At 36.9% G+C, this 288,358-nt stretch overlaps 13 protein-coding genes and 3 long non-coding RNA genes across 17 annotated transcripts in view; 8 read left to right on the forward strand and 8 right to left on the reverse strand.

Moving 5' to 3' along the window:
• Nucleotides 1–374: 374 nt before the first annotated feature.
• On the reverse strand, nucleotides 375–3,773 carry rpl36 (ribosomal protein L36). The gene is given in 4 exon segments (NM_001242650.1): nucleotides 375–763; nucleotides 1,471–1,602; nucleotides 2,241–2,333; nucleotides 3,764–3,773. Coding segments are annotated over 3 exon segments (342 nt in total). The 5' UTR covers nucleotides 2,331–2,333; nucleotides 3,764–3,773; the 3' UTR covers nucleotides 375–643.
• A 1,064-nt stretch (nucleotides 3,774–4,837) lies between these two features.
• On the reverse strand, nucleotides 4,838–10,006 carry LOC100890232. The gene is made up of 3 exons (XM_003731399.3): nucleotides 9,898–10,006; nucleotides 8,560–8,980; nucleotides 4,838–8,142 (listed from the first exon to the last, which is right to left on the reverse strand). Exons 1-3 carry the CDS (start codon nucleotides 9,906–9,908, stop codon nucleotides 8,020–8,022), a joined length of 555 nt encoding a protein of 184 aa, XP_003731447.1. The 5' UTR covers nucleotides 9,909–10,006; the 3' UTR covers nucleotides 4,838–8,019.
• A 295-nt stretch (nucleotides 10,007–10,301) lies between these two features.
• Nucleotides 10,302–13,414, forward strand: LOC115920780. The gene is made up of 3 exons (XR_004062546.1): nucleotides 10,302–10,487; nucleotides 11,920–12,044; nucleotides 12,570–13,414. It is a non-coding gene; the product is annotated as an uncharacterized LOC115920780 (long non-coding RNA).
• A 6,640-nt stretch (nucleotides 13,415–20,054) lies between these two features.
• LOC593982 (ras GTPase-activating-like protein IQGAP1) lies at nucleotides 20,055–113,332 on the reverse strand. Its single transcript, XM_030976921.1, has 43 exons — nucleotides 112,773–113,332; nucleotides 109,889–109,994; nucleotides 98,738–98,894; nucleotides 89,631–89,708; nucleotides 85,576–85,652; nucleotides 81,320–81,387; nucleotides 77,542–77,633; nucleotides 75,212–75,233; nucleotides 69,549–69,727; nucleotides 66,898–66,985; nucleotides 63,734–63,897; nucleotides 61,893–61,983; nucleotides 61,322–61,485; nucleotides 60,275–60,311; nucleotides 56,155–56,324; nucleotides 55,407–55,488; nucleotides 54,621–54,784; nucleotides 52,452–52,542; nucleotides 51,657–51,821; nucleotides 50,344–50,486; nucleotides 49,554–49,808; nucleotides 48,759–48,830; nucleotides 48,161–48,230; nucleotides 47,133–47,219; nucleotides 46,527–46,648; nucleotides 45,738–46,030; nucleotides 37,425–37,499; nucleotides 36,766–36,915; nucleotides 35,648–35,788; nucleotides 35,029–35,113; nucleotides 34,378–34,542; nucleotides 32,290–32,357; nucleotides 31,522–31,654; nucleotides 30,675–30,777; nucleotides 29,963–30,104; nucleotides 29,463–29,550; nucleotides 28,645–28,748; nucleotides 27,983–28,012; nucleotides 26,363–26,477; nucleotides 25,687–25,847; nucleotides 25,066–25,179; nucleotides 24,239–24,347; nucleotides 20,055–23,613 (listed from the first exon to the last, which is right to left on the reverse strand). Exons 1-43 carry the CDS (start codon nucleotides 112,867–112,869, stop codon nucleotides 23,500–23,502), a joined length of 5,031 nt encoding a protein of 1,676 aa, XP_030832781.1. The 5' UTR covers nucleotides 112,870–113,332; the 3' UTR covers nucleotides 20,055–23,499.
• A 4,019-nt stretch (nucleotides 113,333–117,351) lies between these two features.
• Nucleotides 117,352–125,683, forward strand: LOC754041 (RAB6A-GEF complex partner protein 2). The gene is made up of 9 exons (XM_030977219.1): nucleotides 117,352–117,428; nucleotides 118,319–118,431; nucleotides 119,213–119,373; nucleotides 120,412–120,495; nucleotides 120,896–121,045; nucleotides 121,683–121,823; nucleotides 122,637–122,764; nucleotides 123,787–123,967; nucleotides 124,907–125,683. The coding sequence occupies exons 2-9, from the start codon at nucleotides 118,328–118,330 to the stop codon at nucleotides 125,128–125,130; spliced, it is 1,173 nt and encodes a 390-aa protein (XP_030833079.1). The 5' UTR covers nucleotides 117,352–117,428; nucleotides 118,319–118,327; the 3' UTR covers nucleotides 125,131–125,683.
• A 2,584-nt stretch (nucleotides 125,684–128,267) lies between these two features.
• LOC593453 (blastula protease 10) lies at nucleotides 128,268–132,893 on the reverse strand. Its single transcript, XM_792926.5, has 7 exons — nucleotides 132,530–132,893; nucleotides 131,949–132,186; nucleotides 131,474–131,679; nucleotides 130,946–131,149; nucleotides 130,339–130,689; nucleotides 129,519–130,066; nucleotides 128,268–129,206 (listed from the first exon to the last, which is right to left on the reverse strand). The coding sequence occupies exons 1-7, from the start codon at nucleotides 132,656–132,658 to the stop codon at nucleotides 129,077–129,079; spliced, it is 1,806 nt and encodes a 601-aa protein (XP_798019.4). The 5' UTR covers nucleotides 132,659–132,893; the 3' UTR covers nucleotides 128,268–129,076.
• LOC115920704 lies at nucleotides 129,685–138,439 on the forward strand. The gene is made up of 2 exons (XR_004062474.1): nucleotides 129,685–129,770; nucleotides 138,253–138,439. It is a non-coding gene; the product is annotated as an uncharacterized LOC115920704 (long non-coding RNA).
• On the reverse strand, nucleotides 137,430–141,400 carry LOC593467 (protein SpAN). The gene is made up of 7 exons (XM_792940.5): nucleotides 141,119–141,400; nucleotides 140,440–140,677; nucleotides 139,962–140,167; nucleotides 139,446–139,649; nucleotides 138,795–139,145; nucleotides 138,001–138,518; nucleotides 137,430–137,667 (listed from the first exon to the last, which is right to left on the reverse strand). The coding sequence occupies exons 1-7, from the start codon at nucleotides 141,206–141,208 to the stop codon at nucleotides 137,538–137,540; spliced, it is 1,737 nt and encodes a 578-aa protein (XP_798033.2). The 5' UTR covers nucleotides 141,209–141,400; the 3' UTR covers nucleotides 137,430–137,537.
• A 3,986-nt stretch (nucleotides 141,401–145,386) lies between these two features.
• On the reverse strand, nucleotides 145,387–152,073 carry SpAN (protein). Its single transcript, NM_214602.3, is given in 7 exon segments — nucleotides 145,387–146,211; nucleotides 146,717–147,294; nucleotides 147,852–148,208; nucleotides 148,923–149,126; nucleotides 149,806–150,011; nucleotides 150,541–150,796; nucleotides 151,593–152,073. Coding segments are annotated over 7 exon segments (1,821 nt in total). The 5' UTR covers nucleotides 151,683–152,073; the 3' UTR covers nucleotides 145,387–146,081.
• An 8,470-nt stretch (nucleotides 152,074–160,543) lies between these two features.
• On the forward strand, nucleotides 160,544–172,659 carry LOC113939911 (protein SpAN; the record flags this gene model as incomplete). Its single annotated transcript, NM_001367980.1, is given in 7 exon segments — nucleotides 160,544–160,784; nucleotides 161,054–161,259; nucleotides 161,572–161,775; nucleotides 162,050–162,400; nucleotides 162,668–163,185; nucleotides 171,303–171,499; nucleotides 171,667–172,659. Coding segments are annotated over 6 exon segments (1,650 nt in total), but the record flags the coding sequence as incomplete, so codon positions are not given.
• On the forward strand, nucleotides 167,227–187,528 carry LOC593502 (protein SpAN). Its single transcript, XM_030976984.1, has 9 exons — nucleotides 167,227–167,794; nucleotides 181,731–181,839; nucleotides 182,170–182,443; nucleotides 182,830–183,035; nucleotides 184,103–184,306; nucleotides 184,603–184,953; nucleotides 185,213–185,611; nucleotides 185,885–186,522; nucleotides 186,805–187,528. The coding sequence occupies exons 2-9, from the start codon at nucleotides 181,750–181,752 to the stop codon at nucleotides 186,932–186,934; spliced, it is 2,292 nt and encodes a 763-aa protein (XP_030832844.1). The 5' UTR covers nucleotides 167,227–167,794; nucleotides 181,731–181,749; the 3' UTR covers nucleotides 186,935–187,528.
• A 9,902-nt stretch (nucleotides 187,529–197,430) lies between these two features.
• Nucleotides 197,431–213,332, forward strand: LOC753841 (cytochrome P450 2J6). Its single transcript, XM_001178133.4, has 6 exons — nucleotides 197,431–197,911; nucleotides 201,306–201,480; nucleotides 203,232–203,319; nucleotides 210,063–210,474; nucleotides 211,445–211,907; nucleotides 212,377–213,332. The coding sequence occupies exons 1-6, from the start codon at nucleotides 197,717–197,719 to the stop codon at nucleotides 212,553–212,555; spliced, it is 1,512 nt and encodes a 503-aa protein (XP_001178133.3). The 5' UTR covers nucleotides 197,431–197,716; the 3' UTR covers nucleotides 212,556–213,332.
• Nucleotides 206,537–208,023, reverse strand: LOC115920721. The gene is made up of 2 exons (XR_004062489.1): nucleotides 207,973–208,023; nucleotides 206,537–207,058 (listed from the first exon to the last, which is right to left on the reverse strand). It is a non-coding gene; the product is annotated as an uncharacterized LOC115920721 (long non-coding RNA).
• Nucleotides 213,333–225,842: 12,510 nt separating the features above from the next.
• On the forward strand, nucleotides 225,843–230,261 carry LOC582743 (5-hydroxytryptamine receptor 1A). Its single transcript, XM_011663788.2, has one exon. The coding sequence runs from the start codon at nucleotides 226,420–226,422 to the stop codon at nucleotides 227,536–227,538; it is 1,119 nt and encodes a 372-aa protein (XP_011662090.1). The 5' UTR covers nucleotides 225,843–226,419; the 3' UTR covers nucleotides 227,539–230,261.
• Nucleotides 230,262–264,417: 34,156 nt separating this feature from the next.
• Nucleotides 264,418–274,724, reverse strand: LOC763453 (28S ribosomal protein S36, mitochondrial-like). 2 transcript variants are annotated; one of them, XM_001199436.4, is made up of 4 exons: nucleotides 274,616–274,724; nucleotides 271,143–271,200; nucleotides 267,069–267,226; nucleotides 264,418–265,824 (listed from the first exon to the last, which is right to left on the reverse strand). In XM_001199436.4, exons 1-4 carry the CDS (start codon nucleotides 274,637–274,639, stop codon nucleotides 265,807–265,809), a joined length of 258 nt encoding a protein of 85 aa, XP_001199436.1. In that variant the 5' UTR covers nucleotides 274,640–274,724; the 3' UTR covers nucleotides 264,418–265,806. The 2 variants fall into 2 exon arrangements, with proteins under 2 accessions (XP_001199436.1, XP_030832743.1); XM_030976883.1 differs by lacking the exons at nucleotides 271,143–271,200; nucleotides 274,616–274,724 and adding an exon at nucleotides 270,360–270,480.
• A 2,664-nt stretch (nucleotides 274,725–277,388) lies between these two features.
• Nucleotides 277,389–288,358, forward strand: part of LOC580829 (peptidylglycine alpha-hydroxylating monooxygenase) — a 14,890-nt gene continuing 3,920 nt past the window's right edge. The window contains exons 1-7 of the mRNA XM_780863.5: nucleotides 277,389–277,860; nucleotides 279,890–279,947; nucleotides 281,771–281,861; nucleotides 285,401–285,522; nucleotides 286,873–286,956; nucleotides 287,485–287,533; nucleotides 287,910–287,974. Coding sequence (XP_785956.3) covers nucleotides 277,510–277,860; nucleotides 279,890–279,947; nucleotides 281,771–281,861; nucleotides 285,401–285,522; nucleotides 286,873–286,956; nucleotides 287,485–287,533; nucleotides 287,910–287,974 — 820 coding nt within the window. The 5' untranslated portion in view covers nucleotides 277,389–277,509. The remainder of the gene's footprint in view (nucleotides 277,861–279,889; nucleotides 279,948–281,770; nucleotides 281,862–285,400; nucleotides 285,523–286,872; nucleotides 286,957–287,484; nucleotides 287,534–287,909; nucleotides 287,975–288,358) is intronic.

Below are 288,358 nucleotides of genomic sequence, written 5' to 3' on the forward strand. Positions count from 1 at the left end.
TTACACAAGTAAATCATATTGTTTACCACACCGATCATCTATAGGTGACCGAATTATACAAACAATGTGTTAAAAATAAAACATTAGGACAAGTATCAGACCTTCCCTTTTTAAGCAAATGAGCTTTTTCCAAAATATGCTGTACATTTGCTTTATGAATTTGAACACTTATGTTGAGTTTAGTTGTACATGTAATGTGGTGGGACTTAGAGGTGATGAAAGTGTGGAAATATCTCCCATTAAAATGTCGAGTGCTACCTGATAGACAAATATCAGCCCTGATTAGAACCCCAATCTACCAGCCCTCTACATCTGTGCACAATACAAGCTAGTAGTCATGAAACACGAATGAAAGAGACCATGTACAACTGAAGTTTCTCTGTTAATATCCCGCTCTCTTTTATTCACAAAATGATCACATCAATACCTGAAGATCTACCAATCAGTTTGCAAAATGACATCATACCCCTCTGTCAACTATCGGAGCTTGAAGAATATGAAGACCCCATGCAGCTCTCGTAAAACCGCACATTTACAAGGACTAACTAGAAGTTCTTCCATATTGGCCCATGATGGGAATAAAACAGGTCCTAGGATATATACAGAGTCCACATATATCCTGTTCACATGAGTCATTGTTGGTTTACTTGGCCTTCTCGGCTGCGGAGGCGGCTTGTGCAGCAGCAGAGGCGGCCTTCCTCTGGGCGGCTAAGATGGCGTTCATCTCCTCACGCTTTCTGCGGCCACGGCCAAGAGTTCCCAACTGCATGAATGAATGAGAGGCAACAAAAGATTTCAGTCAGTCCCAGTGATAGTGATGTGAACAGTTCTATTAAAAGTGACCCGATAGAACCATACATGTACATCTTCATGTGTTCAAAACATTTACTTTATTTGGTACCATGCATAATTTTTGTTTTCCTATAGTGGTCTACCCTTTGCATGGACTAACATTTTTTTTCTTGTGAGTGAGCTTATAGTAGCTCTGGAGAGTGATTTGGAGATAGATAACTGCTTTATAACTGTGATAGAACTTCAACCCGAGTATGAGACTGCAAATTACATATTTCTTGAGGTGAACAAAGGAACATAATGACTATGCCTGACCCAGACTTTTTTCAAAAGCAAGCAACATCTCAATTTTGTTCAAAATACCATGATCTCTCCTCTTAATCACAACCAGCATCTAAACAATGCTGTTTTAAAGACAGCGACTAACTTTTGATGGGATTAACTGGCACTTTCATTAAAAGCCCATCTGCACTTCTTTGGCCAGTAGGGTTTAGACCTCCCTGCATGGTCACTGACAGGTGGTTATCTCATCAAATTAGCTCTCAATTAACATAAGAAAAAGGGGACCATGGGGGACCTACGGTCACCACTTAGTCATTGTTTGCTATACAGAGGGCACCAATAGTGCAGTGAGGCTTTAAACATAAGGCCACAATAATGAGTGTGTAGAGAACTCACCCTCCTCTTGCAGAACTTGAGAGCCTTCTTGTCCTTGCCCACCCTGAGGAACTCCATGCACCTCTTCTCGTATGGAGCAAGTCCAGTCACCTCACGAATCAGGTCACGCACAAACTTAGCATGCTTGTTAATCTGGAAATAATGAGTTAAAATAAGGAGTGCCATTACAAAATGAACAGATGGTTAAACAATGCACTGTGACATTTCTTTGACCCTTCATCCTCCCTGGGGCTAGGACTGTTTCATACAATTTAGTCATATTGAATTCTGTCAATAAAAAAATAAAAAAATATATTTTTCTTTTAGAACAAAATGTACAAAATCCTGACACAATAAAATTATTATGTAACAAAATGTTAATTCTTTTCTTTCTTTTTAAAATTCATTACTTTTATTTCTTTCGGGAGGGGGGGGGGGATGATACATCACAATAAAACTTAAGAAATTTTGTACCAGGATGAGGGATCAATTGCAATCATTCAGAGCACTATAGATTTGGTACAACGGGTGCCCCAAGTAAAAATTAATGCATACTATCTGAACACTATAAAAAGAATACTGCTTCTAGTTCCTCAGTTGCACTCATTCATATAAAATTCTATATTGGGTGAAATAAATTGGCTGTCAATTGGCAACTAAATCCTGGGCAGATGATTTCTAAAGGAACACTGTGTGGTGAGTGTTATTATTATGGTCACTTGTCAAAGCCACCCCTGCTCATTGGAGCAAATATTCCATGTCATATCACAACTACCTGCAACAGGACTTACCCCTTTCCTGGTTGCTTTCTTGACGGTGCTGTTCTTGGTCATCTTGTGGCCCTTGTTGAGGCCAACGGCCATCTCATGTCGAATCGCCATGTTCTACAACGTGGGGAAATTACAAAAGAATAAATGAGCTTTCAATCACTACAAGACCAAACCATTTGAAAAACATCCGAAGTTGATAATAAATCACTTTTCAAAACCTAAGTCACAGCACTACTACAGCTGTAATCAACGACGAATCTCTTTTTATTGGGGGGGGGGGGGGGCATTACAATACAATTGCATACCGTGTACCAACAAAGGGGTATGGGCACGCAAGCGTGCGTTAAGTTATCGACTGTATTAATCGACTTCACACTCACACCCTGGCCCTTCATCGGTATGGTACAGTATGCAATTGTATTGTATAAATTGTGCAGCGGCTTGCGTGAAACCTGTGAGAAAGTGAATATCATACTGTCTTCGTTTTTAGGAAAAATACTCAAAGAAAGATAAGGAAATTGATACAAAAGGGGTAAGGAATTTATCGACTTTAGGCCTATATCATGACCATTATTTGAACAATCTCCACGCCAGAGTTACGGGTAAAAATGGGATACAAAAGTGCACTGGCGCCAGATACAGCCCCCTAAAATCTACGCATTGTTCATCCAATTTTCATCAGAATCAACGAAAAAGACGTAGGGTCTAGATCTACACAAGCGTCCTTGTTTTAGGCAGACAATCCAGTTATAATTTCTTCTCCGACTGCAGACCGTCTAAATTTAAAATGATTCTCAGCACATGCAGAATACCATTTTAGTTTTTAAAATCTAGACTCTAAAATCAAATAATATTTCAGGAGTATTTTACGAGATAAAGTGAATCTCAGAATACCACCACTGCATGCTGCACTGGCAATGGCAGTTCATTTCATCGAAAGTCAAACATGCCATGTTGTCGATGTTGAAGAAAAAAAACAATGTGACAAATGCACGACCACAAAACTTCGCAAGAACAGCAGGGTTGCAAAAATTGTCCTTCAAAATGTGTACATGGCAAGCAAAACATTATATAATCATCGAAAAAATGTCATATAGACTCTGTAGTGTTGTCAATTTTGAGGTACACATGCAGTGTGTACCAGCAATGGGTGTACAAGCAATGGGTGTACAAGCAATTGTACACCCTTTTGTTGTCTGCACCTTCACCTGCTGTCACAACACATCCCATTCCAGTATAGCTTGGAAAAGCTGCTTCAGGGATTACCACATCAAGTATCAAGTATCAAGTGTCGGTGAAACGACATGGAGCCCTTTAAAATCCCACATATTAATCGGTACATGGGACTGGTCTGGCAACAACACATCTACCAATAATAGGGGTCTATTCATCTACCTTTATCTATGTGTCTCAATATCAAAATACTACAATATTGTCCTCAATATATAAACTGATATTTCAATTAAATATAAATATAATCGAAATGTAATTTAGTGTGATAATATGTCCGATTTCATTCGATATCTTTATTACAATTTACGTACTTCGAATTTCTCGGCAGCGATAGGTGAAAAGAAAGAACCATACGTGCGTAACGTAACGCGTACGTAAAATTGTGTGTGCTAGTTCCTATTGGTGGAAAATGTAGTGTAAAGAAGGAGTGTGGTACTGGTGGGGTGCTAAACCAAACAAAATGTTACTTTCAGAAGGTCAACGACTATACACTAGTATGTTTATGTTAAGAATGGGCATTGTTTTCTTTTGTTTACTGAACATATTCTAGAACTATTGAGGCAACTCAATATGAATGTGGTCGTAACTGCTGCTGAGCCTTGAGGGATTAACTTATCTCTAAATATGAAACGGAGCTCTGTGCATGAGAGATAGGGCAACTATAAGACCCAAAGAGGAAAGATAATTTTGTTGTAAAAATAATTCTTTAGATAGGGCCTATCATAGAATCAATCATTAAGATTAGTTTTAACATTAAATTATCCCCCGCTAATTTATGGGCAGTGCCATTGTGGTGTGTTGGGGGGCATTTATTGTCCCTTGTTTCATGAGTCACCTTATTAGAGTACATATTTATGATTCCGTACCTAACCCATGTAATTGCAGCTACCCAGCTCTCCCCTCCACCTCCTCTTTATCATCTCTCTCTCTGCGCTTTCCCAACCTTTCACTCTCTCTCCTATATAGCTCCCTCTAACATATAGCCACTTTTAATTATCACCTGCATTTCCTGCTTATATCTCCCGCCCCGTGTCTTTAATCTTTAATCATTTATCCCAATTGCCTCTCAACTCCTCAGTCTCCTATTTTGTTATCCTCCTTCTTCATCACCATACTTTTCTTTATCTACTCCCTCTCTCGATCTCTGTATTCTCTATTTGTTATCCTATATGCCTGCTCTCTCTTGCTCCCTTTCTTTTGTTAATCTTTACTTCTCCTCTCCCATCTTTCTCCTTCTGTCAATCCCATCTCTCTCTCTCTCTCTCTCTCTCTCTCTCTCTCTCTCTCTCTCTCTCTCTCTCTCTCTCTCTCTCTCCCTCCCCCTCTCCCTATATTTAACTCATATAATACCAGTGGTAGTTCTGGCAAAAAAAGTGCATAGAATATATATTTTACACAAATAATTTATTAGTGAATACACCAAAAAATGGTCAAAGGTATACCATTAGAATATCAGTCACACTTTCAAATAAAAAGCATTGTTCAGCATTGAAAACAAGAAAGAATCAAAATATTATCATTAGATGTTGCACAATTTGGCATAATCAATCATCATTTTTCTCAAAATTTCATACTGTTTATTGCAATCATGCATAGATAGGTAAATAATTAAATTATTCTCCATCAAAATACAGAATGGTTGGCATCATGACCTAGAAGAGGAATGTGTCCATATATTATATAAAATTCTCATAGTCAAAGGCTTTTTTTTTACATACCATATAAATCTATCAATTTCATTCTCAAAGTTGTGTGAACTTTTCAACTATGAATGAAAGCTAGACACACAATTTTACCCTATGAATATTTTTCTTGCCCATTCCTTGACAATAATTCAGTAGACTATTCCCAGGTTTTGCAATGAATATTGAAAATGCTGAAATCTTTGCAAAGATATTGATTGCAAAAATATGTGTTGGATGTATATTCTTATGCGTATTACAAATATCATCAGTTAAATTATATTTTTGGAACCTACTATGATACATTTCAATTTCAATAGTTCAGAATTACATCAATCTGTGCACATTTAATTCCAAATTAATTAGTGTACAGAATTAAGTAACTGCTAATAATAATTAGCTTACATTGCAATTACCTATTTAGAACATATTATATAAGTACACACCCCAAAGGTAGGTACTATTTACCTTTAGGGGAAGAAGGGGTGGGGGTGTCCTCAAACAAGTCATTATTGGACTATAAAGCCAACATAAATGTTTGTTGAGACTCAAAAAGTAATTACTACTTAGTCTTGTAGATCACTTTATGATTAATAACTTAAGATTTCTTTTCTAAAACAAAGTCATTAAGCAATGAGCTGAGGAGGAAACAAAAATAAATATTCAAAGACACACCAAACTACTCAAAGTATCAGCTTTAAATTTTACCAACTTTAAAAACAGACACTGCATGAGCTCTTAATAATGCTATAATATAAGTGACTTACATGCACAAGTAGCCTAGCAGATCCACGTCTATAGTGCAACACATTCAGCATCGTGTTTCACAAGAACTGCACTTTTTTCTCTAACAAACAAGCTTCGTAATTTGGATAACAAGCACATTTTTGGCTATATTTGTCAACTGGACTTGTCATTGAGAGGGTATGCTCTACTTCTAATAAACCCTGACTTATCACAGGAGAAGCAAAAAAATAAAAAGATTTCTAATCTACACCATATTAATAATTTCAAATCGAAATGAATAATCACTATAGAAATAGTGAAATGAATGGTATTCTTCTTTGTTTTTGTATTTTTTCAAATTACATTTCAATTATGCATTAATTGAACTACCATTTAGTACTGCATTGTAACTCAAATATTACTAGAAATTTATTGGAAATATTTTGCAAACATTCAACATATCACAAATTATTATAATATTACAAATTTAAAACGTTGCATAGTCTATGATATTATTGCTCTAAAGATTGCATATTAGGAGACATATGCTCAAACAATACAAATATATATACCATAAATGCATTTAAGTAACTCCAGGAAGCTCCGACGGGCGTCGGCGTCGGAGCTTCCTGGAGTTAACATTTAAGTTGCATTCCCTCATGTACTGTAGATGTATATGCAGCAACTTTGTCCCCAAGCATTAATGCATCATTTCTTTTTAAAGTTCATAAACAAAATATATTTATAAAGATATGAAAACATGCTACAGTAAGTATCAAATTTATATTACTTGGCTTTCTCCTAACGCACAGAAAATGCATCAGATCAGTCATCTTTCATAGTCGAAACCTCAAACAAAACACATGTATATATAAATCACAACAATTATACCATCCAGGCATCCACTAATCCAGATATGAACCTTACTTCTGTAACTGGTTGAGAGATATACTTCAAATACATTGCACAATACACAAACAAACATATAAAAAAACATAATATTCACAACAAAGAACACACTATATAATGGCAGCATCAAACATTGGAGCCTACTATCGAACCATGTAATGATGATAACAACATTATTTCAATAAATTATGGCTGAAACAAAGTACCCTTTCAATATCATTCTGCTTTATGAAACAAACTATTAAAAAAGAATTGTTGTTATTGGATTACAATTTAAACAAAGATATAAAATACACAACATTTAAGAGGGGTTTTTTTATCTCTTATTATTTCCTGCCAAATATCCAGCAATATCTATGTAATTAAGCAAATGTTTGTGGTCTATGTAAACAAAAGAGATACAGCTAAATTTTGTTAAAGGTCTGTACTGGCAGACTACTCTCTTCCCGACAACAATGTTTGAAATAAGATTCCGTTGAAAATGTGATATTACACAAGCCACTCAAATACTCCATTCTTCACATTGAACCACTTTTCATATCTGTAAAACATCACAGTGTTCCATGGCAAGGCTGAAGGTGATGGATCAGATATCATCACTCTCCTACATAATACACTTCACCAGATCTTGAACTGGAGATGCAAAACTGGCTCTTGGAACAATATCTCAAGCTATATGCCATCGAAAAATAAGTGTTAGGGTTCTGATGGCAGGTGGATTTTAGATTAGGTTTAGGGTTGGGTATAATGTTAGGTCCAGCTAGGTTGTAGTTAGAAATTTGGTAAGTATTAGGCAGGGCTCTACAATACCTTTTTTTAAGGTGGTCCAGACTGAAATTTTTAGAGTCTATACGCGTGAGCCCAATTCAACATTTTGGGTGTCCAGACTTAGATTTTTGGCACCCGTGTGTCCAGGGCAACTGTGAGTGTTGAGCCCTGGGGAGTGGGAGCCGTCTCTTGAAACCATCATAAGTCTAACTTCTTGGACTTCCCATTGACCCTTCCCCTGCTCATAAATGCCTCTTTTTACCTATGAAAATAGTTCCTTTTCATTCTCATAAGTGCCCCTTTTCATCTCTTATAACATGCATATCTATGGGATGTCTACAAACTTAGACTTATGACGGTTTCGAGAAACTGGCCCCCGGTGTTAAGTATTGACTGCATGGAGAAGAATAGTCCCCTGAGTATGTGTCGTGGTACCCTTGGAATGTTCTGGCAGATGTTGGTATTATAGAAGCTGCTGGCTGCTACTGGTATGAGAATCTCTCATCCCACTCTGGCTTTTTCTTCCTCTGTTCAGCTGAGCGGGTTGGTCTCCCTTCCACTTCCTTCTTGGCTGACTTGGATCTTCGCTGAGAACTTTCAACACTCTGGGTGACATAAAGAGTGCAAGAAAAAAGGTTATGGTTATGGTTGATTAAACCTGGCTATAGTGACTGCCCGAGGGAAACATCAAAAGTGGTCTTTGTAGACAGGTGGTCACTAAAGCAGGTTTGACTGTACTACTATTTGACTTGGCCTTGTTTAATAAAACTTATCATCAATAGCAACATAAAACAATTGTTATAAGGTAGTCAAATCATTACATTTGATTGGCTAAGAGTATAGCAAAATATGATTAAGTCATCCTTCCATGCAAGTCAAAGTAAAAAAACCTGAATCAACAGAATCATCGTAAAAACAAAGACACTCTAAATTGTATATCCTTTTGTGACAAACATTAACAAACACCAACAAAACATTAAAGGGAAAATTCATTGAATGATATGAAATAGTCTTGTTCTTACCCCTGCACTGTTGACTATCCTGCCCACAGTAGCATGGGGAGCCGGGGGCTGGCCTTTGGACCGTAGAGGGCCTCCTTTCCTATGATACCCTGACCCTTTGGCGTGACCTTTACTTGGTGATATCGGTGGTAGTGGATTGCTTTTCTGTCCTGGTCTCCTATGTCTAGCTGAAGAGTTCTTTAAGTGTTTATCTGGTGATGAGATATCCTGACCAGGTGCTCCTCTTGAGCCATTGACGTTGTCATCGTCTTGTGGGTCATTGTTCTCTCTTCTTTGGAGTTCAGCTTTTAATCTCTGGTTGAGGGCTAGTGCCTCCTGCAATAAACTCTCTGTCTCATCCTCGTTTAGTTCTACTGACTCCAGTCTTTCACAGAGATCTTGAGGTGACTGAAATCCATCTTCTGGTGGTCCTTCATTAACCCTGAAAAAAAAAAATGAAATTATTTGTATCAAAAAGTACTTCTATCTGACCTATTTTACCTTTAAAAAGTTTTCATAATCAAATATTTACAATTGGTTTAACTAGAAAATTCATAGTCCAAGGATTTCAGAGATATCGCGATCTAAAAATTTGATGTCCGGTCTTGCGTGCGCGCTGCATCTGAAAAAGGTCATAAAAACATCGAGACCTAACTTCACGCACTGGGGTTTACAGCTGATTTACACAAAATACGATCCACCAAAAATAAGGTAATATCATCATTTGCAAAGCAAAATATCATACAACCAGTCGGTACCACTCATTACTTACAATTTTGAGGATATCTTATCTGCTCTCAAAATGAAGATTTCCAGATCCAGACCCTTATCGGTAAGTTGATAATTTTTTAGGAATGGATGCAAATAACTGCAAAATTTGCTGATCATTTGTCAATATTTTCAAAATTTTTGCACCCAATTCCAAAGAAAATGTCATTTTTGGGTAATTTTATGATCCTCTTTCCATTGGTGATAGATCTAGGCCCTATCACTCCAGATTTTCAAAATCTTACCACTGAAATTTTTGAGAAATCTTTAGTTTGGTCACACGTTTTAAAATAGTTTTCTTTCTGTTCATACTCTGAAAGCAGAACCCATAACTCAACCAATTAATCTAGATTGATAAAGATACCGGTAAAAGTAATATAACATCGATTTCATAAAAATATCACAGGCTCACAGCGTCACAGGCTTCTAAATTAAATTGAACACGCAAATGTTGATACATGGGACTGAATGGAAAGCAAATTCAACGATTCAATGAAAACTGTATTTCTAGGATCTGTAGGCCTAACCTGTCTTGACAGACGACATTCTTATGATAACTCAATTAAATGTTACAAAAGGAAATTTACTCACGGTTCAGCCATATTGCATTTTATGTTATCGTCCAAAAAATAATGATAAACAAATCGAAATGAAAATTAAAAGCTTCCCTAGAAACAGAATTTAAATAATTATTTCGACAACAGAGGGCGCGCGGCGAAGGTAACTTCAAAGAGATTCGATCATACACAGTATGTCCTCCGTAGGAGGACTAGAGGGCCAACTAAAATCTTGACCTTTGACATTTCATAGGTTTTGCATTGGATGCATTATGGGGGTTTTGTCCGATTTGAACGACGGTTTTGGAGGGTCAATGAATATTCATGAGCAATGACGTAAAAAATACGCCAACTACTGTTTGTTGATTGGCCATCGACAAAATGTTTTATGTATTAGGTCATGCATAAATCATTTTTTTCATTCCCAGAATTCTCTACGATTTGAGCACACAAATGGCGGTTGTATGAACTGCAACTTTTAAGTTATTCAATTACGAACAATGAAACATTTTTCTTTTAAGTGAATTTCTATTATAATAGAAGTTTGTCAAGTACATCTCAGTGAAGCAGAAAATCTTCAGGCAAACATCGACATCAAAGTGATACCATACGGATGCCAAAAAAGTAAGTAAAGATCAATTTTGTGTGAAGATCTCTGAAATGATTGTGATGTGTTCGTCATTGCAGTGAGGGGATCTCCGCATTGTCACAACGTATTACCCGGTTAACCCCCTACCCCATCCTCTTTTCTTTCTTCTGACCAAAGAATATTAACTGATTGGATGAACTCTAATTTAAGTCATCGACGGTAGTATTTTTAGAAAATATCAGGATTTTACCGTAGGCTATTTCATTAGAGCACATCTCATAATTTTAAGTTCAGTTCATAGCTTGATTACCGATAGTAATCGGTCGTAGATGTGGACCTGTTGGAGACTGCGCAAATGGCTCATTGCTAGTCCAAGCCGATGAGATCTCGTCGAGCGGTTTATGATCTTCAATCCGCCGGTTCTAGCCGGCTGTAACACTCCACCAAGAAGCGACTGCGTTTCCTGAGCTGGCGCGGCTATAACTTACAGTGTGTTACTGTAAAGCCTAGGGCTAGGCTAGTATTCATAGCATAGTCTGGCCTGAATTTTCTGTCTCTTTTGTTCGTTAGCCCCTGATTTGGGTAGGGTCGGCTCCTCATTTCAGCCGACCCTACCCAAATCAGAGGCTAACGAACGAAAGAGACAGAAACATTCGGGCTAAGCAGAGCCTAAGCAGAGCCTAGGTCTAGATCTAGTCTAGATCTAGCACTTAAATATAAACAGCATTTAACCCCGCATCTAGTATAGGCCTAGATCTAGGCTAGATTCTAGGCCTAATGCTAGTCTTTAGTCTTTCTAATAAAGAAAGACTAAATAAATGCCTGGTCAAATAAATGTGGAAGTTATGGAGAGGGGGGGGGGGTGCACAATCATTCTGCGCCCCCTTTTTCAGATGTGGCATAGGGACGGGTCTAGATCTAGGTCTAGAGCCACCTACTATTACTAATAATATTAAAATAGGCAATTAGATCTAGATCTATAGCTTGTGTTATGCCATAGCAAAGAATTCCATAGCCATGGGTCTAGTCTCGTTTTTGCTCCACTAGGTCTAGACTCTAGATCTAGACTAGACTAGACCTAGTCGTGCACATGTGTCATTATTGTGATCCAGGTCCAGATTCAGCTTAGTTTGAATGTAGATCTACTACCAGGCTAGATCTACCATCAACAACAAAAACAAAACAAAAAAGGTGTCTCCTCCCCCCCCCCCCCCCTCCCCCTCCCACTTTCCCTGATTTTGCTCTTAGTTATGTCATTGTGCCTTGTTTGAAATAATTAGTTTATTTTCAGGATTTTATGCCACCCCTTTTAGTTTTATGTTGGTGAGAATTCTGGATCCAACCCTACATGATATGGATATTTCTTTCTCTATTAAAGGACATGAACAAAGTTATTAACTGATAACTAATGCATGCATTTGATATTAGCAGGAACCTTACTAAGTTTATTTTTTCTTTAAATTGTAGATCCTATGGAACAAAGAAGCAGATAATGATCACAGAAGTGCAACAAAGAGCCCCAGGACCTGATCATCAAATGTTATGGTGTAGATCTAATCAGGAACAGGACACCTAAGTTGAACTCTGGCAAGGTATGTTTGTATGAAGTTCGAAAATATTCAGGCTGTATAATCTAAGCCCATGCGAACACCGCACTCGACTTGGACTATATACAAAGATTTGGGGAACTGTCATCTTGTATTGCATTATATCTTGTAATTCTCATTTATTCTCTAGCTTTTTATTTAGGTGACAAACTATGGTGTCGCTACAGTTTATTCTCTCAGCATATTAAAAGACGTACTCAAAGGCATTTTTTCCTAAATATTACATTGTATCTAACAAACTTTTGTTCACAAAAGTCTAGACCTCTAGCAAATAATAACTTAAAATAAATTGGAAATTACTTTTAAAATAATTGGAAATACATCTAAACCTTTTCTCTTCTTTTAAAAAAAGGCCCTATCAGATAGACATAAGTTTATCATTTTTTAATAAAATTAAAATGCAAGACCTAAAAAAGTGGGGAGGTACTAGATCTATTTTTAAAAATCCAATATAATGCAGCAGATTTAATCTTATTTGATTTCTCCTCTCTTTTTGTTTTTATTATGCAGGTTGTCCCTTGCAGAAGGTTTGATACCCAGGCTTCTTTTGTACAAGTCCCTAGTCCACCCTCATCTTGAGAACTGTTCTGGTGTCTGGGATCCCTACAACATCTCAGATGTCCAGGACGCTACTTCACAATGGGGACCACAAGTGAACCAGCAGTTTGACTGAGATGATCAGCACCTTTAGTTGCCTACTATATCTACAACTACAAGGCACTCTGCAAGAAGATTGGGAATGGTGCACAAGATAGTCAATGGTCTCTCCACTCTCCCTTGAAAATTTTCCCACTGTACTACTTATAGCTACTTGCGCCCTCTATATAGCAAACAATGCCTAATCGGTGCCTGTTGGTCCCCCATGATCCTCTTCTTCTTATATTAATTGAGAGCTGATTTGATGAGATAACCACCTGTAAGTGACCTTGCAGGGTGGTCTAATCCCCCTGACCAAACTAGTACAGAAAAGTTTGTATTTGCCCAACACTCTGTCCCATAGTTAATGGAACTTACTTCCAGCAAATATAGTGCATGCTGACAGTCCAGAGAACTGCCAGGGACTACTTCTGAGGCATCTACTCTCCTTATCCCATTTATCCCACTTAGAAACAATCTATCTTCCTCACACCACTTATAATCTTTAGTATTAATTCATCTTCGTGATAGGCTACAACGCCTTTTGAAGATTACCAGAAGAAGAAGAAGAAGGTATATCGAGGATCATGAAAGTAATAATTTGTTCTTTTAAATGCGTGTACATGTAACATAGTTGTTTGATATTTAATCTTAAGTCAAGTTCTGACAAATATATGAGGGATGCTGAACTGGATAGTAAATTGAAGGGGGGGGGGGGGGGGAATAAAATGATGTAGTTCAATAGTTATACTGTAGTAATATAATTAATAACATTAATAATAATAACAATATTACAAATAGTAACAATAATGACAATGATCATGATAATAGCAGTAATAATAATGATAATACAGGTAGTAGTAAAAACAACAATAATGTCCAATGTAAGATAAAGTACTCATAAAACTCAGTATATACCTGTGCTTTACACGATAAAATAGCATGTTGATATAATTGATTTTTTTTCCCTCAAAATCTACAGTAAACGTTTACAACTGAAAAATTTGAATTCAAGAGACAGCACCCCCCCCCCCCTCCCCCATCCTTTTGTCATCCTTTTGTTGATGTCATGTTGGGTTTAAAAAGATCTTTATAGAAACAAAATATGTTGATAAATGAGTTCATAGATGTTAATAAATTAGTTAATACTACTTAATTCTGTTCTTTTCATTTTCTTATTTTGTGAAATATATGTGATGATGCTGGTGATTATGATGATGTAGGCACTCTGTAATGATAATGCTCTATGACTGAGGTGAGATGGGGGCTGATGCAGTCTTGTGTAGAATTGAGCTGGTGTTCGACCTTTGATGTTTGTTTATATCTGGCATCAGCGAGATAGATTTAACCATCTTTCCTAATGAGAGAGAAAGCGGAAATGTAACAAGAGAGTGGGCAAGACTAATGTATAAATATAGTATAAAAAATGGTTTACAATAAAGATGAGGGGGGGGGGTTAAATAAAGAATAGGTCAATGCCAAAATGATGAAAGCATAGGTAATTGGGGGAGGGAGGGTAATAGAGCCTATGGAAATGTCAATATTGGAAGGGGTCCCTGTATTGAAAATGTTACTGATTGGGGGGGGGGGGGCAAATTTTAAAAAAATCAGTGGCGACGAATGAAAGAATGAAAAGAACGAGACAAAATAGAAATTTCATTGGGGATGGGGCACAATATGAAGATCATTGAAGTCGAGGTGAGAATGATTCATTATTTGGACACTAAAAATATGAATATATCACTTGTTGAGTGGGCTAAATGATCAGTGCAATTTTTCTGATTAAAAACATATTTAAGTTAATAAACGAACAAAACAAAAAAAGAGGTAAAAAATGAATTGAGGTACCACAGTGAAATGGGGTCATTATTTTTGCCTTTTAACTGAACTGAATTAAAAAAAATGTACTTTCCATCCTGGTGACAGTGAAGTTTGGTGGCAGTCAACCATTTAAAAGTTTATTACCCCCTCCCCCCACCCCCCAACACACACACCTCCCCAACTCTGACCTTTGTTCTAAATTTATTCGGCCCAAGGATTCTGTCGAGAGTAACGCATGCGCATTGCCTTTTTTTCATTACGATAATATGCTAATAAGTGGAAATGAGCTCATGAATATTCCAAATTTTAATTTACATATTTTACGCGCTGCGCGCAGTCCAAAATCCCCATTTCGCTGGTGCACTAAAAATTTGTCGTCTTCATAGGCTAATACACGAAAAGTGGAAGCAGTGTGCACTTTTGACCCTCCAAAATTTCCCCATGGCTAGACGGATGCAGAAGCGGAGTTGAACCCCCCTGGGTAACTTCAAAGAGATTCGATCATACCAGGGACATGCACTAAAATTTTTTGGCCCTCGTAGATTTGAATAATCGCACCCCTCCCCCGGGGGGCATCTCCAAAAAAAGGAAAATTTTTTTTTTCCCGAGGGGGGGGGGGGGGGGGGGGGGGGGGGGGGGGGGGCGGGCCCCCAGGCCCCCAGGCCCCCTGGATCCGCCATGCACCGTCATTATCTTTATTTCACTGTCACTCAATCGACCAAATATATCGAGACAAAGGTTCACAATACTACAATACTAAAATTACAATTATTTGGACGGGGCAGCTGCTTCATTCAGTTTCAACTCTAAAAATACACACTTTCTAGAACATTTCTTCTGTAGGCCAACAAAGCTGTTTTTCTTTCTGTCATGCTTTCCTTCTTTTTCTTCTTCTTTTTCTTCTTCTTCTTCTTCTTCTTCTTTTTCTTAATTCTTCTTCTTCTTCTTCTTCTTCTTCTTCTTCTTTCTTTTTCTTCTTCTTCTTCTTCTTCTTCTTCTTTTTTTCTTTTCTTCTTCTTCTTCTTCTTCTTCTTCTTCTTCTTCTTCTTCTTCTTCTTCTTCTTCTTCTTCTTCTTCTTCTTCTTCTTCTTCCTCTTCTTCTTCTTCTTCTTCTTCTTAAGCGACTTTTACTTTTGTCCATATTTGTTTTACTCTCATGGTCGGACATGATAAAGGGTGCGTTAGCCCACAAAGCAAATACAACTTCATCGCAGCAAACATCTGAGTTCTTTCTGGGCAGTTTTCGTTTGCATAGAAGCCTTATACGTCCGGCTTTACGTCTCCACGTCTCGTAAACTAGAGCTTATTAGCCAAGATTAGAATGCACTTATATTACAAACGTTGAATTTCTACTCAATAACTTAACGCGATAAAATCAACTGCCTTTGATAAGTGAACAATACAAAATATTGCTGCGGATTCATGGTAAATACAATGCATTTTTTTTTCATCCAAAGAGGGAAAAGAGATGAAGTTTTAGCGGATATCACAATCTATAACAGGTAATTATTTATAAGCATTGGCTTCTTTAAATGAAATCATGATTGCTCATACTTTAGTCTATTACGTTTGTACCAAGTTCCTTTACTGAAAATCACAAATTAAATTGAACTCTAGTTACTATAGTATAGATAGCCGTAGATATTTAATGTTCATATATTTTACGTAAATATTTTTGACGAACTTTGACTTATCTTAGGCTATTTGTAGATGAGCAAGGAACTAGACTTAAAACGAAACCACGTTAGGATTGTTTTAAAGAAATTAATCAAAAGTATTTAGATAAAGTTGTAGTTATATGACTTATATATCATTGTCATTGATTTTAATTTAAGGGTGTTTCCTATAAACTCTATCAATGTCAATAAAATATAAAGTAGAATGATATCTATAACACGTCATAATAATTTGTATAGCTTGATGATTATTTTCATGAAAGTAAAACTTTTTGACATTTTATTAATAGGCATAATATACTGACAGACCAACAAGATTTCATATTTACCCTTCAATAAACGTTATACTACATACATAATCACAATATTGATTAATATCTTTACTTGTCGGAATAATTATATCCTTTAATATCATATTTTTAATGGTTTTGCGGGAGAATTCTAATAAAATGTGTATATCGTCACCTTTGTGCACCTATTATAATCGGCGTAGACGAACCTTTCGCTTTGGTTTTTGCCTATTCTATAGTTTTTAGTTTTGTTTGTATGTATGTTTGTTTGTTTACTGTTGTTGTTGTTATTGTTGTATTTTGCATGTTCTTTGGGTTAATTTATTCTACCTGTCTGCATGCTGATAAAATCGACCTTTTCTATTTGCACTGCTTTATTTCATTATATTGACAAATATGAAGGCTTTGATTTTTTGATAGCACAAATCTCTCAACTTTGTCATAAATAAAAATAATATTTGGTGTGAATTTGTATTTCAATATCTAAAATGGACAACAGTGACACAGGAATAAATAGCTGGAAAATAGTGAAATCGGCTTAACAAAGGTCAGACAACACAAAACAGTGTTGCCGTAGACACTATTTGCTCTTGCCTTATGACACTATTTGCTCAGCCAGAATGTTAGTTTACCAATGCTCAGAGCTGTTAGTTTTATTACGCAATAGACACGACTATTATAGAACAGAACATACTATAATAGGGTGGCCATATAGGCTATCACTACAATCGGTTTCTCGTATAGGAATGATGACTAATGATACTGATTTATCATAAAATCTCAATTAACATCTCAACAATTATACAGGGCTATTTTCATTCATACTAATCTCGATCGTGCAATCTTATACTTGGGAAGACCTCGATGATTTTATCTGCAATCCTCACCACTAGTTATCTTTTAAACATTTTACAGCCTTTGATTTATATCATTTTGTGCAATATATTATGTTTATAATACTGAACTCAGTTGTAACTTGTACTATCACTTTTCATATCTGTAAAACAGACCTGTCAGTGGGTTTTATAAAACGCTTGTAATTATTTTTGCTTTCGTTTTTTTTCTTTCCAGAAAAATCTAATCATATCAAATCAAACCTGAAAATCGACATTAGAGGTTCTGTCACAGTATAGTTTTTTTTTTAAATCCATTAACACGTTGAAAAAAGGTGTTGATTCTTTGTTGGACTACACTGACAATATATCAACAAAACAAACAAACATGATTTCTGATAACGACTTTAGTATATTTCATTCATCAAAAAGTAGATCTCCCATGGAGATTAACTTTTGTTAAAAGGGCAATTCACCCAGTCACTGTGTATTGACAGATAACATTGATTACAATGATCGATTCATTTATTTAATTCCCTTGTTTTCGATAACTTGTTAAATGAAATATTCACACGGTGTACTATGTTTCTTTTGTCGTTTCAGCCATATCACCTATGGGAAATTATCATTCAGGGAGAAAGAGAGTCGGGGGGAGCTTATATCAACACCATCTCACCGTCTTGCGCCACAACAATGGAATTCTGACTTTAAGATAATACAAAAGGTCAACTATTAATTAAATATTAATTGCCAAGAGTTAATATTTGATTAAACAATCTTCTGTCACCATTGCATTCGCGGCGGTCATTGCTACTGGGCAGCACGGGAATGCCATCATGAAGGCGAATGTTTTGCGAAGAGAATTCCCTTCCGTAGCTTTCCAAACACCGGAGGAAAAGGTTGAGAGACTGACTGGGTCGCTCACGACCAAGATAAACCTTGAGGAATCCATGGAAAGTCGCTATGATTCTTTGGATAGGACTATGTACACAACAAACACGACATGGGCAAGGAATAGACCGAGAGGACAAACATACCTGAAGCCAATGGAGCAAAGCACGCAACAAAGGAGACATGGCGAGAAGGGTGGTGGTGGAGAGCGTGTGAAGCAGGTGTTTTATTGGGGTCATGAGAGAAAAGCCCCTCCACAGAGAAACCCTCCACCATCTACGAAAACAACACAACAGTTTCCCTCTTCGAAAGTGCGATTTGACCCGCGTTTTGATCAAAATCACCATACGAAGTCTGGGAAAGTGCCGTATACGCGCCAAGTGAAGGCATCCTCCCAATTGCAGAGCGGCTCCTGCCCGACTCAGATCTACTCCAAGTTCAAGACCATACACTCTGAGAAGATGCACCGAACTTATCCTCAGCAAGACAACATCAATGGACATGTTCAGACGGATCACTATGCTCGCAGACGAACACATCTTCAACCGTTAATGCTCGGGTATGAAACCGATAAACCAAGGATAGAAAACACGAGTTATTATCAAGCAACCGAGAGAGCGCCGTCATGGAAATCCGATGTCCTCCCGACTTCATCTGCCAGGTCGACCACGGGATCGTATTCCAACACGTGGCCACTGAACATGGACGTCGAAGACCGCCAAGGTGATCGATGGAGTCCGTTACAGAATGCGTTTGACACGGTTCCGATTGGGAGAACGAACTCGTTATCCCATGAAGATAGATGGGACTTCATGGATTTGCCTGTTCCTCCGCCCAACTCGGTTACTCCGTCTTCCTTTGAGACTGGCCAACCTCCACCAAACACACCCAATGAGTGGTGGTAGTGTAGGTCTGGCTTGAAGCATAAGCATCTCAGATTACTATTCAGTTATCTAAATGATACGCAATAATGAGTCAACGTACGGATATAAGAAGCAACAAAATTCGGAGATCAAATTACGTCCACCTGATTTCATTTTCATTACGTCCGTTTTTTAAGACGCATTGGTCGTATGTAACCTATAAAACTTCCAATATGGATAACTTTTTCGCAGATTTCTTGAATGATTGATTGATTTTTATTCGACAAGCTTCCAGCATACAACAACATACAATAATAACAGATCAAAATTAAGTCAGCTTGAACAGGATAGCCCACGAAAGCTCAAGAGCTTATTTCCAGTGGGGTCCCCTGATGTAAAGTTGTAAAAGGAATGTTTTTCTTGAAATTATAGTTAAGAAATCCATATCAATATAATATTACTAAGGATTATCTGTAGAATTCTGAAATGTTATCTAACCATGTGTCATATGAAAAAAAAAGAAATATAACGTAGCTACTTTTGACGTCCACTGTACTGTTGTTAATTTTTGTAAAGCTTGTTGGTCAGATTTTGTTAGGCTTATCCAATACTAAAGAGATAGGGGCACAAAATAGACAAAGCTGCAACAAGCACATTAGAATGGTGGAGGAGAAAATATGGGAAGAGTGTTAGAATGAGAGAGGGGGTATACAGAGAGAGAGAGGAAGGAGAGAGAGAAAGAGAAAGGGAGAGAGAGAGGGGGTAGAGAGAGAGAGAGAGAGAGAGTGGGAGGGGTGTGGTAGAGAGAGAGAGAGAGGAATAAGAGATAGAGAGAGAGGGAGAGAGAGAGGGAAGGGAGAGAGATAGAGAGTGTTTTTTTCTCAGCATTCTACATTGTCTCACAATATTCACACTGTATCATCTCACTTTCACTGCATAAACACATACACACACCAAGCAAACAAACTAAAAAACAATATATATATCCCTTATCATTTTTATATTTATTTCACTTGAAATGGTACAGGCAGCCTGGGGCAATAGAGACATTATGAAAAATGGCCTCCATACAGCAGAGAGATAGAGAGAGAGTATGATCAAATAAAAACTTGCACTAAACTGAAATACAATCATACAGATACAAGGCCTTCAATGTACAAGCTATATATTCTAAACACTGTATCACGAGTCATTAGCTTCAGAAACTTTCTTTAAAGTCGATACAGTCCATCACCCCAAAATTCTAGCTCTGATTTAGGCTGGGATTCAAGGCAGTTAGGAGGATATTTGCTACAAACAAAGTAATATTTATAGATAGACAGAACAGTATGAAGAAGATTACGTACAAAATTGAAACTATAAAAAAATTCAGGAAAGGCAATTTGGTAATTATGTGGTCCATAATAGGTGTTGGTCATATAAAGAAAAAGAAGGAAAAAATGATAAGTAGAAATAAAAGGTTCAGAGATACAATTTACATTTAAATATACAACTTTTTGAGAACACCAACCAAATTTTTTACAAACCTAATTGACAATGAATTCCTAAAGAATAATAAAATGCATTGTAGCATGCATACCATATGAATCTCTGCCAATACACATCAAGTAAAAAGCTATGCAGGAAAAAAGTAGATAAGATATAAAAGTTTTAAATATACACTGACATGATATATGCGTTGTTGCAAAGAAACAAAACAGAAATGAAAGAATTTCTTACATTATCTTTTAAAAAATGTAAATTATTGTCTTCTCAAATTTTGTATTCATCTATTTGGAATGCCCAATCTCCATTTCACTTCGTTGCTCTACCGACAACAAGTTCAATTTTCAATGATGAAGTTAGCTTTTACATCAATTCATGACCTAATAGAAATATACTGCTTGGTAGCCGCCATGACATTTACAATAAAAAATAATCTAAAACTAAATATTTATAAATTGATACCTCTCTCGTATCAGCTAAATGTGAGATAATATACAGAGAGGCATCACCATAATTCATTTGAAAAATTTCCTTTTTTTTCTTCTTCTTAACAATCAAGGCAAAATGAAAAATTAAAATTGAAATAAAGCTCAAATGATTTTTTATCATTCAAGATGTTAAATAATCAACTCTAACTGCACTCGATTTAAATTGAGTCGAGCATCTACATACACTATGCTATACATTGCCAGTAAAGTTATACTTATCAAGCAAAATATATATAAATATACAAAATACATGATTGCTATTCCGTTCAACTACTTACCATCAACCATCACTAAACAAAACTAAACCCAGCACCAACTTTCAATTAAAAAAAATATATCCCAAACCAGATCACATTTCTGAATAATTCAAATTCAAGTTTCATGTTCTACTCAATTCAATACGTAATAAATTCTATTGCTAATAATAGTCCTTCATAAAAAAAATGTAAATGTACGTTTCAAAGGCTCTCTACGAGGTTAGCATGTTATCAACAGCTGATACACTTCTTTTAAGAGCTATCAAAACATCAAAGGCAATTTTCTTGACAAAAGAAATGAAAGAAAATTTGATCTTTTTGCATAGAAGGTCATTATTCAAGAATATGTTTGAGATTAAATTCATGAATCTCCTTTTCCATGAGGAAGGAACACATTATTACGGAATTCATTACTCAATGAAATTCACATCATAATAACAATAGTTGCATCTTTTATCATGCATGCCCTTAAAACAACTACACAATATCCATACAGTTGTATCTTCTTTTTATCAAGTGTTCAGGAATTGAGATTATTACCATAATATCATTGTGCTGTTTCATGCCATGCATTAGCAGTACAATCAGACATGTATTGTCTGTCATTCAAAGATGAATTAAAAGATGCTTGATAACAATGTATCGTCTGCTGTGAACCAGAAAAGCGTTAATTCACACCCCTAAGAATGTGATCCGCACCCTTATGGCTCTCAGCAGAAGATACGATAAATACAAATTAAAAAATCTTGCAACCTACAAGTTGCCTCTTTTTCATTGCAAATATTTTAAATGACTATCAACCAAAAAATCATTCGAACATAATTTCATACCAGAGTGTAATTGTTGCAGTGAAACATTTCATGCAGTTGCCTTTTCTAAAGGTTGACATCTTTCTTTCCGTATGAAAAGAAAATGTGGAAGGCTTGTCTGGGTGTTTGGAAGATTAGTCTCTACAAAAACATGTGAAAGCCCAAGGTTGTCATGACAATGAAAAAGTCATTCAAATCAACAAGGTTTTATTTCACACAAAAGCAATGCATATTGATTCATCAGCTGGTCCATGTTCTAGTTTGAAGAAAAAAATACTTTGGAAGATCTCCTGTTTCAGTAGAAAATTCTTATAATTTAATTGAGATTGCAAGGCTTTCTTACAAAACAAAACTGTTTTTACAAACACCATTAAATCAAATAATCACTATTTGCTTCTTTTTCAACAAAATTATGCTTTTGGTCACTTTGAAAGAAAGCGGAATGAGTTGATGAATCGATAGAAGAATAAAAGTAGAAATGTGTTCACACATTCAATATTATAATTTATCATAAGACAGAATCAGGCACAAAAATGTTTTGATTATTACTTTTCAGAAAAATCACATATAGGTCGCATATTAGAGACACATATGTATTTAGCATGTAAATATGTTGCCTAAAAGATAGAAAACTAATCTAGGACATAAAGCAAAATCTCACTTTTCATTTCAATTTTAAAATGTTTCATAAAAGAAATCCAGTTTCAAATTACCAGCCTCAGAGCGCTTCTTCAAACTGAAACCATAAAATCACTCCATTTTATCACAATGAGAAATTAAGATCCCTTGAAAAAGGATAAAGTACATAAATAAATCAATATGGTCCCATTCCATTTTTCTTTCTATTCAAGGATACCATAACATATCATTTTGATTTGATGCCTGTTCTTATTACCCTCGTCAATGAATTTTGACATTGAAATCAAGTGATTCCACCATGATATATCATCAATGATCAGATTAAATTGAAGTCCTTGAATCTCCCACAATCTCTTATATCAAGAATTTGTTTCAATATAAACAAACAAAAATCATTGGAAGAAAAAAATTCAAAGATTTATTGTAGATCCTGCACATCAGGATATTACAAAAATGGCAATTTCATTGAAATATTATAAAATAGGAATAATTAATTGTAAAAACTTATTACAATAGACAGAATCGGATCAATTTATTCTCTAAGACAGTAAATAACTTTGTCTTCATTATGACCATTTCCAAGCACTTTCCTCTATAATCCACACAAAAATATTCCCATCTCCCAACTTGCTGTACCAAACATAGTTCATGATACAATCTATATTTCAATATAAGAGCTCATATGTACTATACAATATATTACAAACTTTACAAAAGCAATATAATCTTCCCCCGGGGACATCGTTGACTTCCTACTTGCCGTAGAACTTCTTGTTGAGGAGGAAGATGAGGAGATTGACGTTGATCTTGGCTCTGCCGAACATGTTCATCACTGCGGCGCCCTCATACTGTAGCTGAAGAAGATCCTGCAAAAAGAAAGACCATTTCTCTCAAATTTTCTTTGAAGGCAAAATGCGACAATGTTCAGTGATCTTCACTAAAACAGGTTTCGTGAAATGATTTTAAAAAGCATAGATTCAGTGTGTGAAGTACATCAGACAAAGAATTGATAATGGACTTCTTTTTATTTATAGATATCACTATAGGAAAATATGTTACAAGTGTTTTTACACCATCATCATTTTTGGCATTGCAGATATTTCTTTAAATACCTTGTTCAAGCACTGAGAGAATAGGGCAAGGATTTTATCTGTTTGCTAAAATGATGATTCCTTTAGAACGATTAAAAAAAAAAATTCACTGAATCTTTCCTTTTCTTACAACATCAAAATTCATTGTTCCTTTTTAAATGATAAATCACCTTCTCCCCCCCCCCCCCCAATAAAAAAAAAAATCCATCAAAATTGAAAATATTACCCCATAGGACTTCTTTCACAATGATTTTTTTCGACACTACAAAGGAGACTGCAAACAGAAACATTTTGAGAGTTAAATGTTCAATCAGAGTCTTCTATTTAATATTGTGTATCAGGTTTTGGGAAACTATGAATTATGGGTGTTTCAAAGTAACACTTTCTTTTTGTCACTGACCTGGAAAACAAGTTGTACACTGTCCATCTTGACTCCAAGGAACTTAGCAGACACATCAAAGACTCCTGGTACATCAGTAGAGCAGATCTCAAACATCACATTCTTAAATCTAGGAGAACAGAACAAACATATGCATTAACTTCCAGAAAGTTTCCTAATAACAAAAATAAATGAAGGTTGATGCATGAAATCAGACACTTGACAATTGCTTCAGCAACATCGACTCCAGGCATTATTTTGTCACAAATATGGGTTAAGTAAAGGTTGCAACTGGTTTAATTACATGTAGGTTAGGGTTAGGTCCATACTGCACATGGTCCACAACTGAAGTGTGAAATTCAGACAGTGTAGGAAATTTGATCAATTTGGGAATGAATGATTTATAGTTACTATCGTTAAAAAAAGAAGAAGATAACTTCAGTTTGTTGGGCATATTATGAGAAGAGAAGGTACAGGAAATATGATACTGACAAGAACATTTGAGGGAAACAGAAGGAGAGGGAGACAGCGGATCAAATACATGGATAAGTTCATGGGCCGACTGGTAACAGAAGTAACGTCACATTACAAAGAACCAGAAATAGATGTAGATGGAAAGCCTTGATCGCTAATGTCTGAAACAGACAGGGCACCTAGCAAGCAAGCAATCATTTACTTTGATGGTCAAGTGGAACCAGCCCTTTACCATAAAACTAATTAATATGTCCAGGTAGATCATAATGCTGAATTTCTATCCTTTCACTAAAAAAAATGAGGTCAGTTCTTGAACGCAGCATGTATATAAATGGGACCTTCATTTAACATCCTATCCGAGGGGATGGACTTACTGTGATTGTTCTAGTCCTTCAATCTCTAGGATGACGCCCTTCTCGTGTAGCCTTGCTGCGTTGTATTTCAACTGAGCTGCCTTGCCGTCCTTCGCCTTGGCCTTTGACGATCGTCTGAGGAATTCACAAGAACAAAAGCATTGCTTTTAAAGATAAGGATATAAGTTTTGAAGCTGGAGTTTAAAACTAAAAAGCAGTTTTATAAAATGAGCAAATCATTTCGATTTCTAGACATTATTATCCATGAGGTTTACAATATACATAGTAGTTTATGTAACTGAACGAGATTTACATATTTATAACTAACCATTATATCAATCTATTGTTGAATCTCTCTTAAAATGAATGCCGACTCAGGATGGCATCTCAAAGCACTCTGTATCAAGTGGAAGGGGAGCTTATTAAACTGAAACTATCATCATTGTTTTTAATTCCTTTTAACGTTCATGTCAAGATTTGATTTGATTTATCACTATTCAAATACCAAAGAAGGCTCAAATGAAATATGAAGATTTTTCTTTTTAGTTAAATTCTTTCCAAGATAACTGCAAGGACGTGGAATTAAGAGTAAAATATGGGTTCAATATAAATCAAAGTAATGAGGGTGAGAGTGATACTCACTTAGCCTGAAGGTTATCTAGACAAGTCTTGATGTACTGTGCATAATAATCATTCTGTTCATTATAGAAGGTAGACTTGGATTCCAGTCCAGCGTACGTTGATCTCAGTTTCATGATGTCCTGCTTACGACGCTGACGATATCTCCTCTGGTTACGGATGTCCTACACAGAAAAGAAAAAAACAAGAGATGCAACTTAAAGTAACGGGTAAGTGAGAAAATTGATATTCAGACATTACTACTTGTAACTTCTGATAATAACCAAACTTTTGCTCCTGGCAGTGTTTTGTTAAATATATAGGTAAGGGTTTACAAATGAGTCTTACAGAAGTTAGGTAAAATGCTTTGTCTAGGGTTGATATTAAGCATTTGTTTAGTGTAAAAAGTGATCACAAAGCAACAACAAAAAAACATGGGTCATAGAACTGTATTGATGTAAGCTCCTATGGGAAAACTTTAGCTGGTCTTCAAACTAGGTATTGGTACTATGAAATATAAGTTGACTTATGTCATCAGTATTATTTTTTCCTTATTTTGTTGAAGGGGGAGGGGGGGGGGGTTTAAACTTGCTACACTGTGAGTATTCAAATCCAATCAAGTAACTCTCAGCCCCACCCATTAGAAATCATATCTGGTTGTTACTGACTTTTAAACCAGTACTTAGTTAGCTTAGCTTACCTGTGCAATGGCATTGACCATGGTTTGGTAGTTATCCTTCTCTGAAACCAGCTCAGCTTCATCTAAGATCTTCAGGCTACGCTCCACCTTACGCTTCTTCGACTCAAGAGGGAGCCTGTCATGAATCAAGCAATCATAAATAATTAGAATGTGGGGAAAAGATTTTTTTCTTCTTCAAGGGATGGATGTCCTATACTTTTTCAAGTTAGCCTTGGACAAAAATGTGTGAGGTACCGAGGCTAAGTCCTCTGGAATGGATCAATCAATGACATTGGAAACTCTGTATTACTCCACAGCTTTATAACACTATTTTTTAAAAAAAAGAAGCTAAATATGCAATTCTCTTCTCTTTGTTTTGCTATGTTTACAATGTGATATGATAATCTTGGGGATTAATCTTGACAAGCAACTTTGCTTTTGTTTTTACCCTCTGATAATGGTTTATCATCTTACTCATTTCCCCTTTGTCAATTACTTGTTTGTCTTTTTTGTGTATATTCCTTTGTATTACATAATATACATTATTTTGTATTTGCATGCTTTTTTTTAATGGAATGTGGAAAAAATAAAATAAATGAATAAAATAGCAATCTTTGTTTATTTTAACAAATTTTTCAAAACATTGCTGCAATCAAAGAATACCGGGTGCATCTATTTGTGTTACAAATGAACAGCGTGCTGTGGAAAAAAATATATATACATGTTTATGAAAGGAGATATATGTTCCCTTTCTTTGTTTAATATTAAAAAATAAATAACTATGAGATTCATTAAATCAAGATGACTAGGCTTTTCCATATCATGTATTGAATGCTACCCATATGATACAAATACAGCGGAAATATACATTTAAAATCATTTGCAGACTCAAAAAAATAGTTTTTCTTAAAGAATTAATCTGACATTAGTAGCCAATATTGTATTGCAACTAATAGTTTAATTAATGTAGAATTTGTAAACAGCTGTGTTTTATGGATATAATGCAAGCGAAGAGGAGAAAATCATAAAATAAAAAAACTGAAATTGAAAAAAGACACACATCATGAAAACTTGAAGGTACCGGATACATGAGTCAGTACAAGCAAAAACTTATAACAAAATGTGGATTTCAGTTTAATAAATTAAAATAAGCCTTATATGTGCAACAAGCTCAATATTCTACAACCACATGAGTGTTTCACTGCAAATTCTTTCTATATTCTAGCTACAGGTCCTCTGTTAAGAGGACTTGAACAAAAAGAAAAGCTTGTGCCTGAAAAAGAAATAAGTTTGAATGAAAAGCTAAGCTTCAACTTTGCAGGACTGGGACATGAAAACCAGAGAGTACATGCCGGGTAATTTGGTTTAAGGGTGAATGAATTTGATATGTAATTATAAATACATTCAACATAATCTCAAGTTTACAGATTTTAATTCTCCTCTTAGTCACTTCTGAGTTAGAGAAGACACAACCTAAATGCTGGAGACTTGGTTCATTTTTATTTTCATTAAAGAGGGAACTATTCCAATCAGGCTAACCAATTCTTGCTCTCTGGTTTTTATACATGAAGTAAAATTAATTTAATGGGAACTTAGAAAGAATAGCATAGCTTTAAAAAGTGTGCTTGTTGAAAACATTACCTTCTCACAGCATTAGACCTAGTGAGTTGTCTGGATTGATTTAAACATGTACAGAATGTTTTAATCGAATTCAATTCATCAGACAAAAGACTTAAAATTCCAAGAAAGAGTCTCATAAGTTTTTATGTTACACTGAGGCAAACTGAGGTGTTTTTTAATAAGAACAGCAAAAAAACAAACATTACTCATGTACTCTGTGCTATTTTACACACAAGCATGCTCAGTCTTAAGTGCTCATGGCAACCATACATGTCATGAGCAATTGTTTAGATGTATCAGCTTATCCCATATTTTCTTATTTAAAGAACTACATGCTACTTTCAGATGACGGTAAATTCATGAACCAATCCATTTGATAAGAATGTGAGTGTCTTTCAACATAACTGGAGTAGACACGATAGCTCAGTTGTAGAGCAGTGGTCATGTAACCAGGAGGTCACGGGTTCGAAACCAAGTCGATGCGCTAGTTCCCTTTTGGTAAGGCATTAATCCTCATTACTAAGTCCCTCTGAGAGGACTTAAAAGCTGTCGGTCCCTTGGCTGCTAACTTACAAGCATACACATGCTTTCTTAGCAGTCAGGTAAAACAAACCATCAAATCAAACTGAATAGTCATAGTCAATGTTATAAACATAAAGGGATCGTGATTAACAATGACTTACTTGCTATCTTCCAGTTGTGATGTATTCCTTGACATCTTACTTTCTTCACTGGCCTTTGCATCTCTCTTCATCCTCTGATCTATCAATCTATTGTGCTCCTCTTCCTGGTAGTCAGCAAAATAAAAGAGAGGAATATGAATAATAAATATATCACTTATGACTCTATCAACCGATCTATGGTAAAATTTGTATTTTCTTTTGTTTTACTTAGGAAATATAGGGGGGATCAGTCATTATGTAGTTTTATCTCTTATCCAGTGTTGTGGACTGCAAAAAACAAACAAAAATATGGCAATAACTATCCATACTGATAGGGGAATGTGTAACTGAATGAAGTTACCATATTAATGATTCTGTCGTGAAGTGAACTGAATTGAATATATTGCTGAGAACACTATCTTTATGTCATGAAACATACAAGAAACAAGAAAATATACATGTATGCTGAACTGAACAATTCAAATTGAGAATGTTGTAGACTAATAAGCTTGATTTCTTTTTCCTTGAATTTTCAAGTCATGTATCAGTGCAACTTATGCTAAGCTGGCAAATCAGTTAAAGCCTGTCTGCACTAGTTTGGCCATGAGGGATTAGACCTCAAAGTGTGGTCAATGACAGATGGTTATCTCATCAAATCAGCTCTCAATAAACATAAGAAAAAGGGGATCATGGGGGACCAACGGGTACCGCTTGGGCATTGTTTGCTATATAGAGGGCGCAAGTAGCTGCAAGTAGTGCAGTCCCACTTTAAAATTCTAACTATTCCATCATGGATAAGAAAGATACAGGCGTTCTACTTTGTGGTATGAAGCTCTTACCTGGTCCTCATTAGCTTCAGTCTGAAGGATCTGTTGTACTGTATCTCCTGCCTGGCATCTGATCACATCCACCAGTAACCTCTTGGTCCTGAACAATGAAACATCACAATATCACATTCTTAATCAATGACCTAAATACAGTCAAACTTGTCTATTGAGGCCACTCAAGGAAAACAGAGAAAGTAGCCACTGTAGACAGGTGGCCTTTCTAGACAAGTTTCACAGCACACATTTCTTTCTCAAGGGAGATTAAATACATGGCCAATGTAGATGGATATTCACGAGACATGTTTTCAGTTTGAATTATTACATCACTCTGTTCAATCAAGTAAAGAAATAATTTTTCTTATTTTCTTTGAAAAAACATTCTTAATCCAAATATATCAAACAGCATCAAAATTCTTTGTCCACAGCACAGAAAGGACTGATACATGTATCAATATGTAGGTTTGTGTCTGTAGTATTTTTCCTAGTTCTATTACCGGTGCTATTTGACTTACTTGATGAAGAGCCTTTTCTTGTCGCTGTCATCATCCTCATGGATCTCAAACTTGTTGGTGAGAGTGAGAGAGATCTCATTCTTGGCCATGGTCTGCAGGAGAGCCTCGACCTGATGTTCTGGTAAGTCACTCGGTGTGTCACCTACGAAAAAAAACATGAAAGAAAGGGTTAATTTTCAGGAAAGTTAGAGGAAGAGTGACGAGTCCATCTCCGTCATGTTTTGTACCGATCTTGTACCCAGATTAAAGAATTAAGATTAAAGATTCAATCAAACACAGGATTAGTTTGAGCTACAGATACATTGAGGGCTTAGTGAGAGTGAGTGAGATTCCGGTCTTTGTCATGTTCTGTACCAAAGTCTCTACCTTGTGTCGTGGCAGATCACTTTTGTAAGTCACCTGCAAACAATAAAACAAAAGTTGAATTCCTATTTAAAATTTCATCCAAAATGATTTCCAAATACCAGGGCCATGTCGTGATTGATCTGGATGGATCGCAAGTCAATCAAAAACTTACTGAACTTCTATCCCTATACAACAGAGTTGCAATTGATATGAATTAGTAATCAATTTGAATCAATCATAATTGTTTACAAGGCTTGGTCCAGATCTCAGTATAATTGCTGGAGTATCTTCACAATTTGTCCAAATCAAATAACGGAAATATAAAGTTGTTAAAGAAAAAAATGTTTAAGTGGGAAATGTTCCGTACCTAGGATGTCTTCAACAGATGGCAGTTCACCAAGATCTTCAAGGAGTTCATGTATGGGATCATTCTGCTCTGGAGCAAGCACCTCAAGATTCTCTAGAATTTGCTGTCAAAGACAAAGAAAAATAGCAGAAAACATTAGCGTACCTGCTCGAAGAAATAGCATGAGATTGAATACCATCTGAAATTTCTATAGGAAATAAAAACATAAGAAGATTAGACAAGGTTTTGAAAGAAAAGCACAGCAATCGATCTGAAACTGTAATGATAATGAATAGCATCTTCTTCAAATGGTTATTTTGGGAAGAGACATTTCTGTCCAAATCAAACAAAAAGGAACCACAAAGACTAAACAAATCATAGTTTGAGAAGTATTTACAAAACCTCTGAACAATTTTCAAATGTTTGTCCAACACGGTGACATCACTGGAAATGTTAACGTTTAGTTTACTCTATTTAGACAATCTGACATTATCTTAAAGCCCCAATGTCCTACTTGGTCCCTCTATATAGAAAACTCCCCAATCGGTGCTTGTTGGTCCCCCATGATCCTCTTTTTCTTATGTTAGTTGAGTGCTGAGTTAATGAGATAGCCACCTGTCAGTGACCTCGCTGTGTGGTCTAATCCCTTCTGGCCCAGTAGTATTGACGGTCTTTAATACTTGCGCCGTAAAGTAAGCAACTGAAATCATTCTTCCCTCTTTCCTATTACTAAATCTAACCAAATCAAATATTCAAGACACAGCAAATCCACTGTCTATCTCCTATCTTTATACTCAATATACAAATCTGGTTTGAAAGAAGTATTCAGTGAATGAACACCATGTAAAATGATTAGAATTTAACTTACTGCATGTGTGTCAATGATTTCTTTGACTGAGATGAAGACGATTGGCTTGGAGGGGTTCACAAAGTCAGAGTACTCATTGATGTTAAATTTGACCTCGGGCTCTGGAACATCACATACTTTCCTGCAAAAATCCCTGAAGAAATACAGTAGAAAAACATGATAAAATATGAGGTATACTGTAGGCTTGCGGGTGCACTATGTGAGAGAGAGGGAGGATTGGGGAGTCCTGAAAAGGACTGTTGGTAATCTTTCTTGAGCTTATAGTTCTAAGGAGAACTATAGCGCCAGTTGGAGAGGATGGGTGGTAGGAGTGGCTCGACGTTTCGAACAGTTTGACTATCTGTCATCAGCAGCATCAAAATACGAGGTGTTGTCCATGAATAAATGACAATACATTCTTGGAATTTGATGAAATAAAGCAACAGGATATTCAGAAAGGTAGGACTAAAAAAAAGTAAGTGCTGTAATGATATCATCATTGAAATTCTCATACATTTTGTCTGTCGAGTGTAAATCTTGCTTTAATATACATGTTCTTCTTTTGGGAAACATATACAACTACAGATATCTACATTTGACAATAGAAAATAAGAGTAGTAGCAGTTATATTCACACTTCTTTTCCTATTGCAAGATTGCTATATTTGTACCAAGAGCAAATAAAGCTACATTACCTGTCGTCCACTACACATACTTCTACATGTACTTCTATATGTATTCATAAAGAAAAACTATAACATCGAAACATGCCTTGAAGGGTTGCACTTACTTGAATTTCTCAAAAGACTTGATGACGAGATTATTCAGTTTGGTAAGGTGAAGATTCTCCTCAAGGAACTGCAAGAAAAAATGATGTAAAAATAAATTCATCAATCAATACGATCAGATAAAAACTTCCCTGAGTTGAGTTGACCATGACGAGGGATGGAATTCAAATGTCATTCTGTACGTATATGCTAAGTAATAAAAGACTAAAAATGGGTGTGGTCAGTAGGGGTAAAAGTGGGAGTAAATATCTACTTGTACATGATTCTATATTATGAGGACCTTATCGAATAGTATGTCAATAAATCCATGAAAAATTGAAACAAAATGTTTAAATGCATCAGGAAAGTTTTGCTCCTGGATACATTAAAAAGGGATGAACCAAAGACATCACCTGCTATATCACAAATTTATTCAAATGCATAGAACTTAAAACTCTGTTTGGGCAGTATCTATGTTTGCAGGAAATATTTTTATGAAAGTGGTGAATAAATTCAATTCAATTCAATTCAATTATAATCCTATGCTGCTACCTTTAGGCTCCATCTTAATTTCCTTGATTTTACACAAGTTTGTTTAGAAATTTGAACAATGGGCAGTTCAGGTATACTCCAATGCAATGAAATAATTCAAGAATACAAGATGCAAAAGATTGTGATGATCCAAGAGGCAGACGGCAGGCATTATCATCTAGAAGTTCTTCTGGGGCATACTGCATCAACTTCCTGTTTAAATCATGCTTGAAATAGTAACTTGTCTTTTATCTCCGACTAAATTAGGTTAAATTTCCACCTTTCTTAGTATACAGAGGTATAATTGATAGATAATTGGATCTAACAAATAAGTTATTGTAGAACTTCTGATCAATATGAGGACTATATCAATGGCTTGCTCATGTGCAAGAAGCTTTATTGCTGATCAGTATTCTTGGTGCTACAGTCAAACTTGTATTAACAACCACCTCTTTATAGTGGCCATGCATATTGTCTCCCATGAGAGAAAAAGTGTCTTGTAGAACCTGTCTAGAAAGGCCACCTGTCTACAGTGGCCACCTTTTTTCTGTTTCCCTTGGGTGGTCTTTATAGACAGGTTTGACTGTATTTGGAGCTACTAAAGTGCTGGGTTAACAGTATATTCTCTTGTGTGCACATTCCCATACAACATTCAGAGGCTTCATACAAATTATAACTTAATCATCTTGTTCAAAATAGTTTGAGATTTGATAGGGGGGGGGATTTAAAATCAAAGTCTTGAATCAAATTTCATTCCCATGAAGATTCATGCTCATGCATCATTCCTTGCCAGCTGACTTACTCCCTCCATTGATTCCATGAGTAATGTACCAAATACTGGAACTTTCTGTGAAAAAGGTGGGGGTGTCCAGTTAATAGCATTTCATATTTGGATAAGTTATACTGCCGTCTTAGCTAACACTGTCCTACTCACCATCATTCCTAATCATCATTGTAGATCTTCATGAATATCACCATCACACTACAACCACTACAACTATCATCAATAATCATCGTTGTCATATTCATCATCATTATCATCATTGTCGTTATCCCCATCATCAGCATTATCAACATCATCACCATCATATCAGCAGCAGCACCACCACCACCACTACCATTACCATCATGCTCACCACCACCACCACCATAATCACAATCACCACCACCACCACCGCCATCATCACAATCACCACCACCATCATCATCATAATCTCCATTGTCATCACCACTACCATCATAATAATAATCACCACCACCACCATCATAATTATTACCAACAACACCAGCACCACCATAATCACCACCACCATCATCATCATAATCACCACCACCAACACCAACACCAGCAGCACCACCACCACCATAATCACCACCACCATCACCATAATCACCACCACCATCACCATCATCATCATAATCACCATCATCATCATAATCATCATAATCATCACCACCATCACCATCATCATCACCATCATCATCATAATCACCAACACCAGCACCATCATAATCACCACCACCACCATCACCACCACTACCACCACCACTACCACCACCACCATCATCCCCTCTCTCACCTGTTTCCCTGATGCGATGCTCTGCAGTACTTTGGTGATTGATCCCAGGTTTCTCCTCTGCTCCACAGACATCAACTTGTCTACTCCGATGTCGATGATGTCGAAGGCATCAGGAGCGACGATGGCGGGATTCATATACCTGTAGTAGATCAGGTTTCCTACAATCTATAGGAACAGAGACGGACATGGAGAGATGGACCAAATAAGACTTAGATCCAGATATAAGAGATACCAATTAATTACCTCATACAAATCGACACTTATTCCAACTCTATCTACAGAAATTAAAGGTCTGATAGTGTTATCAAAAGGCTATCTTACAACTTCGTAAAGAGCTTTACAAAAATATCAGTAAGATTAGCATAATTTGGTCATACGTCGCAGTTCATGCAAAAAAAAAAGAAGTCTTAATTTACCTTCTTGGCACTTCCAGCGAGCCAAGTCAAATTATACAAGAATAAAAACAGCAAAAATATAAAATTTGGTCAAACTCTTGACTAGAAAATACAAAAGCATTTCAAAAATACATTTCAGACTGCTTGATATATAAAAATGAAATATACAATGAGAGTGAAGTATGTAAACACGTTGTAGGCATCAACTGAAATATTTGGCTAAATATTAGAATAAATGTAGCCTAATGTAGCTTACCTTTAGAACCTCTTCGTCTGATGCATCAGGAAACTTAGCATGCAGAGACTCACGCAGGACTTTGGCAATGTAACGGATACCATACCTGCAGGAGGTAAAAACACAAACGAGAAGGATTACAGATACACAGAATTATAATCTGCAAGACCTAGGCCCGTTGCACAAAAATTATCATTGATGGTAACTTTGCCATCAATGGTAACTACCATGGAAACCTTGATTTTGATTGGCTGTTGAGCCCTGTTACTATGGTTAATGCTAAGTTTTAAACAACAAGGCCCTCATGACTAGTATATCTGGCATACTTATACATATTTCAGGACTGTATTCCTTATGAAGTTTTTTATGACCAACAGTAGAAGATTCATTCTCTGAATGCTTTCTACATTACATTGTGTACTATTGTCCTTTTCAAATGAGGATGAAACAATATCACTCATCCAACATAATACCAAGTACAGATTACAAAATCCATTTGCAGGATCAGTTTGTTAACCAGTATCATAGCAAAAATATCTCTATTTTTCTTGTATGCTACACCGACTATTCATGGAAAACTGATTATAAAATTTTGGGATAGTGTGTGGAATATTGTCATGAGCATGACTTGTCGACTCACGGTATCATATCAACGGATGAGATGATTGCATTTAGGAACTTCTTGCTGACTTCACCGAGCTGAGTAACGGATGCATCCAATCTCTCTAAGACTTCCTTGTGCTTCAGGGCTTGGTCTGATGGTACATCGTAGGGTAGCTTGCTGTTAGAGATAGAAGTTAAAGGGAAATAAATGGTCGTCTATGAGCTATGTAATACTTATCAAATACGTCTATATCAGAGGTAACATTTACGAAGGCACTTGAAATGGATGTCAGGATACTAGTATTAGTACACTTTGCCCCGTCTGAAAAGAGATGGCAATTATTAAAGATGGTTATCATGCATTTGCTAACCTCTTTCTTTCTACTTGGTCCAGATGACTGGCACTTCCATATCTCTTGCTCTATCCTTTCCTTATCAATTCTATCGAATCGTTAAATGTTTTCCTTTAATAGTGTCAAATCATTACCAAAGTACTTTAATAACACAATTTTCATCTCTGATTTCATCAATTTTACTCCTCTACATTTCTCTCTGTTCTGTTCTCTTCCTTCCTTTTGTGCCCTTCCCAAATGCATCCCACATCCCTAGGAATCTTTTGCCCAACTCTGGGATATTTCTATTTTTTACAAGCTTTTTTATATCTTTTATTTTTTCTTGGTGTGATCTGCTTAACTTTTAATGTTCTACCCTTCTCTCCTCATTACCTAGCTTTTCATCTATCCTCTTAGTCTCCTACCTTGGACTCTATTTATGTTTACTTTAAAACTAGATGGAACTTCCGTGATGCCTCCGTCATAGAGCAATTTTACAAACCAAAACGGAAGAAATATTTCAAATTCAAGTTCGGTTGTAATCCATTAACAGGTTCTCAGAATATCATGATTACAAGCTATTTCTCATATACATGTATGACCTTTAGACCTTGACCTCATGACCCCAAAATCTAATCAATTCATTGGCTCTGCAAGATACATACATGACCTAAGTTTGGCAGGAATCCATCAATCGGTTCTTGAGATAACGCGATCACGAAAACGGGACGTACGTACGGACAGATGTACAACCCGTAAACATAATGCCTCCGTTACGATAAAAATGTTATTGGTATTCTCTCCATCGATTAGTTTTGCTCACCTAGCTTCTCCTGTCTGTGTTTCCATCTGGTTGATCCATTGTTTGTAGACCTCTACTGGGTTGGTATTGATGTTTAGGTTCTTATCCTCCATCACACCCTTCACCAACGGCTGAAGGATGTCCCTCAGTGAACTCTGACCTTTCTGACCTCTGTCGTAAGAGAAATAGAAAAAACATGTATGTTGCTATTGCTGAGGAAGTCTTTCCATGGAGAGGTTAGCCATCAGTCCTCACCATTAGATTACAACAAGCCGTCTTGATAAAAACTGATGGTAGCCAACGAGGCTTAAGGATACTCCTCAAAATCGTTTTTCTCTGGATTGAATTTCAATAAATTCAATATTAATAAGTCTCAACAAAAACAGCCTGTAAAATTGATAAATCTCAACTAAAACCTTCAATTACTTCAACAGAGTTGGATCACAAAAAAAGGAAAATATTGATAAAAGAACACAAATAAGTACAAAAGCAATCCTTTAAATTATTTGTATATTTTTACGAACAAGTATCCCTAAAGAGACAATGATATGACCTACGAAGTGGCACTTTATGCTCTTTGTATATCGTTCTTAAAACTGTATACAGGTTATCACATAATAGAGGATATCGTTTTGACCAAGTCTAACGTAAAGAAATCTTAGATATTTTGTTCATCGTACCTGTTGAAGGTGACCACCATCCTGATGACCATAGGGTTCCCTGTAACAATCTCCATCATCCTATCCACCTTGGAACTAAAGAGAGAAGAACAATGAGAGATCAATTACAGCTTCTTAGGATATGACCACATCGAGATAAGAACTGAAGCAACATGCAGCAAGCATCATTTGTATCAAGACCAAGGCCTTTTCGACCAACAGGAGTGACAGGTGGGGAGGGGGGGGGGGGGTTCACAAAGATCCTAAGTTGAACTTATCTCTAAGTTGGACTTAACAATCATGGAAAGCCGTTAGCATCTTTGAAAATATTTTGTAAATGTTATTTTAAAAATCATAAAATGTTGATTCAAATCATTCATATTTTCTATTATCAAGGAGATTTCAGGTTCTTGATGTGGAATTTATAAAAAGTCTAAAATACTTGAATTTTCGCTTTTGAATATATTTTATTTTAAGGCTACAGAACGCTCTCAATAATTTTCAAGTCCAGCTTAGAGTTTGACTAAGGATCTTTGTGAACTACCCCCTTGAGTGACAGGTGGGGGAGGGTTACATCAGAAGTAGGATGAAGGGGTGGGCTTAGATTTGTTGCCTCAGAAGGCCTTACACACCTCTGCATTGACATGCATTCTACCCATAACAGAGTTTGATCAACCACTGACCTTCCAAACATTGTTGAAAATAGGCACTGCGAAAATAAGTTCTCTTATTGTTCTGTTCATTGTATTTAAGTAAAGTTACTCCTTAATTTACTTAGAAATGAAGGAATGCTTCAAAGAGCCAGACTGTCATAACAGGAGTAAGGAAACTCTTCGCTGATGTAGCTCCCTCTATTGACCATTCCTAGTCACTTCATGCAGATACAAAAGATGAAGTTCACCAGCATTCACAGGCATACATTCGTACCTTACAATGAAGCACAAAGAAACATTTAGAATGCCATGCAGTAGGTTACAAATACAAAGTCCATACCTTAGAAAATACTTTAATAAGTAAATACGAAGTACAAAATTGATCAAGAGTAGAAAAAAGACTAATCTGGATAGAAAATTGTTGAATAAATTCAATACAAGCTTCCTTGCTACAGGTGTAATGAAATTTCCCTGCTACTTTCACAACAATTACAATTTTTAAAATTTTTAATTTAAGATAAACACACGTGCCTTTCACTTTCTTTTTTTTTTAACATGGCTCAGTGAAAGAATTGTTTGCAAAATGATACATCAATGTATTGCCAATAGGAGCCTGGGGGGGGGGGGGGGGGAAGGGGGCAATAGAAAAGAGAAAAAGTGGATTTCTTGCAGGGTTGGTAGAAAGGGATTTTCTAGGATCAATTTTTTTTTTTTTTTTTTTTTTTTTTTTTTGTTGCAGAAATTTGTTTGAAGGCATTTCCTTTACCAAGCTGGGTTGATGGGCTGGGTTAAAATCTTCACTTACTCTGAATATATAAAGTCTCTGATGAACAATGTAAGATAAATTTCATAAAAGTAAAAGAAGTGACTCCATTTGAAATATATCCTTTTAAAAGCATGATATTTAATTTGTTTTAATGTAAGATTGTAGGTGCATGTCTGTACAATGCTTTCAAGTGACTGAATATTCATACTCTCTCAAAATCATTATATAGATAGCATTTTGTAAAACATGAAGGTTACTGGTTTAGTTCACAAAATGTTACTTCTTTCAAATATTTTGGGAAAATCAATAACTAGAATCCCATTAAAGTACCGGTACGTAAACTGAAGTGACTGGTATCAAGTAGCATAATTATATCTTGATGCATAAAAATCAGGCTCATTAAACTAATGCTTCACTACATGAAGACAGGGGATGCCCGATGATCACCAATCGAGCTAGAGCAACGTCTACGGGTATATTTTATTTTCACGTCCAAATAAGACTTCAGTAAACATGGCAGGATGCCCTTCATCTCATGCTCCCTCCACTACAAGATGCAGTCCTATGTAATTCACCATCATCATTCACATTCAGTCTTGCATATTCATTGGTTGCTATCCACGATTCAGCGTGCCTAACTCACGCATCGGCTGGTTTGTTGTCTATAACCAGTACCCTCTTACTAGGATAAGAATGTTGCATCTCTTGTACTAACTCAAAGCTGTTACAGGAAGCAAAGGGTTAAATTGAAGTGTTACATCACACTGAAGACACAGCACTCAACTAGCAAACCTAGAAGTCACACCACTTTCCAACTACATTTTGATCGAAAAAACTTGCCTTATAAATGAAAAAAACATTTACGTAATTTACAAATAAATCATTGACAAATTGTTTCCAGTACTTACTAAAAATTGGAAGCTCAATAAAAAGAATTTTCTATTATTTGCTACTAATGATGTAATGATTGTGTAGAGTGTATATGTTTTATTCAATTCTCAAGCAAAATACACTATCCTATAATATATGGAAAACACAGATAATAAGTCAGTTTTAGATCAATTTGCTGTTCTAATAATACCTGCTTGTTGACATTAAATCCATAAATAATTTCCATAAGTATTATTGTTTGTTACACTTTATGGGTAGTTAAATTAACATTAGCCACATACATGCTTAGGATGCAGAGTAACAAGTTTCTTAATCAGATCTGGCAAAACTGTCAATATAGCAAGCAGCCTGAACAACTTTTGCATTTGATTTCATAAACAATTTAGGCCCAAAATTCATGAACAATTTGGGCCAAAACTTCAAAATACTTTGTAACTCTTTAAAATGTCAATTATGGCCTGAAATTACATGCAGAAATGTAATTCTCCAAGGCTCCTCCTTGGAAATCAACTGTTTTTGTCAAGTTGGGCATGCAAATATGAAGTCATGCTGATCAATGCAAGCCTGAAACAACCGACCAACTGACATGAACAGGTCTGAAGTTCATGCTGCAATTCATGCCAACATCAATACACACAAACACAAAACAAACAATTTGGCATTACACTTTCTAAAAAGCAACATGCTCACTTCTACTTGACAACGACAAGCACGTAACAGTCAATGGTATCACATTCAGGTTGCAGCTATATGTACTTCCTATACAAAGTTGTGGCATCTCATGAAGCTCTAATTGATGTAAATTCAACATGATGATTTTATACTGATATTGTATATTTAAATGTACGACAAGTACATGTGTGAAGGTACAATGTGTATCTACTTCAACCAGCTTCTAATTAAAAAATGCACTACAGGTATTCTGTCTGATGTGACATCTCATGAAGCTATAATTGATGTAAATTCAACATGATGATTTCATACTGATAAGGTACATTTAAATATATGTCATGTACATGTGTGAGCGAACCTACTTCAACTAACTGCTACTTGAAAATGCACTACAAGCATTCTCTTCACTTTCAAACGTGATGATTTCATACTGATATGGTACATTTAAATATATGTCATGTACATGTGTGACGTACCTACTTCAACTAGCTTCTACTTGAAAAATGCACTACAGGTATTCTATCCACTTTTAAGTGTTTTAAGAATTGTTGTCGAAAATCTATGGTCGGTGTAAAATAGAATAGAATGTATTAGGAAGAATTCTATACATATATTATTTTGAATCATAAACACATCGCCTATTGAGAGCTAGAAGGGCATTAAATCTAAATAAAGGCAAACAATCTTACACCCTTCTGGTTCTTAACAGATAATATGGGACAAAATCTTTCAAACGGTTCATAATAGAAACCAAATTTTTTATTCGGTGTAGTTTTTTTTTGTCTTCTAAAGATGGAAACAATAGCTAATGATGCATCATCTGTTTGTTTTTTAATGCAGCATGTGCTCAATGGATGCAGTCAGTCAGAACATGCCTAGCAACTTACTTTCGTCTGATTCACAGTAAAGCAACACAATAGAAGAAAGTTATAAGTGATAGGGGAAAAATGGGACATGAAAGAAAATGAGCATCTTTCATTGTGACGTTTTGCTGGCATTGATTCCTTTAGCCAAAGAATTGGGATATTTGAGACAATGAGCATGTACAAATGTCGTTTCATACACTGTAGTCAACAATCAACATGATATAATGATTACATACAGTACAACCACCAAAAGTATTGCAATTATAAAATTTGTTTGTTGAAATGAAAATGAAAATGAAAATGTCAAAATATAAGAATACTAATATGCCAAGTAACATACATGTATATACAAGTAGGAACAATTGGGGTAATGACAATATTGGGGAAAAGGCTCTTTGATACACAGAAGAAGACATTACTGCCAATATATTGCCTGGAACATAAAAACATGAAACACTGGGGGTTGAATTTTCATTAAAAAATTAACATAAAACAGAGAATGCATGCAGGACCTTTGAGGATCATAACAGCTGATATGAAGACAGGTCAAAATAATGAACAAAAATAAGGTTTTAACATCCTTTATATAACAAATACAAACAGCTGATTGAGAAAAAATAACCTTTGTTATGATATCATAGTCTACAGATTTACTTGAATCTCAATATCAGGAAGTCTTTAAAACATGAGGTGACCACTAATTACATATAGAAACAAACATAACTTGGAAAGGAAATATAATAGACCAGTTTTCTAATGAACTAAGTTGTATGGCAGATTGACCTAGAAGTAACATCTAACATGTATTTAAGATTATATGAGAAATTACTGAGGGGAGGACAAAAATGGTAAATATAATCTTACGAATCAAGGGGTTCTTGATAACAAATAACTTCTGTATTGATTTTATGATTTCAAGAGGCAATGTATTTCTAACATTATGTAAGCCAATTAGTTTTAATTGCTAGCTTTTCAGAAGATATCACAATTTTTCTGAATTGTGTTACTGTTACTACGCAGATGATAAAGAACATGTGAAACTGATGACATCGTATTTAGGAAAAACATTCATGAATTTGGACACATCAGTAAACTGGTCTATTATCATGAAACACACAGCAAAGTTGAGAATTTTAAAATTATTTCTCTCAAAATATGAGTCTTACTACATACTTGGACCCTGTTTTGTGAAGTTATTATGAATAACAACAACAACAACAATTCTAGAACAGGTACTAGTATGCTCAAAGTCAATGAAATGCTATGATTTCATTAGCTTTATTCAATATCTGTTCATAGTTTGTTTTTTTTTAATAGAAATTTGTATAAAACAGGGCCCAGGGCAGGTATTCAATTCAATACTTAGAAAAAGTAAGAAATTTACAATTAAAGTAAATGGCTAAGTTAAGAAGTTTACTTATTTTGTATTCAAATCGCATTTTAGACTTTTACTTACCTACCGGTAAGACAAAATCTAAGTAAAATATTTACTGATAAGCATTGTGACATCACACGGTCAATCAAAAGTAATGCACAATTAATGCGTAGCAATAAATGCGCAGGTTATGATACTGCGTAAGAAACCCATATGCCTGCTAATCAAGGCCTCTAAATAATTGGCTTAAGTCTGGTAGGGAGCTGTCTTAAATTTAGGGTAAAATACTTAGCCAAAAGTTTGAATTGAATACCCAAATTGGCTAAGTATTTTACTAAGCCAAATACAAAGTAAAAAGCTTGAATTTTGTACTTGTAAGTATTGAATTGAATACGGGCCCAGGAGAGCAATGACAACACAAACAAATAGAGAGAAACACATATGCCAACAAAACAAGTACAAAACAAGGCAAGAATTATTTTCACAAGGAACAGAGACAATTATGAAAGGTGACCTCTAGATAACCACTCATGCAAGGACGGAAGGAACAGACAAAGAACAACCTGGACCACATGATGTTGGACACCACAATATTCTAAGGCAACTCCTCAATTTCACCTTTCTGGCAGTTTCCTTCAGGTTTTAAAATAGCCTTTAAACTTTGAAGCTCATGTCCGAATGGATGAACTATTATATCATGAAGTCAGGCATGAACTCCAATACAAAAAGGCTGATATCTATAATGCTATATATCTTTCCAAAACAAATGGAACTCTAACTTTTTTTTTCTTTCTCATGATTTATTTACCTTTTCCAGGTTTTCACACTGACTTTTCATTGGGCTGGTTTGTAGTGATTAAAAAATAAGAAAAAATAAGGAGCCTTTGTCCAATAGACCCATTAAACATTTGAGACAAATGTCGAGTCTCTGCGAGTATTTAGCTCTACTATTTGAAAAGATTGGATGCCTGTTTAAATGAACATAGAATGTCTTGTCAATGTAATAGGTTTTGCAAATGCACTGTATATACTTTTGAAGATGTAAAGAAACACTGTTAAGAGGCCTATTTGGCATGTAAGGGTGACGAATGAAATGGAGGAGCTGCCTTTTTGCGTTGACACAGGATGAGGACGAAGGTTTACAAAATATCATCTACATCACTTACTTTATTCCCGACTGTAAGGACCTTTTGTTATTAATGGAGGGAGAATGAAAGAAAGACACACACGGTGGTATTACAATGACCTTTGGCACGGCAAAGTGAGGGTCAACTCATAAGCAATGTTAAATCATATATAAAGTCCATCGTCCCATGACAAAAATCAGTAATTTGTGATTGTGTTGAGGGAAAAAAAGATGACAAAGGGCATATATGAGATAGAAAAGCACACATATTATTCATTTTAAACAGATGCATGAATTCATGCCTAATTATAGATATCATAGAAAAATGAACCCCTTTATGTAAGCATCTTCCATGTGGTACAAAGAAATGAAGGTTTGAGAATGAGCTGAAAGTAGAAAATAAGAAAAGAAGAGCAGGAGGGGAAGAGTATTTTCTTCAGATAGAAAATAGACCATAGTCGAAAGTCAGATCATCAATTAATAAAAACCCACACTTATAATTCCATGTAATATACACCTACATGAATATTAGGAGTACCGTAATAAACGTTGTATAAACCGCACTCGTGTATAAAATCGCTGATGTTAGCCGACGGAAAGAAAGAAATGAATAATAATAATAATACAATAATATTCCGCTTTTATATAGCGCTCGAATGAAGAAAATGAATGCCAATATCACTGGCATCTGAGAAGAAAAAAAAGAGACAGATTGAGAGAGAGAGAGAGAGAGAGAGAGAGAGAGAGAGAGAAGCGAAAAACAATGAAATACCGCTGATGTTACCTGCTTTTATGACAAAAAGAAAGCCTACAGAAAGAAAGAAACGCATAAAGAAAATGAATGCCGATATCACCGGTGTTTGAGAAAAAAAAAAGAGATACAGAACGAGGAGAAAGAGAGACACACAGACATTGTAAGGTAAGATCACAGCTAACCGTTTACATTGTGTAAAAAAATATATGAACACAATGAAACATTAATGTTGATAATATATATCTTGACCGCATCATACAAAAATAAAAATGATAAGAATGAAACAAAGCCTAGCGCCCGTTTTTATAATAGCATGGATGGCCGTACGGTTGTCATTGTTATCGGGGCAATTAACTCAACACTTAGCAATGTTTAAAATGAAACAATGGACATCTCGGACGGTCGGACCAAATATAGCGCACCTTTTGACTAGGATAGCGTCAATCCATGTCTAGTAAACGGGTCTCTTTTGCCCTTCTCTGATATGACGGGATCGTACTTGACTTGACACAGCCTACAACTACGGGCTGCCAATACCCGCTCTAGATAGCGTGGGTTCTCAGCCAGAATGTGCCGTCCTTCCACTGATATTACTCAAACAAGAAACTGTCGTTGGTCATATCATTTGTTTTTCACATCCACTTGGAACACCAGCGGAATAAATAAAACAATGGAGACCCCTACAGTAACATTAGTAGAGACGGAATTCAGACAATGTGCAGCATAATGCATTTAGGTGTATAAAAAACGCATCGCGAATTTGGATGTTTACCGGCGGGAAATCAAGTGCAGTCAATACAACGTTAATTACGGTAGGAGGTGATCAGTAGAAAAATATGACACTGCATCCCAAATCTCGATACACCACTCCACACATAAGTAGGTCTAGGATTAACTTCAATTAGATTAAGGAAAGTTTAATGGACTGTTACAAACCAAGGGCATACTAAAGTCTCCAAACCTGTATCATATTTAAAAACAGATCTTGAAGTATTATAAAGAGAAACAAGACTGAAAATACAGCATTTTCAGGGACACCAAAGAATATTAGAAAACTCTTCTAGAAGATATTTCATCTTATAGCAATCTCAATATTTAAGTCAACTGCAACACATCAAAATTACAGCAAACCTATATTCAACCATCCTTTGATACAGGTAATAATCTTGACTATGAAGGGGTCATTTATAGAGGTACACAGCACGAAAGAGATGCAACCATCGTCCCTTACCTGATTTCCTCCTCAAGGGCGGTCTTGAAGAGCTTCAGCAGAAGATATTCTTCCCTCTGATTGGCTGCATAGTTATACAGGGTCAGGATCACAGATTCCATGAACTTGGTAGTTCTGCTCTGAGGCATAGCGAAGATGAGCTTAGCCAGGTATGTTGGGTTGGTTTGTAGGAGATAGAAGAGGTGCTGATAGGCTTCCAGCATGTCACGTTTCTCCTTGCTCAGCGTCTTGAGACCCTGAGGCTGGCTGGCCTGGACGGAACGCTTCATCTTACGACCGTGGCTTACCACGTCCTGTCAGAGGGATGAAGGAAGGGAGGAGGTTAATCAGGATGTGGCAGGTGGGGTAGGAGGAGATATCAGATGGAATGGGAGTGAAAAAGAGTGATGAGTGAAGAGAAATCAACCACTAGACCTTTCATTCATTTGTAGTTTATATCACTATTTCTCAAAGATTAATTTCAAAAGTCTCAAGGATATGAAAGGAAGTAATACAAAAATGAAGAAAATGGATAAATTAGAACTGACATGAAGCATTTGATGCAAAAATAAGAGACAATACTACATTGCAACCAAGTACCCCCACAAATAATATATTTGCAAAGCGCTTAGAGACATTGTCAACGCATAAAGTACTACCGGTATATAAAATTGGAATATATTATTACCCCCCACCCCATGGCAAGTACTTGGTCTAAATCCGAGAAGTGACTGCCTAGATACACTTTCACACACATTGATGGTAACATATTCAGAGTAGATAAGATGAGAATGAAGAGAGATGATTAACCTGTAGTGTGATTCTGTTCTTGACTAGGAGTCCAATCTTGATATCCATGAGATTGAGATCGTTCTCAGCTTGTTGGTTAGAACGGATCTGCTTTACAACCTTCCCTCGCATCTCCTGTAGTTCTGTTATTAAAAAAACAAAGGAATAAATCAATGCTATTATTAGCATTCCACTCCCATCATTCAAACAATTCAATATGTACAAGTTTATTAGCAATAATTGTCATTTTATACTTTTAAATTTTTTTAAAAAAATTAATATTTCTGACCATATAGAGAATCATGTGACCTCTATGAATGAACTTTTACAACATTCCATATCATCAAAAAATTATTCTAAATCAATGAGCTAATACTGTTTTTCGAATAATACATGTAGGCATGGTGAATGTGTTAAGCAACTGAGCATCAATATCCATTGAATACCAGTCATCAACCTTTTTCAAATGTCTTGAATTTCATGAATACCAAAATTCTTTAAATTAAAATATACACATTTTCCTGACATCCTGCATTTCAGTGGTGATGAATAGTTATTTGCTCCAAAGCCAAATTTGAATCACAGCATTTCTTTGCAAATAAATCTTAGGATGTTCTTCATACTTACCAAGTTCTTCTGATAAATCCACCTCATTCTGTTCCAGAAGATGAACAAACTTCCTGACAACAGCCACAGGAGGTGTGTCAGAATGAGCTGTGGATAGAAACAAAACAAACATTAAGAATTTGCATTTCAGATCAAAACAACAAAGGTTCATATTGCAGGTGTGTTTGTCAAGGCACTAGCCTTGCAATGTAATTAATAATAATAATAATAATAATAATAATAATAATAATAATAATAATAATAATAATAATAATAATAATAGCCTAATAGTCCACTCCAAATTTTATTAAACCGAAACGGAAATTCGTTTTTTCCCAATTGATTGTGAGCCCGGCAGCCACTGAGCAGCGCCAGATCGACGTTGCTCTATCCCTTATTGTTGAATGCCAAACAAGGTAGCAACAACTCCCATCTTTTAACGTCTTTTGGTATGACGCGGCCGGGATTCGAACCCACGACCTCCTAGTTGTGAGGCAGACGTTCTACTGACTGAGCCAACACTTGATATTAGAGCAAAACAAAGAAATAAGCAAAGAAACAAGAAACTAACAAGAAAATATAATATACAATCTACTCCAAATCCTCCATCACGAAATTATCACATTATCAAAACAATTTTTTCTTTCTTCTTCCGAAAGTCTGTCATATTGACACTGTTCAGCACCTGAGATAAGTGGTACAAGAGTATTGGTTAACATCAAAAGCTTCATGCACATCCTTATTCCTACAGGAAAATATGAGTGTGAAACAACTTGAATTGTGAGATATTTAAAGGCATCGTTTAACAATGTTAAATCCGAGATGCACAGCCCTACGTGTTTTCAGCATCTGTGATATTGTGTAATATGGAAGCCCTAAAAAAAATTGCGCTTCAAAATAATCAGATAATCAGACAGGCGATCGGCTTGTAAAAAGTCATGGGGTCCCTGACTGACCTAAAGGTTTATAATTATCATTGCAGCATGAGCTAAATCCAGGATTTTGTTTCAGAATCTAAGGCAAAGTTACCCAATCCCTTTAAGACTTACTGAGGACCCTGTAGTCATGCCTAGCTCTGTTTGATCTCCAGAAAGCTTGAAGCTTGATGATGGCATTCGCCTTTAGAGAGAGAGAGAGAGAGAGAGAGAGAGAGAGGACACCAGGTCAAGATTTGAATAAAATAGTTCAGATAATCATGAGAAGTTACAGAAGGATTCAAAAGTTGAATGAAATAGCAAATGTTTATATATGTTGCATAGCGATAAATTGAAATGATTCTGGAGAAAAAAGAATGTATTTAAGTCAAATACATGTAATCGTACTCAGCACACAAACTGTAACAACCCCTGTTAGTATTAAAATACTTCTACAATGAAACAACACATCAAAAGTAACCAAGACATATAACAAGGCTGTCTTTTCAATCAAAGGAATTCATAATTTCCTTAATGTAAATGACAAAATCACATTATCCATTCAAGTTTCTTAATAATCCCACTCATGTTCTTTTAGCATCTGAAACTAACTTTGAGTCTTACGAAATAGTACGAAGAGATATATTCACATGGTAACTATTCTTCATAGGTTTCATCAACAGAAATCAAACAGAACAAAATTAAAGAGTAAATCCATGATTTGGATACTCACATTATCACTGAAGTACTGGAGTCTTTTCTGGTAAGCCTTGCGGGCTGCGGTCATTCTGGCATAGGATTGGAGCTATAGAAAACAAGATGGGGGAAATAAAGCGATCAATGAACACTGTATACTGGAAATTGTTTAAAACAGATGTCAGATGCAGCACAAACACATCTTTGAGACTTAATATTTTCAGCACCACAAAGCAGTTTGGCTAATTCTAGTGCATTAGTAGTGTGCTGTGAGTACCTCAAACATCCCTTGGGAAGGACACGTGCCATATCAATTTAGCTGTTATTATTATTTTTAATTGTGTGTTTGTTTTCATCAGTTATCTTCCTGCCCAACATTCAAATAGTTTCTGCATTAGAAACATTATATGTTCCATTAGGACCAGGCGCATCATCAATTTACAAGTATTAATTCACAACACCAGGGGAGTGTTTCACAAAGATCATAAGTTGAAATTAACATTTATGGAAAGCCGCAAGCATCTATGAAAATATTTTGTAAAATTTATTTTAGAAGGCATAAAATGTTAATTCAAATCATTCATATTTTCTATTATCAAGGAGATTTTTATGTTCTCGGTGTGGAATTTATTTAAAAAAAAAAAAAAAAAATAAATAAATAAAATAAAAAAAAAATCAATTTTTTAAAAAGAATTTTTCGCTTTTGAACATTTCATTTTAAGGCTACTAATGGCTCTCCATAATATTTAAGTCCAACTTAGAGTTAAGTTGACTTGGGATCTTTGTGAAACACCTCCCAGAACACAAAGCAATGAAGACCAGCCAGACTTACTGTGACTACAGACGGTTCCTGTTCCTTGAGATAACCCAGTCTATTCCTGTAAGCTCTCTTCTGCCTCCATCCCTTCACAAAGCTCTGTATCAACACAATGACTGGGATCTGGTTGTGAAGGTAGTTGCGACGTTCCAGGTATTTCCTCCGGGCGATCATGCCCCGGGCGTGGGCCTGGAGGGTGATGATGTTACCCTCATTGGCTTCAAAGAGTAGGGCGCGGTTATTGGCTTCAGTGATTTTAGATACGACCTCCTGCAAGGTGATCATATGGGAAAGATGGTAAATACGAGGCTTCCTGGTACATTTTTTATAAGCTGCAAGATCAATAAGAAAAGCTTCTTCCAATCTTTTTACCTACATATTTGAATAAGCATGAATATACTCTTGCAGTGAAACACAAGAATTCATTATTCCCATTAACTTTATCCAAGGTTTTTGATTCATTTTCAGGATGCAAAGGATGAGGGGGAGGAGAGGGTTGGAGGAGGAGGGGAGGAGAGGGTTGGAGGAGAGGGTTGGAGGAGGAGGGGAGGAGGGGGAGGAGGGAGGGGAGGAGGAGGAGGAGGAGGGGAGGAGGAGGAGGGGAGGAGGAGGAGGGGGAGGAGGGAGGGGGGTTTACTTAATCAAAAGCATCCATTGCATCACTACTAGAGGAGGCAACTGTTCCAATGGCACCCCCCCCCCCCTTGATCCATTTCCCTTTCTTCCCCTACAACCTTTCATGAATATATATGCACCCTTAGCTCTTCAGAAAACTTGAAAATCTACAAGAGTGAATATTTCTGACCTGAATTTCTTCCTTAGAGAGTTGCGTGTTAGAAGGTGCATATTCTGGTGGTTGTACCCAGCTAGATTCCATGGTAGACAGGTTGAAATAGAAATCATCTCCTTCTGGGGTCCGGTGACACGTCCAGTCTCCTCCGTCACCAGCTGATGAATCAAACAAGATACCGGTATTTTAGAATTTGTTTGCAAGACAAAAGAGCTTCAATCATAACAGTAATGTAAGTTAAATACAGTCAAACCTGTCTATAGCGACCACTCAAGGGAAACACATAATTGGTCTTTGTAGACAGGTTCCTTTAGTACATGCTTCAATGAAAAACGTTTTTCAAGGGAAACAAAAAATGTGGTCTTTGTAGACAGGTGGTCACTAAAACAGGTTTGACTGTATCTATTTGTTGAAGTGACTCATAGTATTATCTAATAGCATATTGATCAAACACATACAAAAGAATAGAATTCTGCCATCCGTGCATTATTATATGTTGGAAGTACAGACTGTTATACAGTTTTCAGTTTAAAGATTTTGACAAGGTGAAAGAAATTAGCATCACAAATAAAGATAGCTAATCACTATGGTAAAATGACTTTTATGGTATTACTGAACAATTTCTTTCACAGACGAGCATATGTTCATTCAGTACCACAGCCTCTTCCCACTTTTTCTAATTTGACTATATCCTCTACATTAATTACTTATCTTAAAGGGAAAGTCCACCCCCAAAATAAGTTTGTTTTGATAGAGGCAGAATAATAAGAAAATCAGGTGAGTGAAAGTTTGAGCAAATTCTGAATGAAAATAAGAAAGTTATGAATTATTGAAGTTGTGATCAATCAAATACAAATTGGCAACTCTGTGACTTATTATACGAGCTCTCCTTCATTTGCTTTGTGCATAATATTCCATAAAATCATGTTTTCTTCGTTATTGATGACGGAATATATATTTGTTCCTTGCAGGGGGGAGTATAGAAACATATTTGCAATTATTATATTTAGGGTGCATGTATGGTTGAAATTTTTCTTGAGGGAAAATGAAAATTTTAGATTTTTTTAGTACTGAGCAAATGGAAGTTGAGCTCGCATGATACGTCATAGAGTTGCCGATTTGTGTCTGATTGATCACAACTTCAAAAATCCTAACTTCCTTATTTTTAATCGGAATTTGCTCAAACTTTCACTGACTTGTTTCTCTCATTTTTCTACTCCTATTAAAACTAACTTAATTTCAGGGTGGACTTTCCCTTTAATAAAACTCAACATTTCAATATTCAACAGTCTTGATAGTGCAATTCTATCATCCGACTCTGAAGGTACCTTGTGCTTTGCTTTGCTTGCATTGTTTCAGATCTTGAAGGTACTCATCTCCACAGTCTGGTTTGACGGATCTTAGACCAACATCAGAACTCTTGAGGGCCTCTACGAGAAGTGAACCATCTTCTTCCTCTATTACCATGTTGATGGTTGCTATGCCAACAGCCACTACAATAAAAATGAGCGAATAATGATGGTCATGGATCACATCCATTCAATTGAATCCCGATGGCTTGATGAATGAGACAATGGTCTCAGGATTGGAAGGTCCTGGTTCAAAACCCAAGGTAATGAGTGTGTGCCCTTGGCACTAATCCTTAAATATATCCTCCTCCCATGCATTTGGATAATTCTTAGAGATGTAGTTCCCTTGGTATCTTACATGAACCTATTAGCAAATACTTGCTCTCAAAGCAGTTAAGTAAACAATATCAACGTTATCAACACACTGACTTAGTACCGGTAGTAATGGTTAATTGAAGAAGAAAAAAAATCATTTGGGGTCAATTTTCTGAATTGCAGAATTTTGTACAGAGTAAAAAGAACACATTATATTATAATGTTCACATACACAAATTGAACAGTAATATTAACATATCAAGTCTTAGGCGAAAGAACAATATTAACATCAACTTCGATGAACAAAGAAAGTTACATTACTTCATAACTGCAATTCTTATATAGTACAGGTCCTGACAAGTTATAAGGCCCTTGGCGGCTTTCCCTGAAGGCATGTATACTTTATTTCTCTAGATTTCTTTTTTAAAGGTCTTTCCTTTTCTCTTCATTGCTACTCACATTTATTAGCAGCTATGGTCTGTTTGTTTGCTCTGTCCACTCCACCTTGGATCTCATCCAGCCAGAGCACTGCTTGGTCATCTCCTTGTGTCTGTCATAAACAAATAAACAAGATACAAATATTAAAAAATACAGTTAAACCTGCTTTAGTGACCACCTGTCTACAAAGAACACATTTCTTGTTTCCCTTGAAAATGGTTTCTCATTGAAACATGCACTAAAGGAACCTGTAAATAAAGACCACCTGCCTATAGACACCATTTTTCTTGTCTCCCTTAGGCTGTCTTTAAAGACAGACTTCACTGTAATACTAATCAAAACACTTACAGTATATTTAAACATAGAATTTGATATTTCAATTTCACAAAGGGAAAAGGTACAGTGCAGTGTCAAATTTACTCTTTTGTTCATATCTACTTAGATATGCAGTGAGATTTCCTTATGCATTAATATTTACAACAAAAATTTAATGATGTGAGTTCTTTAAGAGCTTTTCAGAAGCTAACACTGCTTGCGGCTTGTTATTTATTTTTGTATGTGAAGCAAGAGCATGCCTCTTTAATTCATTAAAAAATATCAGTGGCAGTATTATAGAAGAAGTTATTATAACCTGTACTGTCACTGTTTCAATAATAACATCAAGCAAATTATCAAGATAACATATGAAACCCAACCCAATGCAACATGGAAAGTAAATCAAAAATACTATGATTTTCCTTTGGAACAAATGTTTCCCACAGCATTGCCCTTTGAATGCACTGTTCACATCAGGAAGCCACAATGAATAGACAGAATAATAATGGGACTTGCACGTACAGCATACAAGGTCTTATCCACTAGAGTAATCTTTCTATTGTTATAAACAGAACATGACATACCACATACTGGTTGAACCCAAAACACAAACAATAAATTAGGGTTACCACATAATCAATATAATCAGGGAGATCTTAACTGAAATCTCAATACTTGATAACAACCAAACTACATTTAATGTTTGGTTAATAAGTATAAAGAATTCATTTACATTGATAAAATATGTAAGTGACAGTATCAAAAATAAGTAAGGCCCTTATGATCGTTGTTTAGCCATTTTCATATGTTTATGATTTGTTTGAATATTTGTATATTTTTTGTGGATAGATATATTAATGATATTTTGTTTTGTGAATAATGAACCACGTAGAACGAGGAAAAAGAAATAAAAAGAAGTCATGTTAGCAGCTTTACATGATTCTCATAGCGAGATACAATGTAAGATAATGATTGTGCAATACAAGAATTCCCCATCTTGATTTCAAACATATGGGTATGATCAATCTGGCAGAGGATTACAGTCAGGGAAATCCCACTTTGGGTAACTTAGGGTGAAGATTATAAAACAAGGGCATGTATGTACCCTTTACTTGGCACGTGTTGCTTTTCCAGAACCCCCCTCCCCCTCCTCCCTCTGAGGGCAAAACTGAATGTTTACTGTACTCCGCTTTACAGAGAAAGTTGGGTTTTGGTACAAATAATTTATGAGCTTTCTCTCATTTCATTATACAGAAATTGACTTTCTCTCTCTTGAGATATCCAACATGAGGGTGATTTTTGGCAGGGAATCATTCCGGGGAAATCCAACAATAATCCAGAGGAAAATCTTCATTAGATTTCAAAACAAAGAGTCTCTATGGTATTTCACCATCACACATTTGTCAACAACATTAATGAATCATATTTTTCATGTGATTGAGCAATTCTAGAAGTATCATAGTAGGCCAAGAAGCTTATCACATTTGGCAAGAAATGGTCAAAAAGCATCACATTCCTTTCTTTTATTTCATAGGGTTTCTAAAAATTGGGGAATTCCACTTCAAACTCTGTCTGAAGCAAAGGATGTCTTTTGAAGGTTAACCCTTTTCCTAGAAACAAAAATATGGGACATAACTAAATCTCAAATGACACAACACTGTATTCCTTGCAATTTGTAGAAATATCTTGCAGGAAAAATGGCAATTATTTTTTTACTCCACTACAGCTTTATCCCAATTTAATTTTTTTTTTAGTTAACCTTACTTATACAAATTTCCACAAAATATAATACCACATATCTGTGGTAAAGGATCACCTATTAATGCCTCATTTCTTGAAGGCTAAAAATCAAGCCTGCCATTTGATGTCATTTACCTTTCCTTTTCTCTCTTTCTCAGCATGTAGGACTCTCTGATAGAGAACAGTGTTGGGTTCCTCAACCTCTCTGAGCTTAGCTGCAGGCATCTGAAGAGCCTTCAAGGTATGTGCTGGATCCTCACTATCGATGGCTTCATTGATCGCTGCTACGGCCATTATACCTGAGGAAAGGAGGGCGGAACAATGTGAAAATGTTGGAACAGTGAAACCCGTCTATACAGACCACCAAAGGGAGACAAGAAAAGTGGACTTTATAGGCAGGTGGTCTTTATGTACAGGTTCCTTTAATACATGTTTCAATGAGAAACCATTTTCAAGGTAAACAAGACATTGTGGTCTATGTAGACAGGTGGTCTTTCTATACAGGTGGTCACTAAAGCAGATTTGACTGTATCATCTCTGTGCAAGAAGAGTGTATGGAAATCTAAATATACTTCAACAATAAAATATAAAAAATATGAAAAGTTTACGGTGATACAGGTTGGTTTGAGAACTCCTCAAAACAGAACGACAGGCCCTGGAATAAGGCAAGAACCAGAAAACTGACATCTATCGGTTTATTTATCGATGCTTACATTATATCTCATAAATTTGTCTTTCTCTTTTCTACCTTAAATTTCATTTCAATATCCAGCAAATTTTATTTCATAAAACTGAAATTATATGCATATTCCTATACAGGACGAGCTGTAATTTCAGTAGTGCCACCTGGTATGAAGTGGCACAATGAATGTTTTGTAATTTCCCATAATGTTGATGTTGTTATGGAAACAATATACTTACGTTGATGTTCATCCTGTATTTCTTGGTTGACTGCGTCTACTACCTCCTGAATCTCTTCTTGCGTCAAGAAATCTTCTCCTTCCTGTGTGTGCATGCCAATCAAAACAGAAGCAATGTTTGATTCAGGAACTAAAATGTTATCAATCTGCTTGCTTGCTTGCAGTAAGCCCTCCCAAATGAACTTTCAAACTATATGGTTATGCTGACACTGGATTAAAAAAATATTACACTACCCCTAATGGCAAAGAATCAGTCAGTTTGGGGTCAGTTTGGGGTCATTTTGAGGTGAGTTTGGGTTGAGTTTGGAGTTAGTTTGGTCAGTTTAAGGTCAATTTAGGGTCAATTGGCCGTGTGACTGAAGTATAAGATTGCTCCCAATGAAAAGGAATAATTGCAATAACCCATATTTTTCAAGAGCTGCAAACTTATTAATCTACAAGAGGATTACTGCACAAAAATGGAGAAGATAATGAACTCATGAATCTCATTTAACCTCCACATACATACAAGAATAATGTTACTTTACTATAATACTCTGTAACTTTTGAACACCAAGTCATGTCTTTACAGGGCAGATCTAAGGTAATAACATTAAAACTTTCTTCTACATCTAAAATGTGAACAGGATGACAATGTTTTTCCATTTACTGTGACATTTGCTACTTCTCTGTTGACAAGGATTGGAACATTCTCATGGACATGTTTAATTTAATATACAGTTGAAAAGAGAAAGTTTCTCTGAACAAACCTTCGCTTTAGCTCTCTTGATAGCAAGTAGCTGATCCTGGTACCTCTGATGGTAAGAGCTATCCTGCTCTACGTCAGCCAAGCAAGCATCCTGCTGGAGTAGGAGCTCAGCTGTCTTACTGAACTGACCGGAATCGACACTCTGGTTTATCATGGCGACGGCTGACAGAACTGGAGGGGAAGGAGGATGAGAAACAAGGAAAATTCATTTGACAACAGTTTAAAATATATTCAGAATTATGCATGTTGTTCTCTATCTACCAAGAAAGCACTTTGGTGTAGCCAGAGGTCTGCGGTCTTGTCAGACTGATCAGGAGGGGGGGGGGGGGGGGGGGGGGGGGGGGAGTGTTTCACAAAGACCTTAAGTTGAACTTATATCCAAGTTGGACTTAACAGTTATGGAAAGCCATTAGCATCTATGAAAATATTTTTTTAAAGTTATTTTAAAAGGCATAAAATGTTGATTCAAATCATTCATATTTTCTATAATCAAGGAGATTTTATATTCTTGATGTGGTATTTATAAAAAGTATAAAATACTTGATTTTCGCTTTTGAATATATTTTATTTTGAGACTACAATTGGCTCTCCATAACTTTTAAGTCCAACTTAGAGTTAAGTTTGACTTGGGATCTTTGTGAAACACCCCACAGAAGCCTCACTCTGGATGATCATAGCTATGGTTGACAAAACTGTAAGGGAAGCACGTTGAGAAATACTTGTTTATGTTTATTTCATGACAATATGAAATATATTCAGAATATTCTGTGTTGTTCTACATTAGCTAAGCATGTAAACATGGTTCTGCTGTATCATTGTCTAGGCTTTGGTTTACCATAGCTACACCTGAAAGTACTGTAAGGAGAGTAGGATGGGGGGGGGGGGCGGAGAAACGAAACCAACATATAATCATACCTGTTCTAAATGGCTACGTTCAAAATCTATTTGCATCTAGAGTGTCAGCTATTTGTCACAATTCAAATAGTAGAATCATTAAATTTTCTGAATAAAACATGAATTAACAAATTTTACTATCCGGTGCTATAATCTAGTACATGAACTATCATAGAATGACAAATAAAAAGACCCTCATAACACTCATATCGTCTGTTGAGATCCAGAAGGTGGTTATCTCTGTGTTAAAGTATATGAGTTAATGCCCTTCTAGCTCTCATGAGATGACATACAGTATTAATGTCATTCCTGACTCACAAGTCACATGAGAGGGGGCTATCATTTAACCTCCATGATGAATTATTTCCTCTCCTCATTTCCAACCTACACCTCCGGGGATACATTCCTTGTCAATACCAACGTAAAGAGGAGAAGGATAATCAACATCAGGAACATGGGTTGTCATGGTTACCAAAGGGTAGCAGAGTAAGGAGAGGGGAAAGGGCATGAATAATGTCATATGGTGTGGGGGTGTGCTATAAATATTACTAGAACAAAATGCAGATGTAGGCAAAAAATCTGAGTGCTTGTGCAGTATTTTGGGAAAATTTATTGTAAATGTGTAGGTTGCTACATTCGTTCTCTAGGAATTTTATAGGCCTTGAGCTTAAGAAAAAAAACCTGTCCCTGAATTAAACTGTTATAAATGGCTATGTATTCACATAATAAAACACACAAGCACATATCTACATGTATACTGTCCTGGACTAACAAATCGTCAGGTTTCTTAAAAATAAAATTTTCCCCAAAATATTGATATCATTGATAAAGGTTGAGGCTGAGGCTTTGAGTAATCACTTTGCTTCATACTTTGATATCTTGATATCATTGTTAAAATGAGTTTGGTACTGAATATTATTAGTTATAGTCTTTGGTGATATGATTTATAATAATAATAATAAAATAATACTCAGTTTTTATATAGCGCTTATTACGATCACTAAGCGTTTCCAAACTTGGAGATCATTACCCGGCTTTAGCTGTGCTGCCATTACGGCACTCTAGCATTTCAAAGACCTAATTCCTGCCAGGTACCCATTTTGGCATAGAGCCAATTGATAGTCACAGCATGTGTGCTTCTCTTTGCCTTTTTGTAGAGAGTCTCTAAAAAATAACCATACTCTTTGTATAGAAGACATGGGAACTTAGCTTAGACTGAATATTTCATGCTAGGCTACCCATAATGTTCACAGTGACAATACGATTTGCTTGGCACTTTAAAAAAAAAATAAATAAATAAGGGTGGCTCTTGGTGTTATATATCATATCAGAAAGTTGGGTTTGGAAAGAGGGTAGATTGGAACGGGGTAGTAGGAATCATAATTCAACGGCTTGTGTTGCTATGGAAACACACTTTGTCATATCCCATTGCAGAACTTCCCCTCTTCTTGGAGTGTTTCCAAAACATATTTCCATCTGCTCCTTCATAATTCATACACAGATATATTTTGTGTACACCCCCCACCCCTCTCATTTGAACATAAAGTATGAAACTTTTACAAAAGGAAACAAACATTATACAGAATACTCCCTGAACATTAAGAGATTAGATGAGGCAACAACAAATAATGTGGATTAGGAAAGTAAAAGAATAGGGAGGATTAGGAAAGTGCAAGGATTTGCCATCTCTATCTGGTTGACTCTACTCCTTGGTGACTCACACAAATATAATCCTAGAAACAGGAAGGGTTGGAGAGTAAATTGTTAACAAAGTCTAATTGAATGGTGAGCAAGCAATTGAATTTCCTTTCACTATAATCAAGTTCATGTATTGATTGTGTGTTCACATAAAATAACTGAGGACCGAGTTGGAGCTAAAATAAATCTGCTTCCTTTAGATGGAGAGGATTGAAGGTTACAATTTGAGATTATTTTAACCTACAGAGATATATCATTCAATTGTTAACTGAACAGTTGAAAATGGATTATGTATCCTATAACATGGATCTTAACCCATCGCCTATGGGAAGTGAGTGGTTCCTGTATCAAGCCTATAGAACTAAGAGAAATCAGCAGTCAACAGGTTAAATTAATTAATCCAGATTTATCTTGGGCTCTGTCTGTGATGGATTAAGAATGTCAACTTGTCCCATCACTAGATCTAAGATGGTTTTGTTGGTTCATATGTTGACCCTCTGCTTAATTGCTTATTCTGCCTCTTTAACATCATTTTAAAGTACAGAAGTATTAATTTGAGATGGGAGTTGCCCCCCTTTAAAGACAGTTTACCGACACTGATTCCTTGGCAGGGGTGCGCTCATCCCCTCCCTTTCCTCCTCTGCTTAATCCACTCAACACCCAATACCTGCTACCATTCTTCCTCTCTCTTTATTACCCATTTCCTTCATTAGTCTGCAAACACAGACCCAATGCAAACAATCACAACATCATGCATAGGTAAATAATGGTCTAAACACACTGGTTACACCTGCAAACGAGACTAGGAGGGTTTGCCGTTTGTGTATTTAAAAAGAGGTAATTGCATGGTAGCTAAGGTATTGGTCAATATTGAAGAGATTGGGAGGGATTTCCTGAATGAAACTTGGAAGGAAAAGGTTCGGTTGTGGAAACTATTTGTTCAACGAGGGATAAAGCTCAGAGTCACAGTGGGCTAGACTCTAGAATCAAAATAAAACAAGGTGTAAGCCAGGCACGTTGAGGCATGCCTAACCACAGTAGCACTGGAAAATGTCGAACAGAACACTTCTACATGCAAATATCAACAGAGATAATAACCAATAAATTGTCTGTTTGGAGCCAGAAGGGCATTAACTGATAACTTTAATATAGAGTTAACATCTTTTTGGCTCCAAACAAATAATACTGGTGCTTAAATGTACCGTAGATGAATGCATGAAAAGAGGATGGCAAAGAAAAAGTGTTATACTGACTGAAAGAGTTATACAAGAGAGAAACAGAGAGAGAGAGGGAAAGAAAGAAAGAGAGAGAGAGACAGAGAGAGACGGAGACATAGAGAGAGAGAGAGAGAGAGAGAGAGAGAGAGAGAGGATGAAAAGAAAGCAAGGAGGAGACAAAAATGGAAGGGAAGAATATATATATCAAAGAGTGAAGGAAGGTAGGAACCTTTTGAACACTTTGAAACCAATTAAAGGAAAGACTACAACATTTTGCATTTTATTACTGGTCAATAGCAAAAATACACATACCTTTGACAGCATCTTGCAATTGCTCATGGTTCAAGTCCTAAATAGCAATAAGAAGAAAAAAAATAAAAAGTTTATCACTAAATGTCACAATATTCAGTGTATCTGTAATACTCCTTAGTCTTTTCTAACAAGATTAAACTTCCAGACTTTGAAAGTTCAATATATCAAAAACTTTGTACTTTTTAAGGATATGGACACAAAAGATGACCTACGTGTACATATGTCTTAAAATATCCTGGAAGTGAAACGACCAATGCAACATGGTCTCAACAGAGAAGTTTCTCAATGTCTTTTCTACTCGTATAAACTTTATTTCTTCCAGTACTTCCTTCCTTCCTCAATATCAAAGAATGGTGGTCTGACATTTGCTCCAGTGACATTTGCCTCGGGCTTTATTTCTATCCCTGGCGCAGCACTAACATCCTTCGGCAAGGCATTAGTCTACATCTGCTACACTCTACCCAGGTGAGGTACATGTGTACCTGGGGGTTGTTTCACAAAGACTAAGATCAACTTTAAGTTTGAATTAACTATGGCAGGCTGTTCACGCCACTAGTTGCTCTCACCATTATGTTCTTTAGAAAATATTTTTTCCTTCAATAATAAAGTCTTAAAAAATGTACTTCTGTAGATTTGTGACCATGATTTGTACGTCCCTCAAGAGACAAATGCCAGTAAATGGTGAGAGAAAACGGCGGCATGAACAGCCTGCCATAGTTAAGTCCAACATAAAGTAGATCTTAGTCTTTGTGAAACAATTCCCAGGTAGGATATTACTAGAAATGGCATTATACTCTTGAGATGTTTACTGAAGCTTAAGCTGGGGTAATCATTCCCACGGCTCTTCGGAAGCACACAGAGATGTTATATCATAATTTAATATGTGCTATTCAAGAGCGGAATATTATCATTCATCAAAAATACTATAGGGCTTGGGTTGTGATTTGGTTTTAGGTCATGTTTAGGGTTACATGTAGGTATATTGTTGTACCAAAGATTTTTGTTAAGAGTTAGAAATAAAATGTTTGTGTTTCTAAAGTAACATACCCCTTCATTGCTGATCTTGAGTCTTGCTAGTTCTGTTTTGTAGAGCGCATGGCTGTATGGATGTACATGTGGAAGCTGTGCCTGGGGTCTGGATAGAGCTGCTACAAGCTGCTCTGGTGTGCCGTCGTCTATTAATGAGTTGATGTTCTGCACCGCCTTACCCACTGTGAAAGGTACACACACATAAAGCTTGTTTAGCACCATCATATTTCATCAAAATATTAGGTGTGTTTAGTAAAGTGCATGACAATAAAGATGTCAATATAAAAGTAAAGCTTCTGGTCTAGATAGAGCTTAACAATTGGCCAAAACCATCTCTGTATATATCCAAGCAGCTTATACACAGAGACATACAGAGATGTGACTTTAAATTGTTGTAAGACATTGCAGCAAACTTTTGCCCTTTTTACGCATTTGATTAAAACACAAAGTGACATAAAATGTTTATTTACAGATTGTAAGAGTATCATCAATTTGATCCAGATTAAATTTTGCTAAAAAACTTATATTTCAGTTATATTATCATATGATTGATCTGATATTCCATTTTTCATGGACCACATAAGCTTACCATCTTTGTCTTCCTTGGCTAGTATGTTAGCTGCATTGATGCCGGCTTGTACCTCCTCCTTCTCCAATCTAGGGTACTCATTTCCAGTAGCCTAAAGATAAAAATAAATTCATCAGATAACCCTTTAATCATATAGAACTAACTTTACAAGGCAAACAATCCAGAAGAACATACAATGCTCATCTTTAACTCTTGTCATGTCTTTGGCAGCAAATCCAGCCAAAGATTTTGGGTGCTGAATAAAGTCTTGAGACTAAATTTCACATTTTTTTTCTTCATGAAACAAATTAGAGCCTGGTGCACTCATTGTTAAAATGTTTACCCATGTGATTTACATGTTCTTTCAAACCGATTTAAACAGTGAAACAAGAATACGTCAAACTAATAACACTTTAAATCCAAGAGATGATAATTGTTCAAACATGTTGACATGTGTTAATGATGTCAACAAAATGCTGGTTCAAATATGCAGCAATCGCTATACATCGGAGGTGTTAATTGATCTTAAACCAGCTCACGATCAATTGGGCAAAAAGAATTTCCGTTTCGGTTTAATAAAATTTGGAGTGGACTATTAGGCTATTATTATTATTATATTATTATATATAAGACTTTGCTGAAGACATTCTTGTAATAAAGATAAGATTGTCAAGTAAAGATTGCTTCTAAATGAATCACATCTTGTTTAACTGGTAAACATTAGCTTCTGACATCTCAAAACTAGAAATGTTAAAACCAAAAATATGAAAACACTTGATAATGAAAACAAATTACATTTGAGTACAAATTTGAGTATCAATTCCAGTATCAAAATACAACAGAGTCTGCAATACTAGTATACTACATGACTTGTATCATTATGATCAGATAATGTAGTAGATACCCTCAATGCATGCATGCCACTGAACTCACCTGTTGTAGCAGTAACAAGAACAACACTGGCAGCAACAATGGTATCAACACCACCACTACACTTCCCAACGCGACCAACACAGTCACTTCCACAACCATTTTCACCACCATCTTCCTACAAGCCTAGATCTACTCCTATCTGTATCTAGGAACGTTATCCCTGCTATCACAATGCACATGAAGCTAATCTAGTCTATACATGTATATATCACGGGTTACACTCGCTTCCTGACGATTGGCAATCGGGCCATTATCATTATTTTGACAATCACACCGCTCAATGATAGTTCAAACTTCCTGAAAGTGTTTTTCATTCAAGCTCTACCATATGGGCAGGCCAGGTAACCAGGTAAATCTATGTCTTGACGACCAAGCTGATAAAAAAGGTTGGGCAAAACTCCCTCAATATTTGCCTGACATTGCTTGAATGCGCACCTATGCTGGTTTGTCATTATCTGTACTTGATTTAAATGGACGATGGGAACAAAATACTTGGAAAAGTGCCTAAAATGGGCTTCTGAGCATCATAAACAACTTAGTTGAACCAAAAACACATCAACCAAATGCTTACTAAAATAGTCCTTTTCACGATACATGTTAAGCCTTGTTGGACATTATAAGAAATATGAACCTTGTCTTTTTTTTAAATACGTTGATTTGTTTGATGCTATTTCTTTTGAAATGTGAACAAAATAGAATACATAAACAAGCACTTCATTGAAATTTATGAATTTAAATAGTTCTCTGACTGTCTGGATATTTATTTGTAATCATCATAAAGTAAGAATATTTCTCTCTGAAAAAAAAATATTTAGTTCAATTAGCCTTGAGGCACAAACATATTTTCAAAAAAACAAACAAACAAAAACAACCACTACAAATAACCTCTTATAAGCAGAATAGTGAATGTTCTCATTTCTTTCCCTTACCTCTGCCTTGTCTTGTCTAGCCTGTTGAAGAATTCTAAGGTACCAGTCTGCATTCTCCCTAGTGACATCCTTGAGCCCTAGGCTTGCGTTCATCAGCGCTTCCACCAGCTCAGAGGCATTCTGGGTCCCTAATAGGTCGTTCACCTTGTCTATTTGTGTGTTCACTGAAATTTTGAAAATAGTGAAAACACTGACAGTAGAGTGTACAGTCTTTGAGATATACTGACATAACTCCTGTCTTAAAGAATAAGTTGAGTTCTGGTCATGCGATTGCATAATAAACGAAACGGTGTGGAATCAGTCAGAAAAGGTTTATCATCTAGCATAAAAGTACTGGTGTGTACTGCAAGGTTCTGGAATCATCAAAATGATAACAAAATTGGCCCAGTCTTCGTAAAGTTAAAAGCACTGTACACAGAAAGATGACTATGGGACTACACGAACATGTGGCATAAAAATCTGTCCCAATTTTTGTGCTGTCACATTGTCATATTTGGAATATGAAGGCATATGAAGAGCCATGCTTTTCAGAGACATGTTTTATCTGATGTTCTTTCACACTTGCATGATAACGATGATAACACTCACAAATTATTTGTCACGTCTTCCCAGAACTCAACCTTCTCTCATAGCACAATCACACTATAAATGTGAACTTGTATAAATCTTTACACACTCCATTTGTACAACTCTGTTTACTTACCTATATCAAGGTAAACGTAAAACTGTGTATATGATGAATGACCACAGCCCATAACTATAACTTTTCACTGTTGACATATTTCACATGTAATGCCATGCCAAAGAAAGCTCACTTTCAAGCTATTATTGGCTATAAAGGGCGCACCCCTCAAGGGGAATACTTCCTGAGTATGCCGGGAAGGAGCAGGGGAAGGGGGGCAGGGGGGGGGGGGGGGGGGAGTTGACTATGAGCCAAGCAAGGCCTTAAAGCGACAGTCTGTTTCCTGTAACCCACACCGTAGAATCCCAGGGTGTAGAGAGAAGCTCTAATCTATCTCTAAGGTCACTAGCCTGGGATTGAGCAACGTCAGACGGCTACTAAACCACCGAATCATGGACATGATTATGCAAAGCTGACTGCAAGGTCAGTATACCTTAGGTCTGATGCTAATTATCGTCCAAATCCTTAACATAAACCAACTTGCAATACACATGAGCATCATAATTTAAAACTCTTTATTTGCGTATTCAGTCTTGTTCCAGATAAGTGTTAACTACCTTGATTGGTTAATTAATGTCAGACATGTATCTCAACCATATCCTGGACGTGATCCTTACAAAAGTTGGTTCGCAACGTCAATGTAATGACTTATCTCTAAATCTAGATTGAGTTTATCAGCAATTAGGAATTTGGGTCAACAGAGATGCAGATTCTTCATAAAAACATTGCCAAATGCTGGCAGGCAGGAAAATGGCTACCGAATCCCCCTTTCTAGAATTTCATTGTGTAAAACTTTTGAAATAGTCAATCTTTGGATGCTGCTTATAAATATCGGCTTGCATGGTGATGTAGATATACAGTAGGCTTGCGGTTGCACCATGTGAGAGAGGGGAAGGATTGGGGAATCGCAAGCCTACTGTATATTAGTCAATCTTTGTTTTAATTTCTTTGAGTTTTTTCTATTTAAAAAGCATCAGATATTAGTTTACAATCTTGCTCTAATCCTATACTGAAATATGAATTGATGTGAGAATGTATTAAGTTGTGGATACATCATGACAGCATGATTTATCAGTACTATCAACCACTTGGCTATAATTAATGTCATTACTTGCCTACTTTCAGATAATACCTCCATATATTTGAATAATGAGACCCATTAAAACCTCAGGAAAGTCTACATGCTCAGGCCTCTTTTTATAGACCTTTGAAACATGTGGAGCCCACTTCATTGATAAATATTACTGGTGGTTGTTGATTGCATGTACATAACATCATCGTACAGGACATTGGGACCTTACTATTCTACCGACTGTATGTATTATCAAATTAATTTTCAATTAGAGATTTAAAAAAAAGATATATGTTGCACATAACAGTCAATGGATTCACCTAAACACATCTTCTACTAAGCTACGGTACATTCAAATCTTTTGATATGGTGGCGTATAAAAGTGTTTTATTTTTTTTAAAAGCTGGTTGCTAATCCTCTCTCTGTTTTGTTTTCCTCAAACTATGAATCCCTTGGTGGGATAACCCTCAAGCCATGATGTCATCACAAATTGCGAAAGATCCAACTTGGCCGAGAGATGGGGAAGAAATGGTGGAAAACCATGTCAATCATCATTTACAGTGTCTACCCAAGAGGGCGTTACGTGCTCTTGTTTTTATTTGTTGGTAAAGAGCTATTTTTCTTGGACAATGTGAAGTTGATAATGCTCTACTTGACACCTCAAACATTGGCAAAGTATGTTAATGTATATACAACAATGTCAACATAATCACAAATATGGAATGACTCAACTACAGTTAACCACAAACTTTGGAACCCCAAAACAATGTATCAATTAGGGGGAAAATGGGACTTACAATATTAAACTTGGCAAACAAGTTCTAGTGTTCGACATGAAGGGCAAGGACTAAGAAACATTCTAAAGGGGGAAAAACTTATTTTTCAGTTCTATTTTTCTGTATTGTTTGAGTTACCTACATCAATCAAGTTAATAAACTTAAAGGTAAAGACCAGTATTGGAAACGCCCCAATTTCAAAAAAATGAAATGGAAGTTCTTATTACCAATCATGTGAAAGAATATGTTTTGACTAATACATGATGATAACAATTTTGCAGGGAAACCGCCTACTAATTGATATATTTGGTAAATTAGTTGATCTACATGGTCTGTGAGAGATAAACGCACGTGTCGTGCACGTATACGTATAGTCCCATATACATCTTTCTGTGTACAGTGCTTGTAACTTTACGAAGACTGGGCCATATTTCTTATCATTTTGATGATTCCAGAACCTTGCAGTACACACCAATACTATATGCTAGATGATCAACCTTTTCTGATCGATTCCACAATGTTTCTTTCACAATGCAATTGCATGACCATAACTGGTCTTTATCTTTAATAAACTTAATCTAGATATACATGCAATTTAATCAAAACATACAAAAATTCATGATTTGGGACTTACGGTTGACTTTGTTGAGGTTTCCTTGTATCTCTGCCTGTGTAAGCAGCATATCATAGGCATCCATATCCTCTTCTGCTTCTATAGTGGACTGGAACAGTAGAGACAAGAGAGGATTTAAGGTGATGAGCATTCTTTCTTTCATCAAGTTTTCATGGGAGACATGATCAAAATTTGTAAACCTGAAAGTTTTTAGCCAATTTGTGTGTATACATTTATAAGTGTTTTACTTGTGAAAAGGTCTTTATATTCTCTGCAAGTACACTTTTATTGATTAAAAAAAACTTTTAACATCACGGAACGAAAGACATTTATCTTTTTCTTATTCCTCCTGTTCTACAGTTTAATTTCTCTTCATTAGTTCCTCACTTCTTCTCATCATATTCTTTGCCCCCTCCTTCCCTAATTAAATACATCATCTTTACTTTCTTCGTATCTTAATTTGAGTTGCCAACTCTTGAATTTAGTCTTCCGAGAGAACAGGAGTTGGGTGATTTCCCCGAGAGCCTCCTGGTGAAATCAGGAGGGTTGGTATCTCTTTGTATCATCTTTTTGGACAAAACACTCACATATTCTGATGTATATCAAGTAATATTATACAAAACCTCTGTGAAATAAAAAAAAAGAATACATATAAATACCCCAAACTTGCATATAATGATCATTTAAGCTAAAGAAAATAATTATTAGTGCCCTCCTCTACAGACTATAACAGAAACATATCAAACCCAAGCTCACATACAAACAGTCCCAACAGAAAATGAATAAATTAAATTTCCTATAAAAAAGAGACTATTTTAGATTAAATGCTAATTGGAAAAACAAATTGTGGAACAGTAGTAAAGATGAATAATCTGGGAAATCATAGAAAATATAGAAAATCAATCAATGTTATAATTTTTTTGGAGATAATCATAATAAGACCCATGGACCTCTCATAACACTACATAACTTTTACAAACTAATTCAACATAAATCCCCATATACTTTATTACTTCAATAACAATAAATAACTTTGCCAAATCTGGTGCCTCAGAACTAAAATATATTTCCCTCAAATCTCCAAATAAAGAAACAAAACAAAACATAACATTATCATAGATATCATCTGACAAATGATAAAAGTAAACTTTTCCTGAACCTCAACCAATGTACCTTTATAGAGGCCTGCATCAAATCAATAGAGGAAAGGAAACAATAAAATGTAATACATATTCAATAGAAATACACAAATATTGTCTAATGTTTATAGAAGGATGAGATGTTTATCTAAATTAATAAATATATCTCAAATCATCTCTAATTGGTTATTGAGGTGCAGAAAAGAATTGTATTGACCTAGATATACCTAGATATACATTTTTATTGAAAGGGAAATCTGTGCCTGATCTCTTTTCTTTTCTTTTGTTTCCAGCCATATCAGGAATACGAGGCTAATGTATCTGTCAATAAAGTGTTCCACTTGGCAATAAAACTAGACAATAAGATTTAGCTGCTGGGCAGATGGTAGTGATATGATTATTTAATAGATTGGGATTACATTTTACAAGGCATTGATACTGGTCTTTATTCTATTACGCAGCTAGTACTTGTCACATAATCTATTAAAGGTAGTACAAAGTTTTGGGAATTTTTGAAAATTGGGTGGATAGTGATTTTTTACAATTTTGATATATTTTGATGCCCATGTGGATGTATTATAAGCACTAGAAAATTTAGCCCCTAAAACGCTTCTGCTTTTGAGAAAAATTGAATATAAAAATTTACCAGTGCTTCGATAAATTTCAAACATTTGAAATAGCGCCTAAGGCCATTCCATGTTTGAGCTGCGACCATGAAAATCTCAGAATATGTAGTTCTGATGTATAATTTCCAAACGGGAATAGAAAATTGGTCGATTTCAAACAAGACACATTGTTTTATAGCTAAATTAATATATTGACCTTGAGAGGGAGCTATACAACATGAATAGTTTATTATTCACAATTTCATAACTTTAGACTCGATTTCAACCGCGACAACGATCACTGAATATTGTAGGATCGCATCTGCTTCCAATATGTTCATTTGAACCAAATTCATGACCCCATACCAAAACTTTGTATTAACTTTAACATATTCTACAACTGTCTCTTTGTATATATTTGTATTGCTTTATTAATAGGCAGAGCGTTTAAGAAATAGGTTGTAGTTTTTTTAACGACTTCTAGTATACTGATTAACTCAAAGGGGGGTACCTTAGGTGTTTTTTTGTATCATCCTCAAATGTTGAAATACAAAAAAATCAATAATAAAGTATATGAGCAACTGTGCCTTTAATAGCAAGCTTGGCCTCTTAAAGACTCTTGGTTATCTTTGTCTGTGTTTATTAAGGGGGTGTTTTGGGGAGGGATTTTCCCTGAGTGTGCTACTCCTACAGGTACGTGTGTTATTTCATTCCCAATTACAAATACAGTCAAGCCTGCTTCAGCAACCACCTGTCTACAGAGACCACATTTTTTGTTTCCCTTGAACATTGTTTCTCATTGAAACATGTACTAAAGGAACCTGTACATAAAGACCACCTGCCTATAAAGTCTACTTTCTCATCTCCCTTGGTTGGTCTTTATAGACAGGTTTCATCGTACATAAAAGTAATACAGAAACAAAAATACCTTGTTGAGTGCGATTTGTGCCTTAGCTAGCTTGGCCTCATACAGACAGTCTTGGTATGAATCTTGGTTATCTTCCTGTATGTTCACCAACAGAGTGTTAGGATTCCTGAGAGCCGACATCGTGTCGGAGGGAACCTGCTTGTCGATTGCCGTGTTGATGGCGATCACGGCAGCATGAACTGCAGATATAAATGAAAACATAAATATTTATAACTATGTTTATATGTAAATCACTGATTAGCACAGGTATACAAGCAATGGCACATTTTAAACAAATGGAAAATGGGTAATTGGTCACTATTTTCTAAAATTATTTTACACTTTCAAGTGTTGCACACCTTTTTTTTACGCATGTAATATACAGTATCTAATTGGGGAATCCCCCAAAAAACCAAAGGTAACATGTAACACATCGTCACACCAAACAACACAGTTTTGCTTGTAAAAGCAGATGTAAGTTTAAAAGGGAGTTCCAAGATGTTCAGGAAGCATTAGCGCAACTATTGTTTGGTGCTAAAAAGATTAACAGTTGGAATCGCTTTGATAGTGCCTCTTAAAATTGACACATGGTTGTTTTCCTTTCCATATTTCATGTTTGCATTTTTACATACACCTGTCATATTGCTCTAAGACCAGATTGAATTGTCCTTTGATCATAAGCGCACTTGAACCTTTAGCCTCTCTGAGGACATTATCATAACTATCTCTTTTTCCAAACTACATGAACTCTTTACAACTTCTCTACACTACGGGACAGATTCAACCTAGCAGATCAGAAGCAGTTTACAATTGTCCTCTTTGGATCACTTTCCCAGGGGCTCTCTTAACACTTTATAATCCTCCTCTCTCAACCCCCCTCACACCAGCCTGGCGACTTCCCCTTGCCTGGTTTATCAGCCCACCTCATACCCTTCTCTCAACCCCCCTCACACCAGCCTGGCGACTTCCCCTTGCCTGGTTTATCAGCCCACCTCATACCCTTCCTGGCTGCATGACATCATCGTTGTCAAGAAATCACTGCTCTGCCTGCCTGACTGCCGCACAGGGGGCAAGACACTGCCAACAAAATATCTCTCCCTCTATCTGATTTTGTTCCCCTCTCTCTCTTTTTTTTCCACATCCACCCGAAGATCAGATTGATCAATGTCGGAGACATAACCAGGGGCTCTACATCGTTTTGTCTGTGAATGGCTTAAGATTGTTGCTAACTTTCTTCAAAGCAGGATTTGCAAGGTTTTGTTTAATATGTGGTTTCAGTACCATCTCAAAGATCTTGATACTAAACTAAAGTTTGGGGGATGTGTTTTCTACTAAGATAATTTGATTTTCAATAAATTCATTATTCTGTTGATAAGAAATCTTGAAATCCTGTTTCTGTTTACGTCAGGGATATAACTGATGATATATCTAGGTTTCACAAAATGATCTTAGGAAAACTAGAGAACATGACAGGAAGCTAAGTAGTGTAAATGTATATGCACAATGAAAGGGAAGGTGGCTTGATACTTGATCCAGTTTCAAACTCTGTGCAAAGGTGAAAAGTGGTATGATGTAAGCAAAATGTTTTTATTACACATAGTTTCTAGTTTTGTATATTTTATTTAATATTAAACATATTTTCTACTGTTGTACATTTGGACATGTTCTTCTTTTGTAAGTTAAGTCATGTGTACAGGCATAGGAGAATTAGCAGTAGTAAGAATAGGAGTAGCACGGGCAGGAGCAGGAGCAGGAGCAGGAGCAGGAGCAGGAGTAGGAGTAGGAGTAGGAGTAGGAGGAGTAGTAGTAGTAGTAGTAGTAGTAGTAGTAGTAGTAGTAGTAGTAGTAGTAGTAGTAGTAGTAGTAGATGTAGTAGCAGCAGCAGTAACAGCAGCAGTAGTAGTGGTAGTGGAAATAGTGGAAGTGGTGGTGGGGGTAGTGGTGGTGGGGGTAGTGGTGGTGGTGGTAGTAGTGGTGGTGGTAGTAGTAGTAGTGGTGGTAGTGGTGGTAGTGGTGGTAGTAGTGGTAGTAGTAGTAGTAGTAGTAGTAGTGGTAGTAGTAGTAGTGGTGGTAGTAGTGGTAGAAGTAGTAGTAGTGGTGGTAGTGGTGGTAGTGGTGGTAGTAGTAGTGGTGGTAGTAGTAGTAGTTGTGGTGGTACTAGTAGTTGTAGTAGTGGTGGTAGTAGTAGTAGTAGTGGTGGTAGTAGTAGTTGTATTAGTATATGTAGAACATGTAGGAGTAGAAGCAAGTAGGAGTAGTAGCTGTATCATTGTAAGGAGGTGAGGCTTTACTTTTGAGAGCTTTATTGAATCTTATCAAGTAGCATTTATGCTTCTGAATACAACATGGAGGGAATATTTGAATGACACTGCCTGCTCTGTTCTATGCACATATCATTTACAAGTTGTATTTCACAATTTGTGAGCAATCCATATCAATTCTCCTACAAGCTGACAATGTAATGAACTTAACTTTCAGACTACCATATAAAGCAATTTGCAGGTACAGTCGCTCACACAGAGGTGTTAATGGGTAGTAATTCTATCAGCTACCGTAGGACCCCGACCTTAACATCCACTCAATTTCCTCTTATTTCCTTCTCATGCTCGCCCTCCCCTAAGACATTCAATACAATTAGAGAGGTGAGAGAGTAAAGGGGAGAGAGAGAAAGGGGAGAGAGAGAAAGAGAGCGAGAGGGGGAGAGGGGGAGAGGGAGAGAGGGAGAGGGGGAGAGGGGAAAGGGGAGGGGGATGGAGGGAGGAGAAAGAAAGAGAGGAGGGAGAGTGAAAAAGAGAGGGGAAAGTACATGTGGAAAGAAAAAGGTGCATAAAGATGCCAGATAGAGACAGAAATTGAGAAATAGGGGCAGATCAAAATAGAATAAGGTGTGTGAGAAATTTAGCAACAAAAGAGAAAAGGGGAAGGGGAAGAGGAAAATGCAAGCATGTATACAAAGACAACAAGGGGGAAAGGTAATAAACTAGTACCGAACGGTGGATAGAGGAACAGAGAGAGAGAGAGAGGGGGAAGAGAAAGAAAGAGAGAGAGAGAGGGGGGGGGGGGGGGCAAGGGAATGAGCAAAGGAGAAGGAGAAAGGTGGGACAGGAAAAGAGGGAGTGAGCAAAAGCTAGAGAGAGAAAAGACGAGGACAGTAATAGAGATGGAGAGAATCTATTAACTCAATTAGTAAAATTAAGACTAGTTTGTTAGTGATAAGTGTACTGACGTGTTCAAGTCCCGGTTGTCACGGCTACTCTGATGAAAATTGTCACATATTATTGAGAAGCAAAACTCTAAAGTCCAAACTCTAATGTAATATACCTATGTTGTTTGAACTTTTTAATATTTTGAATATGTGCGCCTGTCTACATGTACATCTGTATTTTTGCAAAAACCTATATGTACATTTCAGACCCTTCAATGCAACCATGGCTACGATAACATGCCAGGCTATAAAAACATTTGATACAAAAGAAAAGAATAACATCTATTCATAATGGAGCTATACTGCTGATGTCGTCTCTGAATAAAATATCTCTTCTGAGGGCAAACAGTCGCAAACTGCAAAACAAGAAACTTTGTAATTTATTAAGGATGACCATTTTCACAGCAAGAAACGAATAGCAAAAAATTTAATCTCTTTTCAACTGTGTTTCAATTATTTCATGGTATGAAACTTTCTATATTAATTTGAACCGCTTGTGAAATTCATGAACATTTCATTCATGCCAAAGTTTCTGATTTTAGAGTAAACTGGCTCAGGTCAAGCTTTGTAAAACAAAACAAAAAGAAAATCATCCGCACACCCACTAGTCACTGATTGTACCAGTTCTGAACCTTCATAACAGAAATAAATACATGTACATACACATATTTATGGCCATAAAATAACTGGACAACCCTAAGGTCATCACAAAACACGTGTCTAAAGATAGTGCCAAGTTCTAAATTGGGTAGCTATCTCTGTAATTGGCTGTCTGACGCAAGTATAAAATCTACATTTCTTGATTTAGTGGCCAAATTTCCAGTACGTCAGAGGGGCATGCAGACAGATCTAGAGATTAACCTTCCAAGGTTTGATCCAAGGTTCGACCTAAACCATTGCTTTCGCTCTCTGGTGACTGAAATAGGATGTATTTTGCTATTTATCAATGATGGAATCTCACTGGTCATATGACCTGCCCGTTCGTTCGCAGGTGCTTGCATGACCTAATGCTTGGTGATATTGTTTTGGAAATTCTTTTGGATGCACCCTGCAGATACTTTCAACTTAAACATTAATCTAAAGTAAAACTGATAGCTGGGCTCAACACTAACAGGGGGGGGGGGGGGGGGGGTCGTTCACAAAGATCCTAAGTTGAACTTAACAATTATGGAAAGCTGTTAGCATCTATACAAATGTTTTGTAAAAGTTATTTTAAAGGGCATAAAATGTTAATTCAAATCATTCATGAGTTCTATTACCAAGAAGATATATATCACTGGACAATTATATAAAACTGTGCACTGTGCACTGTTCTTCTTCATCAAGCTAATTATGTACAAATATAAAATCCCCAGGGTTTATTTCTACCCTATGCATACTTGTAAGTCAACAGATAGAGCTATCAGAGTCGTCACCAGCTGCTGTCCAGTATGATATTATTTGCATATCTCTCATCACTTATCATAAAACATGCATTCAGCATATAGGAGATGGGTAATTAATGGTTGCAGTAGTGATAGCATGAGAGGTGTATGTATGATAACTTGACTGATGTTACCACTCCATATCATGTACATGTGGCTTACTTATCATTAACAAATAGTTAAATAGGAGGTTTTGTCTTTGGGTACATAAAATCTACTTGTTACAGGCTATCCCAAAGGGGCAAACAAATCCACATGCATGAAAAATAAAAAAATTTGATCATATAGGGGAGATTGGCAACCAATTTTTAATTAGTTATGTTTTCAAAATAAAAAACGAAAAATAAATAAACACAAACAATTGGGCAAAAAGAATTTCCGTTTCGGTTTAATAAAATTTGGAGTGGACTTATTAGGCTATTATTATTATTATTATTATTAAAACACACCCTCAGATGCTATTAAAAGAAATACAGCAAAAACACTATTATCATCTAATAAAACCAGTCTTCTGATACTTGCATTTAATGTATTTAATTATGGGAATAAGTACAAAAATAGCACCACATTAGCTTGATTAAAAAGGTGTTCTTTAATCGACTTCATGCATGCATTGAGTGTTTTCTGGGGCAGGAAACCATTGTTATACTGGACAATCCATGATAAGCTTCATTCACACAATGCCATGACCTATAAATACAACATGAAGGTTTGACAGCTGCCATAGGAGGCCCGTCTTCATCAGCTCGAGTTTGCCAAATAACCCGCTATTTTCAGACTCGGTTTGTTATCCCGAAGCTCGAAATTGCACCTTCACCAGACCGATACACTCATTACAAACTAGCTCGGACGGGCCCAAATTAGCCAGCTATTTCCCAAATAGCGGGAAGCGGCAAACTCGATCTGATGAGGACAGGCCTTTAGAGTATGTATGAGGAACCAAGGTGATGGTCCATTTACTATTCTGTATCGTGATGTAGGACAACGTGCATGGGATATAGAGTTGATTACACTCAATTAACTGAGAATATCAATAAAAATCCACACTTTCTTACCAGCTGCATCATCGACTGAGAGCTGTAGAAGGGAGGTAAAAGAGAAAGAGAGAGAGAAAGAGAGGGAGAGGAGAGAGAAAGAGAGTAAGAAAGAGAGAGAGAGAGAGAGACAGACAGAAAGAAAGAGAAAGAGAGACAAAAAAATATGAAAGGTCAGTTAGATATGAACCAATCAATACATCAATGCTTTGTGGTGCAATGGCATCATCATTCACAACAAAAGTGCTTATTGTGCACTGAATACTAGACATGTATATAATACTGTAAAAGAGTGAATTAAATGAGAATTCATCCCCATGTCATACATGTTGCTGTCATAAGTCTCTGATAAAAGAATTGATGTAAGATGTGTACATTGTCATAATAGGTGCATATTTCAGTTCTGAAAAAAGGAAGGAATATCTTTTGTACCCTCCTTTATTAGGTGAATAACATCAAGCAGAATCATTATTATGATATCATGTTGCTTATTTGCCTGAATCAATAACGTTACTCTGGCCCAGGCCTGGCTGCAGAGGCAGTCCATTGCCATGGGAACAATAACAAGTGATTACTGACGTGAGAACATGAAGGTCATTCGTATGTGAAGCAGAACAATTGTTCTCTCATTATTACTTTATACACAATAGGTAATTAGGGGTGTGTGACATTCATTAACCAAATATAAACATTTTGTCATGAACTCAGGCTTTGTTAATTGTTGTCACCCTCATTACAATATAGAACATGGAAATAAGCCAGCTCTTATCTAATGTACCTTAAAGGGAACCAAAAGCTATTAATATTTCTGAAACCAATTTAAAAAATAATAATAACAATAATACAAAATAAAAAAACCTGGCATTCTATGGGTGTATAGTTAATTCGCATGAAACAAATAACTGATAAAACACCCTGCACCACACCCTAACATTTGAGGAAAGTTTTGCTTAGTTTGTTAGATTATATGATATTTTTTGAGGAGCTGCCCTCCACTTTAAAAATTGATGTTACTTTTTACATTTTCTGTTGGCTATATCCTTGAAAATTTAACAATTATTGCCTCACCTAGAACAGAACTCTGCCATCAATGTCAAATGTTATTTACATTAGAAAGGAAGGTTAGAAACTTGGCATGCTATCCAGAAACATAAATAAATACAAGGTCCTTATTAGGTGGCATGAAAAGGCAGCCAAAAGTCAAGTTTATACCGGTAATTAAGTTTATGATATTGGAGGTTTCTTCCTGTAAACTTTAAGACCTGTATTATCCTCATTTTGTTAACCCAACGCTCATTTTCAGATAAAACAAGTCTTAGAATGAGGTTTAGGATGTAACTTAATGAGTAAAATACAGATCTACTTGTGTAAGTACAAAGCTAACCTCCCTCTTAAACTTCAACTTGATCAAGTCTTAGTGTAAAGAAGCGTTCATATGAAATACCAGCATATTTATTTATATCTGCTATGCTTCTATCCTACATGTATTTCACTACTTTATTATCCAGGAAAATAACAGTCATCCCAAGGTTTAGATATAACCAAGTGATTAATTACAAAACATGAAAACATGCTATGAATACCCTATTGATTTCACATTTGTGGTTTTTAAAATACCACTGAAATGGTTTCCTTCCCTTTTCAGTGGCTGGCTTCCTTGAATGTGGAAATTAAAGGTCTTTCAGGGATCAATTCAAGGTATTTCACAGAACATTTGAATAAAAACAACAACTTTTGCCAAATCATTATTGCCAAAATGTTATTTGTATAATTACATGTCTTGTAATACTTTTGACTTATACATATCACACATAAAGTAATTATCTTTGATTTAATATTGCCTCTCCAGGATTTTTTATTGAGAAAACACAGTAATATGATTTCTGGATTTACAATTTTTCCTTCTCCTCCGTTTCCTCCTTGTTTTCGTCTACTCATTACCCCCTCTTCTGACTCTATTTCCGTCAAGTTCTGATACTCGGTCCCTCCCCTTTTTTCTTCTCTTCCTACCCCGCTCACTCGGCAACAAAAGTGCTATCATTTCTTTCTCTCTTTTAGTTGGAGTGAAGCAATGAACAATTAGCTTGAGCATCAGAACACGAAATTGTAAAGGGTTCATCTTCATCAGCTAATATCCTACCACCTGGGTGGAATATTTGCAAATTTTGCAAGTGGTGGTTCCGATTCTTCAAAGTTTCATGCAGTGACTAAATAACTGAATCAGAACTGATACAAATCAATTTTCATTTTTCCAATTAGCGAAAGATTCTTGATGTGACAATGGTCATCCTCAACATTTCGGGGAAGGTTTCACGTCACAAAAGTTACAGAGACTACTTGTTGGTCCTTACCTCGTTAGATAGGATCCCACCAATCTTGTGAAACTGGGGCATCTGAATACCATATTTATCCAGCTCACTCTGCATGGCACTAATCTCCTCCTCTGTAAACACAAATATATCAGGAGAAAGAAACAAAAATGATCTCATGCCATGTCATATCATTGTTATGCATCTCTATATAATGTATTACATCTACATCTTCAACTCTGCAGCAGTTTTTATGGATGTGTTTTATATATAGCCTCAATTTCAATATTTCTTGAAATTTCATCTACATTTTCCAAAGCTTTCTTTTCTCAAGCATTGCCATTCATACTGTTTATTCCGTAAGAGTAAATCTTACTGTTAGAGCTTTCAAAGTGAAAAAGTAAATAGAAGAACTTTTAGGTACTCAGAATCAAGCCTATTATAGTAAACTCATAAAGGTGAATGTTAATTAGTTCATCCATAATTTGTTGAACAACTTTTCAAACATTTGACCAATCAGGAACAATCTTTACTGAAGTGAATGGAATATGGTGGGTTTTGATTGGAAGGATGTTGTACAACTTTTCACAATCTTTAGCAAACTAGCTAAATTTAGCTTACTGAAGTGAATGGATAAAGATGGGAGTTCAATTGGCCTAACCCAAAGAACCCTGTAAAACTTTTCCCCACTTTTGGCCAATCAGGTGTAAAATCTCATCTACTAGGATGTCATCTGTTTTTCTGAGAATTTTCCAACAAAGGCCACTTTCTTTCATCAATAATTGTCTTGAGCCTATCATTCAATTTCTACAAGTGTTTTCCACAAGTATCTGTATAGATTAAATTATTAAGATTCAACTCCATGCAGTACATGTAATTACATAACAAAATCACTTGCTATGGTCTGAAAGCATCTAGATTATGAGCTCATGGTTACTGACACCAAATCAAAACAAGGCCTGTCTTCATCAGCTCGAGTTTGCCAAATGACTCGCTATTTAAACTATCCCTATTGCAAATTAGCCAGTTATTTTGCGTCTTCATCAGCCCGCAGTTGCAATTAGCAGGATATTTGGTCTAGAAAATATCCCTAGAAATATTGGTCTTGTTTCCAAAAACATCCCGCTTTTGGGGAAACAACAGGCTTATTTGCGCCCATCCGAGCTAGTTTGTGATGGTCGTATCGGTCTGGTGAAGGTGCAATTTCGAGCTTCGGAATAATATCCATAGTCTGAAAATAGCAGGATATTTTGCAAACTCAAGCTGATAAGGACAGGCCTACGGACAAGTTTAATGATATTTTAGTAAATTCTAAACCAATCCGCCCATCCTAATCAAAACAGGATATCCCGGAAAAGATGATATTTCAATATGATACGAAAGTGCCACTAAAGAATAACAGGAAAACTTCAACCACATACATGTATATAAAGGTCTCTAAGAGGTTTCCAACAGGATGAAACTTTGTAAATTTCAACAATTGGTGAAGCACATATTCTTAGCCCTTTTAATACATCAATGGAAATTTGATGGGGGAATTAGAAAATTTCTGTCTCTAGTATTCTGTCACGTGTTTTTCATTCAAAGAAGACTTCATATATTCTTTGTCATGTGATCTTTATATATGGTACTTGACTGTCTTTGTTTAAGCAAAATCTTTACATATCTATATCAATATCAATAGTAAAACAAAGCATGCATTTTAAAGGTTTACACTATTATGGCTTTGGATACAAATTTTAAAAAATGGCCTTTAACACACTTGTGATCAAGGTAGATAATGAATTATTTTGTAAAGAATGTCATGGCAGTATACTGTGCTGTATGGTGACAAATGTAAGGATGTTACCAGGTTAGAGGAATTGGCTTCTACATGTATCTATCACGTACAGATCAATCTTTCTCTCTACAATCAATCCCCATGTCTGACTAATTGATTGAATTGATACACTGTAAATACTGGTACTTCTGTCTGTTTTTCTTATGAGTCATTTCTTATATTTTCTCTTATCATCAATCATCGAGACAATATTTGCCTTGGAAAAGATACACCATTCTTTAATGGTCGTTCAATGGCCTCTCAACAGAACTCCCATTCAAGTCCATACAACCATGTTTACTCAGACCGGGAAATGGGTGAAAGAGGCGGAGAAGTTTTGGCGGGGAAATCAAGTCTGTTCAGGGCTCTTGGCTCTCTCTAGACCTGGGACCCTTTTCACAAAACTTGTCATCAGTGACAAATGACAGTCTTAGTTATAAGCTAGTGAAATCCTTGCTTTTGATTGGTTATCAGCAGAGTTGTCACTGATTTTAGTCATTTGTCATTGAAAAAAGGCTTTGTGAAACTGGTCCCTGTACTTGAGAACAGTGGACAGATCAAAGTACAAATATATGAGCAGCTGGATCAAGGGAGTCCAAGGATAAGATTGGACCTTGATCAAGCAAGACATTCTTTTTCCAGAGAAGAAAGGATATACTGAAAATGTGTTTTCATCATTCTGATATTACAATGGTAACACTGACGTCTAATGGAGCACTGTTATTGTTATTTCTACCAGAATAGTCTCAAAATTGTTACCGGTATATGAAAAGGTTGGGAGTAGTCAGGCCGTCGTTGTCACGGATATGATTTCAAAAGGCAAAAGCCAACATATGTTAAAAGAGAGGCATTCAGAAATGAAGAATGTTAAAAATTGACTACAATTTTGTTTATGAAGGGTCATAAATATAAATGGAGATCATTTTCATTTCAAAAGCTTTCAAAAAAAATTCTCAAAGTGTTTTCCCTTCATATACCGTATATATTACATAAGATTTGTTTGTCATAATGCCAAAACAGCAGTTTGCCAGTGGAGACTAATAAATTGTGTGATTTTCCTCCATTAAAACTCACTAATATCTATACATATATTTTGGTTGAAACTACAAAAAGAATCAAGAATTTTATCAAAATAAAACTTCTATACCAGTGCCATAGGACTATGACCTTTAATAATAAATAGCAAACACAGTGTCTGTCACTTTGTTATTTTTCACTAACATCTGGTGCCTGAGCACTACACAGATATATTGTTACAAGGACAGAAATAGTTACTTTGCATATTACACTGTGTGTTATGACAGTATGCACAGCATCTGTGTGTAATTCATGAATTAATTCATGAATGCAAACATTGCTGATAAGACAGAGTTCAACATTTCTGTACTTGGTATTGCGCAATATTTGTACAGGTAGGAATTCATGTCATGTATCAACAGTGTTTATACACACCAGTGTAAATATTATGTGGTCTTAGATGAAAGATTTCCTTCAGAGATTGTTTCAAAAGGTACAAAATCTATAGATCAATGAGAAGGGAATATGTTTACAGTTGGTGTAAATAGATACATAAAGGAATTAACTATATATGAATGATAATACATGGTACATAATCATACTTTAACTTCCGGGCTGAACAGAAATTTGAGCATGTAATGTATAGGCCATTTTACACCAAGGTATTCCATTGTTATTTTTTTTTTTTTTTTGCGGCTGAATATTCAAGTACGAGAAATCATACTCGAGTAGTTGTCAACAGTGCGGGTACTCGAGCATTCGACTACTCGTCGCAGCCCTAGTACATTGTATTTAGAGGTTAGAATACTTTGTGACATGCTAGACACCATTTTGATAGCATCCTATTTGTATGTCTATGTTAACTTCTTAAATTCAATAACTTTTATAAATTCAGTATAGTGTGAATGCAACTAACAAGATGACCCGAGCAACAAGCAGATTATATGCTGGTATGGTATCTTTGAAAGAGACATCTCATATTACCTGTAAAGTCCACTTTTCCATAGAGATCCTGGATCTGTGGGGCAATACCAAGCTTGAACAGATATAAGCTGTGGAGGAAATACAAAATGAAAGTTGTATATTCAACAAGGGTGGTTAACAATAATATAAATAATATCCTGTATCCAAATCAACATCCTCATTTAACTGCATAAAAAGAAATTATTTTAATTTCTTTATTAAATGAGGGTAAGTACATATCAAATACATGTAAAGCACATCTTGAGCAATAGGACTACAAGTAATAAAATGAGCTTAAAAATTATTTGGTATGACAAACAATAACTTTCTGTATTATATTACAAAGTAGTATACAGAAAAGAGAGAGAGAGAGTGATAGAAAGAGAAAGAACAAGATGATAGAATTAAAGTCCTCTTGTTGAAGTGTACAAGCACTTAAGAGAAAGGGCAGGTGATAGAAAGAGCGAGTGATAGAGAGAGGGAAAGAGAGAGAGAGGGAAAGAGAGAGAGAGAGAGAGAGAGAGAGAGCAAGTGATAGAGAGAAAGAGCAAAAGAGAGAAAGAGCAAGTGATAGAAAAGTGATAGAAAAAGGGAGAAAGAGAAAGTAATAGAAAGAGTTGAAAACAGAGAGAATATAGTTCAGTCCTTTATTTAGCACTGTACTTCAATCTCATAAATCTCTGCCTCGAGCTCGCTGTCAAGACACACTAACCTCCATTGCAAACCTTAATCACTAATTTATGGAGATAGGGGTTGGAAATCAGCACTAAGCACACCACGACCAGAAGGGGAGGGGGCAAGTAGACAACCCCGAAGAAAAACAGAAAAATAATCCCGTAAATGAACATGAGTCAGAGGAGAAATCCCCATGACACAGCTGAAAGAGACTAATGAATGGATGTCGAGTAATCGACGGTTGAATACCCATAATCTAATTCATCACATATGCATGCAGATTATATCCAAGAGTTGTAGGAGTTGTATTTTGCTATGTTTTGAACTCATGAAAGCAAAGACAAAAGGGCATCAGTATTTGGTACAAATTTGTGGTCTAAATTTATGCACATTTATAAAACACACATCCAGATATTTCGCCATCATACTAAAAATACTCTGAAAGCATTACTTTGACCCGTTAACATTTGTCTTCTTTGGACAATAATATCAATATCAATCAGAAAAAAGACAGAGTAAACATTTATAAGGTTTGTGAATTATACTTGTTGAAAATGAAATAAAAGAAGAAGAATAACTGATGTTTCTTTCTCTCTTTTTTGCTTTAAAAAAAGTGCAAATTTGTTAGGAATGATGTTTATTACTCAATAGGAAGAAATTGGAAACACAATAATTTGAACACATTGACATGATCGATTCCATCATGTTATGAAGAGTAAATGAAAGTAAATGACAGAAATCACCTCAAGTGTCGTAGTCGAGTGGTTTAAGCACTTGACTTGATATTCAAAGGTCATGGGTTCGATCCCCAACACGGCACTAATGTCCGTTGGCAAGGCATTAATCTACATTTGCCACTCATTACCCAAGAGAGGGACCCGGTGAGATGACGAAAGCATTGTGTTAGTAATTGCCTACCGGTATGCCCTCACGGTGACCATATGGTAGGAATACTCCCCAGGGACTCAGAGTGGAGATGGTGCACATTGTGCTTGAATTAATCTGATAACCAGGGTAATGATATCTGCAAAACGCTTCGAGAAGGTATTCCGAATTAAGCGCTACGTAAATCCAGAGTATTATTATTACTATTTTAAATACCAGATATCATCTGCAGAGGGCAAGAAGGATGTTTACTTGTCTGCTTCAACATAGGGTTGTTACCCTGCTGCTCCCTGCTGGCTCTCTGCTCACAAGGTATCAATAGTTCTTGGACAGAAAGATAATCTGTTTTTGTTCAACAATCAAAGTAAAAAAAGACTTCCTCTTTGGTTGTTGCCCCACCTTAAGAAATACATAGCATGGACTATGATCCTTTAGGGTGTATATTCGCCTTACAAGTCTTCTCATGTTTCATGTCCTATCTACACTGGTAGCCACTACCTACTTCCTTGAGAACAGAGGTCATGGGCAATTTCATTTTAAAGCCCCACTGCACTACCTGGCTTTCACCAGGTAGTACATGAAGCTTATTTATACTTCAGTCACATACACTACCTAACCAACTCCAAACCAACTCACAACTGATTGATTCTTGGCCATAGGAGTTATGTTATTCTTTTTGAAGGTTTTGGATTGGTCTATTGTTAAGATTGTTAATTTGGCTATTGTTCATGAAACGTCACAAGTACAAGTTCGCAGACATCCCATTAAAACCTGAGTCAATTGCATAGCAAGCGATTCAATGGGATGTCGGCGAACAGTTTTGTTTAACTATTCCCTGACGTTGACTTGTTGGTATGACTTGACTACATGTAGGTTATAAGAGGCTTGTTGTTCAGTGCCATATTGTTCCCAGACTGGTACTCAAGCAAGGCTCATGCATCATTATGTTGAAGCAAGCATGTACTTTGCACAGAGCTCGCAACGTATGCAACATGTCAACACCTAGTGAGATTTTTAAAGGTGCCCTCTGACAGCCCGATACTACCACCATCCCTTTAAATTGCATATGTACTGTTGCAATGCATTTCAACGGTCTGTTATGAATACATACAAAAATATTTTTATCTCAGATAAAAAGACTTGCATAAAAGGGCCAGTCCCATTCAACCAATGAAAATTAAAAAATTCTACCTAAGAATTATTCCAAAATTGATCTCCTGGAGTTGATGTGAAAAGGCATTGGATATTAGCATTGCAGGTCTCATCTCACTGTATCATGCTAATGAGCATTCAACTCCAATTTACTCTAATCACTTGCATTGTTATCAGTGAAATAGGCCCGGTCCTTTAAATAGGTATTTGAGGTGGTAGGCCTTCAATGTTAGTGTCAACATCTGAAGTCTGATGTAACCTACATCTGGTTTTGATCATAATTCTGAAGTACTAAGGGTACTTTGTATCACAAACATGTACTGTAAAAAAACAATGAAAGCATGTACCTTTATTATTTCAAATGAAATGTTCATTTTGTTGATTGTATCTGAATGGCTTAGACATTGTGTCAAGACAACCTTTGAAATGTCTGTCCTGTTCAAAACATACAATAGCTCACATCAGATGTAATCTCTTTTAATGTACTCGTAATAGTACATTGCCTTTTTAAACACCAGTTAGCCTTCTTCCTTTATAATGTACAGGTATGCTTTTGTCTATATGACTCAATGTTTGCACCCCTCCTATAACAGAGCTTGGAAAGCTGCCAATTCCGTCAAAATCATGTTTTTTCTCACTAATCTTTTGAAAAAAGTGTTGCTCTTGCAAGAATCATTCACACAGAGCAAGCTCATCGTAGTCGTGACATTGTTACAAAGGGGTAATCAAATTGAATTCATCATCGTTCGGCTCGTCGTAATGAACGAGTAATAACTGATCAAGAGAACGTGACATGGATTTCCAATCGCTAAATTGAATGTATTTATGTATTCGGATTAGTGTCATTGGCAACGGACAGCTATGTCAATTAATTGAGCGTATGGGCATGGTGATTGCGACTAAGCTGTCGTTATGGGCAACCATTACCGAATGTGGATCGCTGCAAACCAGTCTGATCCAGTTATCTTTGAAACACAGCTTTGTACCACTTTAGTGAAGAATGTCAATATATCTTTCAGTCTTAATATAACAAAATAATGAACTCTTCAACAGGTGAATGCCTCTTACAGTTCCTACTTACAGGAAGAATTTTTTTTATGGATCATTGGTTGTATATGATTTCATCATGACTGGTTCAATGAACCAATGAACATCCCAAAATTGCTGATGTAAGATGCTTATGGGATACTTTACAGGACAGAATGGGCATTTTGCCATTGAAAATGGCCCACACAAACACACAAAATAACAAAAAACAAAACAAAACAAACAAAAATAGTTTTTTGTTGTTGTTGGAAAATCGTACTATCGTAATTACTTCTAAAATTGTACACAATACGAATAAATCCTACTGGTTGGCAGCTCTGCTAAAGCAGCCAGAGACTGACTGTCTTAAACTTGGCTCAAGATTTTAAGGGATTGTGTTCAAGTGTCAAATCAAGCCCTACCCGGTGCCTGCAGAGTAAAAACAATCAATTTACAATCATTTTGATAGACACTTATTAATCGCTTTCAACTCCTTTTCTTGATTTTCGGTTCTTTCTAATTTCAATTTTTTGAATTACCTGAGAGCATGGAGGCAGTAGACAGTCTTGGGCATGTTCTTCCTATCATAGACATCTGTAGTTTCTGGATAAAAGATCTGTCGGGAATCAGAAAAGAACATTGTATAAACAGATGTTATAGACCGAATAGTGAATGCATGTTCACTACATAGTCACATGCTATGTCAATCATCAACGCTGTCAAGTCTGCGGGAATACTTGTCTAAACTAAATGAGCTCTGATTTATCACATCAATACAGATGTATTTCAAAGTCACAATCACAAATATTTGCTAAAGACACCAAATTTCCAGAGAATTGCAAAATAGAAAGGGTTTTCCTCTCTGCGCTTGCCTGGATAATGAAAAGAAAAAAATGTAATTGTGAAAATGTATAGAGTGAATGAAGAAAAGAATTTATCCACACTAATGTCCTTTGGCAAGACATTGATCTACATTTGCCACTCTCCACCCAGGTGTTAAATGGGTACCGGTAGGAAGGAATTCCTTAAAATGCTGTGAGCGTCGAAATCGGCAGCCTAGCATAGCCGGGTAATGTTGGAGCGCCTTGAGGACCTTGCAAGGTCGATACGTGCGCTATATAAGAATCCAATATTATTATTATTATTATCAATTGATAAATTCTCTACTCGAGCCTAATTTCAGCAAAAAATATATAATCTTACAACAAATAGAGTACAAGAAATGCAACTATTAACAGGTATAGGAATGGCCTGAAATTTGGAAGTGAGAGCAAATGATATAATTTTCAATTACTGGGCTCCAAATACACGTAGATATGAACTTTGGTAATTCTATGATCAAATTATATATTGACTTGGCCAGCCACATACCATTACCAATTTGTTCATTGCTTGAGTAAATGCACATAGTTCTACATGTCTATGTGCACTCTAACTCTGAAGCATGCTTAATAAGGTTTATATATAATGCAGGAAAAGACAGCGCTTAGGGTCACACGCAAGGGTGATGATTAGAAAAGTCTTTCCCCCAACAACGAAATTCCTCTCCTTTTTTTAATGGTAAAGTTCTGGTAACATGTCAACTGGAATTAGACATTCAAAAACTCTACTCAGGACACACAACTGAACATAAATCATCACATAATAGCTGCAGTCAAATATTATGATGGTTTCTTGGAAAATTTTGAGTATTGGTACATCTACAATGGTGCAGGGTAAACACTCATTACTTCAAAGCAATCAATATATTTTTAGACTGTGTTTTTCCAAGAAAACAACCCCTCCAAGTTCTTTTCACACTTACAAGTATATCTCAGGGCGCGTTTATCAGGGCTTGCCACTAGATATGTACATATCATACCCCACTATTGAACCCCACTATCATACCCCACTATACGATCGTGATTTGCGGGATGTCGCGTTTATCGTCCCTTCACGATTCAAAATAAAGGCCTAGTGTCTGCCCAGCTGTTTTGACCCGGGAAGCAGACAGTTTCTCGGAGGTCAACTTCACACACATGCTTGTACACAACACCTGGGTGGTCCTATTTGTATATGAGGTTCAAAACAGCTTTGCGTTTATCGATCTCTCAGAAACGTGATTCTGGCTGTATGTCACATACAAAACACACCTTTTTGCATCTTTAGATATGCCCATATCTAAAGCCCTTTAAAAAAGGCTTTGCATTTATCACCTTCTAAATTTGCCTGAAAGACGTTTGAGAAACCTGATTCTTGCCAAAAATCTGGTCGATAAACGCAACCTATGTCTCTACTCTGTGAATTGAAATTGTAAATTGTACCAGCAACCTACAGTGTACATATAATTGTATACTTCTGTGACTGGTATTAGCCAATGAAATACACTATCATGAAACATTATATTGTAAAATGAATGGAACAGGAAGGTACAGGTGAAAAAAGAAAAAAGAATATTTGGGCAACAGATGTCTTGATCCCCAATTTCTTCCAGTTTTTTGGAAGATATATGAATGCGCGCACTATGCTTCCTCATTTTGTTTTTCTCTTGCAGGATTTGATCAGGTGTGTGAGGCTGCACACGTAGGCTACCTACAGTAAGTAATTTTAGATGCTGATAAGGGTACATTGTGACAATCACAAGGAACATGTACAACATTCCAGCTTGTTAATAAATGTTTAAAGCCCCTTTAAAGTGTTGGGAGCCACAAATTTGATGGCAACATTTCACTTAAATTGTATCATTATGTGAAAGAGGATGTCATTTATTAAAGACACACTTCTGCAAAGATTCCCCCCCCCCCCCCCAAAAAAAAAAAAAAAAAAAAAAAATGTGCTTGAATACAAATATTGATAAAAGAATACAAAATTTCAGTTTTTTGTTATACTCAGAAAGATGTTGTATTCTTTCAATCAATATTCAACTTCAAACACATTTGTGGGGTGAAAATTCTTGCAGAAATGTGTCTTTTGACATCCTCTTCTTTCACATTATAATAAAACCTAATTGAAATTTTTCCATTATATTTTTGGGGCTCCCAACACTATGGAGGGGCTTTAACAAATCCAATTTACAGGAAGCTGTAAAGGCTGTTTCATCAAAGGTCTGACATAAATGTCTTGATTTAATGTAATAAGTAGTGGTTGTAGAGTAGAAGTAAGAGCAAAGTACAGGTAATGTTATAATTGAATCTGGGGCTAATGTAGTAACCTAGCTCAAAGGATGTTGAGCTGTGATGCAATTAAAGTGGCAGTGGCACTCTGCCAGAGAGTTGACTTGAAAGAAGAAGTTCAAAGTTAAGGCTTCGATCAGCATCAACAGAAACAGCAAGTTTAAACATCTTGAATAATTTGAGGGTTAAGAAAAGGTTTTGTCGATGAAATATCTTGCAAATGTGATTCTTGGAGCTTTTTTGTAAGCTGCTTCACAACCCAAGTTTAATCGTTCCACTTGAATTGAATAACAGCAAGCAGTCAATTCTTCTACAAGAATATGTAATGAAACTGTAGTTCATTAATCAATATGTGGGTTCTAAACAAAAGAAGCATTGTATAATAATAATAGCTCACATTTTTAATGCGGCTACTAGTAGGTGCATAATGGCCTCTTCAAACTTGTGATGGCTTATGAAAGCATATACTTCCAAGTTATCTGATTCCACAAGGGGATAGGCCGATACCAATCATTGCCAGAGTATGAAGAAATGTCACTTTAAATGACACTTCAGTATGATTAAGCACTTGGAATTTCCAATCTAAATGATATTTCAGTAATATATATTTTCCAACCACAACTAAGGTTTGCTTTGGTTTCATATTGGTATTAGCCTTTTATGTGGTTGTTGGTGTTGATATACAACCTGTACTTATTTGAGGCATGGTTTTGTATTTTGATTTATTCTAATAATTGATTTCAGAAGTTTTAATCAATTTGTGACTTGGGGAAAAGAAGGCCATCTAAATATCATCTTCACTATCTACAATCATCAATTTGAAGTGATTAGGGTTTTAACTTAGTATCGAAGGAAACATGAGTCAATAATAATAGGCTCTCATCGTCCAATAAGTACTTGTTTTCTCTTTTGAACTTTCTAGAACCAGCATCGGGAAACTAATTTTTTTATTTTTATCTCATATCAGTTACCTTCATCCTATATTAATGTCTCCAATTTGTGTAACAATAGATCTGATATCTATAACACTTCAAGACTTTGAGTGTATTATCCATGGGCGTTAAATGGTTCACTTCTTTAGAACAGAGATACCCTTAATGAACAAGGGCCACTTGTGTTGTTGTTGCTACAAAAGGAAATATCTACATCTCGAAATGAGAAACTGATATTCTGTTTTCATGCATAATGTATTAATGACAACGGTACCATATAATATCTTGATGGAAAAAATCATGAAGTCCGAAGAAATATCAAGAAACGGAACAGAAAGTATTTACAACAGAATGATGGAAATGAAAACAGAGAGATATGTTTACATGTAGGTCAAGAGCGAAAAGGGCAAAGTAGAATTTATTTGAGAATAGAAATATACTGAGCATGTGACATTGGATTCACTATGGTTTAATACGTGTATCATACAAATACAAGTAAACTATAATTACCGAGGGCAATCCAACGACTTCCATAGCTCTGATCCATTGCACTGTGTTGTCCGTGTGTCTGAAATGAAGTCCTTTAGCCTAGTAAAATACAAGAAAAGAGAGAGAGAGAGAGGGAGAAGTAAATAGGAATGTAAAAATACTGGTAGGTAAAACAAGATAATTCAATAAATAAATGAATATATGATTAAATAAAAATAAAAACAAATAAACAAATGGTTGATTACCCACGTTTCGCTCTTCATGAGGGAACACAGCAAAAAGGACCTTAGTGCCCTTTAGGATATGACCTTCTTGCTGGTAAGCAAAATTTACATACATGAGGAATCTTACTCAGCTCTTAGGTTTTAATGAAAAAGAATTGTGAACAGATTGACCAAATACTTGAATTTGACCTACCGAAATAGATAGGAATTTAGGTGAATGATATTTCAAACAGAATAATCAGGATCTTCATCATTTGAATATATATATATATATATATATATATAGCTTGGCATATAGGATTGAATTTCATGACATTATAAACGTCAACCGATGGACTGAAAAGTATTCTAACCTTTAGAGCGGAGGAAGCCGGCATCGGCTTCCATTTTTGTTTGTTATCTACTTCCAACAGCCCTAAATTGATCCTGATTGTTTCTGATAAATGGAATTTTGTAGCCTTGGGGGACCAAAAGCTATATTTGGGGGTCTCTTTGGGAAGTTTGGGAAGTGCACAGAACAACGATCACGAGTGACCAAACAGAATGAAAGAGTATTGTCAATTGATGTCTGAGAGCTCGACTATCGTAATAATTTGCCTTTGTTATGTTGTTCTTTTAAAATTGAGGGGAAAAACAAAGGGATATTTCAAAGTGGCATCTCTTTCTTTCTTTCTCTCTCTGCTCCTGTCTTCCTCTCTTTCTCTGTCTCAACACCCCTCTCTCTCAACACTAATCTGACATCACTTGTACTTTAATCTCAAAAAGGAAAACAAAGAAATTACACACATGTACACGTACTGTATAGGACACGATGTGCAAGCCATAACAACGTACATCATCTATATTCTGTCACCTCACTAACTTTGAACTATTTGAGAAAAATGTTGTGATCACACAGGCATTCTAATTCCAATCTAACCTAGCCCAAAAGATATGTGTACATTTATAAAGCAGAATTAATTTAGCTTGCATTTAAATTGAGTGGTATTTCTCTTATTTACACTAAACCGTACTGCACATGGTAGAGCATATAAGCATTTAATGGGTATGATAAGCTCATTGATTGAGCTTGACAAAAATCAAAATTTAGATCAGAACATAAACATAGAAAAACAAACAGGAGAGATTACTATTTCCTTTCCTTGAACCAGACATGCTACAGTATACTTGTAACCATTACAGAGATCTAATGTTTCCTTTAAATATTTCAGCAAGGACCAGCAGTCTGCTTGCGATCAAGCACACGCTTGTCAACTCCCAACAGGACGGCCGGGGTAACGAAAAAAGTGTCACGGACGGGACCTCAAGAGAGTAATCATCGAGACGCAAACTACCTTCTCTGTAGTCCGTTGCCATGGAAACGTCTATTTTCATCCATTTTGGCGGAAGACAAAGAATCAACAGGAAGCATGTTTGTTGCATGGTAACTGACTTCAGAAGTCAGGTGTGTGTGCCTTACTTAGGAATCGCTTTAAACTTAACAGATGAGACATTCACTTCAGTTTTTCCTGTTTTAAAGGTGGGGTTCTCCTTAATATTCCCTGCCATTATATTTTTTGTCATGGTTGATGGCTCTTAAAATTTCAAGAACGAAATTCTTTTACATGTAAAGCTTTGCATTCAAGAGTAAGGTACTTTTCATTCCGATCCATGCATCGTGAAACAAAATTACTGGTAAATCATTTTAATCAGAAATTAACAAAAGATAACAATGATCCTATAGAGAAATAGAAACGCAAATCTGTAAATCGTATGTTTCAAAGTTACTGGAATTATTAACATATTGATTTCAATGATAATAATTTGCTACAGAAGATTAAAGATAAATCTTAATATGATACTTGTACTTTTATAAGCTTATCTAGATCTCTTCTACGGAAGTCTTCCATCAGACGGATCATTGTCTGAACGACAAAACTGTTTTCACGAGTTCACTGTACTAGTAATACTAATCCCTCTGGTCTATCCACTGCCCATACAAATTAAATGTAGAAAGAAAACAATGACCACAAGTATAGCCATGACTGGTGATTCTTTTGGTGTGGGATGGTTCAACTACTATACCCCGCGTTCACACAACCAGAATTCATCATATAGTCAGGGCTTGACATTAAAGGGCACCTGGGACACGTGGGTGTCCAAAATCTGAATCTGGACCCCCAATTTTTTTTAAATCCAGATAACCTTGCAAAAAAGTTAGTGTGGAGCCCTGGTAGAGCTAAGATACATGTACATGTACAAGAATTGGATTTGCAAAAATTTGTAAAAAGTCTTAATGTCAAATGAAGAAACATTATATAGTGAAAGTTGTGGAACGCCTGTTTGGGGACCGTTTAGAACAAAAAGAATCAGAGTTCCGATCTAGTCTGAAGTTCCGAACGTCATATTGTATCGTTATAAAATCGTTAAACTGCTCATTGGCCAGCTGTCATGTCAATTGACCTCTTCAAGTTGAGTTTCTTTAGACAAATTTCGTTCATATGATGTTGTTTTCTAGTCTGAATGCTCCTTTTGCTATATAATGATTTGTTATACCTTTCTTTTATACCAGTGTTTCATAGATTTCTATGAGTCTGAACAGGCCTGTTAAGCAGCAAGGAATGGTGATATGTTTCTTTTATACCAGTGTTTCATAGATTTCTATGAGTCTGAACAGGCCTGTTAAGCAGCAAGGAATGGTGATACCTTTCTTTTATACCAGTGTTTCATAGATTTCTATGAGTCTGAACAGGCCTGTTAAGCAGCAAGGAATGGTGATACCTTTCTTTTATACCAGTGTTTCATAGATTTCTATGAGTCTGAACAGGCCTGTTAAGCAGCAAGGAATGGTGATATGTTTCTTTTATACCAGTGTTTCATAGATTTCTATGAGTCTGAACAGGCCTGTTAAGCAGCAAGGAATGGTGATACCTTTCTTTTATACCAGTGTTTCATAGATTTCTATGAGTCTGAACAGGCCTGTTAAGCAGCAAGGAATGGTGATACCTTTCTTTTATACCAGTGTTTCATAGATTTCTATGAGTCTGAACAGGCCTGTTAAGCAGCAAGGAATGGTGATATGTTTCTTTTATACCAGTGTTTCATAGATTTCTATGAGTCTGAACAGGCCTGTTGAGCAGCAAGGAATGGTGATACGTTTCTTATATACCAGTGTTTCATAGATTTCTATGAGTCTGAACAGGCCTGTTGAGCAGCAAGGAATGGTGATATGTTTCTTTTATACCAGTGTTTCATAGATTTCTATGAGTCTGAACAGGCCTGTTGAGCAGCAAGGAATGGTGATATGTTTCTTTTATACCAGTGTTTCATAGATTTCTATGAGTCTGAACAGGCCTGTTAAGCAGCAAGGAATGGTGATATGTTTCTTTTATACCAGTGTTTCATAGATTTCTATGAGTCTGAACAGGCCTGTTGAGCAGCAAGGAATGGTGATACGTTTCTTATATACCAGTGTTTCATAGATTTCTATGAGTCTGAACAGGCCTGTTAAGCAGCAAGGAATGGTGATATGTTTCTTTTATACCAGTGTTTCATAGATTTCTATGAGTCTGAACAGGCCTGTTGAGCAGCAAGGAATGGTGATATGTTTCTTTTATACCAGTGTTTCATAGATTTCTATGAGTCTGAACAGGCCTGTTAAGCAGAAAGGAATGGTGATATGTTTCTTTTATACCAATGTTTCATAGATTTCTATGAGTCTGAACAGGCCTGTTAAGCAGCAAGGAATGGTGATATGTTTCTTTTATACCAATGTTTCATAGATTTCTATGAGTCTGAACAGGCCTGTTAAGCAGCAAGGAATGGTGATATGTTTCTTTTATACCAATGTTTCATAGATTTCTATGAGTCTGAACAGGCCTGTTAAGCAGCAAGGAATGGTGATATGTTTCTTTTATACCAATGTTTCATAGATTTCTATGAGTCTGAACAGGCCTGTTAAGCAGCAAGGAATGGTGATGATGATTCACAGATGATGAAGAGAGAGCTCAAAATAGATCTCCACTGAATCAATCATATCTCTGTCCAAGAGTGGTTGCAATTACTGATTAAACTCCTCACAACAACTCTCTGTTTACATCTGTTTTGATATTCCTTTTAACCAGGATGTATTGACAGAGCTATCGGACCAAGGATGGTTAAAGGCCAAACACTGTATGAAAACTACGAGGTTGAATTATCTTTTGTTTGTGATTTGTTCAAATTTAATATCTCTGTGTGACATACTATATTGGCATGGATAATCATGAACAGTGCTGTAAACCAGACTAAAGTTGATAAATGTTAATTCACATTCAAAATAATCAATGTGTCAAATAATAACAATAAAAGACAAGTTCTAGAAAGAAAAAAAAAGTTAATTTTGAAGATCCATCATATTTTTACATTGAATATTATCTGAGAGGGTTGAGATTCAGAATGTTGTCAGCTGAATTATTGGGTATACTGAGATATTGGAACTGCACATCTTTAAAGACGAGTCCTACAGATATATGCCTTATTGAACTATTGTCAGTAGTGTTTATAATATAATCACATATATGGCCTGTACATATAAATGGGTTTGTCCACAGACTTCACAACTCAATAGCACTAGACTCAGAGGGGCTACTGACCAGAATATATAACTGCCATCATGCCATCTGAACAAAAAAGTACAGCCACTTGCATTGTGTTGGTCTTGATATAGACCACTCGCAGTGGTCACGTTTTGGCCAGCAAGCAAAAAAGAGGGTAGCAGCTCATTCTCACTAGAAGAAATTTGTACTGAACTCATATATTTATAAAGAAACACTGTAGGCCTAAACAGAATTTTCAAAGCATAAAAGGCGTACTGGTAAACAGGTGAAATGAAGAATCAATTACAGAAACACTGAAATGATGAAAATAGACTTGAAGAAATCGGTTCAACAATGTTTAGTGTCGGCTGGCCAATCAGGCAATCACCAGTGTGCATCCACATTCAGCACCGGCCAGGTATACACGTACCTTTTCGGTCTGATACTTCATTTACAAGTGAACCCTGATTCTTTATCAAGTTTATAGTTCAAAATGATGTTCAAACTTCTGTTTGATAGATATGAAATTTTTAGACTAGGACAAAATTACTTATTGAGATGAATTTAGCTCGTCTGCCCAGGGTGTACAGCACTAAGGATCAGTTGTATCAGGGCGGATGCTGCCTTAGCATGGGGTGGCACCGCACAATCAGGTCTCCAACTACCCTGATAGATACGGCCAAAGCTCTGTGAGTATTACCCAGGTCCTAGGCACATCCTGTGGTTCATTAGACCACATTACACAGTGATGATTGGTGCCTGTATCATCCCCTATTCTCATTAACAATGTTAAGTTTGTGGTATAACTAATCAGAAAGTTGTCCCTTATTTAGGGTTACAAATTATCATTTAGTCCGAAGACTATTATTGAAAGTATGATGCATGATTTGGGGTACATGAAGCCTCTTTTCATTACAGCCCAGGCAGATTACATGTAACTCTTTTCTATTCTATTTTCTTCTCTTTTTAGTTTTTACATGTGAATTGTAAGCTAAGATCTATTGAATTTGTAGAGTAACCCTTTTCCAGTTAAAGCAAATTAGAATACTAAATTTCTGTTCTACTTTTGTTTTTCTCTTTAGATTTTTTAATCCAAAACAAAAGGACTATATACTGACTATTTTACATCATAAACTTGGTACCCCAGTGTTTTTTTTTAGTTTTCTAGAGCCACATGTACAGGGAGTTATGGGAATTTATATATTACTTACTTTTCCATTGGAACATTTTAAACAGAACATCAAACTATAGAGGATTGTTCATGAAAATTTGTCTGTCATCGTTCATGGAAATAAATCTGTGGCTACATCGCAAGGACTCCAGAATATGTTGTTTGCAAAAAACAAGATCAGTATCAAAGCAGAAATCAAACATTCCTAGACAGGCTTATATCTTGATTATCAAGGGAGCCACGCCAATGACCTATGACCTCATATACCTTGATCAAGATCAAAGGTCAACCTTATCTCTGGCAGTCACAACATGAGGACAACCCACTTTCATTTTCTTACAAGATAATAAAAAACACTCAATGGTTTAGAAAGAGTTAGAAAACGGTATAAAACCGATCGCCAATTGGATGGGCCAAAAACTTGCACACTTTTTCCTGTTTCCAACAGTGAATGTACTTTACTGTTTATGTTTGAACCATATTGTCTCTTAAACTGATTCCTCAATGCTTTTGATCAGCATGAGTCATAGTGAAAGCAATAATCAGGTGAATATTGTTCACAGGATTATGTTGAGAAGGTTGTCTGTTAATCATAAAGTGCGTTGATTCTGGAAAACTGTTTCAAAATCTCATACATGTACATGTACATGTAGATGTATATATGCAATCATATCAGGCTACTTTTGCCTATAAATCTATCTATAAAATGTAAGCCTAAAATTTAGTAAGTACATGTACATGTATTATAGGCCTTATGCTATATGTACCTAACATATGATCCACAATGACCAAGAAACAAAAAATAATTTGATATCAAAGTAAATACATGTATGATACAGGAAACACACACATACCAAGTGAGTGTTAGGATAATTCCTACAACTACATGTACGCTCGATCTTCATCTTTTGCGTCTAACCGTGAGAAATTATTAGTCCATCGTCATCTTCATCGTTTGTTCCACCCATGTCCAGTAGAGAACAGTAGGTGATTCTAGTCATCTCAGCTCTCCTAATGTCTCATCACATTCTATTCAACTAGCCCTACATGGCAAACAGGTGGTCAGACAAGGCAACCTTAATAATGCAGACTTTTCCTTCTTCTTTCCCTTTTAAGGCACTTTATTTGATATGATTTACAACAGTCAAAGAAGAGGAATTGACATATCTAGATTGATAACGGACAAACATGATATATTTATTTTAATATATCACACTTTTACACCATATCTCTAAAGTTAATGTTCTATAGAGTCACTCAAATTACATGATCAGTACATGTAATTTAACTTAATCCATAGGACCAATATGAGTCAATAATTGTGACCAGTAACAAAATAATGTAATTTAACCATTAAATTGATGATTTGATTAATATTGGTATTTGTTTATACAAATAATTCGTATGAAATAAATGAACTGTGGAATTCAAAAGGTGTTGTATGGGGGGGGGGGGGGGACTTCTCAGAACTGAAAAATAAAATGCATAGCCAAGGATCAATGCATTCCATTGACTCTTATCTACCTGTAGATCTCAAATAAATAGAGGTACTTCAACGATCTGTTCAGATCACAGCTCCATTTGCTGCATACATGTACATGTACAGTACGTGTATGCAGTATCTCCATGAAGCTGCAATGTACATGTACAAACTACAATGTATATGTATTTACTTTTGGTGAGGCACAGTAGATGCCCAGCATGAGCTCTGATATCAAGACGTTCCATATCATAAAAGTCATATTCATTACAAACAAAATCTTGGTTCTCCTTAAGAGCATGTAAGGCATACATGTATGTAATGTGCATACATTTGAATATCCCACGTACCTTAACCCTTTTCAACAGTAAGATGCCTTGATGTTATTTTTTTTTTATTTCAAAGAAAATGAACACAAGATAAAAAAAAAGCATAACAGTTTTGAAACTATTGATGGACTTTCAAGGAACAGGTTTTGAATTGGTCTGGAAAGCTGTTTTACTTATGACTTCTCAGTGACAATTAGGCAAAAGGTGAAGATGCATGTACGTGTAACTTTATTTTAAACTAAAAATAAATATCTCTATAGAAAATACCTTTGTTTAAATTATTCATTTTATTTCATTTATTTTAAGAATTCAATAAATCAATGTTAAAATATATGTACATGTACCGTATATGTTAATAATCTCATCAATGTTACACTGTCTTTTGAGATAACAGATATCACTCTAGTAGTTCAAGTTTGAGGTCAATTTGTCAAGATGCATGCAGAGAGGAAAGTGGATTGAAGAGAATCAGAAAGAAATTCATTTCAAAACATTTCAGCTTCATCATGTTACCGCTGAAGTCTAAAGACCCTCCTCCTCAAATGGCAAGTGCACATTGAAAACATTGAGGCAAAACAAGGAGTGCCTTTCATGGTCATACTCGCCCACTTTTATCACGGTAAAATAAACATATAAATGTACACTGTAAAGAGGCCTGTCCTCATCAGCTTGAGATTGCCAAATAGCCCGCTACAGTATTTCTTATCGGGAAAATAATTCCGAAGTTACAAATCTTGTCTCCATCAGCTCGAAACTTGACCTTGAAACTTGAAATTGAGCTCGAGAAATTAGCTTGAGATATTTTGCTCAGCGTTCGCGCATAGTGTAAGTCTTCAGGCTAATGAAGAGGTACCAGAAAAATAGCTGGATATTTTGCCACTAGCCCAAGATCTCTTGGGATGATTATCTCGACCAGATATCTCACTAATTGCAACTTCGGGCTGATGAAGACGCAAATTAACTGGATAATTTGCGATCGGGATATTTAAAATAGCGGGTTACTTGGCGATCTCGAGCTGATGAAGACAGGCCTAATGACTGTCTTGCCCTGCAAGCTGAAGGCAAACATACCAGACACACCCACTTTCAATGGCATTCACATGTTTTTTCTACTTTCACATCATTTTGCTTGTCTGAAGAAAGAAATCATAGAATAGATAAATTCATCTTGGGTGGGTGAGGTGGATGGGGGAGGGGGGGGGGGGGGGCAATAGATCCTTGATGAACATGTAGGTACATAGTATGAATCCTTTCAATAATTTGAAATTATGCATGTGATGTAAAGATATTTGTGCAGATTCAGCTTCAGCCAGCAAGCAAAAACCATTCAAAATATTTTTTTTAAAATAGAATTATATTCATCATTACCTGGAATCTAGCCTGGTCCTTGTCATAGATCCTCTTCAGTGGTATCTTGTCAGGGGCGAAGAAGTGTGCCAGTTTGCCCAGGTATACCCCATTACGTAACCCCTCTTCCAGCTCTGTAGTAGGGGGTAGGTCTTCCCGTATACACGCTTCCATCCATCTAGGAGAAGAAAAACAAATGGAGGAAAATAAGGATTAGAGCAAATGCATTAAAGGCAAAGACCAGTATTGGAAATACCCCAATTTCAAAAAAATGAAATAGAGCTCTTATTACCAATCATGTGAAAGAATATATTTTGACTAATACATGATAATAAAAATTTTGACGGGGAAACCGCCTACTAATTGATATATTTGGTAAATTAGTTTATCTACATGGTCTATGAGAGATAAACGCATGTGTCGCGCACATGTGCGTATAGTCCCATTTACATCTTTCTGTGTACAGTGCTTGTAACTTTACCAAGACTTTGCCAAATTTCTTATCATTTTGATGATTCCAGAACCTTGCAGTACACACCAATACTATGCTAGATGATCAACTTTTTCTGATCGATTCCACAACGTTTCTTTCACAATGCAATCGCATGACCATAACTGGCCTTTACCTTTAAATAGGTTGTAAATGCTTGCAAAGCTACTAAACTATTCACATGCATTGGAAATCCTCAGTGTTCAACTCCCTTGCTCTGTCTGAAGCTTCAAATCAGTGAAATTACACACAAATTGTGGATGTTGTACATGTATTTAATGTCTTGTATTGTATTCGTGAAATTGAAAACAAGTTAATGAATGGCTATGATTTTTTTCCAATCACTCCTCACTAGACTAGAAACAGGAAGGTACATTATTGCCTTCCTCATTCTATTTCTAAGATCTAAATACATCTACATGCACGTCTCATGAAATTTGTTACATAAGACCTAACAAGATTAATATCCTACAATGCCAGTTATATCTTCCTCAGCCCTCATGAATTCTGATTTGAAAGGAATGAAAATTTGATTGCTATTTTTCCATTCTAGGATAGAAGCCCAATTAAGACCTGCCATTACAAATCCAATAGGGTCCCCTCTACACCAGCACACTTCTCTCACAGATGTTATATAACCATTATATGAGATTACCATGCTAAATACGCATCTGGAAAGGTAGTCTAATTTGAATTGCTAATTAACTCCTCAAGTGTGTGTACACAGGCTTGTAGATTGGTGCTGGTGGGCAATACTTTGCTTCATCTAGATCTACATCCTATAGGCCTATTAAAACCCTTGACTCGTATACAGTAATATTCATTTGCTGACAATCCAAGGGCAAATATTTTTCAAAGTTTAATTTGTATGGATATGGATAAATGGAATAATGGATAAATGGAATAGGGCAGGTCCAAGCTATTTGGATTGTGACGTACGGGACATTTAGAGACTTTAAACAAGAAATAACAACAGATGAAATTATTTATATGGCTATCTTTTGGTATGAGTCTGTGGCTATTATGGGCTAGTTCATTTGTGGAAAGTTTTAGTTCTGACCAATTTTTAAATTAATTTTTAATGTAATTAATGTGCTGCGTGACGTACGGGACGCTGTGGTCCTGTACGTCACGCAGCACATTAATTACATTAAAAATTAATTTAAAAATTGGTCAGAACTAAAACTTTCCACAAATGAACTAGCCCATAATAGCCACAGACTCATACCAAAAGATAGCCATATAAATAATGGATAAATTAGTACTTGTACCTGTATATTTCTAATTTATTTGCACAATTGATTAATATAGAACTGGGTTGAATAAAGCTTACTTGAGCTATTTAATTATGCATTTAATAATCATCAACTAACAATAATTTCAACAATTGTAAATGTAATTCAGTCACAAAACACATTCTCAAGTAAGAAACATCAAAACAAACTTTAGAAATATCACACTCTTTGAGAGAAACCAATTTCTTTGGAAAAGATACACGTAGGGTTACATTTACTAAGAATTCATTCTAGAAATAATTAGTACTCAGTATTGTTCCATCCACAAACGATACTAAACTGTTCATTGTAGACCCATTCTGTATATTTACACCTACAATGAAACCAGTGTATAATCCTCACAAATTTCACTACTGGTTCAGATCTGCATAAGTTTCATGCCGTAAATTAATTGAATTTTTGCAAATCACAGTAATAGTGAAATGTCTGTTATTTTTGGTTTCAAAATCATCACTTGTCGCTATAAATATCATTTCTACAGTATCCTTCTAATCAAACCCAAACATTGCAATCCGTTTGTTAGCCTATACATACAATGAAGCTGCTAAAACAGTTGTGCTATATCATATCCTCGTGGCTTCCTCTGTACACCACTACAATGATCAACCAAGTTCACTATCGTCACCAAAATGGGCTATTGTTTCATTTAAAATTGCCAAATATTGCATCCTGAAATAAGAAATGAAACAGCATCTATCTTGGACTTCCTGTTTTTCTTCAAACCACCATAACACCCATGGAGTGCCTAAAAACCCAAAAACGGTCCATTTACACATCGTTGATTTTTTGGACAACCATTTACACTTTTTTCGGGTGAATAGTGCGAATTAGCCACTCATCAGTGCGATGTATGCGTTAGCACTACCATGGAAGCAAGGAGAGTCACGTGAGCTAACATCAGTATCTTCTCGAAGTTTGCTTTTACAATGCAAAAATCAGTGAAACTTCGGCAGGTGTTTAAAAAAACCACACACTCCAGAGGTGGATTTTTCTATTTAGATTTTTTGCTGTGTTTGTGAGGAAAATCAATGACTTTTGTTGCAGTGTAAATGCAGTAGCCTGACCACTTCAAAGTTTTTTATGACTTCTTTGTTACCACGCTCAATTAACCTGAATTATTTTTCACTCCCCCTCTGTATGTCCGGTGGTGTTGTTGACATTTGTCCAGTCTGCCCTTGAGTATCAGACCAAGATCAAGTGGAACTCAAACTGTCCAGGCGATCATTTTTTTTTTACTCTACGAAAGCAAACAGTAGGTTTGTTGACTTTGGTTGTGATGGAGAGGGGCATTGATTTCAAAGAGATGACCTCAAAGAGAGTCTTGGAATTTGAGATCACAAGACAATAGACATATTTACATTGCATGTGACTTTTTCAGCTTCCCTATTTTTTAATGGTGATGTATTGTCCAAAATGTACAGTCAAACTGTCAAACGGGTGCAGTTAAAAGCTGAATTGTCTTCAAAGGTTCTACATTTATAAAAATGGATAAACAAATGGCATGTTTATAATAGCTGGTCAAAAAAGAATATTAGATAAGATCATGATAACCATACATCAAAACTTCAGGAAAAGAAAAAAACGTTATTTAAGACGAGGGATAAACAGTATAACTGAGTAAAATCATTGAATACTCAAAATCTGATCATACCCAATAACAATGTAATATGAGCCAGAGAAGAAAAAAAAGAAGAAAAAAAGAGAAAGAGAGAGAGGGGTAGGTAGAGAGAGAGAGAGAGAGAGAGAGAGAGAGAAAGAAAAAGAGAGAGAGAGAAAGAAAAGGAGAGAGAGAGAGAGAGAGAGAGAGAGAGAGAGGGGAGGGGGGGGGGGGAGAGTAGAGGGAGGGAGGGATGTCATAGTAAACCTTTGTATGCAATTCATTTATTTAACCTTTTGAATATCAAGCCTGAAATATCACAGGATGGAGTGTATGGAAAGCCTGTAACCAAAATCAAAATGAATTGTGTCTAAAAAATGTATTACTTGTAGGAAGATTACAAATATGATAACATTTGCTGAACTTTCAGGCTTACATACTAGACTGATGTCAACAGAAACTAGATTTTCTACAATCATCATCAAACCCACTCTGCCTAATTCCTGGAACATATCAAAGTTTATTCCTGGAGCCAAGGTTGCTAGACTTAGACGGAGAGAAAATCTAAAGGAATCGACCCAGGTTGACCTACAAGACCGTGTCTTGTGACTTCTTGATATGATAATAATCCTATCAGAGCAAGTTTATAATATGCCTATCCTATATAATAATCCAATCATGTTCTTACAGCAACTTACAGGAACATACAAAGTATAGAAAACTGTTACATGGATGAGTGGAGTATTTATCACAGATACATGTACATGTACATGTACACACAAAACAAAACAAATAGACAGACATAAAAGTCATTTGTATCACATGAATTGCTCATGGTTTTATAACAGTGCATCATGATAATTCCTGGTTGGTATTTCATGGCAGCATCCCCCTTCCCAACAAAATAAGTAACAACAATGCATACAGGTGTCCTCCTGTGCTGTATGTACAGTACATGTATCTACAATGTAATTACAAATTGAACTGAATTTCCAGAGTTATGATTTTGAGAATCACTGGCAAAGTATTAGTACCTCTTGCCCAAAGTTGAATTTCTGTGAAAAAGTTGATACCCCCATTCATAATCCATCAATATGCAAGTCATCCTTTGGTTAAAATCTGTTATGTCATTCATCAACACTGGATTTCCTGTATCCTTACAGACAGAAAGTGGCAGTGGCAGATGAGTGGTGATTTGACCTGGGATGACCTTGTTGGGGGAGGGGGGTAACCCAGACTGGACCTAGGGGTGTAGTAATGCCCCTCCCCTGAGAGTCATGGGTACTGGTGTGACTCATCCCAAGGCATTGGATGGATCATAACAGACCTCCCTCCCTTCATCTCCCTGCTTCTAGCTAGCAAGGGCTCAATCAAAGCAAGCTGGCATAGTATGTGGTCCGTAACACTTGGTTTATAGTGCTTCCAGATTCAAACTGTTTGCCTGGGGATACCATTAATTCATAATAATGGAAATTGTTTGAATTTTCTTCCCTATTCAAGGTTTATAGGGCATTTATTTTTGCCATCAAGTTAGACTACACGTCTCATATCTACAGTGTATCTTCTAATATGACCTGCATACGGGACATTTCAACTGTCAGGAGCCTATGTAAACTGGCAGTTATGGTAGCGCCTGAGAACACCATTTAGAGTTTTAGACCTTAGAATAACTTGATAACCTAAACCAGAGTTTGAATGAGCTTTGCCATGTACCAATATTTTCAGTCAAAACATTTTCTTAATGTTTTCAATCATTCTCTTCTGTCTTTTAATCCCACCTCCTTCCTTTCACCTTACAAGTACAAAACATCCTTGAGTCTATTCTAGTGTACACAATCTACACATCCTCATGCCATGATGACAGATTGCAAGCTAGTCCACATATCAGCCCTCTCCCAAACCTAACACCGCCCTGTTGAATTTACAACCCCTTGACAAGCAAGGACTCTATAGATCACATCACTGTCATAGTAGCTTCCTTGCTACTGTTCCTTACATTACAAGGAGCAACCAGGATTCTCCCATCAAGCCCCGATGGGCACAATCCCACTGCTAAAACACAGCAGAGGAATGACAAGTCTTGTGTGGTGCGCAACCCCTCTGTCAACCACCACTATGCATGCAATGAGAAGAAAATGTACTGAAAACCCCATAAGGTGAACCTAAAATTCACCACAAACTGACTGGGGAACAGAGCCCTAAATCATTTTACAACCTATTTCCTGGTGTGCACCATGCACCAAGGCCCTACAAATTGAAAAGCTTAGACAAAAAGAAATGGGGGAAAGAGATAATGTGTAAACATGGGAGTAATCTAAGATGAGAGGCTGTCCTTGTGGGTATACCTGGTAACATAGGGCATGTTTCCATTAGACAGAGCAAGCTCCAGCTTTTAATAACGCCAATCCAACCCTTGTAATAAGTCATTTGTACGAAAGCAAAAAATAAGAGAAACAGAATGGGGAAAGCTTGAAACAAATAGGACCAATAATGAGAAAGCTGGCCTCAAATTGCTCTTCTAAAACATAAAGTAGTCTGATATTGAAGTTCCAGTTTCTTTTACGTCAAGTGGAGCTACAGCCTACATTTATTCCCTCTCACAAAAAGAATTAGCCTGAACAAAGCATAAGAGCCCAAATGTATTGCCTGGGACAACAGGTAAAGCTGATTTTTCAAATGCATCATTGAAATAACCCAAAATATTTGCGTCTTCACTGCAAATACATGTACAAGCATGGTTGAGCTATTTTCGATTGGACACTTTCAAAATTTGTGGGCTTACGTGTACATGTACATGTAGGCACTGGGATACTTTGAAAAATCAGGATAATGGAAACAAGGCCTCTCGTCGATACATCAGGATACTGTTTGTTCCGTGGTAACATAATGCTACCAGTAAGAATGGGCTTTTAGCCAGTAAGGTTGCAACCCAATATCTAAAGAGCATTAGACCATCAGGTTTGGAAAGATATTGCAGAAAGAAAAAACACAAACATGGATAGCTGTGGTTTCACAAAATATGCTTCAATTGTTCAGATAGAAACTGGCACAACATGAAATACCACACAACCACAGTGTCAATGTTTAAAATGGCATGCATGACCTAATTTGGGTATTAATTTAAACAAACAATATTTCAATAACCAAACTGATGACACTCAACTATTACTTAAATCATATCAATAGTGAGGCTTCATTTCACCATAGTTGGAGAGAAAATGTCTCAAAATTTGATTAATTCAATATGGTGTGAGCCAGTGATGCCGTTCCACTGTAAGGCAAATAAGAAACACTTCTTACTAAACAAGAAAATTTGTGAATGCAACTTGATTGCACATACAGGTATCTCTCTCTCTCTCTCTCTCTCTCTCTCTCTCTCTTTTCTTCTTTTTTTAAACAATTTTAGAGTTCACTTACATTTAATTCAACCAAATTAAAAGCGGATAACCCTTGCCCTTTTATCATTATTTTTATTGCACTCAAAAATTTAAACAGGGAATTACACTTTAGACTTTTCAGAATGTGTTCAAAATAATCAACAGGAACATGTACATGTAGTGACTTGCAGTAACTCTTGTTGGAATCAAGAATTTGACACTACCTGCACATGCTTTTACAAATAGGGATATCTTTTCCACAATATAAAAAAGAAAAACACTAAGAGTATAACATGTACATGTATGTGCTATACTTTGTAAGTTTGTATTCCATTGTGAGAGTGACCTGCGTTGCAAGCAATGCATTTTAACAAATGTGTATTGTCAAGTGCATTGAAATGTGTATGGAATCAGATAAAGTACAAAATATTCTAAGCCATTTCAAAGTTGTAGGCAGGGCATAACATAAGCTTGAGCCATCTAAATACAAGTATGTGCATACAGACCCATTTACATGTATCTGTCCATTTCCAGACACGCTTCAATCCTACAAAAGTTTTTAGAGCAAACTTCATAAACAAAAAAAAATCATGTAAACATGTTTGTCTATGTTTAGTGTGCCTGGAGTGGATGTATGAATGACAAGAAGAATAGTCATAATCGTGAATTAAGACAATTTTGTTTTCAATGAAAAACAGCAAATCTAAACTCTGATAGGCAAATCTACATTAATGTACATTAAAATCTTATTGACAATCTAGTGAACCTCCCCTTTAAACTTAAGCCTGGATGCATGTAACCACTGGCATTCTGTAGGGTATTATGAGTCACAAAGCCCCAATGAGTGATACTATACCATTAAGAAGCTTACAGATCTTTTCCTTCTTTTTCTTGATCCTACTTCCACCTCACATTCTAAAGATCCAAGCGTACATGTATGTAGCCATACATACCCATTCCTCACATTCACAAGCTGTATACGGGGCTCCCTACTTCTTTTCTTAGACTCTGGGCAAATTAATTAAGTCCCGATGCATACCAGGTATATAAATATGTAAGAAAAAGTGGCCGATTGAGCCAGAGAAGCCCCAAAAGCTTGAAACAAATTGATGAGACACCAGATTTCTAAAAAAATAGACCTGTTTACTAATACCCGTACATTCAAAGTTCTGGAGGTTTCTTTCCTGGGGACCTACTGACAAGTTACTCCATTAACCTGTTATTTCTGAATGAACTACTGGGAATCCAGTATAAATACATTACACGTTGCTATGCCAGGCAATCCCTCAGGATGTCAAGATTCAAGAACAATCTTTGTTTTTTAAACGTTTGCATACAATTTGAATACATTAGTAAACCTGTCTATTCCAAACCTAGGCTTTAAGGTAAAGACCAGTATTGGAAACGCCCCAATTTCAAAAAATGAAATGGAAGCTCTTATTGTACCAATCATGTAAAAGAATATGTTTTGACTATGATACAAATTTTGCAGGGAAACCACCTACTAATTGATATATTTGGTAAATTAGTTTATCTATTGGTGTGTGAGAGATAAACGCACGTGTCATGCACATGTGCGTATAGTCCCATATACATCTTTCTGTGTATAGTGCTTGTAACTTTACGAAGACTGGGCCAAATTTCTTATCATTTTGATGATTCCAGAACCTTGCAGTACACACCAATACTTATATGCTAGATGATCAACCTTTTGTGATCGATTCCTCAACGTTTCTTTCACGATGCAATCGCATGACCATAACTGGTCTTTATCTTCAATGTCTAATATATCAAACTGTAACATTATAGTAATGTACACAACTGTACAAACAGTACAAACAATAACAATGTTGTTTAAAATGTAGGAGTAGACTACAACCTGCTTTGATCCAATTACTTGTAACTGGAAGGATGCTATAAATAAACAAATAATTTTCATTACCACCATGATAAATATGCAGTATGCATAAATAATGAGATTTCCTGAAAAAAATTGGGAATTCCAAGCACCCAAACTTGGGCGAGTGTCTTACTGAAATGGTGTCATTGCATGTCACTTTCTTTTCTTTTTCACTAGATCATAAAAGTGACAAATACATGTACCATTATCTTACTAATACCGGGAAAAGTGTTAGTGTACCTACAGTGTAGCTAGTAGTTATGTGTACACCCTCTCTCTCTCTTCCCAGGCTTGTTGCATAATATGACGACCATAATTACCCTCTTGCATTAACAACCCCTAATTTTATTTTACTCAATTCCATGAACACAATTTCTAAAGATTTAGTGATAGAGCTCTACATTATAGAGATTCACCTCTGAAAGATCTTCAGTTGGAATTGATCAGAGGGCCTGAAAATCACCTAGAATGAGCTATTTTGTACACAAAAAACCTATGGTAAACTATGGTCTGAACTCTGAAAATAACTTTCCAGGGCCTGAATTGAAGCATATTGCCTGAAAACTGGCATCCCTGGATGTTTTCTTATACTGGTACTGCACAGAAATAATGAAGACCTAAAGCCCCAGTCCCATATAAAGCCGGACCAGCACGGACGAGCACGGACCACTCCGGACCATCCCGGACCATGGTCTGGGGTGATCCGGGATGGTCCGGGATGTTTTGTTCAAAAAAGTGTGATGCTTTTAAGCTACAGTCCCATATACGTCCCGGACCGTCCCGGACCATCCCGGACTCCATCCGGGGTGATCCGGGATTCGGTCCGTGTTGACACCGTGTTGGCACCGGGGTGGTCCTGGATGGTCCTGGATGGTCCTGGGCGGTCAATAACTCACTCCCGGACTGCCACGGATCAACACGGACCGCCCCGGCGCCACTACGGATGACCCCGGACCCAGCACGGTGGCTACACGGATCACCCCGGATCAAACTATTGTCCCGGACCGTCCCGGACCACCCCGGCAGTTTTTGACCGTCAAAAACATCCGGGGTCGACTCCCGGACCGCCCAGGACCATCCAGGACCATCCAGGACCATCCAGGACCATCCAGGACCACCCCGGTGCCAACACGGTGTCAACACGGACCGAATCCCGGATCACCCCGGATGGGGTCCGGGATGGTCCGGGATGGTCCGGGACGGTCCGGGACGTATATGGGACTGTAGCTTAAATGGTCTACTTCCTATATACATGTAGTATACTCTGTACTTTGTGCATGTGTGTTCATGCAGATCCACAAAGGACACAAACCTTCACTAAATTCCCCTTTCACAGCAATGCAATCCAGGCACACTGTAACCTAACAAATTAACATCAACAAAAATCAATGGATCTACTGTACATGCAGCAACTTCAACGACACACATTTGTAAGTTTGTGTTGCTCATAACCGTCACAATCCTAATGCCTACCAAATACCAACACACAGCATGACAAAGACCCAGGGCACGCTTGAACAAGCAACGCTTTTATTCTAAACTACTGAATCTACATGTACAAATGTATAGTTTTCCTGATGTGGCACAGAATTTGTAAACTGTACACAAATACAAATAATCTCGTAATTCGGCTGGGGTGAAGACTTTTTACCCAATTTGTAGCTTTGTGAATGTGTATGATTAGTCACGGGGAGGTATTTTGAGGTATTTGTGCTGACAGAGTAAAGGTAAGCCTTCAATGAGTCACTGTTGAGATTCATAATCTAGAATAGTAAAAGCTAAACCAGAATAAAAGAGATGCAGCCGTCAATTAAGAGAGAGAGAGAGAGCTCTCTCTCTTCTAACAGAGACTTAAAATGTTGATACACGTCTTTGAGACAAACCTTCAGCATTGACAAATTATCATTTACTTTTCCATCAACATCTCAGTTCATTAATGAAATATGTACATGTATACATGTGCATACCACTATATATCTTTGATCAGTGTACAAAATACTACATGTATTTTTTCAAGCGTTTGTGAGTTAAAAGTGAGATTTTCATGCAACAAAGCAACAAACTTGTCAATGAAATTTCACAGCCTTGTTACCAACTCTATTACAGAGCCCTTGGAAGTGGTTTCCACAGCTGTAATATACGGAACCGTGGAATTGTTCACTGCAATATTTTTTTCCTCCAATGTTTATATAAATGCTGTTTGAATGTACTATCTGTCCATCACAAACCCTAATTTTGATTTAGTCAATTTCATGAACACAATTTCTAAAGATTTGATAGAGCTTTAAATACCAATAGAGGACCAGAAACAACGCCCTCTCACATTGCCTGGTGCAAATCATCCAATGATGATGGAAAACGCCATAAAAAACAACAACAGTCAAACATGTCTATTGAAGCCACCCAAGGGAAACATAAAAAGTGGCCACTGCAGACAGGTGGCCTTTCTAAGCAGATGAATAAATACATGAATATGTGTACTTCCAGTGAATGATGAAAGGAGGACTACTTACTTCTTAGCTTCTTCAAGATGACAGAGATACTGATAGGCTATACTCTTGAGTCTCTCTGCGTCCATCTGATCGGCCGAAGCTCTCTGAGGCATATCAGCCTCCTCATCTATTAAAGAGATATTCACAAAATAGTAATAGTCCAGTACAGTTATTTCATTTTCAACTTTCATTAAAAAAAACTTGGACATCATGACTTACAAAAAATAATATCCATTTACAATATAACATTAACAATGACAACTTAAAATGACGTGTGGGAGATTAATGAGAAGGCATGAGTCGCATTAAATGCTAATCCTCTCTACACATTAATACATCAATATTAAAGCACATACATGTACATGTACATGTAAAGACTTGACACTTGCACACAGACCCCCCCCCCCCCCAAAAAAAAAAAAAAAAAAAAAAAACCTCATAGCACTTCAAAATTATTTGGAAGGTCTACATTGTATATGAATCTGCTTTGCCTTCAAATACACCCTTTCTCTTTTGCTCTCACATAAGACTAGTGCTGTAGTCAAACGTTTAACCGTCCGGTATCCGACCGCCCATGGCGGATTCCGTTTTCAATTGGACGGTTTCGTTTTCCCGATTTTTTTTTTTTTTTTTTTTTTTTTAAAGTTTCGATTTATGCCCCTCCACCTGGCACTATGCCTGGCAATGTCTCCCAGCTCAGTAATCTGTGTGTTGACTCACCACTCTAAAACTAGAACAACACTCCAATTTGTCTGTCATCTTGGTTTGAAAGTAATCTTTGTAATAGATCTCATCATCTCAATATGTAGTTTATAATAATAATTCATCCAACTTTTACACAAGGTTCTGTCCTAGGTCCTCTACTGTTTTTAATTTATATTAATGATCTTACACATTCTTCTAAAAACAACATTGTTACTATTATTTGTGACAAGTTCACAAGCACAAATCGGCCCCTTTAAATGCACCTCGCAGTTAAATGAAAGTTGCCGACAGAGTCGGTAAAAAAAAAAAAAAAAAAAAAAAAAAAAAAACGATTTTTTTTTTTTTTTTTTTTTTTTTTTTTTTTTTTAAATCGTTTAACCGAAAACCGTCCGGTTTTGACTGGCGGTTAAACGGAATTGGAGATATCCGTGATGTTACAGCACTACATAAGACACATCAAATACATGAACCAATGTGAATAAAACAATACGCAATGCAACAAAAAATTGCCAAATTGTAAATACAAGAACATTATTTTAAAAGGAAATTACTCTCCAGTCACCATTGCCAATTTAAGAGATTTTGATTTCCAATTAAATCATCTTTTACAAGTAAATGAACAACATGAAACAGACTAAAAAGTTTTGTTTTTTGTAAACACTAAAAGACAACACTGAACTGCTTTGGCCTTTGGGTAACTCTTTATTTGCTGTGGAGCGAAACTGAAGTCTACCACGTTGTCTTGAGTACATGTGGTACATGGTGTGGTGTATAAGCCAAAGTTGACCAAGACTGCCCAGTGATTTTCCCCATTATTTAGTAGACACATGTACAGAGTTACAATGTAAATTTCAACACTTTGAGGTCCAGAGTTAACCTGTTGACTACTGGATTCTCTAATTCCCATAGCCTTAATAAAGGAACTGTCCTGTTCCAGGAGGCAATGGGGTAACATTTGGGAGTCCATGTGTACTGAAAGTGGAACCCCCATGATTTTTAGTAGTAGTTGAGTACATATTAATTGGGGATTCCCCTTTATCCCTGACTGCTTCTAATGCCCTTCATGCTTGGCATGAAGAGGAAGCCCATTTTGTCATCAAGTTGGTTTAATGAACTTAGAAACAAATGGGGGTGAGATAAAACAGGATTTGCAGAGAATATTAAACCATTAAGGATAAAGAATTGTGTGCCTTAATGATTTTCCCTACCAGTATATGCAACTCTGCATTCAATTTTATATAAATTTAATAATTTCTTTGAAAAATTCATACATATTTGCCCTTCATTGTGTGTCATGTCTCTCAGATTAAACAGACAGATGGTGAGAAAAGATACACATGCATGTAGTTGAACACAAAAGTGAAAAACTAAATATTGCAAATATTCATTCAGACACAGAAATACAGATGAGTAAAAAACAGAATAAAAATAAAATTGGACTTCATATTTTACAATTTTCGCCATACATAGTAAGGTTATTTTTGTCTTTTCAAGTCTTTTTTCAAGTATTTTCTCTCAAATACATGAATTTCATTACTTTTTTAAAATGTAAACTTGTTTTTTCTTTAATGATCCATCTAGTTGTAGGCCTAGATTACCATGCTGACAACTTGACATTAACACGATCAGTAGACATACCAAGGCAGTGGACTGCCAGTTCAATGTGTAATTCTTGCAGATGTTGAGTTTGTTTTAAAAAATTGCTAATTGGTTGGCTGTCTTTTAACATTCATTTCCAATAGTTTGATAGGATCTATGAAGATATAGAAATAAAAACAAAACAAAAATGACAAAGAGGAATAATAATACTAAAGCAAACACAAACTTGGGTGAATTGAACCATCACAAATGAGCAATTTGACAAGTTAACAACAATCTTGAAATGTTGAAGATTCGCTAGAAAGTCTATTTGTGATGGAGGTCTGCAGTAGTCTACACTATACAGAATTGGGCAGTGTTTCAAAATAATTTAGAAATTTAGACGTCTGTTTGATTCTAAAGATACTGTGACTGTGTAAATGAAACATTACAATGCAGCTTTATACAGGGGGTAGTAATAACAGCATTGCCCCTGGCAGCCGCCCATATTTCTCTAGGCGAGCACTACATACACGTGTCTACCTCGCCTCGCCCATGGGCCGGGCGAGTCAACAGGTCAACTCCCCGTACATATCTTTCAAATTTCCCACGCAATACTCACGGTCATACTCGTTTGAAACTCGCCCATCAGGGGAATCATCACTGGAGACACTCCCATTTGTAGCTATCCCGTTACCATTATGTGCAACCGTCGCCATCTTAGCTAGTATTACAACATGAAAGGGTAAAATGATCCAAAATATCCACTAAAGAATCCAGTGTAGTCTACGAAGTAAAGTTGGAAAATATGGGAGCGGCCGACCGCACGATGTTTTGACTGGGGAAATCAACTGCGCTGCACGAATGAATGAACTGTAAGCATGTACGTTACGAGCGCGCGGATCGGACAAGGCGGGACTTCGACCAGCTTCAAACAACAGGTGGTAGTTCACGAATAATGACGTTTCAAAAAATTCTGGCGAGATGTAAATAATCCTTCCTTATGAAAGGATTACAAAATATCTCAACCGTACAATGTGTCTGTGAAACAAAGCCCTAAACATTCATATTCACACTATGGCGCGAACAGAATTCAACAGCTTTTTGACAATGTCAATAAACTTTGCGTAGTGAGTTCCCGAATATCACGACGTGTGATTCGTGGATCGTCCCTTGCAAGTTTCTTCGCCACTAGCTGTTGAAATAGCTTTTATCATAGTATGGTGACAAGCAAGCCACTATGAGAGTACGTTATTTAGAGATAACATAGAATCGGCCGTAGCCGAGAGAGGGCAATCTTCACAATTCGTCGAAAACGCTATCAATGAGAACTCTGGAAAACGACCACACCCAACTACCAGCGACTCCTTGTACTCCCAGTACGGTACACCTCGGTATCTACTACTCGTGTGAATTTCTATAAGAAGACACTAGTCAGTGGATATGGAACAAGAAAAAGAAATAAAACTGAGTAGGCGTGAATAACTGGGTGATGATGGTAGCGGTAGTAATGTTAGTGGTGGTGGTGGCAGGCGAGGATCCAGGGGGGGGGGGGCGGGCCTTGCCCCCCCCTGCACAAAAAAGAGATTTAGAGAGAGAGAAGGAAAATAAGGGAAGTGGAAACAGGAGAGAAAGGGAAAGAAAGAAGATAATAAAAGTGGAGCTTGGAGCACTCCCCCCAATAAAATTCAAACGTGGTTTATTCATAATTCGATACGGTATAATAATTTACAAATATTGCTGAAAATAATGAGGTTTCATAATATGCTCATCTGCCCTTGATTAAATGCCTAAAACCTCTGAACTTCCGGTGGCTCTGCCCCTGGACCCGACCTCAAAGGGCCCAAAGGCAGGCCCCTAAATGCTCATCTGACGGTAATTTAATGCTTTAAATGAGCTTCTGGGGGCTCCGCCCCTGGAACCCAGGCCAATTAGTGTCCTGCCAGTGTCACAAATAAGTTATCAAATAATCTGACTGTAATCAAATGTCTAAAAAACCCTGAGCTTATGGGGGCTCCGCCCTCTGGACCCCACACCAATTAGTGTCCTGCCAGTGTCACAAATAGGTTATTAAAATATGTTCATTTTGACCGTAATTAAATGCCGAAAACCCCTGAGCTTCCAGGGGCTCCGCTTCTAGACTCTACGCCCAGTGGCGTAGACAGGTTCGTACACCTGGGGGGATGACTCAGGGGCGGATCTAGCTTTTTGCTAATGGGGGGGGGTTGACCAATAATGACGATGCGGAGCATCGTCCACGAGCCGCGAAGCGGCGAGCCGATTTTTTTTTGGGTGTTTATTTGAACCCCGTAAGTGATGTTTTCCTGGCATCTATTAACACAATGGAGACCATAAAAAGCAGTGCATGATAACGTCTTTTTAAATCAAGTAACAGTTAAATACACAGTTATATCCAGAGTTATCATGTGTTTGGTTAAGTTACCAGATGAGTTGAATATCTTCTCACAATATTTGCACTTGAAAGGGTTTCTCTCCAGCGTGCGTTCTTTTTTCTTTCTTTTTTTCTTTTTTTTTCCATTTTTTTTTCCTTTTTTGTTTGTTTGTTTTTTGGGCCGCCCAAGGGGGGCGGGTTAAACCCCCTAACCCCCCCCCCCCCCGTAGATCCGCGCCTGTTTAATCTTGTGGTTATCTTGTGGTTTCCAAACCACAAGATAACCACAAAATACTTGTAAGATTTTCCTTTTTTTTACCGTCTGAATTGGCTTTCACCGTGTGAATGCGGCTAATAACAATAAACACAATTACAATAATGATGAGGATTATTATTATCATCATCATAATTATTATTATTATTAATATTATAATTGTTATCATTATTATTATTACTATTATTATCATCATTATGACTTATTAAGTAAGCAAATATCATTCCCCAAAACCTGGGGGGGATGATTGTACATGCCATCCCCCCCACCTTGTGAGGTGGGGGGGATGCATCCCCCTCATCCCCCCCCGTTGTCTACGCCCCTGTCTACGCCAATGTACCTGATCGTAAATTAAGCCACCCCACCCACTTTCAGCGAGACCTGTATGTAAGAGTGGGGTGATGCAGATTTGTTTTGTCTGCCCCCCAAAAACGTTTTTGCTCATTACGCCACTACTGGTTCCTGTTACGCACCAATATTTGGCTCTCATAATTTAAAAATTTGGGCCCCCTAAAAATCCTGGATCTGTGCCTGGGTGGTGGTAATGGTGATGGCATGGTGTGCTGGTGGCGGTGGTGTGGTGGTACGTACGTAGTAATGTAGTGGTGGTGATGGTGGTGGTGGTGATGGTGGTGGTGGTGATGGTGGTGGTGGTGATGGTGGTGGTGGTGATGGTGGTGGTGGTGGTGGTGGTGGTGGTGGTGGTGGTGGTGGTGGTGGTGATGGTTGATGGTTGACGGTTGATGGTTGTCTTTTTCTTCTTGTACTTTTTTCTATCATCATTAGTTTAATGTTGCTATTATAATTGTCATCATAATTATCTTTTATATTTTTTTTCTTTTCTTATCTGTTTGTAAATTCTTTTAGAAGAGCACTCAAATGTATTATCATTTCACAGATGTAAGATATTACTTACATTATAATCTATTTATCAGTTCTAATTAAATCTAACATAATTTTGTTACTAGGCCTAACGAATTTTTTCTTTCTTTCTTTTTTTAAACTTTGTAAATAGTGTAAATAGTTCACTACAAACTTTAGGAATTTTATTTGTCATATATTATATATTTGAAAGGTGTTGTAACGATTCAAGCTCTATTTGCTTATGTTTCATCACCTTTGTGTGTTCATTCTTCAAACTGTATATAAGTTGCAACTTGTCTTTGATAAAACAATGTTATATTCTTTTTCACGTGAAGTTAATTCAAATGTATTGTAAAATTGAAAATGATTTGTCATCTATATTAATTTTCATGTGATGTTAACTTCAATGAATTGTGAAATTGTGAACATGCATAAATAAATAAATAAATAAAAATAAAAATAAATAATACGATTTAACTTACTATAATGTTGTACATGTATGTCGGGGACCCCACTAGAAATAAGCTTTCAAGCTTTCTTGGGTTAATATCCTGTTCGAGCTGACTTAATTTTGATCTGTTAATATTATTCTTTTATAGTGTTGTATATTGGGACTTGGGGAATAAAATCAATCCATCAATCAATCAATCAATCATGGTGGTGGTGGTGCAACAGGGTGGCGGCACTGGCCCGCGGGATTCCCTAAACTCTAAACTAGCCTATTAGGAATATAATTTATTGCAATTATTGAGATATTATTATGGTGCCTCTCAGATGAGATAAGATTGACAGATGTCGCAAGCACCAAACAATGAAAATGCAGGCCTGGATAAACCCCTTAGCTTGGGATGAGGAGTTCTTCTGTCAGGCACCCTGGCAGGGACTTTCCTACTATTAGATTGATTTATATATTTCCAGAAATTTTCTGTTTCTCACGTTTTAAGGGGTCCAATTTTCAAAACGTTCAAGGCGAAAGGAACAAATTGATTGACATTTTTTTTGGGGGGGGGGGGGGCAGGGTTAAGGTATTTATAACGGGCATAGTGGCATACATTAATTGCACACAGAATATAAGAGATATCATAAGTGTTATATGTGATTTTAAGTTGGAACAAAAGGAACAACTCTGAGCCTGCTATAAGGTCACTTAAAAAATACATATTATGTGAGATTCAAAGTATGGAGACATCCAACATCTGATCGGTTGTGGGTGGAGGGGGGGGGGGGAGGGGCAAGGAAAAATGTTGCCGCCCAATTTAAATCAAAACGGAACACAGAACAAATTTCGGGTAAAATAAATAGACCTGCAATACAGTGATTACTTATCAAGTAAAATGTAATAAACTAATGCTGATTACCGTTGAAAATCATTGAAATTTGTCAAGGGTTTCTGAAAACAACATCTAAATGACTTTACAAGCCTTTAGATTGGCTGAACTTTGCAGGCTATAATTTTAGAGTTCTTCTTATGAAGTGCCAGTATACAAAATGTAATTTTTACCTATTTTAGGCATATATTAGTACAAATTAAAATAATAAATATATTTATATATTTATATATATTTTTCATATATTTTTATTTAGTTTGTTTACTTTTAAAAGATATTTTTATATTTAAAATTCCGTGTTTGTTTTAGTAGATAGCAAGCTTGCAAAATTGACAACATTTATTCAATCGGTTGTTCGACTAACATTCAGCTTTGCGAGTGTTTTGTTGTGACTTGGAGAGAAATTCGTACAAGAAAAAGGTATTTAACTAATGATTTTGGTAACCTTTTGTGTAAACAGTGGTTTAATGTATACCCATTAATGTTAAGAGATGTAATTTTTTCTCACTTAATTAAAAAAATAAGAAGAAATATGTACACATTTGTATTTATAATTCGTAATTTCATTTCGTTATACGACCGTACCGGGTAGAGCTGCGTCACTCACTCACTGTGATCGGTGACGTGTACGGGGAACTACCGGCCGACTGCACAGCTACTCTCCGGCGCGTCCGACTCGTCCCATGGCCATGGGCGTGGCGAAACGGCTTCATTATTAATACGTACATGCAAGTTTAAGACATTTATAAATGACATTAACTAGGATAAAGATACAGTCATACTTCTGTCGGCTATACTGGGGTGATTGTAGCCTTATCACATCAAACTTTAAGCTTACAATACATTTAGCGCTTGCTCATAGTCTAATTAACGTTCATCCGATCTCGGCGAATTGCAGCCTCATTTTCCTAAATTGGCGCAGATAAGAGCCCTTCTTATTCAATTAGTTATTGGCTATCGCTAGCTGCCATTCCCTCAGGGTTATAAGATATTGGTGCGATGATAAAGCTTGCGATATTTTGTTACAATTGGAAGGGAAGTTAGGGCCTTGTTGGAGAAAATGGTATCAGGTGTAGCAGAGACGCATTAAAACATGTCTTTTCATTGCATTTCATTTAATGCAAGAAATCACAGGAATCACATTTTACATTTTTAGGCGCCCAATTCGAAAGTGCTCTAGCGCCAAAATATGTCTCATACAATCCTCATTTGTTAGAAGATTTCAATGATCCCCTATGCTTGCTATCCATGACAGCCGAATGTTATCTTTTCTCAAATGTCTTGATTGTTTTGTTTTGTTTTCTCCTCAGATTTCCATCATGATCGATGCTACAGCATTCTTAACGAGAGGCACAGCCTTTCTTGCTGGGGAAACCATTGAATGTGCAATAACATTCTCATGCCCAGAAGCCACAGGTTCAGGGTAATATGTTGTTCTCATATCACTTCTTTGATGCTCCCTTTTTTCAGTACTTTTATCAATATTTTCATTTGTCTTCAGCTTCTGTCATTCCTAAGAGATCAAGATCTTGCTCTATCTCTCATTCTCTCTCTCTCTCTCTCTCTCTCTCTCTCTCTCTCTCTCATACGTTTTAAAGTGGATCAAATTATTGATTTAGTAGTGTTAACTAAAGCTTTTGCCAGTTTTGGGTTAGTAGAAAAGTGAATAGCTTCCATAGACATTATGGGACTACTTTTTCTAACCTTCTTTATAATTTTCTGTTTATCCTGTAGTCTAGACTAAATTTGGTACAAGTACAAATCTTTGACAGATAGAAATAGGAAATAATAAACTGATAAAACTCAGTGACTTCTGATTATGATTAATAGGGACATGTAACAAATATTGGGGGGGGGGGGGGGGGGTGGGGGTGAGTGGTAAAAATAGGTTGTATATGTTCATTTTAAATACATGTAGATTTGATATCAAATATCTTTACAAGACTTAAATGTGTATTGTTGAGTGGTTTAAACATAATTGGAGATGTGAAGGCCAAGGGTTTTAGCCTTGGTATGGAATAATTGCCTTAGGTTATACATTTATCTGCATCTGCCACTATCCACTTTAATAGGTGTATGAAATGAAAATCATGTTGGGATGGTATTGGAGCATAATTTGTATGATCACTTTTGAAAATGCTATTATTATTATAACCATTATTACTGTTTGTCTAATATTTGCTCCATTTACCATGTGTGTACAGTCAACCTGAGTGTCTTGCATGGGCCAGTGCTCAGCTCCATTGCCAGTGCAATGTGAAAGAGTCAAAGGTCATTATTCCTCCGCAACCAATCACAAGGAGACCTTCGGAGGAATGGGAGAACATCCAGTCTTCCAGCAATACAAGCTTTGCAGCAAGTAGAGGTAATAGCATACATGTAGCAACTCATAGAATTCAATTTAATTCAATTCAATATGGGTTTATTCAACCTGACGTTCTTGCAGCTGAATGATGGTTAAAAACAGCATTATACATGTAGACATCAAATAAATAACATATAAAAGGATAAATATACTAGATACATTCATACGCATAATAGGCAGCATCATTAAACATAAAATATACAAAATGCATGAAGCTTACTTTAAATAATAATCTTTTAAGATGTGAACAAAATAGGGAATATTTCTGTACATTTCCGTACACTAAAATAGAACAGAATATAATCAAGAACACTCCCAGACCATAGACGTAGGTTTTCTCTTTCTATAAATTGATCTGTATTGATCACAACAAATTGATATCATTCACAATAATACGATCTAGAAGTTTGCAATTTACTAGAGGACTTACAATTGATTTCAATCAATCACAATTGCTTAATAACCTTCAATATTTAATAACCAGATATTGGGAATGATAGTTTCTTGATAATAGATGCAGTCCAGTGCATATCTGCATTGAGTGGATTGAATCTTGTCCGCTCTGTACGTCTGTCCATCTTTATTTGATTGATTGATGGACTTTAAAAATGTTTTATTATAAAAAACAATCTCCCTAATAAAAAAGCAGTGCAAAGAGTATGATTGATGTTGATGGTTGAAAAGTTCTGCTTTAAGCTATACCCTCAGGAACATACCATTCATCTTTTGTTCATATATTCATCCAAAGCCCCTAGAATATTGCCTGAGGTGAGGTATAACAATTTAAGGTTGTTGAGGTTGCTAAGCATTCTGTTTATATAGACAAGATTGTGAGTAGCAAACAAAATACACTGGAGTGGTGAGATATTTAGCTCTGGTAAGCTCTAAAAGAGCTCTGGTTTAAATAAACAATAAAATAAATAAATATAATTTTGAAGTTACACTTATATACAACATCCATATAATCCTTAAACAGCTCCAGCGAACAGAAAATTATTTTAACACTGATGATGAGCATTTCTATTTTCCTCTTTTCAGGTGAGAAAGGTGTCTGTATTCTACTGACCCAACCCAAGATTTTATTCTGTGATCTCAAGATGAAACCAGGAGAAACAAAAACCAGTGAGTTTATGTTAATTTTATTCTTCCTTGATTCTATATTTTACAATTCAAGATGTGCTGCTGAACCAGTTAAAATGAAGCATTTGTGTGTGCATTTGAACTTACTTTGTTGATTGAATGGAAGGACTTGATATTAGCTGTAACCTGTAACAGTTGTTTCATTTGTGATGGATTATTTTAGTAAAAAAGAGAAAAAAGAATGTAAAGGATAATCACAATCAGTCTTCGCAATTTACCTCCAATACCTTTGTAAGTTTGAACAGAATGATGATTATGGTGGTGATGATGATGATGGTGGTGGTGGTGGTGGTGGTGTTGGTGGTTGTGGTTGTGGTGGTAGTGGTGGTGGTGATGATGTGTCAATATGTATTTACATCTCTCAATGTTGTTTTTATTTCAGTCATTTACTCCGAGACGATTCCTAGAGATGCTCCTCCATCATACAGAGGTCAAGATGTCAAGTATTCTTACAAAGTGACCATCGGTGTCCAGAGGATTGGCTCCCCTATCAAACTCATCAAGGTCCCATTCAGACTGATGGTGCTATACGGTAAGCTTGCATATCTTTCTTTATTTAAAGCCTGTCTGCACTAGTTTGGCCGGGAGGGATTAAACCTCTGTGCTGGTCACTGACAAGTGATTATCTCATCAAATTAGCTCGTAATTAACATAAGTAAAAGAGGATCATGGGGGACCAACAGGTACCGCTTAGGCATTGTTTGCTATATAGAGGGCGCAAGTAGCTACAAGTAGTGCAGTTCTGCTTTAAAAAATGGATTCAATATGGAAAGGTGTGAGTTAAGCCCCCCTCCCCCCCCCCCCCCCCCCCCCCTCATAAAGGTAGATCTGAGTTGAGAGACATTCCAGTAAATTATGTGATCACTGCACACCTTATATTCACTAAATCTTTTTTTCCAAATACCTCTTGTTTTTAAAATTTGATTAAGTTATAATGTGGGCTAACTTTGATCATAACTCCATTTTCGTAGCACTTTCTTTATTCCTTACATTTAAGTCAATAAGAAAACTGTCCTTCTGTCATTGATGCTCAGATTGTTCATAACATCAAGAGGTAATTAGATAGGTACATAAATAAAGTGTTATTTAATTTTAAAAGCAAGGGTTATTAAGCAAATCAAACATTGTACAGGAAAAATTTTCATACATTTTCTCAATGATTTGTACAGGTCTTGATGAGGCGACGATATTTGAAGGAGCAAATCATACAGACGCAGCGAATCCATTCTTAGAAGGTGATAGGCCCAAGAATACACTCCTAGACAGAGCAGTGCAGATACTTACTACCATCACCTCAAGAAAGAGCCCAAGTAAGTGTGATTAGACACCATACAGTGCTTTTTATCTGCGATTCCCAACTGATAAAAAATTTCAGTTATTTTTCCGGCAAAGATAAACAGACAGTTTCTCAGATTTTCCATGATGTTTTAACCAATATTTACTCAATTAAAGGATAAGGTAAGAATTCTTGGTAGATTTTTGTTTGAATTCAGCATATAAAAGACATATCGACTGCTTTAATACTGGAAGTCTGGCTGATTTATAGACTCTTGAGAGTTCTCTTGAGCATATCAAACAGCCTGGCCTCTTGAAGCAGTCGATATCTCTATATTACAAACTGAGAGAAGGACTGGTTTGGAAAAGAGAAGAAAGACCAACTTGAGGGCATGCTTGTGGCTATTTATTTGTGAATGTCAAGTCAGGATGAATTGAAAGAAGGGGAGAGAGACAGGGCTGGGGGGATAGAGAGATGTTTCACAGAAAAATTTGTTGCCAGGTGAAAGTACTTTAACATTTCACTTACATATCAATGTATCGTTATTCATCATGTGCCCAGTAAAATGGTTTTGAGCAAGAAATTTTTATCAAATCTTTCAGTTTCGTAGTTGTTTAATAAAATGAACAAGGCAGTGTACTGAAATGTGGAGGGTAGCCATGGTAAAAAAAAAAAAAAAATTTAAAAAGAGGAAGAAAACAAATACTAAAAAATAAATCAAAACTGTATTTCTAAAAAGGTACCTATGTTATCTGTGGATTCGTTTACACGCTTGCATACATGCTACAATATCATCAATTCATGCTTGCAATCGCGAAATAATTTTTTATTTGACATTTCATTTCAGATTCGTACAACATCACCAACACACAGGGAGCCGTAGCCAAGTTCTGCCTCTTCAAACCCGCCTTCAAGCTGGGAGAGGACATCATTGGTACCATTGACTTCTCTGATGCATCAGTAGCATGCCTACAAGTAAGTCATTGTAGGCTTTAAAGCCTGTCTGTACTAGTTTGGCCAGGGGGGATTAGACCTCCCTGCAAGGTCACTGACAGGTGGTTATCTCTTCAAACCCGCCTTCAAGCTGGGAGAGGACATCATTGGTACCATTGACTTCTCGGATGCATCAGTAGCGTGCTTACAACTAAGTCATTCGAGACTTTAAATGTATAGACCAGTTTTAGAAACGCCCCCCTCTCGAAAAATGAAATGGAAGCTCTTATTACCAATCATGTGAAAAAAAATGTTTTGAATAATATGTGATGATACAAATTTTGCCGGGAACCACCCTCTAATTGATATATTTGGTAAATTATTATATCTATTTGGACCAGATAGATATCGTGCACGTGTCACACATGTTTCGCGTAGTCCCATAAACATCTTTCTGTGTACAGTGCTTGTAATTTTACCAAGGCTGGGCCAAATTTCTTATCATTTCGATGATTCCAGAACCTTGCAGTACACACCAATACTTATATGCTAGATGATCAACCTTTTCTGATCGATTCAACTACGTTTCTTTCACAATGCAATCGCATGACCAGAACTGATCTTTACCTTTAAGAAGAAAGTTTGATTGTAATGGTTGCTGTGCTTTGCATGCATAGGTTTTCTCATTTGCTTAAAGAGAAGATACAGTACTTTGATTATATTGATTTCCTCTTGATTTTCTATCAATGTGAAGAATTGTATGAAGTACTATATCGGGACTATGTGTATTTGTTCTTATCCAACAATCATTTCATGGTATGAACTAGTGGGGTTTGCCATTTTGAGTCACTGAGCACTTGGGCCTTACGGAGTTAAGTCTATGTTTAACTAGCCATTGACTTCAATAGGGTGTTGGGTGGAGTTGAGTCTTTGTGTTTCCCGGAAAGCCCACATTTTTCTGAACATTTTAATATCAAATACTCATTTTGGCAAAATATGGAGTTACGTCATATTGTCACTGAACCCTCTACATAATAATCTTACTTGCTCCTTGACTCCTGCAGTACTCTGTAGTGTTACAATGTGAGGAGCAGATATCTGAGGAGTGCAGGAGAAGACAGCAGCAGACCAGTACTACCGTAGCCTCTCACAGCAAACATCAAGAGTTTTGTCTCCATCTACGCCACTCACACATGGTTCTACCCATCCCGCTTCATGTCACTCCAGCCTTCATTACAGATATAGGTAAGAAATTAGGCCAGGGGGATGTTTCACAAAGATCCTAAGTAGAACTTAACTCTAAGTTGGACTTAAAAATTATGGAGATCCATTTGTAACCTTAAAATAAAATATATTCAAAAGCAAAAATTCAAGTATTTTAGATTTTTTTATAAATTGCACATCCAGAACATGAAATCTCCTTGATAATAGAAAATATGAATGATTTGAATCAACATTTTATGCCTTTTAAAATAACTTTTACAAAATATTTTTAAAGATGCTAACAGCTTTCCATAATTTTTAAGTCCAACTTAGAGTTAAGTTTGACTTTGAATCTTTGTGAAACACCCCCCTGTGGTCTCAATCGATGACATATACACCTATCTCTTTTTAAGATATTCTCCAGTGACAGTTGCTTTCCAGTCAACCTTCTACATCAACCAAATTCTTAACTTCAGCTCTAGACCCAACACTATTCCAAACCTTAAAACAAACACTAGTTTCAACCCCACTGCCAATCTTTAAATTTACCCTAACCAAAAACTTTGACAAAATGAAAGCCTCAAACAAAGCGTGCCAGAGCAAATGTTGGGTGAGCATTGAAGCATGACCAATGTGCTAATGCCTTTTGGTAAGGAGTTTATCTTCAAGTACCTCGACCCTCTACTCACGAGTTAAATTATCAGGTCCCATGAATGCTTATGTACAAACAAGCAAATACTTTCTTAACAATCAATTAAAATGCATCATCAACAATTTTGTTAATATTCCCCCCACCGACAAAGTCAGAGGGGATATAGTAACGCTGCCATCTGTCCTTTCGTCAGACCGTTCTTCCATCCGTCCGTCCACAACTAATCTAGTTTTTTTTTTTTTTAATCTAGTAATGCTCGACAAATATTAATGAAATTCAATTAAAATGCATAATTTCATCACCAATTGTACTTCTTTTCTATTTGGCAGTCTGTCTTCGATGGAGACTACACTTTGAGTTTACTACCTCCAAGGAGCCGATCCCAGAGCATGGTATACCTAGTGACCAATCAGAGAGCGCTATCTGGCAGGGACCCGACAATGTGAGCGTAGACACGCTAGTATGGAATCTACCTATCAAGATCTTACCCATTAACCCTCTACATGCCACTAGCTACTCTGCTTGGAAAGCCACAAACCTTGTTTCGGTTTAAACTCATTTCTCACCCTGGCAAGATCAATATTCCTACATAACAACCAGAAACTGCTATCGGTCTAGGGCTTTACGGTGCTAGTGTAGAGATGCTAGTATGGAATCTACCTATCAAGATCTTACCCATTAACCCTCTACATGCCACTAGCTACTCTGCTTGGAAAGCCACAAACCTTGTTTCGGTTTAAACTGATTTCTCGCCCAAGAATGTTATTCCTACTAAACAGTTGGAGAGTGCTATCAGGCAAGGACTAGTGATTAGGGAATCTACTCGTCAAGAATTTACTATTTCATTCTCTGCGAGCAGCTCTTCATAGAATTCTACACATCTTGATTTCTGTCTGAAATGAACTGTGTCTTCCCCCAGAGCACAGCATCTGATGAACACAGCACCATCTTGCAGAGATGAGACAATAAGCCAGTTCACGGTTGCAGTCTGAGCATGAGCAGATAAAGGTCATTGCAGAACAAATTGTGAAATACGCAGAGACAAAATACTGATACATGCTCATTACAGTGATGTAATCATTATTCATTTATGCACAAGCAGTGCACTCCATCTCCACCTCCATCGCTGTAGGAGTGATTATTTCAAAATGTACAAAATGGGACCTCTTCATGTTTTGAAGATCTGTGGATATTCGGGGTCATTTGGGACATGTGCGAACCACGAACTGGTCTATTATAACATGGACTGATGGACACACTGGTATTAAATCCATCAATATATTACTATTAATCCTCTACATGCTATTTATTATAGTATTTTGGAAGACCAATAACATACCAGTTAGAGAGTACCATTAGCCTTGGACCACACTGACACAATCCTATATTTTGCATTTCCTTTGTTGTAAATGACTGTCATTTAACATTCATGATGTTTCATGTCACCTGACAAATGTGGAGTTCCATTTTATAACTCTTGGGTCATCTGCAGGCCAGATGTTTTAAGATCAGATATTGGATGGAAATTATACGATATTGCATTAATTAATTATGTATTACAGGCGCGTACGCAGGATTTTTTCAAGGGGGAGGTTTTAACATTTATAAATCGGGCCGAAAATTTCGCAACGACTCAGCCAGCCACTGAATAAGCGGGGGGGGGGGGGGGGGGGGGGGGGGGGGGGGTGAGGACACTTTTTTTTTTTGTCTCGACATTTGGCTCTGTTGGGGGGGGTAAGTTTTTTTGTTTTTTGTTTTTAAATAATTAAAAAAAAAAAAAAAAATCCAAAGGGAGGGGGTTTTAGGGGGGGGGGGTATACACACATAAAAATATCAAAGGGGGGGGGGGTTTAACCCCCCAACCCCCCCCCCCCCCCCCCCCCCCCCCCCCCCCCCCCCCCCCCCCCCCCCCCCCCCCTGTGTATGCGCCAGATGTATTACATGTACATGATTGTATTAGAATAAATAAAAATATGCAGGTTCATATTTGAATGTGTTAATGAATGGTGAATTTAGAGTATGACACAGGTAGGATATAGCTCAGATTCGGTGATTCAGATGTTGTGGAATAATCTGAATGATTGAAGTTAGATTTTCTTATGTTGGTACATTATAACCATTTATAGTGGGTTTGTATAAGTCAATGAAATCAAATTAACATTAAATTGGACAGCAACATGAGCAAATATGAGGGTCTATGGTAATGATAACATTCTTAAAACGTGTGTAGGAGAGAGAGACAGAGAGACAGAGGGAGAGGGGAGGAGAGAGAAAGAGGGGGGGGGGGGGAGAGAGAGAGAGAGAGAGAGAGAGAGCACATATTACACTGGTATTTGGTTAAATGGGTGGCAAGATCTATTAATATAATGCTGCACAAATAGTTAGACTTAATAGAGAATGTAGTTGTTAGAAAGGAAAAATCATGATGAATTTTCTATTTCACTTTTATGTTTTGCTTTCTTGCCATTGACGTAACTAATATTTATTCATTTTGTTTACATACTCTTGGGCATGCCTTTTGGAGATCATAAATTATCATATGAATACATACCCAACTCTTTGACTCTAAACCAAAAATAAGTCACTGGAATGTATTATCTTTGAATAGTTTTCTGAAACTAGATTTCCCTAGCTTTCTTTCCAGTGATAAAGATCATTCGTATTGTACTTCAGGAGACTCATGTTGATATCTGAAATGCACTCCGTTGTCAGCTTTGCAATGTATTTTGTGGTTTCGTCATTTGTGAAGTTTGTCCATTAATTCATATAAACTGTTTATCACCAAATGCATATAATCTCTTTTGAAAGCTCAGGTATACATATGTTTTGTCATTTTAGCAGAACAGTTGTGTTCATTAATTGAAGTTCATCACAAAAAAATGACTACTTCAATGGACTTTTGTCTTATCTTCAAGAAGTTGAACAGATCCATTATTTTGATAGTAGAAAGTTCTTTGAGTATGTACCTACTAATTAATTTGGTTTATTTCATTTTCTTTCTAATTTCTATTATGGAAATGAATGTACATTTATGCCCAGAATGCAGAACGAATAACAAAATGTTATTTTGTAACCAAAATATCAAATAAAAAGTAATTCAAAATATCTTATCTACAGATGGATTATGGAATTTGATTTATCTTAGAGATACATACAACTTAATTTGTTCTAAACTTCTGTATGTATGTATGTGTGTGTTACCTTCTGTAACTGTCTAACTCTTTCTCCCAATGAGTGTCTGTCTTTGCCTCTCCCCCCCTCTCTCTCTCTCTCTCTCTCTCTCTCTCTCTCTCTCATTCCTCGGTCTTCTAAATTGCTCTGCTTGACTGTATTTCTATATCTTCTTTATTCATTTAATCCTTATAATTATGCCCCCCCCTCTCTCTGTCTCACTCTGGCTCTTTTAATCGCCATACTCCCTGTTTAATCCCATCTTTATCCCTTTCTTTCACTTTGCCTTCCATCTCTCTTTCTTTCTTTCTTTCCCTCTCTATCTCACTACTTTACTCTATCCCTTCTCTCTCTCTCTCTCTCCCTGTCTCGCTCTCTCTTTCTCTCTATCTTTCTTTCCTTTTCTCTCTCTTTCTCTCCTCTTCTTTTTCTCTTAATCTCTCTCTGTCCCTCTCTCTATTTCTGTCTACTTCTTTTTCTCCCTAGATACACTCTACTCAACTTGTGTACAAAAGTGGATTCATTTGTGTAATCATATAAATGTTTTATTTGTCTTTTATAAAACCCAGCCGTACCTGACGGAAAATCACATAATTATTTACATATCATCAATCTACTCGATCACGAATAACATGAGTTCCAAGGATTTAACTTGTTCACGTGTGAGAGGTTGCAGTGGTAAAATAAAATTCCTCACAGACAATAAAAATAGTTTTTTAACCAGCCGTCTCAGACGGAATAATCGTATGAACATGAAGATATGTATCAAAACATTTAGAAGAATCGAACGATTAAAATATTTCTTATAATCTCATCATCGTAACATCTTACATAATAAAACACCTTTTATTTAACTGGCGCTCAGATCAAGGCACTGATTGAAAAGATGAGTGATAAGTTGTAATAAATATATCACATTATTCCTTTGATTTCAAGGCATAGGCCTAATCAACATAAAGCAAAGAGTATCCATACATTTTGTTCTACATAGATCTAATTCTGCCGTACCAGACGGTTTTCTTTGGTTCAAAGGAATACAACATTTTGGCATTGTTGTCAAAAGTTATTGCTAAGTATTTAGAAGATTTATCTCAACATCTTAAAGATCGGCAGCACACACTAGAATTACAAATACAAGAATCTAAAAATAGATATCGAACTTTGGCACTTCGTCTTCAATTTTCTCCATAACCGGTATAAAAGAATAAAAGTTTTGCCATTTCTTCGTATTTACAATTTGACCTTACAGTCATGATAGATGTTTGACAAGAGATGTTTCATATATGTTTTTACCAAGATGATATTTTTGGCTAACAGCACCGACGGTTTTACAGATCGATAGCACGGTAGTCTGCTCTGAAGCCTCCATCATTAACAGACCCATCAGTTTTCAGCGTTAGTTCCATCCTGTTACCAACTGACACCACAGAAGCGGCTGGATACTCACTTCCACACATCCTAGAGAGAGAGAGGAAAAAGGGAAAGTAAAGAAAGAAAATTGGTAAGTATTCAAGGTGGATTTACGGGTTGTCGATACAACGAATGCACATCAATAATTATGTTAAAAACACTAGCAATAATACGCGCTCTAAACAATGATTTCAACTCTGTTATAAAGGTCAGTCTGGCGACTAGAATTGCAACTTCAATCACTTATTCTTAAAATGAAGTTTTATGAAAGCAAGTTTAACTAGCTTCTGAAATACATTTCAATACTTCAAGCACATATTAAATTTGATGGATTAAAGAACTACCAGGAAGCAAACTTACTTCATAGGAACTTTGACACCATCTCCGAGATCGATGTCCAGTGCGTCCCAACAACACGTACTCTGATTCTCCAGTGAGAAGTCTATGAATGTCAACTCAACTCGACGATCAGCCTCCACTTCGATCACGTAAACACATTGTAGGTTATCATCGTAATTGTTTGGATAGTTTGGTGATGCTAATGAACCCTGGTTCTCAACAAAGTTTCCTCCACATGTCCCGATGACTGGAGGATTGGTAGTTGGAGGATTGGTAGTTGGTGGAGTGGTAGTTGGAGGAGTGGTAGTTGGTATCTCAGTGGTAGAACCACCCTGGATGACGTAAGTAGCTCTGAAACCACGCCCAGTGACGCTGTAATCAGATGTGAAAGAAACCAACATCTGGTTGCTACTAGAGATCTGGACAGAGGGTATTGTGTTACCACAGAACTTCTCTCCGATACTGTTGATGTCGTCTGTGCGTACTTCGACGGCATCGTACCTACAGAGATTCTCGTTTTCGATGTCCATGTCTACGAATGTCAGCTCGATCGAGCTTCCTGGAGCTCCCTGTTTGGATGATAAAGGAGAAAAATGTTTATCAAATTTCGAAATAATTTCATTACATTATTTTGTCCTTCTACAGGTAGCATATAGACGTACATCTGCCAGAGCTTTTCTCCAAAGAGAATGAAAACCTTTATACTTAAAGTAAAGTACTTTATTAGTTTGTGTATTTTTTTAATACTCAATATCCTTGTGTTAAAGATAGGATGTTATTAGTTTGGTTATCTTGAATCACTTAAATCTGAAGCAATAGACAAATTGAAACAAAAACTCACCTCAATGAGGTACATGCATTCTTGATCGTTGTCATAGTTACTGGGGTAGTTTGGTGACGTAATCTGTCCCTGTGTATCAGTCAACCTTTGGATACATGGTGGTGTGGTGGTAGGTCCACTACCATCTTGACACAAGTCACCGTTGTAACCTGGAGGACAAACGCAGTTACAATCTCCATCATGGTATCCACCGTTCTGACATTGCTCTGTGGTCGAACACTCATTGTCGCACTCGTAGATGAGGTTGGCTAGTGTGATGTCGGCAGTACTAAGACCCTCTCGGTTACCAAGGAGATGCATTTGAAGAGGATCAATGGTGGTGATAGTTGGTTGACCGTTTACTGAGAATCCCTGTAGAAGAAAATCAAGAATCAGACGTTACCAATGAGATTAGGTGAAAAAATGAAAACATTGAAAGATGCTATACTGTTATGAATTTAAGTTACCGGTATGTCAGCCAAATTGGCCAAAATTCTGGGCCGTTTAGTATGGATATTTCACTATGGACGTGATGCTGTATATTTGTGAATGTGCTCATTAATACTTAATATCTGTAAATATCGAAATTCACACAATCATTAAAGATCGATCAAATATAATGTCTTACATGTGATCCGTAGTGCATGACGGAGCCGACATCGTACTCGACGTTGCGTGTCGTGACTTCGTTCCAGTCATACTTTTCGAAGTTGCCTTCACGGCCGGATTGGATGTTTTCAAAGTGGACATTGACGTATTCGTCTCTGTCTGGTCGAGATTGCTCGTGATGGAACCCGATGGCATGTCCGATCTCATGAGCAACAATGCCAAGCTGTTATAAAAGAGAAAAGGAACAATTGTGTTATAATGTTGCAGATACTACGAAAAATTGTATATAAACGCTTATATTTTACATTTCGAAAAAGGCAAACATATCAAACTAAACAATTCTAATTTTATCTAAGAGTATCCTAGACCGATTCCTTTTTGTATTATTTGTTTTTGTTATGAATATATATTCTATCTTCCTTTCTCTCTCCTTGTCTCGTTCTCAATATCGATCTATTTCTCCCTATATTTTCTTATGAAGATATTTTCAAGTGGAATTTACATTTTCGAGAATAACAAAAGTATGATAAGTTGCAAAAGGACTTACGTATTCACATCCTGAACCGATGGAGATCTGTTGTTCACCATTGAAGACCCTTCCTACATAGGACCAGCAACCACCACCCTTGATGAAAGAAAGATAGGTGTTATGACCTAGCTGACTAGCATGTGATGAAGTTCGTGGTTCGAATCTCAGGCAGGTATGCTGCTCCCAGTGGTCCATGGCTGCACGAATCACCGTAGCATCACCACCTAATTAAATGAAAATAAAGACCAGTAAATAAAATATTAGTGACGAAAAAACCCGAGATCAACCAATGCCGATTTACAATACGCCTTTTATACATTTTACATCTAGTATCATACATGCAATATTCATATATTTTGTTGTTACGTGCTGATAATACTAGAATAGACTTAACGAAATGTCCATAATCGATAGGCTTCGTATGTTGCAAATTATTCCCGCACTGTAGTTTTATTGAATGCTAGATTAAGGATAAGGTGTTTCCAGGACTTACTTGAAGATGGTGAGATTTCATAAGGAACGATGTTGGAGGTCCAACGAGCATTCTCATTGATGACAGCTTTTCTCTTCTTACGACCAGCCTTCTGATCATCGATGGCCATCTCGATTTGTCTCAGCTGATCATCTGTTAACATCATGTCTCCTTGGAAGGCTCCAGGAGTCGGATCCTCGTCTAGGGGCTCCTGGTGTTGGACGACGCTGTCATGGGGTTTCTTTGGTGGTGGTGGCTCCTGGTACGAAAAACAGAATAAAAATGTAAATATATAAACAATGAAAGAATTATATAGTTTCAAATCACATCTAGTATTAAATTACGGATTCATTATAAAAAAGATGAACGATTTTTCACTGTCAAGATTTGAAGACAATGCCAAAAATATTTGATATATTAGCACACATAATGATAGATAGTTTAGAAAGGCACAGAAAGTAAGAGACACGGACAAAATCTGGAAGGATTTAGGAAACCGCTCTTCATCTACTATCATTGATATGTATCAAGAGGACGCCAGAGTTCTGATTATAGGTCCCTGTTTGATAATTATAAAGATAGAATATAAAAACAGTTCTTACCGTTGGTTCTTCTTTTCCTTCTTTGGCATCTCGAGCCATTCTCTTCAGCAGACTATCGCTCTGTAGTGGCAGCCCGAGAAGTCCCGGGGCCAGTAGGGCTACAAACACTAGTACCAATCCGGTTTTCATGATGACAGTGATGTTCGCGGTACTCTTCTCTATCTGGCAGTCTTTAAATTTATTTCTTTGAGATAATGATTGTTGCCTTCTCCTTGTGAACTGGTTGAACGAAAATTTCTTCTTCGTCTTCTGTTTCTTGGTCTTCTGGTTCGATGTGCTGGCGTTGGTTTGATGTGGTCTTCCAATGCTTTTGGAGTAATCTGAAGAAGTTTTGTCAAAGCTGCCATATTTATACCTTCTTCAAGACCCATTTTCGATCGATCTGCATCGGAGTGACGTCTTTCTGGACAAAGTAAGATATACGTATAGGCCCATTCAAGCTTTTTAATGCCTCCCTATTCTTCTTTTCTTTGCTGATAACGCAACGATGTGCGGGCGTCTTGTGATGTGCTCGAACGGTTTTGGTGCCTCCGCTGACCCTTCCCCAAACCGAGGACAACAAAAGATTCGCATCTCGGATCGTGAATAGTTTTTCGGAACTCTTTCGCTTTATTCCATTGATGACGTACCGTATACGTCAGTTCATGTATGTTTACGTAATCTGTAATGAGGGTATTTCCCACATGGAATTGCTGTGCTATTCAATCGAGTTTGATCTGCGCATCTTGTGGTATCGTCCTTTTCAAATGCTCCTTATTGCCGTCATTCGCGTTTATACGTTAATCCCCGTACTGTTATCACTACGTTGTGATGATTCAACGGAATTACTTCAATATACCTTTGAAATACGCAGCCTCGCCAGCCTGTTTGGACAATTATATAGTGGTCTTTTACGTAAAAGTCCTGTTCGAAAGAAACTAGATAAAGAATATTGTCAACTTACGACGTCAATCGATTTTAGCATTAACTTTAATTCTTTTGTATTTATTGTTATTATTAAAATACCCTTTCCTGGTGGAATCTTTTTATTGTTTAAACACCCTAAGAGTTTTTACCTCGGCGAATGTGGAAAAAAAGCCCGAAGGGTACAACTACAAAATGTTTCAGAAGCATCTTTGAGCACACGTTTGGCGCCAAAGTATTTTTTCTGTTGATCACATATTATGGATCGTCGGTTTTGTTCTGCGGAATGTTGTAGGATGTCATCCTGACAAATATCCATCTTTCGTCAAACTTAACATAATAATATGAACAATTATGACGACTTACAAACATGAAATATCATTTTAAAAATCGAATTTGGGCGGTTTATTGCATATATACGAATGATAATGACAGGTCGCAGTAACGTTTTACCGTGATGGGTGAGAACATTGAATGCTCTAGAAAGGTGATTTAAACTATGGGATTGTCTTTATTTCGTCCTTTCTTTCTTTCTTTCTTTCTTTCTGCATGTCTTCCTCTCTTTCCTTTTTCTTCCTTCCTTTCTTTCTTTCTGTTTTCCTTCTAAGTCCATCTTTCATTTTTTTTTTCTTGGATAATTCATCATGATCTAAACGATCCTCTCTTTAAAAAATAATAAATATCCTGAAGTAACTGTCGAAGAAAATCACGTAATGGATTTCAAGATTTTCTTTCAATTTCGATTTGACTATCAATCTCTAGAATGGGGAATGAGTAAACGACATGTGATCTTTTACTCTGGCACTAGAAATAGTTGTACTCAGCAATTATCCCATCAATACTTTAGTATTGATAGTATGGTATGAAATCACGATGCACTACAATCTTTTGCTTAGGATCATATAATGTAGTAAGTGACCTAATAAGTGGGATTTGTGAGTCTTAGAGCATTATGGTCAACTTAGAGATATAGAGGAAAAGGTATCATTCAAGACTGAGATAAGCAGTTTTTGTATTAAACTCTACGTGTGTGATATTAACCATCTTTAAAGATGGGTCATGAATAAGAGATCCGAAGTTTTTGGAAATCCTGAAAGGCCGCGATCTCTGGCAAGTGTAGCATGGACAGCGAGTGACCCTCTTTTTTTTCTGCAAATGGGGGTCGCCTTTACCTTGATACACCGATCTTTATACATTTATGGTCATATTAAAGAATTGAAGGTTGATACAAATTGATGGCGGTGATGTGATGATGATGATAATAGTGGTGGTGGTGGTGGTGGTGGTGGTGGTGGTGGTGGTGGTGGTGGTGGTGGTGGTGGTGGTGGTTTCGGTGGTGGTGGTAGGGATGGAAGCTTACCCTTTCAAATTTTCAGTTCAGTTCAGTTTCAGTTTATTTTCATATTTCTTACATGTTGTATAGTACATCATTACATATAGCATGTTACATTTTGAACTCATAAATAAGCTGCCAGCTTTCATGAGATATTCTAATCGTTACGGAATGACGTTTTTTCATATTGAAAGAACAATATCATGAACATCGCAGTAGATATCTACAAATTAATGGTCCAATACATAAAATAATATGAGATAATTTCGCAACTGTTGAGGTTCCTAGTATATACTCATTAAAAATTTATTAGATATTTAATAATTTTTTTCAAATGTGGTATTGTCGAGGGAAACCAAACGAAACAAATATTTGTTAAAAAGTTAAAAATCATCTTTTTTATTCAGGAAAAACTAACATAGTGAATGACTCATACAACATGCTTTATACTAATCTCGTCGTGACCTCCGCCATTGCGAAAGAACATGTATACATGCAAGACTCCGGGGCAATAGACAAACATGCAATGTAACAATTACATAAGATTTTGCCCAAACAGACACCCTTTCGTCTGCCCAATTGTTCAATCAGTCTTTGTAACGCAAACCCACTGAACTCTATACTACCAGGTCCGTGCGCAAACCTCCCTGGTCCAGTAATAGCTTTAGGGGTAAGACGTTTCCATATAAGGGTATGGAAGTTGTTCACTGGACACGATCTGGAAAATAGCCAGCCCAAATCATGTCAAACAGTAGCCTTTGTTGTTGTTAGCCTTTGTTGTGTTATTAGCAGTGGCGTAATGAGCAAATGCTTTTGAGGGTCAGAACAAAATCCGCATCACCACCAAGTAGCATAATGCAGGGGTAGCGGAGCGTCTTCTTAAGTAGGAGCGGGGCATCAACAAAAAGGGCACTTTCTGGAAAAAGGGGCACCTACATGAAAAAAAAACATTCACCACTTTTAGACATACCCGTACATCGTCATGATTGTGATTACACTGCCAGGGATGCCATCAGTATTTGTTTCTCTCTTGACGTGGAACAAGATATTGCTTAAGCAACATACTTTGCATTTGGGTGTGATGGTCTGAATATACATTTTCTGCCGAGCGATTGTGAGGTCCCAGTGCAAAAAATTACATCTCATAAAAATTTTTTAAAAAAACAACCATGATGACTATTCAAGGGATAGTTGCGCTCTGTTGCAGAGGGTGCTACACAAAATATTTTTTTGTGAGATAACGAAAAACTGAGTATCAAATTTGAAAGAACATACAATTCAAGTTAAATTACAAAATCATCTTCATAACAATTTCAGGTCCTAAAAGAGCACTAGAAACGTCATAAACAAGAATAAGAGCAATAATCGGAATGATTGAAGTTAGATATACTTATGTCGGTACATTAAAATCGTTTATACTGGCTTTGTATATTAAGTCCATGATATCAAATTAAAATTAAATGGGACAGCTAATATGAGCAAAGAATCAACATATATGAGGGTCTATGGTAATGATAACATTTCTTAAAAATATGTATAGGAGAGAGAGAGAGAGAGAGAAGGAGAGAGAGGGAGAGAGAGAGAGAAAAAAGAGAGAGAGCGTAGTATAAATTGGTATTTAGTTAAATAGTTAAATCTATTAATATAATGCTGCATGTAGTAGAAATTAATAAATTGCTCAGCTTGACTGTATTTCTATTTCTTCTTTATTCATATAATCCCCCTATCCTATCTATCTGATCCCCCTCTCTCTGTCTCACTCTGGCTCTTTTAATCGCCATACTCCCTTTTTATTCCCATCTTTATCTCTGTCTTTCACTTTCTCTTCCTTCTCTCTTTCTTTCCCTCTCTATCTCACTATCTAGTTACTTTACTCTATCCCTTCTCTCTCTCTCTCTCTCTCTCTCTCTCTCTTTCTCTCTCTTTCTCTATCTTTTTCTCATTTTCTCTCTCTCTCTCTCTCTATCTTTTTCTCCTCTTCTCTCTTTCTTTATCTCTCTCTCTCTGTCTCTCTCTATTTCCGTCTACTTCTTTTTCTCCTTTTCTATATACTCCTCTCATGTTTACCCCTAGATACAAACTATTCAACTTGTGTACAAAAGTGGATTCATTTGTGTAATCATATAAATGTTTTATTTGTCTTTTATAAAACCCAGCCGTACCTGACGGAAAATCACATAATTATTTACATATCATCAACCTATGTGAAAGGTTGCAGTGGTCAAATACAATTCCTCACAGACAATATAAATTGTTTTTTTAACCAGCCGTCTCAGACGGAATAATCATATAAACATGAAGATATGTATCAAAACATTTAGAAGAATCGAAAGATTAAAATATTTCTTATAAACTCATCATCGTAACATCTTACATAATAAAACAACTTTTATTTAACTGGCGTTCAGATCAAGGCACTGATCGAAAAGATGAGTGATAAGTTGTAATAAATATATCACATTTTCCCTTTGTTTTCGAGGCATAGGCCCAATCAACATAAAGCAAAGAGTATCAAGAAATTTTGTTCTACATAGATCTTATTTTGCCGTACCAGACGGTTTCTTTGGTTCAAAGGAATAACACATTTTGGCATTTTTGTAAAAAGTTATTGCTTAATATTTAGAAATATTATTTCAACATCTTAAAATATGGCAGCAGTTTTGCCATTTCTTCGTATTTACAATTTGACCTTACAGTCATGATAGATGTGTGACAAGAGATGTTTCATATACGTTTTTACCAAGATATTTTTGGCTAACGATATCGACGGTTTTACAGATCGATAGCACGGTAGTCTGCTCTGAAGCCTCTATCATTAACAGACACATCAGTTTTCAGCGTTAGTTCCATCCTGTTACCGATTGACACCAAAGAAGCGGCTGGATACTCACTTCCACACATCCTAGAGAAAGAGGAAATAAAGAGAAAGAAAAGAAAGAAAAGAAAGAAAATTGGTAAGCATTTCAGTTGGATTTACAAGTTGTCTATACAACAAATGCACATTAATACATATATTCAAAACACTAGCAATAAATTTTACGTGCTCTAAACAATGATATCAACTATGTTTTATGGATGAGTCTGGCGACTAGAATTGCAACTTAAATCTGTTATTCTTTAAATGAAATATAAAGTTTAATAAAAGACATGTTTTACTAGCTTCTGAAATACATTTTTATACTTGAAGCAAATTTCCCTTTAAGTGGATTAAAGAAGTATCAGGAAGCAAACTTACTTCATAGGAACTCTGACACCATCTCCGAGATCGATGTCCAGTGCGTCCCAACGACAAGTATTCTGATTCTCCAGTGAGAAGTCTGCGAATGTCAACTCAACTCGACGATCAGCCTCCACTTCGATCACGTAGACACATTGTAGGTTATCATCGTAATTGTTTGGATAGTTTGGTGATGCTAATGAACCCTGGTTGTCAACAAAGTTTCCTCCACATGTCCCGATGACTGGAGGATTGGTAGTTGGAGGAGAGGTAGTTGGTATCTCAGTGGTAGAACCACCCTGGATGACGTAAGTAGCTCTGAAACCACGCCCAGTGACGCTGTAATCAGATGTGAAAGAAACCAACATCTGGTTGCTGCTAGAGATCTGGACAGGGGGTATTGTGTTACCACAGAAGATCTCTCCGATACTGTTGATGTCGTCTGTGCGTACCTCGACGGCATCGTACCTACAGAGATTCTCGTTTTCGATGTCCATGTCTACGAATGTCAGCTCGATCGAGCTTCCTGGAGCTCCCTGTTTGGATGATAAAGGAGAAAAATGTTGACCAAATTTAGAAATCATTTTATGACACATTTGTCCTTCTACTCGTAGTAAATTGACGTACATCTGCCAAACGTTTATTCCGAAGAAAGATTAGATCCTTTATATTGATAAGTAAAGGGCTTCATTTTTTTGTAGAAATAATTTGTTTAAACTCGATAGCATTGTGCTGTAGATAGGATGTTATTGGTTTGATTATCTTGAATCACTTGAATCTAAAGCAGTTGACAAATTGAAACCCAAACTCACCTCAATGAGGTACATGCATTCTTGATCGTTGTCATAGTTACTGGGGTAGTTTGGTGACGTAATCTCTCCCTGTGTATCAGTCAATCTTTGGATACATGGTGGAGTGGTTGTAGGTCCACTACCATCCTGACACAAGTCACCGCTGTAACCTGGAGGACACACGCAGTTACAGTCGCTATCATGGTATCCACCGTTCTGACATTGCTCCGTGGTCGAACATTCATTGTCACACTCGTAGATGAGGTTGGCTAGTGTGATGTCGGCAGTACTAAGACCCTCTCGGTTACCAAGGAGATGCATTTGAAGAGGATCAATGGTGGTGATAGTTGGTTGACCGTTCACTGAGAATCCCTATAGAAGATAATCAAGAATCACACGTTACCAATGTGATCAAGTGATACTGTGAAGATGAATTTACTGGAACAAATATGACAAAACATGACAATACTTACGAATTAGTAGTCGGTATATAAATCAGTCCATTGGGAACAAATCTGGACTGGTTCAATGTGTATACTTTAATATGGATGTAATGCTGTCCAGAATAACTCGTAAGAATTTGCCAAAAGCGTTAATCCATGATATGATATCAATATTTATGTCTCAGCTGATTAATCGTTGATTGATCTTAGTCAAAGTTAAATGTCTTACATGTGATCCGTAGTGCATGACGGAACCGACATCGTACTCGACGTTGCGTGTCGTGACTTCGTTCCAGTCATACTTTTCGAATTGGCCTTCAAGTCCGGATTGGATGTTTTCAAAGTGGACATTGATGAAGTCGTCTCTGTCTGGTCGAGATTGCTCGTGATGGAACCCGATGGCGTGTCCGATCTCATGAGCAACAATACCGAGCTGTTATTAAAGAGAACAAAAGAGAAACAATGTTATAATGTTGCATGTCTTAATACGATGTATAGGTCAGATACTACACAAATGGTATATCAACGCTTATATTTTACATTTCGAAATAAGCAAATATAAGAGTCTCATTGACTGATACCTTTCTGTATTCTTGTTTTGTTTTTATCTATTCCTTCATCCTTTCTTTGATTGTCGCGTTTGTATGTCGATCTCTTTCTCCTTATTTCTCTTATAAAGCTATTTTCAAGCGGAATTTACATTTTCAAGAATAACAAAAATATGATAAATTTCCAAAGGACTTACGTATTCACATCCTGAACCGATGGAGATCTGTTGTTCACCATTGAAGACCTTCCCTACATAGGACCAGCAACCACCACCCTTGATGAAAGAAAGATAGGTGTTATGACCTAGCTGACTAGCATGTGATGAAGTTCGTGGTTCGAATCTCAGACAGGTATGCTGCTCCCAGTGGTCCATAGCTGCACGAATCACCGTAGCATCACCACCTAATTAAATGAAAATAAAGACCAGTAAATAAAATATTAGTGACGAAAAAACCCGAGATCAACCAATGCCGATTTACAATACGCCTTTTATACATTTTACATCTAGTATCATACATGCAATATTCATATATTGTGTTGTTACGTGCTGATAAAACTAGAATAGACGAAAAAACGAAATGTCCATAATCGATATGCTTCGTATGTTGCATATTATTCTCGCACTGTAGTTTTATTGAATGCTAGATTAAGGATAAGGTGTTTCCAGGACTTACTTGAAGATGGTGAGATTTCATAAGGAACGATGTTGGAGGTCCAACGAGCATTCTCATTGATGGCAGCTTTTCTCTTCTTACGACCAGCCTTCTGATCATCGATGGCCATCTCGATTTGTCTCAGCTGATCATCTGTTAACATCATGTCTCCTTGGAAGGCTCCAGGAGTCGGATCCTCGTCTAGGGGTTCCTGGTGTTGGACGACGCTGTCCTGGGGTTTCTTTGGTGGTGGTGGCTCCTGCAAGAGAAAATAATTAATTTGTTATGTTAATACTGGTAAATTATTACAATTGTGGCTACTTGACTTTATTATATTTTATAGTTTTTTTTACGTTCAGGTGAGAGGAAAAGTCGGCAAATTTAAAAAAAAAAAGAAGTAACAAAAGAAATACAACAATTAAATTAAAATGTTAATCGACAGACCAAGATAACTGAAAACGTAAGCTGGCTCCGCAGAAGACAACTCCGTTATAACTCAAGTATCCCCCTTCCCCTCTCCCTTTTATTGTATGAAACAGACTGACGTCCATGTAGGGATCCTAGTACATACGCCATTAAGAACTTTGCTCACTTTGAGTACCCAAACATTTAATAAAAATCCAACTAGATTGTCAAGAAGAAATTTAAAAGTAAAAATTGAATATATTGAGTCTGATGCTCAAACTCAAATGGAACTTACCTGTGGGTCTTCCTTCTGAAGACCTGTTGGAGCAGCAAAGATGCCTTGCGCTATAACAGCGAAGACAGTCAGTAAAAGTAAGAATTTCATCTTGATGAGTTATAGAGATGGGTAGAAGCACTAGGTTGGTAGACTTATAATACGTTGAGTAGTTGATTTCTTGAAGTATGTTCAAGCTTTTGATGCCGTTTTCTTTTCTAGTTTCTCGCGTCTTGTTTGTCAATCTCCTTCGCTCTCAGTCAGTTGTCTTCTATCTCTGCCTAACTTCTCTTGGTAGAATCTTGGTCTGTTTATGATTAGCCTGGACATCTCTCCTCCTATTTATCCCCTCCCAGTCCGGTGCAGTCCCTATTCCTGGACCACTCTTGCGTACCTCGAACAAAGCCGATCCTACCCCGTCATCAGACGCCATTGTCATCAAAGGATTACGTGTACGTGTCGACGTCTTCCAAGAAGGACCCAGTGCGTCAAAAGTTCTGACAAAGAAAATCGAAGAACTCGTAAAGTTCGTCAATGTGTTTACGTATATGTGATGAAGTTAGAATGCTTGAGTGCCCTGGTCAAAATAACTACATATATTAGGAAAGTTTCTAAGTAGTCTACGTATGAAATCGTTTTTGATCTATTCCATATACTATTGCTTTGAGGATATTGCTTTGAGGATATTGAGTACATTCGTATCAGTTATGATTTCGTGTAATTTATTATTATCATCACGAAATTGAATAATGACAACCGCATTGATTAAGGTCTTCAGGTTGCAATGGGGTTCACAGTTTGGTATTAAGAAGGAATACTACTAGAGCAAATTTAGTTAACAAATCCTTGAGGTTTATATATCGTTCGGTGAATTTTGAACCTAGAAATGATTGAGCTGGGTAGTTCGTTCACAATTCTAATTTTTACAAATGTTTATTGTGCACTCTTGTGGTCAGGTTTTCGAGAGAGTAACACAGCATTTGAAATGAACAAAAAATCGACCTTATCATAACGGGTCTATTTTCCAAAGAATATAAGGAGGGTCCAAACATTACGTAATGGGGTACTTTTGTCTACTATCGATTAGTGTTGTATACCTATTTCCAAGACCAGAAGGTCATTGGGTCGAGACAAAACTGTGACGTACTGTCGGCGAAGTATAACGATTTCTAGTCACCTTATATGGATGCAGCATTGAATTCCGGGAAGGAATGAAGGGTCCTGATGACATATATTTCGTTTCCATGCTTAGAAATAGTTTGTGTATGATTTTACCTACCAGTAATTAAAGAAAATTACCATGCAATTACGTAGTGAATTTACAGGGTCATTTATGTTTATCTTTCAACATAATTACAGAAATGCTATCACCAAAAAAAAGAGAATGTTAGGTTTCTGAGAACAAGTGAATTAAGAAGTCTTGATGTTATCCTATTTTTATCCGTAGAAAAGATTTTACCGAATAAAAAATAACTAGTGAATCTACGTGTTGTTTATGTTTATTTTCCACCACATAAATATTATAGCTTACAAAGAGAATCATAATTGGCGTAATGTCGGCAAGACATTTTCTATAATCAACTTACGTTAGATATATAATTTGTTCGAATTCTGTGTCTTGATGTATGCTATCTTCCAACTACAAAAATGATTTTGCTATCAAAAGAATAATATGACTTAGCGTTCGCAAAATATAACAATATCTAGTAAAACTTACTTTGTAAACTGACTTTGTTTGAGTTTGAGTTTGAGTTTATTAACAACAAAAATAATAATAAGTAAAACATAATGTATCAAGCATGATTACATAAAATATAACGATATAACACAAGATCGATAACATAACACATAAATAATATTGTTTTACAAAGTATGTCGTATACAAATGGAATAAAATATTATGTGTACACTTTTGTTGTACCAGAAGTTAGCACAAGTGCTAGTCGAATCTGGTTCCATGTGGTGGTGGTTATTTTACCTGATTGCTAAGAAAGCATAAATGCTTGTTAGTAAGCAACCGGAGGACTAATGGATTTAGGTCCTTTCCGAGGGACCTGGTAATGAGGATTAATGCCTTACCAAATTAAGGGCACTAGCGCACCTACCTGGTTTCGAACACGTCATGTCTCAATTCCATGCATAGAAATATTTGCATTTATGTTGTTACCGAATTAAAGGAGTGTCTTAATGAACTATACAGAAATACTTTCACCACCAAATTTGTTTGAGACATGATGTTCACAAGAAGTAGCGATTTCTCGTCATGTTATACCATTGAAGATGTTCGAATTCTGAGAACAAATCAGGGTTTTTAACGTTATCATTCTCTCTCCTGCGTAGAACTATTTATGTGTTACCAATGTGAAAAGTAGTCAAGCAACGATTTACGTAATGGGTTGTTATTTTTTGTATTCATTTCCCGACTTGATAACAGAAAGCAAAATGTGATTTTTAACGGACAACAGAAATAGAGCATATCTTTTAAAACAAAAGTAACAGGGTAAGAATAGAAAATGTAGTCTTATTACATTTTTTGTAAGATAATGAAAAACTGAGTGTTAAATTTGAAAGAACATACAACTTAAATGACAAAATCTTTTTTGTTTGATCAAAATCGATTCAGAGATGGCTGAATTATCCATGAATATAACCATTTCTAATATTTGTGGGTCACCACAGATATTCGATAATTTTGAACCAGCCGGTAGCCGTTCAAAAACGAGATAGCGCCTTATAAGTTTTATTCCAGCCAATACCAATGTTGGCTTTTTGTTGGCATTCGTGTTGGTTATAATACGCACAAACAGCCGGCCCGTGTATTGTTATTATTAATTAATGAATTCATGAATGGTTACCATATTTCTTTGAAAGTGGAGCTGAATTAGATGATCGGTTTTAATTTAAATTTCACATATTTTGGGGTCTAAACTACCTTCATAGCAATTTTAGGCCCTAAAAGGGCACTAGAAATGTCATATAAGAATAAAAACAATGACCATGCATTTTGAAGGCATTGGCGGTCTTAAACAAGAACTCAACTATCTCTTTAACTAAAGAAAAAAAAAGAGGCTTTACAGCAAATAATGTGAAGCTTGATGATTGTTCTCATCTTATCAGTGCTGTGCTGCTCTGTTATCTGACACTTTATCAATTGCTGATCCATTCAAAACAAAACGGTTCCTAAAACTGTAAGAATCAAAGTAAAGTGAGTCTCTCAATTTTCAACAAGTAAAAAATAAGTGACAAAGTAGCTGGATCGTTTAATATTTTGTACGAGAATAATTTTTGTTTTAAATCCTCAATTTCAGCTTTAAAAAAAAAAATGAACATCGTGTTGTCTTGAAAATGAAAACATGCATTAATTTTTAACAATTATTCTATTACTTATTAGTACTATTCGCGGTACGGATAACACGAACATCTTCATAACTAGAGAAGTAATTTGAAAGCAATGTCTAACTCTTCTTTAAAATATCAACATGCTTCCCGTTATTTCTCTATGGTTTTGCAACCTCCATTTTAAAAAGTTGAACATTGATCTTACTTATAACATCAATGCAATCAGAATGCATCATTCAGCTACATCTCATGAATATTCATGAGCAGTATGTATCTCTGAAAAACTTTTACTGAATGTCGATGGCAAGGGGCAGAGGCGATTAAGCGTGCAGAGCGTCTTGAATTAATTCATCGGATTTGTTAATTGCTTCCAAATAAGGGCATGAATCGCTTGGCTTCACATCATTGGATTAGCCTCCTATAAAAATAAACTTTGATTTTTTTTTTACTCAAATGAGCCGTTTATGATCGATCAAAGGGGGCAGTTATTGATCATGAAATGAAGTGCCGTGTCGATAAATACCATGAATATTGTGAAAATGGGGGGGGGGGGGGGGGGGGAGTGCTCTCCGTTGTGAAAAGGAGGGCTATTTGTTGAATTTGCTCCTTCCCTCCCTGATCTAATGACAGACTTTTGAAAATGTTGAGGTGGAAATCAGACTTTCATGTCCTTTTTTAAAGTTTTGCTTCTATGGTGCTTTTCGTCATGAAACTACGTTTTTGTTATATTAAACTCGATATATGTTTTCTTCTTTTTCTTATCATAGTTTCGTCATTTTTCTCTTCACTTGATCCGCTGTCTTTCTCTCTCTCTCCCTCTCTCTCTCCCTCTTTCCCTCCCTCTCTCTCTCTCTCTCTCTCCCCCTCTCTCTCTCTCTCTCTCGATATTCTTTACTAAACAAATATAATAAAACAATCATAAACTGGTGTTAAGTAGTTATCAATTTATATAAATACAATCACAGTACGAGGAATAAATAGCACATTAAAAATACATATATATTACAAAAAATCATTGCCCTGATCCATCCACGGCTAGTTGCTTAATCATAATAATCATGCCTGTTATAATTAAGGTCTCTAAAACTATATCTGTAATACAAAGTAAATGCATCTTAATATTTAGTTGAACAACAAAACTCCTATAATAATAACCTGGCCTATTATATATTTAGGAATAACGGCGACTTTATACGTCTTACAAGTGCATAAGCTAGATCGACGGTGTTGTGGTTGCAATTTGAAAACAATATCAACTCGGGATTTCAATCTACATGCTGTGGCCAGCCAGCATATTTATAAGCGATCAAAATATTATTTGAAGCTATATGCTGAACTTGAAAACAAAAAGAAACAGCACCTTCACTAAAAATATAGAAATTTCATCTGGCATTCAATGTATAAATGATGAACACATAAATAGGTTTATCACCAAACTAGATGGCCGCATCACTAGGGAGTGTCATCATAATAATTTGTCTCGACATTGCTTTCGTGGAGATGCAGCTTTTCTCTCGAGAACCTTTCGTTCTTTGTCAATCATATAAGAGCATCCTGCTTGGATCATAATAAGATGACTTTTTGTTCTTGGCATTCACGTTTGTAAGTCAGTTTTAGCACACGTAATTTCGGCTTCTCTATACATTTAGAGGTCGATTGCACGGTAGCTTGCAACAAAGCCTCTATCATTAACCGACCCATCAGTTTTCAGCTTTAGTTCCATCCTGTTACCAATCGACACCAAGGAAGCGGCTGGATACTCACGTCCACACATCCTAAAGAGAGAGAGGAAAGATAATTTTAGAATTTGTTTTTCTTTAATCTTATGGTAGACGATAGGCGAGAAGTAGAATCGGAGGGCATAGATTTGTTTCTTCATAATTACACGAGTACGGTATTCATAGGCTTATGAACTTCCCATTAAATAAAGCTCATTTTAGAGAATGTTTGGAATGTTTGGAGCTCTTGATTTACATGTAGAACAATTTGCATCTCATAAATGGTCAGTAGTATAAATTTCAACAAAATTGTAATTACTGTATAGATCTTAAGGTAACTCAATTCTCTTCATATTCATACCTCTGTAATTTTGTTTACATGATCACAATATTTCTTGACAGGTGTCAACAAGTTAACATCAATTTATAAGTGATATTCTAGCTCCACATTCAAGAAAGAAATTATTCTAGTCCGAAATAAAACATCTGATTTACTCAGGCTCAATGTAGAGAAAAGTTCACAATAATTTTGACAGATATAAAAACTGACAAATAAACTTACTTCATGCCAACTTTGATTCCATCTCCGAGGTTGATCATAAGCGAGTCCCAGCGGCAAGTGGTTTCATCCTCAAGGCCAAAGTCTTCGAAGATGAGCTCAACTCGACGACCGTCATCCACTTCGATCACGTAATCACACTGAAGGCTGTTATCGTAGTCGTTAGGATAGTTGGGCGATGCCACTCTCCCCTCGACACCAACGAACGTTCCACCGCATGAACCGATCACTGGAGTATCGGTCTTCTGCAGAGTGGTCGTTGAGGGATTAGTCGTCTGTAATGTGGTCGTTGAGGGAGGTGTCGTCTGTAATGTGGTCGTTGAGAAAACAGTCGTCGTCTGTATGATGATGACGTAAGTAGCCTTGAAGCCACGCCTAGTGATACTCGGATCCGATGTGAAGGAAACCATCATCTGGTTGCTACTAGAGATCTGGACAGGAGGTAGGATGTTACCACAGAACTTCTCTCCGATACTGTTGATGTCGTCTTTGCGTACCTCGACGGCGTCGTAGCGACACAAAGTCTCGGTTTCGATGTCCATGTCGAGGAAAGTCAGCTCGATCGTGCTTCCATACGGTCCCTGAATAGAGAAGAATCAACAATTTAATTTTAGTTGTAATGATACCTCCTGCCACACTGTTTGCGATCATTGTTAATCAAGATATTCAGGGCATACAACTTCAGATTAAAGTAGGTTTCCTCTGTAGTAAAATCATGCTTATGTTAATCTGAGTTTTTACACTAATGTTATAATTGTAACTGTAAAAATAAGTGTAGGTAAATCTTTAGATGTTTAGTAGTATAATCTAGAAGGGATAATTCCCCATAATGCATGACTGTTGAGAGTGAAGAGTACGATCCGTTAGAGTAATTCATTTTACAGTTTTGTGCCGACAAAATTAATGTTCCTTTATTCTATATGGGTATCTGCCACGAACCTTGTTTGGTAATTATGCATTTCACGGTGGAAACAAAACATACCACCATAATAGTCAAGGCATTGTTTACGCTTACACTGCGATAACAAGGTAGGTTAATCATAATGCCATTTACATAAAGTTTGATTCTCAGCATTATGGTATCAATTTATTCTGCGTTTTTTCTCAAAACTTTCTCAATGTTGAAGAAAAGTCTCACCTCGATCTCATACACACAAGCCGTGTTATCGTCGTAGTTATTGGGGTAGTTAGGAGAAGTAATTTCTCCCGTCATCTCAGTAAATCTATAGGAACAGTCTGCGGGTCGTACGGTTGGGCCGCCATCTTGACACAAGTCACCGCTATAACTCGAAGGACACACGCAATCGCAGTCCGCATCGTGGTAGCCACCGTTCAGGCATTCATCCGCATTGGAACAGTCTTCGACATCGTCGCACTCGTAAATGCGGTTTGCGAGCTCGATGTCGGCGGAACTGAGAGCGGTTCGTTGACCGAGGCGACTATTCAAACGAGGATCAATGGTCGTGATGGTTGGCCGACCGTTTGACGAAAAACCCTAAAGGGGAGAAGTAAATGTGAATAGAAAGGGAAATGTTAATGAAAATATATCTTGAATTGACCAGAATTATGAAGATAAAAGTGACGGTTAAACAAAAATAAGCGACAGTGCTCGCATAATTCAGTTGATCAATGGTTGTACAAAAATACCACCTTGAGCTAATTTGCTTTTCATACAGTAGTGTGCTTAGATCATATTCTAAGAATGAATGTAACTAAACTATTAATTTAACATTCATTTATCCAAAAGATGAATATCATGTATATGTGAATGCCAGGAACCACCCTCATTGTGTTTGCATTAGATTGGAAAGGCTCACAGTGCATCAAGCTTTGCTCATCCTTGAGCCCAAAATGAATTTAAAATAAGTTTAAACTTGTCATGTATTTATAAGTATATTGATTTATCATGATAATACTCGGAACTGAATAAATGAAATGAAATTGATAACACTGGTATCAGAGCAGCTTGCAATTTAAAAGGAGGGACAAACGCCGGCTTCACCTTATACTAGATACTCCTTTGCCTCGTGCAGCATTGAAAGAGAGAGTGGGAGTAGAGAGAGGGAGAGAGGGGAGGGAGGTGAGAGGGAGGGAGAAAGGAAGGGAAGGAGAGAAAGATAAGGGAGAGAGAGAGAGAGTGAGAGAGTGTGTGTGAGAGAGAGAGAGAGAGATGGATGGACAGACAGTAACAGAGGGAAACATTACTTACATATCCACCATAGTGCATAATGGACCCGACATCGTACTCGACATTGCCGCTTGTTACACTACCCCATGTGTACTTGGCGAAGTTATGCTCGCGACCCTGCTGAACATTTTCATAGTTGACATTGATGTATTCGTCTCTGTCTGGTCGAGACTGTTCGTGATGGAACCCGATGGCGTGTCCGATCTCGTGAACGATGGTGCCGAACTGAACGGAAGCAACAACAACAAATATGTTTAAATAACAAAAATATTGGAGTTATGACTGGCACTTATCATTCCTTGAACCTAACCTTCCTAATACTGCAAATGTAGTCAGTCATAGACGTTGCATAATTTGTTTGTATAGAACATAGGAATCAATCTCACTACAAATACATATGTACAAGAAATAAAATCGAGAGAAATGTTTGTCTCAAAGTTTACTGGAAAATACAGTTCTTTCGTCTACATTATAACCTTTTGGAAAAACAAAAAGGGGGAACTGTCCTTCTGTTTCTCTTATGGTGTACGTACATGTATACACGGTCCGGTATTCTCTCATTCCATCTCTAAGTATTAACTTTTCTTCTTCCTATATTCTAACTTTTCTTTTTCCATTTCTCTCCTAATAGGTATCACTCCTTCCTACACTACGAATATATAACACCATAATTTTTTCTTTCTCTCTCTCTCTCTCTCTCTCCCACTCTTGCTGTTCCCCCCTCTCTCTCTCTCTCTCTCTCTTCCTCTCTCTCTCTCTCTCTCCCTCTTTTTCTGTTTCTCTCTCAAACATTTTTCTCTCTTCTTCATCTCTCAATCTCTAGTTCCCTCCCTTCTTTTTTAAACCAGGAGACAATAGCTTTATAGATGCAAAGAGAACGCCAAATTAAACACCAACAACTTACATAACCACACTGGGGTCCGATAGAGATCTGTTGTTGATTGGTGAAAGACCTTCCCACGTGAGACCAGCATCCGTTACCCCTGAAGAAGGAGATGTAGGAGGTGTGTCCCAGTCTACTCGAATGCGACGAGGTCAGAGGTTCGAATCTCAGGCAGGTGTTCTGTTCCCAGTGGTCCATGGCAGAGCGGATCAAGCTCGACTGACCACCTGATGGAGATAAACGAGAAGATTTTATATCACCTTTGCGGCGAGGCATAAGAGGCTAGATAAGATACAATGTATCTTCGTCTTATATTTCGACCGATCAGATTACGATCAAGCAAACAATGCTCCTCATGTTCATAATCTCACTGGAAAGATATAGAGATATCCTCAGAAAGCAACAATCGTTTGATTCTATTGTTTTGTTCATGAAAAGTTTGAACATTTTTTACAACAAAAACAAAATTAACTCTGGGACACTTAATTTCATTTGTTTAAATTTTTAAACCAGACTGCAAAAGATTGTTTAAATGGCCAACATTATAGTTTTGGTGGAAGCAATCCTCCTCTTACGTACATCAATTTCAGTAAAGCCTCTTGAATGCAATGAACTTATCAAGGAGAAAATCATTAAATGCATTTTTTAAAAAATTACTTCTGATACACATCTCTCATCAAAGCGACAGTGAAAACAATAATCATGAAAGCGCTATTTCGATCGTCAGATTAAAAAAAATATAAATCAGAAACTTACTGGAGGACGACTCAATGACGTAAGGGATGATCTTGTATGACCAGCGTTGGCTTTCATAAATGGTAGCTTTTCTCTTCTTACGACCAGCCTTCTGATCATCGATGGCCTCTTCAACTTTTCTCAGCTGATCATCTGTTAACATCATGTCTCCTTGGAAAGCTCCAGGAGTCGGCTCCTCATCCTTAGGCTCTGGTTTGGGTGTCTTTAGGAGTCCTGGAGTCGTGGCTTCTGAAGGTTTCTCTGGAGCGGAGGTCTCCTGTAAGAGAAGTTTCAATGTAAAAATACTAGATTCCAGGGTCCTTTTTTTATTATAAAATCTGTTATCAATGACGAGTTACTGTGATTCATATGAGGTACTAAAATCAGTGAAACTGGTTGGTTGTAATCAAATTTTTAAAATCAAAGGAGTTTATATCGACATAATAGTAATCTTTATGAACCGGGACTCGGATACACAAATCTGTACTTTTTAAATTTGTAATAAGAAAAAGCTTGGTAATTACAAACTAACTAAAACATGAATAACCTGTTGGATACAGGGTCAGACAGAGAAGGAAAAGGTCCGTAGAAAATGTCAAGGCATTAGATTAACTATTCAAGAGCGAATAAGTACATTATTAATCAGTAAATAGTCTATCTTTCTGTTTGGTATTCGCCCGTCTGGCAGTTAGCTGATGTGGGTGATGACTTTAAATAGTCGCGAAGCTGCTCAGCAAAACGCAAGACCTCTGGACACAAATCGAGATAAGCCAACTTGTAGATTCGGACCAGTTGTTGCCCAGTTTTGTGAAGATTTTAGAATACCTATGGTTTATCTAGTCGAGTTAAAATAGCTAAGGAACATTTATAGCTCGGGAATCTTCATCCATTCCATCACTCAAATCGACAGCTAACTTGTCACCCAATACGACATCCAACTCAGCAAAGCAGAATCGGAGCTTTAATAGCAAGAATAAAACAAAAACGCAATGCAACTGCGTAACCAGCAATTATTATATTACATGAATAAAGCGCGTAAAAATAAATTCAACATAAAATGTCGAGATGCTTACCATCGGTATGTCCTTTTGCGCACCAGCTGGAGCTGCGAGGCTGCACTTCGCTAAAGCAGCTAATCCTGCCAGGAGAAGTACAAGTTTCATCTTGAGAATCTATGAATCGCACTCTTTCCAATAATTAAACGTCAGTGCAAGCTTTGCAAGATAAACAGGGAAAGCGAAATTTCTTGACTTCTAGATGTTGTTGGTATAAGATAGTACTCTTCGTCTTGCTAGATTCAATATTTATATAACCTCTAACTTGAACTACTAGCATCTTTCTATATATACCCCTCCCAGACCCTTCTGGTTCAAAGGCACATCCTCCTTTAAGGAACAAAGCAGTCGCCATTAATGTTATTGTTCTCCTTTTGGTTAAATGAATTAAAGATAATAGGCCTTTGATACGGAAGTTAGGTGGGGCACAAATCGTAATTCTTTGGTAACACCTACGATCAGCACCAATTACCAAACAGGATATAGAAACAGGTTAGTGAGCATGCATCTCTATTATAGAGGTCAAGTACTCATAGTTTTGTGGAGCAATATCGAGAATTATTAAACATGATTCGTATAATCAAACAATCGTAAGAGAAATATTATTCATCTTATTTACAGGATTGTGTTTCGGTAACTTAAATCCCAATCCAACTGTTCACATTATTGCGGTTAATTTTCCCGAGCTTTCCCCAAAAGTTCAGAAATTCACATTTGATTGCTGATGTATTCTGTCACAATGTTATTGGTATATTTCCATGTGGTATCATTCGTACGTATGGCAATCCGTTTTAACATTTATTCATATTTCTTGATATCAAGAATTACCATTGCTTTACAACAGAAAATAATTTCTTGATATCAAGAATTCGACACAATATACCACGGCACATCTACATTGTAAAGATGATGAACAAACGTACGTATGGCAAGTCGTTTTAAAATTGATTCCTATTTCTTGATATCAAGATTGACTTCATCGTTATCATCAACATCATCATTATCATTATTATCATTATTATAATTATTATGATTATTATAAATATTATGATTATTATTGTTATGATCATTTTTATAATTTAGGGGTTTGCAGATCCACAGAGAAATCCAATAAATTATGTTATTAATTTTCCCTTACTGACCAGCATGAGAAGGTGCCAAACTGTTTAGGACTCCATTCATTGTTGAAGGCTAAACTTACAGTGAAAGCAGATAAAATGATATGTTATGTTTTACTCCAAACAAAAGTAGTACAATTCAAAACAAAGTAAATAACAAATTACATCATTCAGGTGTTAAATCAGTTACAAGTCAAAACTAAATTAGTACATTTTCTGTTTCATCAAAAACCGTATACAGAAGAACAGTGTTCTGAATATAAATCAAAGAATACTTTGTTCATAAAATAATAATTATCTTTTGATAAAGCATATACTAACCATGAATACATAGATTTGTTATTAAAACCAACCCTCCAAACACCTAAAAAAAGAACCCAAACACACAAAAACAAGAGTATGAATAACTGACGTCACTACAGGTGAAAACATGCAAATTTTTAGAATGGTCAAATAAGCTTCAATTTCTTAAAAGTATTAACATTTTCTGTCATTCAATACACATAGATCATTAAAGGTAATTTACAAACAATGACATGATTTTAGGGGGGGGGGGGAGGAACATGACCAGAAGAATATATTTAAATTTATAAGAGAAATATCATTTATAACTATCTTTCCTTGTTTTCCGCACTCTTCCTAACAGCTATGATTAATGTTATCTTTAGTTATCTAACGAATCGCGTGACATGAAACATTGAACATTGACAATGCTTTTAAATCTCTCTGTAGTAATTGAATAAAAGGCATTGAATTTCTCGACCTGATCCTTCTATAATGACCAGAAGTAACTTTGTTTTGTCCTATTTGTGGCTATTGATCAAGCTATTGGCTCGAATAGATGATCTACCAAGTACCAAATTGACCGAATTAGGGTTATTGCTTTAGGTACTCGTTGGCATTAATCAAGTGTTTCTTTATCTCCTTTCAATATGTTGGGTCACTACAAGTGTAAATGACCCACTGACTGGCGTACTGATAGGGGGGGGGGGGTGGGGGGCTTTGGGGGCAGATGACCCCCAAATAAATGTCAAACGTGTTTTATTTCTAATTCGATACCAGTGATAAACAAATGTTGCTGAAATGGCATGTTTTTCCGTTTTTTCCCCTCACTTTTACCCATTATGCCAGAGGCGGCACTCCCGGTGGGGGGGGGGGGGGGGGGCACTGTGCCCCCAATTTTCAGGTACCTACAAGGACAAGTGCCCCTTTCCTCTTCTAATAAGTGTCCTTCTCTCTTTTCCATCTCTGGTGAGTACGTCTTTTCAGGGGCGAGAAATTCCCCTTTTCACCTCTGATATTTATGTCCTTTTTTTTTTTTACTTTGACTCGTGCCCCTTTACGTTTTAGTAAGTGCACTTTTTCCTTCGTAATAAGAACCCCCTTCCCTTTCTCTTAAATGCCACTTTTCGCCTCTGATAAGTGCCCCTTTTATTTTGACATGTTCCCCTTTTCTTATCTAATAAGTACCATATTTCTTTCGTATAAGTGCACATTTTCCTTTTTTGTTTGTTTATATAAGCCCCTCTCTTTTTCAAATTGCCCCTTTTAACATTTAATAAATGACCCTATTAAAATCTGATAGGTGCCATTTTCCTTCAACAGATTCCCCATTTCCATCCTCACAGGTGCCTTTTAAAAATCTTTGTTGAGTTTCCCTTTTCAGGTGCCAGGAGTGCCATTTCACCTCTGATAATTGCCCTTTTTACTATGACACGAGCACCTTTTCTTTTCTAATAACCGTCCCTTTCCCTCTGATAAGTGCCTAATTTCCCTTTCTCATGCACTTCAAATTCAAGGCGACCTAAAGCCCCCTTTCTTAATTTTCTCTAGAGTTCGATCGTACAGTCGCTCGCATTTATAGATGTTATTATTATGTTACTTATAAAAGAACTTGTTAGTCTTTTTCATTAGATTGTGCTTAATACTCATCAGGGTTTTTTTTTGTTTTTGTCTTGTTTATAACATGTAATTTTTCGCAATGGCACCTCACAAATCATAATTTTTTTGCTGGGTTGCATCGCTCGCTAGAAAATTAGACCATCACACCCAAATGCAAAGTATGTTGCTTAAAGGTAATACAAAGTTTTGGTATGGGATCATGAATTTGGTTAAAATGAACATATTGGAAGAATATGCGATCCTACAATATTCAGTGATCGTTGGCGTGGTTGAAATCGAGTCTAAAGTTATGAAATTTTAAATAATAACCTCTTTATGCTGTCTAGCTCCCTCTCAAGGTCAAGATATTAATAAAACAATGTTATGAGAGCAGAACTAGTGGCCATACTAATGGCACTAGAGTGGATTAATACATTTATTGAATCCTCTTCGGTGGTAATTTTTAGCGACGCTTTGTCAGCTTTACAAATGATCGATTCATACTTTATTAGATGTGCTATTGTAAATGAAATTTTATCCATAATTAATATTTTGCAGTCTAAGGATGTTTGTGTTGCTTTTGAATGGATTCCGTCACATTGCGATATTAGGGGCAATGAGATCGTAGATCGGGCTGCCAAAAAAGGAGCCATGAAAAGGTGTATAGACATAGTTATACCAAATACAAGAAGTGAATTGGCAGCCTCTCGTTTGATCCATTATAACAAATTATGGCAAGCAGAATGGGACAATGCAGAACACGGTAGATTTTTATATGCTTTGCATAGCGACGTTTCAAAGCCCATACATAGACAAGGCCTATCTCGCAGAGAAGAATGCTTGATACAACAACTAAGAGTAGGTAACTGTAGTTTAAATTATTACCTTTTTCAAATTAACCAACACGATACTGGTCTTTGTGAAGTTTGTCAAGAAGATGAAACAATTAAACATTTTATTTTCTATTGTACAAAATACGACAAAGATAGACGTCTCTTAAAAGAAAGGATTAAATTGAACAACCCCAATCTGAAACAATTATTGATGTCTAACCCAATTTTTACTCGTGAATTATTGGGTTACATATACGATACTAATCGTTTTAGATAGCTTTTAAAGCTATCAGGGATCCCCTTAACTTATGTCGATCCTGTAATAATATATAAAATGAAGTATTTGCGGTTTTTCCATGAACAATTGCAACTAACTCCCATCTCGCCTTTTATGTGCATTTTATGCAATTTTAATATTGCAGCTTTTTTTTTTTTATTTTTTTTATTTTTAATAAAACCATATCACTATTAATTTCATTTCACCAAGGAAAGTCGCTCGTGGGCTTGATTTCCGAAGCCCACGCCAAAGCTATACACGAAATTGACTGGCGCAAATAATCTTTGAGATTGAAGAGCGCCATCTAAACGAAGAACCAACCAACCAACCAATGTTTCTTGACTAAACTTGACCGATTAGCTATTTCCGTTTGGAAATATACCACAACTACATATTCTGATATTTTCAGTGTCGCAGCTTCCATTGTACGGACGTAGGCGCTATTTGAAATTCATCAAAATTTACCGGGAGCACCGGTAAATTTTTATATTCAATTTTTTTAGAAAGCAGAATCGTCTTAGGCGCTGAATTTAATAGTGCTTATAATACATCCACAGGGGCATCTAAATATATCAAAATTGTAAAGAATGGCTATCCACCGAAATTTCAAAATCTCCCCAAACTTTGTATTACCTTTAAGCATTAACTTGTACCACGTAAAGAAAGAAATACAAATTGATGTCATCCCTGGTAGTGTAATCACAATCATGACGATGTAGGGGTATATACCAATGTCTAAACATGGTGTATGTTTTTTGATGTTTCTCTTTAGGTGCCCCTTTGTCCATGAAGTGCCCTTTGGTGCCCTTTGGTGCCTCCACCCCTCCTACTTTGAAAGGCTCTCCGCCACCCCTGCATTATGCTACTTCAAGTTGGTGGTGAAACGGATTTTGTTCTGACCCAAAAAAGTTTCAGCTCATTACGCCTCTGCTAATAACACAACAAAGGCTAACAACAACAAAGGCTATTGAAATGTTTTGGGCTGGCTATTTTCCAGATCGTGTCCAATGAACAACGTCCACACCCTTATATGGAAACGTCTTACCCCCTATAGCTATACTGGACCAGGGAAGCTTGCGCACTGACCTGGTGGTAGAGTTCAGTGGGTTTGCGTTACAAAGACTGATTGAAAAATTGGGCAGACGAAAGGGCGTCTGTTTGGGCAAAATCTTATGTAATTGTTACATTGCATGTTTGTCTGTTGTCCCGGAGCCCTGCATGTAAACAAGTTCTTTTTCAAAGGCGGAAGTCATGAAAAGATTATTATAAAGTATGTCGTATGAGTCATTCACTAGGTTAATTTTTCCTGAATATAAAGGTTGATTTTTTCCTTTATAATAAATATCTGTTTCGTTTGGTTTCCCACGACAATAACACATTTAAAAAAAATGATTAAATATCTAATTAAGTTTGTATCTCATATTATTTTATGTATTGTACCATTAATTTGTAGATATCTACTGTGAAGTTCATGGTATTGTTATTTCAATATGAAGAAAAAAAAAAACGTCATTCTGTAACGATTAGAATATCTCATGCAGTTGGTCGCATATATGTATAAGTACTATTACGTAATTTATTTTAGGCATTCCATGTACCTCGTTTACCTATTTTGTATGGCATGAGTTAAAATTTATTTAGAAAATTGCTGTATTAGGTTTTATATATCTAAATCTTGGAATGTATTATGGTACATTATATTATTTACTTTATGCATTAAATGTCATGTTATTACAAAAAGAAGAAAAAAGAGAGTTTCTGCTGGATATAATTTTCCTTCTGTTTCGCTAGAAGCACTGCATTATAAATTGATCTATATGATTTATATGTTTCCAAACAGAACATTGATTTGTTAGATTGCATTGTAAACTGATGTATATGTTTATAAACATAATATTGATGTACATCAATGAAGTTTAAAGGTAAAGACCAGTATTGGAAACGCCCCAATTTCAAAAAATGAAATGGAAGCTCTCATTACCAATCATGTGAAAGACTAATACATGATAATACAAAATTTGCCGGGAAACCGCCTACTAATTCATATATTTGGTAAATTTGTTTCTCTCATGGTCTGTGAGAGATATACGGTAGTCCCATATACATCTTTCTGTGTATAGTACTTGTAACTTTACGAAGAATGGGCCAAATTTCTTATCATTTTGATGATTCCAGAACCTTGCAGATGCTAGATGCTAGATGATCAACCTTTTCTGATCGATTCCACAACGTTTCTTTCACAATGCAATCGCATGACCATAACTGGTCTTTACCTTTAATATATATAATACACGAAGCTGACAGTATATTTGAACGGGTAAGCTTCCATCCCTACCCCGCCACCACCACCACCACCACCACCACCACCACTACCACCACCACCGCCACCACCATCACCACCACCACAACCACCACCACCACCAACACCACAACCACAACCACCACCACCACCACCATCACCACCACCACCACCACCACCATCACCACCACCACCACCACCACCACCACCACAACCACCACCACCACCACCACCACCACCATCACCATCACCACCACCATCACCACCACCACCACCACCACCATCACCACCACCACCACCACCACCACCACAACCACCACCACCACCACTATTATCATCATCATCACATCACCGCATCAATTTATATCAACCTTCAATTCTTTGATATGCCAACAAATGTATAAAGATCGGTGTATCCAGGTAGGGCCACCCCCATTTGCAAAAAAGAGAGGGTAACTTGGAGTCCATATGCTACGCTTCCCAGAGATCGCGGCCTTTCATGATTTCCAAACACTTCGCATCTCTTATACATGACCCATCTTTAAAGATGGTAATATTACACAGGTAAAGTTTAGTACAAAAAAGTTGCTTATCTCAGTCTTGAATGATACCTTTTCCTCTTTATCCCTAAGTTGATCATAATGTTCTAAGACTCACAAATCCCACTTATTAACACCCATTACATATTTAATCCTAAGCAACAGGTTGTAAGTGCATCATGATTTCATAACATACTATCAATACTAAAGTATTGATGGGATAATTGAGTACAACTATTGCTAATGCCAGAGTAAAATATAATACGTCGTTACTCATTCACAAATCAGGAGATTGATAGTCAAATCGGAATTGAATGAAAATCTTGAAATCCATTGCGTGATTTTCTTCGACAGTTACTTCAGGATATTGATTATTTAAAAAAAAAATAGATTAGATCAAGATGAATTATCCAAGAAAAAAAAATGAAGGACGGATTAAGAACGAAACCAGAAAGAAAGAAAGGAAGAAAAAAGAAAAAGAGGAAGAAAGAAAGACTATCCCACAGTTTAAATCACCATTCTCAAGCATTCAATGTTCTCACCTATCACGGTAAAACGTTACTCAAAGATTTTTATGAAACATTTTGTTGTTGTATTCCTCGTTTTTTTTACCACATTTGCCGAGGTAAGAATTCTTAGGGTGTTTAAACAATTAAAAGATTCCATCAGGAAAGGGTATTTCAATAATAATGATAAATACAAAAGAATCAAAGTTAATGCTAAAATCGTATGACGTCGTAAGTTGATGATATTCTTTATCTCGTTTCTTTCAAACAGGAGTTAACGTAAAAGACCACTATATAATTGTCCAAACAGGCTGCGTATTTCAAAGGTATATTGAAGTAATTCCGTTGAATCATCAACAGCGTAGTGATAACAGTAAGGGGATCAAGGATTAACGTATAAACGCGAATGACGGTAATAAGGAGCATTTCAAAAGAACGATACCGCAAGATGCGCAGATCAAACTCGATTGAATAGCACATCAATTCCATGTGGAGAATACCCCTATAACAGCTTACGTAAACATACATGAACTGACGTATACGGTACGTCATCGATGGAATAAACCGAAAGAGTTCCGAAAACACGATCCGAGATGCGAATCTTTTGTTGTCCACGGTTTGATGAAGGGTCAGCGAAGCACCAAAACCGTTCGAGCACATCACAAGACGCCCGCACATCATTGCGTTATCAGCAAAGAAAAGAAGAATAAGAGGTATTCAATAGCTTGAATGGTCCTACGTTACGTATATCTTGCTTTGTCCAGAAAGACGTCACTCCAATACAGATCGATCGAAAGTGGGTCTTGAAGAAGGTATAAATATGGCAGCTCTGGCAAAACTTCTTCAGATTACTCCAACAGCATTGGAAGACCACATCAGACCAACACCAGCACATCTAACCAGAAGACCAAGAAACAGAAGACGAACTTAAAAAAGAAGAATTTTTCGTTCAACCAGCTCACAAAGAGAAGACAACAATCATTATCTCAAAGAAATAAACCTCAAGACTGCCAGATAGAGAAGAGTACCGACCATCACTGTCATCATGAAAACCGGATTGGTACTAGCGTTTGTAGCCCTACTGGCACCGGGAATTATCGGGCTGCCACTACAGAGTGATAGTCTGCTGAAGAGAATGGCTAGGGATGCCAAAGAAGGAAAAGAAGAACCAACGGTAAGAACTGTTTCTATATTTTATCTTTATATAAATGTTAAATAGGGACCTATAATCAGAACTCTGTCGTCCTCTTGATACCATATCAATAATAGTAGATGAGAAGCGGTTTCCTAAATCCTTTCAGATGTTGTCCGTGTCTCTTTCTTTCTGTGCCTTTCCAAACTATCTATAATTATGTGGGCTGATACATCGAATATTTCTGGCATTATCTTCAAATTCTGACAGTGAGGAATCGTTTATCTTTTTTTCATAATGAATCCGTAATTCAATACTGGCTGTGGTTTAAAAGTATATAATTCTTTCATTGTTTATATTTTTCATTTATTCTGTTTTGCGTACCAGGAGCCACCACCACCAAAGAAACCCCAGGATAGCGTTGTCCAACACCATGAACCCCTAGACGAGGATCCGACTCCTGGAGCCTTCCAAGGAGACATGATGTTAACAGATGATCAACTGAGACAAATCGAGATGGCCATCGATGATCAGAAGGCTGGTCGTAAGAAGAGAAAAGCTGCCATCAATGAGAATGCTCGTTGGACCTCAAACATCGTTCCTTATGAAATCTCACCATCTTCAAGTAAGTCCTGGAAACACCTCATCCTTAATCTAGCATTCAATAAAACTACAGTGCGGTAATAATTTGTAACATACGAAGCATATTGAGTATAGACATTTCATTTCCTTTATTCTAGTATTATCAGCACGTAACAACAAAATATATGAATATTGCATGTATGATACTACATGTAAAATCTATAAAAGGCCTATTGTAAATCGGCATTGGTTGATCTCGGGGTTTTTTGTCACTAATATTTTATTTACCGGTCTTTATTTTCATTTAATTAGGTGGTGATTCTACGGTGATTCGTGCAGCCATGGACCACTGGGAGCAGCATACCTGCCTGAGATTCGAACCACGAACTTCATCACATGCTAGTCAGCTAGGTCATAACACCTATCTTTCTTTCATCAAGGGTGGTGGTTGCTGGTCCTATGTAGGAAGGGTCTTCAATGGTGAACAACAGATCTCCATCGGTTCAGGATGTGAATACGTAAGTCCTTTGGAAATTTATCATATTTTTGTTATTCTTGAAAATGTAAATTCCGCTTGAAAATAGCTTTATAAGAGAAAGAAGAAGAAAGAGGTCTACATAAAAAAGCGACAATCAAAGAAAGGAAGATGGAATAAATAACAAAAAAACAAGAATACAGAAAGGTATCAGTCAACGAGACTCTTATATTTGCTTATTTCGAAATGTAACATGTAAGCGTTGATATACCATTTTTGTAGTATCTGACCTATAAAATGTATTAAGACATGCAACATTATAACATTATTTCTCTTTTGTTCATTTTAATAACAGCTCGGTATTGTTGCTCATGAGATCGGACACGCCATCGGGTTCCATCACGAGCAGTCCCGACCAGACAGAGACGAATACGTCAATGTCCACTTTCAAAACATCCGATCCGGCTTTGAAGGCAACTTCGAAAAGTATGACTGGAACGAAGTCACGACACGCAACGTCGAGTACGATGTAGGCTCCGTCATGCACTACGGATCTCATGTAAGACATTTAACTTTGACTAAGATCAATCAACGATTAATCAGTTGAGACATAAGTATTGATATCATATCATCGATTCGTACGGGTTATTCTGGACAGCATTACATCCATTATCCATATTGAACCAGTCCAGATTTGTTCCCAGTGGACTGACATATATACCGACTACTAATTCGTAAGAATAGCCTCTTTGTCATTGTTTCCCCAGTAAATTCATCTTCACAGTATCACTTAATCACATTGGTAACGTCTGATTCTTGATTTTCTTCTACAGGGATTCTCAGTAAACGGTCAACCAACTATCACCACCATTGATCCTCTTCAAATGCATCTCCTTGGTAACCGAGAGGGTCTTAGTACTGCCGACATCACACTAGCCAACCTCATCTACGAGTGCGACAATGAATGTTCGACCACGGAGCAATGTCAGAACGGTGGATACCATGATAGCGACTGTAACTGCGTGTGTCCTCCAGGTTACAGCGGTGACTTGTGTCAGGATGGTAGTGGACCTACCACCACACCACCATGTATCCAAAGATTGACTGATACACAGGGAGAAATTACGTCACCAAACTACCCCAGTAACTATGACAACGATCAAGAATGCATGTACCTCATTGAGGTGAGTTTTGGTTTCAATTTGTCTACTGCTTTAGATTCAAATGATTAAAGATAACCAAACCAATAATATCCTATCTACAGCACAATGTCTTTTATCGCGTTTTAAAAAATCTACAAAATGATAAACTACTTTACGTAAAGGATCTAATTTTTCTTCGTAGAAAACCTCTGGCAGATGTACGTCAATATACTACCTGTAGAAGGTAAAATGTGTAATGAAATTATTTCTAAATTTGGTAAACATTTTTCTCCTTTATCATTCTAACAGGGAGCTCCAGGAAGCTCGATCGAACTGACATTCGTAGACATGGACATCGAAAACGAGAATCTCTGTAGGTACGATGCCGTCGAGGTACGCACAGACGACATCAACAGTATCGGAGAGATCTTCTGTGGTAACACAATACCCCCTGTCCAGATCTCAAGTGGCAACCAGATGTTGATTTCTTTCACATCTGATTACAGCGTCACTGGGCGTGGTTTCAGAGCTACTTACGTCATCCAGGGTGGTTCTACCACTGAGATACCAACTACCAATCCTCCAACTACCAATCCTCCAGTCGTCGGGACATGTGGAGGAAACTTTGTTGACAACCAGGGTTCATTAGCATCACCAAACTATCCAAACAATTACGATAATAACCTACAATGTGTCTACGTGATCGAAGTGGAGGCTGATCGTCGAGTTGAGTTGACATTCGCAGACTTCTCACTGGAGAATCAGAATACTTGTCGTTGGGACGCACTGGACATCGATCTCGGAGATGGTGTCAAAGTTCCTATGAAGTAAGTTTGCTTTTTAATAGTTCTTTAATCCACCAAATTTATATATATATTGAAATGTATTTCAGAAGCTAATAAAACATGTCTTTTATAAAACTTCATTTAAAGAACAAGTGATTTAAGTTGCAATTCTAGTCACCAGACTGATCTATACCATAATTGAAATCATTCTTTAGAGCGCGTATAATTTCTAGTGTTTTGAATATAGATATTAATGTGCATTCGTTGTATTGACAACCCGTAAATCCACCATTATACTAACCAATTTCCTTTCTTTTCTTTCTCTTTATTTCCTCTCTCTCTAGAATGTGTGGAAGTGAGTATCCAGCCGCTTCTTTGGTGTCAATCGGTAACAGGATGGAACTAACGCTGAAAACTGATGTGTCTGTTAATGATAGAGGCTTCAGAGCAGACTACCGTGCTATCGATCTGTAAAACCTTCGGTGTCGTTAGCCAAAAATATCCTCTTGGTAAAAACATATATGAAACATCTCTTGTCACACATCTATCATGACTGTAAGGTCAAATTGTAAATACGAAGAAATGCCAAAGCTTTTATTCTTTTATACCGTTTATGAAGAAAATTGAAGACGAAGTACTATGGTTCGATATATATTTTTAGATTCTTGTATTTGTAATTCTTGTGCTGCCATATTTTAAGGTGTTGAGATAATACTTCTAAATATTTAGCAATCACTTTTTTTAAATGCCAAAATGTTTTATTCCTTTGAACCAAAGAATACCGTCTGGTACGGCAGAATAAGATCTATGTAGAACATTTTTTTTGGATACTCTTTGCTTTATGTTGATTAGGCCTATGCCTCGAAATCAAAGGGAAAATGTGATATATTTATTACAACTTATCACTCATCTTTTCAATCAGTGCCTTGATCTGAACGCCAGTTAAATAAAAGTTGTTTTATTATGTAAGATGTTACGATGATGAGTTTATAAGAAATATTTTAATCGTTCGATTCTTCTGAATGTTTTGATACATATCTTCATGTTCATATGATTATTCCGTCTGAGACGGCTGGTTAAACAAACAATTTGTATTGTCTGTGAGGAATTTTATTTTTCCACTGCAACCTTTCACATCTGAACAAGTTATAGCCTAGGAACTAAAGTTATTCGTGATCGAGTAGGTTGATGATATGTTGGCGCTATATAAATCTCATGTATTATTATTATTATTATTATTATTATTATTATTATGTAAATAATTATGAGTTTTTCCGTCAGGTACGGCTGGGTTTTATAAAAGGCAAATTAAACATTTATATGATTACACAAATGAATCCACTTTTGTACAAAAATTGAATATTTTTTATCTATGAATACAAATGATGAAAGAGGAGTACAAAGCAAGTGAGAAAAAGAGGTAGACAGAAAAAGAGAGAGGAAGAGAGAGATAAAGAGATAGAGAAGAGGAGAGACATAGACAGAGAGAAGAGGAGAGAAAGATAGAGAGATAGAGAGAGAGAGAGAGAGAGGGGGGAGAGAGAGAGACGGAGAGAGAGAGAAAGAGAGATAAAGAGAAAAGGGGAGGGAGAGTGAGGAAGAGAGAGAGGGGGAGAGAGAGAGACGGAGAGAGAGAGAGAAAGAGAGAGAGAGAAGGGGAGGAAGAGAGATAGAGAGAGAGAGATAAAGAGAAAAGGGGAGAGAGAGTGAGGGAGAGAGAGAGGGGGAGAGAGAGAGACGGAGAGAGAGAGAGAAAAAGAGAGAGAGAAGGGGAGGAAGAGAGATAGAGAGAGAGAGAGATAGAGAGAAAAGGGGAGGGAGAGAGAGAGAGAGAGAGAGAGAGAGGATCAATTAAGGGAAGAGAAAAATGACGAAACTGATAAGAAAAAGAAGAAAAGATATATCGAGTTCAATAAAAAAAAAAAAAAAAAAAAAAGTAGTTCCATGACGAAAAGCACCATAGAAGCAAAACTTTAAAAAGGACATGAAAGTCTGATTTCCACTTCAATATTTTCAAAAGTCTGTCATTAGATCAGGGAGGGAAGGAGCAAATTCAACAAATAGCCCTCCTTTTCGCAAAGGGGAGAACTCTCTCTCCACATTTTCACAATATTCATGGTATTTATCGGAACGGCACTTCATTTCATGATCAACAACTGCCTCCTTTGATTGGTCATAAACGGCCATTTGAGTCAAAGAAAATCAAAGTTTATTTTTATAGGAGGCTAATCCAATGATGTGAAGCCAAGCGATTCATGCCCTTATTTAGAAGCAATTAACAAATCTGAATAATTAATTCAAGACGCTCTGCAACGCTCCATCGCCCCTGCAACTTGCCATCAACATTCAGCAAAAGTTTTTCAGAGATACTTACTGTTCATGAATATTCATGAGATGTACCTGACTGATGCATTCTGATTGCATTGATGTTATAAGTAAGATCTATGTTCAACTTTTTAAACTGGAGGTTGCAAAATCATGGAGAAATTACGGGAAGCATGTTGGTATTGGTTAAGTAGAATTAGACAGTTATGAAGATGTTCGAATTATTCGTACCGCGAATAGTACTAATATAATAATTCGTCGCTGTTTTCACGAAGTGACGGTAGTGAAAAAAAATTGCATTCACTTTGCGTTACGATTTTCCTCACTACCGTCACTTCGTGGAAACAAGGACGAATTATCAAAAATATAAATGCATGTTTCCATTTTTAAGACAACACGTTGTTCAAACCATGATTTGTTCTCAGAATTCACACATCTTCAATGGTATAAGATGACGATGACTTCTTGCGAACATTATTTCTCAAATAAATTTGGTGGTGAAAGTATTCTGTATAGTTCATTAAGTGGTCAACTCCTTTTAATACGATAACAACATAAATACAAATATTTATATGCATTAAAATAAGACGTGACATCAAGACCCTTCATAATTATGTTCTAAGAATTCTAAGAAAATCCTCAATTTATATATCGAAATAAAGGTTAATAGATCATTGTTATATCTTGCAAATGCTACGTCATATTATTCGTTTGATAGCGAAATTATTTGTGTAGTTATGTTTGAAGATAAACATCTGTTAAGGCACTAGGTTTTGTTTCGGTAACATTATTTATAAAAAAAAAATGCGCATCAAAGAAGTATGACATCAAGACTCAGAATTTAAAAATATTATATATATCTAAGGTAAGTTGTCTAGAAATCGGCTCGCCAACAATACGCTAAATTATCATTCTCTTTGTTAGCTATAGTAATTGTGAGGTGGATAATAAACATATGCAAAATGTAGATTCACTAGTTGTTTTTTAATTCGGTAAATCATAAACAAAAAATCAAGATAACATCAAGACTTCTTCACTTTTTCTAAGAATTCGAACATTTTCTCTTTGTTGGTGACAGCATCTCCGTAGCTATGTTGAAAGATAAACATAATCAATTCGTTTCCATGCCTATAAATATTTTGTGTTTATGATGTTACCAAATTAAAGAAAATGACTACTCAATGACTTATCACTAGATCATTGCATGGTCATTTTCTTTAATTCAGTAAAATCATAAACACAAAATATCTCTACACATGGAAACGAAATATGACCCTTCATTCGTTCCCAGAATTCGACCGTCTTCAATGCTGCATCCATATATGGTGACTAGAAATCGTTTAATCTCACCAACAGTACGTCACAGTTTTGTCTCGACCCACTGACCTTCTGTGATTCTTGAAGATAGAAATCGATAGTGTACAAAAGTGCCCCATTACGTAATTTTTGAACCTTCTTTGGAAAATAGACCCGTTATGAGAAGTGGATTTTTGGGTCATTTAAAATGCTGTGTTACTCTCTTTAAAACCTAACCATATGAGTGCACAATAACGATTTGTAAAAATTAGAATTGTGAACGAACTACCCAGCCTGTTGATTATAGGTTCAATATTCATCCAACGATATATAACGTCAATGATTTGTTAACCAAATTTGCTCTAAATTTAAATAAGGGTTTTCCTTCTTAATACCGAAACTGTAAACCCCGAAAGACCCTTAATCGATGTGGTTGTCATTGTTAAATTTCGTGATGATATTAACAAAATATACGAATTCATAATTGATAAGAATGTACGCAATATCCTCAAAGCAATAGTATATGGAATAGATGAAAAACGACTTTATATGTATAGACTACAGAGAGACTGTGTGGTTATTTGTTTACCAGGGCACTGGAACATATACGTAGACACATTGAGGAATTTTACGAGTTCTTCGATTTTCTTTGTCAGAACTTTTGACGCACTGGGTCCATCTTGGAAGACGTCGACACGTACACACAATCCTTTGATGACAATGGCGTCTGGTGACGAGGGTAGGATCGGCTTTGTTCGAGGTACGCAAGAGTGGTCCAGGAATTGGGACGCACCGGACTGGGAGAGGATAAATAGGAGGAGAGATGTTCAGGCTAATCATAAACAGACCAAGAGTCTACCAAGAGAAGTTAGGCAGAGATAGAAGACAACTGACTGAGAGCGAAGGAAATCGACAAACAAGACGCGAGAAACTTCAACTCAGAAAAGAAAACGGCATCAAAAGCTTGAACATACTTCAAGAAATCAACTACTCAACGTATTATAAGTCTACCAACCTAGTGCTTCTACCCATCTCTATAACTCATCAAGATGAAACTCTTACTTTTACTGACTGTCTTCGCTGTTATAGCGCAAGGCATCTTTGCTGCTCCAACAGGTCTTCAGAAGGAAGACCCTGAGGTAAGTTCCATTTGAGTTTGAGCATCATACTTTATTCCTTTTTTACTTTTAAATTTCGTCTTGACAATCTAGTTTGATATTTATTAAATGTTGGGGTACTCAAAGTGAGCAAAGTTCGTAATGGCGTATGTACCAGGAGCCCTACATGGACGTCAGTCTGTTTCATACAAAAAAAAGGGAGAGGGGAAGGGGGATACTTGAGTTATAACGGAGTTGTCTTCTGCGGAGCCAGCTTACGTTTTCAGTTATCTAGGTCTGTCGATTAACATTTTAATTTAATTGTTGAATTTCTTTTGTTACTTCTTTTTTTTGGAAATTTGCCGACTTTTCCTCTCACCTGAACGTAGAAAAAAACAACCATAAAATATAATAAAGTCAAGCGGCCACAATTGTAATAATTTACCAGTATTAATATAACAAATTAATTATTTTCTCTTGCAGGAGCCACCACCACCAAAGAAACCTCAGGACAGCGTCGTCCAACACCAGGAGCCCCTAGACGAGGATCCGACTCCTGGAGCCTTCCAAGGAGACATGATGTTAACAGATGATCAGTTGAGACAAATCGAGATGGCCATCGATGATCAGAAGGCTGGTCGTAAGAAGAGAAAAGCTGCCATCAATGAGAATGCTCGTTGGACCTCAAACATCGTTCCTTATGAAATCTCACCATCTTCAAGTAAGTCCTGGAAACACCTTATCCGTAATCTAGCATTCAATAAAACTACAGTGCGGTAATAATTTGCAACATACGAAGCATATTGAGTATAGACATTTCATTTCGTTTATTCTAGTATTATCAGCACGAAACAACAAAATATATGAATATTGCATGTATGATACTACATGTAAAATCTATAAAAGGCCTATTATAAATCGGCATTAGTTGATCTCGGGTTTTTTTGTCACTAATATTTTATTTACCGGTCTTTATTTTCATTTAATTAGGTGGTGATTCTACGGTGATTCGTGCAGCCATGGACCACTGGGAGCAGCATACCTGCCTGAGATTCGAACCACGAACTTCATCACACGCTAGTCAGCTAGGTCATAACACCTATCTTTCTTTCATCAAGGGTGGTGGTTGCTGGTCCTATGTAGGAAGGGTCTTCAATGGTGAACAACAGATCTCCATCGGTTCAGGATGTGAATACGTAAGTCCTTTGGCAATTTATCATATTTTTGTTATTCTTGAAAATGTAAATTCCGCTTGAAAATAGCTTTATAAGAGAAAGAAGAAGAAAGAGGTCTACATAAAAAAGCGACAATCAAAGAAAGGAAGATGGAATAAATAACAAAAAAACAAGAATACAGAAAGGTATCAGTCAACGAGACTCTTATATTTGCTTATTTCGAAATGTAACATGTAAGCGTTGATATACCATTTTTGTAGTATCTGACCTATAAAATGTATTAAGACATGCAACATTATAACATTATTTCTCTTTTGTTCATTTTAATAACAGCTCGGTATTGTTGCTCATGAGATCGGACACGCCATCGGGTTCCATCACGAGCAGTCTCGACCAGACAGAGACGAATACGTCAATGTCCACTTTCAAAACATCCAATCCGGCTTTGAAGGCAACTTCGAAAAGTATGACTGGAACGAAGTCACGACACGCAACGTCGAGTACGATGTAGGCTCCGTCATGCACTACGGATCTCATGTAAGACATTTAGCTTTGACTAAGATCAATCAACGATTAATCAGCTGAGACATAAATATTGATATCATATCATCGATTCGTACGGGTTTTTCTGGACAGCATTACATCCATATTAAAGTATCCATATTTGTTCCCAGTGGACTGACATATATACCGACTACTAATTCGTAAGAATAGCCTCTTTGTCATGTTTTTGTCGAGTAAATTCATCTACACATTATCACTTGATCACATTGGTAACGTCTGATTCTTGATTTTCTTCTACAGGGATTCTCAGTAAACGGTCAACCAACTATCACCACCATTGATCCTCTTCAAATGCATCTCCTTGGTAACCGAGAGGGTCTTAGTACTGCCGACATCACACTAGCCAACCTCATCTACGAGTGCGACAATGAATGTTCGACCACGGAGCGATGTCAGAACGGTGGATACCATGATAGCGACTGTAACTGCGTGTGTCCTCCAGGTTACAGCGGCGACTTGTGTCAGGATGGTAGTGGACCTACCACCACACCACCATGTATCCAAAGATTGACTGATACACAGGGAGAGATTACGTCACCAAACTACCCCAGTAACTATGACAACGATCAAGAATGCATGTACCTCATTGAGGTGAGTTTTGGTTTCAATTTGTCTACTTCTTTAGATTCAAGTGATTAAAGATAACCAAACCAATAACATCTACAAAACAATTCTATCGAGTAAAACAAAATCTACAAAGTTATAAAGTACTTTACTTTAAGTGTAAAAGAATTAAGTGTACGTCTATATAGTATCTGTAGAAGGACAAAATAATGTAATGAAATTATTTCTAAATTTGGTAAACATTTATCTCCTTTCTCATCTAAACAGGGAGCTCCAGGAAGCTCGATCGAGCTGACATTCGTAGACATGGACATCGAAAACGAGAATCTCTGTAGGTACGATGCCGTCGAGGTACGCACAGACGACATCAACAGTATCGGAGAGAAGTTCTGTGGTAACACAATACCCCCTGTCCAGATCTCTAGCGGCAACCAGTTGTTGATTTCTTTCACATCTGATTACAGCGTCACTGGGCGTGGTTTCAGAGCTACTTACGTTATCCAGGGTGGTTCTACCACTGAGATACCAACTACCACTCCTCCAACTACCACTCCACCAACTACCAATCCTCCAACTACCAATCCTCCGGTCGTCGGGACATGTGGAGGAAACTTTGTTGACAACCAGGGTTCATTAGCATCACCAAACTATCCAAACAATTACGATGATAACCTACAATGTGTCTACGTGATCGAAGTGGAGGCTAGTCGTCGAGTTGAGTTGATATTCGTAGACTTCTCACTGGAGAATCAGAGTACTTGTCGTTGGGACGCACTGGAGATCGATCTCGGAGATGGTGTCAAAGTTCCTATGAAGTAAGTTTGCTTTCTGGTAGTTCTGTAATCCACCAAATTTGTTTGAAGTATTGAAATGTATTTCAGAAGCTAGTAAAACAAGTCTTTGATAAAACTTTAAATTTCATTTAAATAATAATTGATTTAACTTGATAATCTCGTCGCCAGACCGATCTATTTAACATAGTTGAAATCTTTGTTTAGACTTCGTATAATTGCTATTGTGTTTTAAATACAATTATGGATGATGTGCGTTCGTTGTATATCGACAACCAGTAAATCCACCATGAATACTAACCAATTTTCTTTCTTTTCTTTCTCTTTCTCTTTTTTCCTCTCTCTAGGATGTGTGGAAGTGAGTATCCAGCCGCTTCTTTGGTGTCAATCGGTAACAGGATGGAACTTACTCTGAAAACTGATGGGTCTGTTAATGATAGAGGATTCAGAGCAGACTACCGGGCTATCGAGCTGTAAGACTAGTTATCGTCTTTATATAAAAAGTAGTCTAAGGCCATTAGATTTCGAAAATGTTACATGCAACTGATATGAACCAACTCGGAGACAGCACTTCTATCTCTGGTTTCGGTGACGAAATGTAATCATGATATTATAAGTCAAATGCGTCAGTACTATATGTGTGGGGATGTCATGCATTTACGACAGTTTTTTTTGTTTTTAAGCTAATGTTCTTTTTTAATGCAATAGTATTAAATAACAGTACAGTAATCATTTATTTGAATGCCAAATTGCCACGATTTAATATGAATTTAATGAAACCGTCAGGAACGGCTGGACAAGAATAAACAAAAACAGATTATTTATTAGTCTTGTCAGAGACAGAAGGGTGTTAACCTTTGTGTATTGGAGAACAAAAATAAACGGATTATAATACTTTAATTATACATGTGTATCTAGAAGAATATCTGTATTTTTCTTTAAGTTTATCTATTATCATAATTGTTAGAACTCCATTGTATGTGCTTAAGAACTGAAAAATTAGAGTAAATAGTGCTTGTAGCTATTCTGATAAAAATGTCTACTCATATTTCCTACTTGTTAATTGTATCTGTATTATCTTTTTAAATTAAAGATATATATATATATATATATATATATATGTTTCGTCTGAGACGGCTGGTGAAAACAATGTAATGTATGAATATCAACTAATGTCGTAAACTTCATGAATTTTACATTGAATTTGCGTTTTATCTCCTTTAAGTGCCGATATAATGATAAGCGCTTATACGTTGATTTGAATATGTTTATATATTTTTAAAATTTTGTGCATAACAAATTCTCGACATTTCTTTTGAAAGCAATGACCCAGTTTTGTTCACAATATAATATAATCCAAATGTGCAAATGACTCAAAGAACGGCGATAGTTTTCTTCATCTTTGACAATCACTCAAATGTCTTAACCTAAACGTAGATTATAAAAAAACTTTTTCTTTTGTCAGCGTTATTTTCTAACATTTCTTTTTTTTTTAATTTTTTTTTTTTTTACTATCAATGAGCATTGTGTTGCGGAACATTGTGTATAACATTATGTAGTTAAGTTGCCATGAGAATATTTACTTATTCAATGTATATTTAAAAGAAAGAATTATATTATTTGTGATGAAATGAATCGTAAATATTCTTACATTTACCGTCTGGAACGGCTGGTTCACAATTAAAAAAGAATAATACAAAAATGTACTCTGATTGGACATAGTTTCTTGAGTAACGTTAATGGTGGGATGAGAGAAAAGGAGACAAATGTTAAGAGACAGACCGCAGAATGGAAGTATAACGATATAATTGGAGAGAGAGAGAGAGAGAGAGACAGACAGAAAGACAGAGAGAGACACACAGAGAGAGACAGACAGAGAGACAGAGAGAGAAAAGAGAGAGAAAGACAGAGAGACAGAGAGAGACACAGAGAGAGAGAGAGAGAAAGACAGAGAGAGAAAGAGACACAGAGAGGCAGAGAGAGAGAGAGAGAGAGACAGACATACATATTATGTTCCCAGAGAGAGAGAGAGAGAGAGACAGAGAGAGAGACACAGTCACAGAGGGAGCGACTTAGAGAGAGAGAGAGAGAGAGAGTATCATACAGAGGTACAGAGAGAGAGAGAGAGAGAGACCGACAGACAGCCTCAGACAGGCAGAAAACAGAGAGACACACACACACACAGAAACTAAAAGAGCGACTTAGAGAGAGAGAGAGAAACATACAGAGGTATACAGAGAGAGAGAGAGAGAGAGAGAAAGACAGACAGGCAGAAAGGAGAGAGAGAGAAAGACAGACAGAGAGGTAAATTCACGTATGATAATCATCTAAACCGTAAATTATTTGACGATGTCAATTTGTTCATGTTAAAGAATAGGCGATACATAATATTGAATGTAGATTTCTTTCTTCTAGGAAAGATGAGAAATGTTTAGGTGAAGAATCAATAGAATTTGCTAAATTTTCCCAATTTTCACTTGCAAAATATGTGATAAAACCTTTTGCTATCCTTTGTGGCTCTTCAATAATTATATCATTATAATAAATTCTTTGAATAAAAGTACTCCTCTTTTTAAAAATTTTGATAGTTGATGATAGTTTTTTTTTTCTTCATAGAGCTCTTTTGGAGAGATCTAATATATAGGGCTAGCTACGACATTTTTAAGACAATTGTTGAGCGATCGACGCCCAGCAACGTGAATTAGTGAAAGGTAATACAGATTATTGGTATGGGGTTATGAATTTGGTTAAAATGAACATATTGGAAGCATATACGATCCTACAATATTCAGTGATCGTTGTCGCGGTTGAAATCGAGTCTAAAGTTATGAAATTGTAAATACTAAACTCTTTATGTTGCGCAGCTCCCTCTCACGGTCAAGATATTAATTAAGCCATAACACAACATTAACAAAACAATGTTCCTTAACTAAAATCGACCAATTGGCTATTCCCGTTTGGAAATTATATATTACAACTACATATTCTGAGATTTCCATGGTCGCAGCTACCATTGTATGGACGTAAGCGCTATTAAGCACCGGTAAATTTTGATATTTAATTTTTCTCGAAAGCGGAAGTGTTTTAGGGGCTAAATTTTCTAGTACTTATAATGAATCCACAGGGGCATCTAAATTTATCAAAATTGTAAAGAATCACTATCCGGCTAATTTTCAAAATTTTCCAAAACTTTGTATTACCTTTGATGCAACTGTTTTTTTCCAACTCATATTACGCAAAAATCATGGGCTTATTTAAATTGAGAGTTGTAATGAAGTGAATTTGTAGCTTTTGTTTGATGTCTGCCTGACTTGCATGCCTGATTACCTGACATAGCAATTAGGCATCTAGTCAGAAAGTAGATTTTATTAGCCGTGTTCACACGATGGCAATTTTGGTCGGCGTAAAGGTCGTGTTAAGAGCTAGTCGGTATGGTAAGGTCAGCGTAAATGTCGTGTTTAGAGCTAGTCGGCGTAAAGGTCGTGTTAAGAGCTAGTCGGTATGGTAAGGTCAGCGTAAATGTCGTGTTTAGAGCTAGTCGGCGTAAAGGTCGTGTTTAGAGCTAGTCGGCATAAAGGTCGTGTTTAGAGCTAGTTGGCGTACAGGTCGTGTTTAGAGCTAGTCGGCGTAAAGGTCGTGTTTAGAGCTAGTCGGCGTACAGGTCGTGTTTAGAGCTAGTCGGCGTACAGGTCGTGTTTAGAGCTAGTCGGCGTACAGGTCGTGTTTAGAGCTAGTCGGCGTACAGGTCGTGTTTAGAGCTAGTCGGCGTAAAGGTCATGTTTAGAGCTAGTCGGCGTAAAGGTCGTGTTTAGAGCTAGTCAGCGAAAAGGTCGTGTTTACAGCTAGTCAGCGTAAAGGTCGTGTTTAGAGCTAATCGGCGTAAAGGTCGTGTTTAGAGCTAGTAAGCGTAAAGGTCGTGTTAAGAGCTAGTCAGCGTAAAGGTCGTGTTTAGAGCTAGTCAGCGTAAAGGTCATGTTAAGAGCTAGTCAGCGAAAAGGTCGTGTTTACAGCTAGTCAGCGTAAAGGTCGTGTTTAGAGCTAATCGGCGTAAAGGTCGTGTTAAGAGCTAGTCAGCGTAAAGGTCGTGTTTAGAGCTAGTCGGCGTAAAGGTCGTGTTTAGAGCTAGTAAGCGTAAAGGTCATGTTAAGAGCTAGTCGGCGTAAAGGTCGTGTTTAGAGCTAGTCGGCGTAAAGGTCGTGTTTAGAGCTAGTCGGCGTAAAGGTCGTGTTTAGAGCTAGTCGGCGTAAAGGTCATGTTTAGAGCTAGTCGGCGTAAAGGTCATGTTTAGAGCTAGCCCTGGAGGGTAGGGTAAGTTGACCGTGTGGATGTTCTCACTTTGCACATGGAGTATCTGTGACCTTTCACAAGGGTTGTGTTGAAATACCTCCCGGACACCTAGGATAATTGTCCGGGGGTAGTTGTCCGGGGTAGTTGTCCTAGAGGGTGGTTGCCCTAGGGGTAGTTCTTCTAGGGGGTAGTCGACTAGGGGTGGTTATCCGGGGGTGGATGTCCAGGGGGTAGGTGTCCTCGCACCGATTTGCCTATCTTTATTTACTTAATTCAATTCAATGTGAACTTCATTCCGGCTCATGTCTTTAAAGGTACTATGTCCCTTTTGCAGCCAACCTCAAATTCTGTAGAACTTTGCAGGAATTATGGATATGTCATGTATGTCCTATCTGTGAAATTTAAACGTTAGCAGTGTCCTCATATTCAAATTATGCAAGGAAACCCGTTTACTTGCTAGACTTCACTGTCATACACTATTGAGTGACTGACTGGCCTTTTTTCTTCTTTGATCATAACATACATGAAAAGAGTTGTAAAGGGTACATGAGCATTTGTCTACATCAATAACCCACTTCTTGTGAAGGCCAAGATTAAACTGATTGAATCTTTGCGCAGCATAAAACGTATGACCATTAGGTACAATTGTCTGAAAATCAAGACTATTACTTTTGGGCTCTATAGCCCTAAAGTTGATTTGACAACTAATAGTCATTATTTTCCCACTTGAAGACATTTTCAAGCCCTACCTTTTTTAGTGGACAGATCTTTTGTTCAATGATTTGTCTTTTTTCTGCTTTACAGAAAAGGGATTGCGGATCAGTCTGCAATTCCAGTTTATCGTTTATATCAAGCAGCTGAGAGGAGACCCGCATCGTCTTTCCCAATAGGGACTTTTAGATTTGCACGTTTACAGCTTTGACTGCAACGTGTGACGTCATTTTTTAAGGCACTGCGCATGCGTCACGTCGTCTCAGTCGGCGATCGAGAATGCGTCAACCTTGATTTTCATAAATCTAGTACGGTACTAGTATATGCCGCGTGCGCATAAAATATACAGTTCCTCGGGTAGACAAAGGAACATCCCTTCCCTGCTATTATGTAAAAATGTGTAGAACAAGTGTCACATGCATATTCACCTGTTCTACACATTTTTCATAATAGCAGTGAAGGGATGCTCTACCACAGCAATAGGCCATTTTCGTAATGTAACCAAATTTAATGCATAGGTCTTTGTGAAGTGCCTCAATACAAACTATTTCATTCACCTGATAAGAATAATAGTATTTCAATAGACAGAATCCTAACTGCATACATTCGTTGTTGCCACGTTGGAAAAACATTATGGCTTGACCTACCTAGGAACACTTAATATATGCAGTTGCATTCCGACTATTGAAATACTACTATTCCTATCAGGTGAATGAAATAATTTGTATTGAGGCACTTCACAAAGACCTATGCATTAAATTTGGTCACATTAAGAAAATGGCCTATTGTTGTGGGTAATATGAGGAACCGTATATTTTGTCCTCTTTCTTTGTCTGTCAAGTAATTTATAGTGTTACTTCCTGCATGCATGTATATCGTCGAGTGCAATCTAAAAGATTTCTAATTGTAGTCAACATGGGCAGTTGAGTACGTTGACACGCATGATCAGTCGGCGTACGTCGTGTTCTCGTCTACTCAATCTAAAAGTCCCTATTGTGAATGGTATTTGACTCAGGCGGATTCACGGGGGAGGGGGGGGGGGCAAAGTCAAAAGTACACAAAAAGCAGACCCCGACCCCTAGGCGTTGTGGCGTGCACCTGTAATCCAGCTAAAAATTGAAGTTGCAAACTGATTCAGCCAGTAAGTGAAAATAACGGTCGGCGCGATGTTCAAATTTCCGCCCCCTCACCCTATTGGAAATCCCTCCCCCTATTGGAAAATCCTGGATCCGCCACTTACCTAACTTGACATTGACAATATCAACTGCCTGGACTTGACAAAGATAATATCGTCTGACGGACTTGACAAAGATAATATCGTCTGACGGACTTGACAAAGATAATATCGTCTGACGGACTTGACAAAGATAATATTATCTATGCCCTTACTTCAGACAACACCAGACAACTCGATCAAATACGGGGAGACCCCTGCATTGGATTTCGAGTCCAACGCCACACTAAACCACTCGCAGCTATATAGATACAGACAGGAATTATTGAATACGTGCCCTAGTTTCAAAATGGAGTAAAACATGAACAATTACATTATTTTGAAATAGACGTTTTCCTCATGAAAGACTTAGTTTTCAAATTCTGTATTCAAGCTTTATACATGCATTTGTTTCAATGATAGAGAGTTCATTGTACTATTGTGGAGAGAAGTTCCACTGTACTTATGAAAGATTGAGAGTTTGTTTGAGTGGAAAACTGATAAACTTGCAAAAATGTGTATGAAACTCAAACACAATGAAAATCGGTCGATAAAAACACATTTCATCTTCCAAACAGAAGGTAAAAACAAATATATATCACTTCATGAATGACGACCTCAACATCATTTAGAACATGATTCATTCACCGAATAAAAAAAATACATCGTTTCCATTCATACATGAACTCCTCAGTATCATTAAACACAATAAATCCTACAAAAAAACAAATGAAGTATTCACTGTTGACAGATAACAATGCATGTTGCAACATTTCACTGTGTATGATCGAATCTCTTTGGAAGCATCTATAATACACCCACTTCATACACCAGGAAGGCGTTAAGTTTGTGTTTAATTATTATTGTTGGCTCTCAACAGACGATTTACAGTATTGCCAGATTTATTTCATTTATTCATGATTTCTTTCAACAGGGTAGTTTTAATCAGTTCCACTGGAAGCCCCTAGAAGCCAGTGGAACTGCTTTTTTAAGAAATCCCTGCCTAATGCAATAACGTCTGGGTTAGGGATCAACGGCACGTAGCCACAATCTCGTGATATTTGGCTTCTCTGAAAATTATTGTGCCACGAAGAAAACGCCCCTTTTACCATATGTCCTCTGTATGTATGTTCTCTTTTTTTTTGGGGGGGGGGGGAGGCATTTACTTTTTGCATTTTAAAAAATTAACAGATTGCCAATGAGGAGTGACGATAACCCTTGTACATTATTTCTTTTGAATATGATCTTTTTTTCTTTCTTGATAACAGTTCTTTGTATAAAGGCCTACCATCAATCTCTATGTATGTTCTCGTTTGATGTAATTTGCCTGGATACTGCATAAATAAGAATTATGATTATTAAGATATTTTTGCTCAGACAATCAATACATTATTTCTTTATTGGAAACAAAATGCAATTTTTGAAATATTATATTGCAAAAAGCACTGAAACACGAAGTTCTGTATCGACTTGTATTATGAAAGTACCATTTTACAGATATCATTTAATTTTATTGGCCTTTTATAATAGTTATCATTTTAAAACATTTAAAAATTGAAAATGAGGAGTGACGATAGCCCTTGTACATACTTTCTTTTGGAAAATCCTTACGCCTGTCCTTTTCTTTCTTTCTTGATTATTGTTATTCTTTGCGTCCATGCCTACCATCACTCTCTATGTATGTTATCGTGTGATCTTTATTGCCAGGATATTAAATAAATAAGAAATAAGATTATTGATTCGAAATGATGCCTGACTTAAAAAAATAGAAATATGAGTTGTATGCAGCTCTGCACATTTACAGGAAACAACTTATGTTTGGGTTTTCACCCTACCTTTAAAGTGAACTTTCTTCTGTATTCGCTCCACAGAACTCAAACAGCGAGGTCTGGTGAAGAAACCACACCATGAACAGATCTTTTGTTTAATGATGTCATCATGATTTTTTTTTTTTTTTTTTTTTTTTTTACTTATGCCCTACCTTTTATTCTTTCCTTTAGAAAAATGCCTATTTCATAATAAAGATATAGTTACGGTCCCCTTCTTTTAAAAGCCTTTTCCTTGTCATTTCACTTTTTTTAAAAAGAAATATGTAACTTTCGGTTTAAAAACAAACAATAAAAAACAATGGCAGGCAATCTTTTATTCTCTGCCCAATCACGCGAATGAAATCTCACCACAGATATCCCGTTCGTTCTTTTAGAGCGACCTTTATTTGTATTCGCTCCACAGAACTCAACGGCGAGGTGATGTGAAAAATGTCTCATCATGAACAGATCTTTTGTTCAATGACGTCATTATGATTTTTGACTTGTGCCCTACTTATATTCTTTCCTTTAGAAAAATGCTCGTTTCATAATACCGATATAGTTCCGGCCCCCTTCTTTTAAAAGCCTTTTTCTTTTCATTCCACTTTTTGAAAAATATATGGAATTTCTATGAAGCCAAGGTTGTGACCCCCAACGATGAGAAACTCTACGTTGGACTCACATCCACCTCCTTCAAAGCCAGATATGCAACTCACAAAACAAGCTTCACCCACCAAGAAAAGAGATACCAGACAGAGCTAAGCAAACACACCTGGATGCTGAAAGACGACGGGACACTCTACACAATATCATGAAGAATCATCCGGCACGCCCAACCATACTCACCCAGAACAAATCGCTGCAACCTCTGCCTATGGGAAAAGTACCACATTATCACTGCTGAGAAATCCACCATCCTGAACTCTAGAACCGAACTCATTTCCACATGTAAACATAAGAGAAAGTTTCTACTCTCTGAATATGGTTAACCCCCCCCCCCCAATACCACATGACCTTCCCCCTTACCCTTAAGCCACTTAATTCCACTATTGTATTATTGCATTCGCCCTTACTTGGGTATTATTTGTGTCTCTTTGTATTCTTGTCTGACTGCACATGAGTATTTTAACATTGCCGTGTATAAAATGTATTTGGTTGCTGATGAGCCTTCTGGTGAAACAGTCTGTACAGCTCTTACCAATAAAGTTTAACCTTTCCAACTTATATATAATGTATTTGTATAATATTGAATGGCTTTGAGTGTGATACAAGAATATATTGCTCGAGCTATGACAATATTTGGTTCTAGGACACCTACCCCCTGGACACCCCCCGGTTAACCACACCCAGTCAACTACCCCCTTGGACAACTACCTACTAGGATGCACCCTGGGGCAACCACCCTCTACGACGACTATCCCCGGGACAACCACCCCCGGATAACTACCCACATACAACTACCCAAGACAACTACCCCAGACAACTACCCCCTACGACAACCATCCTCTAGGACAACTACCCCCGGACGACTATCATAGGGGGTATTTGTCCTGGGGGGTAGGTTTCTGGGGTAGTTGTTTCAGGGGGTAGTTGTCTGAGGGGTAGTTGTCCGGAGGGTAGTTGTCCCGGGGGTAGTTATCCTAGAGGATGGTTGCCCTAGGGGTAGTTGTCCTAGTAGGTAGTTGTCCTAGGGGGTAGTTGACTGGGGATGGTTATCCTTAGAGTGGATGTCCAGGGGCTAGGTGTCCGGATACGTAATATTTATATAGTATCACACGAAAAGAAAGCCATACAATATTATTATGATTATCTTTATCAGGCTGACTAGCGAAATAAAAATACTATTAGGTCCAGTGACCGGATACCACCGAAAGTGTTGATTTTCGATAATCAAGCAATATTGTATCGACAGTTGAAGTTCCCGGATGACAGAGAAATACAAATATAATATTGATCTGTCATCCGGGTACTGCACTAAAGATATTAAATACACTGATCTATTGTACCACTTGGAAGCCTTTTACAGATAATAAAATATATATATTGTGTTGTACTGCGTTCCATGGAGCTACTGTTGTGTTCTTTGTTATTCGATAACGTGTAATAAGGGTAGTGTATTTCATCTTGACTGTTTTGCAAATGAAAGTAATGCCCAATAGACGTGGCATTTTATTTCACACTATTTTAACAAATAATGAACAAAAATGTGTTCGTTTTGAAATGATATACAGTTTGAGTATATTTGATATAATATCACAAGAATCATATCTTGAAATGATTCATAGTTCCATATAATCTTTTGATGATAGGCCGGTGCAAGGCTGGAGTGAAAAAATTGAATGATGGTTCTATGAAAATGATCAGTAAATACATAATATAAGCGTGCTGCTGCATAATTATAATGCGGTTTATTGCATAGCAACATAAGTTGTATCATGACGTCATTGATCAGGTTAACTCGAGACCACCTTTGTTCGTTGTACGCAAGAGTGGTCTCAAAAAATCAGGAACCGGACCGGACTGGAAGGGTATAAAAAGGAGGAGAGATGTTCAGGCTAATCAGACACAGACCAAGAGTCTACCAACAGAAGAGAAGCAGAGAAAGAAGACAACTGACTGAAAGCGAAGAAGATCGACAAACAAGACGCGAGAAACTTCAACTCAGAAAAGTTAACGGCACCAAGAGCTTGAACATACTACAAGAAATCACCTACTCGACATATTATAAGTCTACCAAAGTGCTTTTACCAATTCACATCTCTATAACTCATCAAGATGAAACTCTTACTTTTACTGACTGTCTTCGCTGTTATAGCGCAAGGCATCTTTGCTGCTCCAACAGGTCTGCAGAAGAAAGAACCAGAGGTAAGTTTCATTTGAGTTTGAGCATCAGACTCTATTCCATTCAGCTTTAAAAGCTTTGTTTAATATTTTAGTTCGACTTCTCGAAGATGGGGTTCCAATGATATTTGATTAATGCATGTTAAAATGTACTCAAGCCCACTGAGCACCCTCATTTGCGGCCCTTCTTCATAATTTTCAATAAATATAGATTTTCTCACGTCTTTGTTGGCATTTGACTTCATGTTATTATAGTGAAGACAAACATTTAACTTTCACAACGAACAGACGCATTTTGGTTCAAGTTGTAAGAGCAAACTTGTATCAAAAGAATTATGTTATTTCTTCCTACAGGAGAAACCCCCTCCAAAGAAACCCCCTCCAAAGAAGCCCGATTCAGGACCAATGACCAAGAAACCCTTAGCAGCATCACACCAGGAGCCTAAGGATGAGGAGCCGACTCCTGGAGCCTTCGAAGGAGACATGATGTTAACAGAAGATCAGCTGAAAAAAGTTAAAGAGGCCATCGATGATCTGAAGACTGGTCGTAAGAAGAGAAAAGCTGACATCAATGAGAATGCTCGTTGGACCTTCAACATCGTTCCTTATGAAATCACACCATCTTCAAGTAAGTACCGAAAGACATCATAATTAATCAAGCTCTCAATAAATCTACATTTCAAGAAAAAAATTAGTTTCGAAACGTACAAAACATATCAAGGATGAAAAATCGTATCAAGTCTCTTAAAGTATCATACTTTGAAATGAAATTAACACTCAACAGCAAAACATAACATTGAAACTATAATTATGATAATAATAATAATCTTTTAAAGTCCACTCCAAAGTTTATTAAACCGAAAATGGAAATTCTTTTTGCTCAATTGATCGTGAGCTCGGCAACCACTGAGCAGCGCCAATATAACAGGAGCATATTTGCGAATCGGCGTTGGTTGTCGTTTGTTATTTTTCGTCACTAATATTATTTACCTGTTTTTATTTTCATCTGTTTAGGTGATGATGCTCAGGTGATTCGTGCAGCCATGGACCACTGGGAGCAGTCTACCTGTCTGAGATTCGAACCACGAACTTCATCACATGCTAGTCAGCTAAATCATAACACCTATCTTTCTTTCATCAAGGGTGATGGTTGCTGGTCCTATGTAGGAAGGGCCGCCAATGGTGAACAACAGATCTCCATCGGTTCAGGGTGTGAATACGTAAGTCCTTTTGCAACTTATTATATTTGTTTTTTCTTGAAAATGTTAATTCATAAAAGAAAAGGGAGAAAAGAGATCGATATTAAGAACGAAACAAAGAAAAACAAAAGAAGATGGAATACATCTTTTTTTAAATGCACAAAAGGTATCGTTCAAGAAATCTCGTATTCCAATTTATGATCATTAAAGCTTACTACACTGTCGCTCATAAAGTTGGATTTTTTTGTTTTACCCCAATTTATGGAATTATTTTAAAAATAATTTAAAATAATATATCTAGATAGTAGTATACATTCTCAGATTTTATTGAATAGTAATTTGCCAATGTGTGTTTTGCGTGACTGCTAAAGCATGTGTATGATGCTATGCTTAGCAACAAGGGGATCTACGCCCTTAACGCATAAATGACAGTAATGAGGATTAATGCCCCACAAAAGTTCCCAACATAAAAAATCCTGTGTGTGCCCATGCCTTGAGCCGTAATGCATTGCCGTCCAGAGGAATTTTTTATGTTGGGGACCGGGGTAAAATGCAATAAATTATAGAAAATTTATTGCATTTTCTGTTTTTTTTTAATTTATGGAAACTGCCCCCTACCCTAGCCCCCGCTGCGTACAGTCATGGTTCAGTGACAGAGCAATGGCCTCGTATCTGTGAGGCCCCAGGATCAAAACCGTGTCGATGTGCTATATTAGTGCCCTTTTGTGGGGCATTAATCCTCATTACTGTCATTTATGACTTGAGGGCGTAGGTCTCCTAGTTGATCAGCATAGTAGCATACACATGCTTAAGCAGTCACGCAAAAAACACTTTGGCAAATTGTTATTCAATAAAATCTAAAGATGTATACTATTATCTAGATCTATTATTTTTAAATTATTCTAAAAATAATTCCATAAATTGGGGTAAAACAAAAATATTCCACCTATATGAGCGACAGTGTATGTTTGCTTGTAAAAATAAAAGCGCTGATATACACTTTTCGTAGTATCTAACCTATAAATAACATGCAACACTGATATATAATAATAATAACATTATTTCTCTTTTGTTCTCTTTAATAACAGCTCGGTATTGTTGCTCATGAGATCGGACACGCCATCGGGTTCCATCACGAGCAGTCTCGACCAGACAGAGACGAATACATCAATGTCCACTTTGAAAACATCGAATCCGGCTACGAACACAACTTCGAAAAGTATGACTGGAACGAAGTCACGACACGCAACGTCGACTACGATGTAGGCTCCGTCATGCACTACGGATCACATGTAAGACATTTAACTTTGACTAAGATCAATCAATGATTAATAACCTGAAACATAAATGTGAATATTGTATCATGGATTAACGTTTTTTGCGAGTTCTTACGGGTCATTCTGGACAGCATTACATCCATTTTAAAGTATCCACATTGAAGTAGTCCAAACTTGTGCCCAGTGGACTGACGTACCGATTACTAATTCGTAAGAATAGTCATGTTTTGTCATGATTTCCCCAGTAAATTAATCTTCATAGTATCACTTGATCACATTGGTAACGTCTGATTCTTAATTTTCTTCTACAGGGATTCTCAGTGAACAATCAACCAACTATCACCACCATTGATCCTCTTCAAATGCATCTCCTTGGTAACCGAGAGGGTCTTAGTACTGCCGACATCACACTAGCCAACCTCATCTACGAGTGCGACAATGAATGTTCGACCACGGAACAATGTCAGAATGGTGGATACCATAATATCGACTGTAACTGCGTGTGTCCTCCAGGTTACAGCGGTGACTTGTGTCAGGATGTTAGTGGACCTACCACCACACCACCATGTATCCAAAGATTGACTGATACACAGGGAGAGATTACGTCACCAAACTACCCCAGTAACTATGACAACGATCAGGAATGCATGTACCTCATTGAGGTGAGTTTTGGTTTCAATTTGTCTACTGCTTTAGATTTAAATGATTAAAGATAACCAACCCAATAACATCCTATCTACAGCACAATTATATCAAGTTTAAACAAATTATTTCTACAAAAATGAAATATAAAGGATCTAATCTTTCTTCGGAATAAACGTTTGGCAGATGTACGTCAATTTACTACGAGTAGAAGGACAAATGTGTCATGAAATGATTTCTAAATTTGGTAAACATTTTTCTCCTTTCTCATCTAAACAGGGATCTCCAGGAAGCTCGATCGAGCTGACATTCGTAGACATGGCCATCGAAAACGAGAATGACTGTGGCTTCGATGCCGTCGAGGTACGCACAGACGACATCAGCAGTATCGGAGAGAAGTTCTGTGGTAACACAATACCACCTGTCCAGATCTCTAGTAGCAACCAGATGTTGATTTCTTTCACATCTGATTACAGCGTCACTGGGCGTGGTTTCAGAGCTACTTACGTCATCCAGGGTGGTTCTGCAACTGAGATACCAACTACTACTCCTCCAACTACCAATCCTTCAGTCATCGGGACATGTGGAGGAAACTTTTTTGAGAACCAGGGTTCATTAGCATCACCAAACTACCCAAGTAACTATGACAACGATCAAGATTGCATGTACCTTATTGAGGTGAGTTTTGGTTTCAATTTGTCTACTGTTTTGGATTCAAGTGATTAAATATAACCAAATTACCAATAACATCCTATCTACAACACAATGATATCAAATGTTAATAATTATTTCTACAAAATAATGAACTACTTTATTTATCAATACATCTCATCTTTCTTTGGAAAAAAAAGGTTCGGCAGATGTACGTCAATATACTATCAATAGAAGGACACATGCGTAATGAAAAGATTTCTAAATTGGTGAACACTTTCTCCTTTATCATCTTAACAGGGTGCTCCAGGAAGCTCGATCGAGCTCACATTCGTAGACATGGACATCGAACGCAACAGTCTCTGTAGCTACGATGCCGTCGAGGTACACGAATACGACATCAGCAGTATCGGAGAGAAGTTCTGTGGTAACACCTTACCTCCTGTCCAGATCTCTAGTAGCAACCAGATGTTGATTTCTTTCACATCTGATTACAGCGTCACTGGGCGTGGTTTCAGAGCTACTTACGTCATCCAGGGTGGTTCTACCACTGATATACCAACTACCACTCCTCCAACTACCACTCCTCCAACTACCACTCCTCCAACTACCACTCCTCCAACTACCACTCCTCCAACTACTACTCCTCCAACTACCACTCCTCCAACTACCACTCCTCCAACTACCAATCCTCCAACTACCAATCCTCCAGTCATCGGGACATGTGGAGGAAACTTTGTTGAGAACCAGGGTTCATTAGCATCACCAAACTATCCAAACAATTACGATGATAACCTACAATGTGTCTACGTGATCGAAGTGGAGGCTGATCGTCGAGTTGAATTGACATTCACAGACTTCTCACTGGAGAAGCAGAGTGAGTGTAGTTGGGACACACTGGACATCGATCTCGGAGATGGTGTCGAAGTTCCTATGAAGTAAGTTTGCCTCCTTGTAGTTCTTCAATTAATCAAAATGGCAATTTGCTTAGTATAGCTAAAATATCTAAAAGTATAGAAATGTATTTTCGAAGCTTGTGAAACTTGTTTTTGATGAAATGTATGTCTCATTTAAAGAATAATTTATTTCAGCTGCACTTTTTGACTACAAACTTACCTAATACATTGTTGAAATCATAGTTTCACTTGTATCGGCAGTCCTTAATTCATGATAAATGCTAACCATTTTCCCTTTCCTTCTTTTCCATTTTCTCTCTCTAGGATGTGTGGAAATGAGTATCCAGCCACTTCTTTGGTGTCAATCGGTAACAGGATGGAACTAACTCTGAAAACTGATCGGTCTGTTAATGATAGAGGCTTCAGAGCAGACTACCGTGCAATCGATCTGTAAGACTAGTTATTGTCTTTTTATCAAAATGAATTTTCATGTAGTCTAAGGCCACTGGGTTTCGCAACTAATATGAATAAACTGGGAAACAGCATTTCTCTCTCTGGTTTAAGGTGGCAAAATTATGTCATGATCTTATAAGTAAAATGCGTCAATACTAGTACTAGTTAGGGGATGTCATTTGTTTACGACAGTTTTTTGTGGTTGTATGCTAATGTTCCTTTATAATGCAATATTGTACCATAACAATACAGCAATCATATATTTTAATGCCAAATTGCCACGATAAAATATAAATTTAATGAAACCGTCAGGAACGGCCAGACAAGAATGAAAACAAATGATTATGTAGAAGTCTGGTCAGAGACAGAAGGGCGTTAACTTTCGTGTATTAAATTAAAGATATATATATATATATTTATATGTTTTGTCTGAGACGGCTGGTAAAAACAATGTAATGTCGGAATATCACAAAAATGTCGTAAAATTCATGCATTTTTAATTGCATTTGCGTTTTTATCTAACTATTGTGTCGATATAATGATGGACGCTTATCCACGTTAAATTGAATATGTTTATATTTTGTTAAATGTTGTGCAAAACAAATTATTAAAATTTCATTTGAAAGTAATGACCCAATTTTGTTCAAAATATAATATATTTCAAATGTGCAAACGACTTAAAGGTACTATGTCCCTTTTGCAGCCAACCTCAAATGCTGTAGAACTTTGCAGGAATTATGAATATGTCATGTATGTCTTATCTGTGAAATTTAAACGTTAGCAGTGTCCTCATATTCAAATTATGCAAGGAAACCCGTTTACTTGCTAGACTTCACTGTCAGACACTATTGAGTGAGTGACTGGCTTGTTTTCTTCTTTGGTAATAACATACATAAAATGAGCTGTAAAGGGTACATGAGCATTTGTCTACATCAATAACACACTTCTTGTGATGGCCAAGATTAAAGTGATTGAATCTTTGCGCAGCAATAAACGTTTGACCATTCGGTACAATCGTCTGAAAATCAAGACTATTACTTTTGGGCTCTATAGCCCTAAAGTCGATTTGACAACTAATAGTCGTTATTTTCCCACTTGAAGACATTTTCAAGCCCCACCTTTTTAAGGGAAGTTCTAAATTAGTATTATCTTTCAAATGCAGTTGGAATTTAAATTTTTCATTTTTTTGGCCTGCAAATGGGACATAGTACCTTTAAGGAACGGTGATAATGTTCTTCATGTTTGTCAATCACTCAAATTTCTTTACATAAACCAATTTTTTTCCTTCACTATCATTGAGCGTTGCGTTGATGAACATTGTTTATGACATTGTGTATGTAAGTTGCCATGAGACCAGGTACTTATGTGATGTATACTTAAAAGAAATATTCATATTATTTGTGGTAAAACGATCGTACATATGCTAACATTTACCGTATGGAACGGCTTGGTTCACAATAAAAAGAATAATGTAACGAACCAGTTCGCCACAATTTAAACGTAGAGGGCGCAGTAAGCTATTGGGGCGTAAGGGCTCAGAGCGCGATTACGGACGCACCATGCGTAAAGCAGCTCTCAGAGCGTCTCAGAGGCTATAAATACCAGTATTAGACGGAAATTTCGTCACTTCGACGCTTGCTCTCGTCTTGGTCAGAAAGCGAACTCTCTGCTTTGCTCCAACTGAGCTAAAATAAGGAAAAGGATTGGAAGCAAGAAATAGAGTTCCTACAAAAGGCAATCCCTGCCTTTACTACTTGTTGAGATTAATCCAGGTAATTGGTGTCGGTGTTAACTATGATAACGTGTTGGAGAAGTTGACTTATGTTTGTATTAATAAAGTATACAGTTGAACAATCCATCGTTTCATAACGTGTAATTAGTTGAGTCTCCATAGACTGATGTAATATAACCCTCTCATAGAGGATACATGTCCAGCTATCCAAAACACCTATCATCTCCACACTCATATACTTTGGGAAAACGGAGCCACGTCCGGGCCTCTAAACTACAAGCCAAATAGAAACCGCTCGTATTAGTAAGGATGGCAAACTCTTCGTCAGATGACGGTGATAGAGGCAAGGGACAGGCCAGCCCTCCAGCATCCAGGACCCGTTCTAAGATGGAGGGCCGTAACAATAACATAAAAATTTACTCTGATTGGACATAGTTTCTTGAGTAACGTTAATGGTGGGATGAGAGAAAAGAAGACAAACGTTAAGAGACAGACCGCAGAATGGAAGTATAACGATATAAATGGAGAGAGAGAGAGTGAGAGAGAGACAGTCAGACAGACAGACATAAAGACAGAGAGCGAGAGAGAGAGAGAGACAGAGAGAGAGACAGCCATACAGAGGTACAGAGAGATAGAGAGAGAGAGAGACAGACAGAGAGAGACAGAGACAGAGCCACAGAGGGAGACAGATATAGGAAAGAAGGAAAGAAAGAAAGGAAAACGAATATAAAAGACTCTACAGATCTAAAGGTAACATCACAAAGAAGACATACACATTTCAAATATATTATCTATATATAAAGAGAGAGAGAGAGAGAGAGAGAGAAAGAGGAGCCATGGTGGAAGCGGTAGATACAAAAAGTAGAATTGAGAAGAAAGAAAAATAGTTTTCACAGGCTAGGCCTAATTAAACTAAAATGAGGAGTAGGCCTGGGACGGAGATAATCAAATAATACACAAATATATTTATTTACAAAAATAATTTACTCGTGATGTAACATTCTCTTATTCAAAAGGATATCGGAAAAATGAAACGGTATGCAATTACATGATGACAAGGAAGAGAAACGAAACAAATAGTCTGTCAACATTCTCGGCACCATTACCGCTCACCATACTGTTCATTTTGCGTTTTCTTCTGGAGACGCCAAGTTCTTGGTAATCTGTCGGTCACGTGTCCGAATGTCCCGTCTCGCATCAACTCTCGTATAAATCTCAGCCTGTCTCCCAAGACCCTGTGCCATCAAAAATGTAAAGAGTTCAGGCACAAACATTTCAACAACAAAAAAAATGCGCATCACCCCCACTTTAACATGCAGGCCCCGCTGAACGTTTTTCAAAGTGGGGTCTAGGGGCAAAGCCCGAGAGGGGGTCAAGGGACGGAGCCCCCGAAGCTCAAGGGGTATATGCATCAGTGACGGATCCAGGAATTTCTTACCGGGGGTGGGCACAAAATTGCATGGGGGTGAATATCGAGGGAGCAATTGCAATTTTAGAACCACATAAGACGCATTTTCAGGCCCTTCCTGGAGTAATATGACGTAACATAGCTTTCTCCTACCCCCTCCAAGAGTAGAGAAGTTAGAGAAAAGTGATCTGTCACGTCGTGAGACGTTGTACAGTGTATCTGCTTCGTTGCCGCATAATGCACAAAGACGGTGGTCCGGTACTTTACCAGTAGTACTTGCAAAAATTATCTCTAATGTATAAACTGTGTTGTTATCAAGGGCGTCGCTAGATCTTTTTCAGTGGGGGAGGGGGGGGGGGGGGTGGTGTAGAGGCCACCGATTACCAACAAAACGAGCCCCCAACTAAACAAATATATTGAATACCAATGTCCCAATGTCTACAAATTTAACCCTATAAACCCAGGGCCAGGAACTAAGTTATTTGTCTTTTTTTCATCTTTCGGGCGAAGCGCGGAAGCTTTGGCACTTTATTAAATTATAAAAGAAAGAAGACGATACTTCTATTGTACCGTTCTCGACTCTTATTTTTTGTTTCACTCCTCCCGTGCGAATCGCGGAAGCTATGACGTTTCATTTATTTAGAAAGAAGACGATTCATTGTACCGTTCTAATCCTTGTCTTAATTCAGTTCCCCCCCCCCTCCCGCGCGAAGCGCGGAAGCTTTGACATTTCAATAAATGATTACTCTTAATCCTTGTCTGTATTCATATTCGCCCATCCCGCGCGAAGCGCGGAAGCTTTCATGATTCATTAAATTTATACAGAAAGAAGACGATTCATTGTACCGTTCTGGACTCTTAATCCTTGTCTGAATTCAGTTCCCACCTCCTTCCGCGCGAAGCGCGATACCTTTGACGTTTCAATAAATTATTACTCTTAATCCTTTTCTGAACGGTGAATTCATTTTCGCCCATCCCGCGCAAAGCGCGGAAGCTTTCACGTTTGATTGTTTTTTTAAATTTTTTAATGACGATTCGCTGTATCGTGTCCTTGTCTGAATTCAGTGTCCCCCCTCCCGCGCGAAGCTCGAAAGCTTTGACGTTTCATTTATTTATTACTCTTAAGTAGCGCGGAACTTTCACGTTTTATTAAACTATTAGAGAAAGAAGACGATTCGTTGTTCCGTTCTCGACTCTTAATCCTTGTATGAATTCAGTTTCAAAACTGGCCCATTAACGGTACATGTGCAATGTTACATGATTTACATATATGGAACGCTCGTTCGCAAATCTGTGCATGCTTAGCCCGAGTGGTGGGTAGCATGTTATCTCCCGGCAGTGCTTGTCGCAGTAGCTTTTTGAAAGGAATTTTTTACAAGTGTTACTGTAAGTTTATTTATTTATTTATTTCACTTCTTTATTCAGGGTAGTCTGTTCAGTATACAAAAATAAAAACCTGGTCTTCCACAGAGCCCTGATTATAAAAACAGCACATTAAAAAATTACATAAATTACAATTAGAACTGTACAATATCGGACTATTAAACATTTAACACAATATATGCATGGTTTAGATAATAATAAAAATCAACTACAAAATAAATTAAACAAAAACATGGGAATACATTAACTGAATATAAGATTACACAAAAGAAAAACAATTCATTAATGATAATTATAGGCATTATATGGTAATGGAGTCAAGTAACATGACAAAACTGAATCATAATAGATAATGATAAAATCAACTATGAAAATAAGTTAAACAAAACATGGGAATACATTAACTGAATATAATATTACACAAAAGAACAACAATTCATTAATGATAATTATAAGCATTGTATGATAATGGAGTCAAATAACATGGCAAAAACTGAATAGATAATGATAAAATCAACTATGAAAAATAAATTAAACATTATATGATAATGGAGTAAAGTAACATTTCAAAAACTGAATAGATAATGATAAAATCAACTATGAAAATAAATTAAACCGAAACATAGGAATACATTAACTGAATATAATTTTGCACAATAGAACAACAGTTTAGAATTAATGATAATTATAAGCATTGTAAAATGGAGTCAAGTAAAAAATGAAAATGAAGTCAAGATAAAAATCAACTATGCAGAAGAACACCTTATCATGTGAGATTTTCTTTTAGAGCTCTCTTAAAGAATGCTAGGCTCTGTGCTTCTTTAAGTTCAAGTGGAAGATCATTCCAAATTTCACTCCCTGAATAAATGAATGACTTCCTGTAAAATTCTGTTTTACATTTTGGCAATCGCAACATTTTCTTATCTGTGTTGCGAGTTATTCGTTTTGAAACATCGTCGACGAGTATAAATCTGTCATAAACGATTCCGGGTGTTATTCTATTTACACATTTATACATTAAACAGCACATTGTTTTCCAGAACAATTTATCAAGAGTTGGCCAGCATAGTGACTGTAATACATCAAGGGACGGTATATCCCATGACTTATTTGATACTATGTAGGCAGCTCTTTTGTGTAATTTGTTTAAGGTATTGAAATTCCCGACACTTCTGCGCGACCATACATTACAACAGTAAAGAACATGGGTATAATGTACCCCCAATATATATCAGATAATTGTTTAGTAGAAAAATATGTTTTTAATCTTCATTTTACACCTAGTTTTTGTTTCACCTTTAAAGACACCTTTTCAGTATGTAACTTAAAGTCAAGGCTAGAGTCTATGGTTACACCTAAACACCTAGATTCATCAACACATTCAACAGATTTACCCTTTAATGTAACATGCAACTTTAGATTTGAAAATCGATGTAATTTTTGCCTTGAGCCTATTAGCATGACTTTGGTCTTCTCTGGATTGGGGATCAACTTGTTTCTGTCAACCCATTCATTTACTTCTTGCATTACATTGTTATGCTGGATTTCTATATCTGTTGGACTGTTTCCATAAACGGATATTGTCGTGTCATCTGCGTACATATAAACATTCCCTTTACTTATATGCGTGGGAAGATCGTTTATCATGACTGTAAACAGGAGGGGCCCAAGGATTGAACCCTGAGCCACTCCTGTGTTGACATTCATGATGTTTGACTTTTTATTTTGCATTGAAACATATTGTTTTCTGTCATTAAGATAGGACCTAAACCAAGTGAGACATTTATCAGAACAACCGTATTTAGCTAATTTACTTATGAGAATACGGTGATCTACCATGTCGAACGCTTTGCGTAAGTCTATGAGTGCTAATCCATTCACGTACCCTTTATCAAACATTCATTGCTAATTCATCGACCATACAGATTAGGGCGGTCTCACATGAATGATTAGTGGCCACTTTAAGGCCCATTAGTGACTATAAAAAAAACATATGGCTAATAGGGAATGTGTCAGTTTGCAACAGAAATGGAGAAAAGCGAATTTATTCAAAATCATGTGAAATCACGAACATTTATACATCACTTGTATGGAATTGAAAAAAGCGCCACCAAGCCCTCCCCCACCAGTACGTCAGTGGATGGAACAAAACAAGACAATTCAAACAACGTTGTTTGCATTGTTATGAGAACTCTATTTGTAAATATTTTCGCGGACTATAAATAAACATCCAAAGGAGTATAGGGTCACTTTTATAAAAAAGAAGAAGACGGGCCCCCCTTCTCTGGTGCTCAAAGGGGGGGGGGGGGGGGTAGTGAGCATTTGAAAATCGCACCCCTCCCCCTATCCCCGGCTATCGATGAAAAGATGAAAAGAGAAAAATTTGTTAAAAAATTCAGAGCACATACAGAATGATAATATTACTCTCTGCATAATTTTTTCATTGCAAATTGTTTATTTTCAAAGATATATGTATTTTTCTGTGTCAGAGGTGGCCCGGTGAAAAGAGGTTTCGCATATAGCTCCGATTAGTCTCATTTGACAACGCCCCCTATCGTCAGAGTCCAGCAGCCTAACCGTGTGTTAGCATAATTATGGACTTTTACCCAAAAAAAATCGAAAAGCACATCCACCCCGACGTACGTTGACACTAGCTTTTTCATTGGAACCCTCATGTCCCATTGACTTTTGAAAGTTCACCCACCATAATTTGATCAAAATAGGTCGCAAGCTCGCCATTGCATATATAACGCATGTGTAACAAGTCGAACTTTGGACGCAATTTACCACGCGATTGTAAGATTAAAGGTCAAGCACACGAAGGATAACAAGCATGAATTATCATAGATCAGTTTTGCTTGGTTCATTATGTCCTCCTTAGCCAACCCCCCACCGTATTTTTTTCCATTTAGTATCTAGGCAAACATTTTGCCGAGGTAAGCAAAAACATGAATATTCATGACACACCATGGACTATTCGATTATTTACAGAGGGGTGCAATTGTGCACCAAATCAAAATCCCCTACTTTCATTCAAGTATTTCATTGTATTATGTAGTTTGGTAGGTTTATTTAAACTCTGTTTAATTATCAGATATCAATGATAGTTTAAAGATATGGAAAAGGTTCTTGTAGTTTATATTTAGCAAAGCAATCTCACGTACAAAAATCACTATCAAGTGGCGTCTGCTCCGCCGATTGCCGTCTGCTATACATTCAAGGCACATATTTATCTGTGGACTGTGATGTAGACAGTTTACTCGTCATTGTAAATTTATGATTAGCCATCTGACACACATACAATGACCACACACACGAACACTCTCACTTCCCCTCCCCGACACACCATTTCCGCAAACCCGGTTCACTCATACCCAATGGCACACCCTGTAACATAGTGGAACATCCTGCAAAATAGACCCCTTGAATCATGTAAGATGTATTTTACCCTATTCTGATGACATGAATGCATGCCAAGATAACAATGGCTGCGTTTCCATACAGAAATAAAACTAGTGTGCGATTAGAAATAGTCAATTTTTCGATAATTTCACAAAATGTATTTGCCGCCTCATACAATATGACGTCATTGACAGCTGATTCGCTATAGTTTGGTAGTGACGTCGAACTAGCTACGTTTGTGCTGGCTTTGAGACAACCAGAGCAATATGACGTAAAGTCCTCGTAGCAAAATTGAAATACCCCCTTGCCTCTTGCTTGGATGGAGCATAGACCTACCAGGTCTATGGATGGAGGTATTGGGAGGCTGCCAAGAACCCGTGATCCCCAGGTCAACAATGTGGTTTTGCCAGTGATCGTTGCTGGAAGGGAGAAGAGAGATTGACAGATCGCCATAGTAACCCCCATAGTAACCACTGACATCTAGGTCAATGGTAGTAACCCTAAGGTGACTGCACTTAGGGCGCGTTCATGCTTGATTTTGGGCGTGTTCATGCTTCACTTTTTCTGGCCAGAATCAGGCATCTGTTACGCGTTTAGTTTAAAATACGGTTGCGTCCATGCTTACTTTTGTAGAATCACCGAAAAACGGCGATCACGATCGCCTATCGTAAACTCACAAAAAGATGCGTTTACAATTTGTAAACGCGTTTAAATGGGGTCAACGCACTGACCTCTAGTGGGTCTACGTAGCATGCACAGTGAAGGTTTGCGAATCCAGCTGGAAGACCAATTAAGGCCACACACGAATTGCCTCGATGAGCCAGAGAAGTAAGCATGAACAGTACACCGTGGAACTGCGATCACGATGAGCGTTTACGATGAGCGTTTCAGATCGCTCATTGTACCTTCAAAATCAAGCATGAACGCGCCCTTTGACGGCCAGAATCAGGCATCTGTTACGCGTTTAGTTTAAAGGTATTACAAAGTTTTGGTATGGGGTCATGAATTTGGTTCAAATTAACATATTGGAAGCATATGCGTTCCTACAATATTCAGTGATCGTTGTCGCGGTTGAAATCGAGTCTAAAGTTGTGAAATTATAAATAATAAACTCTGTATGTTGTATAGCTCCCTCTCAAGGTCAAGATATTAATTTAGCTATGAAACAATATTTCTTTACTAAAATCGACCGATTAGCTATTCCCGTTTGGAAATTTTATATCACAACTACATATTCTGAGATTTTCATGGTCGCAGCTACCATCGTACGGCCATATGCGCTGTTTGCAATTTATCAAGATTTACCGGGAGCACCGGTAAATTTTTATATTCAATTTTTCTCGAAAACAGAAATGTTTTAGGGGCTAATTTTTTAGTGCTTTTAATACATCCACAGGGGCATCCAAATATGTCAAAATTGTAAAGATTCACTATCCACGCAATTTTCAAAATTTTCCAAAACTTTGTATTACCTTTAAAACACGATTGCGTTCATGCTCACTTTTGTAGAATCACCGAAAAACGGCGATCACGATCGCCGATCGTAAACTCACAAAAAGATGCGTTTACAATTTGTAAACGCGTTTAAATGGGGTCAACGCACTGACCTCTAGTGGGTCTACGTAGCATGCACAGTGAAGGTTTGCGAATCCAGCTGGAAGACCAATTAAGGCCATACACGGAGAATTGCCTGGGGAGCCAGAGAAGTAAGCATGAACACTACATCGTGGAACTGCGATCACGATGAGCGTTTACGATGAGCGTTTCAGATCGCTCATTCTGCCTTCAAAATTTAAGCATGAACGCAGCCTGAGTTGTCCACATGTGCGGACGAAGTGTCCCCGCGCAGAAATTAGTCCTCATTAAGAAGCTGAATTCAGTTGCATGAGTATTCACTGATAATAAAAGTACATGTTAATATCAATTAAAATATAACAAGCTTCTGACACAAGACAGAATTTTTTTTAAATAGTGCAGTGTAAAGAGAACTTTCTTGTTATTACCAATGCGCGGGTGAAGGGGGTGTTTCAAAACCCGAGTTAGAGGACTCATAATTTATGAATGGGGTTTTTCAACCAGGAAAAACCCGAGGACTGTCGCTTCGACTCGGAGAAAAAGACTATAGGCCACTATAGACTGAGAAGAAGAAGAAAGAAGAAGAAGAAGAAGAAGAAGAAGAAGAAGAAACAGAAGATCGAAGAAGAGGAAGAAGAAGAAGAAGAAGAAGAAGAAGAAGAAAAGCGGCCGCCAACCAGAGAGAGAGAGAGAGAGAGAGAGAGAGAAGAGAGAAGAGAGAATTAAAATTTCGGAGAGAGGGGAAGAGAGAGAGAGAGACGGACACCTGGGGAATGGATCGAGAGACAGACATAAATAAACATGAGGAGAGAGGGATTGACAGAGAACTAGGGAAGGGAGAGATAGATAGAAAGGAGAGGAGAGAGAGGAGAGAGAGAGGGAGACTGAAGGAGGCATGCAGCCTGAAAGAAACAGAGTCGGAGAGAGAGATAGAGAGACGGAAAGTAGCGCGAACTATGTTTGGAAAACAAGTTGATCATGAACGCGCCCTTAGTCCTCCTCTGCAGCAAGCAAAGAAGGGGGTATTTCAATACCCGACTTCATGGCCATTTACTCGGGTTTGCGAGCTACGAGGGTCAGACGTAAGTGAGTGTTTTTTTCAACACACCCCTTTTGTAATCGGGCCAGCATCACATTTCCAAAGTAGCCATGAACATACGAAACGTTTTCGGTGCGGGGTCATGACATTGAAATTGGATTGTATTACAGTCTCGGCGAAGATACTAGAGCTACGCGGCGCTCCACCATCTTTTTTTTAGTCTTGCCCTAGCTGATCAAGTAAAATGGAGGAATATAAGCCTGCAGCTTCATACTCTTTTAGCAGTTACATTCTCGCAGTCACACTTGCTACTGTTCTGGTTTATTTCATTTACCGACGAGGGCAGGGTAGAAAATTTCACTATCCACCGGGTCCGAAAGGATTGCCTCTCTTCGGGAGTTTCTTCAGCCTGATTTTTACGAAGAGGCAAGAATATGAGGTAAAGTATACATGCCTTGTTAGTTACTTTGTACGTGATAAGGATGATTGGGCTCGGTGTAAAAATGTCAGAGGAAAAAATATCAGAGGTAAACATGTCAGAGGAAAAAAATGTCAGATGTAAAAATGTCAGAGGAAAAAATGCCAGAGGTAAAAATGTCAGAGGAAAAAATGTCATAGGAAAAAATATCAGAGGTAAAAATGTCAGAGGTAAAAATGTCAGAGGAAAAAATGTCGGAGGAAAATATGTCAGAGGTAAAAATGTCAGAGGTAAAAATGTCAGAGGTAAAAATGTCAGAGGTAAAAATGTTAGAGGTAAAAAATATATATATAAAAGCATGTTACAGGTTGAATATTGGTAATGGTTGTTTATTAGGCTTATTGAAAAGGTATAACGAAGGATTCTCTGCAGTCATTAATTTCAGCGCTGCTTTATTTTCTTTTGTCTTTAACTTTTATTTTACCTTTCTTCCCGAAATTTTGAATTTTTGCCCGATTATTGCCGAGGGGGGGGGGGGTTTTCCTTCTTTTGGGGGCGTAGTGACCCGGCTGCCTCCCCCTCACATGCCTTTGTTTAAGCAAATGATACTCAACACTGAGCAAACTTCTCGAAAAAAGAATGTCTAAAATCGAGTAGTTTGTCCATGAATTATAGGCCGAGTTGTGGCTCGATGGTGTAATCATTAAATAAAAAGAAAAGTCATCACAGCCCCCCCCCCCCTCCCCCAAAAAAGAGGATAAGATATCACGCCGTGAGTTTTCCGCCCTCCCCCCCCCCCCCCTCCACTTCACCGTCCCTTCTGAAGATTGATGGACATTTTTAACAGCGTGGCAATGACTACTATAAAATGTAACTTCCTACAAATGCATATTTTCAACAATTTCACTTTTATGTGGGCTTGATACATGTACTTTGATACTTTGATACAATTACAAAGCAGAAAGCCGCCCATGTTACATCTAATGCTAACCGCACCATTAAATTCCAGATAAGCGCGCGCTTTGCAGAGGTTCTGTTTAAGCTACATCGTTCTATAATTATTTGCTGTGAGAGATCAAACTCTGAAATTGACAAATATTTATACATGATAATATTGTTTGAAGGATATTTGGTGCAGGCTTTATAAAAGGTGTGCTGGCATACACTGTATACGACAGTTTCCAGCAGGTAAATATTCGTACAAGTCTACACATTAAACAAAATGCATCATAAATTTTGGGGGAAAAACAGTTGAAATTAAGGGACTTAAACTGTATTTCTCCCACGTTTCTTAATCACAAACATGATTTTTTTTTAAATATAAAGTTACACAGTGTTATGGTAGAAAGCAAAGGCACAAAATACCTGGGTAGATATGTCTCAACGTTTACCACTTATAGGCCTACTATCTGACATTCTTCAAGCGAAGCTTTGATATTGTTTGCCAAACTTTTGTAATAAAGTATTGATGAGGGGGACAAAGCATCCGTGTCTTTTTATTAATGTTTTCTTGTCATATCAGTCTTTGCTGGGAATGAAATGAAGATGGGTCTAATTACTGAATTTGTGGAATTTCTGTGCGATCTTTATAACTGATTCCCTGTTTTATCTCATTCAATCTTAATATTCTATGTACTTAGGCCTACCTCCTCAAAACCAAATAAACATTAAAACAACAACCAATTTAAAATATCGAAAAATGATAGAAATGAATATATGCAAACCTGGTCACAAGATATAAGTTTCAAATTCATTTTCCACATTGTATTATCCTCAGGACATGTACGAAGTACAATACACAGTCATTTATAAAATATAATAGACTAGCCCAGTAACTTGCGTCTCGACATGTTGTGTGATAAAGTGATGATATATTATGACAGCACGAATTTTTACCCATACATTTTTTTTTGTATCTCTGACATTTTTACCTCTGACATTTTTACCTCTGACATTTTTACCTCTGACATTTTTACCTCTGACATTTTTACCTGGCACCGATGATTGTACTATTTGAACTCGTCTCAACTGGTTTGAACTGGTCTCAACTGGTACCAGTTGATACCAGTTGATACAATTTGGAAACCAGTAGAAATACCAGTTGGCATCTGAGACCAGTTGGCATCTGAGACCAGTTGATATTACCAGTTGATTTACCAGTTGCTTTACCAGTTGAAAACCAGTAGATCTAGATGATTACCAGTTGATTTACCAGTTGAAAACCAGTAGATGATTACCAGTTGATTTACCAGTAGTGAAAACCAGTAGATGATTACCAGTTGCTTTACCAGTTGAGAACCAGTACCAGTTGATTTACCAGTTGAAAACCAGAAGATGATTACCAGTTGATTTACCAGTAGTGAAAACCAGAAGATGATTACCAGTTGATTTACTAGTTGAAAACCAGTAGATGAGTACCAGTTGATTTACCAGTTGTAAACCAGTAGATGATTACCAGTTGAAAACCAGTACGATTACCAGTTGATTTACCAGTTGAAAACCAGTACGATTACCAGTTGATTTACCAGTTGAAAATCAGTAGATGATTACCAGTTGATTTACCAGTTGAAAATCAGTAGAATACCAGTTGATTTATAAGTTGAAAAACCAGTTTAATATATATTATGCATATTCATGATTAATTTGCATGTTTTCACAGAAAATATAATTATCATGATCTGTCAAGCAATTGTGACAATGCACATAAATTTTGTGATTCATATTTTCTTAGTTAATTATAGACAAATATATTAGACATGTCTGATCATGTTTTTCATCTAATTTCAGACTTAAAATTATATATATTGATATATGTAATTACTAACCAGGAAAAAAAGTGTATAAATTTGTATATATGTATGCACGAGCTAAAAATATCAACACACAAAATACACATCTGTAATCTACTTCAAATGTTTATTGTGATGGGGTAATTGCAAGAGTTAGTATATGTGGTCCAGTTGGTGGCCAAATCCGATGCCAATAATGATTATTGATTATCGGTTGATTGATTACTGGATAATAATCAACTAGTAATTCAACTGGAAACTTAACTGGTAAATCAACTGGTAAATCAACTGGTAATTCAACTGGTGAATCAACTGGTAAATCAACTGTTAAATGAAATGGTCCCAGTGAGCGTTGTTTCAATTTCCATATTGAAAACCAGTTGAACCTACTGGTTTCAACTGGTACCAGTTGCCTACTGGTTTCAACTGGAATTCCGACCTGGGTATTGCATTGTCCATGACAAGTGTAAAGACAGCGCATTGAATGTACGTGTATATTTCCATTGTTCGAATGATCTTTTTGTATATTTCTGCGAATATGTCCCAAACTTAAGATTAAAATTGGGAATACATAGAGCTGCATGAACCATAACAAAAAGTTAATGTCATATTTTTTACGTATACAGGTGGTGAATGATTGGACCAACAAGTATGGGGACGTGATTTCCTTCAAGCTATTAAACACCCGGGTATATGTGTTGAACAATGTTCAGATGTCACATGATGTAATGGGCAGTCTGAGCATGATGGGCAGAGTGCCTGTCCCCATCATCAAGACTCTTACGGGAAGGGAGAATCCAGGTGGGTGGTGACCAGGAAAATCATTAATGTTGAATGAAAATTGCAGTAATGACGGGACAGCTAAATGGCGACTATATATGATCCAGTGTAATGTCCCAACATGTACATGTTGTAGTCTTGTCGAGTTTTGTGCAGTAAATAAATCATCTGACTGTAGAACGCAAGGTTACCTAGAATCATCAGGGCTAGATCCAGCCGGCGACAAGAGGGGGGGGGGGGGGGGGGGGGGGGGGGGACAATTCGTGAGAAAATATTGAGCTACGAATCGGCCAGTCGGTGAATAAACGGGGGGGGGGGGAACACTTTTGGGGGGGGGGGTAAAAAAAATCCTTTTCTTGTTTCCCCCAAGGCCAGGGTTGGGGTTTAGGTTTTTTTTGGTTAAAAAAGGGTACTTTTGAAAAGATTTTTCCCACAGGTCTTGCCGTTTTTGGTGTTTGTGATAAATTTGCGTTCTGTTGATGAAAATAATCGTGCAATATGTGTTTGTATGGATCTTTTAAAAGCGGTTGATACTGTATACCATTTGATATAATTATTTGCTAATTATTTTGTTATCGTGCGAGAGGTCACATGCAACTCTCTTTGCCAAAAGAAATCAATATATTTTCTTAGCTTCTCATATATTTTATTTTTAAAACAATATTATATGGTATTCACAGGACTCTATTTGTTGACCTTTGTAATTTTTCATCTATATTTCATATCATTTCATTTATTTTTCATCATCAACAAACTACAATATATACTAAACGAATACAATGTAAAATGTTCACAAAAAATAGTTACATTTGTAATAGACAAATCTTTTTTACAGTATAATTTATACATTTGAGGAGACAAAAATTGAATTATAAATTTAATTGTATTTATATTTTGAGGAAATGGAGAGGTACACTGAAGAATAGAGCTTGTAAATTGTGGATCCCTTAGATAATAATGAGTGGGGAAAGTGTATTGAAAACATAAAGACGTAAACAATTACATGACGAAGAAGAAAGAACAGAAAAAAGAAAAGAAAATGTGAGCTGCGTTTGGAGGGAAGAAGAGGAGAGGAAAGGAAGGATATAGAGATCGAGCTCGGAATAGGGAGCGCACAAAATCCTTGATGATATTTACAAGATAGCTGAAACAAAACGAGCAAGAACATGATGTCAAGTAGTATGTATTTTTAGAGATGGGCAGAAGAAGACCAAACAAAAAATGGGAAGGAGATGTTCTCCAACAAAAAATTTAAATGTTATACGACTGTAGTAATAAAAGTTTAAACCTTTTTAAAGCGATTAGTGAAGGGGAAGTTTTCAATATAATATTAAACAATTTTCTCCGTCATGTTGATTTAAAAGCTTCGAAAATGTTCTACTTTTTTCTATACAGTCTGTTCCATTTGAAAATTCATTTAAAGGACTTATACAGCAAACATCTTCCCTCTATCTATATCACGTCTGTTGATATTCAATTCTTTTATCTTTGTCTACAATGTGATCATGTTGGAATCAAATGTCAGTCAATTCAATTCAATTCAATTATAAATTTTATTATTTTACATTAATATTGTATTGTACAATATTTATTATACTATATTATGTTATATAAAATGTAAATTATATTATGTTCTATTTATAATTATATATAATTTTATTTATTCATATTACTGTTACTAATTTTATTATTACTATACTACTACTACTACTACTACTACTACTACTTCGACTTGTATGTATGATTCTATCAACCTTGTTTACCTGACCCAGGTGTTGCATTTTCTAATGGCGATGTGTGGAAGGAGCAACGTCGCTTCTTACTTTCCGTCTTCAAAAGAGCTGATGCCAAGGGTATCAGGTAACAATGACATCTTTACTACAATGCCTTACACCGGTTGTACCTTTTCATCCCTAATTATATTTCTAATTTTTCAACCTACCTACCATTTTCCTCCAGCTACATCCCCGAGACCAATTGCCCAAGAAAACAACAGTCCACTAGATTGACGGTTCACAAGACCGACAGTGTCGGTTTTTAAGGGCCCGAATTCACAAAGTAGGTTTGTCGACATACCTCGGTTTATGTGCGTCATATGACGCGTTTTGAAGCGTTTCAGACCATTTGTGAATTCGGGCCAAGAAGTCTTAAGAGCTGGTGTCATATCTAGCTCAGACCCTTTGTACCATCTTAGATGCCGCCAGGAGAAAATATGTCAGGCATGCGATTAATAATCTCCCTTGCAGATACGTAGAAAAAAAAAATTCTGCCTATCTGCCTATCAATACGTGCCTTCACGGTTGTTTCATCGCAAAGCATGCCGGGACATAATTCTAGTCCATTTTCACCTTCGCCGTGATCAGCTGTCCTGTTGCAAACAACGGGATTCTTATCGAATCAACATCATAATATTGTACATAGTCCGCTATTCTGCAGTGATTTTCTTCCAATCCAGTATCATTTGTACGGTAAGAAAACCAAAGTTTGTGGTTATTCATTTTTATGACTAATAAAGCTGATAATACGACGTAATGAGAGTGGGCCGAGATCCAACTTTAGTAAATGTAGGCCTAGATCTAGTCCCGTATGTTCAAATGTGTGTGCATTTTAAGTAGACTGATTGTCTTTTAAGCTGCTTAAGTACACTCGTCTCGTGTTTTAGGTAGAAATGTACAGTAATATGAGATTTATGTCTCATGAAATATTAATAGACTTTCTAGATCCTATAATTGATAATGGAATAGGGTCTACTAGAATGGCCGACAGTTAGGCCTAGAAAGTGATTGCAATTAGAAATTATAAATGTAAGAAAGTAAAAGAGGCCATGAAAACGATAGATTTTTTCGATCTGGATCTGGATATAAATTCTGATATCGATGAGCTCAACTTGAGCATCTACGTGTTGAAGAAGTGATAAGGATTCTTTTGTTACAATCATGCTTGTGGTCACGAACTTAATATGATTGTCTTTTCCCTTATATTTATCAGTTGCAGCATCATCGAACACGGCCGATGAAACAGAAGATAACGTGCATGTAGATGTTACGAGAGAGCTCATTTCACAATGGACAACAGAAGTGTTACGTGACTTTCTACAAGGAGGGGACTCAAGCTTGGAAATCGAGTACCGGTAGTCATTATTTTATGGCTGATCTCTGCCTTGACGCGGTAGCTGTTCAGCCATCCGAGGTAGACACTGTGAGGAACTGGACAATGGATGGATTGGGGGGGGGGGGGGTGGGGGTAGGCATGCAGAACTGGCCTACTATGTTTGTATGTACCTACTGGATAAGGACCCTCCATCACTAGAGGGAAAAATAATGAGAGACTACAAAGAGGGGAAGGCATATAGTTATTTTGCCCCTAAAAAAGTGTTCCTTCGGGTATCAAATGACGACAGGTGAAACCTCACAGTTGTAGAATTATTATCTGTAATGTGATTTCCAAACCATGTGACAGCAAATGGTGTATGTTGTAAAGGTATTGTAAAATGCATTGTTTAACGATGTATAACAATTTTTAAACCGAGATGGACGTATGGCCCTACGTGCTACCAGTGCCTGTGATATGGTGTATTAATACTGAAGCCCTAACAAAATTGTGCTTCAAAATGATCAAGAAGTGCCTCTAAAAAGTAAAAATCTTTGTTTGACCCCTTTTACCATACTCGTTTTCCCCAATAAACTGTAGTGTTATGAAAACCGTTTGGCAAACACAAAATTTGGTTTCGATTTCCAATCGTAAATATCTTGAAAATCAGACAGGCGATCGGATTGTAAAAGTCATATGAGATCCTGACTGACCTAAATTTATCATTGCAGCATGAGCTAAATCCAGGATTTTGTTTCAGAATCTGAGAGTAAGTTACCCGATCCCTTTAAATGTGTTTGCATTAAAGGTGGTACCCCCCCCCCCCCCCCCCCCCTTCTCAGCAAAAGTCCAGTGTGTAAAGTCAATACGGGCAGATCTTTTTCTTTGTTACGAGCCAGAGATTTTGGGAACACGGCATGCGGTACCTCCGTTCCCGTTCCTGGAGGGGGGGGGGGGGGGGCGGGGGTGGTACTACTTCTTCATAAGATGTCAACTTATATGCATTGCATTAAACCTGTTGATATTGATCTAACTTGTATTCATCTCATGGTTATATTTATTTTATCAATAAAATAAAACAACACAGAGAAGGTTGTAGATGAGTACTAAGCAATCATTACTGTATGTAGGACGCCAAGTTGAAGTTATTCATGATTTATTCAAGAGAGGAAGGTCAGACAGACCTGATGTTTTAAATATTTATGAGAGAAAAATCATAGAAACAGAGAGAGGCATCGAGAGAGATGTCGACGCTTAATGAAAGAGAAAGAGTGATAATAAGGAGAGAGGAGAGAGAAAGAGACAGAGAGGGGAGGGAGAGATAGAGAGGGAGAGCAAGAATTAGGTGTGAAGAGGAAGATCTAAGAGAACAAGAGATTAAATTTTACAAATGTACACGTTTCCATGTACCTTTACTTAATTTATATTATAATGTCAACGATATTGTGATGGTCTTTGCTTCATTTTAGTTTGCATTCTTTCCTTTAGCTTTATCTTCTAATTTACTATTCTAATTTAGTAAATGTTAGTATAAATATAATTTTGATTTCTATCTCTTCCCCTATGTCATAGCCTCCATTCTTGCTCTCCCTTCCTCATGTTAGTCCATCTCTCTTTCTCTCTCTCTCTGTAATGATAACCCCTCTATCAATCTTTTCTCCATCAACTCATGATATGTTCCTCCTCTTCTCCTTCTCGTTCATCATCACAATCATCATCATCATCTCAAAACTGTATTAATCAATCTATAAGACTCTTTAGATTGATCAATACAGTTTTTATAACATATGACCTCTATGTACAAACAATAAACCAAATGGTCACAATCATTTAATAAAACGTGGTAAGAACAATTATTCCAACTCTATGGGCAACAACGTAATCTCCATTTTCTCCTCCTCGTTCAAATATTAGCTTCTTTTTCATTCTTTACTTGTGTTACTTCTCTATCTCTCTGACTATACTCACAAGAAAGTAGAATCAACGGTTTGACATGAAACAGTCTAGAAAATGAACTAAATTTATTCAAGTATCAAATGATTTTGAATTACAGACAGCTTTCTCCCACGAGATGAAAAAAATATCTCCCTAACCAGAAACTGGCAAAATAACTAAATGCCTTTCCCTCTTTGTAGTCTCTCATTCTTCCCTCTAGTGATGGAGGGTCCTTATCTACTAGGTACACACAAATGTCTCTATACATAGTAGACGACCAGCTCTGCAGTCTGCATGCCTTTCTCCCCCCCCCCCCCCCCCCCCCCCCCCCCCCCCCCGCCCCCTCTCCATCCATCGTCCAGTTTATCTCTACCTCGGATGGCTGAACAGTACCCCCAGAGTCAAGGCAGAGAACACCCATAAAATAATGACTACCAGTACTCGATTTCCAAGCTTGAGTCCCCTCCTTGTAGAAAGTCACGTAACACTTCTGTTGTCCATTGTGAAATGAGCTCTCTCGTAGCATCTACGTTATCTTCTGATTCATGGGTCATAGTGTTCGATGATGCTGCAACTGATAAATAAAAGGGAAAAGAAAATCAAATTTAAGTTTGTGACCAAAGAACCCTCATCACTTCTTCAACACTAGATCATGTAGCAGACGTGTATGCAGGGGGGAGGGAGTTTCGGGGGTTGAACCCCCCCCCCCCCTCCTCCAATTTTGTTTAGACTGTGTGTGTGTGTTTTTTTTTGAGGAAACCCCCCCCCCCCTTACTTTTTTAATAACAAAAATAAATTAAATATTTTTTGTGCTAAAGGGTGACCCAAAAAAGGTGACCTTACCCCCCACCAACTGAACAAAATATCAATCTCCCAAATTTCATATTTTCGGGGAAAAAAAGAAGGAAAAAAAAAGGTGCTCTTACCACCCCCGGCTTATTCACCGGCTGGCCGAGTCGTGAAATTGACTGTGTGATTTTCAAATTTTACCCCCGGCCCCCCCCCCCTCGAAAAAATCCTCCGTACGCCCCCGTCATGTAGATCCTCAAGTAGAGCTCATTGATATCAGACTATTATATTCAGATCCAGATCGAAAAAATCTATCGTTTTCATGGCCTCTTTTACTTTCTTACATTTAGTCTAGATCTAATTATAATTTCTAATTGCAATCATGCACTTTCTAGGCCTAACTGTCGGCCATTCTAGTAGACCCTATTCCATTATCAATTATAGGATCTAGAAAGTCTATTAATATTTCATGAGACATAAATCTCATATTACTGTACATTTCTACCTAAAACACGAGACGAGTGTACTTAAGCAGCTTAAAAGACAATCAGTCTACTTAAAATGCACACACATTTGAACATACGGGACTAGATCTAGGCCTACATTTACTAAAGTTGGATCTCGGCCCACTCTCATTACGTCGTATTATCAGCTTTATTAGTCATAAAAATGAATAACCACAAACTTTGGTTTTCTTACCGTACAAATGATACTGGATTGGAAGAAAATCACTGCAGAATAGCGGACTATGTACAATATTATGATGTTGATTCGATAAGAATCCCGTTGTTTGCAACAGGACAGCTGATCACGGCGAAGGTGAAAATGGACTAGAATTATGTCCCGGCATGCTTTGCGATGAAACAACCGTGAAGGCACGTATTACTATAATCATTTTTTTTATAATTATGAAACATTATTACCCGTATCAGACATCTGAGCTGGTCATTTACAAAACCGTATTGCCCTAGTTTTCACTAGCAGTGGGAACGGAGGGGTATATTCTTTGTATTTTCCTTGGTCTCCCTGCGCATATTGACTTTGCGTGTAGAGACGAGTGAAAATATACCTTGGTATTTTCCACGGTCTCGCATTTTCATTGCGCATCTATTAATATTATGCGTACGAGAACCTGCGCACTTTGCGCGCACTGTATTGTGACGTAATAATCAAACCAAATACACACTGTTTGTAGTGTATCGAAAATTTTGTCAAGCACTGGATGCAAAGTGTTGGTTTGACAAAGTTTGTTCAGTTCTTGAGATTGTCATGGTGGATGTCTGTATTTGCTCTAGATGTCTGATTTGGATAACAATAAAAATATTGACTGGCTTTACTTTCGGGGGATATCAGAAATATTGACCGCGCTAAGACCATATTGCCCTCGTCTTTCGACTCGGGGCAATATGATCTGAGCTTGGTCAATATTTCTGATATACCCCTCAAGGCCAGTCAATATTATATAAATATGTCTATTTTGTTTTCTGTATTATATCTGCATGTGAAATGTGAAACCAATAAACTCAAAATTCAAAACTAACGGTCCGCTTTCAAAGGGAAATATGTTATTGTAATGATAATCAATGTTCACCACCATCGTCTGATAATACTACACCTAGTCTAGTGCTTACCTTTAGAAGAGGCAAGCGAAAGGAAAGGGAGCAAAATTTCCTTAAATATTAACCAAAATTACTTGACTGGGCATGCATGTGTGAGCACTAATCTGACATAGAAGAACATCATACAGAACTGTACTTAAACAAATTCACTTGTTAATTTCGTGTGCCGGAAGTTATCGGAAAATTGTCAAATTGCAGGTTTTAGGAATTTAACTATTTTTCACAAATTAAAACTGCTATTATACAATGTAAGCAAATTTCTTGATAAAATTATGCCTCCGTAGTCATATTTTCCCGGCCCCCCCCCCCCCACTCAGTGTTATTTAGGGTACGCATATGCGTGTTCCAACCGACCCCCCCCCCCCTTTTCAGCAAAAGTCCGGTGTGTAAAGTCAATACGGCTCGACCTTTTTCTTTTGTATACGAGCCTTTTTCAGCACCCCCCCCCCTTTTCAGCAAAAGTCCGGTGCAAGTCAATACGGGTCGACCTTTTTCTTTTGTTACGAAAAGGACATTTTGGCAACACGCATGGGGTCCGTCCGTTCTCGGAGTGGGGGGGGGGGGGCGGGCATATTTTATCATCTGTTCGATTTTTCCCTTGTTAGTTCAAATAGAAAGTGAAGTATTAACAATATTTCTTTGTGAAAAAATCACTACTCAAGCTTTCCACTCATTTTAAAGGCGTTGAACCTCGGACATCAAAGGTAACAGCACACCTGTACATTCTCTTGTGCAACCTTAGAAAACGACAGCTGCTTGAAATAATTTGTTGCCAGTTGGGACTCCAGCTCTTAAAACTCCTTGGTTTAACGAACCTTCTGCTTCAGTTTCAAAAGGCCCATCTCCCTTCAATTTAGCCTTCTGGGAACCTTTCTCGACGGTTTACTACTTTTCGGTCTCGTCGTCTGTCGGTCTACAGGGATGTCCCGTTTCCTCCCCTATTCTGACTCTCCGCAACACTCTTTTTGTCATAGTCTTATCCTGGTTTCTAAATAATGGTTTTCCGTCGATACGACTCATTTAAATGAATTTTATGAATTGTATAAACTTAAAGATTGAGTAGATTGATCGAAAAATGATGTTTAAATAATTAATTGAATACATTAATAAACAAATGAATAAATAACTAAAATAACCAAGAATGGTGCTGATCTGTTTTGGTCTTTATAGATTTGAGGAAATCGTCGGTGCACAGGCAGAGCGTATGTTGACCGAAATAGAAAAGACCAAAAGTGCCCGTTTTGATCCACAGCCAATTATAAATATCTCCATCGGCAGCATCATCACAAAAATCGTGAGTGGGATCACTTACGAATTCGACGATGATGATTTCCATCGCCTTGTGACGCATTCCAATCGTGTTTTCGACCTGCTGGGACCGGCTGGAGGAATACTATCTTCGGTACCAATACTCGCTGCCGTCCCGTCACCTGCAAAACGTCAACTAACGAAGGAATGGGATACGATGTACGACTTCATCAAGAAAAATATTGCGAGCCACAAGTCAGAGTTTAACCCCAACCAAGAGGCAGCGGATTATATTGAGAGCTATCTGCACGAAATAGCAAAAAGAACGACAGAGGTAGGCCTACGAATGTGTTGGATCCATCTGAACAGTATTCTTTATTTTTATTCCTGATTATTAGCATATAACCCGATCGCAAAGAATATCAAGAAATTAATACATGGAAAATATCATTTCATAATTCGTCGTTGGTGATGTTCATAAATTTTAATGAGAAATATATTTAAAAAAAAATAAAATTGAAATTTGTTGATTTTTCGAAAGTCATTGTGATCTATTTTAGGAATGCACACAAACAAGTAAAAACGATCGCAGAGACTTTAAAAACCAAACTTAGGCAAATTTAATAGCATCGTCTGACATCTGTGGAATATGATTGTTATGTTATTCCTAAATGATTTCTGTATGCAATACATCATGATATCGTGCTAAAGTTGATTTCTTAAAAGTCTTTGCAATCGTGTAAAATGTATATTGAGGGGCGGCGGTTCACAACCATCTTTTGGGGGGGTTTTCCCCATCGCGAAACCTCAAATTTGTTCTTGCTTCATTTGCTCCTAGCTGTATTTTGTAAAAGATATAAAGTAAGATATAAAGATACTGAATACCTGAAGGTTTGAAGACGAGCCGTGATGGAAATGAAACACCCAAACGCCCAAACCCCCAGCGTGCAAAAAAATCTTTAATTCTCTATTACCGATGTATTAATGTATATCCAAGTCCACTATAGTGCACCGAGGTATGACGTCATAGCATTCAAGCCAAGTTGCCAAGGTTGCTGGTTCCAAACAATTTGTGCTAAACAATGGTCATGATGATGCTGTGATCATACCAACCTCAAATTCTGAATTTGCCCTGCTTCCAGCCTGTTGCTTGAATGATTTCGCAGTGAACCTCATGCACAGGCTCTGCTGTTTACAAACAGTAACCTGGACGACGAGTGAATATGATGTTAGCACTCCGGTACTCTAGAAAGAAAAAAATTCTAGTAAATAATATTATTTCAACTGTTTTTGTTTTACCAAAGAATAACAAAGGCTCCTTTGATGAAATCAATCTCCTGGAATGCTCATTTGATGTGCTTCTTGGGGGATGGGAGACATCAGCCACCACGATCTCCTGGAGCCTCCACACCCTGGCATGCTATCCCGAAGCACAAAACCGAGTCCGTCAAGAGATCTTTGACGTCATCGGCCAGGAACGTGATCCGCGTTTCTCCGATCGTCACCAGATGCCGATAGCCATGTCAACCATTGCAGAATGTACGCGTCTGCGACCAGCCTTCGATTTCCATCTTCCTCACGTCGCCGAACAAGATTGTCAGGTTGGCGAGTACGACATTCCAAAGGGGAGTGTGGTCACGACAAACATGTCCCATCTATTCCTTAGTCCGACCCTCTGGGAGGAGCCACTGGAGTTTAGACCAGACAGATTCCTGAATGAGGACGGGCAGTTTGATAGAAAACGTGAACCAATCATTTTTGGAACAGGTAAGTGAAATGTTAACTGCGAATGGAGTGCTTATATGTTGGTGACAGCATTTTATCTTCCCCAGCTAAACTTATAACACTAGCGAAAACTGTGTTGACTACTCCCTCATGGAAACTAACGATTATACAAAGTGTAGCAATAGACAGTCTATAGTAATAATGGTTGGGCCTTATTTACCCAGATTAGCCACATCAGTATTAATACTGCTCTTCCTGTGTGCCCCACAATTATTATTACCACAGCGTTTGCAAGAATCCATTCACACATATGTCGAGAGGGACAAAATATGTGGGCAAAACATCTTGCCCAAAGAGGAAAGCACCAAGCGAGGACCGAACTCAAAACCTCTCGTATGAGAGTCAGGAGCCTTTACCAACACATACAATATACCACACTTTTCACAATGTAATTGTCAATGTTTATACCTCTTTATATTTTTAATTCATTTGCTGGTTCGTCTTTTCTTAGGTCGAAGGGTATGTCCTGGAGAGCAGTTGGCAAGGACCGAGATCTTTCTCTTCATCACCTCCATCTTGCAGCGTTTCACCCTCAGTCTGGCCGAAGGCGTTCCAAAAGATCTCCCATGCTACCACAGGTTCACCAATCGACCGGATCCTTACCAGATACATGCTGAAAAAATCGTGTAGCTCTTACAGTCACGTTCCCCGACGTTGAATATCTACATAGCAAGGAAAGGCGACTGTCGTTGATAGAGTCACGTGTATTGCGCCTTTGGAACAACCACAATATCTAAGGGCAGGCCCGAGCACATCTAAAATATCAATATACCTGATAACTGTTTTAAACTGATAGCCCAACTACAGCTTCAATCATATTCACTACTGTATAATGACATTCAAGAATAATTGATAACGTAATGCGATATACCTTGGACTTTGCTCATAACCTTAATATCTTAAGTTTTTGCTTCTTTCGGTGTGTATATAATCTTATATATTCCTCTTTGTTTTCAATATAGTGTTGTACATTAAGTGTATATTCATGTTCCTTTGTCTTTTCTTTACTTTTACTTTTACTTTTCTGTATGAAATTTAATTTGGAAATGATTATCCTTTTAAACATGTTATTGATATAAATTTATATATATTTTATGACTCGATCGAGCGAGTTTGTAGGTGGTTTACCCCACTGACCAAGTTATGGGATAAATATACAGCGTACGTGTGACAAAAGTCGACTTGTTGCAGACCGATGTTCCTTCCATTTGTCAACCCTAGCCCGTACAGATTTGAAAGGAGCTGCGTTCTTTATATTAGGTTACAGCTGTTAACACTTGTGGACGCACAGGTTACACAATGTACAAATTGCCAGGAGCGGATCCAGGAGTTCTAAGGGGAAGGCCCAAATTTGAAATCAATTTGAAATTTAGTGTGCTGAAATTTGAAAATCGTGCCGGCCGATATTTCGCTCAGTGAGGGGGGGGGGGGGGGGGGGGGGAAATAGGGAGGACTATTTTTTCTTTTCTTTTTTTACCCTCGGAAATTAGAAAATCACGCCGGCCGATATTTCGCTCAGTGGGGGGGGGGGGGGGGTGGCGGCATAGTAAACGCCTTTTTTTAAAACTTAAAATCCCCCCTTGAGCTAAAAAAAAAGGGGGGTGAATTTCTGGTTACCAATTTTTTTTTTTTTTTGGGGGGGGGAGGGGAGCAGGGGGAGGCCCGCTCCTCCCCCCTTGCATCTGCGCCTGCAATTTGCAGCAGTGGCATATTGTCTACGAAGGTCAAGGGTTCGAATCCCGACACGGCACCTAATATCCCTTGGCAAGATATTAACTTGCACGTGCTACTCTCCACTCAGGATGCGACCGTTGGTCAAACAGTTTTTGAGCGTCAAGGAACTGCTGGCTGGAATGCTCCCCAGTGAGTGGAGATTGTGCACACCGTATGTGCGGGCAAACACTAGATCTAATGATATATTCTGTAAAGCGCTTAGAGACATATAAAAGCTGAATATTGTTATTGTATTATTATTATGAGGTGTTGTTATTCTGCAAATATTATTTTCATCTCATCTGAACAATGTTACCAATTAGTCTCATTTATTGTGATTGCAGTTTAAATGTTTTACATAACACATAGGACTATATGTTATTTGTAATCATATATTTTTTATTTGTGTTTAGAGGTTGTTGAGAAAAACTGCAAAATGTTTGTATGAAATGTTACTATTCCATTTACTGCACTAGCCCTTTATAACATGCACAAAATCCTAAACAAATTCTCAAACCACAAAAATCTTTATTATATGGTTTTCTTTGACGGCGTCAATGTTCAATCCCCTCTAACAGTAAATTCTCCCAACCAACTTTTGATTTTTTTTCCAACCGTTTTTCCATGAAAATAAGGAATAAAAGACTTCTTTTAAAAAATCTTTCAACACTTAAATGTTTGGTATGGTATATAGAGCCAATTCATTGCATTGTGAAGATTTACTACATTCATCTAAAATTTAATTAAATTATGATAATATAGTTGTGAGAATTTAGGAATTGATCAGATCAGTTTTTCCCAAATGTTTTCATTAATAATAGTCTGTTACCACTCAAACTTTCAGATTATCTTTGAAGTCACTACCTTAATAATTAGCACCATTTTCTCTCATGGGGCGGTCACATATAGGAAACGCATGTCAGCTTGCTAGCTTCTCCCAGATCATAGACGTAATATTACGTCTATGCCCAGATCCTGACAAAAGTTGGGCGCACAACGATGCAGTGCGTCGTCTATGTGTGCCCGGGCCTTCATCTAAACAATGTTACCAAGTCTAAACAATGTTATCTAAACAATCTCTTCTAATGTATGTTCACTGTCAAAAAAGCCATTGGAAGCAAAATTTCTGTGTAATGTTTGCATGCATGGACCAATAAAATAATCTTGAATCTTGAATGTTCAATCTTAAAGGGATAGTTGAGTTCTTGCTTAAGACCGCAAATGCCTTCAAAGTGCATATGGTTACAGCTCTTATTCTTATTATTTCTAGTGCCCTTTTCATCCTAAAATTGCTATGAAAGTAATTTTAGACCCCAAAATGTGTAAATTTTGATTGAATACGATCACAAGAATTCAGCTCCACTTTCAAAGAAATACGGTGACCGTTGATATATTAATTAGTTAATAATAATAATACACAGGCCGGCTGGTTGTGCGTATTATAACCAACACGAAAAAGCCAACAAAAAACAATATTGGCATTGGCTGGAATAAAACGTAAAAGGTGAAACGTAAAATCTCGTTTTTCAAAGCCTGGTTCAAAATTATCGAATGTTTGATCAAAATCAAGTATTACAAAGCAGCTTAATCCGCAGTCTGAGGTCTAAATTTTTCTTTTGTTAATCGTGATTTTAGATCCAGGGTAGGGTTTTTAAAAATGAAATGGTAGACTACGGACCTTTTTGCTTGTTGCCCTAAACAACTACACTGTCGCTCATATAGGTGGAATATTTTTGTTTTACCCAAATTTATGGAATTATTTTAAAAATAATTTAAAAATAATAGATCTAGATAATAGTATACATTCTCAGATTTTATTGGATAGTAATTTTCCAATGTGTGTTTTGCGTGACTGCTAAAGCATGTGTATGCTTCTATGCTTATCAAATAGGGGACCTACGCCCTGAAGTCATAAATGACAGTAATGAGGATTAATGCCCCACAAAAGGGCACTAATATAGCACATCGACACGGTTTTGATCCTGGGGCCTCACAGTTACGAGGCCATTGCTTTGTGACTGAACCATGACTGTACGCAGCGGGGGCTAGGGTAGGGGGCAGTTTCCATAAATTAAAAACAAAAAACAGAAAATGCAATATTTTTTCAATAATTTATTGCATTTTACCCCAGTTCCTAACATAAAAAAAGTCCTCTGTGTGCCCATACCTTGAGCCATAATGCATGGCTATCCAGATCTCAAGTTGTTAGGTGTTATGTTAGATGATGTTAGTATTTCAAGTGAGAGAGAGGTAGATGGAGAAGGCGAGAGAGAGAGAGAGAGAGAGAGAGAGAGAGAGAGAGAAAAAAAAAAGGGGAGGGAGAGAGAGAAAGAAGAAAAGAGAGATAGAGAAGGAGAGAGAGAAGGGGAGGGAGAGAAAGAAGAAATGAGAGACGCTGACGCTGTGGAAAATGAAAAGAAATAGGGGAAGAGAGAGAGAGGGAGAGAGAGAGATGGAGAGACAGGTTGGGAGGGGGGAGGGGGAAGGGGTAGAGGAGGAATATAGAATGTGTTTGTAATGTGTGAGAGAAACGGGAGAAGAACAATCGTTTTAGACTTTGCACGATAATGCGACCTCTTCGTTGACTGCTATATATTATACTGACCTGACGGGTAACAAAGATGGCGCCATTCTATTTCTAATTCAGTCAGGATGGTTTCGCTAGCTCTTCACACAAATTTACTGCAAGAAATATAGTTATAAAAACTAACAATAATACTCATAATTTTCTTCGAAACATCAGCGGTAGCAAACTTTGAATTTAAAAACACCTTCCATACGATTTTTTCTTTTAAGAAAAAACAATGTAGATGATTTTTAACTTTTGCGATGAAGTAGATGGTGTTTGGATAATGATGAGATCTTTTTATAATAATAATAAAAATAATAAAAAAACGTTACTTATAAAGCGCTTACCACCGAAGTCTCTTAGCGCTATAACAAACAAAATAGACTGATAAACAATTATACATTAAACAAAACAAAAGAGTGCAAATAAACCTACAAATTACAATAGATACAGGTGACATTTTAAACGAAAGATGGATTGACTTCATTCATTATGACTGCATAGCTTGCGTCGAGCCGTTGAGGGGCATTACTATGGGGGGGGGGGGCGGTCTTAAGTGGGTGAAATGGAAGTGAGGGGAGTGGGTGGGAGTGGTCGGGTCATCTTTTCATGTCGTAGCCAACTCTCTATTTTTCACCATTCGATATTGGCAGACAATGGGAATAACATATTTTCTCAATAGATCTAGAAAGGAAAATGCTACCCGATACCGTTCAATCACGGATACCAATGATTTGTTCGAGTGACATGAAACACCTTTCATATCCTTGTTCTTAATCCACGAGTTGTTAAATATGGCATAGCATGACAATGAATTCCTTTCGCGTACTCTCTCAGAGAAACGTGGCGAAAAAATAACTGTGTTAATATTTACACATTAACAGCAAGTACATATTTGATTAAGTAGATTACATTGTAAAACACTTGACATCGTTACTTTTCTTCATTGTAGTGAACAAAAGGAACAAGCTTGTAATTTTGTTTTAAAGCCGAAATCGGAATAAGTATAGAAATCAGTGTAAAACATTTGAAATTGATACATTTCACAAAGTCAATTCATTTTAATTCGATTTAATTCAATTCGATTCAATTTGGTTCAGTTCTTGACAATTCAATGATTTGTTCGAGTGACATGAAACACCTTTCATATCTTTGTTGATAATCCATGCATTGTCAAATTTGACGTTGCATGATAATGAATTCCTTAGTCTCAGGCTCGTACTTTCTCAGTATAAGAGTACTTTAATGGGAACAAGCAAGTCATAAATACCACATGTGATTGAAATCTTGAAAATTCCAATAATCCCAGTGATTTATGAAATCGCTGCTGGAGTTTTTTAGGCCAGTTTTGGTCAAATTTGTTGACATTTTGAAAAGCAGATGACTCGAGCGTCGTTATGTTTTCTGCGAAGCTATTACATGTATTACATCTTTTATGGATTTTGGGGGTCTAATTCTGCAAAGATACAGAATCCGAATTGAACTTCCGTTTAATAATGAACAATACTAATTATGGGTCTATATCACCACTATCACGTAGCCTACAATATATTGATTTATATTTCTTGTTAAATTGTAATCCGGGTGTGGGAGAGATTCCCAGTACCATATCAACAACTTACAATTTTTCAGAATTTCCACCTCCTGCGGCTCCAAATACCGACCGTGAACTTGGAAGGCTATAACTTGACCTCAATTTCTCCCCCCCCCCCCTCTCTCTCTCTCTCTCTCTCTCTCTCTTTCTCTCTCTCTCTCTCTCTCTCCCCCCTTTTCCCCTCTCTGTATCTTTCATCTCGCTCTATATGGACCTGTCTCGAGTTGCGTAGCGTGGGTCGAGCCAGTAATGGGAGGGGTGAATTGGTCTATTACTACAACGATAAATTCGTGTAAATATATTATACAACTATCATGTGAAAGGTGAATGCAGTAGGTTTCCTATCTTCCCTGTCTTTTGCTTTCTCCTCCTGTCCCTTACCCCTACGATGGAGGTGGAGGAGGGGGGGGGGGGCACAGTAGCTGCTGAAGGGTGTACATCTGGAAACTAAATTTCCAGGAATCGCTCCATAAGAGTCATGTTACAACAATAATTTCTCTATAAAATATCAGTTTTCCAACAAATCACGAATAATGTCACGTACATTATATCTTCATTTCCCTGCAAGCACTTATGTTCCTCCATATTCCATCCAATCAAACCTCAGATTGTTATGGAGACGACCTTAAACGATCTCAAATATCATAAAAACAATGGGGGCGTCTAGCTTGAATTTGATTGGGCTCTTATCTCTTTACTATGTACTTAAAGTCTAAGATTCTTTCTCGGATAATCGCTTTGTTTGGTTGACTTTTCTTGTTATTTCGTTCATCTCTTTTTAATTAGAATCAGACGAAAAAGCATAGGGCCTATCCGTATCACTTTGTACTTTCCTTGTTTATATATTTAAAAACTTAAATCAATGATGTGTTTGAAACGTAAAACAACGTAACAAAACGTAACTTGTATAAGAAATTATTACATTTAGCTTATATACATAAAAGTTTATCTTCATCAATGCGAGGGAAGGGGTAGACTGCATATAATTTGTTGTCCAGTCTTAGGAACCTAATGTGTAAACTTGTTATTTAATTTGCACACTGGTTTTATTAAAGGGGGGTGGGTAACGACCGGCGCCCCTTTTAAAACCCAAATGTGATGTACTCAAACGACAAACCTGCCCTCTTATTGTGCTCTCGTGCCCCCTTTCAAATTTTACATGTTAGATGTATTTTAAAAATCAGAAATTTGTTTTTTTATTCACTTGTCGGAGGTTTTTTTTCGGAATCGTTCCCCATTTTAGAGAGGCACCTGAATCAACCCCTGAATACACGATTTGTGCAACATTGATGACTATCCTTGGAGTTTTTTTCTTCAGTTGTTTACCAAGAAATGTATTCGTATATTTCCTAGCAACTCAGTCATATCCGAACATTTCCCAAGCGCACTGTTTGAATTAGTCATCATTGACAGTCTAACCTTTGATCTTTGATATTGGGGGAGGTTTCGTTGCCATGGTAATACAGGTGACTGACAAACATATTGAGGGTGTTTTGTAGTTAAATGGTTTATTATAAGGTTCTTTGGATTAGTCTGTCGTGATACCATCCCTTTAGTTTATGTTCCTGTTTTTTATTTACTCTTTTCTGCATGATTAAAAAAAACCATGATAATGACATGGTAGAGTAGGAGAACAACTACGTGTACATGTAGTTGCATTATCAACCACCCATCTTATGTTGATCGTGCATTTGTGTCTTTTACACCAGTTCTCTCGAACAAGCTGCCAAGTGACTTTGCGAAACATTCAATGCCTTGGAATCTTTCAGAAAAATGTTGTAAAGCTGTTATTTACTCAGAGTTACTAATGCTATTATGTTGTTCAATTCTGGAGAGAGATTTATGTATTTTGTTTTGTATAGCGCCTTGAGTAAGTTATTAGATAAATGGGCTTTATTATTATTTATTGTTATTATTATTTTTATTTTATATATATACGGTATATATATATATATATATTTTTTTTTATTTATTTATTTTTTTTTTTTTGGGGGGGGGGGGGGTCAAATGCTTCTAACAGATGACGGAGAACGTCTAACGGGATAAATAAAGCTTGAACATTTATACAACTAGATGAGTTTATTATGATTCTGCATCTGATACTAAATTTGAAATTTAATCCCTACTCATATAACTCATATAACATGAGTGGTTTGGCGAAAACGAAAATACATGAGACCCACTTCCTCATATAAAGCAAATTATTGTTTTTCCGTAACTAAAATATCTAACGGATAAATACTTGATATTTCAGTTACGGAAAAACAATAATGTGCTAAATATAAGGAAGTGGGTCTCATGTATTTTCGTTTTCGCCAAACCACATATGAGTTAATTTGATATGCACTGAGCGCACTCTGAAAACCCGGCTAATTCAATGTAGCGTGTAATAACATGGCTATATACGAATGACTGAGCAGAACAAGTCTACACTTTATCACTTAACATGATTATCATTAATTCTACTTTTCACTGAAGAAAAAAAGGAAAATAAAAACAGATCGTCATGTCCTGTGCCATACTTATTAATGTAGCCGATAACGTTACCATGCCTACGCATGCGCAAAATAACCTAGTCACACCGACGAGACCGAATGAGGCATCTGTTACTCGTTTAGTTCAAAACACGGTTGCGTACTTTCTCATTGTGTAGAATCACCAAAAAACGGCGATCGTAATCGCCGATCGCAAACTCACAAAAAGGTGCGTTTACGATCATTTGTAAACGCGTTAATGTGGTCAACGTAGCATGCGCAGTGCAGGTGAGCGAATCAAGCTACAGACTCTGCAGTGCACTTCTCTGGCTCCTCCAGGCATGATTCTGGCTCTGAGCCAGAATCATGCCTGGAGGAGCCAGAGAAGTGAGGATAAACAGTACACCGTGGAACTGCGATTACGATGAGCGTTTCAAATCGCTCATTCTGCCTTCAAAACTGAGCATAAACGTACCAAGTCATTAGAGTTAATTTTGTTTTATGAAATGTTTTATTTTTCCAAACAGATGTAGTATAAATCGAAATAAAGTAAATATAAATTACATTATTCAGAAGTTTAAATCAGTTACAAGTCAAAACTAAATTCGTCCATTTTCTTATTCATCCAAAACAGTACGCCATTTTTGTTCGGTATGGTGTCGATTATCATTGGTGTGACCGGAGTATCGCAGGACAACACAGGCCATCGCCCTCGGACTCTCAATGTCTCTCATTGCATGTTTTCGGAATGCATTATACAAAATACATCGAAGACATAGTTTGCCGGGTGAGCGTGCTTGTACATTAAGGGCGGGGGGGGGGGGGGGGTAATGTAAATATATTTTAAACTTCTCTTATAAAGGAAGTCATCTTCCTCCTCTGCGGTTTTTTAAAAGAAATAAATGCTTATTGATTACTGAAGTAGTTTTGAGGGCGTGTAGGTCAGTGACTTTCTTGCAATAATCTAACTGAAATAGGCAAGCTCGGGTATCCCCCCCCCCTGTTTCCTGTATTTGTTACTACAGGTACTAAATCTTTTTTTTTTAATAAATTGATTTTGTTATTACTTGATTTGATTTATTTCATGGTTTCGGGGGTAGGTTGGGATGGTGTATATCATTCCGTCATAGGAATAATGATTATTGGCTCCTTCTAAAAACCTTAACCAACACGAAGCATATTAGCATAAATAGCCCAATCCACGTGATTGATTGAGGGTCTTAGAAAATTCGAGAGTATTTTTGGAAAATTCGAAGGAAAATGTAACTAGATACACAGGTTGCTAGGTATCTCCGACGAGGTGCGAAACCATATGGGCACGCTTCGAGTCATTAAATCCGCTCAAAACGTCAACATTGGGTAATATTAAACGAATACTCTTTGTCTTTCCTAAGACTAAGACACGAATCCGGGTTGATGATTTATGATTTCATATCCAAGAAAATATTTAACTTGACACAATATCCTGGTAGATATCTCCTTTTTTAACTCAATGTCTTGACACTGGATCTCAAGGTAGTAGTGATTTGTTGAGTGGTTGTGAAAACATACGAAATGTACTGGTTCTCTTCATCGTACACGACACTGTTTTGCGATAAAGGTATATCTTATATCATTGTGGTCGTACTCCTCGTTGATATGCAGTACCATGAGAATTTATTTTTATCTTCACAACTTCGTCAATCTTCCTTACCATTTCAACACGAACAAAAAAATAAATTTACACTAACAGTTACTATAATTCTTATTTTCAATTAATCTCGATTTCTTCTCCTGTTCGAAGGCTACACAAATCACCCGCAAATTCTATACTATGAGCCAGCTTCACCTCATACGCCGAATGCAGATTTTTATCTTATGAATCACGATTCTTAACATTAAACCAAATACGTGTACTCACTTTTCAGGATAATTATTTGTCCCATTTTCTAATCAGGGTACCATGTAATTACCCTTATTATCTGAAGAGGTAAATATTACAAAAGTCAACGAATGCTGCATTTAGAGACCTTAATTGTGCAGTACGTCACTGGTGTACGACAAAAGCTCGGCATTTATAATTTGCGTATACTGCCAAATTACTCTGTTTCAAACTATAATACTGTAATTACATCGTTTGTTCTTACATCGAGCATTTTAAAACCACTAATAGTTCTGAAAGGGACCATCAAATAACTTTCCGGCACTGTATGGAGATGATGACGAATTACTGAAAGCGAAAGCGGTTAAAACGGACGCGATTAGTTATCAAATGAATTAGCGGAATGGGGTCCCTTTATTTTTCGCACTGAGCCCCTGTATATACGAGCTATGGTATCAGGGTCTGAGTTTAACACCATACCCCCATTTAGTCAATGTGTGCCTCTCAGTGCAAACGAACGTATAATTTAACAGATAATAAGATGGATTACTTAATTCATTAGACCGTAGAGCGGTAATTGAAATTGCATGTTCGTATCAGTGATCAGTATGCACCCCATTGCCCTTTTCAACTGAAGGTTTTGCTTCCTTTTACAAGTGAACTCTCACAGAAAGGTGGTGAAAATGATATGTTAATTTCAAAAAGAAAATAAAGTGAATAACCTGATTAAATGTACGCCACATAATTAACCCAACATGACCAAGGTACATTATTACATTATTAAGTTATCATTTTGTCCACGGTTTTCCTTTTTTCAACTAAAGTGTCAGACAAAAATTGACGAGACAGTTCATAGCTGCCGTTCATTTGCTTTTTAAGGATTATACATCATGTGAGAAAACCAACAGCAAACAAAATGGACTTCACAATTATTTAGATGAATTGAATTACATCATAACTTTACAGGTGATATATATTATTCATTGTTCGTTTATATCCCAAGTTCGATCCTTTCCCCGGTGCTAATTATCCACGCTTGATCTCACCCCGGGTGTATTAAATGGGTTACTGGTAATGCTGGGGTAATAATAATTACAGGACCCGTGGGGAAAGAGTGGTGTGGCTTTGGCTATACTACCCTGGGTTAAAGAGTCAGACCAATTCAATGCCCATAGAGCGATTGTAAGCATAACTATATTTTCTTCACAGGGCGATTGTAAAACATTTAAGCTTCAGCCACGGGTTTACGGGGTAATTGTGACATCAATTGCATTTTTAGCTGTATTTATAAAAAAATATACCATATCCTAAAATTAACTTAACTTAAATCGTCCAATCGCATCTCAAGCTTAATATAACCCTATATCAAATCAAAGCTCCTAAGCATTAGCAACAAATGTCGGCTCACTCAAAGAACGACTAAATCCATTATCTTATCATATTGCAGAGGCTAAACGTGAGTACATAGTTGATAGGTGTAACAATTAGTTACTGTTCTATAAGTAGTATACAAAGATACCCATACCTAAAGATACATTCTTGCTAATAACATTTCTTATCAGACGTATCATGAATGTCGTATACTATATACTCAACATAATACGACATAAAAATTAATTTCCTCATATCTGAACGGAACATAAAATGTAAACTGGGTTGATTAAGATAAATCTGAGTGAAAAATTGATAAGTTTTAAAACTATTATTTTTCAGGGGTGCTACATTTATTGAGCATTCAAAGGATCCACTTTAACTTCTATTTCTCACATGGCGGACTAGAGTCACACTATTAAATCTTTGATAAGAATATTAAAGGGAATGAAGGGACGACACTTTAATTTGATTTTTACGAATGTCCTTATTCTGTCATGCCGGTGACTATCGTTAAACAAAGGCTGTAAGCATAATCAGGTCTGCTCACTGTAATAAATTTGTTGTTGTGTTTTGTCATATTTTTTTGGTCATATTTGAACCTATTCATCAATGAATAATCTGTATTCAAGATGGCTAAGAATTAATTGGTTATCATTCTTAATTGACGAGTAGAAAAATACCCTAGACAGAAAAACAAGAGAGTAGAAGATAGAAAGGGGACGAGAGATAAAGAGGGGAGGAAGAGAGATATAAACAGAGAGGAGAAAGAGATATATGGATACACAGATAGATAGAAAGGGAGAGGGGAGAGGAGCGAGAGGAGCGATATGAGAGAGAGAGAGAGAGAGGAGAGAGCGAGAGAGAGAAGAGGGGCAGGAATGGGGTAGAGAGAGAGAGAGAGAAAGAGAGAGGAGGAGGAGGAGAATGCGAGAGAGAGAAGAGGGGCAGGAATGGGGTAGAGAGAGAGAGAGAGAGAGAGAGTGCAGTGGAGCTCTATATAGTTTTATGATTGTGTCTGTTTTTTCAGCCGAATTTTATTACGTTTAAGATCATTGTAAACATCACCTTTAAATCGACATACACGAGTGCGTGAGCAATTCGAGCAATTCAAGCTTTTCTAAGCTGCAATGAGAAGGTTCTAGGCCCTTCTCTCTATTGTGAACCTGATTGTGAATATTTACACGTCTCCATATCAATCATAACTTAGCATCCATAACATAGATAAAGAAATACGGCATATAATATGTAATATCATACCCGTTCGTGTGATACATTTTCCGTGTAACCCTAGATAGACTGGAGATAGAATCACACAAAAACTGGGATCGACCACAACTTCCTGGGTCGACCAAGGACTGTCAGACCATGGAGCTACTAGCTAGTAACTCCATGGTCTGACTGAGGCGCAGGAACAGATTATTGTTCTCCTGGAGTAAAATATATGAATACAAACAATAAAAATAAAACAAAATAATAATAATAATTATTATTATAATAACGTTAGTGATGATTCAACAACAACAAATACTACTACTACTACTACTACTACTACTACTACTACTACTACTACTACCACCACCACCACCACCACCACCACTACTACTACTACTACTACTACTACTACTACTATTACCGCCACCACTACTACTACTACTACTACTATTATTACTACTTTTAATACTACTACTTCTACTACTATTACTAATAATAACGATATTATATAATGATACTGTATTAATGATATTAATGACAAAAATAGTTTAAAAAGTGACAATAATTTCTCAATATCATTGTGGTATATATTTCAAAGAGGTTTCACCTGCTTGGCATAAGTGTTTTATTATTCACCCCATTCCATTCCACTGCATCGAATGCTATTCAGAAGTTTGTATTTGTCATGTCGGTAAAGGACTTTAGAAAATCGTCGATTATACCGGATTTAATGACCGAGAACTGCTTGCATTGCTGGTTTACCCAACTAGATAGTCACCAACCGTGAAACAACCCAAACATATCCAAACGTTGAGTATAATAGGCCCTACTCGAATAATGCAAGCCAACAGCCATACACTTCACATACTAAATGAGATCCTTTGCACGAATATGAACAAAAGTGCGGTGTGGGGGTCGAATTCGGGTTCCAGAAACAAGCGAGCAATAATAATAATCTCAAAACCATAAAAATGAAGCTTTTGAGAAAGCTTGACACGATTGAGTGGGTTTAAGCCATACATATTGAAACGCGAATTGACGATTGGATGTACGTACTATTATGACGTCACGCTATTGAGAGTAGGTGGGAGAGCATGTATAACAACTTGCGGGTACGGTGTTCATTCACCATTCGGGCGAACGGGAGGAGCTAAACGCGACCAGTAGCTGGAATAGAGTACCATACTACTGTATGCCAGTGCGTGGTGTAGGATCGCCCTCTTATTTCAAAAACTTTTCTCACGAAGATATTACGTTTGCATCATGCACAAGACTGTTAAATCTCTGCTAGTACTAGTATGAGTTTCAATCGGCCATTTATCAACGATAAATCAAAAATCGTATCAAACATGCAGGATAAATGACTCTGGAGTTTGATCAGGAACCAGTAATTTCTTTTTGTGAGCAGCCGGGAGTGGCACTATAGTCCAGACGTTTATGAGTGTTTGCTATCGATCTGTAAGTTTCGATTTGTATTCATACACTAGTCTCGGACGTCATGTTTATTGCGTAGAGGCCTGCTAAGACTTAATAAGTCGATACATGACGGTTGTCTAAAGAACTGCAGTCTAATATTTTGACACCACCATGTTTACCCGCAGAGACATCCGACCGGAAAAGTGAATCCCAAGTGGGGAAGGTTTGGATTTTTGTTGTTGTGCTCATTGCATTGCAAGGACGCAAGGTGTTTAGCAATCATGGAAGTTATGACGACTGTACACGTTATGGATGGAATAACCATAGCAGAAAACAATGTAACACGACTTGAATGTGACTTTCAACCATTGAGGTTGTTATTTTTGATACCTTTTATACTGATCACAATGCTAGCAGTACCGGGGAACCTGCTGGTCATGGCCGCCGTTCACCGAGAGAAAAGACTCAAAACTCCGACCAACGTCCTTGTCGTTGGGTTGGCCGTCTCTGATCTCACCAATGGAATCCTCTCCATACCGGCTGCCTATTTTTGGTTTGTAAATTACTGCGACCAGATCGTCGTTCTTTATTTTCGTTTTATCGCAAGAACGTGCTGTGCATGCTCGGTTGTTCATCTTGTTTTAATATCCATCGATCGCTATGTCTCTGTGAAAAAACCCTTGAAATACCAGTCACTCATAACGAGAAGGAGAGCGAGGAAGAGTTCGGTAATAACCATGCTGGTGATCATACCCTACATGTTCACCGTCGTCATTCTTTACCACCTCGTCGAAATCAACAAAATCGAAGTGAACCAATTTGCATTCGAAATATTCTGGAATTACATACCGTCATCGATGATCGCGGTGGCGATGTTGGTCACGTCGATCATCTACGGGTACGTGTTCTATCAGGCTCATAAGCTCCGGACGAGGATGTCGTCGATGATGAGGAGTAGTCATAAAGCAGCATCAGTTCAAAACTCTCGAGCGAAGCAGATAAGAGCTACAAAGACCTTAGCCTTCGTGGTTCTTGCCTTCGCCATTTGCTGGCTACCGATCTGTATCGCGTTGTTCGTCGACACCAACGGATCAAGCTACGACCCCAACCTTGCGATAGGGCCGACGATGGCCTACTATATGAACTCCTTTATGAACCCGTTGATCTACGCGCACAGGAGCAGAGACTTTCGAGGAGCCTTCAAGAGAATCTTGAGGGATATGGTCCGATGCGTTGTCGGAGGTAAGCCTGCCATGCACCGATCATCATCTACCATGTCAACATCACAAAGACCCAGTGCTGTAGAATTCCCACCCAGCGTTGCAGACTTGACACCCAGTAGTGTCGAATACCCAGTAGGAGCTACAAATTATGTCGTTAGCAATAGCGACACGGTATGACATCATGATCATGTAAAATATGTTTCATAATGCACAGTGTGTTCATACTATGTGGGTGTAAAAATTGTACTATTGAACAAAATAACAAATATGTAATATCTTTCTTCGTAGAGGTGTTTCAACCGCCTTTAACCAAAGGATGTGTCTTGGATACGACGGACAGGATATACTTGAACCTCATACATTATTGTCAAATTTGTCCATACACTTTTTTTAAAATTGTGAATTGTGAAAAAGATTATGTTTTATCATAAAATGTCATGGCCAAAATTGTTTTAAATGTACATTCGAGAGAGATTTTATAATAATGATAATGATAATAATGATAATAAAATAATTTGTTCTGTAATAGCGCATTTCATGTCTGTTGACATTTCAATGCGCTTTATAATATACATCTATAGGCCTACATAGCTTTATAAAATAACAAGATCTCTCTCTGTTGTTGTCCCTCCGCTTTTCGGAGATCAGCGAGTTTATCACATTCGAAGTACTAGGCTGCTGTAAATATGTCATAAAATCATGAAAGGGAAATCAGTAAACAGAAGCATATAATTATAGAAAGCAATGAAGTTCTTACAAAGAGAAACATTACGACATTACTTATCCATTAGTACTATCTATCAATAAATTTATGATATTTCTGCTCTAAAAATGAAATACAAACCCGGAATTCTTTCTCCCTCTGACAAATGGTATTTGTAATACAAGTACAGTGTATTCTGGCTAATAATAATAATAATAATAATATTCTTCGACATTGGTTTTCTTAAAGTCGTTACTGCATGAAGTGAACGCAATGAACCTAATTATGTACAGTGTTATGACCTAGTATCCAAATACTTCCCAATATTTCGTGTGCAGTATAAAAAGGAATAGTGAATTCTTGGTAATCAACATAATAGTTGTTCTCAAATGTGTTATTATTTTCATGCTTTTTATTCTTTCCTAAACACACAGTGTGCATGAGGAGCTAATCTTGATTAAATGCTGATCGATAAATGTGTCTTTCGCTTTCAGAGCTTTCAGTGCAACGTTAACAAATTGTCATGATTTTTATTAATTAAAATCTGGGGGCGGTAGGGGTTGGGCAAAATGTGTTTTATTGTTTTATTGCTGTCCAAGTTCCGATTACAATCTGGATCGGTTTTTACAACAACAAGGGTTCTTTTTATTTTGCTAGACGCACACGAAATTAAAAGAACAAAATTGCAAGTATATAATTTAATCATTCAAAGTTTACTACGTTACTGGCTCGATGCAAGAAGGAACTGCATTGAGTAATAAACTCAACTTAGTTCCTTCTTGTATTGTCCGTGATCTATATCGTAGTATACGTTGAATACATGATACAACTTCAAAGAAATATTTCAAAGCCTCATTGTCTATGAAATAGTGTGTTAAAGGTCACTTATTATTCGGACAGTATAACGAAACCATACGACAATACTATTATTGCAAACACGCTGGAGTAATACAGAATGTAAACCTCTTCTATTTCTTACTTCATTCGACGTCGATATAATGTGGATGACAAAACCTCTGATATCATAATTATCTCCTCATATAAACCCGCTCCAAATGTTTAATAACGCCTTAATATCACTAGTGTAAACATGTTTTAGTTTTCGTATATATCCAACTCGGGCCTTCTATATAACTTTGACGAAATCTTTGGAAATATACACGTATACGATTTGATCGGGGTTACGCGTTTTTTTTTCTTCTTAAAGGTTCGTAATTCAGGAAACGACCACGGTTCTATTTCAATTTCGGAATAATGAACCTTCAGCTTTATGAATCAATTTTCATTTTCGGAAATATGAATCCTTACTCATTTTGAGAATGATGACTCTTATTTCATTATCGGAATTATGAACCCTTTTTTCTTCTTCTGAACTTTGAATAGGACCCTATTTGGAATAACGAACCTTCGAAAAACGACATGTCATCTTTATGGTCTAGTTTGAAAGCTAATATGGCATCCTGCGTATCAGTTCCATAAAACGTAGTAAATGTCCTTCAATAATCAATCATTGACCGAGTTCAGCAACCCTTCAATATGTTAGACCAGGAAGGTAAATCAAAGCAGAGAAAACATTTCGAGCCTTGATTATTTAGAGTCACGTCAGCTTATGGAGAGTATTGTTTTCACACTTTAAACATATTTTGGTTGTTGGTGCTTCTTGCAGAGTAATCCTTGATCGATGCCTACGATTTAAGAGCCGATCTTTCGTCAGCTAAAACTTTCAAGTACATTATTTAACCAATATCATTATCAAATTGTTCTCACTGTACTCTTGTTTTGTAAAACGAATCACAAGCTACATAGTTGGTGTGCATTTTATAACGTGATATTGATTATTAATACTTTTTACTTTCGTCTTTCAAATCACGATACAAGGTTTTACATATTGGATTAATATATATTTTACTTTTAGATTTGAACATCTCTTTTCCCCGTCATATCTTGAGATATTTATTACGACTACATTACTGTATTAACAAAATGAAAATTTGATATAGAAAACGAGGAGGCGGTGATTTCTTAAGGACAATAAGGGAGAACGTAAAAGAAAGAGAAATTAAGTAGAGCATACTTTGCTTTTTTATGTCATTCTTTACGCTTAGATTCACATTCTCCAGTGTTCAACATTTTGTCGTGTGTCATGGTATTACGACCTCGTGAAATGAAAGAGACATAAACATGATGAAAACAATAATCAGTTCCGTTCTCTTGGCTCATTTATTCATCTTGAATTACATCTTCATGATTTTCGTGAAAGAATTGGGTTGAGTGATTGCCTGTGCATGGGGTAGTGACAACCTAATTGGTGAAGAGTATGTCTGTCGTGAATTATGAATATCAGCTCTCAGGCTTGGTGAGAAGGGCGAGATAAGGGCGGTACAGATGACAACTAAATTATTCATACCCTGACAAGTTTTGGAATTTTCAAGTACGTGAAAATATTTATTGATTCGTCCTGATTTATGTTCTTGAGAATGTGACATATTAAAACTTACATCTAACAGTATTCAGCAAAGGCCCTGAGTCAACCGGTCCACATTTCATTCTTGAGCTGCGAAACACACACACTCACACACACCCACACCCACCCAACATCCCCAGCCCCCTACATACACATATACCATCAAATGTAAAAGGAGTGTGGATAATTCAGTTGTTATGTATATCACGTAGCCCTAAAAAATGTTCCTCCCTAATATCACTGAATGCCAAAATATTTAGCAGAAAGCCTTGGTATCATACCGTTATCACATATATCACGTAGCTCTAAAAAAATGTTCATCCAACCACTGAATCACTGAATGCGAAATATTTAGCAGAAAGCCTTCGTATTATACCGTTATAACATATGTGGAACGTCTGATTACCAGGTAACTACTGTAGACCTCTCACCAGTCCCCGAATCGACCATCGGAAACACTTCTGGGACAGGCGGAAGGTGAACGGATGAAGATAGATGACAAAGTCAAAATTTATCCTCAAAGATCACGAAAAGTTCGATTGTTATAAACTCTCATTGTACTCACTAGATCAGAAGTATTAATTCATCTTCGGACATAATGCCATGCTCTGGTAGTCTGGTAGTGGATTATCATACATGTTATTAAGATTAAGTAGAAATGATTTCTATAACATACATGACACATCAATTAAATGGGTTAAAAAAAAAAAAAACATATGGTAGTCTCTTCAGTACATAATAACTGCTTTGCAAGAGAGCCCTTACAAGGCACTATGAACATGACGGACAAAGAAAGCGGACAAAATATACAGTTCATCAGGTAGATAAAGGAACATCCCTTCACCGCTATTATGTAAAAATGTGTAGAACAGGTGTCACATGCATATTCACCTGTTCTACACATTTTTACATAATAGCAGTGAAGGGATGTTCCTTTGTCCACCTGAGGAACTGTATATTTTGTCCGCTTTCTTTGTCCGTCATGTTCATAGTGAGGGCGCCCTGTAGTTAAACACATACCCAGCTACACCATTTAACCGACTCTAAATTGACCAAAAGAAAGAAAGAAAACATAAACAACCTTGGCCTTGCGGGTTATTTTTGTTCTTCTTCAGTCTGTAGGCCTATTCAAATGAAGTTCGTCGCCAAATCGGATAAAATGCCCATGGTGTTATGTATATTTAAATTATCCGAATCTTGTAAATTGTGTAGTGATACACTTTATCACATGAAAATAATGCTGAATTGAATATTTAGCGTCAATTACTGCCTATGGAAGTATTAAGCGGTCGATAAACTTATCAACCGTAACCCGGATGACTACTTCCCATTAGGAATAATAAAACTTGCTTCGGTACCCAGGTACACCATTGAACCGACTCGAAGCTGCCCCCAAATCAAACGAATTGTGGCCTTGCGGGTAACTTATCTTCTTCTTCATGTCTATAAGTCTAATTATCGCTCTTGAGCTGGTGTGGCTTGGGGTATTATAGGGCTCTTCTTCTCAAGACAACGTATACAAGGCCTATAAGCACACTTGCAAATTGTATCAATGGAACTTAATACAGGATTGTATCTCGTTGTACACTCATCTGAAATGCATTTCATTGAGGGCACTTGAACAAAGAGTCTATCCTATACCTCAAACATTAGCTTAAGAGTGTCAATATTCCGCGCTAATATCTGTTTATTCTTAGTGTGTATCCTACGAAACGGCAGCAATACTGGGAGTGAAACAGAAGAGTACTCCACAGTATTTGCTTTATTACACACCCATTAACCTTTAATACTCACACGTACTTTGCAGTAAAACTTTGTTCCGACTGGAAGAAAAGATAATCAAAATCAAACCTTTGAATAAACATCATCAAGTGGAGACTACATTGTCTTCATTCGAGCCTCATGATAGCTCAAACTTTGATTCAACGTGAATTCTGAACAGTAACCAACGAATCTTGTCGACATCATCATATGGGTTATGTGTATACCTTATTCAATCAGTCTTTTCCAGGTATTTCCATTGACAAACCACTGTATGCATAGTAGGCCCAATACATTGCAAACTACCTTTCTATGTCTGGTAGGTGACCTAGTTGCACTACCGACATCAGCAGACCGACACCAGATCAAACAAAATAATGGACAAAATTCCGGTCGGTTTGTCGGTATGCCTGGTGTTTTGGCGATTATGACTGGGGTTTAAAGCCTATACAGAATAACGACATACTATTGGTCCGGGTAAAATACCTCAGTCACGCCAACAAGACCGACACCAGACCGTCACTAGACCGAAACAAAATATTACATTGTTACAAATGGCCTCGACAGAAATAACCGTCTGGTTGGGGAATTATTTTAATAAAACTGACATTTTGTCAATAGAGTCGGCAAGTGGAGCCTGACGTAGTCTCATTGGAATAACCATCTATTTCAGAGACTGAACGGTCTATAAATGGCGAAGAATAATATTGGTCGGTCTAGAATCGGTTTGACAGTGGGACTCGAGCACATTCAGACTGACCACACTGGTATATTTGTTTAGGGTGTAATTGAAATAACCACTGCCATCTTGTAAACCCTTAGACGTCGCATGGCTACTTAGGCTGCGTTCATGCTTAAATTTTGAAGGCAGAATGAGCGATCTGAAACGCTCATCGTAAACGCTCATCGTGATCGCAGTTCCACGATGTAGTGTTCATGCTTACTTCTCTGGCTCCCCAGGCAATTCTCCGTGTGTGGCCTTAATTGGTCTTCCAGCTGGATTCGCAAACCTTCACTGTGCATGCTACGTAGACCCACTAGAGGTCAGTGCGTTGACCCCATTTAAACGCGTTTACAAATTGTAAACGCATCTTTTTGTGAGTTTACGATCGGCGATCGTGATCGCCGTTTTTCGGTGATTCTACAAAAGTGAGCTAAGACGCAACCGTGTTTTAAACTAAACGCGTAACAGATGCCTGATTCTGGCCGTCAAAATCAAGCATGAACGCGCCCTTAGATGGGTCAACGTCGTTAGCGATGGATTTATGCTCATAATCTTAACACATCGTATCGCTTGACTGAAGAGCCATTAATTGCCATGGTTACTGAAGTGTGTCAATTAGATATAGTGTTAATTATATATCTCACTTGACCCGTGACATTCAATGATGAATGGTTATTACTGGGATGGTGAAAGGATGAGATTCTTCTTTAGGGAATTAAACAAAGATTGACCCCACTCTCTCTAAAGACAAGTGGCTTATCCAGTATTGGATGGAACCGACTCATCCCTTTTTAAAGGTCTAGTAATTCAAAATAGGCCTCAGCCCTTGCCCGTCCATAAAAGAGTTCACCCGAGTTTATCATAATTTCATATAGGATGCACCACTGCATTTTACATAATGTGATGATTTTGATGATTTAACAAAGTGATATTGTAATTTAATAATTCATTAGCGCATTTGGGCATTATTTCGGTACCATTGTAACCCTTTATGATGTACTATAGATATTCCTCACTGTTTTATAAAGATTTCAAATAAGTGAGGAATGTTGTTAGTTTATCTTTAGCCTAATATTACTTTTCAATATTTGGGATCATAACGCAAAAAAAAAAACAATGGTAACGAACAGAAACACTTACCAAATAAGAAAACGAACAACGTTTTTTACATAATTTTAAATACTATCATTCCTGTTAACATGTTTGAAGTACACTACAGAGTTTCAAGCACCATTTAAAATAAAAGAATACTTAACAAATTAATACGTATCATCAATATAAATATCATCATGATTTCATGCACTTTGGAAGTTCATTTTTACGTGAAATACGTAACACAAGAAGATTTAAATTACAAAACATTTACGAGTAAAAAATATACTCGTCTGTTGAAAATTAGTACACACGTTTTTAATCTATAAGAAGGTTTGTTTAACTTCGAGGTGTCATGGTACTTTATGTACTATCACTTGCTAACACTAAAAAATGATAACAACACTTCAATGTTATGACAAGGCAGATAGTCTGAATGTTAGGATGCCAACTAGATGCTTCCGATCGTCATTTTTTACCAGAGTGTGTGTTCATATCCAAACTAATCTATCTGAATCTTGATTAAAAGTTATGACTAACCTGGCTAAACCAAATTTATACTGATATATTGTATACGAATATCATGAATCAACTACATGCTTCGTCATTTTATATCAACAAGTTTCCTAACCAACGCTAACCTGCGCAAAGTATACTTCGATAGAATTGTTTTACATAAAATGATGTTTTTCTTTTTGTTTAGGAAGTAATGATGAGGTTCACTCACAAGCATGCTATACTGTCTTTAAAAAAAATCTTTTACTGGTCCTATAGGATATTCGCAGGCAGACAATGGTGTGATTGATTCTATTCCAGACACATAGGTCCCAGTGGTGAAGTGAGGTATCGAAGGGGCACCAGAATCATGTAGGGGCGGGGGCAATGGTCTGACTTGGTGGGTAAAGTGACAATTAAAGTACCATGAAAGTACTAAGGGTTGTTGGAGGCGGGTGAATCGTCTTTTCAAATGCTATTCCCCTCATTTTTTCTCTACTTTTCTATTTTGTCCAGTCTCTAATTGCCCCTCTTTTTCAATCGGAGGCATGTGCCCCCAACCCCGTAGCTCATCGATTTATGTTACAACGAAAGGTGAAACATGGAATTTAAAATACTGATAGAAACATTTCAATCAGAGCAATCGCCTTTACCACAAAAATATTTATTATTTTCTGGTCGTGTTTCTCGCGACACATCATGGACAACCCAGTTTCGCAGAATCACGGAAGTTTGTCCAAACATTATAATATCTAGCTTGGGTTGTATTTTAAAGCACGCAGTATGTTAGCAAATGACATGATTTATGGACTCACTCTGAACCTATGGTTTTGTCAACAATTCCCCTCCTGCTTCCCGGTAGAGGTATATATGCATGAGGAGTTCCCTTTTTTTTGTTGGAGGGGGGGGGGGGGGGGTGGTTGATGTAGAAGAATTTTCTTGAGGACATGGTCATGGACTTTGCACTGAATTGACACAGCTAGGATACTAGCTATTGTTCAGGTATGATTAATGCCTGTTTACAAAATGCATTTTATTTGCATATTTCTTCTCATTCTGAACAGTTTCAATTATGGACTTCTAGTTTTTTGAAGATATGTTGTTTGATGTACAGGATAGGCTGGAAAACTGTATGTATTAAATCAAATACTCCTCGATGATAGACATCACAAGGAGTTTCCGGTCTTAATGATTTAATGATTTATGTTTCAGCAAAGTCATTGTCATCGTAAATACTCACGATGTTTATTTCGTTCAGACAGCCAGTATCTGTCTTAACAGTAGCAGACAAATATATGTATTGCCCTCGACTGACATGAGTATACATAACAAAAGTAAAAAATAGTATAGACCCGGATGTGTTATTATTATCTCGTAGCACGCATACTGACCTAATATAACGGTATCTGGGGCAGGTGTAGGTCACGGAGTTTCTCTTTGCATTATGCGTAATGGCGTACCTACATGGGGAGAGCCTCCCATCGAATGGTGCAAAAGGGAAAGAGAGAGAGCAAGAGAGAAATAGAAGATGAGAGAGAGAGAGGGGGAGGGGGGGAGAGAGGGGGAGGAGGGAGGGAGAGGGGGAGGGAGAGAAGAGAGAGAGAGAGAGAGAGGGGGGGAGGGGGAGGGGTAGAGAAGGAATTGAGAATGGGAGAGCGGAATTATAAACCGACTAAAATAATGCTACTAATAATAACATTTATAAGCGCTGTACTAATACCCCTGAATTAGCCGAGCGCGTGAAAGGTGATTTAGCCCCCAATTCCCAGACACTCTCGTGCAGATGGTCAAGTTGACTAATGATTATAAAGTTATTACCACCATTAAAAATCAGCAATTAAAAAGATATCCATCGCATAAAAGGGTCAACACTCACGCATGATCCAAAATTTAAACAAAAAAGGCAGAAGTGACTGATTTCTTCTTCATCGTTATAAAGTAAATGTCCATATATCCATAGTGATTAATCGCTGCACTCAGCAGATACGAAAACTAATAAAGTTAAAACTCATATACTGATTCATGTTATTACAGTCCGCTGCCATTAATCATTGAGCTGGGTTCATGTCGATTGGCTGAAAGCGAAACTGGAAACAACTGAGGTTTAATTAATGTATAATGGGCATAGGAGTCTAGGACTATGCTTATATTACGTTGTATGACAACATTACTTTGAAGGTACTTAGTATGTTGATGTTGTCTGATGGTATTAATGACAAGAGGGAGCTCACATTATTCGATGAAATTTGGTATTAATTTGATATTAATGGATGATTTATCACGGGTATGGACGTTGTGTACGTGTCTGAAAGTGAAACAAACAGAGGACGAACAGTTTAGAAGAGGGATATTGAGACGGTATATAGGAGGAAGGTTAAATAAAAAGAATGATGGAAAAAAAGATGATGCTTATAAAGGAGCTCGGGAATCAAAAAGGAGGGGTAATCCACTTTTTTTACCTCGTATTTCCGCCAAAATAGTACTCTTCAAACATCAATCAGCTCCCTCAAAACAGCGAGGGGGTGTCACTTCCAGCCCTCCAAATTCACTTCGAACATCTTAAATCAAATTGTGTTCATTAGCGCAAATGCACAATTTCGTTGCAAAATCCGTAAACTCGTCTGAAAAACAAGGCGTCGTTGCCTAGGGCTAGGGAGGCGGGGGGGGGGGGGGGGGGGGGGGGGGGGGGGGGGGGGGTAAAAATAAATTTCTAGAAAATTCCACTGATCACATGCGTCAATCAAATGGTCCACATTTGCGACGCCCCTGAAGACAATAGCGATACGAGTGGTCTTTAAACACAAAAAACATCTAGTTCATTAAAGCGGTGCATAATGAAAATGGGCCGCAGATAAAAACATGGCTTTTGCTTTGCAGACAAATGATGGTAAATCCATTATGCCACGCATTTGGGGACATTAATACGGACTTTACCTTGATTGAAAAGCAGGCCCCGAAACTTATGAGAATTGACAATTATCGTTACTATGGAAACCGTCAATGGGATGCGATCCGTGCTAAATCCCTGACACAAATTCACCAAGCTGTCAATATTACAATGCTGGATGGAAAATGTCAGCAAATTAAAATTAATTTTCTCAGAATGGGAGACGGCTGGCTGGATTAAGCCCTTTCCCCCCCCTCTCGTTGTGTTTACACATGGGCGGTCAGGTGAAATAATTGGCATACAGCACATCGGGAGCTTAAATTGAAATAGCAGTAAAACAAAATGATAACGCTCTGTCATGATAATTAGCACAGGAGTAGCAAAGGCAGAAGTCGGTTGACTAAAACGTTAATGATGAGCATAGACAGCCTAAATATTTTTTGACGAACAAACATGTCACGTGTTTTTGATTAAACCGGAGCAATACAAATCATTCACTTCAAGGAGAAAAATAAAATTTGCTGCTGAAAATTGATCATAATTCTGCGTCTGGGCTCTATGGACCTTTTGTGGTGATCCGAGAGGGAGCGGCAACCCAACAGGCATTTAAAACAAAAGGGGAATCACACCAAAGAGGATAGTGAATAGTTACGTAACATATTGCTTACGAGCAAAAAATATACTTGAAGGCTACATCCAATGTAGCATTATGTAAGATACCTCCTTTTTACTTATTCATTTTTTTTTCATATTAAAATATGCTACGTCTTTTTTTTCCGGTGGGAAGGGGACTTGTACAATGATGTATCCTTTCCTATCTCCACTTCAGTTATGAATATTATATAGGCCTAGATGATGGGATTTGCAAGCATCCTATATTTTCAAGAAATGGAATTATCCTACCAATAGAATTAAATCAACCCAATCGCCATGATCGCAGAAAGTTGCTGGTCTAGTGACTCGGAGGACACGACCGATATGCCGGTCCAGTGGTTATGATGTAAACGACCGAGATCCCATTTTCAAAGAATTTAAAAATAGCACAAATTTCCAGCTATTTCCAGTCATGTGCTTTGTGTGAAAACGAGCGACTTTTAATTCGTTTGACGACGTTACCCTTTCATTCTTCCTCCCTCCGTCCTTCCATCTCCATCTCTCCTCCTCACTCCACCTCTCTTCGCCTCTTCTCCCCCCCCCCTCTCTCTCTCTCTCTTCCCCCGCCTCTCTCCCCCTTTCCCCTCTTTCTCTCTCTCTCTCTCTCTCTCTCTCTCTCTCTCTCTCTCCTCTCCCCCTCTTTCCATCTCTCTTCTCCAACTCTTTCCTCCATCTCCTCCTCTCTCTTTCTATTCATTTTTAATCACTTGACGAGGGGGGGGGGGGGGGGGGGTTGTCATGCGTAGTCCGCCCCACGCCATTCTCCATTCCGAGAAAATTAAGAGCGTCAACAGCTAATTGCCTCATTTAGTGGCGAGATGAGCCTGAATGTTATAAATAAATAATTCTACACAAGCTTCATTGCAGAGAAAGACTTGTGCAGTTTGTGTGTTTAGAAATGATGGTACAGGTGCTGTGTTCTAGTGGATACGTCACCGGTCTTTCATATGAATTGATATAAAAAGCACAATTGCTCATGTTCTACTGTTGTTCACCTGGAAACAATTATTGCCTAACTTTCTAAATTTTACATTCTAACCCATCATCCTAATTCTTCGTGAAGTCGTTTGCTCGTAAATCCTGCTCTGTAGGTTGATGTGTTGAAAACAAAGAATAACAAATTAGCGATAGGTAAGTGTTATGAGTGTTATTGGTGGGAAATTTAGGTCTCAACTGGTCCATGCAAACTTTTGAAAGTACGAAAGATATTTTCAGCGTTTTTCTTGATTCAGATTATCTACATGAGGACTAATGTGCATTAAGCTATCATTGTAATAAGGACCTATGCCCCACTAAAAAAGACCCCTTGAATTTCCAGGCACTCAAACCAAATCCTCCTTCCTCTCTCTTGTGAACCATCCCTTATTAATCACTTTCATGCCCTTTCTCTTTCTCCCTCTCTTTCTTTTGCCTTCCTACCATCCCATTCTGGTTCTAAGAAAGACCCCTTAAAAATCCAGGCACTCAGACCAAAAGTAGTCAATTATGACTGAATTGCCTTAAAACCCAATCAATCAAAACAAACAACCAAAGCCTGCTCTCTCTCTCTCAACTTTTTCCTTTCTCTCTTTCTCTCTCTCTCTCCCTCTCTTTCTCTCTCTCTCTTTCTCTTTCTCTCTCTCTCTTTCTCTCTCTCTCTCTCTCTTTCTCTTGCCTTTTTTCCATCCCATTGTATCTTCCTCTCTCTCTCTCTCTCTCTCTCTCTCCTTTTCTCTTTCTCTTCCTCAGTCTCCCTCTTACTGTATTTTCCTTTTACATTTTGTATTCCTTTCCATTTATTTCTTTCTTCATTTGTATTTTCTTACCGCTGATGTATTAAACATTCTCTTCAATGAAAATGCTATTGTAACCCCAGGTTGAATCGGTATATTATTGTTAACAAAATCGATCGAGGCAGCATCAAGAGCACCCCCTTACTTTCATGGCTATTGCCAACTTACATTTATTATGAACTTCGAATACACGATTCCATTAATTAATGGCTCGTTTTTACTTCAAGTGTTACTATCATTCGATACATTAGTTTAATTAAGATAATTGGTATGACCTTTGTGGAACTGATCAAAACGGTGGTACAAAATCGTCTATTGAAGAAGATATGACATGATGATCGCTAAACCCATTAAAACAATTAATGAAGAGGTCGGTTCGTGATTCGAATTTACTATGTACTTCATGGTTTAAGAACTAACATTAATTTTGTGTTTATTTTGTCTAAACCCATTCTCCCTCTCTCTCATTCTCTCTCTCTCTCTCTCTCTCTCTCTCTCTCTTGCTCTCTCTCTCCCCTCCTGTTGTGTCTACGTTATGAACAAAATGGCATGTCCAATAAACTAAACTTTAACCCAGTAAGAATTATGAGGAAGTTGAAGAATTTTGTATGCGATGGTAACAAAGGCCTACCTTAAAAATGATCATTAATTCATATATCATGCTTGAACAGCTCGAGTTGTTTTCATTAATATAGGTCACAATGTCACGATATGTATGATAATAAGGATCCTTGAACAAACAATAGCATACTTATTGAAGCGTGAAACGCCCCTCGATCTGTTCGATTCATATCCATTTCACCAGTTCACTGGAAGTCTAAATACGGCGCCATTGTATTATACATAGTAACACATTTTAACTGTAAGAATGAGCGCTCAGAGAATATTTGGAATGGTGTAAAACAGGCGTGGCGGCCGATTGGAATAATAATACTAATATTGGATATTTAAATAGCGCACATAAGCCACCATGCATGGTGCTCAAGGCGCTCAAACTATTACCACGGCTCTGCGAGGCAGCCGATTTAGGTGCTCACAGCATTCAAGGAATTCCTTCCTACCGGTACCTGGGTGGAGATTGGCAAATCTTGCCAAAGGACATTAGTGCCGTGGCGGGACTCGAACCACAGACCTTGTGATCCACAGGAACCCGAAGTAACCGAATGTGATGAGCACGAAATGAAAGAACTACACTGTTCATAAATTGTTTTCTTTGAATGCATCCCGTGATTTGTATGATTATGATAGTCAATTTTTCTGACACATAACGATGTTCTACTGATTACACGGTCCTTGTGCTGCTTAAACTTGTTAAATTGTTCAGTCCTAAAACATTTCTATCCATGAAATACTCATTTAATGATCTGATCAGGCGTCGCGAAATGATTACAGAAGCGGGTATGTTCAGTCGAGCGACTACCATGACTAAGGTGCATGAGGTCTTATAGCTTATTGCTAGTAAAAACGGTTGCGAGGAGGTATTTTACATAATGCTACATTGGATGTAGCCTTCAAGTATATTTTTTGCTCGGAGGCAATATATTACGCAATATTTTTTGTAATGCTGAGGGCTGAGGGCCGCTCGATCCCCTCAGTCCCTTGTTACGTGATCCCTTGGAACAGTATATGCATGATAGTCATAGGAAAGAGTTAGTGTTATTTGATAATGCCAGTGACCGAGCTCGCTAGGGAAGTCAGAGCCGTAGGTCCCTTGATTAGATAATTTCATTTACAGCCTTTATTTATTTATTTGCTTTTTAGTTTAAAAGGTGATAACTTTGGGGGATTTGCATGTATTTCATCCAGAAATCCCACAAAATTCCAGTGAGAGGTTTGAAATTCCGATAGGAAATGTTATTCCCGTTGTCCAGGAAAAAACTCTCTCAAGACTTTAGACTTCCAACATGTCAGCTACATCGAAACAAGTCATAAACTCTAGTAGAAACGAGACGAAACCTTGTAAGAAATGAAAAAGACGAAGTCGAAAGAAAGGAAAAAGGAGAGCGAAGAATATAATGTAGATACATGTACAGGTATAGACAAAAGTAATTACCAACATTTTTGTGTCCTTCCCTTTCAATGTGGGCCGCATGCCAGTAACAATCCATTGTCTGTAGGGGTTTCCCCTCTACCCGTACTGAAGAATGATGTCATTGTTGAAAAGAAATCCATACAAATAAATGTTTTATACTTAAATAGGGCTTACCTTTATAAGGGCGTGAAGTGGGATTAATAAGGGATGATTCACATGAGATAAAGAGAGAGAGAGAGGGAGAGAGAGAGAGAGAGAGAGAGAGAGAGAGAGAGAGAGAGAGAGAGAGCAGGATTTGGTCTGAATGCCTGGGAATTTAAGGGGTCTTTCTAGTGGGGCATAGAACCTTAAATTTTAACAATAGCAATATAAGGGCATAAAAAAATAATTGATAAGGGTTGATTCACAGGAAAGAGAGAGAGAGAGAGAGAGAGAGAAATAGAGAAAGAGAGGGAGAGAGAGAGAGAAAGAGAGAGAAAGAAAGAGAGAGAAAAAAGAAAGAGAAAGAAAGAGAGAGAGAGAGAGGGGGGAGAGAGAGAGAGAGAGAGAGAAAGATATAAATATTAAAGTTTAGATGGTGCAGGTGGAGCAATCACACCCTCTGAATAATACAAATAACTTTCCAAGAATAATGACGTCACAAGCATCGTATAAAGCAGAGCTGAAATGAACACCCGTTAATTTTTATTAACCACCAGTAAATAATTAGTATGACGGACGTCAACTACACTGAAGTATATAATAAAGAACTTACGTATTAGATTTGCTCTACAAAATTTACTCCGCTTTGCAAAATATCATCAAATATTATTCAAAATATCATGCATGTAATTTGCCATGGATATGAGATGTATGGAACGTTTCAACTGAGAATTCGCATATCGTTAGATCGTCTGTTAAACGGTCTACGGGGAGAGCTTCGACGTATACATCATAAAACTTGCAGAGATTAATTTACCCTGACTGTAGCAGGAGTAGTTCTGAGTCTCCCAGCGTTTGAGGAAATACGAGCCCGGGTGGGTGTGAGCATGAAAGTGCAGTAGCGCATTATTCTTGAAGTTTGAATATTAGCAATGGATTAAGGTTAAGAGTTTCAGTCTGTAAGTGAAATTGGAAGAAATGGGTATTTGAAGAAATCAAAGTCATGAAGCGCAATAGATAGGGGTGGTATGTGGGAGAGTCCACTATTTTGTAGCTCCATGAATTGACATTTTGACGTGTACCCGTGCGTGTATCACAACTCTCCCTCTCTACTATAGCTATGGATAATATCCATAGTTGCTGGTCTTAGAGGCGTCAGCATACAGCACTGTATGTCAGTGGATCTTTAATCTAAACCTTCTTGATTAACAATGTCATAAATGTCACAAGGTCGCCATCGTGATCGCCGAAGATGGATAGTTTATTTGCCTCTTTCCTGAGAATGATTACACACTAGGATATCATAAACATACGGAGCAGCACATTTATTTTTGCATGAAATACATCCAAATGATTGTCTGTAGGGGAAATTAACCATCCATGATGGATAGTTACTTTCTAGGAGAACGGGCCTCCTAATAGATACAGGTCTTCCTTATACAAATCACGCAGGAGTCAGACTAGATTTATGTCCTTTCTTTGGATAAACATAATCAGGATGTTGGTTGTACTGAATATAGAATATATATATATATAGATGAATAAAATATACAAACCGAATTCAAACAATATATTCTAAACCTAACCCTCGCTCTAACCCTTACACTGAACATAGCCTAAACCCAACTGCGACTCTAATGATATATCTTTGACGAATTAAAGCCCAGAGAATGAATTGTCATCGGAGCACATTAATTTCGGAGCATCGCGAGTGTTAGAACACATTGTCTGTTTTTAAAGATATTCGCTTTGTTATAAAGGGAAGCACGTCTGTAGTGTCGATTTCTTTACAGAGTGTTGTCATTACACATGTATACACATTTATGTGCTCAATATAACTTATGTATGTTTATATGTTTTGCAGATATGTTCATACAGGGCTCCTTGGTCTAGCAGTTTGTTATAACTGAAAGGGCTACCCTGTCAAAATAAAACGACAAATAAATAAATAAATAGATATATATTGGTCCGGCTGATTTACTCAACTAATGTTATTTCATGTATTGACTGTCATACCATCTAATACTAGATACAACATTCCAATACGATGGTAGTTATGTATCCCTCGCTTTTCCAAATGACGAAAACACAAATTTATGCCATTTTTCAATGTTCCCCTAGCTACAACCTAAATGATGCGCCTACCTGTATATCACGAATCACTTTCACAATCAGACGAATCGCCATCGTCCTAAACCTTTATCTACTACCAGTGTTTTCTGTCAGAGCAGGTGATATTTCAACCTGCATATTGTAAGTGAAGGTGTCATATTATCTTTTCAAGGATTAATTCAAGGGTTAATCATTGTCACTATGAAGGCTACCTCACTCTCAAGGAGAGTTTTTTCTTCAAAGAGGGTGAGAATATGCACTGATTCTTGAGTGAAGACGAGTATTCAAGGATGATCGCTGGACCTGCACTTTGATTAATGAACAGATACAATATTGTTGATGCTGTTAACATTATTACATTATTATGATAATGATTTTTACTGTTTATATTGTTGATATTATTTTTATCATTATTATTATTATCATTATTATTATTATTATTACTGTATTATTACCATTATTATCATTATCATTATTATTACCATTAGTATTATTATCATTATGTATTGTTATATCCTGCTTAAAAAATGTATTGGTTTTTGATTGGTTGAGAGCTCGCCACGTGACCAGAAATATTTCAACTTTTGGTTGCTCTGAAAACTACCCCCGGACAACTACCCCCTAGGATAGTTGTCCGGGGCTAGTTGTCATAGAGGGTGGTTCTCGAAGGGAGTAGTTGTCTGGGGTAGTTGTCCGGGGGTAGCTGTCCTAGAGGGTGGTTCTCGTAGGGAGTAGTTATCTGGGGGGTAGTTGTCTTAGGGGGTAGTTGTCTTAGGGGGTAGTTGTCTGGGGGTAGTTGTCCCGGGGGGTAGTCGTCATAGAGTGCATGTGGTTGCCCAAGGGGTAGTTGTCCTAGGGGGTAGCTGACTGGGGATGGTTATCCGGGGTGGATGTCCAGGGGGTAGGTGTCCGAGAACCAGTGATTTGTACTAAGATGAACATTATTTTGCCAGCCTCTCTTCGGAAGACTATATAATTTATGTTTCAGCCTACCTTTTCATTTAAAGATAGAGTTGAGTTCTGGTCATGCGATTTCATTGTGAAAGAAAAGGTGTGGAATTGATCAGAAGAGGCTGATCATCTAGCATATAAGTATTAGTGTGTACTGCAAGGTTCTTGAATCGTCAAAATAATAAGAATTTGGTCCAGTCTTGGTAAAAGTAACAAACACTGTACACAGAAAGATGTATATGGGACTACACGAACATGGCATAAAAATCCGTCCCGAGTTTTATGCTGTTAAATGCCATATTTAGAAGGCATTTGAAGTGCCATGCTTTTCAGGGAACTTTTTAATCTGATGTTCTTCCACACTTGCATAATATCAATGATAACGCTCACAAATTATTTTTCACCTCTTCCCAAAACCCAAACTTCTCTTTAACCCACACTCATACCACACCACCCCTACCACACACACCCCTCCAGTGAAGTCGACCTCTTATTTATGAATGATCAGTCTTTTATCCCCGCCGAGGCTCGTCATATCACGATGTCGTCTGGGTTCATTTTCAAAAGATTATTTGCATCGATTCCTGTTGAGTCATTGCAATGAATATTAACATGGTTGCCGCACTTCATGGAAATATGACCCAGCTAAAAAAAAGCTCAGGAGTGACAACAAAGTGATTCAAATATCCCTGAGGTTTTAATATTATATAAAATCATTTGCCGTCATTTCTATAGAAATATATGAATAGTATGATAAAGCGGAGGGAACGGATTCTTGATATCATTATTGCTAATATTTAGTTATCATCATCATCATCATCATCATCACCACCATCATCATCATCACTATCATCATCATCACCATCATCATCATCATCCTCACCACCATCATCATAATCATCATCATCATCATCATCATCATCACCATCATCATCATCATCATCACCATCATCACCATCATCATCATCACCATCATCACTATCATCATCATCAACACCATCATCATCATCATCACCATCATCACCATCATCATCATCATCATCATCACCATCATCATCATCACCATCATCATCATCATCATCACCACCATCATCATAATCATCATCATCATCATCATCATCACCATCAGCATTATTTATTTAAAGAAAAAAATGGGGAAATTCATGCACGGTAAATGGGTAACATTGACTAAATTATCAAATCCATTTGAGAATTTGGTACAGTGATATAAGCCCAACAATGCCCTTGCCAGTAATGTGTGTTGTTATACGTTGATGTGTAAAAACAGATAGTTTATAACTGAAAGTAGCTGACGTGAATAGTTTTAAAACTGTCTATAGATCCATTTTTGAAGGGAAAAACAACCATAAACTTGATCAATTATGCTATAAGTACGCCCACTATTCTCGTCCCGAATATATCTCGCAATATGATATTATACATCGCACTACTATTTAGAGACACTTGCAAAATATAATCAGTTATTGAATTTCCTAATTTACTTGGAAAAACTGTCCATTGATCCATTTTGAAGAAAAAAACAACCATTAACTTGATCAATAATGCTTTAGGTACGCCCACTACTTGTCCAGAATTAAATCGCGCAATATGATATTATACAACGCACTACTAGCTATAGACACTTGAAAATAATAATCAGTTATTGAATTTCCTAATTTACTTGGAAAATGATGATGATAAGTACCCCCAACTCGGGCATCACATTTAGATTGTTTGCCGAGGCGAGGCGATAATTTCATCCCAGATGATAGATCGTTAATTTCCGTAAATATCTGCAGGAGGATTTTCAGAAAATAATAGATTATCGTCCATCTCGCTACTTTGGGAAATTAAGTTCACCCACGCACACAGACATATACCAATATCCACACCATTGATATATATATATTTATATATATTCATTTTTTATCGAAGTCAAATCTGGATTCACAGGAACAATGTGACAATAATGTGAGAAATGTATTAACATTTTCAATAGAAGATGAGAAACGATTGTGGTTAAATCGTCAATGTTATGGTGCCATAAGCTTATTGATATACTTCCACTTATGTACTTTTGGGTTTATTGACATTCAACAAATCGATGAGTCACTAGCAGTTGAAAAGAATATAGGCATATTATGTGTCGACTGTCGAACTTAATTTCCCCAATTTACATTTATTCTTATTGCTGCAATATGTACAGTATCGTATTTGACTTGCACTGTACAAATATTTATAATTCGGTCTGTGAACACCAGTCATGTTTTAATAAACCTTGATTGAATTGAATTGAATTGAATTGAAAAGATTCAGGAAAGATATTCATTTTATGAAACTGTATCACACTGATGATACTCGAAAAAAATCCTTCTACTTAAAACGACGAAGGTGTTTGAAGAGTGTGTGTCTGGGAATACTTTCTTTATAACACTGTTCTACTATCACATACTCTCATTCAGCGGATAAAATACCCTTTTATTTGGAATCATATGTTTGTATAACTGGTCCCCCTTTTTAATATATTTTGACACTTTTGTCCCATAATTACTGTACAACTACATGAAATATCTTAGCTACTCGGTTGTAAAGCAAATTAACGCAAGCACCTAGAAACATGGTCACTGCCCCCATCGATACCTCATTATATACAATTTAGTCGCCGATAGACCAGAAGCGAAAAAACATATCCCCGCTTCGGTGTAAAATGGAGTTTAACCAGGAAAGGCTGTCAAACTAATCCTGCCCTGTAGACAGATTAGAAATGACTCTAGCAGAAATTAAAGTTTTGGAATAGGCGCTTTTTCATTTACAGGACTGATCAGTGTTTATAACCTATCAAGTATCAAACTGACAAGAACTCGTTTAAATGCTATTATATCTTTTCTGACCATAGGTATATAGCTTGTGGGTGTGTGTTTATGGGGGATGGAGGGAGAGGTAACGAGTGTACGTCACAAACCTCGGCGGTTAATATCTGACGATAATAGAATTCTTAGCTTCAGCTGTGGTCAATACATCACATACACCGCACCTCTAATCCCTAACCGAAATTATATCCAAAATACAACCATCTTTGAAGAAATTAATCCAAGAGCAAAATGTCACCGAAAAAAAAAGCGCAGATCAACAGTGTGACACCATATTTCCGAAAATGTTTGTCTCAATGTTTTGATCTTTTCTGGAGCCTTTTGACAATGCGCATTAATTAATAATCAGCTTTATATCATCGGCAAATTTGACAATCTGAAGCATTTTCCTTGTTAGGGGAGGGGGGCAGGTTGGGGGCACAACCCAAGTCGATATTGTCTAGCAACGCTCTTGTTCCTAAAAAAAGAATCAATTCACTTTCGTTTTTAATGTATACCTGACGGTTCAAGAACCAGAAGGCCTTCCTTTGCTGTTAACAGTTCTAAGAAGCAAATCTCAAGCAATTGCTTTCCTGAGTTGCATGGTCTCGAATTACAGAAACACATGTGGTACTCACACGCACGTAACCGTCATAGGAAGTGATTTCCCTCTTCGATCACGACGATGCACTGGTGTTCGATATCCTCGAGGGATTTAGCTTGCTTGCACGTGACTCAAGATCACGTGACTCTCCCTTGTGACTCTTATACCTTCGTCACACCGTCAAACCGTATATAAACATAATCTCTGCAATTAGGGGTAATGTAAGGATTCATTTGGTCTGTTTTCGTTCTGATGTCAGTCTTGCCGGTATGAGTAAGGTATGCGTTGACAGGCAAACGTTGGTACAAACGCTTCTTGCTTTCAAAATTGTCATATAGGCTTACAGGATCGCAAAGACTTACAACAATCAACTAAACTGTAATTTCAGTATTGTATTACCATTAGAAATCAATATGTCATTGTTATGTTCGCACGTTACAAAATGTGATGGACAAGACTATTGAAACTGCCTTAGGTTATGTTTTTTTTGTAAGTTTATGCAGGGACGTGATAGAGAAGGACAGGAATCAAGCCGCTCTCCTTTGACCCCATGCTCCAAGCCGCCGAAAAGTTATGCGCTAATCTGCAACTGTTGACCAGGTGGTGAGATAAAAGAGCGCATGAAATTTCACGATTTAGAATTCCTACATCAGAAAATGGTATCACTGCAACTGTTCGCTGTCCCTTCCAATGATTTCTCATCCATTGTTGAATGTGTAAAGAGTAGAACAAGCGAACACAAACTTGTGTACTTTCATCCTTTTTTAAACTTGAAAAATACAAAAAACACGCGAAAACACGCATTAGCAAACTTAATGTTATTGAAGATTGTAAATCATGGATCAAATAACGGGACATTAAAGCATGCACAAATTAGCGCATCATCCTAAAATATTGAGTTTTTGACAGGATGTAATTGTTCTTTTACCAACTCTGGCACACAAATTAAAGGAAGGACGGAGTTCTAAATTTGAAAATTCATTTGATGCACTATTCCCAATAAAATCCCCATATAAAGTTTTTGATTTACACTGAAATTTTGCCGGTAATTTAATATTTTGTAATAAATGTAAAACTGGTGCCTGGCTTCCGAAATTCCCCGCAGTGGAAGCGCGGTTCGGAGCATGGAACTTCAAAGCCAAGTGGAATGTTACACATCCCATTGTTACGCTTTAGAACTCAAGAATGCGTTTGAATAAATTACAAGAGTTTTGCCTCCTTTTCTTTCATCTCCCTGGTTTATGTGACTGTGTTGAGTTAAAGGTGAGTGTTTTGTTGTTCTTGTTATTGTTTCGATTGTTTAAAAAAAAAATCAAATACAAGAAGTAAAGATCTGCATTTGCATTTTGATTTGAATAGAGATGAAATTGTACATCTATGCCAATATTATGAGACGGTGTTTGAAGGGTCATCTTTGGCGAACAGATTAGATTACTTTCATATACGTAAAGTATATCAAGATGTGACTCGTTATGACCGAATAAACCAGTTTCATAATTGTCTCAATGGCCATGACCATCAGCTTTCGAAAAAACGGACAATGTTAATTTCCATCATGCACAATTCAAACTTGTATCGTCACTGTCAGATTTAGGATAGATGGGGGGGGGGGGGGGCGGTGGTGACGATACAAATTTTCCTTTCTATTCCATTGACCAGGAAAGGAAATGTCATTTTATATACCCACAATGATCGTCAAACCGCCCATGCATTTATTGTATTTCCTATCAAAACTGGGGCACTGAGTGCAGCTATAAAAGTTTGTTCATTTTAAACGTTATGGTATACGCATGTATTTTTTGGACGCCCTGCTTTAATCTGCTGTAAGAACCATGAATGGATTCTCCTTTAATTTTTTTCAATTTAAATATCCTCCAATCTTCGTTGTCAAAAGAAAGAGTATTTAAGCGGCTGGGCAAGTAACAGTAAAATGGAACGTTCATCAACAACGCAAGATTATTCGCATTCCCCATCCGTCTTGATGTACACAAAGACATTATTCGAAGTAGCATTTTCATAACCGTTCGCAAGAATCACCGTAAATCTCAACCATATACTCCAAATTGTGAATGGCGTTCAATCATTTCCAGGAGAAAGATAGAGAGAGAGAGTGAGTGAGAGAGAGAGAGAGAGAAAGAGAGAGAGAGAGAGAGTGAGAGATAGAGAAAGAGAGAGAGAGGGGGAGAGAGAGAGAGAGAGAGAGAGTGAGAGAGAGAAAGAGAGAGAGAGAGAGAGAGAGAGAGAGAGGGGGGGGGGGGGGCCCTACATCTCATTGCTTCCATCGTTCCATCCAGTCCAGTCGAATTAACTTCACCATTTGGAATAATATTTATTCGAAACAGGTTCGGAGGAGATATGCTAGTTATTTCCAATTTAGACCAAACCCGTCTGCAGCAGAAATGAGCTAGACAATGATGTGTAGCATAACGTTTCCTCACATAATACAGGAGCATAACGTAGGTTCAGTTATACTAGAGGGAGCACTGGCATCATGAGGGGGGGGGGGGGGGGCACATCGAACTCTCTATTATGTGGGTGAGGTTAAACAAGACCACCGAATAGGTGTTGAAGAAGTATCATCATCTTCTTTCCACCTCCACCAATCTCTCTCCCCCTCTCTCTCCCCCTCTCTCCCCCTCTCTCCCTCTCTCTCTCTCTCTCTCTCTCTCTCCTAATGTGATGAGGGGGGGGGGGTATACACGCCCCTCTAGCTATGCCATTTCTCTCGCGCACTAACCCACTTCACATTGTCAAACACCCTTCTTTATAACTGGAGGTAAACACACGAGGTAAACACAAACACTATTCACATGATAAAATGATATTCTTTTGAACGCTTCCTCATAAATCAAGCGATGTTGTGTCTGCAAAGAAATGTTTTGTGCTGCTAGCTTTACAGTTATCCATGCAAAATAGGCGGACAACCCATACGTTATGAGATAATAAGAACAATAGGGAAAGGGGAATTATCCTTTCATGGAAAGTAGCCTTGAGTGAATTAAGCTCTGTTATTCATCTAACAACGCATGATTAGGGGAAATACCCAGATGATAATATATATAACAAAAATAACTTTTAAAAAAAAGAAAGTCATCTCCCTGAATACAAAGGGAGATAACATTTCATCACTAGAAACCCCTGACTGAAGCTTGACCGTCCAAGGTTTTGCGGGCACCCCTCTATTTCAAAATCCGGGATCCGCGTGTGTGAAAACATTAAATTCAAGCCATATTTAACAAAAACATAAATATCTATTAATACATATAGGCCTCCTGTTTCTAAATTATACCACCAAGTGATTACCAGTCATTTTTCACAGACAGGGACGGGAGGACATCTTTGGAACTGTCTACTTTTCATTTATATTTTGTTTTGCATCAGTTTAAATTACGTTTTTTTTGTTAAATAATGCAGTGCGTTGATTGACATATTGGCACGAAGCAGTATTATATTAATTCAATTCAAATCAATTTTATTTCTGTTTCCAACAAAACATTACGAATCAGTTATAATCATTTACAAAATTTAAGGAATACATATTGGAAACAGAGGGGTTCACTAAAAAGCAATGCTCATACAATTTATTGTGGACCCCTCAATATATTATTTCCACAGGCCTATGAATGTTTATAACATGAAATTTTGATTTACCGCGAAGTTTACATTTCATCGTGATATGCGGTCATGACTCATGAATGACAGTTTTTAGAGAGCATTATTGCTTTGAAATAACATTTTTTATTCGAAAATAATCATGTCACGCTATTCTTAGAAATCTAGATTAACACTCCCTGGCAGGTTATCGTCATAAATTCTTTTGGCGCGAAAATAGTGCAGATAATTGCCCAGACAAAGTAAGAGGTAAAGAACATGAAATTGAAAATTGGGAGAGAGATATCAGCCGTCCTAGCGGAATCGTGCTCGTAGACCCAGTCATGATAAACCCCTTTCTGGGTATTGGCTTATTGTGTCAGTATACATATTACGTGAAATTATTTAAGTTCAATTATTCAGCATATCTTTATGAGTAACGTGGATGCATGAAAACAGTTCAACGCGTTTTGTCCAGCATCATGAATACTTCTGAAAAGTTCGGTAAAATGCAGTCGATTTTAGTTTTAAAAGGGAATATGCATGTTGGTCTAGTAAAATGTCAATCGTTGGGTACTTTATTTTTTTACCCGATTTCTAGATACATCTTCACCAACGTTGCGTAAGACTTTACCCAACAAACATGAATATTCCTTTTTTAAACGAATATTAGGTAACATTCTACCCAACTTTTTATAGATTGAATGTTCTGCCCAAATGTTTCACATAATTGTAAACATGGTTGAACTAGCTGAATTCATTTGGGATAGAATGAAAGAGAGAGAGAGGGAGAGAGAGAGAGAGAGAGAGAGAGGGAAAGAGAGAGAGAGAGGGAGAAAGAGAGAGAGAGAGAGAGAGAGAGAGAGAGGGAAAGAGAGAGAGGGAGAGAGAGAGAGAGAGAGAGAGAGAGAGAGAGGGAGAAAGAGAGAGAGAGAGAGAGAGAGAGGGGAAAGAGAGAGAGGGAGAGAGAGAGAGAGAGAGAGAGAGAGGAGAGAGAGAGAGAGAGAGAGGGGGAGAGAGAGAGAGAGGGAGAGAGAGAGAGAGCATATCTGAGGTGAAATCATAAATTATCAACAAGAACATGTTCCTAAAAAGAATCTTACTGCGGTACTAATTACTCTAAACTTCATTTCTGTTATCGGCAGTACATGATTAATCATCATGAATGAATATTTGTATTTTTACATCGAACATGCGCTTGAGAGTCTGGAAATGTTTCTTTAAAAAAATGGAAATAAATTTGTGTAATTAAGTCAGTTGCTCCTCTTTATCGAAATAGGGCGCAATATAAAATATTATATATTTCATATGTTTGAAAAACACAGTCAGCCAATCCCGGAGTCTGGAAGATATGAAGATCATGGGCCAGTGCTTTCATCGTGCCCCCTTGGCTCTTGCCAACTAATATGAAAAGGTCAGCATAGATGTTTATCATTCATATAAATCATGTGACATTTATACATCTATTTGCGCGGGAAACACGCCTGTGGTCGCAATGAATCTCCATCTCCATCGGTTGAATGGGAATGAAGTGGCGATGCTATATCGACAGACATGTCGTTGTTTATGAGATGCAGGAGGATATGAAAAGCTAGTTTTCAGTTGTGATGATGGAATAGTTTTGTCGAGAGAAACTCATACTTCCGGTAGTTCTAAATTGTTTACTGAGAGAATCTGACCAGGAAATTCTAAAGAAAACTATCATGATTTGTTGGGGAATTACATTGATTGAACAAGTACGGGTTACTTTATCACGATCGCAACTACTTTCGAGAAATCAACTCAGGGTCCAGTTTTAAAGGGACTTTGTAACATTGTTCAGATGAGAGGAAATGGTGTTAAGGTAGTGACTTCAATGATAGATGTAAAAATAAAGGTAATCTGAAAGTTTGAGTGAATACGGACCATTATGAATGATACAAATTGGGGAAAACCGATCTGATCGATTCCTTAATTCTCCCAACTATATTATTACAATTTAATTACATTTTAGGTGAATTTAAATCTTCAAAATGCAATGAATTGGCTCTAAATACCATTCCAGACATTTAAGTGTGGACAGATTTTTAAAAGCCTGTCTTATGTCTTATTTTCATGGAAAAACGGTTGGGAAAATTCAAAAATGGTTGGGAGAATTCACTGTTAATCACTGTTAGAGGGTGTCGCACAGTGACACCTTCAAAGAAAACCGTAAATATCTATGTGGTTTGAGAATTTTTCAGGATTTTTTGCATGTTAGAGGGTTAGTAGAGTAGAAGGAAGTAACATTTCAAACAAAAATTAAGCAATTTTGTCATCAACCTTCAAAAATGTTACCGAGTCACGTTAATACCCTATTGCATATCATAAAGCAGTCATGTTTGGATTACGTATTACATGTACGTCTATGTAATATTTGCACATTTTGAAAAGGTGACGCATAAGGCCATTGAAATTTGCGTCAAGTTGATTTTTCGAAAGTATTCGCGACCGTGTTATTTGCAGACATGAGACAACGTGATGGGGATGACTGGTTCAGTATCTCTGTACTTATACCATGTATCTCCTACCGAAAATAACTGGGCTGAATTTATTTGTAGTCTTGGGCATTCATCAGTCTGAAGTTTGTTTCATTATGTGGTAATAGAATTTCCGTCATTACCATAAATTAGAATTCGTAGAATTATATATACTAATATTTACCTAAAATATCTAGGTTAATTTATACTTAACCATTCTGTGAGCATATTCATTTTGCATGCTGTTAGGACACTCTGTACCTCAAGATATGTGGATGAAACAATATTGAAATCCTTTGATAGAACAAACAGAATACCTCTTTGCTGTCAACTCGTCAGAGTTTACTTAGGCGACATCTATTGCGATCAATATTTTAATCAGAGAAGTCGCAATTAATGAATGCAGGCGTGATGGTACTAACCCGTGGCGAAGCTATACGCAGACATGGGGAAATGGGGGCACGTGTCCCTAATCGAATGGGGGGGGGATAAACAGGGAGGGGGAAGAGGGAGAAGGAGGGGGAGAGAGAGAAAGCGAGACAGAAAGAGAAAGAGAGAGACAGAGATGATGCTACGACCGCTTTATTCACCAACCCCTAATCACTTGTTTAGTCAATTCGTATTTCATCCACCGAGTAGGACCGTCGCCCCCCCCCCCCTCATGCTGGAGGTGCCCCCTCAGTGTCTTGACCGGCCACGCTACGCCATCACGGGTGATAGCCACCGGAAACCTCAGGTATGAGCGAACCAGTCACACTAATTACACGGATGATGCCGAGTTAGTATAGTTCTACGCCTGAGCAATCAACGAAGACGAGGCTCTATAGATGGGGGTGACCGGAGAAATAAATTAGTTGGTACGGGGGAAGTATCATGAAACACCTGCCTGCTAATTAGTGAATTACCAGTGTGAATTACCAGTGATCTCAATGTGGAAGATTTGAGGAGATAGAACGGGTGTTGGATAGGTGTTATCCAGAATAGGGTCAAGCTGGTGTAGGCCCCCCCCCCCCCTCACACTGATATATAGTTCAGGAAAAAACAATTAAAAAAAAAAATTCAATACAATACGTTAAACACAATAAATACAATACAATACAAAGTATTAACATCAAATTTAGGCCGAATAACAAAAATAACGTGTTTCTCATCCGGACTTTAAAAAAAAGGAGGAGGCAGGGCATTACTATTTACTATTTTGCAAATTTTTTTGGAATTTTTTACCAAGATGGCTGCCATGCTAATTATAACTGGCCAAGCCTATTTATTCACATATATTGTGTTATGTGAGTATACTGGTGCATTGTATTACTGTATATCACATGATTTTTTTCTTCTTTTGAATAGTAAATAGTAAAACATTTAAAAAAAAGGCGGGTGGGGACGAAAAACACTTCATTTTTGTTATTTGGCCTTATAGTCAGAATTTAAAGGAAGAGTGAATTGCTTATGTTCTTCGATGTACAAAACGAGCAAAGCAAAAAGGACAAACAGACAAACAAACAAAAAACATACAAACAATCTCTGGTGCTTACAAAATTGTCTCCTATTGTTGTATTGTTTAACAATGTTTCCAGTTTGACAAATCTGAGATGCATGGCCCTTCATGTTATCAGTGTCTGTGATATATGGTGTAATTATATTGAAGCCTTAAAAACTTGCGCTTCAAAATGATCACGAAGTGCTTCAAAAAAGTAAAAAATATTTGAATGACCGGTCTTACCATACTCATTTTCCACAATAGACTGTAGTGTTTTTGACATTTCTAATTCCAATCATTATTATCTTGATAATCAGACATGCGATCGGATTGTAATATTATGATTGCAGCATGAGCTAAGAGTCCAGGATTTTGTTTAGAATCCGAGGCAAAGATACCCAATTCCTTTAAAGCTAAGCTGTGCATGGCTTACATAGGCCTACCACCATGTCTGCTTTCAGCGCCATGTTTATCCTTCATAATAAACAAATCTATCAAACACACCACCCACGAGGTCCTATTGCTCTGCCAAATTATGAAAGTTATTGCACTGATTAAATAAATTGAGTCTGCGCGTGGAGACTCAATTCTCCACATGCTATACTACCTGTACGTTGACCTCATGACGGAATACATCTAAAAACACAGGGGAGGATTAAAACTGTCGTCGATGAAAAATCGTGAAATCTATTATTAAAATTGTCGATGGTCGGCCGTGCGTAAGTGCCCTTTTGGTTTGTTGACAATATAAAATATATTAGTTTTGGCTTGGTGAATTTGGTGTCGGCAATGTGATTACGGAATCACCTGATTTATATGTATGTACATTCTGACGTCAAAGCAAATGATGCCTGAATCGAACGAGGTCTATCAATTATTAGTTTCGAAATTTGCGTCAAGGAATCGACAGGAAAGTATGCTCCGCGACTTAGAATTTATGCGAGGGGAGGGGGGGGGGGCATAATGAACAAATTTCCTCTCATGTTTTAGATTCTAGAAGAAATTAAAGAAGAAAATTGAGCCTATATACCCATTTACCTTTTTCACTAAACGCGAGCAAACATTAAGAGCTGGGAGGATTTCCGAAACTTTATTTCTTTGGGAACCAATGCCGGAAAAAGCTGACAGTCCTTTTCCTATACTCTCATTTTAAATCAGATGGATTTACGCCCCTTTCACACTTTCATAACATAGTACCAGAAGGCCGTTAAGTGAGATGCCTTCCTAAGGTCCTATTATCTTAAGAATGTTACGGCCACCGGATGCGATTGCAACAATAATATGTGATATCAGAGAAAAAATAAACAAATGGGAAGAGAAAGCTTTTATTTACAACGTAGGCAATGAGAGAGAGAGATAGAGAGAGATAGAGAGAGAGAGGGGGGCATATAGTTAAGGAGAGAATTGTGTAGGGAGTGAATGAAGACAAATATTGAATGTGAACGGAAAGAAAGTAAAAGGGAAGGAGGGCAATAGAGAGAGAGAGAGAGAGAGAGAGAGGGGGGGATAAAGGTAGAAGAAAGAGGGAGAGAGACAGAGAGACAGACAGAGAGACCATGAAAGATATTCATTTTGGGGGTATGTTTACATCTACTTTAGATATGACTAAAAGTAAATTACTTCCTGTAGCAATCGGTTTTCTGTTCCCTTCTCGGCAATCAAATTTTATTTTTTTAAATAAGGAAGGGTGAATAAGACAAAAAGATAGGAATCTCGTACAGCCGGAAGTCGATTCAAAATGTTTAAATCTTCGTTAGTCAACGGACACGTGCGTATTTATCGTCATAGTCATTCATTTCTTTTTCCACATTTTTTCCTTTATGCTCAATAATGACTATTCTTTTGATTGAATCGTTTTACGTATTACTTTACATGTACATAACATATAACATATTGAAAGTTATATAAAGATGTTATTCCTGATATAGAAACGTTGTTACACCCGCCCAATCTGACTTGCGTGCATAGAACAAATAAGCATTTTTGCATGAAAAAGTGAAGTTTTCACAGAAGTACGTTTCTTTTCAGCATTGGGGTGCCCGGGTGTCACTTGGATAACCTTTCAAAAAGTATAATATAAGAAAATAATATGCACTTCCTCTGTACTTTTGTCGGAAAAAACATAGTAATCCAGCACAATGTCGTCTCTTTTTGCGTTGGAGAAGACCAAAATAGCGAGTTTCAATTACACTTCGGTCGCTCTCGCAAGCCCTTACTCGTTCCATTGTTGACAGACGGCCTCGGGATGGGCGGCTTATGATTATACTTATCATTAGCTTTCTTCTTGTATTATAGGTAATGCAAAGTTTTGGGAAATTTTGAAAATTGGATGGATAATAAATATTTTTTTAAATATATATATATTTTATAAGTACTAGAAAATTTAACCCCTAAAACATTTCTGCTTTCGAGAAATTGAATACTAAAAAACCGGTGCTCCCGGTAATTTCATGGTAGCTGCGACAATGAAAATCTCAGAATACGCAGTTCTGATATATAGTTTCCAAACGGGAATAGCAAATCTAAATGTGTGAGCTCAAAATGACGGCGTGTGGACTCGAGCGTATCTCCCATCAAATTCAACGGCCACACGTCTATCCGTGCGTTATGAATATAGGGATGAGCGTTCTACATATTTTACAGTTGTGTGCCCGTGACCCTTGCACTCAACACTGTGTGTCGTAGTCAACTTCTTTTATGAGACAAATCCAAGCAAACGTTTCAATATGTGGACAGACAGACAGACAGACAGAGACAGCCAGACAGATAGACAGAGAGAGAGAGAGAGAGAGACAGAGACAGAGACAGAGAGAGAGAGAGAGACCATGAAAGATATTCATTTGGGGTATGTTTACATCTACTTTAGATATGCCTAAAAGTAAGTTAATTCCTGTAACATTTGTTTTTCCTATCCCTTCTGGGTAATATCATAAGAAAGAGGGAGAACGAAAGAAAACAAAAGGGAGGGGTGAATGAGAAATAAAGATAGGAGTCCCTTTAGCCGGAATTCGATTCAAAATGTTTAAATCTTCGTTAGATAACGGACACATACGTTTTTATCGTCGTAGTCGACATTCATTTCTTCTTCCATTTCTTTTTCCTTTATGCTCACTAATGACTAGGCTCATTCTTTTTATTGAATCATTTTCCTCTCTACTGTTATTACTTTACATGTACATAACGTATAACATGTTAAGAGTTATATAAAGATATTATTCCTCAGCATTGTTAGACTATCAAAAACTGTCGGTACTAAAAGCAAAATCTTATTTTTAGTTAATATTCCATGAAATAAGTTTGATAACAACATCAAAAACATCAAACTTCTTGTTTGACTTTATGACGCACGGTTCTGTCCATTACGGTAATGGACAGAACACAAAGTAAGATTTGAAAGTACATATAGGCCTATCCATTAATGATCTTTTGTGATAAAAATAGAAAACAAGAAGCCACTTTCATAATTTTACGACGTCAGGATGACAATATTTCAGGGAATGATGATCTTTTGTATTGACTAGGATTATGGAGATTACATTCAACCAGACAATTAATTCATGTGCAATTTGTATTTCTGGCTGACTGCACGCGCACTTAGCCCTAATCACGTTCCCATAAAGTTACGGGTGAAAATTTCTTTGTGTTTGATTTATTTATCAGTAAAGTGATTTTCTGGCATTTCATCGATTTAAATTTAAATTTATTATGTGTATGCATGGACGAAATCGATTTAGGACCGAAATGAAACTGTCGCAAATAAAAAGGCCAAGGAATAAAAGGAAAAGGAGTGTCTGTTTTCATCATGATATGTTATCTTGGGGTAATTTCTTTTTGAAAATGACAAATTTCCAATTATACGTCATGAAAATGGGGCATCCACTTAAAGATGTCACTTATGAAGACGCCACGGTGATATTACTCCAAAGACATAAAGACTGAGTTTTAAAAGTGACCGGGATTACCCCCCTGCAATTTGATCATTCCTTGACCGCATGGGCTCTAAACAACAGACAAACGAAACATAAATGCGTGGGGGAGAAGTGCTTTGTGGAAAATTCATTTGATTGAGCACTTATCAATTATTTCTAGCTTCATCGCTTTTAGGCTGGGCCCTGATAATGGCTATCCATTACATTAATTAGGCCTACTTGTTTTTCATAATATATTTCAGTCTTTCAATTGTCTGAATCAGTAAGGACGATGCAGTGCGACGATTAGCTTTAGCCTATATTTCAATGATTTTGGTGAAGTCACTGATCTGTTTATGATTGTGTAGGTGTATTAAATTTGTTCTTGTAACAAAACAAAAAAAAAGAAGATAAAAGTATGGTGATGGTGATGAAAAGGGCATACATGCGCATGCATAAAGAATAGGGGCGTCGTCCAGGCAGGGGGACAGGGCAGGGATAGGAATGGAGTATGACAGCCTCACATTTAAAATAGTTGTAGGGAAATCCCCCCCCCCCAAAAAAAAAAAAAAAAAAAAAAAAAAAAAATCCTTGGTGAATTCATTTTTCTCACTTTTTATTGTCGTTTAAAAAAAAATTAAAAAATAATAATCTCAAAACATGTTATCCCAGTTATCAAATGTTGTGAATTACAAAAAAACATCTTAGTTTGTTTTTCTTTTGCTGGCTATAACTTCTATGAAAAAATTGAAACAAACACCCCCGCTTAAAAATCCCAGATGGTATTATACCCACTACTTCGAACTCATATTTTTCACCTTCCTCTTCATCGCTTTTCAGGTACTACACCATCCATGTATTAAATAATCCAAAAAATAATTATAAAAATGGGGCAGATCTGATGAAAAACGCTATTTTCAACTACGATTGTTTTACTTGACCTAGTTTAAGATGGAAAATGCATTATAATCGTCAATGCCTGACTTCCAATAAAAAAAAAAAATTACACATTGCAGGATACGCATGATGGAGGCATAATTAAAAGTTAATCGTAGATCTCTGTCCTCTTTTCTTTCGACTTCATTTTTCAAGACGATATACGATGTGTATCTCTCCAGTGATTAGAATGATGATAATTACAATTGCAATCTTATTCTAGATGCTACTTATAAGTATCGGCTTGCATGATATACAGTAGTCTTACGGCCCGGTCTTACGGTTGCACCATGTGAGAGGGAGAGAGAGAGGGGGCGGGGGAGGAGGGGGGAGTCCTGAAAAGGACCTGAAAAAGACTGTCGGTAATCTTCCAAGCCCTATCCACAGCTAAGCCACCACAACCCAGCATTATCAATTATCAAACCAGAACGAGCCGCCATCAAAGATCTACGTTTCACAGCAGAATTCAGCAATTTGCGGGCACCATTCCGAGTAGCTCTGCCCATGTCATTCCAATTCACTCGAGATCATAAAACCTAACCCTCGGAATCTAAAAAGCTATATTCATTATCAGGAAACATTTCGTCAACGAGGACACCATTTGCATTCGCCTCACTTCTAATGGGGAGTATAGACGAAATAGCATTCGATAATAACATTAACAAAACTGGTTGCTAAACAACGGCTCAAAATGTTTCAGTCCCGTATCGTGGTGAGGTCATACCCGAGGTCATATCGTCGTAAATGATTTATACTTGGTAACAATCACATCTGAGCCCTCCTTAAATGTGTCATTTGCAAACGTGTGATTGGGGTAATGAGTATGGATTAATGCAATAATGCAGTATACGTGAAGGTGACCCAGTTTTGACTATTAGTCTATAAATCTGTAGGAGTGTATCTAGATCTTGTCGAAGTGATTGCCAATCTGCATGCTGTTTCCTATTTTAAGATTTCTGAAACTCATTGAGATGATATTTATATTCACTTTCAACCTCGTTGTTTCTCTTGAAACAAATATTATTTGGAGTTCAAAGAAAATGTATCCATCAATAATAATACATAGCATATTGCGATTAAATATATTTATAAAAACATTGATATGTACCGTTGCCTATATCCAGGCACGTAGCCACGGGGGGGGGGGGGGGGCACGTGCCCCTCAAACATTTCCAAGATCGGTTAAACTTATTTTGACCTCGATCGATTACATGTATGTGCCCCCCCCCCCCCCAAAAAAAAAAAAAAACAAACAAACAAAACAACAACAACAACAACAACATCAAACTCTGGCTACGTGCGTGCCTATATCCAAGGACAAGCCATGCATCTAAACAGTATTTTTGCCCAAAACATTCAAAGAGGCAGTAAATGTATGGGCGAAAATTGATTAAGGTTGGGAGTATGCATTATACACTCACATGTATTTTCCCTCTCTCTCTTTCTCATTTGACTCACCGACTCTATGTATCCAATTAGACACAGTATTATGTGGATGAATTAACGCATCCATCCATCCACCACCAATATGAAAATTCATGTAATTAATCTATTAGTAATTACTTTCATCCATACACATCAGTTCATGCAGTCAGGCTTTTCGTCCATGCGTGATTAAGGTTTTTCAATTCAATCAGCCCATCATTTTTCTGATCATGACCGAAGAAACCGATAGACCGAAACATTTGACAAAATTGAAGAGGAGTAGGCCTGTCATCTTTATAACTAAAATCAATAATTGCCAAACATCGGTTTTGAGGGGACGTAGGCGGAATCTAGTTATGCTTAAGTGTGTGTGTGTGTGTGGGACTGTGGGTTATCAATTTGAAAATAAAAACAAGTGTAAGCTACTGAAAATCTGATCAATTTATAAATTAATTGAAGTTATTAGATGAATTACCAACGAGCAAACCTGTAAAATGTTTGACTGATGTTTTAAGAACAGGACTTATTTATTTTAACAAAAGGAGCCCCCCTGTATTACATCTGATAAATAAAGTCTTTTCCATCCTAGATTTATGAATTTACAAGTTTAATCATTTATACTCGGATGCGCATTTTCATGAGATGTTTGGATTCCAGATTTTTACAGACGGCATCACGTGGGCGTTACTGTTGAGGCAACACAGGAACAAACAGCTCATTCGTGGAAAATAAATAAAACCCAGAATAACTTCCTGTCTATCGAACCGAAACAATGCGACAGAAAGTTATAAATCATGCGTCTACGATGGTAATATATGGGTAATATAAGAGGCTGTGATGGAAGATACCGGAATCGTTAGACTGGAAAGGTTTACGACTTTGATGATGAATTGGATTGGGACAACTGAAAATATAAACAAAGGAGATATAAAGGGACTGTGGGCGAGAGATGTAGAGAAAGAGAGAGAGAGAGAGGGGGAGAGAGAGGGAGAGAGAGGGAGAGAGAGAGAGAGAGAGAGAGGAGAGAGGGAGAGAGGGAGAGAGGGAGAGAGAGAGATAGAGAGAGAGAGAGGGGGTGGGGAAAGAAGATACAGAGCGCAAGAGAAAAAAGAATTGGAAGAAATTAAGCGTATCTGCCATAGTTTACAGGAGGGATTAGACTGCCCTGCAAGGTCACTGGACAGGTGGTTATCTCATCAACACAGCTCTCAGTTAACATAAGAAAAAGAGGATCATGGGGGACCAATGGTCACCGATTAGGCATGGTTTGTTATATAGAGGGCGCAAGTAGCTACAAGTAGTGCAGTGGGCCTTTAAAAGAAGATGAAGAAGCAGAAGAAGAGAGAAAAGGAAGAGGAGGGGGTATAATAGGGACGGAAATAGGGAGATCATGACAGATAAAAACAATTCATTCTATGTGCTTTTATCATTTGACGTTTCGAAGCAAAGGCACCAAAATCTCCGGAATTGCACGGCGTTGGAAAGCAAGAGGGGAAACCCCCAACTAAAATGCCAACATAATGCCAATAGCAGCTAGTTTTCCGTCAGTTGGCCACTAGTGGGAGCTCTTCGTTTTAAATTACAACTTCACCACAGTCTCCATTATCACTATTCATCTACTACTACTATTAGTTCTAGTGCAGAGTGTACCACTACCACCACCATCACCACCACCTCTACAATCACAATACCAACCCTCTATGACGTCATTACCACTAATATCACCACTTCTACCACCAAATAAATCATCAGTATCAACACTAAAATGATCAGCACTACCATAACAACATCACCATCAACATTTCTTCTGGAACATCAAACTCTTTAACTCATCAACAATACCACTGTCATACCAGCTATAATCATCCTTGCTTCATTCATTATCAACATTAGCAGTATCAGAGTTTTGTATTCCCAAGGCATCACATTGACATGTAATACTTAATAGGCATACATATACTGGAACAAAATACACCATTAAATTTCATTTAACATTTAATTAAAGTTGAGTCTACAAAGCTTTACATCAGAGCATGAAAAACTGTAGACAGAAACATTTCAAACTCAATTGCTCATATTCATATACAATCAAATTGAACAAGGTAGAAAATTCAGTTTAGGGAGCATGCTTTCCCTAATGAAGGGTAAAAAACAAAATCAGTCAAAGTATCATAACCACAGCAAACTTTGTTGTACTGTAAAAACAAGAAATAAACAATCCATTTGTTTGATAGAGGCATTAAAAATGATAATACATGTATCATATAAATTGCTCCTATCCTGTAGCTAGGTGCCTAGTAAGTAAGGTCATCTATTTGTACAGTACTCATACAGTGCACATAAACCACGGATCTAGTATGAATAGTAACTGCCAGCTGCCAAGACTATGACCTTTATGTGAGAACAATACACAAAATGTGTATCAATACATTTGCTACATTCTCTTTGTGACTCTGGGTTACATTTCATTTGGTGGTACTATTCATATAAATCTAATTGTCCAATAGAACAAAGTCATATATTAACAATCATGCTATATACAAGCGACAAGACGATCAAAACATTTATACTTTGTATAAGATTTGGGTAGAAACATAAACAAAATCCAATATAAATGTGAAAGCATGCTACCATGCAAACTGAGACTGCTCATCCCAAGTTATTCCCATTGCAAATAAAACTCACTCACCAAAGTGAAAAATTAAATAACAGGTGACATTATAGCAAAATAGTATGTCATCATTCTCAACAAATCTACTGGCCTTGACTATTCATTAACATATCATTTTCCCTAAATCAGTACATGGAGATATATTTTGCTCTCTGATTAACAAATATTTTTATGGCTTAAAGCACCTTTCATAGTAATATGACTTCAACAAACTTGTGAGGTATTGTATGTATGTATTAATGATGTATTATCTTAAGACAAGGAAACAAATAAACAGTAAAAACAGATACAACTCATTCCACAATCATTAACAAATGCCACATTAAATCATTGTATCATCAGTTATTTGGGATCATACAACCCTGCTTGATATCTTTGAATGCCATTGATGTTAACAGCTTGCCTCCCACCCCACAACCATCTTCAATTGTTAAATACTTGCTATATGTCTACCCATTAGCAGATCATAAACCCTTCTGAATCCCATCACATTAAAATAGATTTCCCAATCTTCAAAAAGGTTCCACCAAAAATATATGATGTGACCCCGCTTTGGTTTGAATGTGTCACGGATAAAAATATATATCAATGGACGTTCAAATTTATCACATTAAAATAGAACATCTAACTCTTGGTATTACACATAAAGGGGATTCCCCCAGCGTTGTTTTGCTGGATCCATGATGGTACACTCTTCAGTCTGGTCCTCCTCTCTGTGTTTGGAGAGAAAGAGAGAAAGATATGAATTAAATAGTATATTATAATGATTACATGTATAATTAAGATGGTAATATTAAGAAGCTAATGACTAACGACCTAAAAACATGAGATGCTTATCAAGAATCATCATTACATGAACATATTGAGCTTGAACTTGAAATTGATTATTCGATAATAAACACATTGCAATGGTTATAAACAGTTTTATACAATAACATAAAAGGATAAAAGGAACCAGAAAATAGAATGAATGCTAATCAAGCCTGGTACCTTTCAATATATGAAATACACAGCTTGGGTACATAGAATAAACAAACAAATTTGAAATGTTATATGAAGTAAAGCTTATTACAAACAACACTAAATCTATAATACAATTGTATAGATGGCAAAAAAGCTATATTGATACAAACAACACTAAATGTATAATACATTTGTATAGATGGCATTCCATAAAAAGCTATATTGATATTGATTTCTTTAAAAACGAAAATTCCTCCTGTGACCATGTTATATGATAAATTGCATGTGAAATTAGAAATGAAATCTAAAAACTAAATATTTCAGATTGATGTTTTAAAATGTCATTTAATGATTTAATTTCAATAGTTTGGTGTTGTAAACCTTTTAATTAAGGTCAATCACGAGACTGGTCAGTAATAGCTACAGATTGTGTGTTTGCTCTGACTGGAAAGCTTGCTTTTATTTTTATTCTTAAAAATGAGAATTGTTAATCAGCTAAGTAAAATAAATCAAAAAATTTGATTGATATAATAATTATTTTGTAAAAAAAAAAGGAGGATTCATATAAGTGATATAAATCAATTTTTGTATTTTTGCCAAGCCCTGTGATATTAATTTTACAAATAAGCATTTAGCGCCCCTGTCATAAAGGTTTCAAAATCTTAAACAGTCGATTAAACCATCAAGTCAAGTTTCAAGATAAGGAGAGGCCTGATAATATTCTTTATGAGTGCAAACACTAAAAAACTTAGATCTTTTCAAAAGTTGATCCGATATTTGCTCCAGAGAATCTGAGATATTTTCTCAGAGCTTTAGTTTGCCAAGGATATAGCATTAGAGTTAGGGTTGCAATTGGATCTTAGGTTATGTTTAGGGTTAGGCTACGTAATGTTTGGTCCAATGTTGGAATTGTATGAGATTAGGAAATCGACCCGACATTAACTGTTGCCAGAGCATGTGTCTTAGATTCTTTCTAAAAACAAACTGTACTCACATTGATGTATTCCATCTCCTCCTGAGTTAGTATAGTTCTATGGTACTTGGGATGGAGTTGAAAGAATTCTGGTGCATCACTTCTCCTGGTACTGGGTGGTTTCAGGCTAGAGGTAGAGTTAGGATGAGGGGTGGCCGTTACAGCTCCAGCTGGTATCACTGTGGAAAAAGGCAAAAATCAAAAGATTTCATCTAATTTCTTATAGATCATTGTTTGATAGGCTTAGACAATATGCTCCCCTGGGATTGGAGAATGTGCATATCTTGTGTGCGAGTGTAAGCCTGAATCCGATGACCGGGTAATAATAGTTCTGTAAAGCTCTTAAGACACATCGTTGATGTATTGGGCGCTATAAATGTAAAAGCGGAATATTACAATTATTAAAAGAATCTTGACAAAATACATTGTGTGGTTGTTAAGGACCATTGATTTCGGCTCTTACAAATTAAGGTATTCTGAAATTAGGTACATGTATATTGTAGGGAAGTAACATAAGGAAATTATTTGTCAGAATATGCTGAATAGATTAGACATAATCAAGGTACACTGCAGGCATTGATAATAACTAGAATGTACAATGTAAACATTTCTTGATTCATAGAAGATTACTCTGTTACCCCTAGAATAGGACAGATACTCAGTTATTTATTTACAAGGATTATCACTTCCAACAAGGATAAGAACTCTACCACTATCTGGTAAACAGCTGTGAGAAGGAAGTGTAAATAACTTCCTGACAGAGTTTAAGGTGCCACTTCCCCTTGCTACATGTACAATGTACAGAACACTGATTGTCAATGCACTTTTAACATTGGTTATTTTGTTGTCTTTTGTTGAATTTCAGTGACAGGAGGCTCTCATAGCAAAGAAACACAATTCCCTTACAATTATATTTTTGCATTATAGATACCTACGTCACACAGCTAAAGCAAAACCAGAAACCAAAAATCTGATCAAATGAAAATGCATTAATGAAAAGAAATAAACCATGGAGATAACAAATAAAAACCTAACAATTTATATATATAGAGAGAGAGAAAAGACTACAAAATATTCTAGAATAAAATTATTCGCTTTGCATGCTGTTATTATGGATGAATTATTAAATCATTAAAATACTATATTTCAAGAACATGAACTTGATTCTAAGATCCCTGTTACACATACGTCTGCAAGTGAACGGAGGCCGGCCCCGGAGGCGGCTCGACGTATGTGTAACACCAACTTTTTTTGAAAAGCCGGACTGAGGCCAGGTGGACTCGGTCCACCTCTGGATGTGGCTTGAGGCCGGCCTCAGTCCCGCAATCAGTAGGTATAACACCAAAGTGGACTCGGGGCCGGCTTATAAGCGGTAGTGACGTGACCTGTCATCATAATCAACATATACATCAGCGCCCTTTGCCACCTTCTCTTATGTTATTCTTTATTTTTGTCATTCAATCACTTTCTCTTTCTGTCTTTCCTCATGTTATTCTTTGTTTTTATCATTCTATCACTTTCTCTTTCTGTCTTTCCTTATGTTATTCTTTGTTTTTGTCATTTTATCACTTTCTCTTTCTGTCTTTCCTTATGTTATTCTTTGTTTTTGTCATTCAATCACTTTCTCTTTCCGTCTTTCCTTATGTTATTCTTTGTTTCTTCCTTCTATCACCTTCTCTTATGTTATTCTTAGTTTTTATAATTCTATCACTTTCTCTTTCTGTCTTTCTGGAGTCCGCCCCAACATCAGCTCGTGAAAAGGCAACGTGAGGCCGGCCTATGTGTAGACGCAAAATTGCGGGCCCGAGATCATGCGTAACAGGGGTTTGATGATCTCGAGGCGCCTTCAAATTGCAGGCATGAGGCCGCCTCCGGGGCCCGCTTTAAAAGCCGACGCATGTGTAACAGGGGTCTAAGCCATAAATTAGTTTCAGTTACATTGTATCTCATCTCCGGGTACAAACAAAACCACAATGATGATTTATTAATCTTTCAAGCTCTGTTCTGACTCTCATTAATTAGGATACCAAATATACGGTAAGTGCTTTCTGTCTGTACATCTACTGTAGTATGCTACAGCTACACTACTACCTTTGGACAACAACTATGTAGCCAAATAATCCCCTAGAACAACTACTCCACCAACATAGACAACTGCATCATTAAAACTACCTCCAAAGGCAGAGAAAAAAAACCCTAAAACAAACAAAGAAAACAAAGAAACAATGTACTCAACAAAACAGCAACAAAGAATGTATAAAAAGACCAAAAAAGGGAATATAAGAGCTTTAACAAAATATTTAAAAAAAGAAAGAAAGAAAACGAACAAACAACACTTTCCCTTATTTGGTAATACATGCATGTAGGATTTTAATTGTTGGTGAGGAGAATACTTTTCCAGAGTTTGTTTACCAGTTGGTAAATCAGTTCTAGGTGTGTGCTAGGTGTGTCATTTACTCTAGAAACATATTCTGGGGCAGAAGTCCCATGGCACCTTTCTCATTTTTAGTGTAAATGTATCATCCAGTTTCAATCTTCAAATACTTCCAGGATGTTTCTTGTTTCTGAGCCCTCAAACAATGGAAGTGAGTCATTCGGAATCTGCTCACTATCACACAATGATCCAAATCACATATTCAAAAATATTTGGAAGGAAATCAAATTAAAAAAACATGTAATAGCTAAAAACAAAAAAATTATATTGTCCAGCTACATTTAGAAATTTCAGCTTTAAGGATCCCTTGGGCAGCTGTTTTTGTGTCCACTTAAAAAAAAAAAAAAATCTTTCTTCTTTTTCTTTTCCATCCACATCTAACCCAACACTTCAATTAATTGTTTAAATATTTATTTGATGAGCAATGATAACACAACAGCCCATCATTAAATCAACAAAAAGTAGACACAGCATACATGAGAAGCTGAGGAAATACATGCCTGACTAGAAAGAGCCAAGTGAAAAATAACAAAGAAATCTGAATAAAAGAGTACAATGAATGACTCCAAAAGAAAAGGATGAAATAGAAAGCAAGTATAGTCTTTTACGCAAGATTTTGGGAGATATTTTTAGATGAGAGAAACAAGAGGAACAGAGAAACACCCATGTATTCCCATTTATAGCTGTTCCTACATATTACCTCCAAAAAACAACCCTAGATTTTATACTTTGATTGACTGATTGTGAATTCAAGAGCCAAAAATATTGTGCCCTCCCCTGTAATATCGTATGTACATAATGATCCATGAAAGGGTTGCTATAAAAAAACAACTATACTTTGCTTCTTTGTATGGGTGAAATCTGTATGAAATCTATACCACCAGTATTATCTTTAGCACTAGAAATAGGACAAGGCGGACGTGGGGGCGTGATGGATGCAACGGTCACTGGTGATATCACTGATGAGAAAAACAAGATCAACATTTACATGTAGACCTTTCATGTTTAACATTGTATAGAATTCTACATCACTACCACACCAGCGCTGTGTCAATGCTAATGTTCATGTGGCTTGTGTCACTTACAGAGTATATATATATTTTACATGTCCACTTTGCAGATCATGAACATTCATAAACAAGACATGTATTACAAAGCTGCAGTTTTCTTTTTTACCACAAGAGATCTACATTCATGCTGCTTGTAAATTCATTTCAATATCCGACTGCCATAGATCTACAAGCTGACGCTAATCAAGAAAAAGGAATGAGACATCATTGTTCAGGTTTGCAAAAGAATTTTAGATAAGCTTGCAAAGATATAATCAAACACAATGCAGTTTGAGAATGTGATTACATGTACTTTTATTAAACTCTTTGATTTATATTGAGCCGCCAATAGCTCCCAACCTGAAATACTAGCCACAAGTTTGCCCTCTCTGTACCATAGCTACAATGTAGAAATAGGCCAAGCTCACATGTACATGTACACTATTTAGAATCATTGTCATTTCCGGATTTTGAATACCTATCAAGAGGGTTACAGTTGTACAAGATGAAGGCATTACCGCAAATGCGCACATGTAAACATGTATTGGGGTATACACCTGTACTTTAACAAAACAAATATAATAATAATACTTAGAAGGTACAAATGCTTACCTCTTCTGATACCACCACCTGCCCGAAATTTGATGAGTGGGATGTGTGGCCGTATAGCCTGCAAAGGGGTTTAATGAATAAAATATTATCAGTAAAAGTTTAAATTCAAATGACAGATTTTGCATAAGGATTTAGCTCAACTTCAATAATATCAATGATTATCAACATAAACTTTTGAGTGAAGGTAAAACATTTTAGTGCTGAATTTACAATAAACTTTATAAAATTATTCATTAATATCCTACAGACACATGTCTAACAAAAGCATCAGCATACGTTTTCTTTGGGGGGGGGGGGAGGGGGGTAGGGTAGGGAGCCAGCAGTGATGGCATTCATTCTCCAAAATGTCCTTTTTGCTTGGTCTCCTTAATATGTATTTTAAAACACTGAATAACTGATTAAAAAATTTGGATAGATGCAAATACCACTCCAGCAAAGCATAGAGTCAATGCTAATGTGTATACTTGCTGGGGGCAGGTATAACACACAATACACACTCTGCACACAATTGCACACTAATGCACACAATGAATATGAAGTGGCTGATCGGCAAGTTTGACAGTAGACTCACATTGAATTTTTAAAATATTCTTTCTAACATCGGTAAGTTGAAAAATTGTATTTTACTGCTATTTAGGTATCATCTATTGTCACTTAAGTACTGATTTTGAGTGAACTCAGGTGAGTTTTGTACAGTGGTGTTTGAAATGTTGAGAATCGATAGAACGGTTTTTAATAAACAGCCACTGAGCCAGGATAGTAAATTAGTAATGCAGCTATGTGTGACAAATAGATCTACACTGCATAAAAAAAGTTATGATCAGCTTAGACTGCGTTTATGGCTTTATGCTCAATTTTGAAGGCAGAATGAGCGATATGAAATCGTAAACGCTCATCGTAATCGCAGTTCCACGGTGTACTGTTTATGCTCACTTCTCTGGCTCCTCCAGGCAATTCCTGCTGGGTGGCCCTAATTGGTCTTGCAGCTGGATTCGCAAACCTGCACTATGCATGCTACGTAGACCCACTAGAGGTCAGTGCATTGACCCCATTTAAACACGTTTACAAATTGTAAACGCACCTTTTTGTGAGTTTACGATCGGCGATCGTGATCGCCTTTTTTCAGTGATTCTACAAAAGTGAGAAAGGACACAACCGTGTTTGAAACTAAACGCGTAACAGATGCCTGATTCTGGCCAGAAAAAGATGAGCATAAACACGCCCTTATACACACATCATGTCAACTACGTAAGCCAGCTTTTAAAAACAAGAGTTTCTCTCTTTATGGCTTGGAATTTAAAGATGCAACGTGAGCCAGGAATTGAGTCCTTGGAAGTCAGCGTCCATCCAATGAGCCAAATTCTGTTTTGTTGAGCTTCTGACATTGTTTTAATTAATTTGTAATTGCAACAATCATGACAATTAAGAATATGATGCAACAATTAAAGGAAACCGAACCCCAAGTAATAAATTTACCTATTCTGAGAGATATATTATATTATTGCCCATAAATCTACAAGATTCCCCACCAAAGTGTATGAGAGAGGTATAAAGCAAAAATAAATTACAGTTACTCAGCACGACATGGGCATCGCCATTTTCTTGATAATGTGACGTACTATGCGAAGTCGGTTATCAAGTAAATGTATTCAAATTTATGGATGCTTCTTTCTCAGACGTGTGTGGTGATGAAGCATTTCATTCACCTGCTATTATCCTTTGTACTATAATTGCCAGAAGGCAAATTGCATAAGTAAGTCAGTGCTCTCCTGGGGTGAAGGTTTCTCATAAATGAAATGGATTTGTCAACTGCTATAGTGTAGTATTTATAAATTAATTTTGTTACAATTGTGCCCCTGTTATTTATTATTCACCTTATATAATTTATATCATCTCAATTATTATTTTTTTTCATTGAAAAGTAAAGGTTTCGTTATTGATTTAAAAATTCTTTCCAACTAAAGCTTGGTGCATGATACATGTACAACTTCAACAGGTACGTCACATTTTCAAGAAAATGGCTGCGCCCATGTTATGCTGAAAGGCATCACATAATGCGAAGAATATCTTCATTTATATATATCTTGTATATTTTCGTAAGGAATATTGTACATCAAAGGGCAGGAATACATCTCATTTTTCAGAATACCTACAGTATGAAGGGGTGACCAAAGTTCGCGGATATTTTTCTTTTCTTGCATATTTCAAAAAATCCAGATCAACATATATCATGTTCCATACGTCATAAGATTCGTAATTTATCATATAATCAGATTATATAACATTCCAAGGCTTTATTTACTTCAAATCAATGATAAGACGAGAATATCGGAAGCCTTACCACTACCGACGTCCGTCAAAAAGTGTGACCTAAGTTCGCGCATGATATTTACTGCCCTCTTGTGATGGGCTTTATATATGTAAACATTCCAAAAAGTTACGTAGTTTCAATCAGAAGCCGAACTTTATATTGAAACTTTGAAAAATATAATAATTTCTCTCTATCATTGAAATATTGCCCGATAAAAATACCCTTGTTAAATTTTGCAAATAAAAGACAATATTTTTCAATGTTTATGTGTTAATGTCAATGTAGTCCCTATCTGCATGTCATTTGTTTGTTTGAAAAAATTATCATGTGTCTCCATTTTATATGTCAGCCATACACGAGTTCTCGCTCTTTTCTCTCTTTGTCTCTCCTCTTTCCCCCTTTAAATTTGTATTCTTACGAACCATAGATTCATTGAAATTCACAAACACAGATACGGTGGAAGCAGGCGCGCAGGTTCCGTTTTTCGCGTAAGAAATTGGAATTTTATCATTATTTTTCGGAGTCGATCCCTCTAATAAACTGATTTTCATGTAAAAAAAACACAATTTGTTATGATAAAAAGCGTGAAAAAGCTAGCTTATTCACATTTTTATGCCGCATTTTGACCTTTGGAGTTGTCGACGGTGCTCAAAGATTTCGTTGTCTCAGTCCCACACAGGCATCGCGTATCGTTCTCCTGTTATAAGCGCTTTTAGTGTTAGTAGATCTACGCGAACTTTGGTCACGCGCGAACTTTGGTCACACCACCATACTTATTCTTTGGGTTTAGGTTTCCTTTAAGATCATGATGAAACATTGTGTGTAAATGGTTATAGAAAAAAAAACTTATATTAACCCGTTTAATACACAAATTATTACAGTGAGCCCGCAGGCTCACATCTAACTTGTTCCCCCATCTGTCCTGGCTCGATTTCACACACAAGATTGCCCCTCCCCCATCAAAATGTAGATCCAACATAAATTTACACGTGTGGGAATTACACAAATTTAACCTCATAAATCCTCGTAAATTCAACATGAAAATGCAGTTTTTACGATAATTCAACTACTTCAGTACGAATTTATATGATTCTACCGTGTAAAATTAAATCAAAATGTGGTCTTAGTTATTTCTTAAAGGAGAAATGTGATGTTTTCTTACCTGAACCACTCTGTTCGCCGACATTTTTAAATCCCCCAAAGCGAAGCGGAAGAGCGCCACCTGCGTTTATGTCTATTTAGTATAATCCGCTTTGTTTGCGACACAGAACTGGAAAATACGCATTTTACAGTTTTGTGGTTTGTGACAGCGGTTCGCGAAAAAAAACAATACACAAATACTAGGGGGCGGTGGGCGTTGCTACCTGCAAAAAAAAAAGGGGGGGGGGAGTAGGGATGAAGAGGTTGAAAGTGTGAGAATGTATCATTCGCTTTATTGGCTTAAATGTTCCATCAATTTTGGAATCTTTTTGTCAACAATATTTTTCTTCCTTTTATACAATGTATCTCTTTTTATCCATTTTTATGAATGAAAATTACTATTGTTGTATTTTATGTTTTATTATCTAAGTGGAAATAGATTTGTATTGAATTTGAAAGAATATTTGGCAAATGCAAAAATGACCATTTTTTCACTTTGATCGGATGTACGTAAAAACATTTTTCTCAAGTTTTCTCAATTTTCTGTTGGAATTACCCCTTTATCTTAATAATAATCACTTGTCCTGTTGTGAGCCAGAGAGGTGTTAATAATATAAAAACCTCTCTGACTAACAGCAGCAATATGCACTTGACATAATTACGATTTTTTTTTCCCCCCCATTTTTTTCTTCATAGGTTTTTATTCTCTTCTCTCATATAGAAAATTGTAGATAATTTATAACATTGTATACAAAATAACAAAATAATCTTCACACAGGTCTAAATAAATTTCCAAGTGAGCTTTTACATTTCCATACAAGGTTACAAATTAACAGATGAAAAATGTTCACATAAACAAAATCACAAATAAAGTTTGTAATATTTCCTCGACCAGTTTGCGTATAATTTTCAAATTATTTCTTTTCTTTTCCACAATATTTTTGTTCCTTCAGAGAAGAAAGAGGGGTTATGATTTAAAAAAAAAAGATAAATGATACAAATAAAAAGAGAAAGAGCTAGAGAACACCTACTACCCCCACTCCACACAACACTTAATAAACACATAGTACAACAGTATACACAACACACACCAACATAGAACGAACAAAAAAACAAAAAATAAAAATAAAAATAAAAGAAGAAGAGGAGAAAAAAAAGAAGAAAAAAAGTAAAGCCAGTGTGAATTGACTTCTTACAGGTTGAAAATTTTGTTTCCATTCATAAGGGGCTACTTTATAAATTGTGTTTACTTTATCAATTTCCACTCTGCTCAAACCTAACATTATAAAATGAGCTTCAGGTTTCAATTCTCCATTTTCATCACAAATGTAATGAAGTCGATATATATCTTTTTTCAACAAAGTTTCTTCAAATAAGGTTTGACCTTCTAGTTGAATAAAACTATTACAAAATAATTCATTCCCTCTGTATCCCTCTTCTGCTTTAACATATTCTTTGATATCTATCCATGCTTTCAGAAGATTCTGATAAAAAGAAGGTAATATGGGTTTCACTGTATCTCTCCAATAATTGCAATAAATTATTGAATTCCCTCCTATCGGTCTCATTAAATATTCAAATTATTGTTTCCATTTGATATCATGAGTTCCTGTTACAGGCCTTTTTATGCACATTATTCTTTGTGCTTTTACAAACAACCTAAAATTCATCATTTTGAGCCCACCCTGCTTATAGTCTAAAATCTAAAAGGAAAAAGAAAAAAAAGAATAAGAAGAATAAGAAGAAGAGGGAAAGACAGAACAGGAAAGAAGAAGGAGAAAGAGGAGGAGGAGGAGGAGTTGAAGAAGAAAAGGAGACGAAGAAGAATGACATCAACAAGAAAAAGGAGATCAAGAAAAGAACGTACCCGGTTTATATCAGTCATAACAACCATACTTGTTGTTATCTGCGAAGAAGAAAGCCTCATATGTTCGTTACCACAGATAATGAGCATCCAAACCTTAACCGATATTGCAGCTAAGAAGATACACTTTCATGGAAACTTGTTAATTACCGGTTATTAGGTTTAGAAATCTTATGTTTATGAAGAAGAAAAAAAATGGGTTCTAAATTTCGAGAAACAGTGTTTTGTGTCACTACCTCGCCATTACAAGTTGCCTTCATATAGATGTAGGTGAATGAAGATCATTGAAGATGAAATCAACGTACATTATGAAAGAAACATGGATCATATTTTCTGTAAATCAAATATCATACAAGATCATTAATAAGAGAGTATGAGAAATCTAATTTGATACCCTGCTGTTAAAACTGTATACACCGTAGATGGATCTGTTTTTTTTAAATATATTTTACATCGCTCATGGACTTTGAAAATGAAATTCATTTAAATGTATTCGTTCCATCATTTATTGACACTATTTCAACATGCGGAAGCTTGAGTTTGAAGTATGTTCTTCGTCCTCGGGCGAACATTCAATGCATGGTAAACAACAACCGAATAAGTCAGATGTCGATATGCGCAAGCACGAACTGTGGTTCCCATAGCAACACACTGACGTGCTTTCTCCCTGATTTGCTATGCAAGGGATTTTCTCTTCTGTCCTCTCCTCCCACTCCCGTTCTTCATCAATTCCGTACAATCTCATTCTCCTTACTATCCTATGTAATATTAACCCACACACTACCACTTGATGCTATTATTAATGCGGTGAGCTGTGCGCTGAAAGTGTACACAAACACAATGGCAATGATGGAAATCCGTGGCGCCTCCTGCTCGCACACACACATACACACACGCTCATACCATACCCGTGCTCACACACACAAACATCCACGCACACACTTCCATGGGCACCGAAAAGTGCACGCACACCAAAGTGGTTGACATTTTTATCTCCATCTAAAAAAGGTGCGCAACATACGGAGCTTTACGGGTATCATCAAACAAAAACCATGGCATCTTTTCGACATATTTTCCTCGTTCTTGCGCTTTCTTTACTGACTTTATGTCAGGTTTTGGGCGCCAACACGAGGGAAGAATGGATCGCAGCTTTGTCGAGATTACCATGGCTTGAAGATAGATACGAAACTGATTTACAGAACACTTTGGAGGAAGAAGAAGAGCTGGAGAATGGAGGAGAAGGAGATGAAGATGAAGGTGATGGAGCGTCTGTGTATTTCAGCTACGAGCCTTCATTCATGGTTCCAATGGATGGACCGTCATACCAATCATCATCAGTAGATGAAGACAAACCAGAGAATGGAACATCCGATTTACGGATGCCAAATGTTCATCCGGAAAAGGTAACTGTTTAACGAAATTATCATTAGATGTTCAGTGTGTGCTGATAATATTATTCTATGAAATATAGTCGTTGTGTGACCTATTTGTCCTTCCGGAACAGTGTATTGAATGTAACTTTAAATCACAATCTCAACTTAAAATCTTCGATGTGAGTTCGAAGAATGCTAACTGAGACCCGCGAGTGAAATATTGTAGTTAAATGATCTAAAGGAGTTTTTGTATTGAAGAGTGTAAAACTGATATTCGAATTGATTTCTTTTTAAATTGAACTTTTTTATTAATAAAAAACGACGAACAATCACAATGAACTAAATATAAACAAGATATTCAAGGCAGGTGGCAATTGAGAAATAAAACATGTAAAAAAACAAAATGAAAATGAAAATTAAAGAACATGACTTCCAATTGTTATGCATCATCTGAACATCATTTAAAGTCTATCCCCCACTTTCGAAAGTGAAGAGCAAGTCTATCCTTACTTTTCGGTATTCTATATACTATTCGAATCAAATGTATAGTGTTCAGTCGCATTACATCTCAATCTGCCCCTTCTTTTGTTACGACTAGGTTGGTGGAGTATTAATGGTTAGATAAAACTGTGCTACATATCCCTCAGAAAGACAATGATAAACACATATTACAAAAACAGTTATTCATATATAGGCGGGCCCCAGTCATATACTGCCAAGTTGCAGTGATTACAAGTAAACAGTATATTTTTCAGTAGATAAATGATAAATGCAACAACCACTGTGTGCTCAATCTAAACCCGCTCTTCTTCAAATTATAATAAACCAGTCCTAATATTTTTCTGCATGCAGGGCCATACATATTTATACGACTCTTTTATACCCTAATTATACAAAACTATTAACTGGAAACTACATATAAAAAGCTTTGCTTTTCAGCTGATTCCCACTCTATCTAGCTTTTTTTAGGTTCTTGTTTTGTTTTGTGCAATGTATTTATCATACTTATGATTGTATCTTTTGTTATTACTATTTCCATGTACATTATGTTCCTATATTGTATGTTTAGCTTTAATTATTACCATGCGCATTATGTTCAAGTATGTTATCATTGATAAAGTGGAAATAAATAAACTTGGAACTTAAACTTGAAACTCTTATGGCATATACTCTGTCTGAAAAAAAATATATATACGTACAAATTACAAAGAAGAATACACATTTATGCCAATTCATTTATTTCTCATCTCCTTAACATGCAATGTATGCAGAAGTAAACAATTTTAAAAAGAACATTGAACGTAAAATAGACGAATGATACAAATGAAAAAAGATGAGTACACTGCGATGAAGTGGATGGGAGCATGGACCTACTACCATGATGTGAGGGAGTAACAAATGTCTTTGGTTTCTCAAGGCTACTCCCAGTATTAACACCACTGTCACAAGTCAAAAGTTACAAAATAAGAAATGAAAAAAAAATTATTGCCCTTAGAAATTATTCATGCATTGGCATGTGTGTAATTGCATGAAACCTGCAATATTGTCTTTCTGACAAAACGAAGATCTACCATCAAGATGGCTTACTTCGATATAATGCTTAATTTTCAACTTTTCAAAATCCCTTTTTTCACATTCATCTATTATTTTCTTTTATCATACCTAATACATATTGTTGTGGGGGAACCAAATACAGAGAGGTGATTATAAAGGGGAAGAGTATAAAGAAAAGTTTTTACATTATTAACCTAATTGTTTTTTTCATTTTAGTTGGGGAAGTGAGGAATAATCTGAGCTTATGGCGATTATAATAATGTATACATAACATTCTCTTATTAAATGCTGATTAACTTTTTGTTTCATGACTGTTATGTCAGAATGATCATGATCATGTTTATAATGAAATCTTTGATTTATTTATTATCATGATTAAATCTTGTGATTTCCCGGATTTACATAAATCATAACAAACAAGACAACAAGAGCAAACCAAACAATATCCTGGATAGAATATATATACTTTTACTATTTCAAGATTTTACTTTCATTATCTTCCTAGGCCAATGACTATTTTTGCTACGCAGCGCAGATGCCAAGGAATAGAGGTGCTTACATAGGTAAGTTTATATATTTTTATTTTTGTAACCTAAACAGGGTGAAGGGAAAGTTAGGAGAAAAAAAGGTGGTAGAAACAAAAATGTGACAAGTGACAGAAAAGACAGAAGAGAGAGAGAGAGAGAGAGAGGGGGAGAGAGAACGAAAAAGAATATTTTACGACAGCTTAATTTCTATCATTTTCACACTTTTGTTATGCCAAAATGTAATTTTCAATCGATTGAAATTAAATCACGTTCATAGATGCATATGATTATGTTTTTATAATAACTGTTAAATTGCAGTTTTGCGGTATGTTCTAAATTTGTATTTTTATATTACAGAATTATAACGTTTCTTCTTTCAAATAGATAATGCTTCGGATTATGATGTTTTCATCTTAATGGGCTATCGCAATATTCGTGTTATCCTCCAAAATTAATTTCTCCAAAAACCCTCTCCGAACTCTGAATTTCGTACAAGCTGAATGATTTAGTGCTTTACTCACTCAGAGTTTTGATATGACCGTCACTTTCTCTTGCCTTAGCCTTGGGCTCATTTATTAAAGCAATTTCGTTTAAATAGCATATCAATTAATCTTCTAATCCGGCGAAAGCTAATGAACAAATTAGAAAGAAACATTTGGTTATCACTAGGTAGTGCTCTCATTATGGATATTTTGGAAGCATGATTACGCTAATTTTCTGGAACACAATCACGGTTGGCGGGTTATTCAAAAGAAGAACAATGGACAACTTCATCCCCAACATGATCAATAATTAATGAGTTTTGCATTAGAGAGAGGAGACAATAGGAGAGAGGGAGGGAGAGAGAGGGGAGAGAGAGCTAAGGAGAGATAAAGAGATGGATGGAATAGAGAAAGAGAGGGAGAGAAAGAGAGGGAAAGAGAGAGTGAGAGAGAGATAGAAGGGGTGAATACAATTGTTTCCTTTTAAATTAAAGGGGAAGTCCACCCTGAAATTAAGTTAGTTTTAATAGGAGTAGAAAAATGAGAGAAACAAGTCAGTGAAAGTTTGAGCAAATTCCGATTAAAAATAAGGAAGTTAGAATTTTTGAAGTTGTGATCAATCAAACACAAATTGGCAACTCTATGACGTATCATGCGAGCTCAACTTCCATTTGCTCAGTACTAAAAAATTCTAAAATTTTCATTTTCCCTCAAGAAAAATTTCAACCATACATGCACCCTAAATATAATAATTGCAAATATGTTTCTATACTCCCCCTGCAAGGAACAAATATATATTCCGTCATCAATAACGAAGAAAACATGATTTTATGGAATATTATGCACAAAGCAAATGAAGGAGAGCTCGTTTAATAAGTCACAGAGTTGCCAATTTGTATTTGATTGATCACAACTTCAATAATTCATAACTTTCTTATTTTCATTCAGAATTTGCTCAAACTTTCACTTACCTGATTTTCTTATTATTCTGCCTCTATCGAAACAAACTTATTTTGGGGGTGGACTTTCCCTTTAATATACTACTTAAGAAAGTTAAATTTAATGAACAGAAAAGGAACGAATATAACTCAGTTTCAAAAGTAACTACAATCATATCATTAATTTAGCCTGTTGTTTGATATAAGTGATGTTATTTTTCATGGTAAAGGAGAGCTTTTGTATTACTGTATTCATCAAACTGTGCATATAATATATATTACTAATATTATTGTGAACCATTCAGCATTGTTCACACTTTGGATAACGATTAAAAGGGTTTCCATTCTTTATTTTTTCTTCTTCTACTCTCACATCATGATTTTATTTCTCCTTTCTTTAATAAGGAATATCTATTTTTTCTCCTTTATTATTTTATAGTTGGATTCTCTCCTGTTACGACGCCGGGAACAGCCCATCATATTCTCCTCTATGGATGCAAAGACCCAGGAATGGAGCAACAAAAACCATGGTGAGCTAATCTTAATCATAAAGTTAGAGGAATATCAGAATGGTAATTTTGATTTCTAAAGATTCCCTGAATTTTATGTAATTTGATAATTATAACGAATTCAAAATCATGAACATGTAACTAATTTGGACGTAGACCTAGATCTATATGCCAACTAAGTAGGCCTACTGAATATTTTTATAAATTAAATTGTTATTCTTATATTCATACTCCTCTCTTCCACTTTGTCCTCGCCTTCATTTTCTCCACCTTCTCCCATTATCCTCTTTTTTCTCCTCCTCCCAATCCTCAACACTTTTGCTCCCTTTGTCTCATAAGAATAACCTTTGTTTTTATTTACACGTCTCTATAAATTGTCTAAAGTAACATGCAGAGAACCTTTACTAATCAATCAATGACTGTAAATGCATATTTTTTAAATTACAATAATTGGTATTTATCTTTGAAATTGTAGATGCTATAATGGCCTTTGTACTTAAAATTTAATTCATCTAACAATATTGTTACACCAAATTGCGTCTTCTATTTGCGAGCATTAGCTCTGTTGATATACAGGCATAAATCGTCGTTTGAAATTACATGAATAAAATATACCTCAACAGAAATAGCATTTCACGCATTAATAAACCTCGTTAGATCCAATCCCCGCAGGACTTTCTCTCGGTAAAGGTCAATCGCACGCTGCTCAAATGCCACTCCGAGTAGCAATATACCAAGGTTGTTCCGAACCCGTAGCCAATTAGCCAGCTATAATGAGTCAATTTGTGCGCTGTGATATCGATTAATATATATAGGCCTACCTGTTGTGTCACGTGACACTTTGCGTTACATGCACTCGCTTTTATCATAATTATGATTCATGAATATCTAGTTCAAACAAAAGCCTACTTCTTCGTATACTCTGAGTATCATCAAGTATACGTTCTGGATCTAATGTATACACTAATTTCATTTTAATCAAATTGGCCGTTCTCAAAACGGTTGTTAATACAAGTATTGATAATATTCCACATAATCATTATGATAATGATAATGATGATTTTATTGTTATTAATGATAATAATAATAATAATGATAATAATAATAATAACAATAATAGTAATAATTAATAATGCTAATAATAATAATAATGTAATTAAAAAAGAAGAAGAAGAAGAAGAAGAAGAAGAAGAAGAAGAAGAAGAAGAAGAAGAAGAAGAAGAAGAAGAAGAAGAAGAAGTAGAAGAAGAAAAAGGAGAAGAAGAAGGAGAAGAAGAAGAAGAAGAAGAAGAAGAAGAATATGAATAATAAGGCGCCATATACATTTGAAATGCTCAAGTCGCTCTAATGCAAAAGAACGTAAAAATTATGAAAGAGAATAAGACAGATACCTTTTAGTTTGATGTTGAACACTTCAACGAACACTTCAACCGATCTAATATTTCAAGTGTTTACACAGTGGAATTAGTATAAAGTATGAAAAAATATTAGTGCCTTAATTGAAGAAGTTTCGACATATTAAATTTGGTTCATTAATTAGCTTTAAAACTTAGTTTTCATTTAAGAAAATCTAAACCGAAACAGACGGTATCAAAGCCATTTTCCCACAGAGCGACACCTGAAATTGGACACGCTTTAATTGCGGATTTACTATGACTATTGCTAGTTACTCATATGAAAATGAATAATAAGTTACTCTTGATTTCGTTACAAAGATAATGGTTATGCATTACATTGCGGTGAATACTATAACACAATATGGCACTATTATTACATGGTGAACCACAAACAAATTCTTTACATATGAATTTCGGTTTAAGATCGAAATGATTTCTTTTTATATGGTGAATCAATGTCAATCGTAGTTACCAGCATAAGTTTATGCCTATTTCCATGCTGTTGCGGAAACGCTAAGCAAATTTATTTAAATGATATTGAATATATTTTGCAAGATTGTGAATGGATGGGAAGCAGGGGATGTGAAGAAAATCACTTTATAGAATATTATGTTGATTCTCTACTTTCATAAAGCTGTGAGAAGATGAAACCTGCCGCTCATGAAACCTAACGAAAATGAATAAATACCTAGGATTTTGGCTCACAGCTTGTTCACTAAGGGCCGCAATGGTTTACTTTCTTTATTATTTTTTTGGAATTTCTTGGAACCGTATTCCTTACCCGTCGTTTAATTTGTTGCATGAGTAAATACATTTATGCACAAATAATTCAAGGATTGTCAGAAAGAAAAGGGCATTTTCGATTTTTCCTGACACTTGCCCCCCTCCCTCGAAAACTAATAGTTCTAATGACAGATAAGAAATCTCAGACATTATGTCCCTCTAATTGTCACTTTCCAGGAATATGATTTCGGGAATCTAACAAGTTTTCTCCATGCTCTTTAATGGTGGATTGGGGCAAACTACCCCCCCCCCCCCGACAACTTTTTCCATGGTATAGTTTTTGGAATACTCATTCCTCCCAATACCACTGGTTCTTCCCCATATTATGACAATTCCTGGCCCTAAAATGGATTTCCGTGTTTTTGTTGTCTTCTTTTATGTAGAGGGAAGTGATGGGTCACGGCTATTCGCCCCCACTAGATTTATTTTGCCTATAATTTAATACATCTCGCGCTTACCCATCTCAATCTGATTATAACCCTTTCGTCCTCCTTTCTTCTCCCGGTTAACTTGCTATGTGAGGAATTGGATTGCCGTGTACCGTTGATACATCGCGCATGCATGGCTGTGGATTAATTATATACCATGCATGGCGCAATTTTAATCTTCAATGGCTTCTTGATGTTGCTCTGCACTATACACTCCGCGTTGCTCATTAAATGTCAATTCTCACTGACGACCTATGGAGACCATGGAGGCCTCACGAATGACATCAGCACAAGGAGATTGTTGGAAATCTAATTGTTTAGATATTGATCAAATTAAGTTATCACATAGACATAGTGAATTAAAATAATATTATCCAATTTACTAAAATCATCCAAATGATAACAATTGACACAACACCTGACCTGAAAATCACAGACAGTGAAAATCACTGCACATACATTACATTTAAAATGAAGAGACTACATACACAGATGGCATCTAAATTTGTTCCAAAGATGTAATTCGTTTTCAATTATGTGGGTGAAATGTGCATGAGGGAATTTCAAGAGGAAACTCCTTATTGCGACATTGCTGTTGTGATATTATTCAACATAAAATAATAATAATAATAAATAATGATAATAACGTTTTATTTACCAATGGTAGCAACTTCAGTTATGAAACTGCTCTTCCAGCGGGCCATGTGTTATTACTGCCCTTCTCCAATCTAATATGCTGAGCGCCTAGCTATATAGAAGGCAGAAGGTCCCACTGTTATAAGTCTTTGGTATGGACTCGGCCGGGGTTCGAACCCCACGACCTCCCATTCATGAGGCGAGCGCTCTAACCACTGAGCCACCATGCTTAAAGCTATAAGAAAGTTTTTACATACTCTCCAAGCTAAAGCTTTACCTTCTATTTAAACAAATAATCTTTTTGTCGTCTATTTAGGGATTGCGGTGAGATGGACATGATCAGAGATGAGAAGAAGATGACTGCTCCACCGTGTGCTTCGGGCTCTAAGATCCTCTACGCATGGGCAATGGATGCTCCTCCTCTCGAGCTACCAAAAGGTATAATCACCATAGTGATATCAGAACTTTACCAAGACCAAATTTCTTATCATTTTGATGATTCCAGAACCTTGCAGTACACACCAATACGTATATGCTATAGATGATCAACCTTTTCTGATCGATTCCACAACGTTTCTTTCACAATGCAATCGCATGGCCAGAACTGGTCTTTATCTTTAACATAAGTATTTTGTTTGAATGTATAATTATGTATGCACCTCTTAAAAAGTACACGATCGCAAGGGTTTTCAAGAAATCAGTTTGAGGTCAGTTAAATATGTTACAGTATGGCCTACATTAAAATCATGTTCGCACCACATGATGATAATAATGTGACTGTCATGTTCGCATTCGTCTTCAATAGGTGGCGCACAAAATAATTAAGGCTGAGTGAAACTGTTTGAAAGACGTAGCGATCTATTATTATCAAAGATTGACAGTTAAGATGAATAGATATTCTGTCAGCTTCACGATTTTCAATCTTTAGATATAATGTTTGAAGTTTTTAAAAAGAAGGAAAGTAGCGAATGAATCCAAATTCCGGGACGGGAGAGGCGTATGAAAACAGCATTATCTGGTGATTATTACATAACGGCATATACGTCATTTAAATTAACGTTGGTTACCTCGAATCTCTATATTATTTTCATCAAACTATTTCTATAGCATATTGTCGGTGTTTGATTTACTTTATATGCCTACTATCACTAACCAGATATGGAAATCTACACGCTAAGTTGAATGTCCGGATCGTTTGTAAATGTAACGTATATATTTAACGGCAGTGACTGAAAGTTTTTAAATTATAATAAAGTGCATGCCTTTAAGTGTAAAATGTATCACAAGATATGATAATAATAATAATGATAATATTGGCATTTATATAGCGCTCTTACAGACATACATGTGTATCACAGCGCTTTACAACATTACATTACTTAATTGACATTGATAGCAAACAATAAAATTACGTACACAAAAATATATAAATTCAACTATTAAAGAGAAAGGTTTTCAAGGAACGTTGAAAGATAGCGAGAGAAGGAGAAGATCGTACAGAGATGAAAGTTACTACGAAATCAAGAAATAGCTTTAAATACTGACAACCTGAAGTTTTGCCATCTCGCAATCATTAGAGTAGAATGCCAGAATGAACAAAAAGCCGGAACAAATAGAAGAAAATCGATTAAAGAAATACTGTTGATTTCAGCTTTCTATAGCTTGCGTTGAACTCTGATTAATGTAAGACAAACATATTATTGTGTTTGTTTGTTTTTTAATGTCCTTTCATTTGTTTTATTCACTGTTGATTATGCATCTGATTATCTCCGAATCGCCTTTTTTCAGGCATCGGCTTCGAGGTCGGAGGCGATACAGGCATCGACTATCTCGTTCTCCAGGTCCACTATGCTAACGTTGACAAGTTCGAAGGTAAGCATTCAAGAGAGCGAGAAAGAGAAAGAGTGATTGAAAGGGAGAGAGCGAGAAAGAGAAAGAGAGAGAGAGAGAGAGAGAGAGAGAGAGAGAGAGAGAGAGAGAGAGAGAGAGAGAATAATTTGACTAATCTTTTTCCTGCAACATTTTGTTCTATACTCTGGTATTTTTCGGTATGTAATATTTTTGTCAGGGGTGGGGGAGTAATGAGTTTTGTTTGTTTGTGTGTAAACAACAACCAATAGGGAGAGCCCTTAAACAGAAATTGACATTTCTTTTGGACAATCCCTAGGCATTGGTTGTTATTTTTCTTTTTTTAAATATTATTATCATGATCAAGTAGATGAAAATGAGTATACATGAGTCATTTTGATTTCAGGATTATACCAAACAATGGTTCAGATCAAACCTGCAGTTAATAAATTTGTTATCGTGTAAATTGAGTCTAAAAAGGGAATAAACACGGGATGATATTATACGATATAAAAATTATGATAATATCGTGTTTTTATATGTGTAAATTAGATGGATCAACAGACGATTCTGGCATCGCCCTAGAATGGACATTGACACCGTAAGTCTGACTTTTTACAACTAATGTAAGACCATTGGAAGTATTAAAGGAAAAAAAAACAACATATGAGGAACCATCTAACATTTTAAAATGAAAGCGGTTGAACAAGGTCTTAAATCAATAAGTATGCTGAAAAGCCTCACGCAATATCATACATTGAATATTCTCTTTCAGTGTACACACAGTATCCCCGTTTTCTCAGTGCCTTTGAAAAAATTCCCTTGTTGACAATATTATTGGTTATATTTATGTTTTCGTTTACGATCGGTATTACATCACGGCCCTATTTGACTCCATTTTGTAGAATGCTAATGACTGAAGGAGTATTAGTACTTTTACAGTTAACCACATCATCGCCATTTGTATTTCTTTACAGGCAGCCATTGAAAGCTGGTGTGTACTTCATGGGTAGTGATGGGGAGATCCCCGGCAAGTCAAAAGGTATGTAGTAACCCGGCATACAACTTCATCTTTCAATTAGGTTTCCACTTTTTTCCCATGTTACCTAATATTTACTGAACAGTCCATTTATTCTATATGCATGATATATTGATATATCTGATCGAAATAAATAATCTGAAGGTGATATTAATATGTATATCTTAATATTTTTGTGTATACCTGTATAGCCCTAATGTCCTTTGGCAAGACATTGATCTACATTTGCCACTTTCCACCCAGGTGTAAAATGGGTACCTGGTAGGATGCGAAAGCTAATGTGCTTAGATTAGCAAGTGTGCGTATGTAAAATGGCGACTGGCTGGAATGCTCCCCAGGGAGTGGAGAATGTGCATACCTTGTGTGCGGGTAAGCCTGGATCCGATG

This window comes from Strongylocentrotus purpuratus, unplaced genomic scaffold (assembly GCF_000002235.5).
Source record: "Strongylocentrotus purpuratus isolate Spur 01 unplaced genomic scaffold, Spur_5.0 spur5_scaffold_9, whole genome shotgun sequence".
Classification (NCBI taxonomy): Eukaryota; Metazoa; Echinodermata; class Echinoidea; order Camarodonta; family Strongylocentrotidae; genus Strongylocentrotus; species Strongylocentrotus purpuratus.

Coding starts and splice junctions, on each gene's coding strand:
- LOC100890232 (XM_003731399.3), bottom strand. Junction 8,143..8,559: donor GGATAGTCAACAGTGCAGGG/GTAAGAACAAGA, acceptor TATGTCACCCAG/AGTGTTGAAAGTTCTCAGCG.
- LOC593982 (XM_030976921.1), bottom strand. CDS start 112,869: ATGGCGACGGTTGCACATAATGGTAACGGGATAGCTACAAATGGGAGT. Junction 66,986..69,548: donor CACAAATCGCACTCAACAAG/GTATTTTTGTTT, acceptor CTACTGTTCCAG/TCCACTATAGAAGCAGAAGA. Junction 26,478..27,982: donor AGGTCTAATGCTGTGAGAAG/GTAATGTTTTCA, acceptor GATTCATGACAG/GCTCCCTCTTGAGTCGAAGA.
- LOC754041 (XM_030977219.1), top strand. CDS start 118,328: ATGATCGATGCTACAGCATTCTTAACGAGAGGCACAGCCTTTCTTGCT. Junction 122,765..123,786: donor CATCAGTAGCATGCCTACAA/GTAAGTCATTGT, acceptor TGACTCCTGCAG/TACTCTGTAGTGTTACAATG. Junction 123,968..124,906: donor AGCCTTCATTACAGATATAG/GTAAGAAATTAG, acceptor TCTATTTGGCAG/TCTGTCTTCGATGGAGACTA.
- LOC593453 (XM_792926.5), bottom strand. CDS start 132,658: ATGAAAACCGGATTGGTACTAGTGTTTGTAGCCCTACTGGCCCCGGGA. Junction 130,067..130,338: donor AATGCATGTACCTCATTGAG/GTGAGTTTTTGT, acceptor TCATCCAAACAG/GGAGCTCCAGGAAGCTCGAT. Junction 129,207..129,518: donor GGTGTCAAAGTTCCTATGAA/GTAAGTTTGCTT, acceptor CTCTCTCTCTAG/GATGTGTGGAAGTGAGTATC.
- LOC593467 (XM_792940.5), bottom strand. CDS start 141,208: ATGAAATTCTTACTTTTACTGACTGTCTTCGCTGTTATAGCGCAAGGC. Junction 139,650..139,961: donor TCGGTTCAGGATGTGAATAC/GTAAGTCCTTTG, acceptor CTTTAATAACAG/CTCGGTATTGTTGCTCATGA. Junction 138,519..138,794: donor AATGCATGTACCTCATTGAG/GTGAGTTTGGGT, acceptor TCATCCAAACAG/GGAGCTCCAGGAAGCTCGAT.
- LOC593502 (XM_030976984.1), top strand. CDS start 181,750: ATGAAACTCTTACTTTTACTGACTGTCTTCGCTGTTATAGCGCAAGGC. Junction 184,307..184,602: donor TCATGCACTACGGATCACAT/GTAAGACATTTA, acceptor TTTCTTCTACAG/GGATTCTCAGTGAACAATCA. Junction 184,954..185,212: donor AATGCATGTACCTCATTGAG/GTGAGTTTTGGT, acceptor TCATCTAAACAG/GGATCTCCAGGAAGCTCGAT.
- LOC753841 (XM_001178133.4), top strand. CDS start 197,717: ATGGAGGAATATAAGCCTGCAGCTTCATACTCTTTTAGCAGTTACATT. Junction 203,320..210,062: donor GCTGATGCCAAGGGTATCAG/GTAACAATGACA, acceptor TGGTCTTTATAG/ATTTGAGGAAATCGTCGGTG. Junction 211,908..212,376: donor ACCAATCATTTTTGGAACAG/GTAAGTGAAATG, acceptor GTCTTTTCTTAG/GTCGAAGGGTATGTCCTGGA.
- LOC582743 (XM_011663788.2), top strand. CDS start 226,420: ATGGAAGTTATGACGACTGTACACGTTATGGATGGAATAACCATAGCA.
- LOC763453 (XM_030976883.1), bottom strand. CDS start 270,465: ATGTTGATCTTGTTTTTCTCATCAGTGATATCACCAGTGACCGTTGCA. Junction 267,227..270,359: donor TGCTAAAGATAATACTGGTG/GTATAGATTTCA, acceptor CTTTTTCCACAG/TGATACCAGCTGGAGCTGTA.